Consider the following 232,292-nt stretch of genomic DNA (forward strand, 5'->3'; position numbering starts at 1 on the left):
CGAGGGACACCTCCCTCCCCTCCCTCCCTCCCTCCCTCCCTCCCTCCCTACCAACTACCCGTCGACCACCAATTACCGATTTTCCACCACGCAAATTTCTTCCCGTAGTTTATACTTTTTTTTCACTCACTCTCTCTCTCTCCCCGCTTTCCTCCTCGAAGTTTCCTCGGCTATCGACCGACCGCTCTGTCCCATCCGCAGTTCCACGGCTCTTCGCGCCCCTTTGAAACAATTCAATATTCCTCCTCATCCTCCTAACCATCTCCCAGAACCACCCTTGATTTTGTTTTTGCACTCAACATCACTAAACAAAAAAAATACTACTTTTTTTTAGAAATAATTATTGTTTGCAATCAAAATTCATTAAAATATACATTTCCTTGCATTTAAATTAAATTAAAAAAATATATACATTACAATTAAAACTTTTTTTGAAACAATTTTATTCCGCCGATATTACGCGTTAATATAAATTACCAAAGAAAAGCTACGTGTTTAGGTTCGTACGTATAGTACGATGTCATGAAAGTAGTACCAAATTTGACCATTCTCAAAACTAGTACAATGGTTCACTGTTCCTAAACAAACATCACATGTTGCTTTGCAAGAGGCAGCTGGGAAATTGGGTATCGCTGATGAAAAGTTGAGCCCGCTTACTCATGGGTGTATTTGTGTTAGAGAGGCGAGATGATAAGAGATGTTTAGTGTTGTTCCTAGCACCATTTCGTCATCTTAAACGCGAGGTTGAATCCTCGTCGTGCATACGGCAACTATAAAATCTGCGCGGTATTGGCTAGAGATACGAAAATTGCGCGCATTCATTAAGTCGCAAGTTAGAATGCACACTTTCATGATTTCGCACTGTGTTCGTGATTGGGACTGCAGTTATCTGGACACACCCCTCTACGACAGTGAGCCACCGATGCCCTAGGAGAGAGGGAATTCTTTTCACAGACGAGAGAGCCAAACGCCCGATCGTGCATATTTTTGGTTCATTGTAAATAAATATGGCGGTATTGATAAAAGGATACTAATGGTCAATTAGGTTAGGTTAGCTACATTATAAATACTTGTAAAACATTGTGGACGGTTGATTTGGTTAGGATAGCTACATTAAAGATACGGAAAAAAAAAACCATGAACTTCGGGTTTTGGCTCTCTCGTCTGTGAAAAGAAGGCTTCCCCTAGGAGAGAAGTAAGAGATTCGAGTAGTGCCAATTCACAAGGATAAAAATTTTCTCGCTAAGAAATCAACCAACGGGAAAGCAAACATGGGTTTAGCACACCTTTTGACTTTGAATTTAACCCCGGGACCAGACGAATCCGCGAAATTTTCCGGTTCTCTGGCCATAGCTTGTAAAGATAACATAGGACCATCACAACTGGCACAGCTGTGTGTTTCCAAGCAGTGACGGCCGCCTCGGAGCTGCGGCCGGCGATGATGCCTGCGGGGGGGGGGGGGGGGGGGGGGGGGGGGGCTGCTGCCCACTTGCCCTTCCACGGGGGCCGGTCGCCTCAGCCCCACGTGGGCGACACGTGTGGGCAGGGGGGCCCCGACGAACACACGGCCGGCCACTCCCGAGCGGGGCAGGTCGCCAGGGTCGCGGCACAGTTTTGTTATCTCTCACGTGTGCTGGTGTGTGTGTGTATGGGGCTAGAGGGGAGACAACCGCGACAGCGCTCATTTATTTTATATTTATTTATACACAAAAAAAAATTCACACTAGGCCGGTTTACAATTATTTTTTTTCCGTGTTTTTTTTTACATATTACGAAAATTAAAATATCAGGTTAACACTAAATATTAAACCCACGCTAAAGAAAAAAAATTAAAGAAACATAAGGATAGCGCTATATGACAGTGTGGTGTACATAGAGAAATCACACAGGATTGCTGTCTGTATGTCTATGACCCATGATTTTCTGTTTACCTATGGCGACCGGTGGAGCGGTTTTGGAAGTTGATGCGCTGCAGCGCCATCTAGCTGCGCGTTACAAAAAAAATGATAGCATAATAACATTCTCCATGAAAAAAAAAACTTCGATGTGCCAACTTTCACGGCGAAAGTTTCGGAGTTTATCAACGTCATACATACACACCTACATACAGAGATCTAGAGGCGAGGATCGCAAGTTATCACTACATCGTGGACAGAATGATTTAGATTTTAACAAATCGATTCGTTTCAATCAGTTCTGTGTGTAATGATTAGTTCTGACCACCGACGATGAGATCTGCAACATCTCAGGATTCATAACACCTTCACTCGTTCCAAGAATCCATGACGTCTAGTAGGCTGGCCTTATCGCCTGGCAGGTTATCGTAATCTGCTCGGCTTGAATATATGGAATTTCAGATGTCTCACTGTTAGAGAATATACACAGATAAATTCAGTATAAAAAGAACCTAGACAATTCACGAATAATCAAAGTAAGGTGATACTTGTTTGGGAAGCTAACCTCCGCTCTCCTCTCCCCCCCCCCCCCCCCCCCCGGCCCAGCCAAATTTTTCATGACGCCCTTTTTTCCATAGATATGTTATCGTTTGCTCGTGTGAACACGCTCGTGAGAATACTGATTACTCTCGCGTCATTAGTCATATTACAAACGAATCAGTCTGGCCGGTTCACTCTCTCGTGTGTTTCATAAGTCTCCCGAATCGTGCGTGCCTGTGGTAAACAAGTCCTTGATCCATCTACACACGCAACAAGCTGTTTGTTACAAAAACATTTTCAATTTGTAGAATCACTCCGCCAGTGTTAAAAACCGGTTCCACACTTTGGTGACAAAAAATTTGTCTCAAAAAAATTAAAGAAATAAGTTGTGTGAGATGCGGTTGGTTACCTCCTCGTGCATCATATGTATAGTGGTAAAAAAAAAAATTGTCCAATTTTAGCTGGCAATTTTTTGGTTAGGAAAATTCAATAATCCGGCACTGATCGAGCAGCTACATAAATTATTTTTTTTCTGGCGTTAGGTCACACGCCAATGTGTTCAGTGTTTGTGTAAGTAGCTCTCGGTTTACGGCATTTGGTTGGAGTAATTACGTGAATGGAATGGAAGTCCAAGTAACGGAAACGTGTAAACAGACAGCGGTGCTACTATTTATGGCGGATGGCGCAAACCAAAGTTCACAAAGCCAAAGGTAAACTTTTATAGTATAAAAGAATAAATTAATTTTAACAAGATGGGCAGTATTTAAATAAATTTCCTTGTCGAAAATCAGGTTCAAAGCTGACGTTTAGTATTTTTCTAAGTCTTTTTTCGATTTCATCGGAGCCATTGTTTAAAATTTCAGTCTGCAAATGGAATGATTCGATGATCTACGTAGCTGCTCCGGCAGCTAATTCTAACGTTGGATGCTTAAACAACGTGTGAATTGCGTCGAGGAATGTATTTGAAAAACACAATTTGCAAATATTTATCACGCTTGGCGTATTATGTTAATTATCGTGTCCCGAGTTATAGGTAAGTGTTTTTTGCAACATTTGCTCGTTATCGAGGTTCGATGTTACACATCTCTCGCGAGTACTGAAATAACTTTTATTTTTTATCTTGCGCCACAATAGAGCAAATAATTGTAACTACATACACTGACCGTTCTATAATCCGGACGGCTGTGATGCCGGATTAAAGAGCCCTCACTTTAAACCTCACGTCTGAAACCACACCCCTGGGCAGAAGGCGGGGATGAGCAGATCAGGTCAGGGTCGCTCCCCGTCTGTCTCTTTGACGTCGCAGGTGCGACAGCAGCGCTCTCACGACGGCACGTTGAAGAACTATAACAAGTGCCCCGGACCTGCGGTAAAACAGGAGGCGGCACCCAGACAATGGACAATGGCCACATCCGCGTCGTGATTGTATAAGTTTGGGGGGGGGGGGGGGGGGGGGGCGGAACTCGTCGGCCAGTCCGATGCATTTCGCCCGCGGGGGACAGAAGTGGAAAACAACTTGCTTTGGACCGGCTTCATTTATATATACACATACATACAACACACACATCCGTCTGTGGCGGATGGCGTGCACCTTATAAGTATTAATTAAAAGTTTAATGAATTTTAACAAGATGATCAGTATTTTAATTTTTTAAAAAAATAAGTGTCGAAAATCAGGTTCTACATAGTGGTGTAGTATTTTTTTTTTCAAGTCTCTTTCGCTTTTACAGGAGCCGTTTCATTATAAAGTTTAGAAATTTCGGTTTGCTAATCAAATGATTCAATAGTCTCCGCATGCCAACGAAATTAACACAAGCGAGCGACTTCAACAGGGCAAACAACTATATATAGCTAATGCAAGACCTAAACGCAAAGAAATCCTCTTAAGTCTCAAGCCAGGAATCAATGGAGTGTTTTTCTTTTCTTTTTTTTTAAGTCGCAACACAGTACTCTCTATTTAGATGGATTTTTCTCAGGTTCTATAAACATGAATAAGAAAAGGATTGTGCCCTATGCTTACACATTACCAGATAAAACCACTAAATTAAGATTTTTAAAAAAACGTGTAAAACCACGAGTTAAAGCAGTTACTGTGTGACTAGTTCAAGCAAAGCAGAATATTTTATTTCTCAACGTGGTATGTTAATGTGCACCGTTATTGTACCAGTATTTTTTTTTTTAAAGAATAAAACTAAGCAAACCCGAAACACTGCAATGAACAGCTAAAATTGCCGATATCCGAACTTATACATACTGCGTCTACAAATACCTAGTGAACCAATTTCAAGACATTTTTCAGGGCCTTAAAATGTCCTACAAGTGTTTTATATTTCACGGTCATTTTTATTAAAAATAATTAAATATAATACAAAATTGATATTCTATTCACAGGAACATGCTCATTTTTCTTATGAAAAGTTATAAACCTTTTCAGAGATAACATTCTTAAAATTTTAAAGGTGCAATCTCCCTATTTATCTTTCACGTTTTATTAATAAAATGAAGTCGCATAAAAAATTTCCGTTAGCAAAAAGGCTGCTGGAAATGAAAAGTTTCTTCGGTTCCAGGACAATTAAATTAATTTTGGTTGTCCTAGATAAGATTACTAACTATCAAATTGTAAAAAGCCATCATGTATCAGTCAAAAGAACATTGTTCAAGTGTAATATTTAGCCAATAATATGCTATATTTGTGAATGAACACAAAAAACAGAAATATATTGTTTTATAAGCAGAATTTGTCCTAAAAACACATAACAATTGATACAATGATGTTATATGTGTGGGAGAGGAAGTGCCCCCCCCCCCCCTTTTATCGAAAAACCTAATTTTTTCCCATGAGCTTCTGAATTAGTCACTGGTCTCAAGGACGGTAACAATTTGGCCACCCCATTGCCTAGCTAGAGGATAACCTTTCGCGTGAGGAAAGCGCACGCTGAATTACCTTTCTGTAACAATCGCCGACCTGACCCACCATCTACCGCAGATACGTCCCACCCAACCTCAAACTTCAAAGAGTAAAAAAAAGCCTCAAATTACGTTAGAATCACGCCGACCCTGGGTAGCCGCGGGAGACCATTCATCGGCGGAAATAATCACGTATATTTACAAAATTTACATAATAACCATAACTATTACTGGCACGCGATGATGGGGCCAGGGCGTGTATGGTTAAGTACCTCCCCGAATAGGCCCGAAGATGGCCTTCGACGTCCGAGCTAGCATTTATACGCGATGATATCAGCTGTTTTTTTTTTCCGCGGTCGTGTGGGTTTTTGCCTTTCCCGTGATGAGAGTCGTCGCAACTGGAAGTTTAAAAGTTTGGATCTGTGGAAGCTAAAATAATAGTAGTAGTAATAATAAAGGTCTGTTATTCACAGATAGGCTCGAGTGGGGAGACGTTGCACCTCCCCGGACAACTTTACAATCATGACGTGTGATGAACACACGGCCCATCACCGCGTCGGCTTGCTCGCCACACACATGTTATATCACGGAAGGCAAGATGAAACCATACGAGAATCACCCAGTGGCGTAGCCAGGATTTGTGTATGGGGGGTGTTAAGAAGCATGGCCCCCCCCCCCCGTATTAAAGCGGGGGGTCCGGGGGTCCTCCCCCGGGAAAATTTGGATTTTAAGTTGTAAAATAGTGCTATTTTAGCAGTTTCCGGTACTTATATTTAAATATTATAATGGTAAAAATTTTATTAATTTTAATATGAAATTTGTTTGAGTGATTAATAAGAAATTAATTAAAGATTTGGCGCTAAGGGGGGGGGGGGGGGTTTGAACCCCTAAAACCCCCCCCCTGGCTACGCCCCTGGAATCACCACGTCCAAGCCTATATTGTACTCATCATCCGCGCCCAACAGATTCCCAACTATACCCTAGCCTGATTATCCAAATAAAATCCAACCAACCATCATGCATGCATGAATCCATCCATCATCATGCATGCATCCATCATCATGCATGCATCCATCATCATGCATCCATCATCATCCATCCATCATCATGCATCCATCATTATCATCCAACTACCAGTATGAGTAAAGAAATATTTCACGGGTTCGTTGAGTTGCCAAAAGTACGGCATCATATCGAATACATCCTGCAGGAGGAATAGATTTTCACGGCGAGATGGAGAAAATCTAACGACACGCTGTTATGAACTATCACGGAATATAATGAGCTCCGTTGTAACACGACCGTAATGTATTCCTCGTAGTGGGCCAACGCAGACGGCCGCTAACCGCGAAGAACCCGAGGATATGGTTGGCTGCCTTCCTGGAAATGCGAGGCAAGAGAAAACCCGTGGACCGTCCTTTCAAGGACGCGAGCAAAAAAAAAAAATTATAAAAAGAGAAGAGGGAGGTTGTAATCAGGAAAAACTGGGGAAAAAACCCGGAGGCAACCGTCGTAGTGGTTGCTGAACCCACGCAGTCAATGACAACCGATTTCTTCAGAGTAATGTGGAGGCACAAGGGTTGAATTTTTGACTCGCATTCTTAAGTACCAGGATCCCAACCCCGGCTTTTTGATTAGGTTTCCGCAGTGGTGTATACGTAATTTCTTTTTTTATTATTATTTCTTTAGATTTCGGAGAGGAGGGGATTCATCCCATCTCTCCCCTCCCCCTCCCACCTTGTGTGTACCTCTTTGGTTTTCCGAAATTTCTTCACCAATAAGCCTATATCCTGGGATGGTTTCTTACGAATTATTTCCCAAATTACTTTAATTATCCTGTTTTTGTAGGTGTTGGTCACAAATGACTCCGTTTTCGACTACATGTAACGTAACCCATGTGCCCTGTAATGTATTAACATATATATATATATATATTCCTAAGGATCTTTAAATAATGCGTCAGTACCGTAGATTCAAGGCACAACCAACCGGCACACACATACGGTGAGCCCGTGCTTCAGAAAAAATAAACACGAGATTTTAAAATTGCTCACATCAGAGTGCATTTTAGAATATGCTGAGGGTGGATAAGTAGTTCCGTTTACGTTAAAACGCGTGTTTTCAGATATATATTTTTTTAGGCGTGAAATTTCCGATACAGATTCTCCGTCATATGATTTTGTTATCGCTCAAATTTCATTATTGTTGTCCTATGCACGACGAGGAATCTGCGCGCTAGTTCAGAGGCGATATCCCCAATGAGCTTCGCACTAATCACCACGCACAAATATACCCACACAAATACACCCCTCTGGCCTTCTAAACAGGACACTATAATTCCAATTTAATTAGTGCATTGATTTTTTCGCATTAACATGCATGAATGGTTTTTTTCTTCATAACGTTTCATTACGGAAACAAACTTGGAACACCTTCCAACCATAAAGAATGCATAATTTTGGACTGCCGCGGTTCCAATTCCGAGAGTAACACGCAGTTAAACGGAAAAGAAGGGAGCCGTGGTAGGTAATCCAATGCGACCATTCTCATTCACAAGTTGTTTGTACAATGGGGCCTGGACGCACGATAATACCTTTGAATATATATACTGTATAGAAGTCGCGAGTGGATAGGATTTACTCTACCTTTTTCAGAAGCGTATGATGAGCAGCTTGGGAACTTCACCGCAGCAGTGCGCTGCCGTCACGCCCTGTATCGTCTTAGTTGTTATTTACACGTTAGAGCGCAGCGCTGTCGCCCGCTGTCATTCCCCGCTCCCCTCATCCATCATTCACTGCAGCTCAAGGTTGTTTAGCGGGAGGGGGAAGGGGTGTTTGAAGAGTTCGACACTTGTCCGCTAGGGACCACCACAAGTCGATGCTCTAGAGATGGTGGCGATTGCGGCGGTGAATTAACCAACTACCTCAAAACCGTATTAGAAATTTTAACCTGGGCTCGCGACTTCTATACAGTATATATATTCAAAGATAATACTCACCGAGCATCCACGTACCACAGACGACCAGTTCAGATGACTGCCCGTTTCTGCGAACGCGATGTCTGCTGCTCCATACAAAGCAGGTTTCAACATCATTGAAAGGTGATAAAGCATTGGCAGACTGAAGGATGGCAAGAAATCCCGCTGCCTTCCTTCCTTTCTCACTCACTCACTCACACAAACACACACACACTCCTCTGATCCATAAAAAAGTATACAACCCATTTTACTAAGACACATCTGAAAGGTCACTATGTACTTCATACACAAGGAAGAGTCCAGGAAGGGATTTATACCACCATATTGAAAAGAACCGTATTTTAGGTCTTGAAATAACAGATTAACGCCATATTGGGAAGAGAAAATGGCCAGTCGTCACCCGCCAACAGTGATTTGTTTGCCCTGACCCAGCACGCGTTTCATCTGGACTCTTCCAATATATTTTACCTCAGTTGTGCTAGACTGTGGGTCAAACACCATGAGGTAAAAATTCGTTCATAATTTCAGATGAATGCGCTTATAAAACACACACTAAGTTTAAGATTTATATAAAGTATTTGATTACGCATACCATTTTACAGCATTTTCACTTCTGTACCCAAGATTTTTTTCCCAGTTTCGTTTTAATGCGTATATTTAAATTTTTTTAAAAATTGATTTTATTTAACAAACGTAATAATGCAGATCTCTATCCCCGTTCCACAGTAAATTGTAGAATCGACACTCAGTAAGTCTCACAAACGCGTGTTACCGACAATTATATTGAAAGAAAGTCGAGTACATTGAGCGTAGATGCGAAGAAGCAAGTTGTACAAGAGCCAGCGTCGCCCTTAAGAGCTCCCGCGCTCTTGGAGCTCAAACATCGCATCACAGCCGGCCGACCTAACCTAGAATTATTTTCCCTTGGGGTCACTCAAGAGACTAACCACCCCAAAACGTAACAACCATGAAATTAACTTGATCATCCGCAGGGGCCCTTAAAATGAGTGGTTCTCAAATCTTAAGTGCTCGATTTGGGAATTTAAGAAAACCCCTTCATTAACATCGCCGACTATCTGTGTACTAATAGAGGACTTATCTTTAAAATAGAGGACAACCGCTTGAATTTCTTCCCGAACAATACACAATACATTCCGTTCATTTAAGGCCCGTCTACCAATTGCTGCTGTACATTGTTACAAACTTAAAGTATTTGTAAACAATGTATCTTCGAAAAAGGCATACTTAAAACAACAGACGAATGGTTCTTCCTTGAAATTAAACTTTATGCGGGCACTAAATATTACGCTAGAATTTATACCTTCCTATTAGGCAGAAAAATTACGTTTACAAATCATAAAAAAATTTGCCAACCTAACTCTGCTGCCGACATACTTACAAACTTTTAGTGTAACTGTTCGCAGCAAAACAATTTCACATTACACTACGGAAAAATCTTACCAGCTAAGAGGCTAATACTTTACACATAATGTTGGCTTATTGTTTTTAATGACTTTTATTACTAAGAGAATAAATACAGATGTCTGAGCATTGCGTCATTTCATGTTTTTATAGAATGTTGGCACTAACTTATACCGAATGACCGACAAACTTCATGTGCAGGTTCATCACGACAAAAGTTGGAACCATCTAAACCTCTTATGGTAAACAGAGAAAAAGGTTTGTTTGAATCAAACAAATATTTGTTTATATATGGCGAAACAAATATTTACTTGGTGGAACAAAATATTTTGTTGGCTTAACCAAACTCGGTAAGTAACAAAAATTATTTGTTACACCAAACAAAATATTTGTTAGAATTAACAAATTATATTTATTTCACCATATACGAACAAATATTTAGTTGAGACAAACAAACCTTTCTCACAGTGTATAAAATGCTTGCAAAGGCTCATGTACGTCTTTGAAGTCCTGAATTTCGACAAGGAATTTTATTTAAATATTGCTCATTTTGTCTATTAATACTATAATGTTTCCTTATTATATTTTTGAACTTTTGTTCGCACCATCCGCCACAGAGGGCAGCATTGTGGTTGTTACACTTTTCCGTTCCTCGACTTCCGTCGCATTCGCGGAATTACTCCCACCAAATGCCGTATACCGAGAGCTGAGATGTTACACGTCAAAATCAACATCACATGTCAGACGGGGGCCTTTAAGCACAACTTGGAGAAGTGGGACACTCGTGTGGGACCCGTTATATTAATAAAAGCAATCAAATGGCGGGTTTTAAGCTCCTGCGCAGCAGTTTTTCCGCGCGATTCGACCATCAGCGAGGCATTTAAGCATGGCCGGTGTAACGTCCGAGCTTTTGGAAGCGCTCACGTGGTCGGGGTAACCTGGCAGCCTTCAATCGCGTAACAGTTGGTACTGGGAGAGTGGAGAGGGGTGAGGGGAGGGCGTGACGCGCGTGCACAACGACGCGAAGGTGGCAAGAGAAGTTGGCAACGTTCCAGCGGCGGCGGGGTGTCGTGTTGGCACGACTGCAAAGCCGGAGAGAGATGGAGAGGTGAAACCTACTATGTTCACTGACTCAGAGTCAGACGCACGAATAATCCCGATTACGTATCTTAGGATAATTATTATTTGAATTTGTTATAAGCCAAATATTAGTTTAGGTTAAAAAAAAAAAATTTGAAAAAAATTATTCTTCGCTACAGTAAGTTAAAATTTTGTTCATTAAGGTCGGAGACATTTAAAACTTATCTCAAAACGTAAAAATAAAATTCTCACCTTTTTTTTAATTTTTGAAGTGCATACGGCATTTAGTAGAAGTAATTTCGTGAATGCAACGAAAGCCCCAAGGAACGGAATTGTGTAACTACGGTGCTGCCTGCTGTGGCGGACGGTTCAAACGAAAGTTCGCAAAGCCAAAGGGAATTATTTTACTATTAATTAATTTTCTTAAGACGGGTAGTATTTTAATAAATTCTTTGTTGAAAATCGGGTCCCGAGCCGGGGATTAAAATATTTGTTTAAGTATTTTTCGCTTTTCATATTTGTTTTTTTTTTTAATCCGACCATGGAAGTTGCACTGGCGAGCGTCGAACGTCGGACATGTTCGTAACTGTTCGGGCGTTCAGACTCAGTTTCAGTGAATCTTTGGCTTCCCCGAGAGATGGAGAGAGAGAGAAAGACGTGGTGGAGGAAGGACGGGGTGAGCGACCCCACGTTTCTCCTCCCGATCACCGAGAGGGAGGGCGAGAGAGAGAAACAAGAGAAAGAGAAGGAGACTAAGGAGAAAGAGACAACACAGGGCCACGCCACCAGGTACACCCGAGCGAATACGTACGTCCTTATCGGACACGCGCCTGGCACGTAGGCGCGAAGACGCGACCGTGCGGCAGGATTGCCAACCCGTGAGGTAATCGTGGGGACATACGGTAATATATGTTCGTGCACGGTGAACGGTAAGGCTTGCTCAGTATTGCTGAAATTTCGACATTAAATACGCACTGTTTAGTATTTGTTTTCATATTTCGTCTTTTCGTCTAAAATGAAATAAAATGAACACTTAATTCGTATTCGTTAATACTAGTTCCACTTCTTGTTGTTGTGTGCCATTGTATAGATTAAGGGATTTCCAGAATGGAAATGTACAAGTATAAAAATTGAAATCATCCGTTTATTAATTAGCGAAACAATCTTTAAATAAAACACGCAATATTTAATTTCTAAATCATATTCAATTTAAAACATTTTTTTTTTGCAAATGATTAATTTTTTAATTTTCCAGAAATTACATGCAGATTTAATTGAAACCTATATTTTGTCAGTAGAAGAGGCAACATTAAAATGTATTTGTATATCATCATTAATTTTAAGCTCAAGTTAAGTGGAACTGTACATAATGGAAAGTTAATCTATTTTAGCAGCGTGGATTTAATCAACTTTATTGTTATACTTTATTCAATTATTGCTGCTCCAAACATATTTGTGTTAAGCTGTCAGTTTGGAAGGAAAACAAGTTTCTTAGGGCGCGGTTACACGGGACCCTGAACTACTTCAGGTGAACATGTTTAAGTAAACACGTTTACAAACGCGAAAGTGTGCGGTTACACGGTAGTTGCTGAAAAGTGTGTTTAGCTCTAAAACCGATTGTCTACTGTCAACGAATGACTGTGTTGTTGATCTCTATTTTTTAACTGCATCCAGAAAACGCGGGATTTTCTCACTTGTTTATACAGCATTATCAGCAGAAATGAAATGTGTTTACATATTGCTCAATATTTTTTTACAAATCGGGAATTCAAACATGCACAGTAAAATTTTTAAACTTATTTTTTATTATTTTTGAGCGAGAGTACCTATCTCAGTTTTAAGAAAATTAAGGTCAGGATAAATTAAAAAATATGTATAATTATCTGTTGGTTTTTTTGTTGCATTCGGTAAAATATTACTCGAACTTGTGCCAGAAACACTTTCCATCTAGAATTTCTGCAAAAGACTGTTTATATTCTAACCAGCCAATCAGAGGCTAATGTAGAAGATATGTCGATCTGAACTACTTTGCCAACCTGTTTAAGTTAAATGAGAAATGGCCTCGAACGAAACATGTTCAGACTGTGTGTAACCGCACTCAACAGCTGAACATGTTCACCTGAAGTAGTTCAGACTCCCGTGTAACCGCGCCCTTAGTTGGTCACTTGACATTTTATGGAGGGAGGGGTGGGGGGGGGGGTGGGGGGGTTAAAGCGTACGGTAGTTGTACGGTAATCTTGTTACAACGGCCCCACAGTCTTGACCAAACTTGGTGACGTTGCTGTGGAATTGGACAAGCGAACTCCTCGGGAGATGTCCGCCACGTTTCCCGCCGTTATCCAAAGTTCACGCAATACTCATATAAACCTTTTGACGTGACAACGTCTAATAAATCGATTAACGCCGGCTGCACGCAAGAAAAAGTGTCCCGTTACGCACATTGTCCCGTTAGCTTGTGTCCCGTTACGCTCATTGTACGCTTGCGCCGCATATATCTCTCTTCCACTCGATTGGAACAACCATCGATTTGACTTTTTCGAGGCACATTAAACATGAAACACTCCCATTCGTTTCCTACTTTTCCTATCATCGTCCTATCCTTAACATAATAACACAGATTGGAAGAAGTTAAATAGCAAACATGTATGAAAGTTATAGTTAAAATAATCTCTTCGTTAAAGTAATAAATATATTTGAATTAATGAGTGCAAATAAAAGTAAATCCATCAATTTAATTGTAGATTTTATTTCACTCCTTCTTTGTATCCATACAAAATAGTGATAATTCAATTAAAATATTCAATTTTATTCATAAAAGTATGCAATCATTTCATCGCTGTTTGTTATGACGTTGTCACGTTAAACTATCGTTCGTAAACCGACTTTACAGACAAACAATTTTTTTTACGTAATCACCTGCTACACTTCAAATCTTTTTCTTCTTTTTTTCATTTTGGGAGTAACTTAACACGTTAGGAGAATCAACTGTATTAAAGAACTTAAACGTACCATAATTAAAGTCCACGCTACTGGACACTAATAGATACGGTTGGAAAATTGAGATTTGGTTTTTATTTTATTAATCAAAATTTTTTTTTATTAATTGCCAACCTACACACACCTGAATTATATAGTAGAAGCCATTCGTTCAATTCAATGTTCAGTCTCACACGTCATGTTTTTTTATCATTCATTTTTATGTTAGGAGTATTTCAAAAATTCTAACACGTTATTTTCTGGCAGCAGAGCAACAAACGCAAGCGACGTGTAGAGTTAAAATTTTTAAAATATACCTTGAATAAAATTAATGACTGAAAAAACGGGGGGAAAAAATCAACATGGTGTGTGAGATAAGATCCTTACGACCAGCAGCTAAATATGTTTTTAAAATTTGCATGCATAATTTTTTTAGATCATAAATTAAAACCACTGCGGATATGGTTCACACAAGCAGCAGCTACGAGACATTTTCACTCAAATACCTTTCTGTCCCAGTACTTCGGCACCTAATATTTGATTAATACGAAGGAGTAAAAATATTACGAACTGTTAATTAACACAACACAGTTATTACGCAACACTTTAATCCTGAATCACAGCTCAACGAACGAAAAATTTAATCGTAGCTACGATGCGTCTGTGTCACGTGACACTCAACGTTACGCTCTTATGTTCCTCTGGTTTACACATACAATAAATATCCTGTAATATACACGTTTACAAAAATACATTAAAAACAAGTTTATCTGATGTGTAACATCTTATCTGTCGGTATACGGCAATTGGTGGAAGTAATTTCGTCAACGACCGGAAATTAGCAACAACCACGATGCTGCCATATATGTCGGATGGCGCGAATTTAAGTTAAACACAAAGAAAAACTTTATAGTATTAACTGTTTAATGAATTAACGATGTTGTCAATATTTTTAATAAAAATTCCTTGTCGAAAATCAGGTACAAGGCCGAAGTTTTATATTTTTCCTAGGGAAGATGGAGGGGGGGAGGGTTCGCTTTTACCGGAGCCGTTTTATTATATAGTTTAAAATTTCGCTCCACAAAATGAAATTACTCAATAGTTGACGTAGCTTCTCCGGCAGCGCGTCCAAAAATGTATCTGTAAACACAATCTGCGTATACTTATCATGCTCGGAATTATTTTTAAAGATTTCTATTATATTAAAATTTGTGACTGGTTGCGTATCATAGGCTAAGTGTATTTGCAATTTAAGAACACATCGTGGTTAAAAGTTACACATCACTGACAAGTACTAAAGGACTAGTTAACATTTTTTTTCCTTTACTGTGCTCAGTTAAAAAACACACTCTCTCTCTCTCTCTCTATATATATATATATATATATATATATATAATATATATATGCAGTAAGCAGGCTAAGACGCAAAGGTGGCCTGAGCTTAGTGCATGTTCCACTTATCATAGATTGCAGTCTCGTTTGACATCTGTCTCTTACATGCGCTGTAGAGTAAAGTAAGCTAAGGCTGTATTTCCATTATATATATATATATATATATATATATATATATATATATGCTGCTTACTGCACGAATGTGCGTGTGCGTGACTTGCCCGCCAATGTAATACTTTTTTTCTCCCCTTAGATTGCCAACCTTAATTTAAATGTAGCAGGTGCGCGTCTACACTATATTTAGGGCTATGCGTAAATTATGTTCCAGTTGGTTCTTATAATAATTCACATTTCACTCCCTGTTTTGAATATTTACCTAGCACTATTAAAAGTTTGTTTTCCGCAATATTACATATGTAACTTTATCATCGTAAATTGTATCTTAGTTATGTTGAAATGTTTATATTCAATTACTAACGCAACAGTAATTAATATTAGTAATATATTTAAGTGTAAGTGCCTCGCTACCTACAAATACATGAAATAAATATTTAATAGCATAACATTCAAATTGCACACAGTCTGTCGGGCACCTACTCAAACTGCCAAAAATATAACATTTTTAACGTATTAAAACCTTTTTGACTCAACTAAAACTGACTGGAGTGCTTATAGGATCAACTGTAAAACACGATACCCTCATTGGCCAGTTTAAGGCGCTTTTATTCAAATTATGTTTATTCGACTTGGGGCTTGGCTGCGCGCGTTAGAAAGCGGCCGGTGTAAACACGTTAGCGAAATGAGAGCGTTATATTTTAGAAACCAGATTCGTCACTATGAAACCGGTCCGGCAGGTTAACAGCAGCGAAGCAATAAAACAAAATAACTTGAGGGGGTGGAAAAGGGGGGGGGGGTGGTCCCTACCCGCGCCAGACCTTCGTCGAGGAATCAAAACGAAACACGCTTGTCACGTGTAATTTATTGCAGCGTTTCTTTCCATCCACGTCGGGCAATTAATAATACTTGTTTGCGGATCGCTTCACGCATGCTCTGTTCCCAAACCTTAAAAATCACTTACTGAAAACGCATACGTAATATTTTAACTTACATATCACCTTTTATACTATTGTTTTAATATGTTAAAATTAACCCGGTTACGTTGTGTAAACCTAAATAATCTGACAGTGTTAAGTCTATTTAGAGGAATTGGTCCGCTATCGATAGTCCCTCTTAAACATTTCTTTGTTGCCGCAAATTACTTAAATTAAATTATTTTACGATAGCGACAAGTTTATGCAGTGGCTTTAAAACTTTGTTCAAATAAAGATAATCCAGAATCTTAGTCATCTCTCGTGTATGGTTTACTCATGTTTGTTCACGTGTCAGTGAACAAGTGGCGTTCCATCCTACCCGTTTGTAGTGAGTTGTGTACGCCTAATTTGTGCCGAGCATTTAGCCCGCTGGTTTGGTGACTTGCAAACATTACAAATTTTACCTCACACTAGCCTTCGGGGGAAATTATAATTTTTCAACCACGTTGACTTTTTAGTAGAATGACAAGTGAGTGCAGAGAATTTGTGCGTGTACGTAGTATGTGTACAAATACTCGATGCTCCAAATACAATTATTTTTCTTATTTACTTATACAAAACTTAACTTTTTTTATCACATTGTAATTATTATACATATTAAGCAACATTAAACGGAATAAGGATTCAATTTTTATGTTGGTCAGCTAAAACCTTTTCTGAGATAATTTTCAAATGATTGAGTACAGTCTCCAACTGTTTGTATTTGGCGAATGCACGACTGTAGAGTGAAGTGAGGCGTCAAAAAATACCAAATGCACGTTGGCAAAAGGTTGCTGTAGATTTCAAGTTTCATTACGTCTAGCTTCGATACCGTTAATTTCGGAACTTTTGTGACTTTTCGTGATAAGTCCTTCAGTTTCGTAGTTTCTCATTTGTGACTTTAGAGACCTGTAGACAACCTCACTTTGGTTCAGCCTCGGCGTTCTCTATAGCCACAAAACAGTTTTCGAACAAATCCCTGAGCTTCAAGCAGAGACGAGTAAAACACGAAATCCAAGATCCCGTGCACACAAAAGAAAATTTGGGCCGTGCCTATCAGAATATTATAAAACACTGAACAAGCACGAAAATAATAAAGTGAAGGGGCGTTTTATGATTTTATTCCAAGTAGAAATATTTGACGGAACATCGTAAACAAAAAAAAATATACTTATCCTAGCGTCGGCTTTTTATGGGTGTCATATTCCTCTTATCTTTACTACTTTCAGGCCTGTTTCCCCCAGATGCTGATTATGCGTGTCCTTGCAAGGTAAGAATGACACAGTTGGCGAAAAGGATTCTGTAGTTTCGGTCTTCTACCACCAGCTTGAACGCAGGCAGAACCACATAATAATATGTAGTTACTCATGGTTTATATAAGCAGTGTTTCAAATTGGTGACGGAATAACTGGTGCAAAAAAATAGCGCGTATGATAAAGTTGGATCCAAACACAACCATTTTTTATAATGAAAGCTAATTCTCAATGCACTGGGTTCTTCTGTATCGGTACTTTCTGTCACAATGAAGAGTGTGTTCCAGCGTTCCTGATCTCTAATCTGGGGGTCTTGAGCTCGATTCCCATGTCGATGAATTTTTTAAAAATTATATTTTAAACCGTCCCCAACTATTTCTGGGGACGTAATGTAAACTCGAAATTATAAATAATTAATTCAGCAATTCTTACCTGAACTGTTAATCATGTTATCACAGTAACTTTTGCGTTTTAGGTTTTGTTTAACAGTTTCTTGTTACAGCCGAAGTATATCTCAGACCAATTGCGATATATGTTCATAATTTAAAATTTTAAATAATTTATAATTAAATTTACATGATTATTGTTAAAAAGGTCACGTACCTAACAGCGCGGCGTCGCTAAGGGCGGCTCTGGCTCAAGCGTCACACGTATCTTCGCCTCTACGCATCTTCGCCTCTACGCACCACGCACCTAACTGAAGCGCAGTCAATAACACGCTTGAATGGGACTTGTGACATCGTAACTTAAAACGTAAAATAATCAAGATTAAGGCTTCCTGCAAGAAACAAACTTACTCTTACAATACCGTGAAAACACCCATCAAACTCTTGTTCGACGTCAAAAAAAAAAATACTTGCATAAAAACAACGAAACCACAGGAAAGTTTAATGGCTCTTTGTGCTAATCGTAAACAAACATATTTAAGAGAAATTGATCATGTGTTCTTAAATGGTGCAGTTTGGTGGCCCAGTAGTTTTTGAACGGACTGTATTCGTTAAGGGCAAACACGCAAAGGTGTACGCAGAGAGGAGAGATGAGGGGTGTGTGTGTGTATGTGTGTGTGTATGTGTGTGTATGTATGTGTATATATGTGTATTTATTTAGTAATCTCAAAAAAAATTCCTACCAACAAAAGTAAATCATTTGAAAACTAACAACATACAACCTGGTTCTATATATCCCCCCCCCCCCTTTTTTTTCCATATTCCTATCGAGAAATAAACTTCTGCGTGAGATACCAAGAAAGACTTCTCTCTTAAGTAGGCATAAACGAAGTTAAGTACGAACTTACTTCCCGATTCCCAGTTAACTAAAAAATAAGGTTAAGAGCACATATTTTGCAATAATTCTATGCAAAATAGTTAAATATTTATTGTGCCAAACCCGAGTACTCAACCGAGTCAACATAGTTTTATACCACGTAACAATAATATAATTGTTATACCCAATAAATATGTACGAGAGCAAATAAGGTCAGGGGGGGTAATAAGGCCCACTTTCGAAATAAACAGCACCTGTACGTAAAGTAATGAAGTTATAAAAAAATCTTATAAATGAAAGTTCACATTTGTAAAGTACTGCACTTAAATGGAATTAAGATTAATTTCAGCGAGAGGTACAGTTGACATGAAATGAAGGTGAAGACATCGCTGCAAATGGGCTTTATTTCCTGCACTGACATGTAATAAGGCCCACTACATGAAAGGTACATAAAATCAACAAGTTTAATACATGTAATTAAAATAACTTTTTTATATACCTACATATTACATACATACTTTATTGACCAAAAATAGAACATTTTTGTCTTGTAAAATGCGATACATGTAGTTTGTAACCTTATTAAAGTTAAAACTAAAGGTAAGGACCAAATGAAACATTTCTCTAATAAGTGAAACAAAAATTTGACTGAGCAATTACAAAATTAACAGCAAAAAAAATCTTCCTTGTCGTCTTTTGTAAGACCGACACATATCTCATGGACCCAAACCCCACACTTGTTGCAAGCCCGCATGTCAGCCTGGTAGTCTTCTCCGCAAGCAGTGCAGTACCAACTTTGTGTCGTGGTGTCAGATGTTGAAGATTGTACAGTTGCAGTACCAGCTTGTAATAATGGAGTAGTTGCTTTTGAACGAGCAGTAGATCTTCCTGGAGCTAACGAAGATGTTGCAGGTTGATGTAGTGGTGTAACCCCTTCCAACTGGTTTGTGCATGCATCGTTGTCTGGGACAGCTGCGAACAAATTCCTTGATAGTCTTTGAGCTTTATAGTTCACAGCCTTTTTGCGAGGAACTCCACTTGATTTCTTGGCTTTCTTGTGTGGTGTTGGTAAAAGTTCTTGAAATGGTGATTTTGTCATTTCATGTCTGCGTTTATCATGTAGTTTTGCCAACCTTACAGAGAGAGGCGTATCATCATCAGATTCTTTTTCTTCGTTGAATGTGACAGTACTGGGGGCGAAGGCTTCTTCTGGAATCACTTTATAATCGAATGGATAAATTCCTGTCGCACGAAAGCCATTAGCTATGTTGCTCAAAGTCATGGATTTGCTCCACACAGGAGTGAATACTTCAGAGAAAGTATCCTTCGTTAATTTCCTGTCAGGATCTTCTGGGTCTCGGTCCCACCAGTATAGCAGTTCAGCATCCCAATAATGCTCGAAAGGTCGGAAGACTGCTTTGTCTAGTGGCTGTAATTCGTGTGTAGTGTTACTCGGCAAACAAAGCAGAGTTATGGAATGTTCTTCAGCTTTCTCTACAATAGATATGTCCAAATGAGGTTTTGCTCCATCCATGACAAGTAAAGTATCACCCGCAGGTTTGAATTTTGCAAAGTGTTCCAGCCATTGCACAAAAACTTCACTTGTCATTGACCCCTTAGGTGTCATAACCACTTTTGATCCTGGAGGAAGGCCATGTTTGAAAGTCTTTCTGTACCTCTTTCCTTTAAACAATATCATGGGAGGAATCACAGCTCCCATGGCACTAACACATGCAACAGCTGTCACATTCTCAGCATGTTCATGAGAGACAAGATGAACACGTTTGGCTCCCTTGCGTGCAAGAACATTCTGTTGGTGGTGCAATGTCAAGCGAATCCCTTTTTCGTCCATATTAAATATGTTCTGAGGGCGTCCGTTCAGGTTAAGTTGGTTAATGACAGCACCCAGTTTAGTGAAGTAGTCATCAACAATGAATGGGTTCAATTTCTGAGCTCTTGCGGGGTTCAGTGACTGGGCCTTTCTTCTGCACAGACGTGGATGGCGTTTCAAGAAGCCACGAAACCATTCTCTACCAGCTAACTTGTCTTCTTTTTTAAATGGATGTTTGATTCTGTGTGTTTCTACGAATTTGAAAACACACCTACGCATGATTAAGGGCGTTAAAGGAAATCCTATATCAGCAAAACGAACAATCCTCTCTTCCAGATCCTTCTCTTGGTCTGCAGTGAGAATCTTATGGCAACCCAATTTTCTTTCACAGCTCCCAGACTTTAAATGATTTCTTAAAGTTCTGCGAGGTATACCGCAGTGATTTTCAACATACCTTTGAGATTTTCCTTTCCTAAGTAACTGTAAAGCTTCCTCCATCATGCTACGTGTCCAGTTGCCTCTTAGGCCTCGGCATTTCTTACCCATTGTGACAATCTGAAACAAAAATAAAAACGCATTTCTTATGTCAACAATGGATTAAAATCATCCAGTAATGGTGACTGTTTTCTTATGTATTAAAGTAAGGTTAATTTAACTCAGGTAGGTAAGCTCAAAGTTATAAGCTAGAAACAAATAATTTAAACTATTACTTTTCAATCAACATACACCTAATATGGTGCCGGGTGTTTCACTTTCAACACAGAGTTCATAAGAAGTCCATGGCTACCATTATATCTACCTACTTAAAAATAAATTAACATGTAAAAATACCAACAAACCTCTTTCTCTGATTGTATAAACTCCTGACTGACTACTGACAATATATAGTACATACTTGCACCATAGTTCAGCAGTGATTTCATACAAATAAAATAAAAATAACGGTGTTTGGTCCTTGCAGGAAATAAGGCCCACTTATTCTTTCATGAGGGCCATATTTCCTGTAACGTAGACATTTTGGTTTGCGGTTATACCGTCGCTTCCTTTATGTAAATTATAACAACAATCATATCTAGTTTATTGTTAATTCAATACCCAACACATTGCACTAATTCACAAAAATGTAATACATAACTTACAATGAAATAGCATATCACGATTCTAATACAAATTTATAAAAACATCAATGTTCTTACCTTGCTCACCTTGCTTCGTGCGTGCTTCACGCGTAACTAAATCCACCGGGTTCTCGTATACACCGCTAGATGGTAGCCCAGGGTAGGTACATACTGCTTTGCGTTGCAACCTAAATATCTCATCGCTACTATCGATATCAGCTCTCGGGCCTTATTACCTGCTGGGCCTTATTACCCCCCCTGACCTTATAATAAGTTCAGTAAGAAAAGCAAGGTTGAGAACAATAAAAATGTATTACGACCCAGAATTCTAGAAACCGGACACATTGTTGGGACACAAGCCTTTTGTAAAAAAAAGTTGTAAAAAACACTTATCTGTTACAATTTAGGAATAGTATATTGGACAGCTATGTATGTTTCAGTGTTTTGCGTAAGTAAAACTGAATGGGTTACCGAGAGTCAACAACAGAAATACCTCTTGAAGAGGAGTCTACTTGCCTGGATTTTTAAGCACAGTTCACATGAACCAATTCCCTGAACCTCGCACGTACGTTTCACCTGTGCTAACAGCCAAAATTGGGTTGGGGGGGGGGGGGGGTGTTTCCCAGGAGATAATCTTAAGAGCAGAAGCATCCCATCTTTATTGCACCATAAAACCACAGGGCCGTTGTGTAAATTACCATGGTATTAAGTGTTCCGCGCCTTTTTTTTTCCGGAACTAACCGCGGTTATCACAAAAGACGTACTCGCATTTGATCCACGTGCGAAAGTTAAACTCTTCTGACACGTCTTCATTTGTGGATTTGGGTAGCTTCAGCAGTCAGCCACTAAAGGCCCAAATTTTTTTTTAACTAGTGTCGATGCAGAAACTCGTGTGCGTACGCACGAATTTGACATAACTAATCGGTGCTGCACAATTAATTTTGAAAAAGCCAATGCTAGTCAGCGTTATTTGCACACATCCATAAACCTTAACATAATGAGTCAGAATTCAACCGAAAAACGTCGACTGCAGGTTTACTTCAAAAACATAATGTTGAAAACATAACGACTTATGGTTAAGTGCTTTTACGTGGCTGATTTACACGTTTCAGATTTCTTATTGAAAAAAAAAATGTATTCAAGACGCAGTAAGGACGTCTTCAAGTCCCGACTTCAGCCAAATAAAGTTTTTCCTCATTTGGTTAACCTGCAACGTTTCTGCATACATTTTAATAATTTTAATTCAAGCTGCTTTGAAAGACTTCGTAATGATTAATTGAAAACAGTTCTACAACCACGGCAAAACTTGGTCATCTGCCAGTGAAATTATTTCTCTGAAGTAATTGGGGGTGACAGCAAGTCAGAAAAATTTACGATAAAATTTTTCCTCCAATTATTTTCAACAACCGCGACAAGTTTTGCAGTGTTCTGTACAACTTTGTTCGATTAAAAAATATCCAGACACGTATGTTCCATATAAAATACTCTCCTACTTGGGAAGCACTTTAGACCATAAGTCGTGTAAATGTTTTCAATTTTTTTAAATCGGTTTGAATCTGCAGCCTAAGTCTGTCTGTAGAATTCAGTCAACATGCACAGGCTGTAAAACGGACTAATAGTTTACTGACAGGGTTAGTTCAGAAAACAAATTAAGATCGGCGAGTCATATAAAACCAAAATTGTGCTTAGCTTTTAGATGCATAAAGATTAGTAGTATATTTGAGGGCCTAGTTTCAATAACTGAAGTTCAAAAGTTTCCTTTTGTTAGGTTTAAATAAAATACTGCAACTGAATGTAGCTATAAGAAAAAAATACCAACATTGTTTCAAAATGAGTGTTTAAACCTGCCTATACACAATTAAGAAAGATCCTTCATACCTATTACAGAATAAATCACAATTATTGATACATTAATATGCGGGTCAGTCTTTGGGGTTAAATCGGCCAACTGTAAAGCATCAGCGGAATTTTCTAGGTACGAGGAATCCGCACGTGGGCATTACACTTTGTATCTCCTCGTTTTTCTTTTCATTTCCGAAGTTTATACACAGTGAACCACAAGGAAAGAACCCTGGCGACAGACGAGTTATAGCGCACCACAGTTTCGCAAACTGCCACTGCAAAGCAACAGACGATTACTTTTTTTTAAGAAAGCTGAAAAATTACAATGAAGTTGTTTACAAACAACGTCAACAGGTCTCGAGTGGCAGAAGGATATGTAGCCGATAATTAATTCGTGCTACTTTTCAGAGCTATCAAATTTGAGATTACTTGCATGCCATAGACTTGAACCTGTGGAAAAGTGTGGGGAGGGGGGGGAACCCTATGCACTGTAATTTTTTTGTAGTTGGTCCAAAAAAATATTCATGTAAAATTAGATATATTTGTACAATTACATAAAAATAACTGGTTCACTAAAAAAAATGTGTTTGCAGTAATACTGGGTTAGGATTATTATCCGGGAATTTATGCTTTATGTTGTCCCAGTACCTATAATCGTTAAAGTTATTTGTGAACCTATCCCTAAATTAACTGTTAACATTAACATAATATAACGAAAATTAAGTACAACTATTGAATATTCTATTATATTTTCCATGTTTCACAAAAATTATGCTAGAATGAGATACCAAACTTAAAAATAAAATAATGCGGCAAACTTTCGTAATAAATACCAAGTAGGTATTCCATACATGGAAGAAATAACCGTGGCCATGAGTTGCACAAAGTTAAAAAATATTTATTGAAGCACAACAAACTATTTATTGGCAACTGTTTTCCAAAAGGAATCTTTTGTTAAAAAGTACAGCATATTATTTTTCTGCGTGGTGACTCCTGATGACCCACCACAAACGGGCGTCGCGTCGTCTCCCTAGTGCCGCGGAGGAGACGGCAAACGGCGCGTTCACGAAGCATCGAGCGGGGACGAAGGAGAGAGGAGAAGCGCCGAAGGACAGGGAATAGGGAGGAGATAGCGCAGAAGGAGAGGGAAGAGGAAAAGGACGGATCACGAGCAAGCTAACGGCGCGGCGGCACCTCGCGAAGAGACCTCAGCGGGGCGGACGACCCTGACTGAGTCTTGAACGAGTGAGTGTGTCGTCACCGGCTGAAAACTTCCGGCTGCGCCGCGCTGACCTTGAGTCGCATAAACGAGCGACGTTAACTGGGTCGAGCATCCCACGCAGAAGGCTTCAAGACTCGTTGCCTAATCCAGACAAGCCGCAACTAACCGTGCCTTACGGCATGGCCTCTAAGGCCCCGACTGCAGGATCCGGGCATCGAATCGAACCACGGACCCGCAAAGAGTTCCAGGCCGCTCCACTACCTCCAGTTGTGAACACAGCCACTTGAGTTTCAACGGTGACGTGAAAACAGATGTTTGGTGACCCTGAGATGTGTGCGAGTTGGATAATTTGGCGGGGTCGCATCCGGGACTCATAAACCCACGTTGTGCTGAGGACGATTTCAATAAAGCATGGCGGGGGAATATAGAGGTTAAGAGATTCGGGTTCGTGGGTTCGAATCCCAACGGAAGCCGTTTAAGTGGATGTGTCTCCTGCGCTCTGTATGCCAGGTTCAGGTAGTAGGTTGGATACGCTGACAAATTACGTGCAGCCTACAGTTCAGAGGATATAAGCCACAGCTACAATCGAACAGTTCAGAACTTCACCGAAGTCAAAGGTTAGGGTACGTTCGGTCAGTTTAATAAAAAAAATAGTTCTTTATTTCTTTCCAGAATCGTAAAATACATAAATCCTTGCAATATGTTTTTTTTTTCACGAGCGATCGGAAAACTTCGAAACTGTTCGGGTGTGGCTCTATTTCCTGTGAACTGTAGTAGGCTTCCCGAGAAATTACAACGTGAGGAAGGAAAACATAACAGTTTTTTAACGTGTTTACAAGGGATCTGTTGCCAAAACTTCATAACCAGTAACAGAAAGATGTGCAATCAGAACATTACACCCTATACACAAGTTAAAAAATTTTAAGTTAAGTTGCATAAACAGATTTATTTGAATATTTATTTGAAAATTTGCAAGGCGTTAAATTAAGGCTGTACACTCGTCTTACACTTAACCACATTTTTTTAATTAAATGCTATCGCATTAGCTGTTCAAAAACAAACAATTGAATGTAACAAAGATAAGAGTTGGCGATAAAATAAGTTAATATGATGGGAAAATAAACTTAAGTAGTGTTTAGAAGTTAAAAAAAGGGAGCTAAATCAGGAAATCCAGATCATGCTGTAATTAATTCAATGATAAAAATAAGTTTCCAATGTAAAAAGATATGTATTTATATCCCAGTCACAAAATCCATGCGGTAGATAAACTGCAAAGTGATATTGATTAAGTAGGTGTCCCAAAGATGGGCTGTGGTTAGTACAGAAATTTTGTTCCTACAGTCCCGCTTTTCTTTTCTGTGTTCCACTGCTTATCATTTTACCATCGAGCTTAAAGCCTCTACTATAGCGAAATTTCAAAGACGAATTGCACAAAGCAACTTAAATATATCAAGAAAGGAATCGGAGATGGCCAAACGTAAGTAACTCATCCCTCATAATTGAAAACCTGGATTCGAACCAGTGTCCTCCAAAATATGAATCTGATCACCTTACCAAAACTCCGTTCAATACGTTTTTTTTTAAGTAAACACTAATTAAGAATACAGTATGTCCATAAAAGAATGCCCCAGTTATAAATTTTAATAGTATCAACTGTACGCGTTGTAGTGTGTTGGTTCAAGGTCACAAAGAGTAACTCAAAACTTTAGATAAGCGCATGCGTGAATACTGCTTTGTTGTTTTCTCGCTTGCAGTAGCACCTATTCAAAATGGCTACTCCTGAGCGTAAAGCGTTGTGTGTTCTGCAATTTGCTAATAAATCTGTTATTTCAATTCAAAGTGCGTTTCATTTAAAGTCCATACTGGTTACAGTTGCTACATGCTTTATGCCTAATGACTGTTGGATTGGCCGTAAGGTCACAATGACAGATCTCTTATCGCTGGCCTCCACGTTTATTGTCATAAGTCCATGCGATTTTTTCCTTTGGGGCTTTACTAAAAGATCGTGTCAACGTTCAGCCGCTACCTCATGATTTGCCAGAATTGAGACACAGAATTGAAAAGGTTATTGCTTCCATTACTCCAGACGTGTTACCAAAATGTGGGAAGAATTGAACTTTAGGTTGGATATGTGCCGTATAACTGATGGTGCACATATTGGGCATTTGTAAAAAAAAACTAGGTTAGTTTACTTTAAATTTGTTGTAAATAGTCTAAATCAAACTGTTCTAATATACCACTGAAACTGGAACGTTTTTAATGGACACCGTGTAGTGTTACAGGTGGTTTTTTTAATTACTAACACCCCTAACCCATCCCCCCTGGACACAATCTTAAAAATTTAGTGACATGCAGAATGGTCAGAATGGTGCAATCATTAAGTTCCTGCTAATTAAAAACACAAAAAATAACTTATTTTTTTTAATCATTACAATATTTCGTTGTGAGAAGTTCAGTGTAACGCAGGCAACAAACTGAAGAAATAAATGGTAGAACAAACCTTTTACAATATCTTAACAGATAGTAAATTATTGATTAGATAAACTGATCTTCGCAATTTGTACATTTTTATGCGATTGGAGGTTATAACACTTACATTTTGAGTAATGAATACTATCTCATCACATCGCCTACGTGACTTTTAGCGCATTCTCCGCAAATCTACGTTCAAGTAAACTAACGTCGTACGCATTGGAGATAAGATTACACTTACCTTTAGACTTGCTGATCGCTTACGTTGAATCAACATTTCCCTTAGGCCAATTCACTGTTTACACACACGCTACTACCAAACCCCCATTGACAAGAAAAAATTGTTACAATAGGAAATGTAGGTGGTTAGCTTCAATATAAGAGTGCATAGTAATAGCCAATGGTTCGGAGCCCATGTCATGGAACTCTTTTTGTCACCATTAGCCTCTGCGTAGGCAGTAAAATAAGACGTAAAATTAATTCCCTAGACCTTTTTTTAAAGCAAACCGTAAATGCGCTTAACTTTGTGCTATTAGTATACTTTTCTGGAGCATTAGACGTGGTTTTTAACACACAGGCAACATTATGATATATACTTTAAAGGTTTCCGTTTTAACACAGTAGAAAATCAAGTTGTGGGATGAGCTCTGATTATTTAATATCTGTAGTGAAACAATTCGTTTAACACTGTGTGTCCAGATGTTATCAAGGCCAAACATTTTAGTTCCGAAGGATGCAAATAGCATTAAACTCACCATACACAATATGGCGTATATGTAACACCCATTACTAGATTTTTTTTTGTTGCTGAACTTAAGTTCAATACATGGTACATGAGCCTCGCTCCATAAGACCGATGCTATCTTCTTTGGAGTCGTTTGTTTATTGTGTGGAGACTTATCTGTAAGTAGTTTCTCCCGCTCCCTTTTTTTTCCCCGCAACAGCAGTGGATTGCTTATACAAGTGTGTTATCTAAGTTCACTTGGCCTGATAACTAAGTGGTCGAGCTCCAAGCTGTCTGCCGTGTTCTTGGCGACGACCTTTCTGTTATACTTCCTTCAGTCATTGTTTTTACGTAGTTTCTTAGTTCACTGGAGGTCACCAAAAATCAGTAATATCCCGTTTGCAAAGTTTGTGCAAACAAATGGTATTTTAAACTATATTTAATTTACTTTTAAATGTGAATCCCGAGGTAAAAGTCGACCATGAAAATGATCCTTCAATAAACATAAGGTCTTTAATAATTTCCGTATCCAAGCACGACAGCAGAAAAAAAATATCATTCAATATTTTTACATTAGAACAATCTTAAACTCACGTAAATACTTTAAAGTCAGGGATGACTCAGTTGTAAGCATAGAGTATTTAAATCTGGATTCTCAATAAGAAACTTGCGAGGTTATGCAGGTACGAGATACTTAATACTTTCGATTAATATTTTTAACCCAGAGCCGATTTTGTCTTCTACCAGATTCCGACATCGTCAATTGATGATTACCGATACCCTGCGTCGGCGAAATAAATTTAATACAATCTTTATACCTCGGATATTATGATTTTGGTCAATATGCTCTTATATTTATACATGGATTACGTTTGACACGCCATGAAAACTTAAACGCAAAAAAATTCCAAAAACCAAGTGCAAAAATTGTATGCAAATTAAATGGAATCAGAAATCAGCAAGTAGAATAAAATGGAGTAAATCAGAGGTAAAATTACGTGGTTTTTTTTGCAAACTTTACATTACTTCCAGTAATTTAAAAAATGCTAAAATATTGCATATCATTTTAATTAATCAAAGTACTATGGAAGTGGAAAAAAATTATACATTTACTTCCAATCCACCCCACCTCGATTGACTAAAAACACTTCAATAATTCACTTTAGCGATGAAACTAAACCATACAATACAATATAACATACTAAAAACATACCAACACTATTGAAAATATTTACACAAAGTTGCACAATTGTAATTTAACTCTTTTTATTCAGTTTTTAAAAAGAAAACACAACAAAAAATGCCGTTCTAAAGCTAGCGTCGCTTCACTAAAGCTAGACCGACAGTGAGGAGAACTTTTATTTTGCTTCTCCGACGGGCATTAAATATAATATTTTGAGACTGTCCACTTAATTTATGCGGGAATTCATCTTTGAAACTTTTTTTTAGCTTTCTTAAGCAAAAATTGATACGTTCCTGCGAAGTCTTGTGTTTTAATTATATGAGTTTAAAAAAATCATGTGTTGAAAATATATATTTTTTGAAAATAGTGTTGAAAGGCCCCTGAGAAAGTCTAAAGGAATTTGTAAACGCCGTGACTCCATCTTGCTCCCACTTATGAACGTTGCACTTCTCGATGGGACGAGTCATCGCCCCGACATCACCAGCCAGACTACAGGCGGCAAGTTTTGAAGTTACGTTATAAAAAAAATAGCCAGTCATGGGGACTGTCAACAAAAGTGAAAACTTTGTTTTTAAATGTGTAATATGACATTCATACGTCAAATGTGCGTAAAAAAGGTTTTGGTATTATATCAGTACGATTATCATTTATCCTTACATCATTTTTTAGTCATAACAGGTGTCAGTGGTATGTAAAAATTACGTAAAAATTCATTACCTAGCTATGACTTACCAGTGATGTCAGACCTAGGTCATGTATTCACGTGGTCAAATTATCTTCACTTACTGCTATAACAGCATGTCGGTGACGCGAACTCACAAGATTTTACCCCAACCAAAAATCGCTCAATGCGGCTGAAGAAGTTTTCACTTAAAAAATCTAGCAGTTTTCTAATAAAACGTTTTTTTTTTTCAGTGGTGTCGGCCTGGCCGTATGGCCGTCTAGGCGGGGAAGCCTTCTTTTCACAGACGAGAGAGCTAAAAACCTCAAGTTCCCCGAAGTTCATGCTTTTTTTCCGTATCTTCAATGTAGCTATCATAACCAAACCAACCGTCCACAATGTTTTTAAAGTATTTATAATGTAGCTAACCTAACCTAATTGACCATTAGCATCCTTTTATCAACACCGCCATAATTATTTACAATGAGCAAAAAAAAACAACCGAAGATGCACGATCGGGAGTTTGGCTCTCTTCGTCTGTGAAAAGAAGGCTTCCCGTCTAGGCGGGCTGACCAGCAGCGAGTGGTGGCTCACAAAAGAACAGCGGCTGACCCCGCCCAAGAGACCAGCGGCAGATCGTGACCGGCCGGAGCGTCGAACCCTTGCACAAATGTAGTGTGATGGTGTGGGGAGGGGGGAGACAGAGAGAGAGAGAGAGAGAGAGAGAGAGAGAGAGAGAGAGAGAGAGAGAGAGTAGAGGGCGCGGCCGCATCGGGTCGTGAGGTTGGTCAGTTACGATACTAGTACTTCCCGTCTGCTACCTCCCTCCCCTACCTTTACCGGCAAACGCTCTCTCTAGTATGCCACAATACCGCGACGGTCACGAGACACGGATAAAATAAACCTATATTTATATTTTTTTCTTGATGTGTTAACATCTTAGCTGACGGTGTACGGCATTTTATAAGGAGTTAATTTCGTGACTGCGACACAAGTCGAGGAACGTAATGTTGCGACCACCATCTGTGGCGGATGGGGCAAACTCAAAGTTCACAAAAGCCAAGGGAAACTTTATAGTATTAACGGTTTAGTGAACTTTTTTTTTAACAAGATTGGTAGCAAGATCATTTCTCTCCCCCCCCCCCCCCCCCCTCACCCAAGAACCACCTCTGGGAGGGTGAGCGAGTCCGGTCTAACGCCGGTGTTGATAAATAAAACTACGCAAGAACGCAAACAAACGCCCAAGAGTAAAAAAAAACACAACGTAAGAATTGGCAAACTTTCCACGTCTTGCGTTTCCGTCGTCCATGTTTGAAGTGAAGTGTTCCCAACACTTCTGAAGATGCGAACGATTTTCCTTTTTTATCACAAGCATCTAACTATCACGCAAGCAGAAGCGAAGTAGGATTTAAATCCAGCTACTAAGAATTTCACGCGTTATTTTGGAAAACAACACTAATGATTAGAAGCCCGATAAATATATATTATAATATTTTTTATAGTTTGACTGTATCAAATTTGAAGGGTTGGGGTGAGTTGTGAGTTGCGTGTTTATAAACTACCGTAGGGTTTTTTTGTCTCCGTCCTTACGCCCTTTAAGTTTCTTGCTAAGTCGATAAACTCAGCCTGAACGAGGCGAGAAGCGCGCACTGGCCTCTCCGGACCATTTTGACCCCATGAACCCGGCGTGGAAGTGGCCAGGGGTGGGCGCGCGGTCCCGTTACCACAACACCCCCGCGCGAACCGCGGCCAGCCACAGCACGGCTTCTCCGCTACTGGCCAGCCAACGGGAAGCCTTCTTTTCACAGACGAGAGCCAAACGCCCGATCGTGCATCTTCAGTTTTTTTTTTTTGGACAACTCATGATAATTAATGGTCAATTAGGTTAGGTAACCTACATTATAAATACTTTAAAACATTGTGGACGGTTATAAGATACTGTGAAATCATGTAAACGGTTTCCTAGCCCTGGATAGCTACATATTAAAAAGTTATTTGCTAAGCAACCATAAAATGATTTTACAGTATTTTTAATGTAGCTAAACTTACCTAATATAACCAACCATCCACAATGTTTTTAAGTATTTCTAATGTAGCTAACCTATACTAATCGACCGCAAAATTTAATGCCACACCGGTTTATACATGTTTTCGGAGGCCCGAAGGCCAACGCACCCTCCTTCCGCCCCTCCCAAATGTGCGCCCTTTAAGGGTAGATTGGGAGTCTGCTTGCAGATCTGTATAGTCCAGAGCCCCGCCTTACTGAAGCTACCAGATCCAGAAAACATGTCCCCTCCACCACTGCAGCACCCGCTGGGCTAGAAGAGTGGCTTCACAGGAACCTGGAGGCTGAAATCCCCAGGTGGAGCTACGTCCGGGTAAGGGTTCAAGTCAAGTGCTTCCACAGCCCAGCACAATTAGTTGTCATGCGATATATATGTATGTGTGTTTATACAATGAGATAGAACGGGAAAAAAAAGCTAGCATGAATTTCGGGGAACTTCGGGTGTGGCTCTCTCGTCTGTGAAACGAAGGCTTCCCGCCAGACAATACCCCGCTGAAGAGCAGCCTCATCCTTAGATTTCAGTGTGCATTTCAATGGGCATATACTCTCTCTCCAGTGCATGAATTCTGCTACTATCGCTGACCTGGTTTCGATGTGCTCTTGTTCCCATACACACCTTATGGGTGCACAAACGTTTTTACACACGTCTTTATGATTCAATGAGATTATATATAATAATTTATCTGAAACAATGTACTTGTTTTAAAGGAAAATTTGTAATATGAATTTTAGAATTACGTTTTCTTAGTGTTCCTTGGCAGGGTCACAGGGGTTCCGTGAGTCAGGACCTATGTCATAATAAAGCAGGCAAAATTGTTGTCATAACTTTCTTTGAAGGAGTTAGGGTTCCGCCTAAAGTAAAGTCAATCATAGGGTTCTCTAGCCTAGAAAATTGGGAAACGCTGACCTATGGTATAGAGCACACACGATCCGCACGCAACTATGCTGTTGTCAGGATATCACAGCCACGAGTGGCAAATCATGCGTGATGTGTAGAGACCTGTAAAATTCGCGATTTCAAATCCCTAAAGGATAGACTCCATGATCCTCTACGCACTCGTGCAAATTACATCTGCTGATTGGTTACCGACTCGTAACACCTGTTGACTGGAATGATCGTGATTCGCTAATTCTTGTTAAAGATTTTTCATTGGCCCAGAGTCCTTCAGATAAACTGAACCAAAATAATGTCAAAAGTTTTTGGACTCTATTCTATCGCGAAATGAATCCGCGAATTTTACAGGTCTCTAGTGATGTGATAGCAGAAAATGTGGTTAAGTGTAAGAAGAGGCGTATCGCCTAACTCCAACCACCCATAAAGAAAAAAATAAATAATAAAATGGTCGCTCCTCGGAACATTGCGGAAGGTCAGAGCCCGCGATCCTCAACACGCTGCGCTGTCGTGATGCGTCAGCAATCAACATGTCTACAAATACCTGGTGAATCAATCACGGTACTTATTCAGGACTTTTCAATAAAAATAATCTTAACTATCATATGGTCATTTTATGTAAAATAAGCAAAACTAAAATTAATACGAATAAGCCCTACTATACACAAGAAAGTGCTGGTTTTTTTTTAATGTTAGAAAGCTGGAATCTTTTCAGGGACCAATCCCATGAGGTTCAGGTGGACTGTCTCGAACTATTTATATTTAATGTGCGACTAACTCAATTGGCAACAAAATGCAAATTATAAATGTTTCGTCACTTACAGCACCGTATTCAGTTTTTTCTTGGCACCTTATTTTTGTGACTTTCCTGCGAGTCAAGTTCTTTGTTGTTTTTTTTTCACGTAGTGTGTCCACACCTGTAATAAAATTTATCCTTTTTTTTAAATAATGATCAACATATTACGTAATTGTCTGGAATAAATAAAATCCTGCAATCACCTTCCCCATAGCTGGCCTAGTTCTCCACTTTATTTCAAAAATAACCTTACACACGCAATTTTATTGTATTACTACACTAAAACATCTCAAATATCAGCCTGTGTGATGGCATACTACTAAAATTGCCATCACATGACTTACGCCGACAAAAGATTCCAGCTTCCCCAACTTTCCAGAATTTGGACATCCCTCTTACCTTCTATGAGACTCTTGTAACCTGTAGACACCCCCGCGGATCACTATTGTTGCAAAGAGTTGGAGGAGATAAGATGCGGAGGGGTAGAAAAGGAAAATGATTAATAGATACAGAGAGTAATTCTCAGAAACTATGTAGTCTAGGGGAAAAAAGGAGAAGGGGGGGGGACTTTTGAGGCCGCAGACTGGAGCCAAGCGCAAGAGGCCGGACCGGCGCCCGCCGAGACCAATCGTGGGGGAGAGCGTGTCTAGTTAGCCGTCGTCTGCCCCCCCCCCCCCCCTCCCTCACCCTGCTCGAAGGGCAAAACCCGAGCTTCTCCAGACGAGGGAAAAAGAAAAAAAAAAGGAACGTCTTTAAGCTAGCGCCAAGCACCCAGATGCACCTACGAGGTTGTCTGGAACAACACGGCGGCCCATCCTAACCGCAAAGAAACCAAGATTTGATTTTTTTTTTCTCGATTGGGACCACCTCTCCTTTTTTTTTTCTTCTGCCTCGGGAGCTGCACAAGTCCAGGTGCGAAGTGATGCTGGTAAAAAAAAAAAAATGTTCAAGATCGCTGGCTTTCGCGGCCATTGTCTGGAGTTGCTTGGCTCCTGGGTTGTAGCCGCGTCGAAGGGCGTAGATATCACCGACGTTTCGGTCGACTTTGCAGTCGCCATCATCAGGGAGCAGTTACCTACTATAACTACTGTGAAGCAGTTACCAATCCAATACAAACACGTTATTTCAAAACTAAATCTGCTCATACATTTTTAGGTTTCACGATTTCATTTGGTCTAATTTTTTTGTAGGAGATAATGTTTTTTAAAGGTATATCTTACTATGCGTTTAGTAAAAATTCATTAACACTGTATGCCTGATTGAGCTTGACGATGGCGACAGCAGCGTAGACAGAAACGTCGGTGATACCTTCGCCTTGGACGCGACTACATTCCAGAAGCCAAGAAACTCCAAGAAATAACTGAACTTTGAAGACTAGTTAAGAGTGTTTCCAAACACGCTATAAACTTATACGGGTAGCTCTATGCTTTAACACAGGCTGGGGGCGACAAATAACCTAGAGGAAATAGTGTGACAATTTCTTATAGTGGAATGTGTTTTAACCAAAAAGAATACTCAATATCTACACTATCTTCAGCTTTCTGTCGGACTGGTGTGACAACGGCAAATACGTCGCGCAAAGATCATGAAGCCGTGTGTGTTGGTTTCTAGTTCATTTGGTGGCTACAAACCGAGACATACAGATGCGTAAGCAGAATTTCTTTTTGGTCATGGGGGGGGGGGGGGGAGGAGGGATAAAAAATTTTATTTCGAAAGGGTGATATATCCCGTTTATTTTCCCCTCCGAAAAAAAATACAGCTTGAGAGTCTTAGTACCGTCGTTTTTGCTCTACATCGAACATGTGATAAGACTTTACTGGCATAAGAATCCCACTAACACTGCGGAAAATATTTTGGAATAAGTTTGGTTGCAATGCTGCGTGAAAAAAACACAGACACGCACGCACACACATATTGTTTTGAGCCAGCAGAAGAGTAAAGTAAACGTTGAACAGCTGACATGGTTCAATGCCGGCTTGCGTATGGCTGCAACAGAAACTACGTCAAAGAAACATAATTGTCTCTTCGCCAGGCGAATGGTTTACCTACTTTACTGACATTCAAACCTGCTATAAAATTTCCTTAACGTTCCATGACCTAAATTATATACCATTGTAGACATATCCACATATATATTTTAATAAGATTACAAGATTACTTGACTATTTACTGAGTGAAATAAAGAAAATCCTGCCTCTACCATACCGATCGCTGACTTGGATATCTCTAGACTTTTTTTTAAATTCTACATAAGCCATTTTAGTGTGTATGACTTTTCAGCAAAACACCATCTGGAAAAAAAAATGCTTTCACAGTCTGGGTGATGACAGACTTAAGCATGACATTTTATCCTAAAATTACCGTCACTGAAAATGTACATTACTTTTCCAGCATCTCAAATATGTTCCCCGACTTTCCAAAACTTGGTCACCCTGTTACACGCCTAACTACAGGCATTTTATTGTTCCCGATCAATCGATAACGTCTTTCTACGTAATCGGACCAGCAACGTACACGATAGACACCGCTGTTATTTATCGGCGTCGTTAAAAAGGGATTTATAATCACCGGTGGATCACGTTTCTTGAAATTGTAAGGACCCAGAAGGTTTTGAACAAGCACAGCTTCGGAAGAGTACTTCATCGTGTTACGCGCCATAACACGTGGGTTATTAAAAGTTTTTCTTCTTATTTCTTTGCTTACGAACGTGAGGCATACAACACTGGCGTGGATTTAGTTGCGGTGCAGTCAAAACAACCATAAAAAGAAAATAAAATCTCCCAGACACTTCGCGTAAATGGAATTAATACTTATGTACGGCGTGGCGCTATACTGCTTTCCGAATGGCCGATAAAAATAAAAGGCTTGACATTGTTCCGTAGTTGAGCGGTAGATGCGCATATACATATTTCGTACTGTGTTTCAAAAGAACCGAAGAGATTTTAAATCTTACCTAAATATCCCAGTGTCTACGAAAATACTTAAGTAACATGTTAAGGTAATTTCTGCATTTCGTTTTCAAATAGTATTTGTTTGAAGAATTAAGATGGCTTAAACAGGTGTGCTTATTGTCGTATATCCTGTTTAGAAAAAAAAGGGGGGGGGGTGTAACAAAAAAACCTTCACTGATGAACTATTCGGGCACACAGACTGTAAGGGGTTCAGAAGAAACCAGGTAATTTGAAAACTGCTAGATATTCGAGTGGAGTTGTTTACGAAAAGCATTTAAGAACGCGCTTAGGTGAATCAGTTGCTAGCTCTGTTTGCGTATTACGTTTTCAAACAAAATTTTTATAGAGTGAAAATGATTAGAATGCGTGTTTTCAATTCAATTTTTAACCATGACAAATCCGGTACAGATCTTTCCAAGCACTCAAGGGACTTGCATTACGACTTTATCTTCATTTCCACGCCACTGAATGTTAAAGTCACCACTCAAGTGTCATAGTGGAACCCATGGACGACATAAAGACAAGACGGCCATTTCAGAGTCTTACGCTTAGAGGCGACACCGCGCTAGAATCACCAGCGCAAGTCGCACTTAATGTCCCGACTCAACAACATAAATTAACTCATGGCCATGCGGACTAGTCTCGTAAACATCAGCTTCTGATTAAGGCGTGAAACGAGGTGAGGGAAGAAGCAGGGCTTAAACGGAAGCACACTGAGAAAACTCAACGTCCCAAGACAACATCCACCGCTTTTTCCGAAAATACAATTTGAGAGTCAATGCTTTGGACAGTCCAGAGGGGAGATGGTGAACAAAAGCCCGTGTTTTTTTTTTTTTTTTTACAAACGCCCAGGTTTTACAGTTATATATTAGTTAGGCTAAAAATCCATCATTATACTTATCTGACCCACGATATATCAATAAGAAACCCTCTACAAAAGAAAAATCGAACCGCAGGCTACCTAGTTGGAATCTCTCCCAAGTCGGCAGCCAACGAAGAGGTGAATATTGGCCAAATATGCAAGGGTCTGGAGTGTCATATCCCAGAGGCGATTTAACCCGTGAATTTTTAATGTCTACATTAAAATCGCAATACATTGTCGTCATGAGGCATAGAAGAAAGTGGGTCTTTGTGTATGTGTAACGGCTAGGGCCAGTATTTTATGCGAGTTGCAATAAAACCGAAATAACACCGGAAAAAAAGCATAGCCAGAGCAACATATAACATCAAAATGCACAGAAATGCAGCTAAAATAACGAATTTTAGTCAGCAATTCAACAAAGCTCAACTAATATAACTGAAGTATTTATATATTCAATTCAATGGCTGTGATCCTATTTTGCATGATTTTGGTACCTACAGCCCTAATAAATAGGGGAAAAAATATATACTGTCCGATTCGTTTTTTTTCTTCTTTTTTTATATTACTGGCGTTGATGTAGGTTTCAAACACACAAATGCTGGACCAATTATATTGTTGCGAGTAATTCTGTTCCTAAATGTGCTAGTTACAATTAATGTTGTTATTATACATGCATAATGTAGATTTTGGTGAAATGAGTATTAAGAAACATCTGTGTGTCATTTTAGTTTACGAGAATAAAAACAGCGGAGAAATCTCCTGTTTTTAAAACGAAATAGACGTTGGAAATGAAACCAGGAAATCTCGTCTAGTCATGGGGCTCGGACGCTATCCCCCCCCCCCCCCCCCATGCTTGTAGGTTGTCTGAGCGCCACTAGTAATTGCGCTGCGCCCACGACCCGTCGTCGCCGTAGAAGGCCTGCGGGGGCAGACCTGCCCTACCCTGGCCCCGGCGATCCAAGATAAGCCCCTTTTCTTTCCTGTAATAACACGAGACGAGCGGCCCGTGCGCGAGACCGTGAACACAAGGGGAAGCCTACAACTCACATAGTTTCGGTTCCCTGCAAGAATTTCCGAAGATTTCCGAAGTTTTGCGTTTTTTGGTATTAACGCCACTTCAGCCGCTAAATCAGAAGTTTCCAATGAAAACAAGCATGTTGTGACTAACCTAACCTAACCATTCGATTTTTTTTTATTTTATTAAATAATATCAATTTTTGAGAGAAATCCGAAGTTGCACGAACGTGGTAGGGAACCGAAACTACGTGAGTTGTAGGCTTCCCGAACACAAGGGCTGGGAGCTGCGCGAGCGAGATGCGCAGTGACCAACATTTGCGGTGTGCCAGGATTTCGAAACGCCTCACTCTGCTAGTGCACGATATATACTATACATGTGTGTTTCTGCAGCTGCAGCGCGAAAACTTCCAACAAAATTCTTTCGACATCTTTCCTTTAAAAGTGCACAATGCAGTTCTCTGAAGCAGAGGTACCTATCCCTTTCTCCAATTGAGATGGCTCATCTCAACTCCCCCCCCCCCCTTCCCCCCCCCTTCCCCCCCCCCCCCACTCCCCCGCCAAAAAAAATCTTAAGGTTTGGATTTGATTGTGTACAACCAGGTATTCAGTAGGGGTGTTTCCTAAACGAGAATTTTTTTTAAAAAAATAGTTTTTCAAAATCTTGTTTTAATGCAAATGTATACACTAAAATACTAAGCGAAATAATTGCACTTTATGATAAATTTAATATCAACTGATTATATATATTTTTTAGATTTTTTAGATTTTTTTATTACCGTTCAAGTGTTTGGATTCTACCCCCCCCCCTTTTTTTAACCCGACATTTTTTTTGTTTCAATGGCGGAAATCGCGCCATAGATATAACCAACCCCCCCCCCCCCCCCCCCCCAATCGAGCGACCTTGCTCTCTAGAATGCACTTAGTACATTTATCAAAAACCAACATGTAATCACAGAGTAGGAACTGGCAACTACTGCTTCGGTTCAATACCGGCCTTAATCACAGACAGAAACTGTCGAGATCGTGCTATAATTACGCACAATGTTGCCAACACTGTCGGAAGTTTATTTTTTTCTTAGGCTATAATTCCCCCCCCCCCCCCCCCCCCCCCCCCCCTCTTTAACCATATAGAAGTTACTTATTTAATAAAATTTTAATTGCCCACTTTTCGAATTACAAGACTTAAAACCACGTGTGCTAAATACAAGAGCCGACCCAGTTTCGAATTTTGGGATTCCGCCAAATACACATGCGATTTGGGGACTACCTCCCAGTTCAATGGGAAGTCAGAAATTTTGAAAAGTAACAGCCCCTTCAACTATTTAAACGCATGTCGTGCGTCTTGCTAAATAAGTCTTCTTTTTTTTTTAATTATCCAGTAGTAACTGAGAATTTTTTGTGGGAGGGGGTAGGCGATTGACCTGTCACCCATGCAATAGGACATCATATGTACTGTCCGCAAACCTTTCATTTAATATGAAACTTTGACACCACAAATGAACAAACAATATTTTTTTTTTAGTTTTACATAAAAAACGTTATGTAAAATAAATTATACCACCTAAATTTAAAAAAAAGTTTGTACTCTGGTAGGCTGTAGAACCTTGCCAATTCAAATTCGCCAGGAATATTATCAACGGACTTTGAAAAAAACACTTAAGTCTGCCTTAATTCACTACATACAAAAGGACGATAGGTAATAAACTTGCTACCGTAAGTAATGCGTTTTCTCCCCCGTCGGGTAATCTATTCTCTTGATACAAAAAACTTTTGTTTCACGCAGTATCAAGCAAAGGGAGCGTTGCTAATCCTGATATAATGGCGTGACGACTCGTAAAAAGAAAAAAAGAAAATTTCATGGGTGGGTTATTTATCTGTCAAATGTTCGCCATTTCGCAGTTGTGCAGTAGCGAGGCTGTATCAGACTGGAGCCGTTTCCACGACAAGTGTTGTGCGTTTGTCATCAGTGGCGAATACGGGGAAATTAAAAAAATAGAAAAAAATAAAATCATAATTTTTATATTCAAAAATTTATGTCAATGGGTTTGGGCTGTTGTATTATCAACCTTAAAAGCAGACACTTCCTGTGAAGCTCGTTCCAGGTGTTGGCAGGTCATCCTGCTTCACCAGAAATAACATACCGTCCTCAGTGCAATATTAATATTTAAGTAAGGTTTTGTATACTGTTCTAACTCATGTCCTTGCACTTTTCCTTTAACTATTAATATTTAATTTTTTTTGAAGTTATACTTCTAATGCGACTTCCAACAAGGTTGCGTTAAACGTTTAATGCTCCTGGGGAGGGGGAATAGAAAGAGAGAGAGAGAGTGAATGCTATTGTAAGGAACTAAGTAGAGAGTAAGAAAAAAATAAAGATCCTGACAGTTTGTAGTGTCGCCATATTTGTTTCAATTTTCAATACCCTTCTTCTGAATAAATGTCATACTTTATCTTGTATTTAAATTAAATACTCTTTTTTTTTAAATTTAAACTTTATAAAAAACTAATTTTAAGATTTCCTAGCCAATTTTTAATTTTTTTTACATTGGTCAAAATACAGCACGTTAATTAAAGTGACTATATGCACTCTTACACAAGATTCTAAATTTTCCTTTTTAATTTGGTGAATTTTAGTGTAGCCTGCTACCCCGTGCCGGGGCGAGCACCCCACGTCCGTCCCTAAGGACAGCCAGTTACAATCATTATGTTTGAACCCAGCTGACTTTGACTTCACCATGACTAGTCGCGTAGACACGGTAGACGCAAAACTAAAATTAAACACTTGATTATGTGTTGAGTAGATTATTGCAGGGTTCATACTAATTAATTTGTAAGCAAACATTTAAATTTATTCTGACACAAAAAAAGGTATAAATAATAATACACGTAATACTGACAAGTGGCATTTTAGACATAAAAATTACAATCCTTGCGTGATGTCCGGCCGTAGCGATCACGTTACCTACAACACCAAGGCCTTGCCTTCGCATAAGTCTAAGTCCGTACTTGAAGGACGGAAGGGGAAGGGAGTCCACACCAAAGCTTGCACACCGTCCCAAACCAACTTCTTCTTCTTCCACCAATAACAAATTAAAGTTTTACTTACAATAATTCTCGCCGTGTAGTAAAAATTTACCAAAACTGTAGCGGACGCGGCGCCTCCGGGTACCCGAGGTGTAGACTCGGCGTAGGTGACACATGTAGCACAGTCAAATGGCAGCGGTCTTCGCACTTCGGGACGAGTTCCATTAACACTTGAGACTCACGAGAAGTTTAAGATCGCTCACGGTAAATACGTTGCCGTTCCTTCCAAATTATAACAATAATAAACTAGCTGATGCAGCACGCGGCAACGATGGCACCGCGTAGCACTCTCCAGGGTTAACAGTTAACAACGAACGTGTGGGTCGGGTCCCTACTCCCGTGCACGGAGCTACACCGACACCCTCTCCGCTCCAGTTCAGGAACTCCCAGCTGTTCCGTCGTCGGTCAACGGCCGCAAGCCACTGTCTCCCCCAGAGTCCAAACAGTCTCTGTCCTGCATACGTCACACGCCCGTGACGTCATCCACCTCCCTCCGCTAATTCCCCTCTTTCATACGTGGACAAGTCCGTTCAACAGAGGTAAATGGCCGCACGGAAAACCAAAGTCTTTGATTAATTTTAACTGAGACTTTTGAAGACGTAAATAAACAAATATGAAAGCATTAACTAAAAAATTACGTTAACATTAAAATTAAATATAATTAAACATTAAACATAACATGAGACACCAGAAGTGTCTCATTAGTCAAAGCATAAAATTAGAGGAAATAAACACAAAAATTATTATTAAAAAAACAATTCGATGACTAATGGTCCCTCCTTCCCAAAGATGACCCCAACCACTGCCTGCGTCAGTCACTGCTAAGCAGCACTGGCTGCTCACGTGGGGGACTTGTCTTCCGCCCCGGACACTTGCAGCTTATCGGCGGCTCGGTAGAGTCGGCCGGGCGGAACGAGCAGCTCTACAGCTCTACAGCTCTACAGCTCTACAGCTCTACATTCCGCAACAACATCCGCGAAGCGTGCAAGAAGCGATGGACGGTGATCCGCGCGCGGAGGCGAACACGATCTTGCCCGGATAAGCCCTTTCCTCCGGCTAAAAACAAACCGCTCCAGATCTCGTGAGCAGCCCGGCCATCTCCATAACGTGATCTTTATTTTTATTTTACTCGCTAACAAGTTTCCGACTGGGGACAACTCGGCACACAGTTCTTTAAACGATGACTTTACTGCTAAAACTACTCAGGGCGTCTACAATACCGGTTGAACCCAGTTTAGGACTTTCTCAAGACCCTTAAATGACAAAAAAAATTCTAACAAAACAGACAGTAACCAAACTAGACACAATACAAAACAGATCAACTAATCGCACGAACTTTTCAGATTTTTATGTCAGAAAGCTAAACAAATGTAAGCGAGACAAAAAAAATTCCCGTACGCAAAAGGCTTCCAGCTTAAGTAACTTTTTCGTGACTTAAGTAAACTGTAGAAACCTTGTTCTACGAATATTTCCCTAAGATGATCCGAGGTTGAGGAGAGAAAACCAAACCGGCTGACATGAAAGTATTCTAGAAGTAAAAGGCCGCCAGTTTTGTTAAAGCCATACGTAATAACATAGTAATATTTCACACCAAACTTCCCATGGCATTTTTTTTCAGTCATAATTTTGCACGGTTGATACAGAAGCACGTTTCAAAATTCTATGGCGTGAACCAATAGCTCATGCGGGCAGAAAAATATTTACTCTTTGATAGCAGCACTGAAAGTTGTCACACAACGTAATCGCTGGAGATAAGATACCAGAGTTTTCTAAAATTACTTAACACTGCAGCAAGTACACTTACATCCAACTATTAGATGTGCAGGAGAAAAATGGTGTCCAGAAATTTGGTGTCCACGAAATCCATACTACTTCAATATGACAGAATATCACAAGAGTATTTTTTTAACATTACATATGGGTAAATTGGGAAAACATGGTCTGCTCCAACTAAGCAGGTAGCAAAAATTAAGTATTCATAGGCCTATAATACCCATTCAATACGCCATTACACTGATACCTTATCTGGGTCATCTCACCAGGCACTAAAGCAATTAAAAGTTCCAGGGTATAGATGTATGGGTTACAGAAACATATCGTTTACGTCCTCTATCAAAATGTGGAATGACTTACAAAACAAATTTAAGTTCTAACGGGGAAAAAAATTATTTTGAATTAATTTCTTTATGCATGAGCAATGTAAAGGAAACCTGGGTTAATCATGGTCATGTAATTATAGTTACTATAAATATTTTTTTTAATATTGGTAATAATATATTTCAAATTATTTTATTAATTTTTTAATTACATTTTAATATTTATTACATTTTATATAATATTTTAAAAAATTTAACATTGTTTATAAAGAGTGCTTATTGAGGTAGACAAAGCTAAATAAAGGTTTATAAAAATATAGGCAGTCTACTGAAAACAGGCCCTGATGGTAGTGTACCGGGCACATAGTCCATGCCCATGCCTTCGGAAAAAAATTTCCCCAAAAATCTAATAAGCAAGTGTACTATAACGGAAGGTGCATTTCCCCCCCCCCCCCATCCCCCAAGTAATTTCTATTAACTTCAATTTATTTTCAAAACAAAACTGTATGACTCCGTACAGCCGTGTACTAGCCGTTCGACAAAATTAAATACCTATCCAATACTGTCGATAAATGCCTATGATGTTTTAATACGTTCTTCTTCCCGATTGGTGCTGTTAAATTAGCTAAAATCAGCTCGCCGTGGTCTCAACTTATCAAGTGACACTCTGGATGTACCCAGGGAAAAAAAGGGTCTGGTTATATAATTAATCGGTTATCAGGCAACATCCCCCCCCCCCCCAAGTAACATCTCAGGGCCAATATAATTCACACACACACACACATACACAAAAGCTGTATCTTAAAAAAAATCTCCGTTAGCAATCCGAGCAACCTTCAAAAACGATGTACTATGAAAGAATTTCTTTGTGTACCAAAGCGAACCCCAAATGGATTTTTTTTGTCGGCGGACTTGAATAAAAAACGGAAAGTGGGGGGAGAGAAAGAGGGGAGTTTCACTTCCGCACACCTCATTCATGATACGTGATATTTTACGTGCGATAATAGGGGTCAGGGAACGAAGGGATTCGAATGAACTCTCGCTGTGTCAGCAGCACTCGCAGCCCCGACGCACACGGCACGGCAGGGTTTCCAACGTTAATATATATATATATATATATATATATATATATATATATATATATATATATAATACCTGGATGACCTAGCTTTGCTCGGTATTTTTTTTTGGGCTAAAACCATCCGTGCCGGCTGGGTAAAATAATAAGTAAGTAAATGGCTGGACTCGATTATCAACATTATTTAAAGAGACAATGTTTTTATTTTTCTGGAAAGCTTTGATCAGCATTTAGTGTAAAAACTGCACAAACCTCATTACACGCCGGTATATTAAACCTTCTGCGATCAGCTAGATCTGGAAGTCTAAATGAAAGCTTTACGTATGGTGGGGGTAACCCTTGGGCAGAAGTTAACCGATTCATTTCGTCCTCTACTTCTCGCATCATTATATGTCCCTGTACATAACGATTTTGCGCTCGAATTATGAACTCCAATAACTTCATCATTGAGGTAGTAATTCCAGAATTAAGTGGATGTTAACTCTTTCATTAACGGCTTCATCGCGGTCTGAGAAGTATAGTTGCCCGTACAGTGGCCGTTCAAAGTCACCAACATCATTTTGCGTCGGGTGAGCTGTCATATTCATTTTATGATATACTTGTCCGCAAACAATAAAACTATAAATGTCATGGCTATTTATTGTTCTGTCATCTTCTACATTGAAGGATGCTAGAGCAAAAGATGTGTTTATCTTTCTTATTTTTTTATGAAATTCTTCCGAATGTTGGTGACGGTTTAAAAAGAGACGTACTAATTCATTTGAAAATTTTGGTTGCTCCATTAAAATTCGTCCATGAAAACAACAGTCACCAAAATAATTTATATTTATACGATTTCGATGACGTCTCGCAGGCAGAACAGAAAAATTCGAAAGGTAATCACGGAAGGAATCAACCAAGGCATTTATTATTATTGAGAGATAGGAACCGAAATGTAATGAATTAAACATTGTCTTCATTAATGAGGAGATACAGCAACATAATAAATACGCAATACTGGTTAAAACAGTTTTTAAAGTGATAACTTCTTTGGGCTCGATTTAGACTAAAATTTCAAGGCACCCAATTTAAATGCGACGTTTTCGTGAAACATTGGTTTCAAAAGTTTCCGACGCGAAAAAGACAAATGAATACGTACTTCGCCAAAGCGATATAAAGAGAGCACTACGCTATATACGTTGCTGGGCTGGTTAAGGTTCTCCTCTCTGTGCGAATATTCGTTCCCCACACAAAAAAAAACTACACACATGAACGAAAGAATAAGACAGTGCGTAGGCACGAACTAGAAAATGGATATAGGTATCCTGTACAGTGCGCAAAGCTTCAGTAAAAACCACGCCTTTTAAAAACTTCAAGATATCCGAGTGGGGCCTGTTTACGAAAAGAATTTTAGAACACGCCCAGGTCGGATTCGTTTAAAAATTTCGTTCTTAAAACAGTATTTTTAGGAGAGTGAAAGGGCATAAAGTGCGTGTTTTCAGAATGATATGAAAGCATGAAAATCCCTGCGTGAAGACTCTTGGAAGCACTCAAGGGACTTGCCCTACACATTTATCTTCAGTTCCACGCCTTTAAAAATGCCGACGGTGGCGCCAAAATGCAGTAACCAGCGGGAAACAATTTTGGCGACGGTCTGGACGCGGACAAAAGGCGGCTATTGGCGCCTACAGTCTGGCTGGCTGTCTGTCCGTCCAGCGAAGCCGAGTGTATCTCTTCATCGGTCTTCCTGGATGGAAGGGGGAAACAAAAACACCCACAGAACACTTAGCTACACCAGCAATGCGAGGCAGGTACCCCCAAGGACAGGAAGTAGAAGCTCGTGTTTCTCTGGACCGTTAAAAGACTGGCGCCACCTCTTGTCCAACTAATCCCCCCTTCCTTCTACAAACCAACCCCCCTCCCCAATCACACCAAACACGGTGGAGTCAAGCTTTGAGTAATTCCCGAAGGACGGAATGGCCCACCCCTTTTTCTGCCCCAAACCTGGTGCTTTAGAACTAAGTCTTTGTCTGTCCATTAGTTTGCCCGTCCCAGGACACAGCTCGTGCAACGAATTTTTGATGTGTTTTAACATCTTGGCTCTCGGTACACCGAATTTGGCAGGAGTTTTAACTTCGTGAATGCGACGCGGAGGTCTAAGGAACGGAAATGTGCAACAACCAAGGTGCTACCACCTGTGGCGGATTGAGTGAACAGAATTTCACGAAGGCAAAGGGAACGTTATAAACATAACTAATGAATTTGAACAATATGGGCAATATTCCAATAAAATTCCTTTTCTTGGGATTTAAAAAAAGGAGGGATGTTAAAATCCTCGGGCCCAAGGCATCAAGAAGGGCGCGGATGAATTAAATATTTAACAATATTATTGTGTACCCTGAGAGCACAAATATTACATTTCTATTTTTAGTAATATTCATTGAAAACCTTGATCAGATCACGTTTACTGTGAAGGCAAACGGTAACTTTAGAGTATTTTAATTTTCAAAATAGGGGCTTCAAAAATTGTTCATTTTGGAAGGCCCTACAAAATTATTTGCCCCCGGGCCTTTGGGTTCCTCTTCACGGCCCTATTAATACAATCTGAAAAATACACACCGGTATTTAAATCTATAAAAAAGTAACTTATGTTATGTGAATAGTTATTTTAATATTAAACATGGGAAGTCATATTAAAGCATTAAATAAATAAGCATTTCTTAACACAAAACATGAGTATTACACATGGAAAATAGTTGTACAGCTAGCAAAAAAAGGAAATTTTTTTTTGGTAAAATAACTGCACACCATCAGAAATTGTGAAAAATTTACGTCTGATTGTAACAGTAACCTACATAGATTCAGCACAGATCCTGGACCTGTGCTTGACACAGTAACAAATGAAATCAAAATTAGAACGACTCATCACCCCCCCCCCCCTTTTTTTTCCTATCTGCATAGCCAAACAATTTTTGTATAAAATTTATTGCAGAGGTTTGGTGTTATGTTTGCTTATTAATATTCACTACATGAAGGAATCTTTACGGTTCTTCCTAGCGAATTCTATTCAAGCCATTAAAACAAATTTATAGCATATTAACCTTTATATAGCTACGTTTAGTTTCGCTATCCAGTTGCTAACCAGTCGACTACCAACTTCAGAACCCACTCCACGGAACTAACACCTCGATGCGCACAATGTCATTCATTCCCTTGATCAAGAGCCGCCAGATCTTTCGGTTATCCCCGAGGTTCCCTGTGATCCTTGTTCGGCGCTCAGCATCACAATCGTCTAACTGTTGTGGTGCACGCAAATTACCATAGGTAGGGACTGGAAAAATTCGCGGTTTCGATGACCACTAGGATAGACTCCACGATTCTCTACGTACTCGGGCAACTATCATCTGGTCATATTGGCTACCGACTCGGGACACCTGTTTACTGCGATTCTTGAGATTCGATACTTCTTTTTTTGAGTGTTTGCCATTGGCTCAGAGTCCTTCGGGTAAATTGCGGTCCAATCACTGACGCAGCATTAAGCTAAACGAGTTTGGATTCCAGCCTGTCTCGAAAGGAATCCGCGAATTTTTCCGGTCTCTAACCATAGAAATCCCCCCCCCCCCCCCCCCCCCCCGGGGAAAGGTGACTGCCACACACGCCAGGCAGTGGACACGAGTGTAGCTCGAAGACGTTACCGTCGGGGACGCTGGAAGGCTGGAAGGTAAAGAAGGCAGCAAGGACCTCGCGGCAGGTGGGCTAGCCACCCCTCTACCCTCCTTCCCACCCCCGCCAACCAACCCAAGGTACACAATGGAGCTGGCAGGAGGGGAACAATGACTGCAGGCCGGGCGACAAGACCCAACTCATTGTCCCTCCGCTCGACGTGCGTGCGTTGTCGGCGACAACACCCTTTTCTCTTCTCCCCCACGCTTCCCCCCTCCACCGAAGATGGGGAGGATCGAACAAACACAACAGGTAAGCCGTGAAGGCACATACGTCACCCGTCACGCCACCGCTATACCTACCTGTGGGGGAGTTGGGAGAAGGGGGGAGTTGGGAGAAGGGGGGAGTCCAAATTTTCCTCGGGCTCCAAGGAGGGTGATCGGTGGAAAAAAAAAAGACGAGGATCTATTCAAGTGTCCGAAAAACCAAAATCATTTTCTCTGCCACAGCTGAACCTTGATTTATTTCTCTTCACGTCACGTCGATAGCGGGGTTATTGGAGTCTTGGGAGAGACACTACACAAAATTCAGAACAATTGAATCGAGGGCTCCAATCATGGTCCATCGGTAATGAGAGTTCCGTGTTTACAACCACGGTTAACAGCATTAAACCTGCATTACGAAATATAAGGGTGACGACAAGAGGGAAAATGTGTTGCAGACCTTTTTTGCCGTATTGCAAATAACTCTTTTTTTTTTTTGTCAATCGTGGAGTTTTCAGTGGATATTATGATCGCCACATTGGAAAGAAAATAGTCCGCTTTTTGCCTCGCAAAGGTACTGTTTATTTGTCTCCAATTCAGCTAACTCATTATCTCCACCTAGACCCTGGTTTCGTAAAAACAAAAGTTAAGTTCTTGTTAGCGTAGACAAAGTTACAACGGAAATTCAAACAACGTCGCAATTTTCGTTACGCCTCGTCTTACCTTATCGGTTGTTAAAGTTTCGCTTGAAAAAAAAAAAAAGAAAAACATTTCGAGACATATGGCCGAGAGCTCACGTGATACCAGATTAAATTTTTCTTTTTCTTTCTTGACCCTCATCAACAATGATAAACTTCTGTGTTGCAGAAAGGTTGCCAATTCCTTTCGTCATTGCCTTATATTGTTTTGTTGTGTTTAAGTCTACACAACATAAATATTAATTTTATTTCGAGGTCGTGAGTCTTTTATCGATGATATGTTTTGAAATCTCATTTGTTATCTCACTTCCCTACCCGGCCTTGTTCAAACATTCGTTCATGCGCTTCGTCAACAAGTCCGCTTGCTGTCAACAATCCGAATTCGTTGACGTTACCGAACTGGGGAGCGACTTTACACGATCGGGATTTCAATTAAGCGTCTTCAAAACAGATATGAACTTGAACCAGACAGCTTGAGCTAGGCGTAGGCTGAGACATATTTATTCCCCCTCGCCCTTCTAAATTATTTTGACCCTGATATAATCTGCGACAAGTGACGTATCTCAAAATAGACAGTCCTCGAAAAGTAAGCTGGATTCCCAATGATTCGCACGTCCGTCGTAATATTTTTCTACTCGGATTCTGCCAACAACTATTAGGGCTTACTACTTTTGAGGAAAATTTATCTTGTAAATGTTTACCTGTTTGACGATCGTGTACGCTAAGCACTTATAAATGATAAAACAAACTAAAATTATATTTTCGCGTTATCGTGCATTATTAATTACTTTTGTGACGCATTTCGGCACCTCCTGTACTACGGTACCGTTTCGAGTCGCCAGGTGGATTCGCACAATTGTAGCACACCCCCCCCCCCCCCCTTTTTTTCTCTGCACTTGCAAAATCGTCACTGCACATGTACAACTGCGTTCAACAGGTCCTAAATAAAAACATGTGCAAACAAATGGACGATGACGTTCGACATCCGAATTTCGGAACATACTGTAGTTCTTCGTGGTGGCCACTATTATGGTAGCAGCGCTGCATTTGCATCGTCGTGACTGGCGACGAACCTTCAGGCCGTGATTCGTGATCACTACCCCTCTCCCCCTCCCTCCATAATCAAGGTCATCCACAGAGGCCGTAAACATTCCCACTAATAATTCGTGATTGACCTCCAGTCCTACAAAAAGAAAACAGAGACTCGTGATAATATCCTTCCCTCCACAGGATGATTGAACGAACGAGATGACCACGGATTTGTAGACATCTCTCCTAATGTGTGTTATATAGAAAATAAAAAAATTAAAACATTTGTCGTGTAACTCAGGGACGTAACTAGAAATGTTTAAACTCGCGGGAATATATATTTTTTCTTGAACCAACCAAATACTTTCCCAAAACACCTCATATCGCCACCTCATGTTAATTCCACTTTTCGAAATATTAATTAAATTTATAATACATTTATCTGTAGTTATTTTATTTATTAAAACGTCGCATGTTAAGTAGTACGCGAAAAATACCAGATTTTAAATATTTGACGATATACATGTATGCATCTCAATACAAGTAATCCCGTTTATCTGTCCAACAATTTTTTTGTGTTTTTTACTAACTCTACGATATTCAATAAAATATATATTAGTAAAAATTACTCTGCTTATTAAGCGCCCCTCCCTCCATCTATTCGCCTAGTAAAGCCCGGGGCACTAGCCCCGTGTAGTTACGTCCCTGATGCAACTACTCTCAAAATTTAAATTTCTACATATTATCATACCAATCGTCTACGTATCCTTATCCCACTGTTGTTCTGTCAACATATCATGTGGGTGCTAGTGTTTGTAAAGAAACACCATGTTAGTATCTGCAAATGACAGTTGGGAAATCTGTACAACCATTGAAACAACGGGAACTACTTTTGAAAACTTCCAGTCGAGACGAAGTCACACGAACCTAACTGTGGATTGCAATCGACACGTTAAAATTAAAGGACAGTTTTATAGCGATAAGCATGCGCGAAGATCTGGGGGGGGGGGGGGGGGGTGGAATAAGACCTTTTGCAAAATCGTACCCGTAAAATCTAAATGACAACAGTTATTCTACGGGCCTCACCTGGGAAACTTTAAAAGATATTCGCTCCTGACAAGTACTTAAAAACCAAAAACAAGCAAGATAATCTGGTTATAGTGGACCTAAGCTTAAAAAAGCTTGCTTAGTTTAGTTTTTGCCCGCGAGAAATTAATACTGCTCTAGTTGATTCGTGTACAATCATATTATGAGTAAAAAAAAAAATCGTTTTTGCAATAACAATATTCGCCCAGTATTTTTTGGAGGGGAAAAACTAACTTTTCAAACAAAATTGTCTGTCAGAATAACGTCAATTCGTTGCGCCGTGGTGTTTTGCACGCATACCAAAATAAATTTATTATTTTTGTGCTTTATTTATTGCAAAGAAGATTGGCCATACAGTTAATGTGTTTGCCACAAAAATATTTTGGCCCTTCGTGTGTACTAGTAAATTTATATACAAGTGGTTACATTTGTACACGTTATAAAAAAATATGATAAAGTTGAAATAAAAAAATATTAAATTTATGTTGTATTACGAACTGAACAATTCGACACTTTTGTAATTTTTAAATAGCTACGTTTCCATTCAACTACAGTTAGAACTCACTAGTTTCGCAGTCTTGAATATACCTACGTTGGATAACTAGTTTTTTTAAAATCGCATTACTTTACGACAATGATCATCGAAAAATGTTTCAACGTACCAATAAAAAAATACTTAACTATTCCTTAATTCTGATAAAGCCGAAACACACAAATTATATTAGTTGGACTTGACCAATTAAGTACGCCAATACATAATGGAACCAAGACAAAACAAAAACTCGACTAGCTACATAGAAACAATAAGAATCAGCATGCTAACGTAACACTTGACGGACACACTAACCCGTACTACGAACTCTACCTCTGCCCCCAACAGGCACACGGTTCGGAGTAGAACGGCACAAGCGCCATGTTTACATTGCCAACCAGCTGGTGGGAACAGATGGTGAAACGCCCTTGAGAAGCCACGAAAGCCCTTGAAGAATGCGACCCGCCGTTACAAATTCGAATAAAACAGAATTTAAATTTAGTGAAAAATGTGTTCCCACTCCGTATAAGAACGTAATTTAAGAACTAAACTGCCACGAAAAAAGATAATTAAAAGTTTTAAAAAAATACGCGTATTTCGTTAAGAAAGTTCGTTTACCAAAAAAAGTATTGAATAAAGTAAATGTAGAACTATTAAAATTCGTTAACTTTCTGCGTGCTTACGGTGAAATGGCGAAATCAAAAGAAACACGCCGGCTTACCCAAGGAAGAAGCAGCTGATTCAAGACGATGCCTTCTTCACCAGCATTTCAAATGCGTCGTTGAATCGTTCGAAACTGTCAACACTTCAATCGGCGGTACCAACACATTTCCCGCTCAGGGGATTTACTGAAAATAAAAAGTCCAACGACGTCAGTTCACTTAGCCCGGGACCGGTGCTCGAGATGTGAAATATATATTTTTTTTAAATCTCCACGAGGTGGGCAAGTTATTTTAAAGGGCGAAACAAGCGCGGGCGTAATAAAAAAAGAAAAACAAATAATGACGGGAAGGCGTACAACTCGCGCACGCGACGTCCCGTCCTTGGGCGCGAAACGCGAAGGGAGATAAACAAACAAATCACGCTCGCTCGCTCGCGCCGGGATCCTACGCACGCCAGCTCCTTACTACTCCACGATCACGCCACATCTGTCTCTCCCCTCCCAGGAGGCCAGGCTAGCCGGCCCGCTGCCAGCTTCCTCCCCTCCTCCACCACGTTTCCCCCACTCCTCCTTTTACCGCCACGGTCGTTCCCCCCTCCCACACCGCTGCTACCGCCCCTCCACAACTACCAGCTTCTTCCGCGGCCTAGCGAAGGTCGAACCAAACAACCCATCCTATAGGGTTGGAGGGGGAGTTACTAAACTCACCCTCCCTGCTTTTTTTCCCTCTCTTTACCTGTGGCTACGACCTTGAGCGATCAAGCGTTATAAAAAAAAATTAAACCTCAGTGGTAAACGGTCTAATATCTTTTTTTTTCTTTCCCTTTTGCCTTTTAATCTATCCGTACTTCAACTTTCATTAAGTACTTGATGTGTCTAAACCGTGCTCATTTAGGGTGCCGTATATTACACGATTTAAAAATACCTGTAATAACCTTGCAAAGTTGTTAAAAATTTATACAAATGCAATAGTTGTTAATAACGTGGGAGTATGTAACGTGCATAATCTAATGCTTTAGCCTTATTGTTTAATACTTTTCGTTCAACAAATACGTTGGCATTTATTACTTTATAACCGCTGCATTAAATAATTGTCTAAATCATATGTAATAACAAATTACAAAAAAAAAACTCACTGCCTGTCATTTATTTCATTCTCACAAAGGTTTGTTCAGGTACTTCAATTAATTTCTTGTCAAAAAAGGTTACAGAATCAACGAAAAAACAAACAGGTGACGAAAACCTTGGAAACAATTCCATTACTTTTTGTTCGTATTTGGGAGAGAAACACAGTGAAGCAAATTTCGCGAATCTCTTTGCTTTTTTCAGATATGATTATAATAACGTTAAATTTGATATCAACATGTCACTTAACACAATCAATTATCTTAAATTGAAACTTCAGTAACTTTTAAAACACATGCAGAGTCTGTGTAGATACATAATTTTCGATCGTGTAATTCCTGTTGAATATATTTTCAATAGTTAACCTTGTTCTATGAAACTGTAATCAAAACAATTTGTGATCCATTAATGTTACGTAAGAGTTACTTCAACGATAATAGGTATTGCTTTATTTTATATCCACGTTTCTATAAGCATTGGCATCCAGGGCCTTCAGAGATTCGAATTAACGTGGAGATATTTTCCTGATCTATATTTTTGATGTGTAAACATCTTAGCTCTCGGTATACGGCATTTGGTAGGAGTAATTTCGTGAATTGAAAGAAAGTCGCATGGAACGGAAATGTGTAACTACGGTACTGCCATCTGTGGCGCATGAGAAACAAGGTTCAAAAACCAAAGGGGTACTTTAAAGTATTAACTGTTTAGTGAAACTGTTTAATGAAATTCCTTGTCGAAAATCAAGTCAAAATCTGGGGTTTAGTAATTTTTTTAAGTATTTTTTCATTCATATTCATTACATATATAGTTAAACCTTTCGCTCTGCAAATCGAATGATTCGATAGTCGATATAGCTGCTCCGGCAACGTATTCTAACGGCGGGTGCGGAAACTACGGGTTATTCGCATCAAGAAATTTAGTTGAAAACACAATTTGCGTATGTATTTATTACACTCGTATATATTATTTTTAATAATTCTTCGTTAAAATTTCGTGTCTGTTTTTCGTATTGTTACGACCTATATGAAGAGAACAGAGTTAGTAAGGGATAGCCCAATTATGTTTTATTGCAGTTTTATTGATTACTAATATTTACATTACTAATAAATAACTGTTCTTAAAAATGTCTGATCACTAATCACTGGCACTTAGAAATGTTTATTCGCACTCCTCACTGGAGCTAGGCTCAACAGTAGTTCGCCCCTTACCTCGCGCCTGTCCGCACACACACAGTCTCGCGCCACTCAATCGCACTCTCACGGTCCCGTCGCTCCACGTCGCGCCACTCTCGAGGGGGTCTCTCACCCTCTTCGCCGATGTCGCACTTCCCTTCGCTCGCGGAACTCTCCGAACTCTCGGAACTCCCACGGAGGCCGGCGTCACCCTTTTAGAATAATGAGTCATCTTTACCGAACGGACGAGAGCGGCTGTGACGGATCGCGTCATCCCGGCCCGAACCGACGCCCGAAAAGTCCAGAAAGGCGGTGTTAATTCAAGCCACTCCGCGCGGCGGCCAACGGAATTCCCAAGGCCGCTCAGCTATAGATAACAGCGCCGAAGAAGTATGACGGGGTTGAAAGGGGGGAGGGGTGGCGAGGTCGAGCCGCGCTAATGGTAGCATGACGTCAGTGGCCGTGTGAGACACGCCCCGGGCCAGACAACCACTGGAGGGCCCGCTCAGGTATGTGGCACGCGTCGCGGCTCTGCGATCAGTTTGTAACAGTATCATGAGCGTATTTGCAACATGAGAACACATAAATTTTGCTCGTTACCGAGGTTAGATGGTATACTTCTCTGGCGAGTACTGAAAGAATCTTTTTTTTTGTTTTTTTTTAATTGAATGCTTCGAATCGGACCAAAAGCCATACGAAAGAGAAAAAAAATCGGTTGTCTGTAAAGTCGGTTTTCGGACGATAGTTTAACGTGACGTCATAACAAAACATTGATGAAATGATTGCATACTTTTATGAATAAAATTGAATTTTTTTTTAATTATCGCTATTTTGTATGGATACAAAGAAGGAGTGAAATTAAATCTACAATTTAATTGATAAATTTACTTTTATTTGCATTCATTAATTCAAATATGTTTATTAATTTAACGAAGAGATTATTTTAACTATAACTTTTATACATGTTTGCTATTTAACTTCTTCCAATCTGTGTTATTCTGTTAAGGATAGGACGATGATAGGAAAAGTAGGAAACGAATGGGAGTGTTTCAAGTTTAATGTGCCTCGAAAAAGTCAAATCGATGGTTGTTCCAATCGAGTGAGCGTAACGGGACACAGCGTAACGGCACAATGTGCGTTACGGACACTTTTTCGTGCGTGCAGTTGGCGTTCATCGATTTATTAGACGTTATCAAGTCAGAAAAGAAGTATTTTATTTTGTTACCGAAGTCACGTATCCACTTCATTTAAAAGAGTGCTAATTGGATCGCAGTCTTAGACTTAATAGTTAATACACAATAAAAGCCTCAGAGGGCTCCGAACTGCTTGGGGACTGAGTCGGTGCCGTTGGGCCACGACGATCGACAGGTTAGAACATTCGCCTCCCCACCAATGCGATCTGGGTTCGAACCCCGAATTTTTCTGTAAGTTGAAAACGTGGCGGACGTTGCCGGGAGTCTATGGGTTTTCTCAGAGCACTTCCGTATCCCTCGCACCTATTTATTCCGCCCCATCCATTCGCCGTTTTCAAAGTCTCTGGCTACCAGTGTACAGCTACAGAATAACCTACGCCAATTTAAAAACTGATTATGAATGTTCACGAAAAGCATTTAAAAATACGTTAACATTGAAATGGCAGTACTGTTTTCGTATTTTAGTTTTCAAACTGTATTTTTGTCAGGGTGAAAATGACTAAATATGAGTATTTTCAGAATAATATTTAGATATGAAACTCACGCTAAAGATTCCTGAAAGAACGCCAAGAGACTTGCAATCAAATCTAAAAGATCCCCTATGTACGACAGAAATGACGAACAAAACAAGAAGCCACAGGTCACTGCCCGATTTATGTGTGTTCAATATTATTATATTAACGTGCAGAACATATATATATTTTTAAAAATTCAGAATACATATTTCATTTTTTTTTTTAAATATTGATATATCGCAGAATATATTTTACTTATTTAGAGAAATGTACAAAGAATCATGGCGATAAAATATGCGGCTAATTTGGTTTCGCTGAGCAAACATAATGTGCATTTTTAAAAATTGATTATAATAAATGCCATAAAGTGAATATTAATAACACTTCAATATCGAGATTAAAATTACGTAATAAAACATGCTTCTTATTTAAATATACATATATATATATATATAGTTTTTCCAGTTTTATGCACGAAACACGTGATTAAATAATTAGTTTCAGAAAGCTCTCACGCCCGCATACGTTACACGCAAGGTTGAGTTTTGAAGTCCCTCCATAGTATGCCGTTCGTGGAGCTTCGGGATGACGATGAGGCTTGTAAGCGACAAAGTCGCGGCGACTTTGACCTGCGACTTTAGTGTCGCTGGTCGCGGCTCGTGTCACAGGGACACGCTAGCTGGGAGGGGAGACATGCGCGCAGGCAGAGACGCGACCGGCTCAGCAGATCCTCGCTCCCCGTCAGCTTGCAGATACCCCGACGTGGCAGTGAAGCCGGGAGCAACGACCGATCGTCACTTCACCACGGCCGAATTCTTCTAGCTGTTTCGCTTCGACCCCTTTTAATCACACGTATGCGTTAACGCGCGTTTTCTAACTACCTTGGGTGGGTCGTTACCACAACGCCGAAATACCATAACGCCGAATGTCAAAATGGACCGCAACGCCGACAGCTAGGAAACTGCTGTGTACCACAACGCCGAAATAACAACTGAATGAATTTTTGTGTGTTTCTTAAATGTACCTTAACGCCGAAATACCACAATCAAACCTAACCTTACCTAGCCTAACCTAGCGTAATATAACCTAACCTAGCCTAACCTAGTCTAGCCTAACCTAGTCTAACCTAACCTAGTCTAACCTAATCTAGTCTAGCCTAACCTAGTCTAACCTAACCTAACCTTTGTGGCAGTCCTGCAATGACATTTTTCTGCGTTAGTGTATTTCGGCGTTGTGGTACACAGCAGTTTTCTAGCTGTCGGCGTTGTGGTCAATTTGGCATTTCGGCGTTGTGGTGCGTCCCCACCTTGGGTCAAATGAAACTCTTTGAAGTGAATATTCTTCGGGCGCGATGAGACTAAAATTTCAAGTCCGAATTTTAATTTGTAGTTTTCGTGAAATATTGTTTTGAAACGTTTCTGACGCTGAAAGACAGAACTTTTATTGAAGAAGAAAAAACGTGGGTTAAAACAGGTGCTAAAATTTCCTTGCCGCCCTTAATATTTGAGTTGATGGTTTTGTGGTCTATGGACCATGAAACGAAAAACTATATTAAAATTTTCCGAAAGTCACACCATAGTAACGGCTGCAATAAGTAGTATTTCTTTGAAATCTACCTATAATCTAATAGTTACACTTTTTTTCCCGCTATATTTAGTTTCACTCGGATGATGACTTACTTTACCAGCTGTAAAACAGATTTACTTCAAAATTAATTTATCTGTCTCCTGCAGTACCGATTTTTTCAGTCATTTTAGCCTTATTAGAATAGTTTCGTGTATTTATGGCAGCAACAACAAATTTTCCCAAGAATGCAAAATAACTGCCATCAGAGCTATCAAATTTTCATCCTATTTGTGTGCACAAGTTCCTAAGCCATAAATCCTGTTCGATTACACTATATCAAACAAATACTGGCTATATAATTACCTGTTATTATTTCACTTATTTACTAAATATTGCTTTCACTGTGGTCACAAATAACGAGAATGTTGGTTATCACTGTTTATAGCCGAGTCTTCAAATAATAACTCAAATTTGGCACGTCCTTAGCCGTTACTTTAACGAAAGATTTTTGAACATAAGAACGGGGTTATAAACTACGCAAGGAACACAACGACGCAACACCCAATGACGATAGTTCACTAACGTCGCAAAACGTAAGCAACCCTACAACCTGAAACTGTAAAACAGTAGAAAGAAATTTATTCTCCGATACTTTTTGTAAAATTCATGGGTTTTTGTCCTTAAAAACGTATTTAACTGTCAATAATTTTATTTAACAGCGTTATTTTCACTCATTATATGAAAGTTTAGCCAGTGAAAACGTGACGTATATAATATAAAAATTGGTACGTGTACTTTCGTGCGCGCGTTAGAAGTTATACCTACTTGGCGTGATAAAAATATAACTTTAATTTTGCATGCAAATAATTAATATAAAAATAAAGTGGCAATATAATTACGATATATAAAATATAAATACAATCAAATTAAAATTTTTGAACAAATACTCAGTACGTGTATAAAATAAAGTGATTATTAAATTCTGTAAAATAGTCAAGATAAATTTTAATTAATCACGAAAATCAATAAATATGCTGAAAGTTTATTTTAAGTTTATTAACTTTAATTATTTATCAAATAATAATGTAAGAATTTACAATGCAAAAAATATTACATACTGGAAAATTACGTCACTTATATAAATACACTTGAAAATGTTTGTAAACACAATTTCTATTACTAATATAATATATATATATAAATTATATGTACCAGTATTCAATATCAAATACTAAAGTATAAGATTTAAAAACACATATACTGTTTTTATTTGTATGTAGTCTTTTTTTTCATCCTGCGAAAATTTCGTTGCATGGTGCGCGTTCATCGTAAAAAATACACTCTCATAATTTTTTTTTTGTTCATAACGCGCCGAAAGAAGTTTCAACTTCAAAAAAACAACATCTACGAAAATAACGTCTGCGTCTTTCAAAGTTTTCGGAACACTTCACTTTAAAAAAAAAATGTGGGAAGCGGGGTGAACTCAAACGCCTGTATCGCAAGAAGTTGAAAGTTGTTTGATGCTAGCTTTTTATTTCTTTTAGTCTTGCGTGGTTTATAAAGGTGTGTTCGGAAACTTGGTTGCAGAAATGTTTCGCGTGATGCGTAGTTATATATAACCCGGGGATAAGATCCCTGCCTCCTCAAGTCAGAGAAGGAGGAGTCGTGACTCGAAGCTGGTTCGTTCGCTGACGTTCGGCGAGCGCGCAGATTATCGGTCGGCGACCCCCGCCGGGTCCCGAAGAAGGACTCGCCTCGCCGCGACAGGTACCTGGACGGGACGACGACGGGCCTCGACTCCCAGGTTGATGAGGGGGGGAAGGAAGGGGGTGGTCGGTCGTGCCGCGGAGATGGCGACAGGCGGGAGTTACGTGCGGGACGTGACGAACGGTGGAACAAGGGGAGACGAGGTAGCAGAGGCCAATGTCTGCAGGCCGCACCCGCCATCTTGGCCCCACCGCATTTCTCCTCGCGTTACACATTCTGCTTCTTTCCCCCGGCGAATCAGCAGTGCATTTTGTAGGGTTCGCCGTAATTTATGTCTTAATTATTTGTATACTAACCAATTAATGCACTGCATGCGTTGCTATGCCTCTTTCAGTTTTTTTTTTTTTTTGTAATTTATTTGAAGTAGGTACACATACACAAAGCAAATCTCTCTCTCTCTCTCTATATATATATATATATATATATAAATCTCATTATATTTATATATATATCTATATCCTACTATCTCTATATATCTATCCATATCACTCTATATCTCTATACCGCTCCATGTATCTATGTTTATATCTGTATATAAATCTATCTCCCTATATATATATATCCATATCTCTCAATACCACTCTATATATATCCATATCTCTCCATATCACTATATATATATATATATATATATATATATATATATATCTTTATATCAATTTATCTTCCTATTTATATTTCTCTCTATATTTATCCCTCGCTCTTTCCCTCTATATCTCTATATCTGTAAATCTTCCTACCTCTATCTCGGGAAACTAAACTTATTATATACCTACTGGCTTATGCTTTGCAATGCCTCAATTTTTTTTTGTAATTTTTTGAAGTAGTTACACATATACAAAGCATCTCTATATATATCTTTCTCTAATTCTTTAATATCTCTCTATGTACATCTCTATGTCTCTCTATATCTCTATCTAAACATATATAACTTATATCAACACATTATATTTCTCTTTATCTCTGTATATTTCACTATATATCTATATCTCTCTAGCTCTCTCCTCTATATTCCTATCTCTCTCTATATATATATATAATATATATATAGCAATGAAAATATTAAACATCTATGTTTTTACGTATCTATATTTTTATCTATCTTCTTACCCGTCAGAGGTGTGACATAGGTATATAAAACACGCGCGTATTCGAATGCAACGTTGTGTCAACATTTCAAACAATCGGTGAAGAACTTTCGGAGATTTAAGATTTAAACGAACTGACATTTACATTTTAAATTGTATGGATTTAACTTGACTTTAACAAATTTCTGTCGAACACCTTAGCGCAGTGGTAAATAAAAATGGCAGACAGCAGAACACAGATGTTGTGTTGGACAGTTTGACTGATTCATTTGTGAAATGCTTCATTTATGTACTTACTTCGGTAGAGGCGTCAGATTGCACAGGCCTGCAGCATGGTCCGATTACCTATGGGTGGCCGGGGGGGGGGGGGGGGGGGGGGGGTGTGATTAAAGGCATTTTCCACAGGTGGGAAAACTTGTCGGACGGTGCCTTTGGCAGGTAGGTTTTATCGGATAAATCCCGTTTCCATTCACTCATTCATTCCGTCATTGCTCCATTATCATATCACAGTTCACAACAGAAACATCCAAGTCGCCGTTTCTCTGAACTTGCTGAAATTTTGCTAACACCAGCTCTAGAATTGTTCGTGATATTTAATTTTAATCAGTGTAAAATATGTTGATTGTAGTCACAATGTGGAAACTTATAAAAAAAATTGCGACCGTAGTCTTTTGTTAATGTCTTTGTCTGAATGGGATTGGTTTTTGACCTAATCGAATTTGAATAAAAAAAATACCGACGTTTCGTCTGACATTACATTCCCCATCTTCACAATCCAAGCTAATTATCCCCGTTAATTATCTGAACGAAATGTTTAAACGGGAAATTACTCGGGGGAAAAACTAGTTTAAGAAAGCATAATGAAGGCATGAAACTTAAATCGTGAGAGGTAAGGGCATGTGTCTTTGTAAGCTGTCGGAAAGGGAGGTGTTACCATGTCCTTAAATAGTTACGACTCTCGGATACCAGGCTGGTATGCGACGCGGGTTGTTTTAATACTTTCTTTCTGAGAAGTTGCTGTTGTCGGTGCCCGCCCTACAGAGAACAGCCCACGTGAACCTGTCATTCCCCGTCGCAGCGGGGCCCAGGAAGAAAATTAACTCGGATAGTAGTATTATGTAAAATAAAATGGGAAGGGGGGGGGGGTTAAGGTGGCGAGAGGGGCAGGTGTGGCCTCCCGAATTCCAAACCCACTTGGAAGATTCCACGGTATAGTCTAGCCAGCGAACTGGTGCACGTTATTAACAGATTCAGGCGAGGCATTAAGTTGTCATGCATAAAGCACGAATCATCCCGTTAAATTAAATACAGTGCCACATTTTTCCAAAGACAGAGGCTATCGAACCATACTCCTGTATGTCATTTCTCAGAAATGTTGGAAGAATATTCTCAGCTGTAAAATTAGAAACGTTTGATGAAGAAGTTACCTATGCACATGTTTGTGGGATGCACTATATAACATTGTCGCTACCTCCCCCCCCCCCCTTTTTTTTTCCCACGTTTCGGCGCACGTGTCCGCTCCTTGGACCAATGGCAATCCAGACTAACCCGTTATCTTGTCGTCTGCGCATAGACTCACCCGTTCGTTCTGGGAAGCCGAAGATTCATTAACCCTCGATCAGTCCCGAATATATCCGAAGTTCACAGTTCAGAATAAAAATAAAAATTGTCAAAATTTTATAAATTTGTACCGTTTAAGAGTATTTCAATTGTCGCTGACCTAACTTAACCAACCCTCCATTTTAGTTACACTCAACTAGACTTGCAGAAACGAAATAAATAAAAAATAAAATCCCTCTCGGCACAGCCTACATGAGTAGGTAGATTTCGAAGTAACTATTTCTTCTGGACATATTTAGGAATCTTCTATAAACTACTGGAACATTTTAATAACCTAATTTACATAACATCTATATGTTTTTCAATATTGCCAAATGTTCGATAAAACATTTTCTCATTTCCATGCAGCGAAAATATTATGAATGTTTTTAAGTAAATGCATACAGCATTTCAAATCTTGGAACTAATTTCATATTACGCCAACTAAGGTTTTTAGTAAATTATTTTTGGCTTTCTAACACTATTTTTCATCCCTTGCACTAATAACGTGGTCATATAAATTTTGCTTTCCACCAGGGTTTAAGATAATACTAAGATGGTTTATAATAAATTCAAACTAATTTGATACTAAGGAAGTTTAGAATTTTTTTTAAATTTCAAATTCTGTTTTTACGATGATAATTTGTTTCGTCAAAAATTGTTTCAACCAAAGTTTTTAATAAAGTTTAGGATTAATTCACTAACCAGTTAGTACTATTAAGTTTCCTTTTTTTTTGACGTGATGTCTAATAAATCGATGAACGCCGGCTGCACGCACGAAAAAGGATGACTCATTAATCCGTTACGCACATTTTCCCGTTACGCTCATTGTACGCTTGCGCCGCATCTATCTCTCTTTCACTCGATTGGAACAACCATCGATTTGACTTTTTCGAGGCACATTAAACTTGAAACACTCCAATTCGTTTCCTACTTTTCCTATCATCGTCCTATCCTTAACAGAATAACACAGACTGGAAGAAGTTAAATAGCAAACATGTATAAAAGTTATAGTTAAAATAATCTGTTCGTTAAAGTAATAAACATATTTGAATTAATGAGTGCAAATAAAAGTAAATTTATCAATTAAATTGTAGATTTAATTTCACTCCTTCTTTGTATCCAAACAAAATAGTGATAATTCAATAAAAATGATTCAATTTTATTCATAAAAGTATGCAATCATTTCGTCAATGTTTTGTTATGACGTTGTCACGTTATACTATCGTCCGTAAGCCGACTTTACAGACGACCATTTTTTTTTTTTTGTTTCGTGAACTTCGGTTTGACGCCAGCCGCCACATTTACGTTCCACGAGACTTCCGTCGCATTCGCGAAATGACTCCCACAGAGAGCCAAGACGTTGCGCGTCACGAACGACTCGGTTCGACCTGGGAGTGAAATGTCCTGTCCGCTGACGGGAGGCCCTCGTGTCGCGGGTCGCCGACGAGGCAAAGGAGGGGGGGGGGGGGAGGAGGAGGTTGATTGGCCGCTCCGTCGAGCGGCTGTGCTAATTGCGGTCCGGACGCGAGGTGACGGGACGCAAGCGGATCGCTCGCGGGTGACGAATACGACCCGATACGACCCCGATGCCCAGCGGGGTCCGAGGGCGGCGATTTCCACTCCGTCGCGGCCCGTCTCAGAGGACTGAACCCAGGCCTTGGGAACCCGCCGAGGTTCACTTTTCTTTTTCTGTCCCACATTTCTGCTACCTGCAGACAATTCAGTCATCAAGAAACAAACAACAACAACAAAAAAAAGAGAGCGATCTTTCAGTACTCGCTAGTGATTTGCGTCATCGAAACTCTGTAACGAGCAAATTTCACGTGTTCTCACGCTGCAAAAAAAAAAAAAAAAATATATATATATATGTAACACAAAAAACTTGGGACACGAAATTTCACGCAGAATTATTTAAAAATATTCACCGAGCGGGGAAAAAACATATGCAAAATATGTTTTCAACTACATTAATTGACGCGAAGCACTCGCACCTAAAATTCGCTGCTGGAGCAGCTACGTCGATTATAGAATCATTTGATTAGCAGACCGAAATTTTAAACTATATAACGAAATGATTAAGATAAAAAAATGCAAAAAAAAAAAAATACCGGACCCGAGCTCTGGACCTGATTTTCGACAAGGATTTTTATTCAAATACTGTCCATATTGTTACAGTAAATACAGTGTCACATATGGTAGCACCATGGTTGTTACACATTTACGTTCACAAAATTACTCCCGCCAAATACCGTGTACCGAGATCTGAGATGTTACACATCAATAATGGCGCATGAGAGGCGCACGCTACGCTATGGAGGTTGATTAATGCGGGGTCTGACGTTTTCCTCCGCAGCGGCGATCATTACAATTTGTTCTCATTCGTGCCACCGACCTACAGCAGGTGAGTGACGTGTGTACACCGGGGAAAAAAATAGGCTGTAATTATTCTTTGAACTTGTAATGGATAGCACATGATCAGGGTCAATACTTCTTCTTTTTATTTAGTAGTGACCCAGGTTCACGCCAAGAGAACTACGGATCAATCACTAGAACTGAGTAATTTTTCGTGAAAAAATTTCCCTAACAGCTGTGTGTTAAAAAAAACTTTACAGCAGTGTTAGTGTTTTGTTTGGTTTTGCTGGATTTATTTCAGGTGTCAACACAACAGTCTCAGCCGTCCAGTGCGGAAGCAAACGAGTCCTGAATGGCCCGGCCGAACAGGACAAGGGCTTATGTTGCATTAGGGCACCAATTACAAGGATACAATCACTAGCGCAGTCAAATGAGCAATCAGATTTTTTTTTTCGCGAAAAAAACAAGCTCCTATCATTCACTTAAAAATAATCATGTTATTTGTTTTTGCGTATCTACTTGGTCAATTAATCCGCAAAATATCTCATGTCTCTAAACACAGAAAAAAAAAGTTTTGCGCCTGTAACCTTGGTGTCACCTAATGTACTTAACTAAAGTGTATTGATTATGAATAAAGAAGTCGATTCAAGGAGGACCGAAATACTAAATTTTTTCACCAGACGTACATACGCAACCCGTTGTCTTCTATTTGTAATGTGGTACATATCACTTAATTTTATATAGTTTTTGTGTATAAAATACGGTCCCTTATATATATAAAGACTGTTCTTTAAGGATGCATTATGTTTGTATGCAGTTAATTTTGACACTTCTGAAACGGCGATGAAAACTTGCTTTCTTATATTTTTGTCTCACATAAAAAAAAAGAATCTCACCCAATGCTTATTAGTACCTGAAAATCTGTGAAAAATATATGTATTCTATTGTTTATATTTAATTTTTAATGTTTAGCCTGTAGAGAAATTTACTAAAGGATAAAAATCAGCCAAGATGGGAAAAAAAACCTCCAACTTAAGAGTCTAAAATATGTACACATCTATTTTCACACACGAAAAAAAGAGTACATTCCAGATTATGTCATAGGACTACTTTAATGATTTTTAGCACCTGATACACATTAAAGTGAAATAATTCTGCACCGTCAATAGTAATGAATGAAAAACCTTTAAAGAGTTTAATTGTTCCATTGTGCCATTTTTACCACTGCATACATTGCTTTATCTAAGTAATTTATTTTTCATATTGTTACGAGTGGAGAAAACGGGTTTTAGTAACAACAGCACAGTTAATTTTTATACAGTTTTATTTGCTACTATGACAAATTAAATCACCACACTTAATGTCTATATGTGTCAAGTTCCGCAGTTCGCCCTCCTCACTGGAGCTAGGCTCAGCAGTGGTTCTCCCCTTGCCATGAGCATGTTGACACACACAGTCTCGCGCCACTCAGTCGCACTCGCACGGTCCTGTCGCTCCGCGTCGCGCCTGTCGTCCCTCGTCCTCCTCGAACAACACACACTTCACTACACTCGCCTGTTGGAACTCTCGGAACTCCCAATGAGGCCAGCTTCGCCGATTTTATGCCTTTGGCAGTCCTTCTGGAACCTACTGGAGTGGTTGCGACGTCGGGCCGTCCCGATGCTCGAAGCATCCAGAATAACAGCGCATATTCACGCCACTCCACGCGGCGGCCTCAGCAAGCCAGCGGAATTCCCAGGCCGCTAGAGGATATTATAACAGCGCCGAGAAAGGAGGATGCGGGGGCAGGGGGGGTTGGATAGGCCGGACAGCTATAACGATGATCCCCAAATGTATGCGTGTGACGTCAGTGGCCATGCGGGCTCGCCAGACCCGGATACCTGACCTGACGCGCGTAGAGTGGATTTGTTCCCTGTCTTCGTAACAATATGTTATGACATTATGTAATAGACTTATTCCTTTCTTTTTCTACTTTGTGTATGTGCACGTGAGCATTGTCCAAGTGTGATACTGCTTTAACGCCTGATCACTTATGTTATACGCTCTACATATGTGCTGTGATTGTTGCCTGTTTCATTTAGAAACATTAATAAAGTTAAGCTGATGTCATTTCAAATTGTTATTTTCTTTTGACGTCGATTGATTCATATTGTGTGTTAAATATTATTGCATATAACAATTTGTATTAAGTATATATTACTAAAAATACCTTATTTTTTCGTTTTAGATTTTGTTTCTCCACTGGAGAATTAATTTTTTAAAGGTGAAAAAAAAAACATCCGTTTTCATACATCTTGTGTCTGATATTAAGTGTATGATTTCTAGGTGCCACTCAGCACAAAAAAATAATAATAGTTGCGTGATGAGTATTTTCACAGCTGTTAATAAGTTAACTATTATACTCTAAATGTTTATTTTGTTCTCAGCTGTATATTTAAATTATTAGTAATAGCATTTAATATATTTTTCTAGGGTAGTAATTTTTTTTATACATATCAGCCATCTGCACTGGAACCTTATAGTCCCCAAATAAGGTTTTAAAATCTAATTTAAAAATAAATTGCTGATGCCATTCCTTATGGGTGTTTGTCCTATTCCAGGTCATTATTTTAATTCCATGTTTTACATAGTTAAACTTGAAGACTTTTTGGGTGGCCGAACTTCAACAAAATGAAAATATATACATGTAGTGCATACGTTTAGCATAATTAGCTGGCAAAGTTGAATTTTTTAAATTTTTGTACAGTGTGTAAGGAAAACCAAAATGGAATAAATAACTGAAAATGTTTGGGTTAAGAGGCAATGCTGGTGGCTACTGCATCTTCATAAAAATTTATAAAATATTGTTTATTTATTCTGATGATTTTAAAAGGCCAGGTAAAATAAAAATAAAACAAATCTGAAATAAATAAAAACCTATATCCTAGCATCCAGTAAAACTGACTTAAAATTTATAGTTATGATTAAAACTTAAATTCCATTTCATTCTCCTTATTCATACTGCACAAAACTTTAAAAATGCAACTCTGCCAGGTAATTTTGCAAAAAGTGTGCGATTATATATATATATATATTTTCATTTTGTGAAAGTTCAGCCACTCAAAAATTCAGCAGATTTAACCGTGTGGAACCTAAATATAAAATAATGAATCTGGAACGGAACATACACGCTTTACTACAAACAATGAGGACAATACAGTTTGCTGTATACTCTGTTGCGGCATTATCCGAACAAGCAACTGGTCTGATCGATTGGGGACCGATGAAAGGTTAAATGACGAGATGGAAGAGCGAAGGAATGAACTGGTTCGGTAGGTAAAAAAATAGTGAGAAGGTGGCGTTGGTAGTTAAGAGTGGTATATACCCCTTTTTAAAACCAGTTATACATGCGTCCACTACTAGCCTATTTTCTCGAGAATTATGATAGCTACAGCTTCCAGATTATTAATCTGACGAGAAAAGTAATGCAGTTTTTCCAATATAGTTTTATATTTTGGAAATCGTGACGCAAAATATATTTAAAAAAATGGTAAAAACAAGCAATTCGTTGACGAATTTCTAGTTATTCGATGAGAAAAATTAAAATTTGAATCTATATTGGAAAAGATTATATTTTTCTGAACAAAATGGTATATTAAAAGTATAAGGTCACCGCATTAAATATCAGTTTATTTGGTTAGGAAAACTGGCTAATTTGGCATTTTCAGTGTCTGCCTTGTGCTGCTCGACGTGAAGGTTGACGCCAAGCTCCGGGAAGACGAGCAGGGTGGGGATGACACTGACACGCCTCAACGTCGCCCGCTGTAGGGGAAGTGCTGATCTGTAACGGTGATAAACCTCCCTCCTCCCTTCAACCTCCTCCCGCTACACAGCAACACCGTTTCTCTGAAGGATTCATAGTCCAGGCATTTTATGAGAAAAAGGGGTCGATTTACGGACAAATTGCAAGAAAAGGTTTTATTATATCAAAATTTGCAGAAAAATTTGTAGAATAACATATCCAAAATCCACCGAAATCCACTTTATTTTGGTAACGTTTTTTCCGGGATTTGTCCCGGAAAAATGCGGAATAAATTAATAACTGGAAAACGGTGCGTTCTACGAAGAAAGGTAAAGACACTAAAATTAAAGAGAGCCAAATTTACCATAACATACAAAAAATTTACAAAAATACACTAATAACTACTATTTTGTTTTCTGGAATTCGTCACGGAAAAACCTAAAATATTGAAATAAATTGAAAATAGCGCATTTTACAGCAAAATGTTTCAGGACAAAGTTAAAGTACACAACGATTTTCATAATATATTACAAATTAACAAAAATCAACACAAAATAGGTTTTTGGTTTTCCAGAAAATTTCCTGGAAAAAAAAGGACAAATCGAAAACGTATCGTACGTCAAAGAAAGTCGTGACTAAAATTAAAGACTTTTTTTGTATTAAATATAATTTAATTTCACCAAAATCTGCTCATATATATAAATGTATATATTTTTATATGTATAGTTTTTTTTGTGACTCGTCCTGGAAAATCTTTAAAAATTCAATAAAACGAAAACGGAACATCGTATTGAAAAAGTTTCGGTGGGACAAACAGAAGCACACAAGATTTCCTTTACCAGATCCTAAATTCACTGAAATCTGGTAAATAGATTTTATTTTGTGATCGGCCACGGAAAAAGTATTGAATATGTAGGCAAAATAACAGAAAGCATTGTATCCCATGTCAAATTGTCAGATCCGAACTATATTCATTTTCCATAATATATATTTAAAGTCACTTAAATTATATTCCTTTTTTCAGTTAGTGATGTGTTAAAACGTTTTTGAAATCTACCAAAATTATATTCCAGAAAACAAAATCAGACTCATTTCAACTGCTTATCGTTTGAAAGAAAAATTCGACACGTCCATTCTCACAAAACATACCATACAATTAAATTTACACAAGATTTCCAGTGACCTGTATCGAGAAGAAATAGAAAAATATACACACATTGGGATGCACTCTAACACACAATACTGAATAAACATGCATTAGGTAACATACATAAGTACTTTAATTTAAAATATAGGTTACCTAAACAAACATTAACGTGATTTTATATTTCTATTAATGTTAACAAACTGATCCAACAATTCGGAAAATTACCTACATATAAGCTCGAAATGTTATTTAACAGAATCATCCTGTTTAAGAGTGGTATATACCCCTTTTTAAAACCAGTTATACATGCGTCCACTACTAGCCTATTTTCTCGAGAATTATGATAGCTACAGCTTCCAGAGTATTAATCTGACGAGAAAAGTAATGCAGTTTTTCCAATATAGTTTTATATTTTGGAAATCGTGACGCAAAATGTATTTAAAAAAATGGTAAAAACAAGCAATTCATTGACGAATTTCTAGTTATTCGATGAGAAAAATGAAAATTTGTAACTATATTGGAAAAGATTATATTTTTCTGAACAAAATGGTATATTAAAAGGTCACAGCATTAAATATCTGTGTATTTGGTTAGGAAAACTGGCTAATTTGCATGGATATGTAGGAACACCCTACCTTAAAAGCCGTCACAGTAATTGCAGTCCTCGGGAGGTAATTCACGGTTTTTACAGGTTGATCCATGACAGTTTCCACAAGCCGAAGAACATGAGATGCCGTGTTTCCTAGAACTGCAGTTGGATGCACCGCAACCATCTTCCTTGCAAGTGCACCTGATTACCTTAAAAAGGCATTCCGGAACTGTTGGCTTGTCTGTCGAAATTGGCAAGAGAAGGTAGCCACATTTTCTCCATCCCCATTCTTCTGGATTCATCTTAATTCCCTTCCATTCTTGTATCTGATAGAAAACCCTTAAGAAATGGAAACGAGCTGAAGCACTAGTTGGAGGTAATTGTTCTGGTTGTACACATTTGGAACTAGTAGCTGCATTCTCACTAAACACTTTACAACGCAAAGTGTCGAGTGTGTCACTTCTTGACCCATTGTACAGGCGTACTACAGCTGTTCTGCCGATTTTACAGTGTCTTCTTTTGACACACTGGGAATACTATCTGAAATACTTTCGCAAGTTGCCTGAAGGCACTGTCATTCTGGAGCAGATCCAATGTTTTCCCCTTTCCTATACCATAGATGTGTGATGTGTCACATCCCATGAATGCATGACAGAAAAGAATATTACTACAAATTTCATCACCGAGCTTCAGCTTTAGCTCCTTAATGTGATATGTTTTCTTCTGCCTTTGTTCACTTTTTAAACACAAACAGTTATGTGTTTGTGAGCCAAAGTAGTAGAGTAAAAGGACAAGTAAATCTGTGTCTGTTCCTATAACTATTGTCAACTGTTATTTTGCACATTTTAAAGCTTCTTGGACAATGTAAATATCTGCATCACCTGGTGCTTCAACAACAGGACATTCTGCTTCGCGTAAATGTATTGCTAATAACCTTACAAATTGTCCTTTATTTCGCTCGTTCAAAAGAAACATATCTTTACGGAGTGATAGATGCATTTCTCCTGTGAATTCAACTACGGGTGATGCATTACCTCTTGTTCTTCTCATATGTGCTGTGTCTTTAGTACTGTGAGTTTTCCCATATCCATCAAATACAGTAGTTGCTAATCCATAATTTTTTAAGATGAAACTCACGTACAGCTGAGCGATCTCGTTGTATGTTGCAGTATGGGGCCAAGGTAACTGATGAAGTAAATATCCTCCGTCAATGACATATTTAATTTAATTTTATATATTTTATCGTTTGCAGAGTTATAACACATGGATACATAAAATCACTCAGTACAAGGGAATGGGAATTCAATCGTATAAATAGTAACTACATATACCAGCCAGGACAATAGTACACAAATTTTAAGCACAATTTGATAAAGGTCAATTATATAATGCAATTTTTTTTGCCCATAATTTAATTCACGATTTATTTTGAAGTACAGTGCACGATTTCCGTTTTTTTTTGCTTTCGATAACTTTTTACCGGGACATTTCCTGAAAAACAAAAAAAAATTAAATGTTGATCTGTGTTAAATTCTCATATATTATGATAAACATTGTTTACTTTATCTTTTTCCTAAACCATTATGCTGTAAAGTGCACAATTTGCGATTTATTTCATTTTTAATATTTTTTCCGGGACTAATCCCGGAAAACGAAGCAGAATTTATAAGCTGATTTTCTTGAACTTTGGATATGTTATGGAAAAGTTAATCTTCTTTAATTTTTGCCTCTACAGGTTTTGTCATCACATGCACCGTTTTTGAGTTATTATTTTATTTCGTGTTTTTTCCGGGACAAAACCCGGAAAAAAGTTACCAAAAGAAAGTGGATTTCGGTGGATTTTGGATATGTTATTCTATGAATTTTTCTGCGAATTTTGATGTAAAAAAAACCTTTTCTTGCAATTTGTCCATGTTTTTTTCATATCTTTCCTGGACTATCATGGGACAGACGATTTCCTTGGCGAGTAGCTTGAAAAGAATCTTCACTCGGTAGCAAACTACATTGTAAAAGATTTTTAAGTCTGCTGATTCGATCAATGGTTCGTTAATGCTGTTTGTGAGCTTTCGCATAATATAAAAAAGACGCAATTATCTGTTAGTCGGTACGCATGGAAAAAAAGCAAGACAAATTAATCGGTAAGTTAGGGCGACTTTATTTAAGTGCGAAACGGAAGAAAAGAAGACCAACGGATCTGATTGAGTACCAGAAACAAAGGTAAGATATAGCGATACCGATATTAATTTTTCTTTTATCAATGTAAAAGAACACCGGAGAATTCCAAAACCGGCTAAAAACTATTTTAAGAAACATATTTTACAACTTAGTTTGTACAATGCATTTAATTTTTTAGAAAAATCCGAAGAGTTGAAGAATATGGTGCAGTTCAAGAGGAAGTCAACAGCACAATAACTGATCCCCAAACAGCTAACTTGACGGCTCATTTTTCTTTACCAGGATCAAGCAACGCAGGGAATGAAAATATGGTTCTGAATCCTGATGAGGAGTAAGTAGCCAGTGTTTTATACTACACAAACTGCGAACTGTATTTAACGATAACATTTATAATTAGCATTTTATTACGTTCAGAGTCTAATGAAAGGCTTAAATTTTTCATATAAATAATTTTCAGTTCAGTAATTGAACTTCTATGGATTTGTTCTTGGAAAAAAATATATATAGGCCTAGTGTTACGGACAGATTAAAGAAAAGTTAGATACTCGGTATTACTGTTGTATGCAAGTCATAGGAAGTTATTATGGCTTGACGACCATACATACGTCATCGATTATCAATTTCAATTAGTAATTTTAAAAAGTGAACTAATAGGGCATTTATTCAGTCCAAGAAAAGTTCATGTGACGTGAAAAATACTAGTGCTATTATAAAACAAGCCGAAAGATAATTAAATTAATCAGTATGGGTGAAGTTATGAGGGTGGGGGAATAATTGCGAGAATGGAAGGCAAGCTATTGATAACTCACTGTGTTCGGTTCCAAAAGACAGTTTCTTCATCCCCCACCTCATTTCCCTTGTTTGAGCGTGTCTCAGTTTACAAATGCGTTCGACTATCAACAAATTATTGTGTTACTTGTGGTAGCCGCTAGCTGGAAAAACGCCAGGAATCCTTACTGCTGTATGTTGCAATATTCAAGTGCGTCATTGGGTGATTGTCCATGTTTCCTTATAAAAAATATTGAGTGCGAAAAATTTTCGCCTCGTAGGCTTTCTAGTAAAGGACGATATACAATATGGCTCTCCTGCAAACAAAAAACATTCAGTAAATATATGACATAAATTATTATTGTTCCACGTAGCCTTTCCTTTTTTTTGAATGTTACTTCTTTGTATGCAAGTTTGTACGTGCATGCATGTGTATGCCCGTATCTCGTGCTGTACCTACATTCTGGAATTAGACTTGTCATATTAGTGTACAATAAAACTCTCTTACATCATATCCCACATTTACTGATTAGTTTGCGAACAGTGGTAGAGTTTATAGGCAGGATTATAGAATTAACTGAATATTTCACTACCTTTAAAGAGTAATTCATCAACATTTTGAGCGGAACACACAACTATAAAATTGTACTCAAATATGAGAGCCAAAATAGGAAATTTCGTTACTTTTGGAATTTTGATACTCAACATGTCACAAATATATTTTGTTTTAATCTTTGCAGGACAGTCACCAAATCGTACGCCAAACTTCAGCCACCAATCCAACTGCTGGAAACGGAAGCCGGTGTTTTTCATTGGTCCACGGAAGTGTCTGACACCATCATCATAGAAAACATCAACATCGTTGAAAACTTAATAAAATGGCGTATGAAATGAGCAGTGTTCAACAGGAAAGAAAGGTATTTAGAACAAACATTTATTGCTGATTTAGAATTTTTGTAATAAAACGTTTGAACCTATTTGAAGCCAACAACAACCTGCTAGAACCTAGTAAGAGCCATAATATACTCTCATGACATACTTAATGTTCCAGCAGTACAACATGGCAGGCAGTCCGAAGAAATAGTCATCAAATAGCTAGAAGACCAGGAAAAAATTAATATAAGTAAAGCTGGTCTTTTTATTGACCAAGAACACCCATTTCTTGCCGCAACACCCGATGGCCTTGTTGGCGAAGGTCGTCTCGTAGAAATAGTGTCCTGCTTCGGCATATGGAATGGACATAAATGAAGCCATGCGAGAAGGCAAAATAAAGTATTTGAAATATTCTGAAGAAAGTCCTACTGTCATTTCATTTAAAAAAGATCCTGAATATTTCTACCAAGTCCAGGGTCAACTTCACATAACCAGAAGGGATATTTGCTTGTTTGGCATCTGGACTTCGAGCCAAAATAAATTAAAAGTACCTATTGGAAATTTTCAGAGACGACACATTCTGGAAAGAAAAAAATGGAACCAAAACTCGTTTTATTTTACACACAATGCGTTCTTCCGGAATTAGTTGATCCTAGACACACAAGAAATATGGAAATTCGGGATCCGCCGCACATAACAGAGGCTATCAGAAGTCATAAGATAAAATGCATGGGAAAACGAAGATCGTCCAAAACAAAACCGAATATTACACCCTGATTACACTAAACGTGAACATTTTTCAAGCTTTTGCAGAACTTTCAAGAAAATGTTGGTCTTGGATAATCATTCAAACTAATTTTTATAGTGACCTGTTTGATTTATCAATCTAAGTCGCCTGCTCACTTTGCTTCATAAACTATCACCTTTCATACTGGAAATTATTCTTGCTCATTGTTTCTAGAACGTTTAACCATGCCAAGCATTTTCATGAACCTTCATTTTTAGTATGCCAGCACCTACGAGTGCATAAGAAAGTATAGCCCGTGTGGTCACGTTCAGTGGCTACCTAGAGAATCATTACCGTAATTATTTTGGATATGTAAAAAAATAAAATGTCTTACCTATAATGTAAATTTTAAAGCTGAGTTAAGTTTTCCAGAATGGTTAAATGCTCAAGTGAGCAATGGTGTTTAAAATTATAGAAGACATTGCTTGTTTAGGTGAATAAATACTGAGGTGTTCGTAACTGTTACTTTTGAAGGAAATTAATTCATTTGGCAGCCAATTGAGAAATTTTGTAAAATTTTTAAATGAGAAACAAGAGAATTTCATAAAAAGAGTGTTCGGTATGCATAAACTTCTTGTCTGGTAAGTCCTAACAAAAAGGAGAAACGAAATAAATGTATAATAGCGACCATAAAAATATTTTGCTTCAGTGGTAAGCTGAATTAAATTCTGTGTTTTGTTGTTTTAAAAGTGTGTGTGCATTAAATCGAATAGTATAAATGCCTGTCTAGTTAAAAATATAAAGCTTATGTACATTTTTTGTGCGTCACAGGTAAAAACCAATTTGTGTGTAATTCTACTAAACTTGTTTAAATAATCTGTTGTCGTTTACTGTATCGGATTTGTAAAATTATTTCTATTTAAGCATTTGTTTCTCTTAAATACCTCTCTAAAGGCCATCTACATACTTTTAAGATTGTTGGACTTTTCTGCAAACTGTTTTGAAAAAGGTTTTTGTGATGTAAAAATATTTGTGTTTAAAATGTCTATTATACCGTACAGTTTTTTTTTTAAATTTGTCTTTCTTGGAAGTAACTCGTGCCCACGTTGGTTTAATTTATAGTGCTCTTTTTTAATTTATTTGTCTTTTATAACATAATGAACATTGTATATTGGTGTGAAACAAAATGTATGAATTACGTGTGAAATAAATACATGTTTTATAATGTGGAATTATGTAACGATTTTCTGTATAGTGCCTTTTTATACCACGTCCAAATAAAATATATGCTACCTGCATGATAACTCATTGCCATGACACAAGTGAAACAATTACAAATGAGATTATTCCATGTTATAAAAACACGAACACTTTTTTTAAAAAAATAGTACATAATATGTATGTATTTCGAAAAGCTTTTACAACTATCATTGACAGATGCGAGTTATAAAAAATACATAACATCGATTCGGAAAATATATTTAACTTCGGCAAGATTTGTTTGCAGAATAAGGTAATTTCATGTTCCTTGGAGGATATGTAACGTTTAATATCCACGTGACTTCGAAAATTACGATGTAATATCACTTTTCCCACTTCATGTAAAAGTTTGTGTTTTTAGCAAAAACATAGTAATCCATTTTATCTTTTTTTTTTTTACTTATGAACTACTAAACACGCGTAAAAAAATGCTACCATTACGACAAACATACTTTTCGCGTTATTTGACATTTGAGTTGAATGAAACGTTGTATGTAGCCACTGTTAGCTCGCGCGGCGCTCCGCTCGTACGGGGAAGGCAGGCAGGCAGGTAGCAATGCTGTCGAGACATCCCGACCCGTACCGCGCCGTCATGAGGAGGGAATGACCATGGAGTGAGGGAGGGTAAACCGAGTCTATCCCCTCCACCGACATCATTTCGCCAGGACGCGCTCCTAGTAGGCCACTCCTCCAAGGCTAAACTCCGCCCAGGCTAGAAGTATTTTGTGCTGCTCGCGCCGGATTCTGAGTAGCCGCTTCTCTATATACCACTCTTAAGACTGCAGCACTCCGAAGAAAAAAAAATCCGCCCGATCATGGCGATGTCCACCTCGTTTCACACTTGCGATTAATCATGTGTTCCATCCCCATCGGTTGTCAAACCGGGATCATTCTTAATGCAGGTGAATGGGTTTATGCAACGTAATACGTTAGCTCTTTCCTTAGGATAGCTGGCTCTTGAGGGTTAGCCTCACGAAACACACATACGGCGTGCAGAGAGAGCTTCAGAAGAAACCAGGGAAGCCTACGATGTACATTATGTATTGCACAGACCCGAACAAGCCCGAATATCTACCTTTGGCCAACGTCCGCATTAAAATGACTTGACAGTATTTTTGATGTAGCTATACTTACCTAACATAACCAACCATCCACAATTTTGTAAAGTAATAAACAAAAAAACTGACGAAGTTGGCCGAAGGTAGATATTCGGGCTTGTTCGGGTCTGTGCAATACAGAATGTACATCATAGGATCTTCAAGAAACCACGCGATTTAAAAAAAAAAAATTGGTTCAGTTCATCCGACTGGCGTGTGTTTAAGAAAAACATTTAAGAATGCGCTGAGAGTGAATGAGATCTTTTTTTTTTTTTTTCGTATTTCCTTTTCAAGCTGAATTTTTAGGAGAGTGAAAATAGTTAAAAAGAGTTTTTTTTTTTTTTTTTTTTTTTCACAATAACGTTTACACATGAAACATCCGGTAAAGATTCTTGAAAGCACCCACGACCTTTCATTACACCAATATTTTCATTCCTCCGTCGTATAATTTAAGCCGAGTTTCTTCAGCTATGTGGTTAGCCTAAATACGTAGTATCCATTTGCAAGGTTCTAGAAACAAATCCCGTCACTAAATTTTTCTTTGAAAGCGTTTTATGAAACTTATTTTAAAAACAATTTAAGAACACTTTATAATTACTAGTTATTTGATAAATACATGTCATAATAAATTTTAATAGAATGCACAGTCCGTTGGTTTGGTTATTTTACACTAGGTAGGCATATAACCTTTATTTTTTACCCCCATACCCGATTTTAACCTTTAAAACGGAACTATTGTATTGCACAATTAAATTTTGACACATTTTCTCTCATAACTGAATACTCCTATCCCCCATATTGCTTTAAATTTCTGAAAAAAAAAATTACATTTTTTATTCGAGTTACTCTAAATAATAACACTCTACACTGCGTAAAGCCAGGGCAACGCCGGATTCTTTTGTTTATAAGTATATATAATTATAAATATATATATACATAAAATTTACTGTATATCCATAACTCCTAATATCACCACTTTTTTTTCTGTGCCAAAATTTATGTAACTAAAATTTAATAATTTTGGTCACTTTTAATTTAAAGTTAGTTTAGGGTTTTAAATTAAAACAAAAGTTTAACTTGTAAAGCGCGTACGTAAATTCACGCAACTTTATTTCCTCCTGATTTTTTGTCATTATTATTATAATTGCTGTAAATTTACTAAAAAATTATTCACTTGGAATCTCGTCACCATATATTTACGAAACATTTTCCAGCTGTAAAAGGTCGCGTAAGTGATCATAATTATAGATACTTGCGTGACATTACGTTGATTCATGATAACACTCTGAAAAAAAATTTAAAAAAATTTTTTGGAATGGAACGCAAAATTGCAAGAGAGCGTTCGAGATGATTTCACCTTAAACAATGGCAATAACAAGAAAACTTAAATAACCAGCTCGCCATGAGAGACCGCGTCTCTGCTCGGCAGTGCTCATTTCCTTTAGGCAAAGGACAAGCAATGTGCTTCCACATTTATTTATTAATTTTTTTCCTTCGCCTCATAAAACTGTAATTTACGTTCAGAAATGTTGAACCGCGTTGATTCTTCAAACGAGAGGCCTAGCTGTACGACCAAAAGTGTTTTTTTCACTTTCCACATTCCTCATTTATATCTGCGAAACGTGCTGGTCAGTAATTGGCTGGTGGCGAGTACTCGGAGCTGACGAAAAAAAACAACAAAAAAACACAGAAATAAATTAAGTAACACCCATCAATGACAAATGCAGCAATACCTAAACTACCGGAATAACAGAAAAGAAAGTTAACTATCTTGAGTAAAATACAATCGCCTGTAGCTGTGTAGAGCCCAAAAAAAATTTTTTTTAGAAACATGTAACATATAAACATATTACTGGTGGGACGAAAATTAACAAAATTAAGTACATATAATAAGACGTTGAATATTATCTAGAAAAAAAAATATAATCTAAATTTGTGGATACCTTTCATACACTCATTGTGTTTTTGATGTGTAACATCTTATCTCTCGATATACGACTTAAAGGTAGGAGTAATTTCGTTAATGAGACGGAAGTCGCATGGAACGGAAATGTGTAACCACGGGGCTGCCATCTGTGGCAGATGGCACAATCCAAAGTTCACAGAAACAAATAGAAACTTTATAGTTTTAAATGTTTAATGAATTTTAATAAGTAGGAGACTATTTCAATAAAATTTCTGGTCAAAAATCAGGTCCAAAGCCTGATTTTTCAAGTCTTTTTCGCTTTTATCGAGCCGTTTCATTATACAGTTTAACATTTCGCTCTGCAAATATGTAGAGTGATTCGATAGTCGACGTAGCTGTTCCAGTAACGAATTTTATAAGCGGGTGCTGAAACTACGTGTGATTCGCATCTAGAAATTTAGTTGAAAATACAATTTTCGCATATTTGGAAGAATTCAACGTCAAATTTTGTGTCCGATTTTTGCATTATTAGTGTATTTTCAACATGAGAACACATCAATTTGCTTGTTACCAAGGTTAGATGTTACACATCCCTGGTGAATACAGAAAGACGTACTCACAATTTTTTTAACACTCTACATTACTTCCCAAATCAATCGCCAGAAGTAAACACGCTGATTTATAAACCAGTGGCTTTGCTCGCGCAGTTTTTGGGTATTGTTTATATGTTACCATTGGATGAAATGTATCTAAGTAATTCAAAAGATTTATACTAAAGAACTTGATATAATAAATTATCAGGTGTATAAAATAATAATATTCCTTAAAGTGGTTATGCGTAGGATTTTAAAATTTTTATTATATATCAAGAACCCGATTTTATAACTGTCGTTTAAGTATATTCAACGAAAGGTATATTATATTTTCCAATGATGAAATCACACTTAACCACGTTTGCATTTCACTAAAAAGCCAATTAAAAAAAAAAAAACTGTGGAAACAAATTGTGAAAAACATTCATTTTAATTAAGATATGTTGTTTACAGTTATCAAATTATTATCCAACATATGAGTTGATTCTAAGTTGTGTTTATAATTACTTAAACCAAATTAAATTTTTTTAACCCCTTTAAAAATTATTGATTTATTATTAGATAACCAAATAAAACTAAACTCATCCTGTTTTTTTTTTAAAAAATCAGAGATGTGGAATCCAAAATACATACCTATAATTAACCTACATTTATATTAAACTTAAATTAATTTTGCTAATGATTTAGTTTGGTGTGTTTATAAATCAATTCGTATAACTTAAATTCCCGCTTGATTAGCTTCAGAATATTAATTTTATAACATCAAAACTGACAGCTTTTTCTCCCCTTTTGCGGTGGAAAATAGAAAAAAGGCAACAAAAAAAAGTAAAAACATAGACCTACTGTGAAATCATATGATTTGGTTATTAACCTATTAGCTCTCGGTATATGGCATTCGGTGGGAGTACGAACGCGAATGCGATAGAAGTCAAAGAGTGGAAAATGTGTAACAACCACGGTATGCCATATGGGTCGTAGTTCACAAAGACAAAGGAGAACTTTATGATATTAACTGTTTAATGAATTTTATCAAGATGGGCAGTATTTTTTAATAACATTCGTCGTCAAAGAGCAGGTCCAAAGCCGTTAAAAAAAAAACCTTTTAAAGTGCTAAACATTTAGGAATCACCATTTAACCTTTGAATATATATACTGTATAGAAGTCGCCAGCCCAGGTTAAAATTTCTAATACGGTTTTGAGGTAGTTGGTTAATTCACCGCCGCAATCGCCACCATCTCTAGGGCATCGACTTGTGGTGGTCCCTAGCGGACAAGTGTCGAACTCTTTTCAAACACCCGTTCCCCCTCCTGTTGAACGACGTTGAGCTGCAGTGAATGATGGATGAGGGGTGCGGGGAATGACAGCGGGTGACAGTGCTGCGCTCTAACGTGTAAATAACAACTAAGACGATACAGGGCGTTACGGCAGCGCACTGCAGCGGTGAAGCTCCCAAGCTGCTCATCATACGCTTCTGAAAAACGTAGAGTAAATCCTATCCACTCGCGACTTCTATACAGTATATATATTCAAAGATTTAACTAGGAGGTAAAAAAAAAATCCAAAACCAAAACTACACGGTCATCCGCCCTCCACAGAATTCGAAGCTGTGTCCGCCACTGGCGCGCGCTCGCGCATTCGTGGAAGTAACGGAACGCGGACCTCAGGTACCAGGAGAAGAGGAAGAGGAGGGGAGATGCGGGAAGACACGAGGATCGCGTGCCGCTGCGGGCGGGTCTGGAAGTAGCGAAGATTGAAGAAGCAGGGGCGGAAGGGAGGGAGGGAAGGGCGTCTTGAAACGTACCGGGACACGTGTCGTCAAAACCTCGAGTTCCCGCGCTTCCGCTCGCTTCCGGTCGGTGCCGAGGGCGGCTTCCGGCCCGGCGCGTCGGAAACCATCCCCCCGCGCGGACGCCCGGCGTCCTAGTCGCCCCTGAGGCGTCTCTGCGGGCGTCTTCCGGCGCGTCATGTGCGCGCGCGAACCCGCACACACTCTCACACACTCTCACACACGTCCGCGCGCGGCAAGCGCCGCGGGACCGTAGGTGAGCCCGAGATTCACAACGCCCCGATCAGTCGAGGCCGCAGCCAACATACCGTGGAGGAGTTTTGTCGATCTTGATTAAATAGTCAGTGTTTCTTTATAAATTAATTTTACAAGATAATTGACTGCAGTGTTAAAATACCACGGGCTAGTTAACTTTTAAAAACTCCGAAATTTACACGCAAGTAATTTTAGTAATGATTTTGCTTTAAGTAAAGGAAACTTAACAAAATTTTATTTTATTTTTTTTATATTTTATTTGTTTTTAAGTCGACTGTTGGATGGTTACGTTAAAACATTTAATTAATGCGTAAACACACTAATGTTATTAAATACATGAAAACACGCAACATGTCGAGTTTGTATGAAAGGCATACTTACATTAACACGCGTGCAAACCAGCATTAAATGCAGACATACTGCTCGGAAAAACAATTTCTTCAGTTTCTGCTGTAGTTTTCTTATGCGTCGCATGGAACGGAAATGTGTAACCACGGTGCTGCCATCTGTGGGCGGATGGTGCGAACCAAAGTTCACAAAGCCTAAGAATAACTTTATAGTATTAACTGTTTAATGAATTTTGACAATATGGACAGCGTTTTTTTTAAATATTTTTTTTTTAAATCAGGTGCAAGGCCGGGATTTTTAAAAATTTTTTTAAGTTTTGTTTTTGCTTCTGTCGCATTTTGCTTTTATACAGTTTAACATTTCGCTCTGCTGAGCAAATTATTCGAAAGTTGACGTAGCTGCTCTGGCAGCGAATTATATCGGCGGGTGCGGAAACTACGTGTAATTCGCGCCCATAATAATTGTAGTTGAAAACTAAATTTACGTATAGTTATCACGCTCGGGCATTATTTCATAGAATTCTAAGTTAAATTTAATGTCTGAATTTCGTGTCATAAGTGTATTTGCAGCATGATAACATGAATTGGCTCAATACCGAGGTTAGCTTTGTTCACTTTTTTTAAAAAAATCCTGGAAGTGGTCCGGTACCCAATCAAATATCCCCTGGGTTCGTCCCTGAATCAGTCCCGAACATATCCGAAGTTGGCAGCTCACTCGTACAACTTCGGATGTAGCCCAAGATGTACATCAAGCTCTGTCCCTGCCCAAACACGCCCGAATATTCACCTTCAGCCAACATCGGGTTTATTTATATATATTTATATTTCTCTGTTTATTTTAAGGTAGCTATGCTAACCTAACTAACCGTCCATAGTGTTTTAAAGTGTTTTAATGTAGCTAACCTAACCGACCACTTTTAATATTTGAATTCATTTTTCCTGCGCAAAAATAAAACAAATCCCGAGGTTGGCCGAAGGTGAATATTCGGGCGTGTTCGGGCAGGGACAGAACTTGATGTACATCTTAGGCTTCTCTAGATCCAGCAGTGGATGCAAAACATGAAAGCGGACTACGCGTCCAAGTTCCCAACCCACCGCATTGTAGACTCTTTTTCCACTCTGCCCCTACTTCTTCATCCATTCCGTCCACTGTATGCTGTGTACTCATACTCAATTAATACATGCCCTTTGCATCCCGCATGTCTGAGCACAGGGTTTTCCCCTGAGTCAATGCAGGTTTAGCCTGGGCACGACGTAGCATAGTTTTAAGATGGGGGAGTTAGTCATGGCTTCAATCGCTGCCACGGCTGGCCAATCCCCGCATGAGGAATCCCTGCATGGCTAATCCCCAGCACGACTAAGCGTATAGGCTTCGGCCTGAGACGCACCTAGGTCCCTCCCTAACCCGGACCCCTCCAAAATACTCTTAGTTTTAGTTAGGTTAGGAAAAAAAACGCAATGTGCCAAGAATTTATAAATTTTCACGACTTTAGAATATTTTAAGGTGTCGCCTGCCTAACCCGACCTACCTTTCATTTTGTTTACGATCGCCTAGATGTGTTAATAACTAACCACACTTTAACTGAACCACATTCACTTGTAATGGAAAACCAATAATGATTAAAAACTGTTTTTTCCCCTGGCCGTAACGTACAGACATTAAAAATCCCTGTCTTTTATTAAACAGTCTCGTCTACGCTATTAAAGCACAACACAAAATTACGTCACTATTTTACATTACAGGCAATGTTTACAATAATTTTATACAACTGTAAACAGATAAACGCGACTCATATGTTGTGCCTAACCATTAAAACGCAATGCCATTATTACAGTGATAGGAATGAGGTAAGGTTATAGAAAAAAAAATTAATTTTAAATTGTTTGCTTGCCTTTGTTTCGACGCGCCTATGTGTGCTCAATATTTACCTTTTGTTAATGTATCATACCTAACATACCACTCTTTAATTTTTTTTTCAACAGCAAAAAAAAAAAACTCTGATTATTCAAGTGCTTGACCCGAGGTATGTGAACGTTACAGAGTTTCTCGGGAAGGAACGAGGTGGAACCGGCATACCAACACAACACAACACAACAGAACACAGCGCCCCGCTTCTTCACGGGTTGTTTTTATTTTATTTACCTCGGCGTCTTGTCTCTCCTTCTTCCCCCCCCCCCCCCGTTCCAGCCTGTAACCCCCCCCCCCCACCCCTTGAGATCCTCCTCCCTGCCTCATGGACGTATCTGGTGGCGCGTCCAGCCACTGTTGTTTATTCCTGATATCGGCGACCAGGCGCCAGACGTGTTAAGGAGACTTCACTGTTGAAAAAATATATATATATATATATATATACATGGATGCGTGTACTTATGTAAGCGCTTTAGAGGTTATTACTTATTTGGCGTATTAAAAAAACTAACTTTAATTTTTCATGCAAATATTTTATAGAAATAATAGAGTGATATTATAAACACGCTTATAAAATTTATTATTTAATTTAGAAAAATAATCTCAATTAAATTTAGTTGATAATTATTTAATAATTCATAATGCCAATACATGATACACACGGCAACATAACTTCACAAACACTCCCATGTAACAGGCCAGATGACTATTAAACCTTTACATACACTCCCTGACAGCTATTATGGAAGCTTACAAGCAAACTGAAATCGTTATACATACGGGAACATAACCTCACTTACATAAAAACACTTGAAAAAGTCGTTTTTTTTTTTTTTTTTTTTTTTTTTAAAGCCCGTGGGTCGCTGTCCCACGGCAGTCATGTGCCTTATTCCTCACTGTTTGTTCGGTCCCTGATGAATAGAGATCGGATTAATTTCAAGATAGGATAAATTTCATGGAATTATACTTATTTGCTCCTCTATTTATCAATAAGAAGAAACTCTCGATAAAAGAAGTGTCTAATCGTAGGCTACCTAGTTGATATTTCTCTCAAGTCAGCAGCCAATGAAGAGGTGACTATTGGCCAAAAATGCAAGGGTCTGTAGTGTCTATCCCAGAGGCCATTGATCCCGCGAATTTTTCCGGTCACTACTAATGAAGTTATTTTCCCGGGAAAAAAATATATCTTAAGACTTATTAGAGGCATGCCTACGCCAGAGGTTTCTTCCTTGTAATTGGCTGTTGTCTAAAAGAGGATCCAGTGCCATATTAGAACAGGCCATGCCGGACACGTTTGTCCCGAGCGAAAATGTCTATGATTTTAAGTCGATGAAGAAACACGCACCTTGTTAATGCAGTGTTATGAGATGACACACATCTGTTCCTTGGAAATATTTTCGTGGGAAATACATGTCCATGCATGCCCCATCAGTACGGCAATGCATTTTTCGCGAAAAGATTTCCAGCCCAGCTGTGTGTGTTAAAATGTCGTATCATCGCCTGTGTTTAATGGTTGGCTAGGTTTATTTCAGGCACATGTTCTAATGTCAGTACACCAATCACAGCCATCCAGCGCGGGAGAAATCACGTCCTGAATGCCCCGGCCAAATAAGGCAATGGTTTCTCTTGCAGAAAGCCGCCAATTACAAGGGAACAATCGCTTGCGCGGGCATAATGAAAAACTAATGATCGAGCAGATGAATTTTTTTTTTGCAAAGAATACATGCCCCTAAGTATAATTATTATGGACTGGAAAAATTCGCACTTTCATTGAACTCTATGACAGACTTCACTGTCCCGTTAATACTTGGGTAAATGTCATATATCCGTTGGCTATGACTGTAGAGACCTGCAAAATTCGCGGATTCAATGACCTCCAGGATAGACTCTACTACACTCTACACACTCGGGCAAATACCACCTGTTCATTGGCTGTTGACTTGTGAGTCGTCTCGACTGAGTGTCTGTGATTCGACACTTCATTGAGCGAGGGTCTCTAATTGGCCCTCAGTCCTCCAGATTAACAGTGAACCAGTGGTAGAAGCAGCGCTAAGGTATAATTATTTGAATTGTAGCAATTCACGAAATGAATCCGCGAATTTTGCAGGTCTCTAGCTATGAGACTCTGGGATGTTCACGATATGGTACTTTCTTGGTCGAAGGGGTTCTCGTTGGCTCACAGTTCTCCAGATAAAATGTACTCAAATAGTGGCAGCGGAGCATACGTATAGTGTTTTTAATTTTAGCCCTATAACGAAATTAATCCGCCCATCAGGCTTGAATCAAGTCTGCGTCACGCAACTTGTCTCATACTGGACAGTCGTGGTACAAGGACGGACCCAGCCTGGAATTACGGTTTGGGGGGAGGGGTGGTGTTAAAGGGGGCGAATGACCAAACGGTTTATGGTGGTAAGGAATACCGCCCAGTTAAATGGGAAGTCCGAAAATTTCAGAAATCAGTAGCTCCTTTAAAATTATTTTTTTAACATCCAGTGAAACAACTAACAACTAGTGCTAAAAAAAAATTATTTTTACAAACATCATAAATAAATAGAAAGGACTTTAAAGGCCAGGTGAGGCCTGGGGTGAATTTTTTTAAAATCTTTCCAGTTTATTGTTTCACTATTGGGGTTACATCGGTCCTCGCTGAGAATGTCATTGTCGGCCGACTGTGAACCCAGCTTCACGTACGAAAGAGGAAACAGGCTGGGGGGGGGGGGGAATAGGTGTCTGTCCACCCGGGGGGGGGGGGGGGGGAACCCGTCAGGGTGGCCAACCTGCGACCACGCCGGCGATGCGCCGATAATTGGAACGCGCCCGACGAGTCCGCCCACGGGGTGGATGTCGTCGCGATGTGTCTGCTTCTGCGAGTCTCTGGCGTCGCCGGCGAAGATGGAGACAGCGCCCTGGAGCGCCGCGCGCCGCTGATGTCAACCGACAAGCTCCAGGCTGCAGGTTCATCACGATGAAATAAGTTACGACCTCCTTGTCTGAAGTGTTCCGCTAGGCCGGTATATGTACGTCTTTGAAGTTTGAGCTGAACAACATTTTCACTGTAAACTAGCTGAAGTACCCGGCACTGCCCGGCCTGTACACATCATTACGCAACAGGTCTAGCCTGTAGGACATATTCTTTAAATACGGGGAATTTTTTGACGTGACGTCTAATAAATCGATGAACGCCGGCTGCACGCACTAAAAAGTGTCCCGTTACGCTGTGTCCAGTTACGCTCATTGTACGCTTGCGCCGCATCAATCTCTCTTCCACTCGATTGGAACAACCAACGATTTGACTTTTTAGAGGCACATTAAACTTGAAACACTCCCATTCGTTTCCTACTTTTCCTAGCATCGTCCTATCCTTAACAGAATAACACAAATTGGAAGAAGTTAAATAGCAAACATGTATAAAAGTTATAATTAAAATAATCTCTTCGTTAAATTAATAAACATATTTGAATCAATGAGTGCAAATAAAAGTAAATTTATCAATTAAATTGTAGATTTCATTTCACTCCTTCTTTGTATCCATACAAAATAGTGATAATTCAATAAAAATGATTCAATTTTATTCATAAAAGTATGTAATCATTTCATCAATGTTTTTTTATGACGTCACGTTAAACTATCGTCCGTAAACCAATTTTACAGACAACCAATTTTTTTTATCTTTTACGCCATCGCAACCCGCGTTGATAGCTGACTAACATCTGAAAGTGAGTAAAGAATTAATATGTTAAAGACGTCGCCAGGAGACGCAGAAGGCATCAACAATGTAACATATGTTGCCATGGAGATGAAGAAAGCAACAAAAATGCAATAGCAGGCATATCATATGTACAGTGAAAGGTCTTTAAACCGGCAAACTTTAGTTTGGCACATACTGTAACTCGCATTCAGATTTTTTTTTTCGGGTAGATTCCAAATTTTGTTGGTCGCGACGGTTTTTTTTTTTCCTTCTTCGAATTCAGTACAGTGTTTCCTGTTTTCAAGCGGTTACATTTTGCATTCTCACACTTTATACTATCGTTTAAAACGCACTAAATCGCTCATCACGCATGTGGCGTGCAGAGATTCATAAGAAACCACGTGATTTCAAAACCGCTCAAGATATCCGAGTGGGGTCTGATTACGAAAAGCACTATAGAATTCGCAGAGGGCAGAAATGTACTTTCAATTTCGAATTAGGTTTTTAACCTGTATTTTTAGAAGAGTTAAAATGGCTAAAAAGGAGTGTTTTCAGAGTAATTTTTAGGCGTAAAAAAATCCGGTACAGATTCTTGAAAGCACTTTACCTTCATTTCAATGCCATATGATGTTAAGGTCACAGTTCATATTTCATAGTTGTCCTATGGACGACGAGAAAACTGCGCGCCAGTTCACAGTATTTCGCTTAGAGGCGATACCGCGCTAGAAGTACCAGCATCGCCTCACTAACACACATACACCGCGACTAGAATGCCCCTTAAAGACCTCTCGCTGTAGTATTAATGCTTGTAACCAAACGAGGTGTGTGGTCAGATCCGCGCGGGAACAGAACCCGCGACCCATTGACCCCGTTTGCGATGGCTTCCCCCTCCCCCTCCTTTTCCAACCACTGCGGGCCCTTGAAGCATTGGCTCTGACCTCGAGTTGTCTGAAGAGGCGAAGTGGCACGGCCGAGAGACGCAATGCTTCTCCCATGATGCAGTCTGCCGCGGAGGGGGAGGGGGTCTGACCACGGAATAAGGCCGGGTTTATGTGTAAACTACGCAAGGAACGCAAGACGCAAAAAAGTTGAACAACCACATTTTTGAGTATCTGCTTATAAACTACGCAAGGCGCAAGAACGCATCGCAAGTATTGTTCAAATACCAACTTCCTTGCGTTTTGGCTTGCGTTGGACGACCAAATTGGAAGTGAAATGTTCCGAAATTTTTTTAATACGCGCACATTATGTGCTACTATGTTGTTTTTATTATAAAAATGATATTTTCAATTGTTAAACTTTTGCACAGTGAAAGAAAATAACACTTTTAAATAAAATCATTGTGTATTTAACTTGTTTTCATGACAAACATGAATTAATGAAAGAAGCTTGAGGAATAAATTCGTTTTCAACTGTTTACCAATTTCAAGTTGTCGGCCTGGTGAAGTTTTGCGACTTGCGTGCTTATGTTTGACCGTGATTTTCCTACATTGATTTATTGTTGCGTAACTGCGTCGTTTAATTACTTGCGTAGTTCATAAACTCGGCCTTAGGCTAGGTAGATAAACTACGCAATGAACGTAACGACGCAACAGCGCAATACGCAATCAACGCAGGAAAAAAAGAAGAATCATTTGTATAGAGCGCAAATCGCAAGTGATTTGTAACACCTAACCTTGGTAACGATGTGTTCTCATGTTGCAAATATACTTTTAATATGAAATTCGGACACGAATTTAACGTATAATTCTTTAAAATAGTGCCGAGCGTGATAAATATAGACGGAAATTAGGTTTTCAACTAATTTTCTTGACGCCAATCATACGTAGTTTCTGCACCTGCCGTTAAAAAATACGTTGGAACAGCTACGTCAAAAATCGAATCATTCGTTTTGCAGAGCAAACTGTTAAACTACATAACGAAACGGCTCCGATGAAAGCGGAAAAAGACTTGAAAAAAAAATTCTAAACCCCGGCTTTGGACCTGATTTTCGACAAGGGTTTTTATTAAAACACTGCCCATCTTGTTAAAATTCATTAAACAGTTAAAACTATAAAGTTTACCTCGGGCTTTGTGAACTTTCGTTCACGCAATCCGCCACAGATGGCAGCCCCGTGGTTACACATTTCCGTTCCTCGACTGATCGCGAAATCACTCCCAGCAAATGCCGTACACCGAGATCTAAGATGTTGCACGTAATAAGAATGTATTACGGAGGGTGAAGCCGAACTTTAAGGAGGGTTAAAGACGAAAATGAAGGAGGGCAGAGAGGTTGAGGCGGACGGAATGTGCGCGGGGCCCGTTACGACGTCATTTCCAACGGCCTCCGCGGTATTTACGACCTGTCACACCGGGTGACTTTGCGTGTTCGAGTTGACGCAGGGGTTTCTCTGGCAGACCGGGTCAGTGTACCGGAGCGGAAAAGGCCTCCGCACATGCGATATTTTCCCTCCCTTGGGCCTAGTTCATAAACTTCGCAAGGACGCAAGATCGCAGGACGCCTAACGTTCAGCAAAAACTTTTCAGAGCGCCAGTTTATAAACTACGCAAGACGCAACAACGCAACGCAAGTATTGTTTTAACTTCCAACTTTCGTTTCCGACGACCATATTGGAAGAAAAGTGTTCAGAAAAAAACTGACATGTGCATAGAAACCCTACGATGTTCTATTTAATACATACATAACGTTTTCACGTGTTAAAGTTTCAATGAAAGTAAAAAAATACTTTCAAACCAAATTGTTGACGATATCTTTTGTTTTCATGAAGAGTATGGGTTCCCAATTTGTTTTCTACGGATTTAATATTCTAAGTTAATTGTTGGTTTGCTTGCTTTATAAACGGCTGTGATTTTCTTGCATTGGTTGCGTGTTATGTAGTTGCGACGTTGAAATCGTTGCGGGTTTATAAACCCGTCTTCATGTGGACAAGATCTGCGTTCAGCGAGGCGCGGGCAAGGGAATGGCGTGAAATTAGCGAATGAGTCATGCGTAGTCTTATACAGGATGTCTCTAAACTCAACAACAAGCCGAGAACAGTTGAAATCCACATAGGTATGGTTCTGAATACAAAAAAAAAACGTTAAAAAAAGAGTGCCTTAGTTTTTGAGCAATAGGAAAATTATCAAAAGTTTAAAATTCTTCATCCTGCACCAAATTATGAGATTCTGTGCCTACAAATCTTTACTGCTCAATCATAAATGACCCTACTATTGATAACAACGCGAAATAAAATCAACAGGCTTTAGTTTTTTGCAGGAAAAAAATTGTGTGCAAAAAATGTACTATGCTAAATTAGCAAGATATGTCTTAAATCCGCCATATTTTCAAATAACTTGCTAGTTTAAAGTGGTATTTTTTATGTATGAAAAGTCATATTTAGCCGATTAAATTTTTTTTCCCCCGCATAGGTCGTGCAAAGAACTGATTTTGTTTTGAATTGTTTTCAATATTAGAGTTATTTATCATAGGGTAACAAAGATTAGTATTCACAATATAATATGATTAGTTGATTGGGAATTTTAAAACTTTTGAAAAAATATATATGTAACTAAAAAACTACGATTTATTATTAATTTTATTCAAAACCGTAACTAATAGCCTTATAATCTGTTCTCTGGGTGACGTTAAGTTCTGGGACATTCTGTTCTTTTACGAGAGAAACTCTTTAGAATCTCAGTCGCATACATATTTTATTGCAGGTTCTACAAGTAAAAAAAAAAACCTAGAGTTATCGTAGGCCGGACTCACTTATGTACTTGTAATTGGCTTCTGGGTTGCAGACATGGCCTTTGAAATTGTGGTCCCCCCCCCCCCCCCAACATTTCGGCATTGACTGGTTTACAGCCATCTTTAAAGGAGGAGCCGAGGAGGCCTAACACGCACTGTGATTTCGATTACGTCAACCGATTATCCTCCGAGGAATCGATTCAATAACCGGGTGTTAAAAAAAAAAAATCATTCGAGTTTTGCCCGTCCTTTTATAGACTCTGGAGTCCCTCCCCTCCGCGGATGATCCACAGAAATGGGCGTTCGGCGTCTTGCCTTTATCAAGATGCCGGTTGAACGACCGCTCCATACGCTCGACGTTCTTACGAGCGAGGAAGCCAAGCGGAAGCTACGAGACGCCTCGAACCCCCTTCTTTCCCCCCTCCACGAGAATTATCTTGTTTGGAGACGCGCCGCTCCTGTTTGGACACCAGTGCCCAGACGCAGCCTCGATAGCGCCTCCAACGGAGGTGTGTCAACGTCGACTGCCTTATCGCCTTTCTTCCCCCCCCCCCCCCAACCCGCACTCCGTAATTCTGTGTTCCTCTCCTCTCTCCCCCTCCTCTATAATCCTTCCTGTGACGGATTAATGTTTACCTGCTTCACTATTTGTCCAGCAGTGATCTCAACTGTGTAACATCGCCTTCTCTCGAAACTTCCCCGGCGCTAGCGTACGAGAATCTCGCGCAGACTACAAGCATCCCACTTTAAGAAGAAATAATAATCTGTCTATAAGCCATTTCAGTCTGAAAGTTTGTTTGCGATTCCAGAAAAGGGACCAAAATTTTCTATTTCGGAATCGTCTCATAATCTGTTATACGATTTTTTTTTTCTCCCTTGTAAAAGGTCTACTTCTTTAGCGCCGAGGAACCACTTAGGTATTATGTTTTCTGTACACTTCTTAGGTCGTGTCATTATTCGACTCGTGAAAGATCTCAGGTATGGTCGGACCATTGCATTAACTTGGTGTCTACGTTTCCGTATTTTTTTTTTCTTTTGCATAAACTCGGCACTCGTAAAGTCTTCTTCTGGAGCTGGTTAACATTTCCTCTTCTTTGCAGTTGGAACTTCGTCATCAACTTCATCCGTCTTCACCATGATGGATGAGTCTTCCTTCTTTTTAATATCTTCAAGAGAACTTAAGGCCATAACTCACGTTTCAAACGATGAATATAAGAATTCTATTTTCGTTTTGTTCGTTATGGTCCAGCAAAGATTTTCAAAAAACGATAGTTAGAAGTTGCGGACCAACTGCAAAAATCATAATTTTTGTATGCGCTCTCTATAATAACTGACGTTAGGAACATCATATTTGGTTGACTTCTTTATTTTTGTTTTGGGATTGACTGTTGTGGCTGAGCCCGCGTGCTGCTGGAAGCCCGAGTGTTTTTGAACGTTGAAAAAGGCTCGTCTGTGCGTCCGCGCAACGACTCGAGGACTGGGAGGGGGGGGGGGGGGGGGGGAGGAAGAACCGCCGCGCAGGCTGCGGGTATCAGCGCTGCGGCGCTGGCTCACAGAGACGACCATTCACGTAACCCCCTCCTCCTCCTTATCCTCCTCCTCCACCCCCCCCCCCCTCGCGTGACGCGGAGAAGAGGAGAGGAAGGCGAGGTCTCTTCCGCCGCGGGCGTCTCGTCTGTCCCTGGGGTCGGCGTCTGCACAGCGCCTTTAGTTTCCACTTTCCTCGACTGTCTACTTTCCTTTGAAAAACAATAAAAAAAAATCATAGTAGGTAGGTCATAGACACACACACAAAAAAAAAAAAAAAAAAGGCCGCCACGCGGTCATACAGTAAGGTCTGGCAACTTCCCATCCTTCTCCTTGGCGAAACCCATCAGCTTGGTGAAGCTCGCAGCTGCTAGCGAACTAAAGGCGCTAATAACAGTTTGGATTATAACTTCGTCAAAAAGATGGCGTTGCCTTGCATTTGTGGGAAAATTAACAATTAAATTGTAACTGGCGTGTAATTTTAAGTGCTGGTCAATACTACTCGATTTCAATTAAGGATTTACATGATTTCGTATTAGGAAGAAAAAAAACTCTTAAATGTTTTATTGCTACACGACGCGATTTAAAACAGTGTTTGATCGTTAAAATTTTTTTAAAAAATAACCCGTGTATAAATCAGGATAGAATGTTGAGACACTGCAGCTCGGCTCGGGAGTGGCTCTTACCGCGCACCTCGGTCCTAACACGCTGCCTCGCTCCTCTCACTCGTTCGCAGCGACGCGCCGCAGCTCCGTCCCTGATGCTCCGATATTCGCAAACGTCGCTCGTCGCCCGCTATCGCTCGCCAAAAGGAGCTCACTCGCCCTCTCCGCTCCACTGCAGCTTGCAGGTCGGCCCCGCCTTTTATACCTTCTCAATGTCTCGTAGTCGTCCGATTTTTTTTTTTAATCTTATAATTTATGAGTTTCGTTACATACCGTACAAAATAAATGTAGGGGAAAAAATAATTTACGAAAAAAGTCACAAATATCTTTTTTGACGTGACAACGTCTAATTAATCGATGAACGCAGGCTGCACGCACGAAAAAGTGTCCCGTTACACACATTGTCCCGTTACACTTTGTCCCGTTACGCTTTGTCCCGTTACGCTCATTGTACGCTTGCGCCGCATCTATCTCTCTTCCACTCGATTGGAATAACCATCGATTTGACTTTTTCGAGGCACATTAAAATTGAAACACTCACATTCGTTTCCTACTTTTCCTATCATCGTCCTATCCTTAACAGAATAACACAGATTGGAAGAAGTTAAATAGCAAACATGTATGAAAGTTATAGTTAAAATAATCTCTTCGTTAAAGTAATAAACATATTTGAATTAATGAGTGCAAATAAATGTAAATTTATCAATTAAATTGTAGATTTCATTTCACTCCTTCTTTGTATCCATACAAAATAGTGATAATTCAATAAAAATGATTCAATTTTATTCTTAAAAGTATGCAATAATTTCATCAATGTTTTGTTATGACGTTGTCACGTTAAACTATCGTCCGCAAACCGACTTTACAGACAACGCATTGTCCACGAAATCTCCCGATTCGACCAACAGCTCGGGATCAGGCCAACTTCTCCGGCTGTGCCGCGCGCGAGGTATAATGGAGCTCAGACTAGTTGCTCGATCAGGCAAGCCGCGACTGTGCCGTCATCACAGCCGTCGCGCGCCTCGACGTCCGAGTGCCGGACCCGGGCATCGAACCACAGGCCCCCGGGTAGAGTTCCAGGCCGCGGATTGCCGCCCACCGCCTCCATTTGTGGAAATATATATATTAGGTTTCAACGGTGATGTAAATAACGGATGCTTGGTGACCCTGAGGTGTATGTGCGAGTCGGGTAATTTTTTGGGCGGGGTTGCAGTCAGGACTCGAACCCGCGCCGTGCTGAGGGCGATTCCAAATGGAGCGGGTGATGGTTAGCTCGACTGATGAGCAGGGGGGAAAACGCGGAGCAGGCCTGTGTTGTGGAACAGGGGAGAAGGGGGAAGGCAGCAGGCTGAAGGGTGTTAAAAAAAGATCCCAAAGCTACTCCGGTTCCTGGAACTCACGTCACGGCTCCAGCCCCCTCCAGCCATGCCACCACACCTGCGGACAACAACCACACATGCGTGCACCGGCGCAGTTCATACAGGGCTCAACACGTAACTTATAAACTCACACATTATAACAGTCCTAACTTTGAATTATAGAAAAAATCCACGTAGTTAGAAGTTAAAAATATCACAATTGAAGAAAAACATAACTTAGAAACACACAATTTGAAACATCTTAACTTAGAACTACCATAGCTTAGAAAAAAACATCTTAGAAATCGTAACGTATAGGCACACGCCGCCTAAGTTCAATACAAATTAGTTTTCTGTTTATCTTTTTTTCTTTTTATATTTAGTTCACATTTAAGTTTGTTCTACATCAAGTATTATTTTGCTATGTTTTATTATTTCAATCTTAACATGCAAATGTAATGTAGAAAAATGTAAACTTTAAGTGTGGTTAAGTGTAAGAAAAGGCGTATCGCATTAACTTCGCCACCAACAAAGTAGATAAATAAATAAATAAAATTTAGAACCGCATAACTTGGAAAAGTTACAATGTAGACAATTCTCTCTTGTGTGTTTCTAAGTTGTGCGTTCCTAAATTGTGCGTTTGTAAGTTACAGCACCTCATATTCCTGACTTCTTGTTGCAATGGATGTAGATCCCCGGGGGAAGATGAAAAGGGCAGTACCAATCTAGAATTTAAAAGTTTCCGAAAATAAATTTCATGATGCAATATTTATAGTCAATGATTAATAATTTCGAAAGCATTTGCTGTTATGCTCTCTTTAACCAGTAAAGTAAAAGTTTTAAATATCGAAATTTTTTCCTTTAAAATGAACGTAATTTATGTGACATCTTGTTACGAGGACTCTAGTGACGATGCTGGCCAGCCAGCCTGTGAGCCTGAATGCGGGTGGGACACGATGCAGGTGGCGCTGATCCCTTCCATTACCGCCACACGCCTAATCCGATTAGCAGCGGCGCCTCGTTACACCCCTTCCCCTTCGCCCGCGCTCACCCATTGATACCCGGAGATTCTCTGCGTGTCTCGAGGGTTCGGGAACGTTCCCAGAGCGCTGTCTGCGTGAAGTGACGTAAAAAAAAAAAATTGGTTGTCTGTAAAGTTGGTTTACGGACGATAGTTTAACGTGACAACGTCATAACAAAACATTGATGAAATGATTGCATACTTTTATGAATAAAATTGAATCATTTTTATTGAATTATCACTATTTTGTATGGATACAAAGGAGGAGTGAAATGAAATCTACAATTTAATTGATAAATTTACTTTTATTTGCACTCATTAATTCAATTATGTTTATTACTTTAACGAAGAGATTATTTCAACTATAACTTTTATACGTGTTTGCTATTTAAATTCTTCCAATCTGTGTTATTCTGTTAAGGATAGGACGATGATAGGAAAAATAGGAAACGAATGAGAGTGTTTCAAATTTATTGTGCCTCGAAAAAGTCAAATCGATGGTTGTTCCAATCGAGTGGAGGAGAGATAGATGCGGCGCAAGCGTACAATGAGCGTAACGGGACACAACGTAATGGGACAATGTGCGTAACGGGACACTTTTTCGTGCGTGCAGCCGGCGTTCATCGATTTATTAGACGTTGTCACGTCAAAAAAAAAAAAAAACACGCCATTGTTTTCCTAGCTTCGAGTGTCAAGTCGGGGATTCTGATGACGCGGCACTTCAGAGGCCTGTGAGACCTTCCCAGGGCGCGACTTGGGAGGTATGTGAACGGAGAGACCGGCGAGCTTCGTGTGCGGACACCAGAGATTAGAGAAAGTTACAGATGGAGCATAAACACAGTTTGTAGGTATCTCTGCTGAAGCCAGGGGACGTAAGGGGGAAGCAGGTCGCCGCCATATTGTTCCATGAAGAAAATCGCATTTTTTTCATAAGTGATGTATGTATGGTGGTGGAAAAGTGCATGAATATTAAACAAATAAAGACTGTTGACTCGAGAAAAATGATTGTGTACAAGAGAATGTAGTAAACTACATTTCTATATACTAAATAAACAAATGGCCGCCATCTTCTTACGTGAACAAACTGGCCACAGTGCTCAGAGCTTATGCTCCATCTGTAACTTTCTCTAATCTCTGGCGGACACTGGTGCACTGGGGACGGAAGCAGAGGTGTCCCCCCCCCAAACACTATGAATCACCCCCCCCCCCATATCTAATGATGCGCCCCCTTCCTCCCCCCGAAATTTTTTATGCCATTTTCTCAATGATTTACTCAATTATTTTATAATATTATACATTTTTATTATTATATTTTATCACATTTTGCATTAATTAAAACTGATTTTCTAATAATAATTTTGGTAATATCAGGTAATATTTCCATCCTGAACCGACAGATGCCAAACTGCTTTTGTTGAGGAAAGTGCGGGGTTGCCAATTTGATTTACAAGATCCCTTTCAATTATCAAAGCACCAGAAACGTATTTTCACATTAGAAGCTATAATTATGTAAATAATATATACATTTTTCTCGTATTTTAACCCCCCCCCCCCCTGAAATTTTAATGACGCAGTCTGCGTCGTTACCCCCCCCTTGTGGGCACCCCTGGACGGAAGCATCCGGGACTGTGTTGTGTGCGCGGCGGACGAGAGTGAGTTGTGTTTCGACAGAGGTGCGCAGTAAGAGACGAGCAGTAGAGAGATCCATTGTCGAGCCGAGCTCCAGTGGGGTTGACTGAATAGTGGACGTGATGAACGAGTGATTACTTTGTGTTCAACAGTTAAATTATTACTTAACGTATAGTTTGAAAATTATCTAACAAATAAAACTGTATGTTATTAATTGGTTAGCCTTTCCGGACCTTTTTTTTTTTTTTACCACTCGCAAGAATACGATGATTTGTGTCGGTTAACCCCTCATGCAAAACTCTTGGACCGCCGGTTTCCTACCAATTAACTTCCCCCCCCCCCCCACCCACACACACATTACGAATCCTAAAGATTCGTGCTCCTGAATGTTTCGATTTCCCAGAACCTGCAAGTAGTTAATGTTATTTCCACGTTCTGTAGCTTGGTCACTTTTGAGGAGGTAAAATTTTTTTGCTCATAACAGCCAAATGGATAACTATGAGCTTCTGCAGAGCAGACTCGTGCTGACTGGCCACACCCCTCACAGAGACCAATCACAGCTCAGCTGAGAATCGTTCAATATTAAGTACGTGTGCCAGAACTACAGGCCTCAATTACACGCCACACAAGAGTTAAAATAACCACTTGTTCTCAAGCACACTAACAAGCCTATGATACTAACACGTCACTACTACACACAGAAAATCTAACTGGTTGGGGAGTATTCTTTCGTAACTTTTACTTAAAATTACATTGCATGCCAGCACACACACCCACACACCTACACACACACACACACACAAACTCGTGTGTCAGACCTATTCAACAAGACACGCACCATGCCCTTTCATCCGAATGATTTGAAAAATTGTGTGGGGTGCATATGAAATAATATGCATAGGGTGAGTCATGGAAACTTCAAATTCTGGCCTCATACACACACTAAATGCCCGAAAAGGCAATATTTTCGATCGGCGTCGGCGAACCAGGTCTCCAGTTGTTAATTGCGCCCTGAAGATGGTTGGAACAACTTATGCCGAAATGTTGGGCACACGCCATCATTTCCATTGACGATGCCACGACCCATGATTTTACCCACGAAAACCTAAGTCAAAATATTTATTGACGAGCATTACCAATAGACGTCAGATGTATCACGAAATTTCATTTGCTAAAATTAACGCAGCTCTATATTTGCGTAATAACCAATGAAGTTAGAAAAAGAAACGTTTTCCCCATATTGACTTGCTTATAAGTACACAATCCATCAGATCACAGAGCGACAGAGTGTGGTTCGAAGCACGGCCCGGTTTTCTTTGACTTTGTTTTTCGTAGTGCCCTTTAAATCAGCTGGGAGGGGGGAAAAGGGGAGGTCGAAATCCCCTGGTTTGGTCTCCAGGGAGGGGGGAGGGGGGAATTAAGTAGAAATGTGTTTTTAATATGTGTGTTTACCGTGATAGTAGAACAAAAATTTCAAGTATTAGCTAATAAAATAAATTGGAAATCTCAAAAGTTAAGCGATACGCTCAGATCACCTTTACAGTTATGACCACTGTAACGTTTAATATTAATATTTTTTTTAATGTTGAGTTGGAAAATTGTACGTTAAGTAATTAGGAAGGAGGGGGATACCAAATTATTTGCCCCTTGGCCCTTAGTTTCTCTCGACGACCCTGCCTTAAATCACTGGATGTCTTCAGTGAAAATTAAAAATTTAGCAGCTGGATATTGTGATGTAATAAACAAAGCAAACACAGTTTCGAGTAGCACCAGACTAGCCAAACGTGCAGCCATAACTACCTCGTTAATTTCTTAAGAATATTCAGCCGTGAATCGTATGACAAGTTATCTGAAGCAACCGTCAGAACAAAATGACACCTTCACGTCAATATATTTTACCAATATTGTCCATTGCCGTTCCCCAATTTTCCTGATTTTTATTACGGCGTGTTTCTGTCCCTAACGACAGCGCTGTCGTATAGTTGAATAAAGAAAAAAAAAAAGAAACCCTCACAGGCCGAGGGTACACCACAGCGCGGGCCTGTTATAGATGTGTCATCTCGGCTGCGACTGCATTCCGAACACGTGTCGCCGTTCGCTTCGAGGTGCGTTCCGAAAAGATGTCACGCGCCGTCTTCCTGTCGTCACCAGGAAACCTGTTTCCCGCGCAGTGGGGCGGACTTGATACTCCTTTTCGGAGAGACTAATTTTCACCCCGGATCATTCACCGTGAAAATGCTACCGATGCTGCGGGAAAAAAAAAAAAAAAAAATTACTAGGCGAGGAACGTCAGTCATCACTGGAATATCTTTTGGAAAAATCATGAAGGTAAAATGTTAGGAGTGGGTATATGCAATATCAGCCTTGTTTATAACTGAAGATAAAATGAGAACGACTCCCCACCTGGAAATCAAAACTTTTTTTTCTTCGCAATGCAGTTAAGTGCTGAGTGTTGTTAACATCTTTATTTAACTCTCTCTCTCTCTCTCTCTCTCTCTCTCTCTCTCTATATATATATATATATATATATATATATATATATATATATATATATATATATACACACACACACACACACACACACACAAAATATTTTTGCCTAGCTAGTTCCTTTCAAGCTATTAAACAAACATCTAACATTAGCCTTCTTTACAGAGCCACCGCGATTCGAAAACTCACTCCATAGGCTCGTGTATACCTGCCATCTTATAGAAACGGCTGGAATCAGGAATATTCTCCCGTTGATTCTGGCGAATAATGTGAGGCGTTCGGATTAAGAGGGCGAGTTTATTCACTGAACAGAAATGGTATGCATACAGAATATATATAAAAAAAAAATATTTGGAATCAAATACCATTCCAGGGGGAGATTCACATACATCTAAGAAAGTTACAACTCATAATAGTCATATAATAACTTAATGACTCTGTACTAAAATTTTATTAACATCCGCCAATTCTATTTTAACTTGCGCGCGCTCTTAAGTCATACCCGTGATGTGCTTTAGCAGTAGCTGCCGGGCGTAGCCAGCCGGATATTGAATGTTCTCCACGTGATTACCTCAGCGCGGAGTAGGTTTATTGCATTTTGTAAACATTTTACTGCGTTTTACGTGGAATCGGTGCGTCTCGAACAGGTTATTTTTGGTTCGTTACGTTACAAGTATCAATTAAACGGTATAAATTATCCATAACCACGGAAAGCAAAAGGCTTTTATGCAATAAATTTTTGCAATCCCCTATTATTTAAATAAAGGATAAGGGGTATTGCAAAAAAATTGTTCAATACTTAAATAACTCTGTCACATAAAAAAATTATCAGCGGAAATATAGTCTAACTCCAAATATTGTTCGATATTTGCACATAAACCATTTTTCAAGAGTGTTCTTATGTAAACTCTATAGAAATTTAAATAAGATATCACCTTTTATAAATACCTTACAGAGAAACAGTGACATAATGTATTTACTCTGACTTTATGGCAAAATTTATGGATCTAGCCTGCTCTCATACTTAACCATTAAATGGGAAAAAATGAAATATAAGACAGTAAGGTTAATACATTTGTATGTTTTTTATTAGATTTTAATTTATAATTTATTTAGTATGTATCATTGCCAATATTGTTATTCGTTTGTTGATAGGCTTATACACAATGGTTTTAATTTCTCAGGAGATCCTGTTAGGACCTCTTTTTTTTCCTCTGTGAGATAATGTTATGTTTTCGCTTGTTTATGTGCTATGTTTGTGCGTGTGTGTGCGCGGGTGTGTTTGTGTGTTCATACCATTGCTTACCCATACCCATCACTATCCTAGTAAAATATTTCTTTTTGAATACATTATTCTTGCCATAGTAACCAGTAAAATTTTTAAAATGACTTCAATAACACTTTAATTAAAAAAATACTAATTTTTTGGTAATGGGTTAAACGGAACAATTTCACAAATAAATTAAATATAGATATATATATTTTTTTATCTAGTAGATTATTGTGATGAAATATGGAATTTCCCAGTGATTGGTCCAATGTTCTCAACTTTGAGCCTGTCTTCGCTGTAATCATCGCTTGATTCCTATATTGCTAATGCACATCCTACGAAATGATATAAATTATGTACAGTTCTAATGAAAAAGCACTTTCTGCCTTTAGCCTTTTACCTGCTGCCTCTTGTTTCCTGGAATCAAGGCTGAGAGGAGGAGGAGGAGGGGGAAGGGGCGTTAATCAGTTAAAATAAATAAGTAAACAGGCAATTTTTTTTGTTTGATGAAGGACACCTGTTCTGCCTCCCAAACAGTTTGCGCGCAGGTGTACCTTGTTCGACTTGAACCCTTGTTGCCGGCTGATCGTCCAGGGCTCCCCAAAAAGACGGCCATCTATTGGGAAGGTTGCTTCGGGCTCGGCTGAGGTAGAGGAGCCTCCGGCGAACTTCTCGGCCCAGCATCAGCCCTTCGCTGCTGCCCGGTGTTGCCAGATGTGTCAGCCATAGTGCAGCCCGCCACCAGGGGCGCGTGCGCCGTTCGCAGGGAGGGGCGACGGAAGACTACCATACTGGAAAACTACCATAATGACAGTATTCCGCCTGGCCTCTTAGAAAAAAGGCGGTAAAGTACCATAACGGAAAAACTGCAATAATTTCAAAGGACGAGGCGGAATTCTGCCATATTCTCTTATACACTCCATGGGATGAGTACAGCTGCTTTTCTCTCGAAGTAGTAGTAGTGTGAAGAATACATCGATAGGTAGCGCTGTTAACCCCCCTAGTTGTTTCTTAGGTTAACTTAAAAGGTTACAGATAGCGCTTCTGACGGTGACTTTCTGTAGTTCCAGTCATAAATTAACTCAACATATTGCGCACTAATAGAAACAAATGTTTAAAAATGTGTTATAGGAAGCAGCACTGTATACTTATAACTACGATCTATAAAAATAAAAAAAATATGGTAGTTTTCCATTATGGAAATTTCCTCCTGTTTTGACGCGGGTCGGCGGAAGACTGCCATACTGGAAGACTGCCACACATATGTCTATTATCTTAGAAATAATTTGTATAAATAAGTAGCATACAATGTCTTGGGATTCTAATTAATGTTTTAACTCCAGTTCACTAGTTGAAATGAAATGCAATCTAGTGACCGAAAATTACAATTCCCTGACAACCGACGGTTAAGTAAGTAAAATATTGCATGATTTATATGTGTTTGAAATTCCACGACAGATTATCACCATCAGGTGTATAGTCATCTATAGTACTGAGGTGGCAATTCAATTGAGTTTATTTTACCTATGTCATGTCTATCAAAAGAACGATAAACTAAACTTAAGCATGAATTATTTCACAAAAAAAAGTTAACGTTACTACATCTTTAATAATACCCACATTATGTTTCTGATGGGCTGTTGGGGTTCCCATTTCGTGGACTGACTTCACTACTACCTTACTTCTTGATGACTGGGGTGTTATTTTTTCATCTCGGGGCTGTTACAGGGTATTGTGATTCCAGCATTATGTTTTTAGCATGTGCCGTGAAAACCATTAGAAAAGTATTTTAACATATAGATGTACAGAAAAACAATTGCCATTAAGAAAAGATCAAAACAATCACAAATGTGAATACGGAATAGTGAGAGCGATTCATGTTTGCTGTTTAAGTTTTATTGATCCAGTAGTTGTGACATTAGGCATATATATTAACTTTATCAATGACAACGAAATCATTTCAGAATATTAATTTATGAAAGACTTGAAATCATTTTTATATTTGTTTACCAGGAGAATAGCCTTTTCCGATATTATTTTTCCTTCTTATTCTGAAATGCTTGCTTGTCCGTAAACATATTAATAGCGAGGTCAATGCAGACGACAAAACACAACGCCACAGTAGAGCGACAATATGAAAGGAATTAGCCACGACCTACAGAAAGGAACCATCCTACCAATTTAAATCGGTAGGGCTGTATCGAGAGTCACGGCCGTTGGTTTCACGTGAAACTTCTATGTCAGTGAGTCGGTTTTTTTAGAGTAATAGTTTAAAATTAAAAAGAATAAAAACGAGACATTGTCTACGTACTAAATATTTTAATTCAAAACAGACACTAAATGGTAGCTTACTTAATTAATATTCGAAGAAAATGTTTAATATTGGCGTGTGATATGATAAATGAGATACTGAAGGCATAATATCAAAATTGACGTTTTTTTGTGAACATACAATCTGTATTGCCCAGTGTTGTTGGTTCTCTATACACAAACACACGAATCACCGCGCTATCACGTCTGAGTCGTAAGCTACACTGAACAGAATATTTTCCTAACCTAAATTAAAACTAAGTGTACATATTTAGAGGTCTAGGTAGGGAAGACTCTTAACTGCGTCTCAGGCCGAAGCTTATATAGTTAGTAAAATGTTAAAGAAAGATGATACAGACCTTTTCGTCTCTTCTGTTGCCCTTATGTTTCGCTGAGATTTTTAAGGAGCTTCACGTGAAACGATATGAAAATGGCCAGCCGGGATTTGAACCAGTGTTCTCTGGGATACTAATCTAGTGTCTTACGACTCGGTCCATAAACTTCGATAATGTATCTTTTCTCATATTAAGATTGCCTTGTAATGATGCCTCATGCTACAGGCGTGAGTGTACGATCATTGCATAACATTACAAATACATAGTTTCAGACTATAGTACTCCATTTAGAATATCTTCACATGTCTTGAAAAATTATTCACATTTAATATTTTAAGTACAACTATCAAATATTAGAGTCACGAAAAATTTAATTCACGTCTTTTGAGTATATCATCTTGTAGTGCGTGTAACTACATGTGATTTTGTTTAATCATTTACCATGGGTGTAAAATTATTTGTGGAAGGAGAGGACAGAAGACAGCCACTCTTCCGGAAACTCTTTTGCAAAGATAATGCTTGAAAATACATTTTTAGGCTCTTTGACGATCCCTTAAGTGCTTTTGAAACTCCTGCCAATGTAAAATAAATTTTTTTGCCTAAACAAATCTGGCCACACTCCCCCCCACTCTTTTTTTACTACGTTCTTGACACTTATTGTTACAGAAACAGGTTCCTCTTATACCTGTGCCTTGTTAATAGAAGTGTAAACAAATCAAAAAAATTCAAATCTGTTTAAAGAAAGCCAGTATCTAAGTGAATTTCAAAAACAGTTTATTTCATTGAATAAAATTTCAACCGACAAACAACATTTTAAATAATAGGTAAATTAATTCAGGATGTAGTTTCGGACATATACTATTACTCATTAAACTGTATGTCATGAGAAACCTCAGTCTGTTTATGCCGTAAGAACGGAATAGATCTCTCTCCCGTTTCTTAACGTCTCTAAATTACATTTATTGTATAATTATTTATTAAAAATCTAATTAAATTAATTAGAATTATCACATAGTAAGATTTCAAGGAAAATTCCACAGACCCGTACGGATCAGCTCGGCAATGCTGAGCTCTTCCGTTTACGTTGCTCCGTGCGACCAATAGAAGCCGAGTACTTGGCTGCGGTGGTAACCATGTTTGTTTATGTTCTAAATATGTTAAAAATTGTTTCAGGTTCATGAATGTCTTGTGTCTGTCCCAAGATATGTACTCATTTTAAAAAAAAAGTTAATGAATGGCATGTGAGAATTCTGAAAGAAGCATAAGAAAATATAACTGTTTTCATCGTTTCGCAATTAGTTACTGCTACTTTATGCATTGCAAGATATCTACGGTGGAAATATTTTCTCTCGAAATGTAACAGTTTGGCTGGCTTTGACACAATCACTGTTCTCAGTATCTATGTTCTCAATAAGCTCAGCTGTTGGCTTTGGATGGATGAAGCATAGAAGATGTCAGTGGCATTAAAAGATTTCAGATTCTGTTGGGGGGGGGGGGGGTTAGAGAGAGGGGGGATTTTGAAAAAAAAATTAGAAATTTAATTTTAAAAAAACTTACGTTATTATTGACATACACTGACATATGGGCCTACAGCAGTAGATGTAGGCGACTTGGCTTCTCACACAGAAACACACTGTCTTCACTGATATTTTGAAAAAAAATTTATAACATCGGTGAGGAGGAATATATACCCACTTACCCCCCCCCCCCCTTTTTGAGTCTGCTACTGGAGGGTGTCACAGCTATTTTAATGGCTATTTGTAAATTCGAGTCGTTCGTAAAACGGTGCAGTGTAGCCGAGGTGGGCTGCTAATTTTTTTTACACTCCACCCCAGTGTAATGAAACGACCTGGGAGCAGCCAGTTTTACGAGCGGAGATGCTGCAGCACCAATTAGAAGTGGTGGAGTTTTCAAGCTTACGAACGTCTCCCTCCCCATCCCCTCTTTTTTTTCTCATTTCTTTGCCACACTTGGCTAAAAATTTAAGCCCTGCCACAGTTCGACAGTTTGTTTTCCGTCTTACAAAACTTCTAAACGGCCTCAATCATACTCCATCGTTTAAAACACTACTTTGATACCTTTAAAAAAATCAACGACGGTATTGGCCTGGTTTAATTGAAGTTTGACAGTTGTAAAATGAGTTAGCTCTTTTTCATTACAAATAAAAAACACGACAAGCAATTCTTGAATCTTTGGTAAGGGATAACTTAAATTCGCTGTGTAGGTCAATCAATGTTAATTTGAAAGTTTTTTTTTTTGCGCATTAATGTCTGCGAACAGCATTAGCTTCGAAACAATGGTAATAAACACGTGAACTCACACATTTCCTTGCTAGAACTCGAATTCCACAGGAAGTAAATATAATATGATGATGATGATGATCATACATACAGGACTAACAAAAAAAGTGTTCATACTTTTTTTCAATAAAAAATCATACTTCTACACGTTTTTCGTTGTAACGTTATTGGCTTCATAGCCATTGTTCGCACAGACATCTTCGGCCGAGTTATGATTTCATTATAGTATACATATATTTATTTAGTGGTTTTAACATTACTCATATCAGGCAAAAATTCTGTTTACCCCCCACTACTTTCCACACAGATGTTTAACTACTGTATATATAGTCGCTGTTGTTTACCAAACTATTCAAAGGACACAACTGAATAGTTCTATTTAAGCAGTGTTATCAATTCAGTGTCCAGTAAATTAGCTCACTTTTCTCCAAATCTGTTGCTGATGTGTCCAAACAGCAGTTATCTATTATGGGGTGTATGTATTAGTGAGGTGGAATGATAAGGTTGACGCTCGTTGGTGTTTCTATTGCGGTGTCACCTCTAAGCGCAAAGCTGCATAATGGCACGCAGTCTTCTCGTCGTGCATGAAGAAACTATGACATTTGAGCGGTAACCATAACATTATATGACGGATAAATGAAGATGAATTTTATAATGCATGTCCCTTGAGTGCATATTCGCTACCTTGCCCGAGCATCTTGGAATATCGGCCTGGGTAGCTGCTGGGTTGTCGGGTTTAAAAAAAAAAATTGGTTGTCTGTAAAGTCGGTTTACGGACGATAGTTTAACGTGACAACGTCATAAAAAACATTAAAGAAATGATTGCATACTTTTATGAATAAAATTGAATAATTTTTATTTTAATAATAAAAGAATAAATACTTGAAATTATACTAGTAATCATATTTTTAAAATGCAAAAATAATTAACCTTTATTGCCGAAATTGTTGTTGTAATAAGCAATGAAAACCACATTAACTTTTCACTTCGAAACAGTTCACGTGTAGATGTAAGTTGTGTGCTGCCGCTGTCTTTCTTCTCCTCGGACGCATAGGCCAATCGAGTGGAAGAGAGATAGATGCGGCGCAAGCGTACAATGAGCGTAACGGGACACAGCGTAACGGAACAATGTGCGTGACGGGACACTTTTTCATGCGTGCAGCCGGCGTTCATCGATTTATTAGACGTTGTCACGTCAAAATGGTCGACGTCGGGATCGATCATCCAGTTTTTAATTCGGTACATATTCATCCTAGGGGCGAAAACTGTAGACGGACGTAAACACGTCACCGGAAAACATAACCCATCCCCTCCCCAGGCCCGACGTGATCGGTTTAAAGTCGGCAGCAGTAACAGCGAGACTTTTAATTCCAGACCCCGCAGCGGTTCCACCGCAAACAATTTCTCATGCCGCGGGGGCTTTCCAGAAGAAACGCCGCCCCTCTTGATGTTCGGCCCAGCGAGTCCTGAAGGGACGTGTTACAGGACGATTCTTCTGTGGCAGGGAATTGTGGTCACTGCAGGAGGTCACAGGAGTCGAAACAGTCGGGGTGGAAAAGAAGGGCCACTGCGTACCTGCCGCCTGGACTGGTTGTTGGGGAAAGATTTGAAAAAAAATGGGGAGTCGTTCCCCTTCCTCAAACCCCCAACCGACAAGCAACAGTGCTGGAGCGAGATGGATGATGTATCCACGTCCCTTCGCAGGTGGATGGCAAAGCGGTTCTACCTGCCTGCTACCTATCATTCTTTTTTTTATAGTCTGTGGCCTGTAACTTGTCTGAAAGTTTGGCAGTTATGAAAAGTAGTACCACCAACGCAGTAGCTAGCAACGCGTGGTGTTTCATCACGAACACGAGCAAACCACGTGAAGTTGTTCACGGACACTGCTGACAAAACAACAGTGACTGAATGGGGTTCCGCGGATCATCGGCGCTACTCTCCGAGAAAGGTCAAGTTTCAGATAAGTTACGCGATGCAGAGACTATACTTCTTCCATCTCACCTGACGTGGGTTTGTTGCCCAGTCGTCCCTTGGAACTTTTGGTGTCAGGCTCGTCGAGATACACTTGAAGAGGAGGGAAAAGAAAATGAAACTTCCCGGGGTTGCTGGAAATCAACATGACAACGCCTTCTCGGTCGGCAGACCAGACTCTCCTGGCATAGCAATAATAATAATAATGTTTTTATCGAACCGGAGGCTGGTTTTTTAATGAGTCCCCCAGCCATCGCCACAGGGGATGACCGAAGAGTTTGGAGAGCGGTGTCCAGTTCGTGGACTAGAACGTAACCGAGCGAGATGGTACTGCGATGGTTCACCGTTGCCTTCCGTTTCATTCAAGCATTATATATATATTTTTTTAAATCGTGGAAAATAGATAATTGGACTTTATGTTGTTTTGCTATGCTTACTGATGTGCGCAGAAAATGCTGGAAAGCTATTCAGGGAACGGTTTTACAAATATATTTAACTATTGGAGGTGCTAGGACTACACAAAGCATAAATTCCCGGCTAAGAATCCCAACCCATTACTGCGAAAACAGTTTTGTAGTGATACAGTTGTTGATTATTGTATAACTCGCAAAAAGGCTTGTAATTTTGTCCTATCAAGGTAAAAAATGAAAAACAAATTCAGAAAGAAACTCAACCCGGCCATGGGAGTTTTGCCCCCCCCCCCCTCCTTTTTCGTTGCCCCTCCTTTCGACCCCCTTCACTTAGACAGGATGTATGTTTCATGATTTCACGTGTCCCCTTCCAAAATGTCATGGCAATTCGCAGCCGACGCTATCTGGAATTTCTGTTTTTTTGCCTGGTTTCCAAGCGAGGCTTCTCCGAGAAGCGATACACAAAAATCCAAGAAAGAAAAAACAGAAAAGAAGAGGGGGAAAAAATTTGCAGACAGCTAGAGAAAGGAAACAAAATTTTATTTTTCCCATGAGTTGCACCTGCGCGTGGAAACCCCCTAGGTTGGGGGGGGGGAAGAGAGAGAGAGAGAGAGAGAGAGAGAGAGGAACCGCAACAGGTAATAAAGTGTGAGTTTACGGGAACAGTTTAGGCCTTGGGGGAACGTAAAGGTCTGTTGCCGAAGGTGTGACAGACACGAAGAGAGAAAAAGTGGAAAGGGGGGGGGGTGGTGGTGGCGGACTAACTCCACCCCTCCCCCTTTTCCGCAATCAACCAGCCATCGCCTAACACTGAGCTGACCTGTGCCTGAGACGCGACGGTCGGGGTCCAACTCTCGCTCTCTTTTTTTTAAGAACGTCTCTCGCCTCCCCCCCCTCCCACATCAACAAGGAGCACGGAGCACACGAGATGAGGGTGCGCGGAAGAATGGCCTCCCTTCATCCCGGCCACAAAGTATCCAGCCTCTGGAGCAGCCCGCAGGCAGGCAACTTCTACGGCTGCCTCTAGCCGGGAGCTGAACTCAACAACTACTATCCGTCTCACCCTTCCGCCAAACACGTGAAGACACGCGGCCAATCAAGATGGCCCGAAAAAGTATTCCATCCGTCCGTCCGTTCTTCGAAACCTTCCGAAGCTTTTAACTTTTCGACGGACGGATGAAATTATAACCTCTAAAAAAGGTCTCAAGACATATTTGTCTTCATTTTAAAAGTTTTTTTTTTTTAGTTTGTTTATATGCTAAGCTGCTTCCGAATTATGTTTTTAACCTGCTCATTAACCCATTTTAAGTTTGATATTTGAAATAAAAACTGTCCGAGACAAAAAAGTAATTAGTAATGCACGGTAAATGAAAAAAAAAAAAAAATTGGATGTCTGTAAAGTCGGTTTACGGACGATAGTTTAACGTGACAACGCCATAAAAAAACATTGATGAAATGATTGATCCAGAAGAAAAGGAAATATCATATTCGGCCTGAGACTGAGCCGTAATAGGTTTTTGCAACCAAACCAGTTAGGCATTAAAAATATTATATTCTTTGAGGAAGAATTTTTTTTAAATTTTTCTATCTTTTGTATGATAAAATCTACCTCTGCATACTTTTATGAATAAAATTGAACCATCTTTATTGAATTATCACTATTTTGTATGGATACAGAGGAGTGAAATGAAATCAACAATTTAATTAATAAATTTACTTTTATTTGCATTCATTAATTCAAATATATTTATTACTTTTGAAATGTTGCGTGTGCCGTATTTATTTTTACAAGTACAAAAAAAATGTTTCACAGCTGCCGGGATTCGAACCGACACCCTTCGATTTTGAAATCAGCGAAGCTGACCGCCTGACCACCAGACTATAATTGAAGATCAAGAGTTGCGGATCTTATATACATATTTATAAAAATTTTGTTCACGGTAGGGGAATAATATTATTTCATTTTTATAACACGATTTTATAACAAATACGCATCCTGAATACACCAAACTTATTTATAATGTGTTACAATATTTTTTAAAACATTGTGCAAAAGATCCCGGGTGTAATTTGAATTATTATGTGTAACTGTAAAACACCATTGTTTGTTCAAAACGTATTTGAATTTTCAACATTACTTTTAAATAACCGTACCGATTGTGCTGAAAATCGGTGGACGATCCTTAAATTACATAATATTAATAATTCAAACGACGAAAATATGATTGAAAAGTCAAATCGATGGTTTTTCTAATCGAGTGGAAGAGAAATGCCACGCATGCGTACAATGAGCAAACAGGACACATCCGTAGTGGGACATCCGTAGTGGGACACTTTTTCGTGCGTGCAGCCAGCGTTCATAGATTTATTAGACGTTGTCACGTCAAAAAATATATTTAAAGAAATATTTTGGAGTTTTTTTTTATCATTTATAAGAGCCCAGTGTACATGATCGTAAACTGGTAAACGTTTTGCAAGATAAATTCCCTCTAAAATGTAAGTTTTAATAGTTGTTGGCAACATCCAAGTGGAAAAAATAAAATGATGGACTGTGAATGGCTCGGCTTGTTGGCGGAAGAACGCGGCGGAATACGTGAGTCCAGCTTAAGGGTAAAAATGGTAAATGGGGGAGGGGAGGGAAAACCTAGCCAGTGTTGGTAATTTAAATATTTAACGTATTTGCAGGTGACGATGTTAGCGATACGCCTTATTTTAGACTTAGATACATTAGGTAACAACAATTGCATTAGCTATTTAAAATGAACAAGTTTACATTACTAATACAGAGTTTTCTATAATATAGGTAACATGCTGATGGACAAAATTAATTTTTTTTTTGGGCATACATCATTGCTGGTTACACTGTATGTTAAAGAGAAATCTCAATAACGTCGAAACTGTTTTGTCTTAGGAAGCTTATTGTGTTCACCTGAGCTGTCGTCGTTCTGGTACCCAGAATAACTGTTTAGTTCGCCTATGCGTCTCTGTGTTGGCCAGATGATCCGTTTAGTATTATCGTTGGGTTCATCTGTTTGTCGCTGTTACTTAAGGAAAACGCGAGTGGGGGAGGTCACTGACCAACTTTTACGGTATAACGAAAAGCGTATAGGCCTTCCGCCTGGCACGTATTAAGAACCTCCCTTAAAATCACTCCCATTTTGTAGGAGGGCTCGCAATCACTTCGGTTGTGCGAGACTGACTTCAGCGTAGAGGGGCTGTTGTCTTAAAAAAAAAAAAAAAAAAAAAAAAAAAAAAAAAAAAAAAAAAAAAAATTGGCTGTTTGTCGCTGTATTGTCCAAGGTTAATTTTTTTTGTTGTGTTTATTTACCGTTCTTGTTTGAACTATCCCTTCACTCACTGTCACTGTGTTCGTCTGTGCTGTGATGATTTTTTTTTTTTGCTAATTCCTTCCACGTAATCCTCCGCGCGGTCAATGCATTTAACTGGGGAAGCCTACGATTCACTCGTCCTTCTGGACATACTCGAATACTCACGTTGGCAAGCCTTCTTTCAACAGACGAGAGAGCCAAACGCCCGATCGTGCATCTTAGGTTGTTTTTTTTTTTTTTGGTTCATTGTAAATAAATATACAACTCATGATAACTAATGGTCAATTAGGTTAGGTTAGCTACATTATAAATACTTTAAAACATTGTGGACGGTTGATTTGGTTAGGATAGCTACATTAAAGATACTGTGAAATAATGTAAACGGTTCCCCCCAAATAAATACACCTGTTGTGGTACGGAAAAAAAAGCGAGCATGAACTTCGGGGAACTTCGGGTTTGGCTCTCTCGTCTGTGAAACGAAGGCTTGCCAACGTGAGTATTCAGGTATGTCCAGAAGGACGAGTGAATCGTAGGCTTCCCATTTAACTGTCGACATCGGCTGATTTTGGCTAGTTTTCTGTGAGTTCGCGTATTTATCTCTTTGTCCGTTATTGAGCTTTCTCTATGGCATACAGTGTAGCCAGCAATGGCGAAGGCCTGACGTTGCATCAAAAGTGGTGCGATTGGTAATGACATAATATCAATTAAATTTTGGAAATTATTATTACCATTTGTAGTTCCTGCATCAGAGCATATTTTTAACTCATCCCTTACAACAGGACAATACCCGACAGTATATTTATACATGAAACCAAGGGCGCCCATACCCGGGGGCAGGGGGGGGCCGTGGCCCCCCCCCTAGCTTTCAGGGAAGGAAAAAAATATATAGTGTAGTCAGGGGTTTAAAGAAAATTATTTAAATTCGGTATTGTGTAGAAGTGGTTCAACACGAAGATATTATTGTATATCGTTTTTTACATGTTTACTTCATTTTTTATGTTAGTTCAAGCATTAGTTTCTCATGCTGCGATATAAGGTGTTGTGTACAGGGAGAAAACGCTGTTCAAGCGCAACGCCCGTGGCGAGTATTTCCCCTTCGTAATCCTGCCCAAGCTCACGCGATAACACAACACAACAGATTTAGACCAGTCAGAGTTAGATGACGCGTAAGTTGACATGTACTTGTAGACGGCGAAATGTTTTGCTACTTTTTCGTCATAATAATGTGTATGTTCACAAATAACGTCTCAAAACAGAGATTTTTCAATAGTCTTTAGGTCTACCTACAGTTTTATGCATCTGGTCTAGATTTAGTTTAGTGTATTCAGTCAGGATAAATAACTAAAGTGTAAATAAATAAGTGAAAAGTGTAAAGATAAAAACCATTGTTATTATGTAGTGTTTCTTAGTTTTCCTCATTCGTCACATCCGCTCAGAATATTCGCAATTTTTAAAGTTACACAAATAAGAATTATTGTTCAGAAAAGTCTACAACATAAAATTTATTTTGGAATTTTGAATTTAGAGGAAAACCACTTTTTCCCTTATAAAGAGTTTAAAAGGATAAGGATTCCGCTACCTTCAGTAGACTCGGAAGCAATTTACACTGGAATCTCGATTTTACGTACGCTCACGGTCGCTTGGATTGCATTCGTAAAATCGTTATCTTCATAAAATTTTAATCACCCCACCCCGTGAAGATACAGGTTATAATTTATTGAACGGAATATATAATATTAAATAGTAAAAACAATGACTGCCCTCTGCCATCCCCTGCGTTCCCCTTATTTTTTTTTTTAATATTCCACGACTTGCCTCATTTCACGAGTGATATAAAAGTGACATCAAGCGACTAAACACAGTTGCACCACGCATTGCATAATGTTAACTTTCGTGTGGTGACAGTAGGTTGTCCGACATGCCTTTCTTGGATATCTTTCCTTTTCGTAAGACGCGTGCTACTAAAATAAATTTATATTTGAGTTTGCAAACTTGTCCACTCCTTGCCAGAGACGACTGAACACAGACGAGACTATCCAGGGTCGGGTTGATGAGCTGGAAGAATTCCCGGCCTTGCATTTTTATGGACTTCACCTTATCATATTTATCAGTTAATCTTTAACAGATCGGCTTGAAAAATATTAATGAACGCACTTTTAGTAACATAATCGAGGAGAACAAGCACACAGTTCAGTGTACACCTGTACTGTTTCATAAAAGTGATCATAGGTAGAGACTGGAAAAATTCGCGGTTTCAATGACCACTATGATAGACTCCACAATGCTCCTATTTACTCGGGCAACTATCACCTAGTCATTGGCTACCGACTCGGGAGAACTGTTTACTGCGATTCTTATGATTCGATAATTCTTCTATTGAGTGTTTGACATTGGCTCAAAGTCGTTCAGGTAAATTGCGGTCCAATCACTGACGCAGCATTAAGCTAAACGAGTTTGGATTCCAGCCTGTCTCGAAAGGAATCCGCGAATTTTTACGGTCTCTAATCATAGGCTTATTTGGTGAAGGAAAATCGCTGCTCTGTAACGACAGACATTCATTAAAAACACAGTATATTTTAGTGCGAGAAGCCCTTGAATTTGTGATAGCCATAGGGAATTATTTGTTTGTATAGTAAGTTAAAAAAAGCTTAGTTGAAAATCCGCTCGTCACGTCTACTTGCTGCGTCACTTGTACCATTTTTGAGCGTTTTTTACTGGGAAACCGATGCAGAGAAGGTAATGAATGCGACACATGTCAAGATAATGCCTAATGGCATGGGTTGCTGGATATTAGCGTAAAGGAGAGGAAGTAGCTACTCAATATCGTTTCTTACTCTCACGCTTCACAAGGTTTCAAGCTCAGTTGCTATGCTCTGAAGCTGGAAATGTTGGAATGGGTAAGGAATGTCGAGTATAGTTCATTTGCGGTAAAATAAATATTTTTACGACCTTGACATAATTTTATAATCGAAGAAATTTCAAACTTTGCGACAAATAAAGTGTACCTAGTCCATTTTTTTCTTCTCGATTTTGAGTTTGAAGCCGCAGTAACTTATACAATATTCACTAACGGTAAATGGCTGTTGTATTAGCTTTAAAATATGAATACGCTGTGCATTAAAAATAAATATTTTTATATGTTTTTATAGTGTTATTTAATTAATATATTTTGGTGTCAAATTTTCCGAATTTTAGATGGTTCCTGAAAAATATATTCGTAAAATCGCGGCTTCGTTGAGTCCGGGCTCCGTAAAATCGAGGTTCTAATGTACTCTTAATTCTGAAGTTAAGTACTGAACATGTTATTTGAGGGTTTATTAGAGCCGTATTTACGCGCAGGCTATCTAGGCTGTAGCCTATGGGCCCGCACCACAAATGGGGGCCCGCACCACACGACACGAAAAAAAAAAAAATTATAGTGCGATGTGGATCTTCTTATATTCTTAAAATACGCGTCGACATAGTGTCCAGTTGCTTTGTGTGGATTAATTGCGCCGAACTAAACTCTTCTGTGGAAAGCTGATATATGAGTTGTGTCAGCATTTAGAAATTTTCGATTATTTTCATTGGTTTTGGTGTCACTTAATTCCTTAACATCTAAATAATGTTTGGTTAAATTGTCCAGTTTAATAATAAACTAATTTTTTCTGCGCTTTACTATCACTAAATAAACTTATAGTCCTCGACTACTGAATCCATCTGTGCTAATTCTAAATGATAAGCAATTATGATTCATATCGAAACATAGTAATATTCATTTAATTGTGAAACAATTTTTGACTATAATTATAAGCGTAGTCCAGGTGTTACATTTAAAAACAACTGTTTTCTGACTGTGATAACATATTTAAATCGTTTCTCTCCCAAAGTTGAATCTTTTGACCAACACGTTTTAAACTTTATAATTATTTTAATTTAATTTGTACGCGATATTTATTTAGGGGTAAAGAGAGCAATTAGTTGAAGGACTGTATGCTTGATATCCGTGTACCCGAGACGCTGCAAAAGTATAAGGACTGTATTCCTGCATTTGTGTTGCTAAAAATTCATTTGTTTCAATAAAATAGTTAATATTTAATTAATAAAGTAGCCAATAAAGATTTTTTTTATGGCGAATGAGTACTGTGGTCTAGTATTTTAGTAACAGGACAAAAAATTTTTAACAGGGTCAGAACTGGAACTATTTTATGGCTAGTAACAAGCTGCAGTTAAGTCTTCCAAAATATTAAAAATACTTCATACCCATAAGTCTGGCCCCCCCCTACAAATTATCATATGGGCGCCCTTGCATGAAACCTACACCAAATATTAAGTTTCCATATTTTCGCCCAATAAGCATCCTGCCTGCTGTTTCCAAATCTCTTGAACACGTGGTGCATAAGCGAAACTATTCATACCTATCGCAGGGAATTTGTTTTAGATATTTTCCAATCAGGATATATTACCTGACCTCGGTAACACTACAGCCCTAATTAATGGCACTGATAGCATACGTCATGCTATTGATAGGCGCGAACTAAAGATTTTTAACGCTGCTTGACTTTAGTGAAGAATTCGGCACAACCTTAGATTAGGAAAAAATTAGATTTGGTTGAAAACCTAAGTATCTAAGAGTTCGTTACCAACGTGTCGTTCTCAATACCGAAGTATCCACGTGGCATCTCGCTTCCCTTTCTAAATGGACAAAAGTAATTAACTTATGTTGAATTTAAAATAAAACCCAGGCAATATTAATTGGTTCCGCTCATGTGATATCTGAAGCAATTCTTAACAATCCGTAGTAACTGATCGGTTGAAGGAGTTGGTATTCAGTTCTTTAAAGTTGTGAGAAATCTGGGAGTTCTGATAAACATAACTTCAACCTGACTGGAGTAACTAATGCAAATTAGCCAGAAAGTACATTTCTCACCTTCATTGTTTACAAAGGTCAGAATTTTATCTCAAATGTTCTTTTCCAGGCCTCAATTATCCCCACTTGGATTATTGCGATGTCATGTTTCCTGATCTGACAGATAAATCAGGAAAGCAACTCCAGAAGTTCCAAAACTGCTGCGTAAAATTTATTTTTAACATTAAATTCCGAGACCATCTGACCCAATACTACCAACAGCTAAAATGGTTAGGACTCACTCAAAGACGTAATATGCACACATCCTTGCTTCTATAGCACTGCAGCCTGGATGGATCACCTCATTATCTGTCAGCTAGTATTTATTACCGACACAATTTTTAGTTACCTATAAATTAACATTATGGTTTAATTTTGTAATGGTTACCTCATATCTTTGAACATTTAGTTAAAGCTTAATTCGTTTTCTATCTTAATATGTAATGCTTATAAGTGTATATATTTTTAAAATGACTATGTATGACGTAATAGTAGAAAATCAGGTTAAGTGCAAGAAAAAGTGTATCGCCTTAACTTTGGCTTCAATAAATAAGTAAATAAATAATTTTAAAAACTATATATCTAGAGTTCCCTATATCAAGTTTTTCAAGCGGTATGTGCGACAACCACCCAACTAAAGGAAGTCACTGCTACCACCTCCATAAAGGTATCGTCTTCCTCCCATTTCAAGATTATTTAAAACAAAAAAACTGAGTAACTGTGATTTATTGACATCCTTCAGCCAGCACATTAACATACACGCCAGAGCAACCCACACTCGTTTGTTACGGACATGTTACAAACTAAGAATATTTATCGCCGGACCCTCGTACAATAAGAAACTAACACTGGAGCTGCAGAGAGTAGCATTCGTCGATGCCAAACCGCAGCTCTGTAATTGGCTGCTGCCAGTATCTCTGGGCCACGTACACGCCGTTAATTGGTTCCCTCGAAGACAAAGACCATTAAGTTGCAGATACAGTTTTCCCACCAAACGTTCACAGCAACTCAAGAATTGGAAAGTTAACGATAGGAAGCAATTTAGTGGTTAATGCCGCAAGGACAAACCAAGTTACAAACAATGAAATATAATCCTCATTATTTATGGCGAAATTAAGGCGTCCAGCTTTTCCTGACTTTAACTGACTACTTTATAAACTTTTAATGAATTTACTTACATACAGAAATTCTAAAATAATAAATGACAAAAAAATGCAAACTGAAGGAAGATCTTCGTTTATAGCTTAAGAATTTTTATAAATTACTTTACATAATGCCCACGTAAACAATAACCAGCAGAAATATCGTGTTATGGAGAAAAAAATGTAATTTTTTGGTTTTTGTATTTACTACACAGTAACTGCCATATTCAAGAAAGTAATTGTAAAAATGAACTCACAATGAAAGGACTCATCCGGCATGATTATTTCGCGGCTTACCTACAGTAAGAATATACGTGTGTAAATGTGTGGAATACTGGTAGTAATGTTATACTATATCATATTGGCAACAGATGACTCTCAAACTTTACATTTCAGCAAGCGTGTATGCCAAATCTTGAGTTAAATACAGCTTTTATCTTAGTACATTCAGTTTACATGCAATTTTGTTTTACATAAAGTATTATTTTGCTATTCCTTATTATTTTCTTTTCTAATATGCAAAGTTAATATAGATATATGTAAGTGTTTTATGTGGGCAAGTGTAAGAAAAGGCGTATTGCCTTAACTTCGCCACCAATAAAGACGATAAATAAATAAATAAATAAATAACAGAAGGTAGTGTGCACAAGATTTGACAGCCATGTTTTCCTACCTACTGATTCACAATAGCACCCAGGACGGTCGTGCTCTAGGAGGGAAATGAATATATTTTATTTGTGTAACGTACGCATGGCGCAACAGCCAATGGAAGAAACGTAGGGTGCCATTTTGTCGTGACTTGAACTGTTAATATTTTTCAGTCATATGTGGTCAAATTTTTCGACAATAAATTATTGTAATCACCTAGTAAATGCCACTAGTGATAAATTCAAACAAAAATATAGTAAATAGAATTTTTAACTAAGTTTTACGTAACCCAAATTAATGTATAATGTTTATGTCATGTTGAAAAACTGCTGGTCAGATGACACGGGATAATAATTTGGTAATTAATATCGTTATTTTCTAACACTACCAACAGATTTCGGATACATTTCGAAATCTCATTGGCTAAAATTAACGGTACGATTTCAATAGTGAACCGATTCCACACAGGTCTCGTGTGCACAGTCGTGTGCTCTTGGCCTGCTGTGCCCTCGCTTACGTTTCTTGATTGTGAACCCGGCCAAAGTCATTCAATGTCAGAGTAAAAAAAAATTGGTTGTCTGTAAAGTCGGTTTACGGACGATAGTTTAACGTGACAACGTCATAACAATACATTGATGAAATGATTGCATAGTTTTATGAATAAAATGGAATCATTTTTATTGAATTATCACTATTTTGTATGGATACAAAGAAGGAGTGAAATTAAATCTACAATTTAACTGATAAATTTACTTTTATTTGCACTCATTAATTCAAATATGTTTATTACTTTAACGAAGAGATTATTTTAACTAAAACTTTTATACATGTTTGCTATTTAACTTCTTCCAATCTGTGTTGTTCTGTTAAAGGATAGGACGATGATAGGAAAAGTAGGAAACGAATGGGAGTGTTGCAAGTTTAATGTGCCTCGAAAAAGTCAAATCGATGGTTGTTCCAATCGAGTGGAAGAGAGACAGATGCGGCGCAAGCGTACAATGAGCGTGACGGGACAATGTTCGTTACGGGACACTTTTTCTTGTGCAGCCGGCGTTCATCGATTTATTAGACGCTGTCAGGTCAAAAAAAAAACATGTTTGTAGGGCGCGGCGGGACGTACTGCCATCGAAGTTGTTCGCCGCGCCGGGAGGGAGCGACAACAACACCCCTCGCACCCCTCCGCAACACAAGGGCAGCAGTCACGTGACCTCGCCCCTCTCCATCGCGCGCAGGGTTGCCACCTTGCCCGCGACCTTGGCACGGTCGCCAAGCCAGTAGGTCGATTACGGATCTCATTTTGCCCAGTGATAACGACAAGGCCCATTCTACAGCGGCACGGACACAAAGGAGAAGGATCACGTAAAAGGAGACAGATCTTCCGGAACATGTCACAATCATGTCTGCTTGCTTACCCAATGCACGGAAACGTAACAAACGGCAATCAATAAGATTTCATTTCAAAGGTCACGAAATATTAATTTAATTAAAATATGTATATATTCTGCTTTGAGTTCATTACAATGGCGGCTTGAGGATGACTTTTCGGGAGGGGCTATCGCACGAAGAAAGGTCGTAGGTAGTTGCAAAAAATGAAAGTGGTCAGATATTGGCCTGAGAATATTATTTACAAATTACAGGTTTCAAATACAGAACCTTAGTAGCTCCATGCAACTTTTGATGAGATAAAAGTTTAACATACGAAATCAAATATTTAAGTAAACATAAATATACACTAATCAATAAAATTGGTCTCGGGAGGGGCTATCGCCCCCACCGCCCCCCTTCTGGAGCCGCGCTTGAGTTCATAACACGGGCAGGATTTACATGTGTAATTAATAAAATAAACCACGGAATAATAACATGACACTAGATATTCTTGTACTGTTACATATTTAGAACATAAACAAACACGGCTTCTGTAGGTTGCACGGAGCAACGTAAAAGGAATAAGCCCGGCATTGCCGAGCTAATTCGTACGGGGTCCGTCTCCGACTCTCCGTGCTATTTGTAGAAACTCTGGTTCCGTGAGATCGGTCGGTCCCCGTTCCCATGTCACTGCAGAATGGGCCTAAACACCAGCTGGTCTGTTGTTTCAGCTGGAGGTTCAGCGGTGGCTTTGAATATACATTCAAAGGCGGTGGGCAAGGTCAGTGCCGAAGGGCCAGGATCCGCCCGGCGATAATTTGGCCGAACTGGCTTCTGGAAAACCAGACGGAACCCAGGCTGTGGTTTGGAGGGGCCCGGTTATTACGGTCGGCCCATCGGAAACCGCTAGCCGAAACCGTCAATCACGAGAATATACAGCCTCGAGGGTGTGGCAACAGATACTCGCCCTGATGAAGAAATTAAAAATAAAAATAAAAAATCACAGACCTTTTGAGAAAAGAAAGTCCATTAAAACCATTTCATACATATTCCCATGTTTCCGTGTTAGATCATTTGTATTTTGCGTATTACATTATGTAAGCTTCGAAATTTTCGAAACGCGTTGTTGTTGTTGTTGTTGTTGTTGTTGTAACGTGGTAGTGTGTGAATTTGTATGTGAGAAATTAAAACTAAAATTTCTTGACAATCTGAACTAACAATAAAACTACCGTATTGGAAATGGCTATTTACATTATTTATAACTCAAAAATATAGTTTCTGAAATTGTTGTCTATTTGTTCCAGCAACAATTGAAAACTACTAGATGGATTTTAATGATTTTATTTTTCATTATTAAGGTATTTAGCAAACTTCATAACTAAGCGATATGTAATTACAGAATTCCACCCCTAAGCCTAAAGGTGTTAATATGATTTATTATATTTATTATATCTCTGAATCTAATAAAGCATAAGAAAATATATTTGGTACCAATAATAAGCATACCACATTTTCACCATCTTACAAAATTCATCACCTAAAGAGGGGTAAAAGGAGTAAGTATCGTTTAAGAGACCTATACAGACTGTCTTCAGCAAATGATTGTAGGGACTTTTATTAAGGAAAATTTACAGCTTCCCATAACAGATAAAACATTCTAGTTTTTTCGAGCTGATAGGTAAAGAATGACTGAAACTTTCTCTAAATTTTATAATCGTTTTTAAAGTTTTAAGTTTTACACAGCTGTTTTATGGCTCGTGTTTAATTCATAACAAAATAAATAAATTTTCACGCAGCTAGAGTACAAAATATTGATTAAAATGGTGTATAAAAACACATAGGCCGCAGTTAAAAAACTTCCCAAATTTTCTTATGAAGAAACGCTTTTTCACACATTTATTCTGTCGGGAGGTGTCTCACTCGCGCGGGGTACTCTTCAGCCGGCCTCCTGTGGTCAGGAGGGCGGGGGGGGGGGGGGGGGGGGGGTAGTGCCTGTGCATTACAGAAAATTAATTTATGAAAGCCTTGAAACCATTTTTATGTATGTTTACCAGGTAAATAGCCTAATTCCGATATTATTTTCCTTATTATTCTGAAATGCTTGCTTGTCCGTAAACATAATAATAGCGAGGTCAATGCAGACGGCAAAAAATATAAACGCCACAGTAGAGCGACAATGTGAAAGGAATTAGCCATTACCTACAGTACGGAACCATCCTACCAATTTTCTAGAAAAAATCGGTGGGGCTGTATCGTGACTCACGGCCGTTGGTTTCATGTGAAACTTCTGTGTCAGCGAGTCGCTTTTAGTGTAATGGTTTAAAATAAAAACAATAAAAACGAGAAATTGACTTGGTACTAAAAATTTTAATTCAAAACAGACACTAAATAGTAGCTTACTATTCATTTCAATTAATATTAGATGAAAATTCTGTTGAACATTGGCATGTGATAAGATACATGAGATACCGAAGTCATAACATAAAAATTAATGTTTTTTGGTGAACGTACAATCTGTATTGCCCAGTGTTGTCAGTTATCTAAACATAATAACACGTATCACCGAGCTATCACATCTGAGTCGCGAGCTACACTGAACAGAATTTTTTTTCCGAACCTAAATTAAAACTAAGTGTATTTGGGAGGTCTAGGTAAGGAAGACTTAAGTTCGTCTCAGGCCGAAGCTGATATAGTTTGGAAAATGTTAAAGACTTTTTCTGGTTCCCATATGTTTTGCTGTGATTTTTAAGATGTTTCACGTCAAAATAATATGATAATTACCAGTCGGGATTTGAACCTATGTTCTCTGGAATACGAATATAGTGGCTGACGACTCGGTCCATAAACTTCGATGGTGTATCTTTTCTCATCTTCCGATTGCCTTGTAGTGATTCCTTATTATACCGGCGTGAGTGTATACGATTATTGCAAGACAGTACAAATACATAGTTTCAGACTATAGCACTCTTTGTAGGCTATCATCAAGTGTCTTGAAACATTATTGATATCTACTATTATAAATACAACTACTATTGGTTTCAAAATTACAGTCACCAAAATTATAATTCACGTGTTTTGATCATATCGTATACTAGTGCGTGTAACGACATGTGATTTTGTTTACACATTTACCATGGGTGTAGATAGTATTTGTGGAAGAGGAGGGCAGAAGCCAGTCCCTCCTCCGGAAATGCTTGAAATTCCTGCCATTGTAATTTTTTTAAAATATATAATTATTTGTCTAAATAAATCTGGCAACCCTACTTCCCCCTCCCTTTTTTAAATTTTTTATTACGCTCTTGACACTTATTGTTACAGAAACAGCTTATCTGCACTAATCATCTCTGCATCTCTGTATGGCCGTTGTTTTTTCAATTTTTATCTGTTAAGTTTCATTGTTGAGTTTGCCGTTGTGCACCGTAAATTTTCTTTGTAAATGGAACAGAATATTCATGTAAACTTACATATTTGTACATTTACATGAAAATAACTGTATCAATACAAAATAGTGTTACCAATTATACTTCGTGTTGCCCCAGTACCTCCAATATTTAGTTATTTGCAAACAGTTGTTTGAATAGCTTTCCAGTATTAGCTGCGCAAGTTAAGCACGGTAAACCAATAGAAAGCCAAAAGTAATATAACAAAAGTTAACTTTTCTCTGGCTTTAAAACCAAATAAATAAAATGTTTATACAATAACTTCATGATTGTAAGCACACATATATTTTAACTAAACATTTATTTTAAAATAACTTTACCATCGACAGTGCAAGCTCTTAAATATGTTTACATATAATTATTGTACAGCGGGACTGTAAGTTTGTTTGCAGGAAATCAACTAAAAAATTGCCAGACTAGTAATACAAATTATATATCACAGTTATGAAATTACATAATTCATGCTGAACGAAGAACTTAAGAATACATAAATATTTTCGTTACCGAGGTTAGATGTTACTGCACGTAATGACACACGAAACTACAGTAAACTCGTGGAATAACATAATTTCAGCGTTAAGAAGACTTCAAGTATCCGCTCTACCACTCTTGTTCTGGGGTAGAGCGCCTGCCTTGTGACTTGTAGGACCCGGGTTCGCGCCCCGGCTCCTCCAAGGCGGATTACTTAGACAAAATGGTGGCATTTTCTCTGGTAGGAATACAATCCCTTGTAACAAGTCAGGCTACCAAAGAAACGGTGGGTGGAACAGAAAAAAACCTTCCAGGTGGCTTCCAAATGGGGTGCCCGTTTCTTTTCTTGGGCTCCCCATGCGGTGGCTATTCCGGGGGTTTCTCCGGGGGAACGGAGTTATGCAAAAAAAATTTTTTTTTTTTTTTAGTTTTTAGTAATTGTAGCATTATCATTCCAACATGTTATAAATAAAGCTCAAACAAACATTTAAAAAAATTTCCTTTTGAACATTTTTTAATTAAGTGTGTATCAGTTAGTGAGTGGTTGTATACCGATGTTGTGTGTTCAGCCATTTATAGGTATATATTTTCTTGAAGTATTATTGACAGTTGGATTTTAGTCAGAATCCTTTGCTCTGTAAAACCACATAGTTTTCAATAAGGAATATCGTCTTTAATACACGCTTTTTTATATGTTGTGTACCAGTATAAAACCAGATGTAAATAAAATATTATATTTATTTCAACATGAGCAAAGCCTTTAATACTTTCCAACATAATCTTATGATTAAAAAAAAATATTAATTTTAGGCCTCGTCAAGCAATGCGTGGTATATATGTTTTAATTATCTTACGAATAGACGTTTTTAAGTCAAATTTGCGAATGGAATTTCATGGTATTAGGTGTTCCGCAAAATAGTAGTTTATCTCAAAAACTCTTTAATATTTAATTAATGATATTCCAACTTACATCTTGAGAGACTGGATAAGATCAGAACGAGAGATCTCTATTTTTTATTTAACTAATTTTCATGGTACAGTTGCGAACTCCACGAACCCGGAGAAAACTATCACGCTAAAACAGGAATTATAAAATCAGAAAGTCATTATATATTAAATATGAAAAAAAGCTTACGCGAAATCACTTTATAATATATAATTCTCAAACTGTTTTGTTATGAATTAAATGTTATACATCTGGCAAATTAATTCATCTGGTGTATAAATTATGTATACATATGTTTCCTTTAACTGATATAAATAGTTAAAAATGGTCTTAAAATCTGTTTTATAAAAAAATGGTTCCATAATATATAGCAATATTACTAACTATTCTGCGTGGGGGGGACTTGTTTCCTAGGCGATGTGAACGTAAAAGTACTAGGAATTGTATTTATTCTTCTTTAAGAATTTGCCGTATCAATAAAATTTTCTGTAATCTTGCAGCGACAAAGGATTTAGAGATTTGTGCGATCGTCATTGCAAATTAAAACATTCGTTTTTTTTAAGGCGTGAATTTTTTACTAAAGGCGTAAAACACAGAATTCTAAAAATGAGGTACGTTACATATCAAGCGTTAGGCAGCGATCGCTTGCTTTGTTTCCCACAGTTCATCCCTTCTCCTCGTGGGGTCACGTGACACCGTGACGTCAGATGGCGGGTACCTCGAGTCGTCTATTCGACCGACATATTTCGACTACAGGTTCATCACAAATAAAATTGGTTGTCTGTAAAGTCGGTTTACGGACGATAGTTTAACGTGACAACGTCATAACAACACAGTGATGAAATTATTGCATACTTTTATGAATAAAATTGAATCATTTTTATTGAATTATCACTATTTTTTATGGATACAAAGAAGGAGTAAAATAAAATCCACAATTAATTGATAGATTTACTTTTATTTGCACTCATTAATTCAAATATGTATATTACTTTAGCGGATAGATTATTTTAACTATAACATTTATACATGTTTGCTATTTAACTTCTTCCAATCTGTGTTATTCTGTTAAGGATAGGACGATGATAGGAAAAGTAGGAAACGAATGGGAGTGTTTCAAGTTTAATGTGCCTCGAAAAAGTCAAATCGATGGTTGCTTCAATCGAGTGGAAGAGAGATAGATGCGGCGCAAGCGTACAATGAGCTTAACGGGACAATGTGCGTAACGGGACACTTTTTGTCGTGCGTGCAGCCGGCGTTCATCGATTTATTAGACGTCACGTCAAAAAAATACTTAGTGCCTGTTAATTCTATGATACATGTACTATTCGGGCAATAAATGGAACATCCTGTTTCCGGCGGCTATGTCTTGCGGTGTTTTGATTTCCATTAATCCATAGGTCCTTAATCAATAATAATTTACATTTACAATTACATTTACTTGTACATATAAAAAAATTCATTTACCTATTACTTTTAGACGTAGTGTAATTGAAGATTTTTTTCACACAAGAAATCATTGATTGGTCTAATCACCGCCATAATTCAATCAGCATTTATACAGTCGTATACTTTACATTCGCTGGTACATACTCTGCTCGTTCTGTACCTTCGACATCTTTGGAACGAAGACAGCGTGGGACGCTATCTTCAATCAATTATTGGTACTTCATTCATTTGGTTCAAGAGCACGCCGCTAGTCGCTTTGAGCTGTGATGGTTGCCTGGTAGATGGCGACAGCGTCGTGAAAACTACTCGTGGGAATGCTATCGGGTAAGTGAAAGCCATAATTTTTATTTTGGATTTAATAACTGCTTAACAGCTTAACTATTTCAAAGTTTTTAGTCTTATAATTTGTTTATTATACTAGGTTATACATGCTAAAAATTTTCAACGGTGAACTATATAAATCTTTGAAAATAATCCAGCCGATATTTTACTAATAATTGCAAATTTTATTTGGCACACACTCGAATATTTAAGACCGGCGGTACCTATGTAGCCAAAAAGTATTCCAACTCGACTAGAGATTTTCTTTCTACAACGGTCATTAAAACTATTAAAAATACGTTGTAATGCTTGATAATCCAGCGCATAGTTCGGTACAGTACCTACGATTTCGCACTTTCTGGCTGGCAAATTTGACTCTTTTTTTATAAGCGAAACCTATAATTTGATTATGAGTTATTTACCATTGAATACGTTGTAATATTATAGTCATTCCACAACGCAAAATTCAGTTACTTAATAAATTAAAGTGCAAGACAAAATCACAATGCATACGTATAAAAAAGTATGGTTAAAACAATAAAATTACCTTGCGTAGAATGTGATGTATCAGACGTATATTTAAACAAATGATTCGTCAGTGTGTTGGGTTTTATCATTAAACCTGCATCTGAAACCACAGATAGTGTAACCTTGCCGCGACCTTGGAAACGTCGCTAAAACCAAAGCTCCATTGACACGCCGTATGAACCTTCGGATTTTTTTAAATACTCTTTTACTGGAGCGTAGGTTTTTGTACGTATAGATGATTGCAACTAAAATTAAATATTGACAAGGTTATGTTTAGCGAAAATTAAATACTTTTAATTCGTAAAATAAGTATGAATTATCAGAAGAATGTGTGTTTTTTTTATATACCGACTGCGAAGATACACGAGTGATACAGACTTATTCGAGTGTCTACATAAAAAAAATATTTTATGTAATAATTAGTTAAGAAAAATATAAACACTTTTTTTATATTTATTTACATTTATTGTTAGTCACTTTTCGCAGATAATTGCCATGCATTATTTTTAAAGCCGAAATAACCTGAGCAATTGTAGTATTTCAGCAATTACCAACATAACAGATTAATATAAATTAAAACTTCCAACTCCCACGAAAATACCACCCTACTCTGCTCTAAATGGTTGTTGGGCCAAGCGAACATCCCTGAAGGGCCGTGAAATGAATTTGAAACTGGTACCTATTCAATAATTTAACAAAAAAAAAAGGTGAGTGATTCTTTCAGTACCTACTCGCCAGATATGTGTACCTAACATTCAACCTAGGCAACGAGCAAATTTATGTGTTCTCATATTACAAATACACTTATAATATGAAACTCGGACACCAAATTTGACGTAGAATGCAAAGCGTGATAAATATAAACGAAAATTGTGTTTCAACTACATTTCTGGACGCGAATTACACGCAGTTTTCGCACCCGCCGCTAGAATTCGTCGCCGGAGTAGCTATGTTAACTATTCAATCATTTGATTAGCAGACCAAAATTTTAAACTATATAATGGAACGGCTCCGATGAAACGGAAAAAGACCGGAAAAAATACTAATCCCGGTTTTGGACCAGATTTTTGGAAACAGATTTTTGGCGTTATGAACTTTGGTTCGCACCATTCGCCACGGATGGCAGCACCGTTCCATTCACGATATTATGCCGAGGGCTAAGATGTTACACATAAAAAAAAAAAAAACCTTTAAGGCGCGTCCACACTTCTATCAGATAACCTTATCTTTATCATTATCGGCATGTGAAAAAAAAAGACTTATTTATCGAGCGCGCGTATCAAAAAATATACAATAATCGTATCGGACCCGTCTCCGTCAGGAGTCAATCTTCCACCGTCACATCAAAGGGAAGACACGTGACACTGGCGCAGACAGTGCGAACGAGGTTTTCCCCGATCGCCATTTTGTATCGTCTGCGCAGCCGCAGAACCATTCCGCTTGTCCCCCTTTGCACTTGGCATATTCGCTTCGTTAGTTCATTCGGACGCAGTAACAGTCACAAAAACACACGTTACAAGTACCTTTTTTCATCCGCCATCTTCCGAGACATTATCGTCTGTTGAAATATAGAAGCCAGCTGAAGAGACATGGCCGCCAGAGCGTAGCTAGTCGGTGGGGGGGGGGGGGGGAGAGAGAGAGAGAGAGAGAGGTTTATGGGGTGGGGATCCTTCCCTTCTAGCATTAAAAACAACAAAAAATCTAAGACAGAATATTAAAGTTGTAGCAACCTAACTACAGATATATTATTTCATAGGGATTTTTTTTAAATCCTTAGTGGGCTGCAATAATGTATATCCTCCCACAATATAGCCCAACACGCCTCACACACACAAAAGTGGCAGCGATTGTGTCTGAGTTTAATTCCTGTGTGCACACGTGTTTACATAAGCATTTCTTTCATACAAACTTGACATGAGTGTACCGTGTATTCAATTACATAAATATAGACTTGTTTTTAATGAATTATTAAAATAATTGACGTAAAAACAAAGAATTAAAACAATTAAATAAAAACAAAAAATATAAAATGTTATTTTTTTTTCTTCAAGTAAAATCATTGCTTAAATTTATATGTGTAAACATTGGAGTTCCATCAGGTCAAAATTCCCCGGGATTTTTGTGTGGCAATCGATTTTCTTTTAAAATTCGACTTTAAAGAAAATTTACTCATAAAAAAAGAGATATGATGGTTAAACTGGACCCTCTCCTTCACAAAATCCTGGCTACGCCCTTGAGCTAGCACCTGAGTGATGATACAAAACTGGCGATGCGATTCTGTCGATGTGACAGCAAAACATCGCGTTATTGTGAAACATACGGTTTACACGCGACATCTAAAAATAAACTATTGTATACATTAAACGTTTCTTACTGTTACATGTGCACCAGACACATTCCAGCCATCAACGCTAGCGTTTTTTTAAAACTATATATATTTTAAATTTTACATTATGTTGTAAAAATGACTGTGTAGAAACAATTTGCAGAAATTTCAGGGATAAATTTAGTTAACAGAACATTAAAAATAGAATATTAATTTTAGAGTTACCAATGCACCCGTTTAAACAATTTTTTTAAAAAAACAAAATTCTAAACCTGCATTCCAAATATAAATTTATTTCTAATAGGTATTTCTATCGCGTCCAACATTTTTGTCGGGCCAACGTCATACTTGTGTCGAATGTGATAGTTTTGAAATATTCGCGCTATTATACTCGTAATTCCAGCAATATTCGCGGGGTGAGCGATGAAAGAAGCCAGCGACTAGCGGCAGAATAATCAGTTGTGGTTACAGAATTTACCTATTTCCGGAGAGGATTATAAAAATAAATACTAATTTTTAAATTCAAATAATCTTACGTCATCAACAAGGGGTTTTGACAGTCACATTATCATGCTCAACATGCATCACTTGCCTTTGTGGTTTGTGATTCCTGTTATTGTAACTGCTTACATTGCATCACCAAAACTAAAATATTTATTTCACCGATAAAGCGCGAAATGTTTTTCATAATTTGAAGTAGGGGAGAGAGGACATTCCCCCCCCCCCCGGCCCACAGCGCCCGTCACTGAAAAAGCAGCACATAGTAAATCCCCCTTCAAACGCGTGAATGCTGGCAGATTCGCTGACTTGGTCGAGCGGGATCCCCACATGTCTTAGAAAATCACAACTTAGAACGATCATAACACACAACTCCGAAATACACAACTTAGAAACATTATAACTCATAAAATCACTACTTAGAACTATCAAAACTTAGAAACACACAACTAAGAACGATCACAACTTAGAAAAACATAACTTAAAACTGCAGTTACTTAGAAACAATGCTGATACACACCTTTGAAACATCATAACTAGGGACACCTGTATTAGGCGAATACATTTCGTGTCAAGGTATTTCACAAAATACTGTAGCTTTTCTCCTGTGGTTATTGGCTGAGGTCGGTGAGAGGTGTCGTCCCGCTCTTGACGGGGCCAATGAGATTGTGGTCACCGTACTTACTGCTGCACCCTCACAATTTGCCATGACTCTTAGAAAAAGCTACAGTGTTTTGTGAAATACCTTGATATGAAATGAAATCGCGAAATACAGGTGTCCCTAATCATAACGTATAAAGCCATAAGATAGAACTATCACAACTTATAAACACACAAATTATAACTCCCATAACTTAGAAACACGTAAATTTGAAACACACAACGCTGAAACTTCATAACTTAGAAAATCATAACTTAGAACATTCAATCTTCGCGTTTCTAAGTTATGTGTTTCTTAGTGTCGAACGAGGCTGTGCTGAATTTTCTTTTCGGACGCGATAAAAAAAAAAAAGAGACGGTAATTTTTGGGAACAAACGGCGCGTTAGCATTCCTCCGCGAAGCGTGTTTTGGAAAATAGCCCGCACACGGAGACCATCAACGACAAGACGTAAAACCAGTCACAAGAAGGAAAAAAAAAAGAAGGAAAAAAAATTGCCGGGGAAGTTCCTGGTACACCCGAAGGCTGTCACGATTCTGCGCTGTGTTTAAGTCCCTCCGCCGTTTACAGCGGTATCTCATCCTCCAGTACTTCCATGTGCGGCGGAGGTCAGGGCGTGACGTCGCGTCGTGTGAAGCCTGGTTCGAGTTGTTGACAACCACGAGAGTTCTCTCGCCGAGACGAAGAGCAGGGTGTCCACAAGGAAAAAATATTTCGTACCAAATTAGGCAAGAAAAAAGTACTAGATTTGAAAAAAAAAGTAACTAAATTATAATTTGTTATGGTTTTAACAATTTAGGAAGTTATTATGACATTGCAATGCTCGAACTTAAATATCACACACCACACACACATACATTCCATAGTTTTTGAAAATAATTACGCTTAATAATAAAACATATTAGAGTTACTGTAATATTATTATATTAAAGAAAAAAATAAAAAAAAGTACTAGAGCTGAGCGTTAATGATGTACAAGACCACTAAAAAAGTTATAAAAAGTACTAGATCTAGTACGAAAGTACTAACTGTGGACACCCTGACGAAGAGTTTAGAAAGCAGGGGCGATGCCCCACGTGATTATAGAGATCGCTATTTATCACAATGATTTTTTTTGTAATTCGAACAAAAAAAAATTATTCAAAATTACAGATATTTCTAAATCTGTACAAATACATGAAAACAACTGTATTACTACAAAATAGTGATGGGCTTCTTTTACCCGGATTTTTATGCTTTGTTGTCCCAGTACCCCCAATAGTTGAAGTTATTTTGTAAACCGTTCCCTGAATAGCTTTCCAGTTTTAACTGCACACATTAAAATGCATGATAAAACAAAATAAAGTAAAATTTCCGAGGTCTAAAAAAATTATTCTTGAATAAAACATAAAATGACCCAGGGCCTCGCGCAGTCTAGGGCCGCCGCTAAAGCTATGGCCAAACAGGGCGCTATGTTCGTTATGTTCGCTATGTTCGCTATGTTCGCTATGTTCGCTATGTTCGCTATGTTGGCGACTTCGCCAATTGTTTGGTTCTCGGCTATTTTTTTAAAATGTCGCTGATTTCGAGCATCCGTAGATAAACAAAAACACCTGTTTTCGTGCGGAATTGTGCTGTACTTGTACGTTTCCTTTCTGTTAAGTTTAATTTCCCTCAGTATTGTGCTTTAAATAGTATAGACGAGTGAAATGTTATGTGAAAGATTACGAAAATACCCATGTTTATGGAATAAATCGATGGAAGAATATGGAATGCAGGATATGGAGGACAATGGCTGGGATTTGATTCCAAGGGGATGCTATCAAACTCAAATTTATCCTGCAATAATTCCCAAATTTGGTATCGTCCTCACTAGCAATTGTTTCATCAAATGAAAGCTTTCGGTTTTATATTAAAATCATAAATCCATTTCTTTTCTACGTTCACATACTTTGAGAACAAGCAGACTATTATCATAGTCGAAATCAACACTCTGATCCCACGGCATGCGTCTCTCCGACATCGCGAACTGGACTATTCCTATCTGGCCACCTGGCGCATTGCGTACATAGCGAACATCGCGAGCATAGCGAACATCGCGAACATAGCGTAGCTTCCTGCGTTGTCTCGGCTTAACGGAGAGACCTAGTAGCTGTAAAGGAGAGAGCGAAGAATGGGCGATACCTGCGTCGCGCCCCTCTAGCAGGCTGGCCCGACCTCATTTCTGGCGGCCTCGCAACAATAATATAATATGTGTTTATTTGCAGTACGTATGTACGTGCTTAGCCTAATGTCCAACATTTTTTTTTTGGCCCTATGAACCGAGCTTCTGGCTGGGGAGCCAAGCGTCCTGAGTTCTATTTCCAGACAGGTATTTTTCACTTGAGATGAGTTTCTTCCCTGGCTTCGTAACTGGATGACGTGCACTGCGGAAGGCAATGACGTTAACACCGCAGGTTCATATTAACTAGCCTGTCGCAGTTACGACATCTGGCCAATGGCTGAGGATTGAAAACAGCCTTATGTCTGAGCAACCATTCCAAATCATTATCATCACCCCTTACAAAGGCCTGTGGAATCTATTATAGCAAAAAAAAAAAAAAAAAAACTGCATCAAAGATTCGGGTCTGTTTAACAGTTTTATCGACTGAGTTGGGAAACAGCTGGTGCAAAATGTCCTTCAAGGCTTAATGTGTAGAAAATTTGAAATATAAACCATTACATACATTCATATATCTAAATTTAATGTTCATGTTAATGTTCAAGACTTTATAAATAAGTATTGTTTCATATATGCATGGGTTTATATATGTTTATATGCATATATGTGTAATTGAATATGTGTGTATATGTATATATATCTGTATATAGTGTATATGCATATACATGTATACACGACTTGCATGATCGTCTTGAGAAACTAAGGGCCCGGAAGTCAATAATTCTGTCTGGCCTCTTCCTCATTACTTAATAAAAGTTACAACTTTTCACACACCACAATTAAAAAAAAGTTCTTTAAACGTTACGATCGCCATAATAGTCAACGCGATCTGCGTAATATGGCATAGCTGGTTAAGGTTTACAATAGAATCTATCACTAGAATCCTTGTAATTTTCGTTCTGCTATCAATAGAGACTGAAAAAAAAATCGTTGTTTAAATGACATCTAGGATTGGACTCCAGATACACTATTTACGCGGTCAAATTACACCTGCCCATTTGCTACTGTCTTGTGACACCTGTCAACTTGGGTGCTTTTGATTCGATACTTCTTTACGACCAATAGAAGCCGAGTACTTGGCTGCGGCGGTAGCCATTTTTATTTTTGTTTTAAAAACATAAAAAAATGTTTCAAATTCAAGAATATCTAGTCCTTTTTTATTACTTTGTCTTTTATTTTGATTATATATTAGCTAATGCGAGGAATGCGCTGCTATGCCTCTTTCAATATTTTTGTATTTTTTTGAAGTAGGAACACATGTACAAAGCCTTTCTCTCTATTTCTCTAAATATGTCGCTCTATAAATATCACTATATTTCTCTATATACCTCTCTATATATCTAGCTCTCTCTCTGTATATATCTAGATATCTCTATCCATATCTCTCTATATTACTCTATTTCTATCTATGCTTCTATCTATATCTCAATCTATCTTCCTATCTATATCGCTTCATCATTCTATATGTATATAAATATCCTCGCTCTATTTCTGTACCTCTCTATATATCTGTACATCTCCCTCTCTCTATCTCTCTATACCTCTACTTATCTAAATATCTATCTCTATATCTATCTCTCTATATCTATATCTTTACAAAACAGAAGACGAACACACAAACATTCATATATATATATGCTTATCTGTATTTTATCCATATTTTTACCTGTCACATGTGTGACATAGGTATATAAAACCACGCGCGTATTCGAATGCAACGAACGTTGTGTCACTCTTTCAACGCAATCCGTGAAAAACTTTCGGAGATTTAATATTTTGAACGAACGATCTCTTAAATTTTTATTTATTTAATGTAAAATCTGCTCGTGCTATGATCTCGAAGCATTATGCATTTAAAAAAAAATAAAATAAATTGAAATTTCGTAACCTTGAAATGCAGTCTCATTGGTCGCCACTTGTAACGTCTCCGTGTATTGTGGAAGCAGCAGTCGCCGTCCACGTGTCGCTGTAGAGCGGGCGTCAGGCGCGGCGACGGTGTCTCGCAGGCGTCGACGAGGCCGCAGGATCGCGGCCAATCACAGGCTCGGACGCGACCCGCCGACCTGGAAAACCTGGGCGTCGGGGCGCGCCCTCACGCAGGCCGACGCCACGTGCGGCCGAAACTCCAGTCTTTACGTCACCGTCGGCCCAGCTTCTGTTCCGAATCCCGTGTTAAGTGTTCAACAGTGCGATCACGTCTTGGAACGCAGCATGCAGCGACAAGGTAGCTGATTAATATTTTTTTTTATGCCGAAATTCCAGTTCTTTCGCATTTTTGTTTAACCATCAAAGTACAGGATGTCCAAACAACAATGTCCCAGTTTCAATGGTAAATATAATAGTTTAATTTAGACTATTTACAATAGATCATTTATCAAATTTAAGGTAACCTTATTATTTTTTTTATAAATTTTCATTATGTGCATCTGTGGCTATACGGCACACATCCAACCTAAAGACCAATTATTCCCATACTTTGGTTAACACGTCCGGAGTAATTGAAGCAATAACCTCTACAAATCTGGGTCTCAAGTCTGGAACGCAGATACGATATTTTATACAGCCCCAAAGAGAAAAAAATCACATGAACGTGGAAGCCAGCTAAAAAAAGAGCTCTGTCATCTCAACCATTACGACCAATCCAATGGTCAGAGACTTCGTCGTTCAATCACTCTCCAATGGGGAGGGGCTCCATCCTGTTGCCAAATAAAGTTTACATGTTCACCCTTTACTAATTAGGGAAAGAGTCATTCTTTTAACATAGGTGGCGCTGCGAGCGAGAAAACAACAAAGCAGTACTTGTGCATGCACTGATTAAAAACTGTTTGAGCTAGGGTAGGGCGGGGCTAGTTGAGCGCTTTTTCACTTGAGCGGTTATAGCTCCTCATCGATAAGTATTAATGGGCTAGAGACCTGCAAAATTCGCGGATTCATTCGGTGATAGGCTAGAATTCAAACACATATACCTCTTAGATAATTTTGCTATTGACTTACTGTTCATATAGACGAATCTCAACCAGTTATAAACCCTCAACCAAAGAAGGATCGAATCACAGACAAACCAGCTGAGACGACTTACAAATCAGCAGCCAATGAACTTGCGTTATTTGCCCGAGTGTACAGGGAAATGTGCAGTCTATCCTGAAGGCCATCGAAACCGCGAATTTTGCAGGTCTCTATAATGGCTTGTTATGCATACTGAAGGATTAAGAATTTATCCGTTCTTACAAGTCGAATTTAAGAGCTACAGCTGTTTAAATGCAGAAAGTCAAGTATGCTCAACGTATCCCATAGGTGAGGTAAGTTGAGCACAGGTATGGGGCAAATTGAGCACTTAGAATTTTTTCAAGTCTGAATTTGATTAGAAAGACTGAAACTAATTCCAAAGTTAAGCTTAAGATACGATGATGTTTTTGTTGATTCTATTTTCATTTTATTATTCAAAGAAAATTACTTTTAATTTAGTTGTTTTGTCACTAAAATACTATAAATAAAAAGTTGATTATCAAACAGAAATTTTATTTCATGTCTAGTTACACATATCAAAAGTACTATAAATTTTTGGAAGTTTAACACTTACCTGATTAAAATATGATAACATTTAACTATTACAGACGAAATATTCCGCTTTATAATTATTTTACTTTTTGGTTACAAAATAAACAAGGCGCGCGTGTACTTCACTCGATCGACTAGTCGCCACTGGCGGTCTCGTGATGAGTTCCCCTCCCGCGACCCCTTCTGTTCGCTATTTGATGCCTTCGCGTGCAGTGAATAGTTTTCGAAATATTTCGATTGCCCAAATTGCCCCTATGCTCAACTAGCCCCGCCCTACCCTACTCTTTAATTTTTACCTTTAACCAACACTCTACAACGCTTACACTTGATACTATTAAATTTTATAACTGGTTACGTGGTTCATGAGCCCGGCCTAAGGTTTCACGTCCCACGGTTCTACACAGAAGCGACGGGACCTACCAGAGATTTTACTGGGCACCGAACGACTAGGCGCTGTTACCTCGTTTAGGGTAAAATTTCAATCTAGATTCCTCACTCCACTCCAGGTACAATCACTTTGTTGTGGACTGAAGTTGGAGTGAAGTGAGATAATCCACTCCACTTGTTGAGGTGGACTGGACTGAAGAATCCGGATTGAGATTTTACTTTAAACACGGACTGGAGTGAAAAGAAAACACGCACGAGCAAGCCGCCACCATATTGCATTGTTTGTTATTGGTCTCGTTGCATTTCAGGCATAATTTGTGAAAATGGCAAAAAAAAAAAAAAAAAAGAGCAGAGGAATGTGTGGACAGAGATGGAAGTAGAGTTATTGTTGGACGTAATGATTGAAAAACATATTTTAAGATTGCTGGACGGAAAAAAGTATAGGAAAGGTGAGATATTTGAGTTGGTGAAGGCAGAAATGGACAGTGCGGGGTTCAAAAGAACAACAGAACAGATAATAATTAAATGGAAAGGATTGAAGGCAAGTTTTTACAAAGGAAAACGGAACAATGAGACAAGTGGAGCATCGCACCACAACATTTTCAGTCCATGTTGACTCCAACTTCGATCTTGTTTACATTTCAATCTGGATTGTGATATTTACCATAAACGCATTTCGTCAGTCTATGTTCGTTACACATTCACTACGAGTTCATTCCACTCCAGGTTCAATCCGGATTGAAATTTTACCCTAAACGAGGTATGATTATGCTCGTAATTTGGAGAGTTGGGATCGAGAGGATGATGGGGACGGGGGGGGGGGTTTGGAAGAGAGAGGAAGCAGTAAAGCACGCGTGAATTCCTGCAGCGTGGGCGCGTCGCGACTATCACAGCGCCCCGAAGCGATAGCGGATCGCAAAGTTCCAGTCAGCGCCTAACGTGATACAGCCACGACTCTGCAGTGCTGACTGCAGCCGACCAAAGATGGCGCCGTCATGCCCGCCTACTCCTGACGGAGAGATAAGGGGGCCTCCATTATTTAAGTGAGTTTTTTTTTTCTGTAAATTGGAACACCTTCCTCCCCCGTGGTGAGAATTTTTTTTTTTGAAATGTGATGGGATATCCCTTCCCCTTCACCAGAGATTTACCCTATAATTTTTAAATAACTAAATTTAGTTTTATTTATGTTAATGTATTTTGCTACATACCACTAAATACCTAAGGGTTAATACCGATGGAATAAGAGGAGAGAAATAATACTATATTTAATGTGCACGATAGTAAATTTATTTAAATTAATGAAAAGTAAAAATAGATTGCGACACCACCTTTCCTAATTCTTCACTCACTTCGTGAAAATAAACGTAATTCTTCCATAATCAATATCTTTGAGCTCAGACTCTTAATTTTTTTAGAATCTCTAAACGTTTGTTTATTTATTCTAGAAATAATGAAAATATCAGTAGCCATGAATTTTTTTTTTGTGCCAATGGAATACTCCCAAAAAAGGTAAAATAATAAATTAAATATTTTTTTATAATCTGTAATAATAATGCATATTCTTTGAATTGAAAATGACGTGAGATTTTCAATGACCCCCGCTCCCTTAAAATGATATTTGATGGTATTTGGCTGGATCTCCCCTTCCCCCCATTTTGAGCTCACGTAAATAATGGATGCCCCCTAAATACTGAACACGCGCAGTATTCCAACCATGGATTGGGTGTTTGTTCGAATTCAACTGGTTAGCTATTGGATTGCAAAACAGATCGTAGCTGTATAAGAGCTTATATGCTAGGAATCTATTTAATATCTTGAAAGGAACCTACAATGGAAGAAGCGGAAAAATGCCATCATGAAGTGAGTTTTGATAAACAAATATGGGTACTCATCTGCAAGGAAATAGCATTGAAATGAATTACAATAAAAAATGTTTTGCTATCCAGATGGGAAAGATTGGTGTAGAGCCGTTCTCGTTTTTACTTAATTATTAACATGCTAAACCCAAGGGCGTATTTACGTGGGAGGGTAGCAGGGTGGGGGAGAGAGCTGCCTTCCTTTCCCGAAGTGGAAATGAAATCCGATTCAAATATACAAGCAGCAAGCTGAAGTTAAAAGTGTAACTTATCCTAACATACCATTGTTCACAAAGGTTGGTTTCAATAAATTATGTTTTGTCTTTTATTTAATATAGTATGGCATCATGAACCCTCCTCACCCAAATGAAGTGGAATTCCGTACAATGCCACTTCCCCCCCCCCCCCCAAATCCGTTTCGAGTTACGGATACGACCTTGTGGCAAATATTGAGCACACTAACTCCCTTACTTTTTACAGGCGTAGAGCGAGTTTAGACCCGCGCAATGCCACAATAAGTACGTCGCTGTTCAGGTGAAAATTTGTTCCTCCCCTCGGTGCAGTAGGCAGGATTTTATTTTGGGGGTGGTACTACTGTGTGTGTGACTCCCACCTCAGCCTATTGTAACGTTCCATTAGTGACTTCTGTACTAAAAAAAAAATAATGCACAATACTTTCGCAGTCTTAAAGATACACAAGTGTATCAACTATTCTTTAGTCTTTATCACATAACATTGTTAAAATTTTCATAATATTTGGAAAGGAGTCTGGACATCAATGAAACCCCCTCCCCTTGTCGGCGGGTCTGCTCCCCCCTGTTCCGGCGATTGTATAGTACGAGCCAGGAAGACAGCCGAATTCACGTCTTCTCCATGTTTATACACTTGCTTCTTAATGATGTGTTTGTAGACATCTTATCTGGTGATGCAATGCGAATCTGTACCCTATAAAACTGTACCGCGACTGACTGACCCACTGACAGACAACGCACTGCCTAAACCACTGGACCTAGACGTTTGAAGTTTGGAGGAAATATTCATTTAGTACCCTAGAGGTGCATTCAGGATGTTATTTTTTTTTTAATTTCATCTCTAAAGGGGTGAAAAGGGTTGGTAAAGTTTGTATGAAGCGAAATACCACTCAGTGACTCATTAATCACGAATTATCAGGAACTACAAAACTTACAGACTATAAATTTGGCACGTGTATTTCTTTTGCTACGTAGACATCCGCTAAGAAAGCATTTTTACGAAAATCAGCTACCAAGGGGGGTTGCGGGGACGTCAAACATCAAAGTTTCCCGTCTTTCAAGTGCGTGTGCTACAAACTTGGCCTGATGCATAAATCCGGGTATACTTCAGCTAGTATAACATAAAATAATTAGTTCTAAAGCAGTTATGAAGTACCATTTCTGTCGGCAAGGCTTTGTTTACATCAAAACAAAGTCTGTTTCTTTTTTTTTGTTCGGTTTTTTTCTCCTTCGATGCTTATTGGCCAAGCGAACGTATCTTGTGTTGTAGGTACTATGGTATGGTATAATGTTGGCCACGAATTTTCCTTTGCTGATGTGCAGCCTACTTTACGCCCTACCTCTTCTGTATTCTCTCAACGAAATGAGGCGTTGTTGCAAGCAGAGACAAGATAAGTAAGTGTACCAGCGGAGTATTTTATATTTATTTCTGGACGAGGGGAATGGAACCAAGAGACTTGCAATTGTTACAGCTGTTCTTGAAAGCGCAAACACCGATGTGTTTCGGGGCTGGAAGATGGGCCGTTCTTGAGAAAAAAAATTTATTCGACCGAGACCCGCTCGGAAGAATCAAATTAAATTACTACGTGCGTGAAAATGTCTATAGCTGCCGTACAATCTACTTTAATAACGTATCTGGGCCAGGTCAAAGCGTGTAATTTGTGCCGTCCAAACCAGTTGGCCGCGAGGTCATTAAGAGTGTTGACCCTTATATTCAGCTCCTAAGAGGCGACAGTTAACAGCGCCTGCAATCAAAGACATTTTTCTCTGCAGCTCGGGGGAGACCCGAGGCATCATTAGCGGGGCGACGGCGGAAGCGACCAGCAGGAAGAGAGACTCGGTGGTCCGGCGAGACTATTAATCTTTAACGCAGACAGCGAGTGGGATCAAAGGCCGATTGCGCGGACCGTGAAAAGCACAAACTCACGCGACAGAAACGGTTATTAGCCCTTAAGGCTATTCATTTATTCATAACATAACCATGGGTGAATTTTTATAAAAAGTTTTATTAATTTAATGGTGTTTGTTTAATGTTTTTAATATTTTAAATACAAATTTTATATTTAAAACCCAGCGTGCACTAAGAACAAATTAATCGTTCAGCATACAGTTTCGAATTAGGAAACCGTTTTTATGTAGCCTTTGCCGTAAAACTCATCATTTTTAGAATACCACTAACTAATCAATACAATTTTTGACTTTCCCAAAAGCACAGAAAGACTAGTTTTCCATGGTTTCGGAAAAACCAAACATTTTAAGGTTGTATAAGTGATATCCTTAAAACGAAGAGTTTTGCGACATAGGCTACACACGACAGGTTAATTCAAATCTGTGTTACCAGTTTTCAAGCTCTCAATTTCATTCTATGTTTCTATTGTAATTTATTTGAAATCAAGAGCAAAAACACAAAATAGAAGAATCAAAATAATTTAGGATACTTCCTCCCCGCCCCTACTCACCTTTATGGAAATCGGGTGTTACGTTTTTTTTCTCCTAAAATTTACGATGAACACTGCTAGCAAATTGACCAGTGGTATTCGTAAATTTACGGTCATATTTTTTATATTTAAGGCTGATTTCTTTACTTCCCACTTTGAACATGAAATGACATAATTAATCTTGGCTACTTAACAAAAACTTCCGAAATTCACAAGTCTGCATCAAAAATATTCTTCATCTCTCACATGTGTGTTTACACAGTTTACTAGAAAACCCAACACCTGGCGTAAATTATTTGAAGATCCAGTCATTTGGAACTATACGAAGAAGAACATTTCGTCAGTTTTAAGTTCAAGTGGTAAATTTACTGTAAGTTCTAACAGTGTGCTCACCATTTGTTTCTGTAAAAAAAAATGAGTTACAGACTTTGTTGGATGTCTACATTTAGCACCTGGTAAACGTTAATTTAAAATGCAGTAGAGTACAATAATTTGAGATTCTGTGTAATAGGAGTGTTTTTTTTTTTTTTTTTTTTTTTTTGGCAATCCGAGGTACCATCAGACCCAATTACTTCGGATTATCGCAACTCTACAGTATGATATTTGGCGGTAACCGTAACATTATGTGGTGGAGAATTTAGGATTAGGATAAAGGTGTAATGCAAGTTCCTTTAAATGCTTTCATGAATCTATGCCGGGAATTTCTTACCTAAAAATTATTCTGAAACACACGTTTTAGCTATTTTCACTCTCCTAAAAAAAATACAGTTAAAAAACAATATACGGAAACAGAACTACCCATCTGTAGAGACCGGAAAAAATCGCGGATACATTTCACGACAGCCTAAAATTCATATAGTTATACCTTAGTGCTGCCTCTGCTATTGGCTCACAACGCACCTGGACTACTCTGGGCCAGTGAGAAACACTCAACCGAAGCTGTGTCGAATCACAGGCCGCTACATTGGGTCACCTTCACAATACAGGCTGTATTGTGATACAGCAGCCAATGAGAGGGTGACATTTGACCGAGTGTACGTTAAACTATGAAGTTCATCCTAGAGGTCATTGAACCCGCGAATTTTTTCCGGTCCCTACCTGTCCTCTGCGTATTCTTGAATATAGTTTTCAAATGGTGCGGTTTCTTCTTGAGCTCTGCACGGCTTTATGTGTCCCCAGGTGGGCGGTATCTGCCCTCCTTGGAGACAGGGCTGTTGTGCCTTTGTTGGTTTTGAAGTAAACAAAATACGGGCACCCTCGCACACAGGCAACTGTAGTTCTGGCAGCCGCAGTAGTTTATTTATTTATTCTTGTTTATAATTTCTGTCCGGCGGAGGAAGGGGTTATCAGTCAGGGTCGGCAGAGCGACGCGCGCGGAGTTAAATCACGGGGAGTAACCCGCCCTATCAACGTCCACTTTTTTGTCGCCGCGCTTACGTTGCGGTGGTCCGATAGCCGCCAGGCGCGCGGCAGACGGGGACCCGTCTTAATCGCGGGGAAGATGTTCCCCCCTCCCCTGCATCATCCCTCCCTCCCGCCGGCACAGCCACTCGGCAATCACATCGCCCCGCGATCGGCGCGTATAGTCCGTCCGCTGTTAGGCCGAGGCCACGCGGACAGCTACGCTATGTTCGCGATGTTCGCTATGTTCGCTGGTCCAAGTGGCCACACGGACAGCTAGGCTATGTTCGCGATGTTCGCTATGTTCGCTGCACCAGGTGGCCACACGGACAGCTACGCTATGTTCGCGGTGTTCGCGATGTTCGCTGCTCCAGGTGGCCACACGGACAGCTACGCTATGTTCGCGGTGTTCGCGATGTTCGCTGCTCCAGGTGGCCACACATAGGCTATGTTTGCTGCTCTAGGTGGTCGCACGGACAGCTAGGCTATGTTCGCGATGTTAGCTATGTTCGCTGCACCAGGTGGCCACACGGACAGCTACGCTATGTTCGCGGTGTTCGGGATGTTCGCTGCTCCAGGTGGCCACACATAGGCTAGGTTTGCTGCTCTAGGTGGTCGCACGGACAGCTAGGCTATGTTCGCGGTGTTCGCCATGTTCGCTGCGCTAGGTGGTCACATGGATAGCTACGCTATGTTCGCAATGTTCTTTATGTTCGCTGCGCCAGCTGGCCAAACAGGGATAGTCCAGTTCGCGATGTCGGAGGGACGCATGTCGTGGGATTCGAGTGATGATTCCGATGATGATAATTTTCCGCTGGCTGTCGCAGGTCCATGAATTTCATTGAAAAAAAAATGGATTTTTTTGGAGAATTATCATTTGATGAAGCAGTTGCGTGAGGACGAAGTCAAATTTATGAATTATAACAGAATAAATACAACTCACTTTTGATAGCGTTCCCTTGAAATCATATCGCGGGCACTATCCCGCACATCCTGCTCTTCATAGTCTTCTATCGATTTATTCCACAGATATGGATATTTTTGTACTCCAATAAAATTATCCGTCGACCTGATACTAATTTAAAGCAAACGCAGAAGTACAGCACGATTCTGCGCGAAAACAGATATTTTTGTTTATCTACGCTTACGCGAAGTCGGCTACGTTTTATAAAAAAAAAACAGCCGAGAACCGAACCACCTGGCGACGTCGCCAACATAGCGAACATAGCGAACATAGCGACCTGTGTGGCCGTAGCTTTAGCTGTGCACTGCACGGCAGGGTCTTCGACATTTTTTGTCGGGGAGAGGGCAAAAAACCTCGGGGCCCGAGCACTATGGGGAGCTCGTTTGCATTTAATTAAATTTTTATTCCTGTGTTTACCCTGAGAGTAGGAAGAAATTTATAAATCTATTATTATATAATTTATTGGAAAACTTAAAATTATGCGATATGTGCAGATGATGTTTAAGTTAAGACCCAACGATGTACAGTCTTTTGGTTGTTTTTTTTATTATAAATTGTGGAGGTTGAAAAGTTGTATATTAAATCATGGGGAAGGGACCCGGAAAAAAAAACTATTTGCACTATTATTAGTATTTCTTGACGGCCCTTCGCACCATCTCTCGGTTTGCAGAGCTTCAGAAGAAACAACGGGATTTTGAAACTCCTTCCGCTATCAGATTGCTGTCTGTTTACGAAAAGCTGAGGGCGGATAAGTAGTTGTATTTCCTTAATTTTTTTTTAACTGCGTTCTTAGGAGAGTGTAAATGGATAAAACTCATGTTTTCAGACGTGAAACGCCCGGTGAAGATCCTCTATAGCACCCGAGGGCACACCTTTATCTTCATTTCCCTGCCATATCATTTTATGGTTACAGTTCAAATCTCATATTTGTTCTATGCACGACGAGAAGACTGCGCGCCAGTTCAGAGGCGACACCGCGCTAGAAGCACCAGCGAGCGTCGCGCATATCATACCGCCTCACTAACACAAATACACCCCTGACTAGGCGGCGCTAAATTATAAATTATATTATAGACTATAAATTATATTGCCTCCAGCGCACTAGGCCAGCAGTGGCTCACCATCTGCCTCGAACTGTTAATGATCAAATCTTGTCAACCTTGACACGTGCGTTTTTTTTTCCTCGCAAATATTTGTTTCGAAAATTCTTTTTCGAATGATAGTGCGAATAAGAGGAAGCAATTAGACGCAGAACGCAAAGATATCCACCAGTGGTGAAATGCAAGCTCTTAACTGCATTGAATCTGGGGCAATCGAAGCTGAGATTTTATGATCGTTCAACTGCCATGACACAACCGTTTTGAAAATTCTACTGGCAACTAAACCAGTCAGTGACTGTCCAAAAGAAAAATCTTCTGAGATTTAAAGGGGCCCGTTCCTGCCATCTTGTATTTTAAATATATTATCCATAGCTCGCAATACAGAATTGTTCCTTTCATTTTACAGCTCAATATAAGCACACGATCTACGTAGTTTTGGTCATTCTTTTAAGTCATCATTCGTGCCCCAACATAACTGTCACGTCATCTACAGTCGCTCACTTGAATTCAACAGTCTCTGTGATTGCATGCTTAAGCTTCGTAGTTAAAAACCAGAATAATAGTATATATGGGCGTTAAAAAAATGAACAAATTGTGAAAGGATAGCGAGGATTGCAACGATCAGGAGTGGGGTGATCGATGGCCAAAAGAATAAGGGGATCAGGAGCGGGACTCTCGATGGTAAGTTTGGATTATATCACACTTGCATACTTGCGCAATTGTATACTTGCTCACTCACTTACTATCAACACGATTTTTTTAAAAATTTTTTATCCCTATGTCTGTATGCGAAGAACCATTTTGATATTCAGAATAATTATTTCCCCATCCGATTTATCGCTACCAGTCATCGTGTCTCTGACGTCAGTTTTCTTTTTGCTTGGGGGGATTTATTAATGCATATTCAGGGAGAGAGAATTCTGAAGCGAAACTTATTTTCAGAGGGGGCAACAATTTTCGAGCGTGGCGAAGATGACGCTCACACGAGGGAATAGTTCAGCGGCGACGCCACTCCATCACATGCACTAGCGGTCGAACGGGAAGACTAAAAGCCGGGGGGGAAGGGGAATAGTTACATAGCGTAGCATGCTATATGCTAGTTGTAACGGCCGGAAGAGGAGACGGCAGGGGAGAGGTAGAAATGACACAGCAGTGATGCCACGGAATTCTTGTAACGCTGCTTGTGTTTGTCTACTCCCCAGTTTTCGTAACGGCTGACGATTGACGCTGCCATATTTCTTTTAATTTAATTTAAAGTATCTACAATTTATTTATTCGTGTTTAAAATATTTATTGATTCGTGCAATGAACTCAATAAGTATCATTCTTTTTTTTTTTGAGAATAGCGTGATTGAAAATGTAAATAATTTAACTCTATCTACACCCAATAAGCAAGAAGTTTCACTTCAATCGCACGTGGACTCCACGCACACATTTTTTTTGTTACAATTATTTACTTTTTTAAGTGTTGTGTTCCAGGCTGTACAGACTTTACAACCTAGACACAGATGGCCACTGTTAGAAAAGGGCGGGTTTTAACAGTGGAAGGGTGTGATAAGTAGGGACAGGAAAATTTCGCGGTTTAAATGCCTGTCCCATGCCAACTGTTCGTCGGCCGCTCACTTGTGAGACGCCTCAGCAAGGATATATCTAGAGACCGGAAAAATTCGCGGATTCATTTCGCGAATAGACTAGACCCCCAAACTCGTACACCTTCATGCAGAGTCAGTGATTGGACCACCGTTTACCTGAAGTACTCTAAGCCAATGTCAAAACTTTCGACAAAAGAAGTATCAAATCACAAGCATCCCAGGTAGGTAACGCGTGTCACGAGTCAGTATCCATTGAGCAGGTGAAATGTTTCCTAGTACATAGAGGATCGTGGAGTCTATCCTAGAGGTCATTGAAACCGCGAATCGAGCTACGGTGCACGGAGTGTAGCTGGCGCGGGAAGGAGGACGGAATCGCGCGTGCCAAGGCTTGTCAGGATGAGGGAGGGGAGGAGAGATGCTGGAAGGGGGCGGTGCCCGGAGCAGCAGGAGGAGCAGGAGGAGGAGGAAGAGGAGGAAGGAAGGAAAGAAGGGGGTAGGGGGCCAGACAAGTGGAGCAAGGAGGCGCGCGAACGCAAACGAGCCGCGGCCCGCCGCCGCAGCACAACGCGTCGTCGTGTTTACGGTGTAGCGGCGGGAGAGAGAGAGACGCGCAGCTCCAGCGAGCGAGCCCACATCGCGTCGCCCATCAGGGTCACACCGCTGTCCGGGGCGAGGCATGACGTCCTCATCGCTGCCCGGAGGTCGCCGCGCCGCAGGTACGCCCTTCCGTATTACACTCGCGAGTACCGTCGGCCCGGACCTGACGCAAACCCCTGGGTGGCGAAACCCCGTGGTACCTCAGGGGGGAAGACCTCTGCTGGGCAGGGGCGTAGGAACCAGGAGGGACAGGGGGGACGTGTCCCCCTGAACTTTTTGGGTGGAGGGGACTGTCCCCCCCCCAACTTTCTAGACAGTGATATTTTTATTTTATAATATTATTCTGCCAAACTTTATTTTTTAATTTCTTCACTCTCAAATTTTATCTTAAGGAAACAATAATAATTTTAACATCGATGTATCCAATGGTTTGATACAAAAACTGCTTAAAAAGGCGCTATTTTGCACTTTTAAAATCAAAATTTTCCGGTGGAGGACCCCCCCGACCCCCCCCCCCCGTCTTAGTAAGAGGGGAATGGGTTTACATGACATCAAAATCATTATTTGTCCCCCCGTCCCTCAACTTTATGAACACAGCTACGCCAATGCTGCAGGGTGTATCCAGCCCACGACGGAAATGTTTAGATTCAAACCTGTTTCACGGGGGATCAAGAGTCCGTGACTTCTCATAGAGTTCACTGTTTCTATATTTCGTAATTAATTTCATTAACCGTTTTTAGATACCAAGGACCTACTTGTTAAAAAAATAATATCAGAAATTAGTTGCTTATGAATTGTTTTCTGTTTTATTATATATATTTTTTCGCTTCGGAAAAAAACGGTCCCCTTTTGCCACATTGGATACGCCCTTGTTGTGAAAGTTAAAAAACTATCAAGCAAACCTAACCTGACCTCAATCGCCAATGCGCTCTCGCCATGCTGAGCCATTGCAGTTTCAACACCGTTGATTTGATTTCTTCTTGCGGGTGTTTTTTTTTTCTTCCACTTCGCAAGCATTTCGTTGTTTTGTTGCGAATTTTCAGTCGACAAGCCAGACAAGTAATTATTCGCAACTGAAATATTTTTGTTTTGACTAACATGATTCGCTGTCACTCACTATAAAGTCACGTATTTCTTCATTAACATTTGGGCTTATAATGAAAGAAAAAAAATCCAATCTGGCGTGTGAGGCATCCTTAGAATTTTTTTTTTTTTACTATCAGGGGTGAAAATCTGTAGGATTCACAAATGATTTGCCCACAAGTCCTCTCTGGATAGGGAGCTTGTGTATTGTATATTTTCCTCATTAAAAAAAACAAACTATATTTTCACTAAGGTTATGTTTTATAGGTAAGGAGAGCGGAGCATAAAATTATTTTCTCAATTTTTGATCAGTGACTAAAATAGATTGGAACATAAAATACATCAATGTGCAATTCATTCACGTGACTTGAATTAGAATTAATTGCTAACATATATATTTTTTCATTTAAGGAAAAAAAGTAAAGTATATTTTATAACAGAAAATAAACATGAAACTAACTGATAACATCTCAGCCAGTGAGGGACTTTTTAATTCCTGGGAGGCGGGCCCATGTGCTTTCCCTCTCCCAGGATTTGCTTCATTGTTTTCATCGTTATTTTAACAAACCAGAAAGCACCATGGGCACATGTTACAAGTTGCCAATTGTCGCCAGTTCGCTAAAGGCGGTGAGAGAGTGGATTTCTGGCTGATTAAAATTTTGTAGAACGGGCCGGACGGAAAACCACTTCGCGAAGTCCGTCTTCAGCCATTTCAACACTGCAGCGAGCAGTGGAGGGACAGACCAAGGCCGTAGCCAGGTTTTTGTGAAAAAACGGGTAAAATATAACCAATACGTAATTGTTTTATAAGTAATTTACTTTATAACTGAATTTTAATATAAAATGGTTTATTCACGATATAGTAGACTTAAATGTTTACACACATAAATTTTCCTTGAGAAAATAAAACTAAACTTTTTTTATATATTGAAGTCGCTTGCTTGGCTTCTGGGTTGTAGCCGCGCCGAAGGCGAATATATCACCTGTAGTTTCGGTCGACGTTTCAATTCACCATCATCAGAGTAGCAGTTAACTACTGAGGTTATTGCAAGTTCTCCTGCCTGAGACGGGAGTGTTTCCCGATTGGCTGCAGCTGTGGGCACAACCAGAGCGAGAGTACTAAAAGACAGGAGAACTTGCAATAACCTCATTAGGCTACTGCTCCCTGATGATGTCAACTGCAACTTCGACCGAAACGTCGGTGATATATTCGCCCTTCGACGCGGCTACAACCCAGGAGCCAAAGCAACTCCAGACAATGTCCGCGAAAGCCTGCGATCTTTATTTTTGTATTTTGGTTTTCATTTGATTGTTTTCAGTACTTTGTTTGCCGATTTTATTAAAACGTCTCATAAATACATATAAATATATTAATGTTATAGAATACATAAAACACAAATGTTAAGTTGGTATGAAAGACATGCTTACACGATAAACCGTGTGAAAACCAGCATTAAATACACGCTTTTTGGATACACAATTTCTGCCGTTTATTGTATCCCACTAAGAATTACAATAATCCTTTTGAAATAATATCCCTGCAGTTAAGTTGCTTTCATTTTCTTATTCTGGCTTTTGCTTGTTTTTTATTTTTATTTTAGTACGGGGGAGGGGAGGGTGGTGTCCATACCACACTGACCAACCCCCTGACTACGTCCTTGAACTGACACACATCAACGCACGTGTGAGGTGTCTTGAGGGCCGGCTTCCCCTCCCGAAACTGATTTTTTCACTGGTTCAAGATCTTTATGAAGTAATATTTCGAAAATAGTACTATAAGAGTTAAATTGTATGCATTATACGTTTTTTTTGGGGAGGGGGAGGGGTGTTTGCGTGTGTTTCTAGTGAGCATTGTGGGGAAAAAAAATTATGTTCTTTTACAAAAGATTCCTTTGAAAACCAGTTGCCAAGAAATATTTGGCAATACTACAAGAAAGAATTCGTTTATTTGTACAACACATGGCTGCGGTTATTTCTGCATATATGAAATACGTTTTTCGAGATAATACTGAGTATTTTTTACGAAAATTGGCGGATAATATTATATTTTAATTTGCGTTTCATTCAAACATTATTTTTTTAGCCATCGATTATTTAATAACCGGACTTTATTTGAAAGCTGTTCAGGGAATGGTTTACGAATAACTTTTAACTATAGGTGGTACTGGGACAACATAAAGCATAAATTCCTGGGTAAGAATCCGAACCCATTATTACTGCGAACACTAGTTTGTAGTGATACATACAGTTGTTTAAATGTAAATGTACAAATTTATAAATATATGTAATTTTACATAAATACTACTGTTCCATTTACAAAAAAAATACAGTGTGCAAATTCCTTAAAACCTGGGCAAATGTGAAGGGAATTTAAGGGAGAGGGGGGTTAGTTTCGAAATATTTTTTAAGCATGCGTTTACCGTGATAGTAACACAAACTTACATTTATATTGCTAAGAATATAAAATGGAATTCTTGCCATTTATGCCATAAGTGCAGATCACGTTTACAGATGGGACCACTATTATATCGTTTAGTCTTTTTATTTCAGTGGTTTGTAAAATTGCACATTAAAGAGTGCCCAACAATATGTTGTGCTCCAGGGCCCTCAGTTTATCTTTGCGGCTCTATTATTGGGTGATCATATAACACCTTTCAGGTAAAAAAATTAATATTATTTATGATTACCCGACTTTTTACAAATAACGGATCAGACAACGTGTGGACTATAGGTGGCGCACATATTATTTAAAGAAAAACGTCATTTGCAATGCTTGTGAATTGAAACACCCATTGGGATTGAAATAAAAATTCTACGTACCCTAAGGTTATTTTTATTTTGAAAAAAAAAAAAAAAAAACTTAGAAGCGCCGAAGGTCGACATTGAAATGCATATCAAATATCCGCGAAGATATGGGGCGTGAAGCTATGAGACTTAAAAAGCTGCAAACCTGTAGGGTGATCGTTGAAAATTTATTGTGTAACGAAGTTCTCTGCAGACCTTTTTAGTAGTTGCGTAGATATTCAGTTGTGAGTTATAAAGATTTTTTTTCGTGTGTCAGAGGTCTTCGAATTAAAGGTTCACCAGATGCTAAATGTTTCCTAAGTGGGCATCCGATGAAGCCTGAACACTTTTTTTGTTTTTGTATAAATATTTATGCTATTTACTCCTTCATGGTTTATATCATGCTTGCTGACCTACAAGGGAATGCACTCCACTTGTATCCTGAACAGTTCATGTCGCATGACGTGAGCGCCGGAGATATTTATAAACCCTCTGGGGCCACGTAGCTATATGCCTCGCAACCAGAATGGCCGGAAGCACGGTGACGTCATCGCTACGATGCCCTTGGCCGACGAATCGGAACACCTTCCTCACGAAGCGAATCCGTAGCGCTCATCAAGGCGTTAACCCAATACGGGCCGTCTTCCGTTTCCGGCGCACACTGACCTAGCTCACAGGTCGAGTTTCCGGCTACGAGTGTGGGGTTTATGCTGTCACGGGACCCTAATCCCCCTTCTCCATTACTCTGTCCCTGCGTAACCTCCTGTTTCTGACGAGAAAACTCCAAACGGCCACTCTCATCCGTGAGAAGGTCATCGTGCCACTCCAGAGGTTTGTGTGGGTTCGAATTTGAGTATCTTACACAGAAAAAAAAAATGTTTCGTACTTCTACAAAAGATTCCTTTGGAAACCATTCCAAGAAATACTTTGTAGTACTACAAGTGAAATGTAACTTTGTACAACACATGACTATGGTAATTTTTTTTTTCATAAATGAAATAAATTTATGGAGGCGAAAATTGGCGCATAATGTCATATTTTTATTGATGTTTATACAAGCATGTATTTTTTTTAAATCACGGAAAATATAATCGAATATTCAATAATTGGACTTTATTTTGTTTTATTATGCTTATAAATGTGTGCCGTTAATACTGGAAAGTTATTCAGGGAACGGTTTACTAATAGCTTTTAACTATCGGAGGTACTGGGACAACACACAGTATAAATTCTCGGGTAAGAATGCGAACCCAGTATAGTGAGTGACCATTGAGCTATTAATCAGACATTTTTTTCTTAACCCTTTTACAAATAGCAACGTGTCAAGAATTAATAATAAAAAAAATAGTTTATAGTTCTTATACAAAATATCTAGGAAATGCTATCAAACATAAATAACGACGTGTAAATACAAAGTCACAACATGACATGTGTGTTAGTGATGCGGGATGATAAGCGCGACGCTCGCTGGTGCTTCTAGCTCACTATCTACTCTAGGCGCGCAGTCTTCTCGTCATGCGTAAGGAAACTGTGACATCTTAGCGGCAACCATAGCATTATATATCTGAGAAAAAAAAAAGATGAAGGCCAACGTAAGTCCGTTCAGTGCTTTCAAGAATGTGTATCGGGCGTTTCGTACATAAAAAATTAACCTGAGAACACCCATTTTAGCAGTTTTCACTTTTATAAACACACATGAAGATGAAATACGGTAACGGAACTACTCATCTGTCCTCAGAGTGTTCAGAAATGCTTTTCGTAAACTGAAACCACTCGGGATATCGTGAGCGGTTTTCAAATCACGTGGTTTCTTTCTGAAACGCGGCACACCACGTGTGTCCGGGTAAGCGGGGCCCGTACGGACCTGCGACAAACGAAGTGTTTCCATAAACTGCGTCAGATCTCCAAGTCTTTTCCACGTCACCGTTGTCATCTTGGCTGTGACATCAAGCTGTGACTTGGAAGTTTTAAAAGTGCGTGAGTTGTTCTTTCCATTTCACCCCTCCCGGATCACGAAGCGGGGGAACATTAAAAAGCAATAAAAATTTATTTTTCTCCTGTTGTGTTTTTCTTAGTACAAAGCCCATCTTCATCGTCGGAGGGGGAGCAGGTTTTATTGTTGGTCTGAACACTCATGCACCCAAAATAACTCAAGTTATGTGTATTTTTTTTCTGGTTGCTCAGAGGCGGATGATACATGGGCAAGTCGGAACGATAGATGTATCCTCTAGTATCAGAACCAGCGCAAGCTTTGAAAGTGTTGCTTTTCCGAGTGAGGTAAACGTTTAACATCTGATCCAGGTTAGTTTTTGATACTATACTACGATGAGTAAGTAGGCTTCATGCTGCTGCTCTTTAAAGAGACGTTGGAGTCAAGTTTAACCAGTTTTAATTGAGTTAACTCAGTGCAGATAGCGGGGAAATGATTTTGATGTCGTTCATTAGAACCCACATTCCCCTGTAAGTTTTTTTTTGCTGGCGTGAGTGTAATTACTTATTTCATTTGCTGAGGGTACGTAACTGGCCAACTAACTTCAGGGATTAATTCGAAAGGTTACCACATTTGTGATCACAAAATTTATCGATACGGACGGGATTTTAAAAAACTATACATTTTGATTTTTAAGCACTAGGATACTTTGTTACTTCTACATTAGTTCGTAGGTTAAAAATTTAGTTCTAAGTAAGCTGTAAAAAAAGTTGTATTTTCGAAAGGAAAAATAATATATATTTGTTTTACCCATCTGAAACTCGTATTGCCTGCATTTAAAGGTAAATTCCGTTTAATCCGTACTTTCAGAGATATGGGAATTTTGTCCTATTCCACCTAGTCCGGTCGCGGGACTATGGCGTATTAGCGACGTAAGGCTATGGATTTGCCGTTGTTAAAAAAAAAATATATAAGTATATATTTTTGTGGGAGTGTTTTATAATAAGTTGTTTTGTGTGTAAGTAGGTGTATTTGGTTCATCCTGGGACAGGGGTGTGGGGTGGGGGATCCGGGGATCCGCGGCGGTCATCTTGGATTACGTCAGTTCCGGCGGCCATCTTGGATTACGCCACTTCCGGTGGCCATCTTGTATTTGACCTTGACCTTTGACCCCGACGACCATTTTGTTTTTCTAGAACATTCCGCCATTTTGTTTTCTAGATCATTCCGCCATTTTGAGTTTCGTCCACCATCTTGAAAATCTTTATGTATTATCCGATTTTAATGGGAAAAAAATTAAAATTTATAAAAAATTAAATAATCAAAATTTTAAAATAAAATTTAAAAATATATTATTTAATACAATTTTAATTAAATACCTGCGCATCGAACACCCAATTCCTCTATATTACGTATACACCATCTAGCACCCCACTCCTATGTTACAATGATATCGTTATCGAACACCCCACTCACCCCTGTTACAATTTTTCGTTACACCGCATTCTTTAAAATAAATTTACTATCAAAATAAAAAATATATACCATCGTTGTCTGCCGGAGGCAGCCATCTTATTTATTGGAGACCGCCATCTTGATTTCATCTGATGGATGTTATCATCGGGTGTAGGTTTCTAAAGTACGTTAGTGTATGTAAGGTCGATTTCCTATCCCGTACCAGCATTATTATGACCCTTATAGACGAAAACCACAAAATCCACAGTCATTTTGCTGTTGTAACCACCATTTTTTCTTAAAGTCTTATCATTTATAGGTTTTAACTAAAATATATGTTATCGATACTATCTTTGTGGATGCGATAGTTAAAGTAATGATAATTAAAAAAAAAAAACATTTATTAACCCATCATAGCGGACCAGAAATTTTTCAGAGTTCTAACTCACAAGTAATATTCTCTTCTCTTGTTTGCGTACTCGTATTTAAAAAGCTGCATGGTAGCAGATATTTTTAATGTCTGTGTATAATTACATTCCTAAACAAGTCCGTGTTTGCGTACTCGTGTTTAAAAGCTGCATGGAAGCAGATATTTTAATGTTTGTGTATAATTACATTTCACCATTCTGTAAGATATTTATAAGTATCAGTACCTCGTGGGATATAGGTTCTATATTAAAAATAATAAACAATATGTAGGTAAAATTGTATTTATTAAATTAAGAACATATTTTACACAACAAAAATGGAGCAAAACAGAAACTATACATCAAAAAACTTAAACTTTACAACAAAAATGGAAACTATTCAGCAAAAACACAAACTGTACAACAAAATGAAAACTATAAAACAAAAAACAGAAAAAAACTATACAACAAATGGAAACAACTACCAAACTGCCAAACTATTTAAATCAAAAACTATTTACAGGAAAAAAAAATTATTCGTCGCCTCATACATATCCGTGGGGGACTGTGTGGATACCATCTTCGCAGATCAACCGTTTGTCGTCCTCCCACGTTATGGCCAGCTTATTGCTGTACTCAGTATAGAGTATGTGCTGACGGGAGCGAATTGCTCTAACGCCTGCCCTCATTGTGCGGTGGTCTTGCAGGGCATCCAGGTAGTCGTCGAATGTTATGTGTTTTTTGACCACACATCGCTGGATGCCCTTGGCCTTTTTCTCGCTCTTACCACCACACCTGTAGGCGTAGAGTTTGGCCCGTAGGCTTACAAACTCCTCCATCACTTCTCCCCCACATTCATCTTTGAATTTACCGACAACTTTCTTGTTGATGGGGGAGAAGCATGGGTGGTCGGAAGGGTAGCAGCTGGTGTCGAATTTGGCCATCAGTGTAGGGTCGGCTTTGAGGTCTGAGTAAAAGTCTGTTGTCTGGATCTCATACACAAAACTGTCTGTATCCATATACATCAGGTGAATATTGTCATGGTAACGGGGTTTCATGGTATTGTAGTGGAAGTCGTACATGAGAGTCTTTGAAAGATCTAGTACGGCCAGTCCGGCATAGATCGGCTTGTCGAAAATGATGGTCTCGTGATTAAGGTGGACTAGAGACAAATTCGGTTCGTACATTGTACGGTCCTTGAAGGACGGACGACACACCAACTTCTTGAACCTCTTCTCGGAGCACACCAACTCCATTTTGAGCCTTCGCCTTTTATTTTCCATCAGTTTACCAAATGTCGAGTTCACAGCGAGCTTAAAGAACTCCTTCTCGAACTCGTTGGCTGCTGCTTTCCGCTTGTTGGTATTCAGCCGAATATAGGGCTCCAACCATGCCGACTGCTCAAACTGTAGGACTCGGTGTATCTTAGTCACTCTCAGCCCATGAGATACTGCTTGCTGTAGATTTTTGTAGTGGACAATGTAGTGCTCTTTATTTTCAAGAGTTGTCATCAGCTTTGATTGCTTTGAGCCGGGCGGGCACTGATTTACGGGGAGAAATGGCAGGTCTTTATGACTTTCGTGGAGCTCGGGAGGGTACTCCACATCACACTCAATAATGTAGCCTGTAGGAGAATCATCTGGGACAGACACGACATCAATTGATGTGTCTGCCCATTGGAAATGCCGAATTGGAAGCGGCAGAGACATCGCCCACCCGTACAAATTATTTGCATCAATGTACTCCAGGAATGTGGATGGCTTGGATGCATCATATGTCTCAGGTATGTAGGAGTTATTGGCTACGCAATGACGTTTAATGCTTTGCGCTACTCCTCCCCTAATACCAGCCTCCACAAACATATACATGTCGTAATCTGTGAGAAGCTCTAGCTGTACACCTGTGGTTCGAAGCATCGCATCGAAAGCGAATCCAGGACAAGAAATATAGTGAGACGGATCTAAACTATATGTCTCCAAACATATGGAACGGAAATTCTCGAATACGTCCGCCAAAATCAGAACATCCGTCTTTAGGTACAAGTCAGCGTACTCCCCCAAAGTAGCACACTGAAACTTATCCCAGACTTTCACTGCATGAGCGTACTCCATCTCTGAAATCATGGAATCAGTCAGACTATTGTAGAAATCGCCGATAGGTGGAAGACTAGTATCATCTAGTCGAGCAAAAGAATCGACAAAATCATACGGGAAGACACCCTTGCGGGTAACCAACTCCAACTCATCAGGCGCGAAAAACTCAGCAGTACTGACAAACTTGTCTGCCGGCAAGAACTCAGCGAGCGAAGCAAGACCCCGACTCATGAAACGGAACGTATCGACAAACTGAATGCTGAACTTATCATGCAACTTCTTGGAAAAAGTTATCAGCTTCTCCTCTGAATTCGGGATTATGAAGATGTCTTTACTGTCGTACCCCAACTTCCTGATAATGAAGTTCTGGTCGTACGCCAGGTTGTGGAAGAACACAATTAACTTCTTTGGTCTGCGCCTGAGAAGGTTGCAGTCATTACATGCAGGTCCCAGATATTCACCGGTAAAGTGATTGTGATCACGAACTTTCATTGCAGTTCTTCCGAACTTTCCTCCACAGTAGCAACACACACCTGCTTGCAGAAAAGCAGTGTTCTGTGCATGTGTGAGCAGAGTCATAGAAACAGATGTAAAAAATATTTTTTGTACATCATGACCAATCTCCACAATGCGAGAAATGAATTTATCTTCTGCGTCACAACCGCGATACAATTCAGGCTCTGATGGAAGTGCTGAAGTGAGGTGTGCTGGAATGACTGTATTATCTGCTTTCACATAAATGCAGTAGCTGTATGCTTTATGCTTTTGGTACTGCAGCGTGTATGCTTCATCAGGATTCGGGTGACACATATGGATTTTCTCCAGAATTGCTTCAAAGTCGCAATAAACCACGATGGGCATCTTATCAGCATGGTGGAAGTTTTTGAACTGCAGAACAGGAGGCTGGCCATTTTCATCAAGCTGAGGCATCTCCATCCGAACAGAAGCATGCTGTTTGCAGAGCTCACGGTGTTTTTCCAAACACTGAAGACCAGTGAGCCCGCTAACCCTATCCCGATCATCATAATGCTTGAAGCATCTTTTGCAAACATGAATAGCATCATGATGTGTAGTTATTTGGGACCGAACAAGGGCAGAAAATTTTTTAATGTAGGTGAAATGGGAGGAATTGTCATTGACCAAGAGCAGAAGGTCGAAATGATGTTCTTTTTCTTCAGGAGCGACTCGTGCAGGTACAACATTCAGATTCTCGTCGATGCTGTAGATGTTGATGGAGACTCCAGGGTTCTGTTTTTCGAACAGCGGTATTTGTCTGATTGGAGTAGGAAACTCGATGTTCGTGAAGTTGAATTTCTCTTCCAAGTCATGGTATCGCTGGTTGACACGCTCTGGATGCTCTCCTTCCACGTACTTCACAAGAATAGACCACTTAAAACACATGTGGTCTTCGAGGTTTTGTGGATTTATCACCGCATGTCTTGACTCGATGGTGGTAGGCAGTTCGATGTAGGAGCTGGCACGGAGTGGATCGAGCTTGTTTATGCGAAGTTGAAGTCGCTTAACGGCCGACAAAGTCCATCCGGACCCTTTTCCCATGTAGTCTTCCTCCTCCTTGCAGATCTTAGAGATGGATTCAGTTACTGCTTCCTCCACCTCATGAACTGCGTAGAGGGGCACATTAATGGTTTTGAATGCTCTCTTGTCTTCGCTGACATCCACAGGTTTTTCGTAATCACACTCAAGCACGATGTTGAATTTAAGTGGACCGTTCTCCTCTATCTCCTCTACCAGTTGGCTCATTATTTTTGCCTTGATGGAGTTCAGATACGAGCAGATATCCTTGGCAGTACTTGACGTGTTTTCTGCCACATACGTCTTCAAGTTGCCCTTGAATCCTACTTCAGCGATGATGAAGCCATGGAAATTGGCCAAACCAGTCCCAGTCACCACCTTTGTTCGGCTGGTCGAAGGCTTGGGCGTAACTGCAGGCTTAACTGCTACCATCCTCTGCTTCTTTGTCGGAGGTGGAGCAGGCCCCTTGCATATCTTGATGTGGGCTTTTAACTTATCAGCCCTGGCGAACTCCTTAGCGCAGTTTAAGCAGGAATTCACTATGCGGTTTGGGTTAAGACCGCAAGCCGACTTCTCATGTAGTCTGGCGACATCAGCACGGGCGAAGGCCTTGTAGCAGAAGCTACACCGGGTGCCTGATGTCGTGGCGACAGCTCCAGTACATGATGCAAGGTGCTGCTGCATCTTATCGCTGCGTGCGACCATCCTTCCACATAGGTGGCACTGCTGGTGGTTACGATGCTGGTTCTCAGCACACTGACGCTCGTGCCGGTAGCGGTTGTTGCCTGCCGTGAATGTAGCAGAGCAGAAACGGCATTTCTGGACGGTAGACGCCATCACGACAATCGGTAGACTGGTCTCAACGTACGGAACACGCGAAGGAAGCTCGACGTACGGAGAACTATAAAAGAAGAATTAAGAATACAATGTAGCTAGATGTTACATGAAAACAAACATAACCTCAAAACTCTAGCCCTCAAGCTTACTAACCTAAACTGATAGCAATGTTACTAAATAAAAAAAGTTGCAAACATAACCTCAAAACTCTAGCCCTCAAGCTACTAACCTAAAGTGTTAGCAATGTTACTAAATAAAAAAGTTACAAACATAATCTCAAAGCTGCTCCTTCATGTACAATCCTAAAAATGGTAGAATTTTTAAAGTACTGATAAAAGTTAAAGCTGAAAAAGTATTCAATGTTAACTAAAAATGATTGATTACATAACCTCAAAACTACTCTAATGCACAACCCAAAAATGCTACAATATTTAAAGTACTGTTAAAAGTTTAAGCTAAACAATTCCTGGCTACCCACACATAAGTGTACAGAGAAAAAACTAGCTAGCTGATAACCTACGAAAAAGCTGAGAAACATTCAATGTTAACGAAACATGTAGCATACCTCAGAAAATAATGAAGTGGAGTTGTAGAACACGAAGTAGCGTTGGTGGTAGAAATCGTGGTAGCAGCGAAACACACACGAACTAGCTCTCTCAAACTCCAAGAACACAATGAAGCTCCGACAGCTAATCCCGGCCTTTTATAGCCGCGGACCTGCTTGTTCTTGGAAAAAAAACAATTAGGAACATAGTATTTTTACCGAACCTACCAATAGGAATGTAGTATGTGGAGGGGAAGTACCATTGTCTTCGGAAAAACCCAGCATGACTCATGCGCAGGTCGTAGCAGGTCTGTGAGGGGTTGGAGGTAGAAATGTAGGTAATAACTTAACATAGGAAACCACTCTCGGGTAAAACCACTAATAGCCTAGGTGATTAGAGATTAGGTCGCGAGGCACTGCATGCATCGTGACTCATCACTCAGGAATGTCGTCTCGCAGTGCCGAGGGGACCCGAACAATAGACTTGACCGTGCATGTCACAACAGATCCATTAGTCGCCCGACTTTGTGGCGCCATGAGGCGCTCAGGTAGCAGTCATGGTCTACGGCAACAGACTCGTTAAAGTGTCATTACGAAGCACTCAAGCTGCGTTCGAGGAACATACAGCTAAATATTCATTATAGATATGTAAGGAAAGAAATAAAAATTAATAGGGTAAGTTTAATACATTTATTAAAAGTAAGAACATATTACAAAGCTATAACATTAAAAATTTATTCTACATTAGTTATGACCAACATTTGTTTAAAAATTTTTAGCATTTCATTGCGAACAATCAGTTGAACATCCATAGTATGACACATTTTGCTGATGTTCCAGGAACCAACCCGTTTCACAACCATTTAAGGAGACTTTCCTTAAGCTCTCTTTTCATTGGTCAAATAAAACATCTCCCTCTCTTCCCCTCATACAATGATGCTGCTTCACCATCATGCTAAAATTCTGCAAGACCAAAAAAATTTGCTTCCCTTAAACCTTATGGTAGAAATTTCATCCTAGGATGCTGTTACTGCATCTAGAAATTAAAAATTATATTATCTCATACAGGTTTTATTTACATGTTAGACTTAACCATCCTACCACACACATGCACACACATGCACACACTTACACACACATGCATACACATGCATGCACTGAGATGAAATACATACTCGCCCACATAATGTACTTATTTTTACAAAGGCAACATATTAAAACACATAATATTTAAATTTTGTGTAGATTGTATGGTACCATAAACCATACTGCAAAACGAGCGGACAACACTAGAGTCTTTACTAGGATTGGGCTGATGGATTACCTCTGGAACGCCCTTGTTGCCTTCAACGACTCAGAATTAATACTTTTATCCATCAAAAAACAACAACAGTTTAACTAAGCAAACATACACCCCACACCCCTCAAAAAATTGTTATTACACAAGGCATTATTTACATGCCAGGAGACCGCACATACGAAGTGCGCAGCTTCAGGTTAGAAATATTTATTAAAATAACCGCTAAAGATGCTAATTTGTTTATGAAAAAATTGCACATGACATACAGACACTTGGTTATTTACACACACACACATACATACATACATACACCCTGCACGGCTTCAGAAGGAAACAATATTTTGAAAACCACTCAAGACTTACATCTGTTTATGAAAAGGAGCTAAAAATTAATATTTTTTCAAAGTTAATTTTAGAGATGAAACCTCATGTGCAAGTCCTTGCATGCGAGAACATTTTATTACACAATTATCTTCATTTTTTCCAAACCATAGGTCTGATGTCTGGATACCACACAAATCTCATACTTAACATATGAACTACGAGATGACTGCATGCCAGTCCAAGCCCCCTACGCTTAGAGACGAAACTGCACTAGAAGCGTTAGCAAGCATTGCAATTATCTCTTTTCACTAATGCAGTTTCACCTCTGACTAGGTGGACCTCCTGAAACAGCAAACATAGGACAGTGAAACACATTAAAATAATGCATTTCAAAATAATTGAATCATATAAAACACTGCATATTTCTCGAAAAATCACCACGCAACTGACAGCCCTTTCAATCACAATTCTGCGAATGCTATCACAGAATGTTAGATTTAGAAAGAAAGGATCATTCATTCCTTAATTATGGAACACAGTAATACATCACATGAAGAGAAACAAAAAAGGCACACACTTCGTTCTTAGACTCGTGCCGCCTCCTTGACAGAGAGAAAAGATTTTACACATAAAATAGTATATATTTCTTTTCCAGCGATGAAGCTGTACTAATATAACCTTGTCAAGCTTAGATGATCTAGGGAGAGACAAAGTAAATAAATATATTAACAAAAAAAGTCGGCTAAAAATCATTTACAAACAAAATACTTAATGTTCCTTCGATTACATATTTTTCTCAATTTAATAAATGAGAGAACACAAACATTTGCTTAAATCACTATTTATCAATTTTAAACTCTCGTGTACATTAGGAAAAAATTTATATTATCATTCATTATTAGCTGTAATGTAAAAAATTCAAAACAGTTTCTTTGTGGGATGTAGAATGCTCACTCACGATCGAAAAAAGGAGGGGTCTTCGCTGTAACTCAAGGGGAGGGGGAAACCATCTTGAAAGTTGACGTTTCTCATATATTTGGATATATTAGTAATCAAGCAAGTAATAACATTTGGTGGTATAATCTCCGTCTGATTAAAGTTTATTTGCTAACATGAATTCACAAATTAAACGAATCTGTGAGTACATTTGCATATATTTTATAGAAAAAAATGCACAGTTTGTTTTATCATGAATAACCAGGAGCACACTAAAAAAAACCAACGAAATTCTCGCCAATAATAACCAACAGCACACGAAAAACAGAAAAAAAAACGATTTGTCAGTAATAACATGCACCATGCGGAGAAAATCACCAAAATATTGTCAAGAATAAACATCAGTACATGTAGAATACCAATAAATTCTTGACATGAAAAAGGCTGAAGTGCACGGAGAAAATCATCAAATTGTTGTCAGGTAAAAAAAAGCAGACGCACATAAAAAAAAACCAACAAAATTCTAACACAGTAAAGTTGAAGCACATGTAGAAATCTATCGAAATTTCACGTGAAAAAATAGGAGCACTTAGAAAAAACCACCAGGGAGAAGACGTCGTTTAAAAACATCATAAATTATCAACTTTTTAAAAAAAGTTCAAATTATTTCATGCTAGAACTCTCATGTCGCTTAAGCAAAGAGTTCACAAGCTGACTTGTGCTAGAACTCTCATGTTGCTTAAGCAAAGAGTTCACAAGCTGACTTGTGCTAGAACTCTGTTTTTGCTTAAGCAAAGAGTTCACAAGCTAACTTGTGCTAGAACTCTGTTTTTGCTTAACATGAGAGTTCTAGCATGAAATAATTTGAACTTTTTTTAAAAAGTTGATAATTTATGATGTTTTTAAACGACGTCTCCCTGGTGGTTTTTTCTAAGTGCTCCTATTTTTTCACGTGAAATTTCGATAGATTTCTACATGTGCTTCAACTTTACTGTGTTAGAATTTTGTTGGTTTTTTTTATGTGCTTCTGCTTTTTTTTACCTGACAACAATTTGATGATTTTCTCCGTGCACTTCAGCCTTTTTCATGTCAAGAATTTATTGGTATTCTACATGTACTGATGTTTATTCTTGACAATATTTTGGTGATTTTCTCCGCATGGTGCATGTTATTACTGACAAATCGTTTTTTTTTCTGTTTTTCGTGTGCTGTTGGTTATTATTGGCGAGAATTTCGTTGGTTTTTTTTAGTGTGCTCCTGGTTATTCATGATAAAACAAACTGTGCATTTTTTTCTATAAAATATATGCAAATGTACTCACAGATTCGTTTAATTTGTGAATTCATGTTAGCAAATAAACTTTAATCAGACGGAGATTATACCACCAAATGTTATTACTTGCTTGATTACTAATATATCCAAATATATGAGAAACGTCAACTTTCAAGATGGTTTCCCCCTCCCCTTGAGTTACAGCGAAGACCCCTCCTTTTTTCGATCGTGAGTGAGCATTCTACATCCCACAAAGAAACTGTTTTGAATTTTTTACATTACAGCTAATAATGAATGATAATATAAATTTTTTCCTAATGTACACGAGAGTTTAAAATTGATAAATAGTGATTTAAGCAAATGTTTGTGTTCTCTCATTTATTAAATTGAGAAAAATATGTAATCGAAGGAACATTAAGTATTTTGTTTGTAAATGATTTTTAGCCGACTTTTTTTGTTAATATATTTATTTACTTTGTCTCTCCCTAGATCATCTAAGCTTGACAAGGTTATATTAGTACAGCTTCATCGCTGGAAAAGAAATATATACTATTTTATGTGTAAAATCTTTTCTCTCTGTCAAGGAGGCGGCACGAGTCTAAGAACGAAGTGTGTGCCTTTTTTGTTTCTCTTCATGTGATGTATTACTGTGTTCCATATTTAAGGAATGAATGGTCCTTTCTTTCTAAATCTAACATTCTGTGATAGCATTCGCAGAATTGTGATTGAAAGGGCTGTCAGTTGCGTGGTGATTTTTCGAGAAATATGCAGTGTTTTATATGATTCAATTATTTTGAAATGCATTATTTTAATGTGTTTCACTGTCCTATGTTTGCTGTTTCAGGAGGTCCACCTAGTCAGAGGTGAAACTGCATTAGTGAAAAGAGATAATTGCAATGCTTGCTAACGCTTCTAGTGCAGTTTCGTCTCTAAGCGTAGGGGGCTTGGACTGGCATGCAGTCATCTCGTAGTTCATATGTTAAGTATGAGATTTGTGTGGTATCCAGACATCAGACCTATGGTTTGGAAAAAATGAAGATAATTGTGTAATAAAATGTTCTCGCATGCAAGGACTTGCACATGAGGTTTCATCTCTAAAATTAACTTTGAAAAAATATTAATTTTTAGCTCCTTTTCATAAACAGATGTAAGTCTTGAGTGGTTTTCAAAATATTGTTTCCTTCTGAAGCCGTGCAGGGTGTATGTATGTATGTATGTGTGTGTGTGTAAATAACCAAGTGTCTGTATGTCATGTGCAATTTTTTCATAAACAAATTAGCATCTTTAGCGGTTATTTTAATAAATATTTCTAACCTGAAGCTGCGCACTTCGTATGTGCGGTCTCCTGGCATGTAAATAATGCCTTGTGTAATAACAATTTTTTGAGGGGTGTGGGGTGTATGTTTGCTTAGTTAAACTGTTGTTGTTTTTTGATGGATAAAAGTATTAATTCTGAGTCGTTGAAGGCAACAAGGGCGTTCCAGAGGTAATCCATCAGCCCAATCCTAGTAAAGACTCTAGTGTTGTCCGCTCGTTTTGCAGTATGGTTTATGGTACCATACAATCTACACAAAATTTAAATATTATGTGTTTTAATATGTTGCCTTTGTAAAAATAAGTACATTATGTGGGCGAGTATGTATTTCATCTCAGTGCATGCATGTGTATGCATGTGTGTGTAAGTGTGTGCATGTGTGTGCATGTGTGTGGTAGGATGGTTAAGTCTAACATGTAAATAAAACCTGTATGAGATAATATAATTTTTAATTTCTAGATGCAGTAACAGCATCCTAGGATGAAATTTCTACCGTAAGGTTTAAGGGAAGCAAATTTTTTTGGTCTTGCAGAATTTTAGCATGATGGTGAAGCAGCATCATTGTATGAGGGGAAGAGAGGGAGATGTTTTATTTGACCAATGAAAAGAGAGCTTAAGGAAAGTCTCCTTAAATGGTTGTGAAACGGGTTGGTTCCTGGAACATCAGCAAAATGTGTCATACTATGGATGTTCAACTGATTGTTCGCAATGAAATGCTAAAAATTTTTAAACAAATGTTGGTCATAACTAATGTAGAATAAATTTTTAATGTTATAGCTTTGTAATATGTTCTTACTTTTAATAAATGTATTAAACTTACCCTATTAATTTTTATTTCTTTCCTTACATATCTATAATGAATATTTAGCTGTATGTTCCTCGAACGCAGCTTGAGTGCTTCGTAATGACACTTTAACGAGTCTGTTGCCGTAGACCAAGACTGCTACCTGAGCGCCTCATGGCGCCACAAAGTCGGGCGACTAATGGATCTGTTGTGACATGCACGGTCAAGTCTATTGTTCGGGTCCCCTCGGCACTGCGAGACGACATTCCTGAGTGATGAGTCACGATGCATGCAGTGCCTCGCGACCTAATCTCTAATCACCTAGGCTATTAGTGGTTTTACCCGAGAGTGGTTTCCTATGTTAAGTTATTACCTACATTTCTACCTCCAACCCCTCACAGACCTGCTACGACCTGCGCATGAGTCATGCTGGGTTTTTCCGAAGACAATGGTACTTCCCCTCCACATACTACATTCCTATTGGTAGGTTCGGTAAAAATACTATGTTCCTAATTGTTTTTTTTCCAAGAACAAGCAGGTCCGCGGCTATAAAAGGCCGGGATTAGCTGTCGGAGCTTCATTGTGTTCTTGGAGTTTGAGAGAGCTAGTTCGTGTGTGTTTCGCTGCTACCACGATTTCTACCACCAACGCTACTTCGTGTTCTACAACTCCACTTCATTATTTTCTGAGGTATGCTACATGTTTCGTTAACATTGAATGTTTCTCAGCTTTTTCGTAGGTTATCAGCTAGCTAGTTTTTTCTCTGTACACTTATGTGTGGGTAGCCAGGAATTGTTTAGCTTAAACTTTTAACAGTACTTTAAATATTGTAGCATTTTTGGGTTGTGCATTAGAGTAGTTTTGAGGTTATGTAATCAATCATTTTTAGTTAACATTGAATACTTTTTCAGCTTTAACTTTTATCAGTACTTTAAAAATTCTACCATTTTTAGGATTGTACATGAAGGAGCAGCTTTGAGATTATGTTTGTAACTTTTTTATTTAGTAACATTGCTAACACTTTAGGTTAGTAGCTTGAGGGCTAGAGTTTTGAGGTTATGTTTGCAACTTTTTTTATTTAGTAACATTGCTATCAGTTTAGGTTAGTAAGCTTGAGGGCTAGAGTTTTGAGGTTATGTTTGTTTTCATGTAACATCTAGCTACATTGTATTCTTAATTCTTCTTTTATAGTTCTCCGTACGTCGAGCTTCCTTCGCGTGTTCCGTACGTTGAGACCAGTCTACCGATTGTCGTGATGGCGTCTACCGTCCAGAAATGCCGTTTCTGCTCTGCTACATTCACGGCAGGCAACAACCGCTACCGGCACGAGCGTCAGTGTGCTGAGAACCAGCATCGTAACCACCAGCAGTGCCACCTATGTGGAAGGATGGTCGCACGCAGCGATAAGATGCAGCAGCACCTTGCATCATGTACTGGAGCTGTCGCCACGACATCAGGCACCCGGTGTAGCTTCTGCTACAAGGCCTTCGCCCGTGCTGATGTCGCCAGACTACATGAGAAGTCGGCTTGCGGTCTTAACCCAAACCGCATAGTGAATTCCTGCTTAAACTGCGCTAAGGAGTTCGCCAGGGCTGATAAGTTAAAAGCCCACATCAAGATATGCAAGGGGCCTGCTCCACCTCCGACAAAGAAGCAGAGGATGGTAGCAGTTAAGCCTGCAGTTACGCCCAAGCCTTCGACCAGCCGAACAAAGGTGGTGACTGGGACTGGTTTGGCCAATTTCCATGGCTTCATCATCGCTGAAGTAGGATTCAAGGGCAACTTGAAGACGTATGTGGCAGAAAACACGTCAAGTACTGCCAAGGATATCTGCTCGTATCTGAACTCCATCAAGGCAAAAATAATGAGCCAACTGGTAGAGGAGATAGAGGAGAACGGTCCACTTAAATTCAACATCGTGCTTGAGTGTGATTACGAAAAACCTGTGGATGTCAGCGAAGACAAGAGAGCATTCAAAACCATTAATGTGCCCCTCTACGCAGTTCATGAGGTGGAGGAAGCAGTAACTGAATCCATCTCTAAGATCTGCAAGGAGGAGGAAGACTACATGGGAAAAGGGTCCGGATGGACTTTGTCGGCCGTTAAGCGACTTCAACTTCGCATAAACAAGCTCGATCCACTCCGTGCCAGCTCCTACATCGAACTGCCTACCACCATCGAGTCAAGACATGCGGTGATAAATCCACAAAACCTCGAAGACCACATGTGTTTTAAGTGGTCTATTCTTGTGAAGTACGTGGAAGGAGAGCATCCAGAGCGTGTCAACCAGCGATACCATGACTTGGAAGAGAAATTCAACTTCACGAACATCGAGTTTCCTACTCCAATCAGACAAATACCGCTGTTCGAAAAACAGAACCCTGGAGTCTCCATCAACATCTACAGCATCGACGAGAATCTGAATGTTGTACCTGCACGAGTCGCTCCTGAAGAAAAAGAACATCATTTCGACCTTCTGCTCTTGGTCAATGACAATTCCTCCCATTTCACCTACATTAAAAAATTTTCTGCCCTTGTTCGGTCCCAAATAACTACACATCATGATGCTATTCATGTTTGCAAAAGATGCTTCAAGCATTATGATGATCGGGATAGGGTTAGCGGGCTCACTGGTCTTCAGTGTTTGGAAAAACACCGTGAGCTCTGCAAACAGCATGCTTCTGTTCGGATGGAGATGCCTCAGCTTGATGAAAATGGCCAGCCTCCTGTTCTGCAGTTCAAAAACTTCCACCATGCTGATAAGATGCCCATCGTGGTTTATTGCGACTTTGAAGCAATTCTGGAGAAAATCCATATGTGTCACCCGAATCCTGATGAAGCATACACGCTGCAGTACCAAAAGCATAAAGCATACAGCTACTGCATTTATGTGAAAGCAGATAATACAGTCATTCCAGCACACCTCACTTCAGCACTTCCATCAGAGCCTGAATTGTATCGCGGTTGTGACGCAGAAGATAAATTCATTTCTCGCATTGTGGAGATTGGTCATGATGTACAAAAAATATTTTTTACATCTGTTTCTATGACTCTGCTCACACATGCACAGAACACTGCTTTTCTGCAAGCAGGTGTGTGTTGCTACTGTGGAGGAAAGTTCGGAAGAACTGCAATGAAAGTTCGTGATCACAATCACTTTACCGGTGAATATCTGGGACCTGCATGTAATGACTGCAACCTTCTCAGGCGCAGACCAAAGAAGTTAATTGTGTTCTTCCACAACCTGGCGTACGACCAGAACTTCATTATCAGGAAGTTGGGGTACGACAGTAAAGACATCTTCATAATCCCGAATTCAGAGGAGAAGCTGATAACTTTTTCCAAGAAGTTGCATGATAAGTTCAGCATTCAGTTTGTCGATACGTTCCGTTTCATGAGTCGGGGTCTTGCTTCGCTCGCTGAGTTCTTGCCGGCAGACAAGTTTGTCAGTACTGCTGAGTTTTTCGCGCCTGATGAGTTGGAGTTGGTTACCCGCAAGGGTGTCTTCCCGTATGATTTTGTCGATTCTTTTGCTCGACTAGATGATACTAGTCTTCCACCTATCGGCGATTTCTACAATAGTCTGACTGATTCCATGATTTCAGAGATGGAGTACGCTCATGCAGTGAAAGTCTGGGATAAGTTTCAGTGTGCTACTTTGGGGGAGTACGCTGACTTGTACCTAAAGACGGATGTTCTGATTTTGGCGGACGTATTCGAGAATTTCCGTTCCATATGTTTGGAGACATATAGTTTAGATCCGTCTCACTATATTTCTTGTCCTGGATTCGCTTTCGATGCGATGCTTCGAACCACAGGTGTACAGCTAGAGCTTCTCACAGATTACGACATGTATATGTTTGTGGAGGCTGGTATTAGGGGAGGAGTAGCGCAAAGCATTAAACGTCATTGCGTAGCCAATAACTCCTACATACCTGAGACATATGATGCATCCAAGCCATCCACATTCCTGGAGTACATTGATGCAAATAATTTGTACGGGTGGGCGATGTCTCTGCCGCTTCCAATTCGGCATTTCCAATGGGCAGACACATCAATTGATGTCGTGTCTGTCCCAGATGATTCTCCTACAGGCTACATTATTGAGTGTGATGTGGAGTACCCTCCCGAGCTCCACGAAAGTCATAAAGACCTGCCATTTCTCCCCGTAAATCAGTGCCCGCCCGGCTCAAAGCAATCAAAGCTGATGACAACTCTTGAAAATAAAGAGCACTACATTGTCCACTACAAAAATCTACAGCAAGCAGTATCTCATGGGCTGAGAGTGACTAAGATACACCGAGTCCTACAGTTTGAGCAGTCGGCATGGTTGGAGCCCTATATTCGGCTGAATACCAACAAGCGGAAAGCAGCAGCCAACGAGTTCGAGAAGGAGTTCTTTAAGCTCGCTGTGAACTCGACATTTGGTAAACTGATGGAAAATAAAAGGCGAAGGCTCAAAATGGAGTTGGTGTGCTCCGAGAAGAGGTTCAAGAAGTTGGTGTGTCGTCCGTCCTTCAAGGACCGTACAATGTACGAACCGAATTTGTCTCTAGTCCACCTTAATCACGAGACCATCATTTTCGACAAGCCGATCTATGCCGGACTGGCCGTACTAGATCTTTCAAAGACTCTCATGTACGACTTCCACTACAATACCATGAAACCCCGTTACCATGACAATATTCACCTGATGTATATGGATACAGACAGTTTTGTGTATGAGATCCAGACAACAGACTTTTACTCAGACCTCAAAGCCGACCCTACACTGATGGCCAAATTCGACACCAGCTGCTACCCTTCCGACCACCCATGCTTCTCCCCCATCAACAAGAAAGTTGTCGGTAAATTCAAAGATGAATGTGGGGGAGAAGTGATGGAGGAGTTTGTAAGCCTACGGGCCAAACTCTACGCCTACAGGTGTGGTGGTAAGAGCGAGAAAAAGGCCAAGGGCATCCAGCGATGTGTGGTCAAAAAACACATAACATTCGACGACTACCTGGATGCCCTGCAAGACCACCGCACAATGAGGGCAGGCGTTAGAGCAATTCGCTCCCGTCAGCACATACTCTATACTGAGTACAGCAATAAGCTGGCCATAACGTGGGAGGACGACAAACGGTTGATCTGCGAAGATGGTATCCACACAGTCCCCCACGGATATGTATGAGGCGACGAATAATTTTTTTTTCCTGTAAATAGTTTTTGATTTAAATAGTTTGGCAGTTTGGTAGTTGTTTCCATTTGTTGTATAGTTTTTTTCTGTTTTTTGTTTTATAGTTTTCATTTTGTTGTACAGTTTGTGTTTTTGCTGAATAGTTTCCATTTTTGTTGTAAAGTTTAAGTTTTTTGATGTATAGTTTCTGTTTTGCTCCATTTTTGTTGTGTAAAATATGTTCTTAATTTAATAAATACAATTTTACCTACATATTGTTTATTATTTTTAATATAGAACCTATATCCCACGAGGTACTGATACTTATAAATATCTTACAGAATGGTGAAATGTAATTATACACAAACATTAAAATATCTGCTTCCATGCAGCTTTTAAACACGAGTACGCAAACACGGACTTGTTTAGGAATGTAATTATACACAGACATTAAAAATATCTGCTACCATGCAGCTTTTTAAATACGAGTACGCAAACAAGAGAAGAGAATATTACTTGTGAGTTAGAACTCTGAAAAATTTCTGGTCCGCTATGATGGGTTAATAAATGTTTTTTTTTTTTTAATTATCATTACTTTAACTATCGCATCCACAAAGATAGTATCGATAACATATATTTTAGTTAAAACCTATAAATGATAAGACTTTAAGAAAAAATGGTGGTTACAACAGCAAAATGACTGTGGATTTTGTGGTTTTCGTCTATAAGGGTCATAATAATGCTGGTACGGGATAGGAAATCGACCTTACATACACTAACGTACTTTAGAAACCTACACCCGATGATAACATCCATCAGATGAAATCAAGATGGCGGTCTCCAATAAATAAGATGGCTGCCTCCGGCAGACAACGATGGTATATATTTTTTATTTTGATAGTAAATTTATTTTAAAGAATGCGGTGTAACGAAAAATTGTAACAGGGGTGAGTGGGGTGTTCGATAACGATATCATTGTAACATAGGAGTGGGGTGCTAGATGGTGTATACGTAATATAGAGGAATTGGGTGTTCGATGCGCAGGTATTTAATTAAAATTGTATTAAATAATATATTTTTAAATTTTATTTTAAAATTTTGATTATTTAATTTTTTATAAATTTTAATTTTTTTCCCATTAAAATCGGATAATACATAAAGATTTTCAAGATGGTGGACGAAACTCAAAATGGCGGAATGATCTAGAAAACAAAATGGCGGAATGTTCTAGAAAAACAAAATGGTCGTCGGGGTCAAAGGTCAAGGTCAAATACAAGATGGCCACCGGAAGTGGCGTAATCCAAGATGGCCGCCGGAACTGACGTAATCCAAGATGACCGCCGCGGATCCCCGGATCCCCCAAATACACCTACTTGTGTAATTATTAAATGTTCTTGTCCGTAATATTACAAGGGGAAAAATCCAAAAATACAGCTGGATGTGGAATCTTTCGCGTTAGTAAAATTTTCTAACAGGTAAATTACCGGAAAAATTTTCCCATATATACCAAACTGGCATATCTTTACTATGGTATACGTATCATTCCGTCAATATTTCCTCTGCTAGAAATGTTTGAAAGCAACTTCATGTGGTCGACAGAGTTCGCGAGCGAACATCACGTGCTGCTTCGCAAGTGACGGCCGGGAAGTGGATACCACTGGTGGTACCTACCACTCTTGAGAGCTGTCAGATTTGAAGAAACGTCGCGTGGCACGAACTTCACCGGCAGTGCGGTACTGCGTGCCTGGCGCGGCGTGAGGATTTTTTCACCTTGGAGTGAGCCGGTACGCCGCGGTAAATTTAGCGCTCGAGTGAGAGGTGATTGGTTCCTGACGCAGCCAAGTGACCTTGACACGCTGCCGGCTTGCGTCGTGAACATAAAAACATTGGCGCTTGGAAAAAATTTGTGAAACGTTCTTCAAGCCGAACAGGAATGCATTAACACCGATCAAATATCACGTCTTTAATAGCTTTTTTTTAAGTCTATTACATACCGTGTCGCTGTCGTCTATCAGTCGCAAAACACTCTCTTTTATCATTATTAAAGTTGCAATCATTCCCTGTATCCTTAGATAACTTGACATATGACCTCAAGGAACCAACCTAGTCAGGGGTGTGTTTGTGTTAGTGAGGCGGGATGACAAGTGCGACGCTCGCTGGTGCTTCTAGCGCGGTGTCGCCTCTGGACTGGCGCGCAGTCTTCTCGTCTTGCATAGGACAACTATGAGATTTGACATTATATGACGAAGAAACGAACTGTGCGTCCCTTGAGTGCTTTAAATAATCTCTACCGAGTGTTTTATGCCTAAATATTATTCCAAATACACGCGTTTCAGCAACGTTCACTCTTCTAAAAAAAAAAAAAAAAAAAAAAAAAGTTAGAAAAGAAATCAGATAACAGAACTACTCATCCACCCACGTTGATTTCTTTTTAATGATTTACGTAAACAGACTTCACACGGATATCTTGAGCAGTTTTCAAATCGCGTAGTTTTTTTTCTGACGCCTTGCACACCCGTATGTATGCCGAGGTAGGTGGGGCTTTTATATTTGACTATCATTAGTTGCACAAGTCTCAGTAACGTAGAAATAGACCGATTTATGTTGATTTTCTAAGATCATAACTAGGTGTCTATTGACAGTTTTATTAAGGTTTTATTCATCTCGAAAAAAAATATTCGATGCCAACACCTATTATTATTGTTTCACAGAAGAAAATAACTGTAGTAGTCGGCTACTATTTATATCAAGGCATTCCATAAAATCACGTGCTGTGCACAAAAGAGTAAAATTTGTTGTAACAATATGAAGGTACATGTGTTTGGATTCTAGCATAACGCGAAATGAATCCCCGAATTTTTCCGGTCTCTACTAATGACTAGAGACCGGAAAAATTCGCGGTTTCATTTCGCGACAGACTAGAATCCAAACACGTTTCCTTTTTTTCTGCTTCAGTAATTAGTAGGGACCTGAAAACTTCGCAGTTTCGATGACCTTCAGGATAGTCTACACAGTCCTCCGTATACTCGGGCAAATAACGCCAGTTCGTTGGCTGCTGACTTGTGAAGTCGTCTCAACTGGTATTGCCCGTGATTCGTTACTTCTTTGGTTGAGGGTTTCTCACTGGCCCAGAGTCGCCCAGACGAACAGTGAGCCAATAGCAACAGCAGCTTAAAGGTATATGTATGTGAATTTCAGACTATCGCGAAATGAATCTGCGAATTTTTCCGGTCTCTAGTAATTAGGCCACAGCTTACCCGAAGGACTTGTGTGCCAAACCTCAACAAAAGAAGTTTCTAATCAAAAGCACCCCAGTTAACAGGTGTCACGAGACATTAGCCAATGAGCAGGTGTAATTTGACCGAGTACATAGAGTATAGCGGGAGTCCATACTAGAGGTAATTTAAACAGCGAATTTTTCCAGTCCCTACTACTGACAGAAATTGTGCATCCGAAAGAGAGAGAGAGCAAATTCCCATTAAGACGCCCACTGCAAACTTAGGATGAGAGGCGCTATGAAAATTCAAGCTATAGCTGGCGACAATGTGGCAGCGGAGGCAGCTGAACGACACAGTGGTAAATCGGGGCAAGCTGTCTGGAACGTAGATGGTGACTCAATACTGACGTTTCGGTGCCTTGCTCTCTCTCTCTCTCTCTCTATCCGGGGAAAACAATAGCGACGAGCTAGGCACACGCTGAAACGTATAATTTCGGTGTCCGGGGAACGAGAGCATCAGAGTAGGTGCTGTCAGAGCGCAGGGCAAGAAAGGAGGAATAATAAAAAAAAGATAACAAAAGGTACCCGAAGGTACTCTTGAGAGAGACTGAAAGGATGAAAAAAGGTTTAACGTTTAGTCAACACCAGGGGTCGTTAAATACGACGAGGGTAGGTTTGACGAGAATAGTTAGGTACTGGAAAAATTCGTCTCCACAAACCCCATGCATGCTCGGGCCAACGTCACCCGTTCATTGGCAGCTGACTTGTGAGGCGTTCCAACTGTGTAACCGGTGATTCGATACTTCTTTGATTGAGGGTCTCCAAATGGCCAAGAGTCCTTCAGATTAAGGGCACCGTCTAGCTACAGTAAAAACGACGCGATTTCAAAACCACTCGCAAGATATCCGAGTGGGGTCTGTTTACGAAAAGCATTTAAGAGTTCGCTGAGGGCCGAAAAGTACTTTTGATTTCGCATTAAGTTTTTAAACTTTTATCAGAGTGAAAAGGGCTTAAAGGCGTGTTTTCGGAGTAATTATTATACATAAAACAACTGGTACAGATTCCTGAAAGCACTCGAGACACTTGGTTGCATCACACCTTTATCTTCTCCGCCAAATAACGTTACGGTCACCGCTCAAATTTCACAGTTTTCCTGTGACGACGAGAAGACTGCGCGCCAGTTCAAAGCCTTGAGCCTAAGAGGAGATACCGCGCTAGAAATACCAGCGAGCGTCGCGCTTATCATCCCGCCTCATTAACACACATACACCCCGACCAATGGACAAAGCAGCACAACGGTATAATTATTTAGCATACCGCGAAATGAATCCGCGAAGAAAAGAGCATGTTAAGCAAATATAGGCTACACTTACTTGCTAGAAATGCAAGAGAATGGATTTAAAATTAATGTTTTATGGTGTGAACCTTCAGTGAAATATGTTCTGTGGTTATATGGAAGCCATAAGTAAACATTTTTGAAACCTCAAAGCAAAGTTTTGTGTTATCGGAAGAGAGCGCATGAGAAAATTAAACGCAATCACTTCCGCGCCTTGGTTTACATGCACTGTTAGGGATCTGTTTTCAGTTCAGAATTCAGCTGTTAAAACACGCAGCATTAAAATAGTAAAAATGGAAAGGTAGACATTTTTGCGCAAGTTCGCAGGCTCGTGAAGAAATATCGATACCATAATTATGGTGTCATTAATATATCGGTCGACGCTAACGATAATAGCAGAAAATTAAAGAAATTTACTTGAAACAAAGACCAGGTACACACAGATAAAGGCACGAGGCGACAAGACGTGACATTTTGTGTGATAGTAGTTGACTTACGTGGATTTCTATATGAAAGCAATGCACATAGAATCAAACGCGGCACGACCGACGCCACAAAACTGTCGCGATCAGACACGAGGCGACAACATCGAAAGACTGCTCCAACTTCGCCGCGAGCAGAATGTCTGATGTGGCTACAGTGTTCTGCCTCTGCGCATGCGCGAGTAAAAAATCATTCGTCAACAAAAGCGTGGTGTCGTGTGTTTATAGCTGACTAGTAGACTGTTTTTTTTTAATTATTTTAATAGATATTTTCTCAGTATGGAGCTGAATTCAGATCGGTTAGTACTTTTAGTAGAGGATATTTTATATAATCAATCTTTTAAGGAGTATCGTGACAGAAATTTGATTTCTAGAACGTGAGAAAAATTTACGTAACGAAAACACGGCGTTGAGTTGTCGCGACGCATCGCGTGGGTTCACGCCGTGTGGTGTCGCGTCTGGCCTAATTCTGCGCGCGCCGAGCCTAACAGTTTACGAGATGGTGGTAGCCTTTTGGTGGCCTCTACCCAAGACCGTAATGTTATCTAAGTATAGTAGCGCCTACATCATTATTCTATAAATATTTTTTTAAAAGCCACACTTAAATAACATACTCATGGGGATGAGTAGGAAAACAGCAGTAGATATTACAGTCAATTTACGGACCTTTCAACGAAGAAATTAACTCAAATAAACGATCGAATTCTTAATAATTAAAAATAACCTAATTTTTAGTTAAACCACTCTGTATTTTGACTTCTGAGTTTTATAATTCGATCTAAAGAAAGGTAAACACACACTTGGACTAAACAAGAGTGTTCTTGTTGTGGAATTAACCTGTTTTAGAATGTTTTGTTAATATACCAACAATATTCTTTTGGATTCATGTTCAAAGTAAGTGAACACAGTGTTCGTAAATTTAACGAAGATCGCTGGATAATTTATAACCAAAGTTCTTCGTAAATTGAAGGTGAACTTTTTTTAACAGTGTACCCAGAGACAGCCCTCCGACCACAGCAACGTCCGCTAGGTTTCCCACTTGCTACTTTACAGAAGTCACATCTCCTGAGTATCATGGTCCTGTTAGTACTTTTTTCTTAACTACCCTGTGCTAACATCCTGTCCTCAAAAATATTATACATGGTTGTGTACACTTACAAATAAATTCATACTTTCTTGTAACAAGCAGTTACAGGCAATTTCCAAACAGTTTTCGCATTTTGAAATGCACAAACGGTTCAATAACATAATTTAACAGTGTTTAAGTGTGTCATGTAAAGTAAACCGCTTTTTAGCTGCTTCTTTCTACGGCAGCGAAAGGTTTTTTTGGTGGTTAAATAACTTGGTTAAATGAAACATCATTGTTCCATATTAAACAATTTATCTAACATTGCGCAATTAATCAGTTGTTCAGCTTTAACTTCAAACGAATATCATGACAGCCTTGGGAAGAAATTTAGACGATACACCGCATTATTTGTTTTGAGCCTTTTTTTTCCCTCGCGATAAACTGCAACCGATGTTTTGTCCTGAATGCCCTGACATTGCAGGGCATCTTATTGCATTAGGCCAACGAGTGCGAAATGCGCACCAGCCCAAGGGCACCTTGCAGAACAACACAACCGTAGGTGTACATGTGTGATGATGACGCAAGCAGGTGGGATGGTGACCGTGTGTGACCGGGAGGAAGCTGAGACATGCATGGCTTGCTGAAAATACATCCATGAGCACCACGAAGCGTGCATGCTTCATCTAACAGCTAACGGTACGTCGCCGGAAAATCTCACGCGGAAACATTTCGCGATGTGTAGAGACCTGGAAATGTCGCGGATCTGTCTGGCCTCAGGGTAGAATTCGAAGTCATAGGTGTGCTCAAATCATGTTTGCTTTCCCATTGGTTGATTTATTAGCGAGAACATTTTTATCCTTGTTAATTGGCTCTTCATGATTTGTTTACTTCTCTCTTAGCTGGACATTGTTGGCTCTCGGCAGTAAATGGGATTGTCCAGATAACTGCGGTCAAATCATGAACACAGTGAGAGGGTGTGAAGGTTTGGATTCTGACTTGCGACTTGATGAATGCGCGAAATTTCTGTACCTCTAGCGATGGTCTATGATTAGGCGCACGCATATATTTCATTTCCGCGAAAAGATCTCGAGAGTAGTTTGTAAAAATACTGAAGAATCGTCTTGGGTTTCGTGATTGGTTGAGTTTCTTTCAGGTACACCAATATTACAGCTATTTGTGGGCAAGTGAACACGTCCTGAATGGCCCGGCCAAACGAGGCAATAAATAGCTTTTCTGGCAGACGGTCGCCAATCGCAAGGAAGAAATCGCTGGCGCGGATACGTTTATATACTAATTGCAGTATAGTGAGCGTTCGGATTTTTTTTTTCTCACGAAGAAATACCTGTCCATAGCTATAATTTCAAAATTGTTTGTATTTGTGCAGCTTCTGTAGATGCTTCGGTATAGTTCACCCGAAGGACTGTGAGCCAATGAAAAATATTTACTTAGTCGTCAACGAGGTCTTTGGAGACTGACAAATAATATAAAAGTTAGGGAATCGGAAAATTAATCGGCTATGGCTAGGGCCATGCATATTTCGCGAAAAGATTCCGAGACTAGTTATAAGTTAAAACACTGTGGCACCGTCTGTGTTTCGTGAGTGGGTGAATTTCTTTCAGGTATATGTAGATTGTTACAAAACCAATCAGAGTGATTCAGTGCGAAAGCAAACGCGTCCTGAGTAGCTCAGTCAAAAAAAAGCAACGACTTCTCTCGCAGACGGCCGCCAACCACAAGGAAAGACAACGCTGGTGCGGTATACCTTGTTGCTGTCTAATAGGCGTTCAGATTTATTAGCGAAAAATGTCTGCCCCTAGCTATGGCTAATGGGCATGTCTTTTTCGGGAAACATTCTGATCGCTCATTAGACTGCAGTATTATGCACACCCGCGCTAAGGATTGTTACCTTCGTGAAGGGCGGCCGACTGCAATACGTATACAGAACTACACATCTGCTCTCAGCGCATTCTTAAATTCTTTTCGTCAACAGACACACTCGGATATCTTGAGTAGTTTTCTAATCGCGTGGTTTCTAGTGAAGCTCGCCGCACCGTGTGTGTGTGACCGGGTAGGCGGTTTACCCTAATAGGACGAAAATTACAAATGGGGTGTTAATATAATTCATAGCAAACTTTACAAACTATGCGATACACACATATCAGGTTTACAGTTATGGACACGGTAAAGTTTAAAGTCTTGTAGATATATTTTTACTGTACCTACTGTTGAAAAAATTTGTACATTAAATAAATTTTTGTTCCTAGGCTCTGAGAAAGAGACTTGGTTGGGCAACGGCTGACGGTGTCGGGTCTTTTTCGTATTTCAGTGAGGTCATAACCGCTGGAGTGTCGATTCGACGCCTGTCATGCCAGGGCGCTGGGTCCGAACCCACGACCCACATCACAAGAGCGTGTCGCATTAGGGATAGTCGCTGTCAAAGGCATGAGAGTAAGAGAGGAAGAGAGTGTTATGTATATACACACTATCATCAATTGATACTAAGCATAGCAAAAAAAAATTAAATGATGATAAAAAGAACCGTACAAAATTGTTAATAGTGTCACACTTTCCTCTACATAATTTCTACAATTCTTAACCGGGGGGGGGGGGGAGGATAGGAAGCTATAAATGTCTCATTTGTTTGAACAGTTGTAAGAACATACCAATATTCTGTTGTTCAATTGTAAATTTTTTCCTTATTTTAAGCAATGCATGCAATTTATTAGAATGCCTAAGATTTATAGTGACTGCTACAAAGAAAAAAAAATTCTGCAATTTTAAAAAAAGATTCCTGTGGAAACCATTGCTAAGAAATAATTTGTTGTAAAACCACAAAAAAGATATAACATTTGTACAACACATGGTTATGGTTTTTTTTGTGTAAATGAAAAACGTTTTTCGAGATAATACTGACATGACTGTTTCTTACGAAAATTGGCGCATAATTTTATATTTTAAATGACGTGTCATGAAGGCATAACTTTTCTTTTAAACTATGAAAGATATAATCTAGTATTCAACAATTTAACTTTATTTGGTTGTATTACGCTTATTAATGTGCGCAGTTAATGCTGAAACGGTTTACATATAACTTTAACTATTGGATGTACGACAAAAAAAGAATCCGAACCCAGTATTACTGCGAACACTATTTTGTAGTGATAAAGTTGTTTCCACGCAAATGAAAAATGTTACAAATATCTGTAATTTTACATAACTATTTTTCTTTAGTTTGCAAAAAAAAAAAAAGAATACAAATATTTAACGCTTGGATTTAGAATCGACAGGTTGGCAGCACGTGTATAGTTTGCATGACCTATATATTTGAACGAGAGAGAGAGAGAGAGAGACTTCAAGGTAATCATCTTGAAAAGTGCCGCGAAATAGCATCTGCAGTTAATAAACAGAAGCAACGGGGCGAGAAGCTAAACACAAACACTTTCATGCCAGCGCCACCTAACGACCGGAACGTACAAGTGACGAAAGGTTTTTAACAGCCGCTAAACGTGCGAAGCGCTCAATGAACTGTTTGGGAAAAGCATTCGTGAACCGTGACACGAATGTTCCAAAAGGTCAAACGTCAACTACAGATAAGAGTGGTATATAGGGAAGCGGCTACTCAGAATCCGGCGCGAGCAGCACAAAATACCTCTAGCCTGGGCGGAGTTTAGCCTTGGAGGAGTGGCCTACTAGGAGCGCGTCCTGGCGAAATGATGTCGGTGGAGGGGATAGACTCGGTTTACCCTCCCTCACTCCGTGGTCATTCCCTCCTCATGACAGCGCGGTACGGGTCGGGATGTCTCGACAGCATTGCTACCTGCCTGCCTGCCTTCCCCGTAGGAGCGGAGCGCCGCGCGAGCTAACAGTGGCTACACACGTTTCATTCAACTCAAATGTCAAATAACGCGAAAAGTATGTTTATCGTAATGGTAGCATATTTTTTACGCGTGTTTAGTAGTTCATAAGTAAAAAAAAAGATAAAATGCATTACTTTGTTTTTGCTAAAAACACAAACTTTTACATGAAATGGGAAAAGTGACATTACATCGTAATTTTCGAAGTCACGTGGATATTAAACGTTACATATCCTCCAAGAAACATTAACTTACCTTATTCTGCAAACAAATCTTGCCGAAGTTAAATATATTTCCCGAATCGATGTTATGTATTTTTTATAACTCGCATCTGTCAATGATAGTTGTAAAAGCGTTTCGAAATACATACATCTTATGTATTATTTAAAAAAAAAAGTGTTCGTGACTTTATAAGATGGAAAAATCTCCTTTATAATTGTTTCACTTGTGTCATGGCAATGAGTTATCATGCAGGTAGCATATATTTTATTTGGACGTGGTAGAAAAAGGCACTATACAAGAAATCGTTACATAATTACACATTAAAAAACATGTATTTATTTCACATGTAATTCATACATTTTGTTTCACACCAATAGACAATGTTCATTATGTTATAAAAGACAAAGAAATTTAAAAAGAGCACTATAAATTAAACCAACGTGCGCACGATTTACTTCCAAGAAAGACAAATTAAAAAAAAACTGTACGGTATAATAGACATTTCAAACACAAATATTTTTACATCACAAATTTTTTTTCAAAACTGTTTGCAGAAAAGTCCAACAATCTTAAAAGTATGTAGATGGCCTTTAGAGAGGTACTTAAGAGAAACAAATGCTTAAATAGAAATAATTTTACAAATCCGATACAGTAAACGACAACAGATTATTTAAACAAGTTTAGTAGAAATACACACAAATTGGTTTTACCTGTGACGCACAAAAAATGTACATAAGCTTTATATTTTTAACTAGACAGGCATTTATACTATTTGATTTAATGCACACACACTTTTAAAACAACAAAACACAGAATTTAATTTTGCTTACCACTGAAGCAAAATATTTTTATGGTCGCTATTATACATTATTTAACGAAATTTATTTCGTTTCTCCTTTTTGTTAGGACTTACAAGACAAGAAGTTTATGCATACCGAACACTCTTTTTAGGAAATTCTCTTGTTTCTCATTTACAAATTTTACAAATTTCTCAATTGGCTGCCAAATGAATTATTTCCTTCAAACTAAGTAACAGTTACGACCACCTCAGTATTTATTCAGCTAAACAAGCAATGTCTTCTATAATTTTGAAGCACCATTGCTCACTTGAGCATTTAACCATTCTGGAAAGATTAACTCAGCTTTAAAACTTACATTATAGGTAAGACATTTTATTTTTTTACATGTCCAAAATAATTACGGTAATGATTCTATAGGTAGGCACTGAACGTGACCACACGGCCTATACTTTCTTATGCACATGTAGGTGCTGGCATACTAAAAATGAAGGTTCATGGAAACAATGAGCAAGAATAATTTCCAGTATGAAAGGTGACAGTTTATGAAGCTAAGTGAGCAGGCGACTTAGATTGATAAATCAAACAGGTCACTATAAAAATTAGTTTGAATGATTATCCAAGACCAACATTTTCTTGAAAGTTCTGCAAAAGCTTGAAAAATGTTCACGTTTAATGTAATCAGGGTGTAATATTCGGTTTTGTTTCGGACTATCTTCGTTTTCCCATGCATTTTATCTTATGGCTTCTGATAGCCTCTGTTATGTGCGGTGGATCCCGAATTTCCATATTTCTTGTGTGTCTAGGATCAACTAATTCCGGAAGAACGCATAGTGTGTAAAATAAAACGAGTTTTGGCTCCATTTTTTCTTTCCAGAATGTGTCGTCTCTGAAAATTTCCAATAGGTACTTTTAATTTCTTTTGGCTCGAAGTACAGATGCCTAACTAGCAAATATCCCTTCTGGTTATGTGAAGCTGATTCTGGACTTGATAGAAATATTCATGATCTTTTTTAAATGAAATGACAGTAGGACTTTCTTCAGAATATTTCAAATACTTTATTTTGCCTTCTCGCATGGCTTCATTTATGTCCATTCCATATGCCGAAGCAGGACACTTAATTTCTACGAGACGGCCTTCGCCAACAAGGACATCGGATGTTGCGGCAAGAAATGGGTGTTCTTGGTCAATAAAAAGACCAGCTTTACTTATATTAATTTTTTCCTGGTCTTCTAGCTGTTTGATAACTATTTCTTCGGACTGCCTGCCATGTTGTACTGATGGAACATTAAGTATGTCATGAGAGTATATTATGGCTCTTACTAGGTTCTAGCAGGTTGTTGTTGGCTTCAAATAGGTTCAAACGTTTTATTACAAAAATTCTAAATCAGCGATAAATGTTTGTTCTAAATACCTCTCTTTCCTGTTGAATACTGCTCATTTCATACGTCATTTTATTAAGTTTTCAACGATGTTGTTTTCTATGATGATGGTGTCAGACACTTCCGTGGACCAATGAAAAACACCGGCTTCCGTTTCCAGCAGTTGGATTGGTGGCTGAAGTTTGGCGTACGATTTGGTGACTGTCCTGCAAAGATTAAAACAAAATATATTTGTGACATGTCGAGTATCAAAATTCCAAAAGTAACGAAATTTCCTATTTTGGCTCTAATATTTGAGTACAATTTTATAGTTGTGTGTTCCGCTCAAAATGTTGATGAATTTCTCTTTAAAGGTAGTGACATATTCAGTTAATTCTATAATCCTGCCTATAAACACTACCACTGTTCGCAAACTAATCAGTAAGTGTGGGATATGATGTAAGAGAGTTTTATTGTACACTAATATGACAAGTCTAATTCCAGAATGTAAGTACAGCACGAGATACGGGCATACACATGCATGCACGTACAAACTTGCATAGAAACAAGTAACATTCAAAAACAAGAAATGCCTACGTGGAACAATAATAATTTATGTCATCATATATTTACTGAATGTTTTGTTTGCAGGAGAGCCATATTGTATATCGTCCTTTACTAGAAAGCCTACAAGGGGAAAATTTTTCGCACTCAATATTTTTTATAAGGAAACATGGAAAATCACCCAATGACGCAGTTGAATATTACAACATACAGCAGTAAGGATTCCTGGCATTTTTCCAGCCAAGCGGCTACCACAAGTAACAATAATTTGTTGATAGTCGAACGCATTTGTAAACTGAGACACGCTCAAACAAGGGAAATGAGGTGGGGGATGAAGAAACTGTCTTTTGGAACCGAACACAGTGAGTCATCAATAGCTTGCCTTCCATTCTCGCAATTATTCCCCCACCCTCATAACTTCGCCCATACTGATTTATTTAATTATCTTTCGGCTTGTTTTATAATAGCACTAGTATTTTTCACATCACATGGACTTTTCTAGGACTGGATTAATGCACTATTAGTTCACTTTTTAAAATTACTAATTGAAATTGATAATCGATGACGTATGTATGGTCGTCAAGCCATAATAACTTCCAATGACTTACATACAAAAGTAATAACGAGTATCTAACTTTTCTTTAATCTGTCCGTAACACTAGGCGTATATATATTATTTTCCTAAAACAAATCCATAGAAGTTAATTACTGGACTGAAAATTATTTATATGAAAAATTTAAGCCTTTCATTAGACTCCGAACGTAATAAAATGCTAATTCTAAATGTTATCGTTAAATACAGTTCGCAGTTTGTGTAGTATAAAGCACTGGCTACTTACTCCTCATCAGGATTCAGAACCATATTTTCATTCTCTGCGTTGCTTTATCTTGGTAAAGAAAAATGAGCCGTCAAGTTAGCCGTTTGGGGATCAGTTACTGTGCTGCACCATATTCTTCAACTCTTCGGATTTTTCTAAAAAATTTAATGCATTGTACAAACTAATTTGTAACATATGTTTCTTAAAATAGTTTTTAGCCGGGTTTGGAATTCTCCGGTGTTCTTTTACATTAATAAAAGAAAAATTAATATCGGTATCGCTATATCTTACCTTTGTTTCTGGTACTCCATCAGAGCTGTTGCTCTTCTTTTCTTCCGTTTCGCACTTAAATAAAGTCGCCCTAACTTACCGATTCGTTTGTCTTGCTTTTTTTTCATGCGTACCGACTAACAGATAATTGCGTCTTTTTTATATTATGCGAAAGCTCACAAACAGCATTAACGAACCATTGAACGAATCAACAGACTTAAAAATCTTGTACAATGTAGGTTGCTACCGAGTGAAGATTCTTTTCAAGCTACTCGCCATGATAGTCCAGGAAAGATATGAAAAAAACATGGACAAATTGCAAGAAAAGTTTTTTTTACATCAAAATTCACAGAAAAATTCGTAGAATAACATATCCAAAATCCACCGAAATCCACTTTCTTTTGGTAACTTTTTTCCGGGTTTTGTTCCGGAAAAACGCGAAATAAAATAATAACTCAAAAACGGTGCATCTGACGACAAAACCTGTAGAGACAAAAATTAAAGAACATTATCTTTTCCATAACATATCCAAAGTTCAAGAAAATCATCTTATAAATTCTGCTTCGTTTTCCGGGATTAGTCCCGGAAAAAATATTAAAAATGAAATAAATCGAAAATTGTGCACTTTACAGTATAATGGGTTAGGAAAAAGATAAAGTAAACAATGTTTTTCATAATATATGAGAATTTAACACAGATCAACATTTAATTGTTTTTTTTTTGTTTTCCAGGAAATGTCCCGGAAAAAATTTATCGAAAGAAAAAAAACGGAAACCGTGCACCGTACTTCAAAATAAATCGTGAATTAAATTAAGGGCAACAAAATTGCATTATATAATTGACCTTTATCAAAATGTGCTTAAAATTTATGTACTATTGTCCTGGTATATGTAGTTACTATTTATACGATTGAATTCCCATTCCCTTGTACTGAGTGATTTTATGTATCCATGTGTTATAACTCTGCAAACGATAAAATATATAAAATTAAATTAAATATGTCATTGACGGAGGATATTTACTTCATCAGTTACCTTGGTCCCATACTGCAACATACAACGAGATCGCTCAGCTGTACGTGAGTTTCATCTTGAAAAATTATGGATTAGCAACTACTGTATTTGATGGATATGGGAAAACTCACAGTACTAAAGACACAGCACATATTAGAAGAGCAAGAGGTAATGCATCACCTGTAGTTGAATTCACAGGAGAAATGCAGCTATCACTCCGTAAAGATATGTTTTTTTTTTGAACGAGCGAAATAAAGGACAATTTTTAAGGTTATTAGCAATACATGTACGCGAAGAAAATGTCCTGTTGTCGAAGCACCAGGTGATGCAGATATTTACATTGTCCAAGAAGCTTTAAATGTGCAAAAGAACAATTGACAATAGTTATAGGAACAGACACAGATTTACTTGTCCTTTTACTCTAATATTTTGGCTCACAATCACATAACTGTTTGTGTTTAAAAAGTGAACAAAGGCAGAAGAAAACATATCACATTAAGGAGCTAAAGCTGAAGCTCGGTGATGAAATTTGTAGTAATATTCTTTTCTGTCATGCATTCATGGGATGTGACACGACATCACACATCTATGGTATAAAGGGGAAAATATTGGATCTTCTCCAGAATGACAGTGCCTTCAGGCAACTTGCGAAAGTATTTTCAGATAGCATTCCCAGTGTGTCAAAAGAAGACACTGTAAAATCGGCAGAACAGCTGTAGTACGCCTGTACAATGGGTCAAGAAGTGACACTTTCGACACTTTGCGTTGTAAAGTGTTAAGTGAGAATGCAGCTACTAGTTCTAAATGTGTACAACCAGAACAGTTACCTCCAACTAGTGCTTCAGCTCGTTTCCATTTCTTAAGGGTTTTCTATCAGATACAAGAATGGAAGGGAATTAAGATGAATCCAGAAGAATGGGGATGGAGACAATTTGCCAATTTCGACAGACAAGCCAACAGTTATGGAATGCCTTTTGAAGGTAATCAGGTGCACTTGCAACGAAGATGGTTGCGGTGCATCCAACTGCAGTTGTAGGAAACACGGCATCCCATGTTCTTCGGCTTGTGGAAACTGTCATGGATCAACCTGTAAAAACCGGCGCGAATTACCTCCCGAGGACTGCAATTACTGTGACGGCTTTTTAGGTAGGGTGTTCCTACATATCCATGCAAATTAGCCTGTTTTCCTAACCAAATACAATGATATTTAATGCTGTGACCTTATACTTGTAATATACCATTTTGTTCAGAAAAATATAATCTTTTCCAATATAGATTCAAATTTTCATTTTTCTCATCGAATAACTATAAAATTATCAACAAATTGCTTGTTTTTACCATTTTTTTAAATATATTTTGCGTCACGATTTCCAAAATATAAAACTATATTGGAAAAACTGCATTACTTTTCTCGTCAGATTAATAATCTGGAAGCTGTAGCTATCATAATTCTCGAGAAAATAGGCTAGTAGTGGACGCATGTATAACTGGTTTTAAAAATGGGTATATAACGCTCTTAAACAGGATGATTCTATTAAATAACATTTCGAGCTGATATGCAGGTTATTTTCCGAATTTTTGGATCAGTTTAACATTAATAGAAATATAAAATCACGCTGATGTTTGTTTAGGTAACCTATATTTTAAATTAAAGTACTTATGTATGTTACCTAATGCATATTTATTCAGTATTGTGTGTTACAGAGTGCATCCCAATGTGTGTATATTTTTCTATTTCTTCTCGATACAGGTCACTGGAAATCTTGTGTAAATTTAATTGTATGATATGTTTTGTGAGAATGGACGTGTCAAATTTTTCTTTCAAACAATAAGCAGTTGAAATGAGTCTGATTTTTTTTTGGTAGATTTCAAAAACGTTTTAACACATCACTAACTGAAAAAGGAATATAATTTAAGTGACTTTAAAATACTTGTATATTATGGAAATTAAATATAGTTCGGATCCGACAATTTTACATGGGATACAATGCTTTCTGTTATTTTGCCTACATATTCAATACTTTTTCCGTGGCCGATCACAAAATAAAATCTATATACCAGATTTCAGTGAATTTAGGATCTGGTATAGGAAATCTTGTGTGCTTCTGTTTGTCCCACCGAAACTTTTTCAATACGATGTTCCGTTTTCGTTTTATTGAATTTTTAAAGATTTTCCAGGACGAGTCACAAAAAAAACTATATACATATGTAAATATATATTTATATATATGAGCAGATTTTGTTGAAATGAAATTATATTTAATACAAAAAAGTCTTTAATTTTAGTCACGAATTTCTTTGACGTACGATACGTTTTCGTTTTGTCCTTTTTTTTTTCAGGAAATTTTCTGGAAAACCAAAAACCTATTTTGTGTTGATTTTTGTGAATTTGCAATATACTATGAAAATCGTTGTTTACTTTAACTTTGTCCTGAAACATGCTGTAAAATGCGCCATTTTCAATTTATTTCAATATTTTAGGTTTTTCCGTGACGAATTCCAGAAAACAAAACAGTAGTTATTAATGAATGTTTGTAAAATTTTGATATGTTATGGTAAATTTGGCTCTCTTTAATTTTAGTGTCTATACCTTTCTTCGTAGAACGCACCGTTTTACAGTTATTAATTTATTCCGCATTTTTCCGGGACAAATCCCGGGAAAAACGTTACCAAAATAAAGTGGATTTCGGTGGATTTTGGATATGTTATTCTACAAATTTGTCTGCAAATTTTGATATAGTAAAACCTTTTCTCGCAATTTGTCCATAAATCGACCCCTTTTTCTCATAAAATGCCTGGACTATGAATCCTTTAGAGAAATGGTGTTGCTGTGTAGCGGGAGGAGGAAGAAGGGAGGAGGAGGTTTATCACCGTTACAGATCAGCACTTCCCCTACCGCGGGCGACGTTGAGGCGTGTCAGTGTCATCCCCACCCTGCTCGTCTTCCCGGAGCTTGGCGTCAACTTTCCCGTCGAGCAGCACAAGGCAGACACTAAAAATGCCAAATTAGCCAGTTTTCCTAACCAAATACACAGATATTTAATGCTGTGACCTTATACTTTTAATATACCATTTTATTCAGAAAAATATAATCTTTTCCAATATAGATTCAAATTTTCATTTTTCTCATCGAATAACTAGAAATTCGTCAACGAATTTCTTGTTTTTACCATTTTTTTAAATATATTTTGCGTCACGATTTCCAAAATATAAAACTATATTGGAAAAACTGCATTACTTTTCTCGTCAGATTAATAATCTGAAAGCTGTAGCTATCATAATTCTCGAGAAAATAGGCTAGTAGTGGACGCATGTATAACTGGTTTTAAAAAGGGGTATATACCACTCTTAACGGATGATGTATACTACCAGGACTCCGAAAGCGAAGCCCAACGTTTCACTGACCCACGACCAGTCCCGAACACAGACAGTACTAAATGATGTAGGGAAGCTGCTACTCCTAGGGAGTAAGGCCATTATGGATGCTAAGTAACATTTGTTTAAGCTTTTTTTTCTAACTAAGGTTTCTCTGTATAGAAATAAAACCACAAAATATCATGTTTTCTTCTTGCGCGCGAGAGTTACTGACATTAAAATTCATACAATATTGAACTCATTAAAAAAATTGTGTGTGGAGTCCACGTGTGACAGAAGTGAAACTTGTTTATTAGGTATAGATAGAGATAAATAATTAGTATTTTGTTATTGAAATATAAATAAAATAATAAGGATGCGGGTAAGATCTGTAATTTAAAAAATAAATCAAAATTAATGTTTGTAAATATATTTTACAAGAAATTCGTTATTTAATATGAAAAAAAACATAAATAAACTATGGTAATATGATTCTCACTTTTATGAATCATAATCCGCAGAATTATCACTGTTTATAATAGTGACAATTGGCTTATCATAGCTAAAATACAACACAAACGTTTAATATTCAATACAATCTAAATTCCTAGAAAATACAGCATCAAATGTTGTACCCCACCTGGTAGTTGGGGTATAAAGTTAATTGCACAAATCATTATCCATTTCCCACACGAATAAATAAATAATAGATACTGTGAATAAAATAAAAGAATTATGGTAGCGTCAGTCGTTAGCCGTGTAGAAAAATGAGTAGACAAACACAAACAGCGTTACGAGAATTCCGTAGCATCACTTCTGCGTCATTTCTACCTCTTCCCTGCTGTTTCCCCATGCGGCCGTTACATCTAGCATATAGCATGCTCCGCTACGTACCTATTTCCCCCCTGCCCCCCAATCTCAACTGTTTGAATGCATTATAACTCGTAGGAGTAATACCAAAATCTTTTGTCTGAACAAGTTTTTAATACGACCGAACGTAATTGCAAGGGGTAGAAAAAAAAGGGTAAAAAAATCATGACTCCCTTCGTAGGCAGAACAACGAATTCATACAAATTATGTATTCATCTTATAATTTTTATCTTTAACTTTTGTCTGAAACAATTTTTGATTAAACGAACCATTGCTGCAAGGGGTTGAAAAAAAGGAGGGGTAGAATAAAAAAACACTCATAACTCACTTCGTAGGTACACTATCTAATCCGCTCAAATTGTTTTTAAATCATATACTTTTTACCTAAACCTTTTGTCTGAAACAATGATTGATAATACAAATCATTACTGCAAGTGGTTGAAATAACAAGGGTAGAAAAACAAAATGTCATTGTTTTTTTTAATAGATATACTATTAAATACATTATAATTTATTATAAAACGCCTGAAATTTATCTAAAACCTTTCGCTAAAACAATTTTTGATTAAACGAAATATTATCAAAAAAACAGGTGTTGAAATTAAAAAACCTTCTTATTATCAAATTCGTAGAAATTTATTAATAACCATCTTAATGTTACCTTAAGCCTTTGTCCAAAAATATTAATATGACCATGTATTAGTGCAAGGGATGAAAAATAGTGTTTGAAGAGCTAACATAATTGCATAACTACCTTTGTAGGCATAATATAAAATTTGTTCAGATTATCAATGCTAGGTGCATTAATTTAAAAAAATACAACATTTTTAGCTGCATAGAATATAAGAAAATGTTAAATCGATCTTTTTTGGATATTGGCGAACACATAGGATTTTATGTAGGTTACATAAGTTCTTAAAATGTTCCAGGAGTTTATAGAATTTTCCAAAATATTGTTTCGAGTATAATGTGAGGACTGGGTTTATTTATAACTAATATTTAGATTACTAATAAATAATCGCACTCAAAAACTAATCACCAATCACTCGCACTTAAGAATGTATGTTCACAAGTCACTAAATGTCTGTCAAGTTCCACAGTTCGCACTCCTCACTGGAGCTAGGCCCAACAGTGGTTCGCCCCTTACCTCGCGCCTGTCCGCACACAGTATCACGCCACTCAGTCGCACTCTCACGGTCCCGTCGCTACGCGTCGCGCCACTCACGAGGCTGTCTCTCACCCTCTTCGCCGATCTCAAACTTCACTCTCGGAATCCTCCGGATTGCTCGGAACTTCCGCGAAGTGCCGGCGTCGCTGCTTAAATACCTATGGCGCCCTTCTCGAACCGACGAGAGCGGCTGTGACGAGTCGCGTCATCCCGGGTCGACCCGACGCCCGAAACATCGAGAATGGTGACGCTTATACACGCCACTCCACGCGGCGGTTTCTGTAAGCCCGGAATTACCAGGCCGCTAAAGGTGACATTAGCCCGAGGCCTGACTGTGCGCGGGCAGCGTAGGGGGGAGGGAGTAGCGAGGACCCTTTTAATCAGGCCGGCACGCGTGGCATGCCTTACGTCAGTGGACAGCGTGTGACGTCAGTGGCCGTGCGTGGCCACCAGGCAGTTCCGAACTTGGCGCGCATAGAGGTCTTGTCTCTCGCGTTCGTAACAACATTTCCAGAAGAAATAGGCACTTCTAAATCTACCTACGCCTGTAGACTGTGCCAAAAGTTTTTTTCTTTTGTTTATTTGTTAGACTAAGAGGGTGTTTTATTTTTGCAAAAAAAAAGTTTTGTTTTCGGCTATAGTCGTTGAGGTGTTTTTTATCCATCTATTACTTGGCCAATGAGAATGCAGCTACATTTGTACTGAATGTCCGCGATACGCCTCAAAACAGCTAAGCAATGTTAGGGATTGCATTGCAAACCATAGTAAATAAGATCAAGTTTAAAAAGTCCGTGTATAGTCTGTACCCGTATTATTATTACCTCAGGGATGATGGTGTTTAGTCTGTACCCCATATTACTTGAGGGATGACAAACAGGTGTCCAGTCTGTGCCCACATCACTTTTTTTTTGGGGGGTGTAGAGCAGGGAGGGGAGGGAAGAGTTAATGCGTGGCGCGGCATGTGTGTACGGGAAAGTGCTGGCGGCAGAACCCTCTCACACTGGAAATCAGGAGCACACTCTGTTCACCGCGCCCCACTCCGGACGACATTGGGTGATCTCCGGAGGAATAGGGGGGCGAGGGTCCGGGACGTGTCGGGAACACAGAGATCCCCTACGAAAATAACCAGCTGGGACCACGCTGGCGGGCGCGAGCGCAGTAAATAACGATCGCCATTGCCCGGATTTCAAAACAACGACCCGGCATTCATTGCGGCTGAAAGCAGCCAACACTCGCGACCGCGCGCGGGAAAAACGGAAATAGCTCGTGCTGCGCTCTGGCAAAAGAAAAGAAAATTAGTTTTTAGCCATTCAGTACTCTTTAAATTGACTTTTAAAAATGACGTTTTTCTTTGGCCTTTCTAAAACGAAAAGTGTATCCGTAAACCTTTTTAAGGCAACTTTGTTGGTTACCAGCTAATAAATAAATTATGGGTATTAAAGCTAGTTAAATCTTTTCATTTATATTTCATTAAACGCACCATGGACTCCGAGTTCGTTAGAGACGGAAATACGTAGGTAGGGGAATTTTTTTTTACGAAAAGATCTGAACTTTCATTAGACTGCAGCACGGGCGTAGCCGGGGGAGGGGGGGGGGGTTAGAGGTTCAAACCCCCCCCCCCCCTAGCACCAAATCTTTAATTAATTTCTTATTCATCACTCAAACAAATTTAATATTAAAATTAATAAAATTTTTACCATTACAATATTTAAATTTAAGTACCGAAAACTGCTAAAATAGAACTATTTTACTCCTTAAAATCCAAATTTTCCCGGGGGAGGACGCCCCCACCCCCGCTTTAATACGGGGGGGGGGGGGGCACGCTTCTTAACACCCCCCATACACAAATCCTGGCTACGCCACTGGACTGCAGAAAGGTATGTCCGTGCCATCTCGTGATCGGTGTCCGTCTGCAAGAGAAGCCATTGCCCTATTTGGCTGGGCCACTAAGCACGCTTTTTATTCCGCACTGTGTAACTATGATACGTGTGCCTGAGTGAAACAAAACCTATCACTAGAGACTGGAAAAATTCGCGCTTTCAGTGACCTCTAGGATAGACTCCACAACCCCCTACACACTCAGGCAAATGCCACCTGCTCATTGGCTATCGACTCGTTACATCTGTCAACTGGGACGCTTGCGATTCGATACTTTTTTGATTGAAGGTTTTCCATTGGCTCAAAGTCCTTCAGACAAACTGTAAGCCAATCACAGAAGCAACATGAAGGCACAGTTGTTTGGATTCTAGCATAACGCGAAATGAATCCGAGAATTTTTCCGGTCCCTACCTATCACTAAACGAGAACAACGTAGCAATGTTTTACCACACAGCTAGCATCGAAAGCTTTTCGCAAAAAAAAAATGCAGTACAAGGGAGGAGACTTTGGGAAAGAACCTGCCATGGCATATTGTGAGGTATCATCCCAGCTTGGGGATCAGGATTTGAACCCGGGACCTGTCGAACGCAGGTCCGTTGCTTAACCGTTGTGCCAAATTACTCCGTGCTAGCCCCTTCAGTTTCCTTCACCACTGACCCAACCTTCACTCAGTAACGCGCTAGTCGTTGAGTCGATGTCTTGTTAGCTCGTCTCTAATTTGACCGTTTTCAAAATAATTCCTAATGTTACACGTGTCCTTCCACCACTGGTTCTGTCAGCGGTGTTTGCAATCAAGTTCATGTAGTTTCGACATAGGCGTTGGAATGTGTGTGTGTGTGTTGGTTGGAAGAGGAGGGGGGTGGGGGTAAGTTTGAGAGTAGTGGGCCCCATTTGAGTTCCAAATTTTTTTTAAAGCATGAGTTTATCCTAATGGATGAAATTACAAGTCTATTGGTAGTAGAATTCATTATAAACCTAGCTCAAGCCACATTTACAATTATGGCCACTATAACTATTACATTCTTTTTTTTTTATGTGTGGGAGTAATTTCATGAATTCGGCGGAAGTCAAGGAAGGAAATGTTTAACAACCACGGTGCTGCCATCTGAAGCGGATGGCGCGAACCAAAGGGAAACTTTGTAATATTAACTGTGTGATAAATTTTAACAAGATGGGCAGTATTTTAATAAAATTCTTTGATGAAAACCAGGTTCATATCCGGGGTTTAGTATTTTTTCGAGTTTTTTTTTTTTTTTTTGCTTTTATCGGAGCCGTTTCATTATATAGTTAACAATTTTGGTCCGCCAATCAAATGTTTCAATAGTGCACGAAGCTGCTCCGGCAGCGAATTCTAGCGGCGTGTGCGGAAACTACGCGTGATTCGCGTCCAGAATAAAAACGCAGTTTGCGTATATTTATTACGCTCGGCATTATTATTAATAATTCTACCTTAAATTTCGTGACCGAATTTCGTATTATAAATGTATTAGCAACATGAGAAATCACGTATTTTTTCGTTACCGAGGTTAGATGATAAACATTACTGAGAGTACTGAAACATATAGGTATATTTTTTTAAATTAGGCAATTAAGTGAAGGATGAACAATGATTTGCCCCATGGCCTTAGTTTCTCTCTAGAGCCCAGGTTGTGAACAGATACAGTATTTCCATAAAATAATTTCTCAGGTATAAATTTTAACAGTATCAACTATAAGCGTTTTAGAGTTTTGGTTCAAGACCACAATCAGAGAGTGACTCAAACTCGCAAGCACGAGTACTGCTTTGTCGTTTTCCTCGCTCGCAGCGCCACCTACGCAAAATGGCAACTCCTGAGCGTAAAGCGTTTTGTGTTGTGCAGTTTGATAAGAGTGAATCTGTAGTTGCTTGTTCGACGTGTTGTTCCCCATTGCTAGAGACCGGAAAAATTCGCGGGATTCATTTCACGATATGCTAGAATCCAAACAACTGTACATTTATGTTGCTTCTGTGATTGGCATACAGTTTATCTGAAGGACTTTCAGCCAATGGGAAACCTTCAATCAAAAAATGTATCGAATCGCAAGCGTACCAGTTGACAAGTGTCACGAGTCAATAGCCAACGAGTAGAGACATGCAAAATTCGCGGATTCATTTCGCGATAGGCTAGCATCAAAACAAACTATACCTTCGTACCGCTTCTGCGATTGGCCCACATTTTAACCGGGGAACTGTGAGCCGATGGGAAACACTAAACCAAGAAAGTGCCGAATTACGGACAGCCTAGTTGAGACGTCTCACGCGTCAGTAGCCAATGAACAGGTGTCATTTCCGCGAGTATTTAAAGGACTGTGGAGTCTATCCTAGAGGTCAATGAATCCACGAATTTTGCAGGTGTCTACCAATGAGCAAGTGGCATTTGCCTGAGTATGTAGAGGGTTGTGGAGTCTATCCCAGAGGTCGTCGAAAGCGCGAATTTTTCCGGTCTCTCTACCCATTGCTAGAGACTGGAAAAATTCGCGCTTTCAGTGACCTCTAGGATAGACTCCACAACCCCCTACACACTCAGGCAAATGCCACCTGCTCATTGGCTATCGACTCGTGACATCTGTCAACTGGGACGCTTGAGATTCGATACTTTTTTGGTTGAAGGTTTTCCATTGGCTCAACATCCTTCAGACAAACTGTAAGCCAATCACAGAAGCAACATGAAGGCACAGTTGTTTGGATTCTAGCATAACGCGAAATGAATCCGCGAATTTTTCCGGTCTCTCTACCCATTGCACGAGAGTGAAGGCCCCTGGTGAATGGTGGGCGTGTGTGTGTGTGCCGACAGGCGCGCTGGTGCTGCTGCTGGTGGCGGCGGGGGCGGCGGTGGCGGCGGGGGAGCAGGACGCGGCCGCCTGCCCGCCGCACGACTCGGCCAGGTCGCGCCCGCGCTACCTGCCGCACCCGGGCGACTGCGCCATGTTCCTGCGCTGCCACGGCGGGCAGGGCGTGCCGGGCCGCTGTCCCCCGGGCACCGCCTTCCTGCGCGCCGACGCCGCGTGCGGCGACCCGCGCCGCTCCGACTGCGCCTCGCCCTCCTCCCCACCCTCCTCCACCACCGCCGGCTGCGCCCCTGGCGGCGGCTGCGGGTACCGCTGCTCGTGCCGCCGCGCCGCGGGAGCCTCCTGCCCCGCCAGGGTCGCCTTCCCCGCGCGACTGCGCGTCACCCGGCCGGGGTGCCCGCGAGGTACGTCCCACACGTGTCAAAGGGGTCGTTACCACAACGCCGAACATACCACAACGCCGAATACCATAACGCCGAATGTCAAAATTGACCACAACGCCGAAAAATGATTTTGCGGGAAGGGGGGGGGGGGGGGGTTTGCCACAGGAGTAAAATGAAAAAAAAAAAAAAAAACGGAATGAATTTGTGTGGCAGTCCTGCAATTACATTTTTTCGGCGTTAACGTATTTCGGCGTTGTGGTGCACAGCAGTTTTCTAGCTGTCGGCGTTGTGGTCAATTTTGACATTCGACGTTATTGTACGTTCGGCGTTGTGGTGCGTCCCCGTGTAAAAGTAACGAAAAAAAAGCGTACCCGTATGTACCTATTCGTTGCTATAACAATTAGTACTCGTTAACTATCGTATCGTTACGTTACTCGTTACTTCTGATACCCCTCATAACATGCTATGTTATGTTAGAGCGACGAATCGAGTCGTATTGCGTACGCGTACAGTCTGACGTCGCAGCGTCGCAACATTCGTAATTTGTAGAAGACATACTTATACATTACATACCAAACTGCGTAAGGTGCATTTTTTTTGTTCACTTTTCCGTATTTTGAACCAGACTTGTGTAAGTCATTCTAAATTTTATTTGATTTAATAGGTAAAGTGTAGCACTACAGGTGAACTGTTCCATACTAAGAAAAATGCGAGTAACGAAATGCATTCGTGTGTAACGTTTCGTTAATCGGTACTAGATGGCGTACCCGTTCTTCAGTACCGAATACATACGGATTGCTACAGCTCTAGTACGTCCACAGAACAAGGAGGGAGACATAGAAGTGCGACTCGTACAGTGGAAATTACATAGCTACATGTGACGCTATCTGTGGGCTGGGCATGTAACTACTTGCAAAAAAAAATACTCGGGATAGAGGTTTTTTTACAAAATTTTAACTTAATATAAGTAAGTAGTTTATTGACACAGGTTAATAATGTTAATTTATCTATGTACTTGATGACTAATTGTTTAGTAGAAGTGATTTCAACTGTGCGAAAAAAAACACTTAATACTGTTATGTAATTAAATAAAAGTCATGTCATATATTAATGAGTAGTAGATGCAAACTTTTCTGGTATGCAACACCACAAAATATTTAGCTATCAAATTGATTTTCTCTCTTTTTTTTTTGCCTGATAATAGCTTATGCATTACTTCTCACAATCAATGTAGCTGTGTTAGATATATATTATGAAAGCTACTATCTAGCGGGCGGGCCTAAAACTACTTAAAAAAATACTAGGTCTCAATCTCAGCAATTGGAGTTTCTCCCCCATGGGTACGTCAACCTCGCCACAAACAACAACCAACCATCATGCACACGAGGTTCATCCAAATATCAACCGGGATGTTTCCAAACAGATTTATTGTTGACTAGTCGTGTGCGCGACTGGAAAGTATTTGATCCTCATTTTATATTAATTACAAAATAATGCTGATACAACTGACTTTTAGCCATAAACCGACGCCACATTACTTCAAAAATGAGAGACTCCCACACAAACTTTCATCCCCTATTCAACCCCCTTAGGGGGATGAATTTTTAAAAATCCTCTCTTAGACCTCACCTGCGTTATATCATGAACTCCCATGCAAAATTTCATGCTTCTACTTCAGGGCCCAATAAAAAAACTTGGGGTTTACTCAAGAGTAGCATCACCGAACTGTGCTTGGAGTGGCTTCACAATTTCGCTTAACTTCACAACTTCATTGGCGAGAAAAGCAATAATAACGAGCATTGTGTGTGCCTGTCCTCCCTCTTCAGTGACGGATTTAGAGGGGGCTCGTGCCCCTCCCCCCCCCCCCAAAAAAGGGTAAAATATGCACTGGATAACATGGCTTCTGAAGTAATACACAGGTATTACACTACAGACTAGGTCCAGAATACCGGTGCCCCACCAGAAGTAAATCCTGTGTTCGCCCCTCCCCCTCTATATCCCCCCTCCACCGATTCCCCGGTGAGTCGAATTAATCAGATTCTGGTTTGTATTTGAATAACCACCGTATATAACAACGGGGCATAAATTTGATGGCAGGTATATAGATAGGGACTAGTAAAATTCAATTTTTCCTTGACCTCTAAGTTAGACTTACACTGTCCCGTGTATGTCATCAATCCGTTGACTACTGACCTATGAGACGTCTCATCTGGGTGATCAATGATTTGGTACTTCCTTGGTTGACCGTTTCTTATTGGCTCAGAGTTCTCCAGATAGAGCGGCAGCGGTATACGAACATGTATCACGAAATGAATCCGCGTATTTCTCCGATCTTTACTGGTAGAGGATTTCAGAACCCTGCAAAGTTTTTAGGCGCGGAACTATGGCTCACGAATTTGAATTTCCCGCGCATCATGCCGTCACTCCACATTGGCCGGGAGGACGCCTGATCGTAGCGCCGTGATGTCGCGGAAGCGCCCTTTGGTAAATGCTGCAAATCCTCTCGCCTTCCCGTACACCACGAGTACATCGGACGTATCTGCGAACCCTACAGGTTTGCTCCCTTGCGAATGACCCAATAAGAAAGCGCGCAGCGAAGTTTATACTAAGCACGTCTGTGGTGACGATTACCCCGCAAGGGATATTTATTTTTACAAGAACTTACACAGAGTGTGTACAAATATCCGCTGAACCAATTTCATGCCTCTTTCATATAATATTTATCAAAAATTTTTTATGCCACTTTTCCATACGTATTAAACTTAATACTAAATAGATTTACTATTCAGAGGTACGTACAATTTTTTTTTAAGTTCATACAACTAAATTCTTTTAAGAGATAATTTCTGTAATATTTTAGTGGACACTCTCACTATGTATAATATGTGACGATAAAACTCTGGTGAAGCGTCAAAAAAACGAAATGCAAGTTTGTAAAAAGGCTGCTGAATATTAAAAGTTTTATGACTTCCGGGAAAAACACTACACAGGAAAAAAATTTTTGTACTTTTACAAAAGATTCCTTTAGAAACCATTGTCACGAAATAATTTGTAATACTACAGGAAAGATATTGTATGGCTATGATTATTTCTGTATATATGAAATACTTTTTTTTTTTAGAGATAATACTGACCTGAGTATTTCTTAAGCAAATTAGCGCAAGATTTTATATTTTAACTGGCGTGTCATTCAGGCATATATATTTTAACCATAGAAAAGATAATAGGATATTAAATTATTTTATTTTATTTATTGTTATGCGTATTAAGGCGTGCAGTTAATACAGGATAGCTATTGGAGGTACTGGGACAACACAAAGCACAAATACCTGGGTAAGAATCCGAAAAAAGGTTTAGGCTACTTCTGCAAGCATAATTTTGTAGTGATAAAGTTGTTTTCATGGATAATGTACAAATTTACAAATATTTTGTAATTCTACATGGATATTTCTGTACCATTTACAAAAAAAAATACATTGAATTTATCCCGGGACATTTTCGTGAATCTCGTGAATCTCGTGACTTTGGTGAGTAGGTACCCTGTTTATCGAGGTTGTCTGTGGGCGGGAAGGATGCTCGTGTTTGTTCTGCGAGGGAACTAGTGTTTTCCGAGGCTCGTGATAGCTACGAGCCAGCGCGACCTCGTGGCCTGGGGAACTACGAGCTATAGTTATCCACCGACATTATGTACCAATCTTTCATCTACATTTGAGAGCACGGCACGAGAACAAATTATATTAATTTGTCGCGGAATGTTTTAGTTGGACGTCGCGATCGTCACGGAATATGGGGATTGGTTTTGTGAGTTTAAAAATAAAAAATAGAAAATAGACAGTTTATAACCACAGGTCAGTTTTTTTTTTAACAATTTGGCTGACTGAGTCACAATATTTTATTCTCTGATGCGTCTCGGTAAAAATCTTAAAATGATAAAATAAATTTTATAAATTACCCTGGTTTAGTTAACGCAGTGTAAAAAATATTTCACGAGTGGTTAGGTAAGAAATTACTATTCCTAATATTTATTTAGAAATTTGAAGGCTTTAAAATTCCCCTCAATGAACAGCTATGTCGAATTTCGATTTTCGAAGTTATACTTCTAATGCGACTTCCAACAAGGTTGCGTTAAACGTTTAACGCTCCTGGGGAGGGGGAATAGAAAAAGAGAGAGCGAGAGTGAATGCTATTGTAAGGAACTAAGTAGAGAGTAAGAAAAAAATAAAGATCCTGACTGTTTGTAGTGTCGCCATATTTGTTTCAATTTCCAATACCCTTTTTGTATATTACAATTTAAATTGCAGAAAAAAAATCATGTTTCATAGCCACACAAATAGTGAGTGTGTGTCATTTCTCTATGTCCACGAGGTCTCGCCGCGTCAATTTTCTCCTTGGGGTGAACCCGTCCGCTTAATTAAATAAACAGCTTTTATCGTTGAATGATTTCATGATTTATTTCATGAAAATCTGCTCTCATAAAAAAGTTAGTTTTATAGACATTCAATAGGTGTCTCTCTCTCTGAAAATCAATCTATGAATCGTTACAAATTTATTTCCTTTAATTTTTAGTTTGATTTGATACAATATGATTTCACTAAAAATCAATTTCTACCCCTTCCTATTTTCATTTCCACATTACGAAGTTTCACTTCTTCTGCGCGGAGGGACTCCACGCACTATTTTTGCATGCAATTAAAAACTATTTTTTAATGATGCCAAAAAAGTATAACTTCTCACGCGCGTACCTAAGTACACGCACCCATTTTTTTTCTCTCTCTCTGTGAACTTCGGTTCGCGCCATCGGCCACAGATGGCAGCACCGTTGTTGTCCCTGACTTCCGTCACATGCACGATATGAGTCCCGCCAAGGGCGGTTGTACCGAGAGCTGCCGAGGTGTCACAGAAGGCGCGTGTGTGTCCGCAGGCGACGGGACGTTCCCGCTGCTGGGGGGAGGGCGCGGGCGGGTGGAGCCCGCACCCGGCGCCTCCACCTTCAGCGTGAGCAGCTGCCCCGAGGGGCTGCCCGCGGGCCGCTCCGTCGTGCCGCACTTCGCCGACTGCTCGCGCGTCTTCCTGTGCGTGGACGGCCGCGAGGAGAGCAGCGAGTGTCCCGCGGGCTTCCTCTTCAGCCCCGACACGGGCTTCTGCGAGGAGTCGCGCCTCGTCAACTGCTCCGCGCCCAACGAGGTACACAGGGGCGTAGCCGGGGGGTTCAAACCCCACCCACCCCTACATTTTCCAGTTTATGATTGGCATAGAAGTCGTTAATTCTAACCAATCACAGCACAAAACACATGGTCGGCCATTGTTCGGAACGGAGAAGCAGGTTTGGAAATAGGTTATTGACAAATGGGATATCTATTTTTCGAAATTGATGATGATTACAAATGACAAGTATACGAATTCTAACCCAAAATACTGCCTCGCTCGGTCCAATAATAAGACATAAACTTCCGGTTTAGGGGGGTTCAACCCCCCCCCCCCCTTCTTAGCACCAAATCTTTGATTAATTTCTTATTCATCACTCAAACAAATTTCATATTAAAATTAATACAAGTTTTACCATTACAATATTTAAATTTAAGTACCGAAAACTGCTAAAATAGCACTTATTTACACCTCAAAATCCAAATTTTCCCGGGGGAGGACCCCCGGACCACCCGCTTTAATACGTCGGGGGGGGGGGGGGGGGGGCATGTTTCTTAACACCCCCCCCATACACAAATCCTGGCTACGCCACTGGCAGGTACACCCTCTCTCTCTCTCTCTCTCTCTCTCTCTCTCTCTCTCTCTCTCTCTCGCGAGGGCGGGGTCCAGATCGACGGGAAAGCCTTCTTTTCACAGACGAGAGAGCCAAAACCCAAAGTTCCCAGTATCTTTAATGTAGCTATCCTAACCAAACCAACCGTCCACGATGTTTTTAAAGTATTTATAATGTAGCTAACCTAACCTAATTGACCATTAGTATCGTTTTATCAACACCGCCATATTTATTTACAATGAACAAAAAAAATAACCCCCAAAGTTGCACGATCGGACGTTTGGCTCTCTCGTCTGTGAAAAGAATGCTTCCCACAGATCGACGGTCAGGGGAGAGGGAAAACCTCAATCTACTGTTTGGTGCATTTTGTTTGTGGTTCGAAAACTCCCTATTATCCACAGCAGCGGTTCTCTAAAGGTGTACCGCGGAACGCTGGGGTTCCGTGGGGTCACATGGGTTCCGTGAGTCAGGAACAATTATTGTAAAATAACTTTCTTTGAATGAGCTGGGGTTCCGCCAAAAGTAAAGTCGATCATAGAGTTCCCTGGAAATAAATAAATAAAAAAAAAGGGAACCGCTGATATTTAAAACTTCAGTAAAATAATTCTTTAGTAGATTGTGTAAACTATGATAAGGAATTAGGAGAAAAATTGGTTAATTATTCAGGTTTCATGGCGCCTCCCACCCCCCCTTTTCAACCAAATTTTTACCGTTTATTTACGGACATGACCGGTTACAAATTATCCGGGAATCTTCGTAAATTAACGGGTACTTCATAATGAACAAAAAAATCCCTTTCGACACAGCCTATAGGAGTAGGTAGATGACGAAGTACCTATTTTTCTTCTGGAAATGTTTTGGAAACTTCTATAAACTCCTGGAACATCTTAAAGAACTTAATGTACATAAAAAACTATATGTTCGCCAGTATAAAAAAAAGATCGATTTAACATTTTCTCATTTTCCATGCAGCTAAAATATTTGGATTTTTTTTTAACTTAATGCATCGAGCATTGAATGTTTTAACGAATTTTATATTATGCCTAATAAGGTAGTTATGCAATTATTTTTGTCAACCAAACACTATTTTTCAACCCTTGCATTAATACGTGGTCGCATACATTTTTTTTGAACAAAGGTTTAAGGTAATATTAAGTTTTGCGCGTGGGTTTTAACCGACACAAGTCCATCTCTCGATAGGGTGTTAGTTTGTAGTGTAGGCTACTGCTCTTATTGTGGCCGGTATGCATCCGATAAGCAGAAAACTTCAAAATATACAGAATATTTTCCATAAAACATAGTTTTGACTTTTACTGAGGTTTATGTTTATCGACCCCGTTTTACAGTCACGAGTTTGCAAATGCAAGGGGCTTCTTAATTCCAGCCCCCCCCTTCCTTTTCCTTATCTACGCCCATGGGCTCTATTGTACCACACAGGGGTGCAACAACTTCATTTCCAAGGGGGGGGGGGGCAATATACCTATTTATAAAGAATCATCGATCCCCCGTATTGATGTGGGGGGTCCGGGGGTCCTCCCCCGGGAAAATTTGTATTTCAAGGTGTAAAATAGTGCTATTTAAGCAGTTTTATTATCAAAAAATTGATTACATAGCACTTTCTTTGCCCCCGTTTCAAGGTTTCAGAAGGGGGGGGGGGGCAATACCCTTGCCTCCCCCCCTGTTGTTGCGCCCCTGGTACCATGCAGTCCCCCACGGTAAGTCTCCTCTACGTAACATTAGGACCCTGGGAACGTGAACGACCCAGCGCCCCTCAGTGTTGTGTGATTTGACGCGCGGGGTCTCGTCCAGGTGCACCCGACGGCCGAGGGCTGCCCGCCGGAGGCCGCGCTGCTCGAGTGCCGCTACTCCTGCGACTGCGCCGGCGACCCTGGCGGCCGGGACGAGAACTGCCCGCCGCGCCTGGGTCTCCGCTACCGCCTGCGCATCTTCGACACCAACAGGAACCCGGCCTGCCTGCGCGGTATGGGGGGCGAACACACCCGCCTCCCTCCTCAGTCTCTTTGTTCCGTGAACACACCACACACTGGTACCGGACGGGAAGCCTAAGATGTACATCAAGTTCCGTCCCTGCCCGAACACGCCCGAATATTCACCTTCGGCCAACCTCGGGAGTTGTTTTATTTTTCGCGCAGAAAAAATGAATTCAAATATTAAAAAGTGGTCGGTTTGGTTAGCTATATTTAAATCACTTTAAAACACTATGGACGGTTAGTTAGGTTAGTATATAGCTACATTAAAATAAACAGAGAAATATAAATATATATAAATGAACCCGAGGTTGGCCGAAGGTGAATATTCGGGCAGGGACAGAACTTGATGTACATCTTAGGCTTCCATGTTTTCACGTTCATACGCGTGGTACCAACCTTATGAAAAAGCAAATTAACATCTCTCCCCTTAGAAAAACAAACTAAAATAATACAGATGCATGGGGGAATACAAACTTCCAGTTCTTCGAATTACTTGAAAAAGAAGTTAATAATGTTCGACACTAGATAATATAATACATAATCAAACAATTCACCTGTAATATATATTTTGTAGTTGCACCTCTTGCCGCTCTGTTGTTAGCTATAGAGCTGTCCGGTATCAGCGTCCAGAGCCACACCCTAACAGTTCCGAAGTTCGCAAGGCTTTACATAGAGTATTTTGAATAATGCTTACCTAACCTAACCAATCTTTCATTTTAGTTACGATAACCTAACCTAACTACTTACCTCAAAAATAATATAGCACAGTGACCGAATATAATTAACCTTTTACTTCGGGAAACTTCGGAACTTTTCGGGTTGTGGTTGTGGCATTTATCCCTGTGAACTGTAGTCCATCCCAAGCTGTGAAGGGTCTTTATTCCGGCACTTCCGAGATCACGTCCAAGCTGGATCGTCGAACTTCTATACAGAGTTTTCGTGAACCACGTGCCATACATTTAATGGATGGCAGGGTGTGCCAAAATAAGATTTTCTTTTTAATAGTACGTATTTCCCGAAAAGCAAAAGTGAAATTTCCAGGGCCGAAGGGTATCGCGCGAATTTGTATTTCGTGCCCAACTAGGCATCAACCATCCCATTGGCCGAGACGACGCGCGATCACGGTGAAGTATCGTGTCCAGGTGATACCGCGATAATAAACTGATGAATAAAATAGTTGCAATTCAAAATTTCTTGATCGAATCACAACATACTTTATCCGCGCCCGCCGCGCCGCTAGAAAACGTTGCTTGCCACCATTAAACGCAGATAGCAGAGCAGCAGGAAGCAACCGGAAATTTTTACGTGTGTCAAGTTGGCAACCACACATTGGAATTTCAAGGTCAAAATTTGTCACGAATTAGTGCTCAATTTGTGCTAATTTGTGCCGTAGAAATCAGAATTTGTGCTGCATTACGTAAAAAGTTATAGCATATATTAAGGTGGTCGCCAACTTGACGTTAAGTTGGCGACCACCCAAGGAAAATATCAATTTTTTGGAATGAATTTTATGTCACGAATTAGTGCTCAATTTGTGCTGCCAGAAGCCAAAATTTCGAGCTTATCGCAACGTAAACTAAAAAGTTATAGCCCTTGATATGTTTGAAGCGAATTGACAGCTAGCGACCACACATTGGAATTTCAAGGTCAAAATTTGTCACAAATTAGTGCTCAATTTGTGCTAATTTGTGCCGTAGAAATCAGAGTTTGTGCTGCATTACGTAAAAAGTTATATTATATATTAAGGTGGTCGCCAACTTGACGTCAAGTTGGCGACCACCTTAATATATGCTATAACCTTTTACGTAATGCAGCACAAATTCTGATTTCTACGGCACAAATTAGCACAAATTGAGCACTAATTCGTGACAAATTTTGACCTTGAAATGCCAATGTGTGGTCGCCAACTTGACACACTTGAAATTTTTAACTTTTCGGAACGGCTCCGATAAAACCCCGGCTTTGGACCTGATTTTCGACAGATGTTGTCATTAAAATACTGTCCCTCTTGTTGAAAATAACTCAACAAATAATAATACTATAAAGTTTCCGCACACGTTAGAAGTTATACTTCTACGGCATTACTAAAATATTAACCTAAACATTTTAAAACACATATTATAACACTAAGTATATGTTTGTACATTTGTTTTTTCCTAAACGACTGAAATCAGGCTGTAAATATGTTCCAAAAAACAAACCTTAATCTTACTGAGCTGATTCAACATTATTATTACATAAAATTATATTATTAAAAAAAGTTAAAAAATTCCAGTGACGAGATTTGACCATAAAGTTTAATTTAGCATACCTATACGTTTGGCATGTCCCCAAATGTTTACGAAAGTGACTATATACGGGTTTATTTACTACACGCGAGTCCGCCATCATTGTAACACATTTCCGTTTATCGACTTCCATTCCATTTTCAAAATTATCTCTACCAAATGCCGGATACCGAGAATTAAAAAGTTACACATTAATAACACGTAGCTTATCGTATGCAGTCAGATGTTTGTTGCTGTTATAAATTTTAGTTACAACTTTAGTCTGATGTTTCATACCTATGCCATTAAAATATGAAATGTCATATCTTTACTTTTAATTGTTTAAAAAAAAGTGCATTTATGTTAAAATTCCAAAATATAAATAAACACACGTGTCCATGTTTGCACGAGCTGATGTTTTAGTACCAAATAATTCGTTAACGAGTTCTTTTCATGGTGTTCAAAAATTTTCGTATTTGTGTAACAGTTTTCCAGCATGCTCATTTTTATTTTGATTTCAATTTTTTTCCCCCCTCGCTTGACACAAAGTTAAACGTGTTTACATTAAGGTTCAACGACTCGATGAATGTAAATGTTTTGCTTTCCGCGGGTCTTTATATCCTTCCCGCAAATAAAACGATTCATCGTTGGAATCCAACTGGTCAGGGCGAATGTATTTTGGGAGCCGGCTCCAGATAGATAATTTTGGAGACAGGAAGCAGAATGAGTCAGCAGCAAGCGGCATGGGATGCTGTCCTCTCCAGAAACAACTTTTTTTAGTTAGTCTGCTTAAAAAATTATAGTAACCTACTGGTTGTGTCAGATTTGAAATCAAAAATTGTCTTTATATACAATTTCCTCACGCATAATCTCATTTATAAATAACAAAACTGTTTGTGGTAAAAAATACAATTTTTTACAACTAACAAAACTATTAAAACTATCATCAGAAATATTTAGCTATAACACTGTTAGGAATTACAGTAAATTGGCGGAATTTTTAATGAAGAATTATTTTTATTCATGTTCGAAGAAAGTGAACTCAGTAAATTTACGAAGATCGCTGGATAATTAATAACGAGCGTTCTTTGTAAATTGAAGTTTGAATATGGTTTTTTATTTTCAGACAGTTTAAATGTCAGCCCCGATTATTATTTTTCTCCTGGGAAGAATTGAGGTCAATTTATGCGTCTTAACAGGTTATATCGTTGTGGCATAATAACAACACTACATAATTTTTAACAAAAGTGTAAGGGCATTTTTGGGATTTTTCCCTTAAGAACACATTTCATTCAACTAAACATAAAAAAATTAACTCTTTTCAAAACTAAATAATTAATAAATTTAATGCTGAGTAAATTCACGCATTAAAAATGTATACAAACGTCCACAATTTTGATTAAATTTGCATTTACAGTCGATTGTAAATTATTAATCAGCCAACACCAATATATTTGAATGACAAAGTTTTTGAGACACATTTTTAAAGAGAGGAAAGAAGCTAAATACCCAGCCAGTTCCTTCGATGATTGTCCATTGTCTGTAGAGGACTTCGAAAACGTCCTTGAGTCTCTGATTGGTCACGCCACGCTGTAGAGCTGTCATTGTTTCAGTCTGTAAATCGTCCGGCATATTACTGTGGTTAGTACGGGAATTCTTCGCTTCTGAATGCCTAGTTGTTCTGTGACTTTACCCTGAGCCGGCAAAGCTTTTATTGCGATATTATCGTTTTCTCTCAGTCGAACGTATCACGTTTCTACATTGTCAACAATTTTTACCTTGAATTTACAATGAACGCTCATTACAAATTATCTAGGGATCTTCGTGATTTACGGGTTTCTTCGTAAATTTTTAGCGTAGGCCTACTGAGTTTTATTTCTTTTAGTATTAACTTACAAGTATAATATTGGAATATCTACTTAATAAAAACTAACACTGACAGACAGCCAACGCACAGCTTAAACCAGTGGGTTCTAGAAGCTTCAGATTTTGCACAGGAGTTCCTTAATATAACATAGGTGAGCACTAAGAAATGATTTTTGAAAATTCGTCCCCTAGGGGGTTAAATAGGGGATGAAATGTTGTATGGTATAGTTTGTCATTTTTTACGTTAAAATATGGACAAGGGTGTGTAGGCATCTGTTTATAAATAAAAGTAAGTTGTATCAACGTTTTTTTTGTGATCCATATAAATTGATAATCGAATACTTTTCCATTGGGCACACAAATAGTTATTAAATAAAACCATCAAAAAACTTATAACGGCTTCAGAAAAATGATCTCTTCTTTCTCCCACATACTTGTTTACGTGTTTCAAAACAAGTATTTTGAAACTACGAAGAAGCCTTATTTGAGGAGGAGTTTGTCTCTTTCAAAAGCCCTTAAATTTACCGGTAGATTCATTAACCGCTTTATATACATGTCATCCGCTCTTCGCAAGTGCGGGCCTGTCTTCCGTCTGGTTGTCAGTCGGCCCTGGTTCAACGAAGACACTGCACGTTTATTAAATAAATATAAATATATATTTAATTGGCATTCATGTCTCCTTGACAGCGCTGTCGTTAAAGACAGCACGGAAAATGCAAATCAGGGATGATGTTGATACAATCGTCCGTGACCTATGGTTCTAATGTTGTAGCTCTTATGACATCTTTAATTCGCAATTAGTTCTTGAAATATCAACAACCAACATGTTAGTAAAATCTCCAGAAATTGTGTTTTTTATTTTATTCTGATATAATTTCCCCCCCCCCCTAAATATAATCAGATAGAAGAGGGGACTGCTTTCACTCTCCCCCCCCCCCCCCCTTCCCAAGAGTCACTCGGGAGGCGTTTACTTCCGCGATAAATTACTGTATTGTTGTGCTGACAGTAGTCATGTGCCTGTAATCAGGAAACACAGACGATGATACAAATTTTTTATTGACGCTCAGACTCGAAAACTTTTCGCGAAAAAATACATGTCCCTAAAGCACGCACGTGTTTTTGACGTGACAACGTCTAATAAATCGATGAAAGCCGGCTGCACGCACGAAAAAAGTGTCCGTTACGCACGTTGTCCCGTTACGCTGTGTCCCGTTACGGTCATTGTACGCTTGCGCCGCATCTATCTCTCTTCCACTCGATTGGAACAACCATCGATTTAACTTTTTCGAGGCACATTAATCTTGAAATACTCACATTCGTTTCCTGCTTTTCCTATCATCGTCCTATCCTTAACAGAATAACACAGATTGGAAGAAGTTAAATAGCAAACATGTATAAAAGTTATAGTTAAAATAATCTGTTCGTTTAAGTAGGTAATAAACATATTTGAATAAATGAATGCAAATAAAAGTAAATTTATCAATTAAATTGTAGAGTTCATTTCACTCCTTCTTTGTATCCATACAAAATAGTGATAATTCAATAAAAATGATTCAATTTTATTCATAAAAGTATGCAGTCATTTCATCAATGTTTTGTTATGACGTTGTCACGTTAAACTATCGTCCCGTAAACCGACTTTACAGACAACCAATTTTTGTTTTGTTTCCCCTCGCCTCTCGCCAGAGGAGGGCGCGACGTCGCTGGGCGACCAGTACGTGGCGACCGGCGACGTGGAGCGCGGCTCGGCGGCTGCGCTGTACTGCCCTGCGGAGTCGTCGCGGGGCAGACCCGTCTACCTGCCGCACCCGGCGGACCGCGGGTCGTTCATCGCGTGCTACCGCGGCGCGCAGAGCGTGAGGACCTGCCCCGCGGGCTGGCGGTTCGACCCGACCACGAGGCGCTGCGTCCGCGACGAGGGAGGCCCTTTCTCCTTGTCCTCGTCGTCGTCGTCGTCGCATCAGCGCAGGTGCCCCACGACGTGGGTGTGCTCCGCGGCGTACCGCGGCGTGCCGCACATCTCCGACTGCACCTTGTTCTGTCGCTGCGACGGCACGAGGCCCGTGCTCGCCGCCTGTCCCCCGGGCAGCCACTTCTCCCCGCGCTCGCAGACGTGCGAGGACCCCGTCGTCGCCAGCTGCAGGCCGAGTGAGTCCAGTCCTCTTCCTCTGCTTGCAGATCCCCCTTCTCTTCCTCCTCCGCTTGCAGATCCCCCTTCTCTTCCTCCCCCGCTTGCAGATCCCCCTTCTCTTCCTCCTCTGCTTGCAGATCCCCCTTCTCTTCCTCCTCTGCTTGCAGATCCCCCTTCTCTTCATCCTCTGCTTGCAGATCCCCCTTCTCTTCCTCCTCCGCTTGCAGATCCCCCTTCTCTTCCTCCTCCGCTTGCAGATCCCCCTTCTCTTCCTCCCCCGCTTGCAGATCCCCCTTCTCTTCCTCCTCCGCTTGCAGATCCCCCTTCTCTTCCTCCCCCGCTTGCAGATCCCCCTTCTCTTCCTCCTCCGCTTGCAGATCCCCCTTCTCTTCCTCCCCCGCTTGCAGATCCCCCTTCTCTTCATCCTCTGCTTGCAGATCCCCCTTCTCTTCATCCCCCGCTTGCAGATCCCCCTTCTCTTCCTCCTCTGCTTGCAGATCCCCCTTCTCTTCCTCCTCTGCTTGCAGATCCCCCTTCTCTTCCTCCCCCGCTTGCAGATCCCCCTTCTCTTCATCCTCTGCTTGCAGATCCCCCTTCTCTTCCTCCCCCGCTTGCAGATCCCCCTTCTCTTCCTCCTCTGCTTGCAGATCCCCCTTCTCTTCCTCCTCTGCTTGCAGATCCCCCTTCTCTTCATCCTCTGCTTGCAGATCCCCCTTCTCTTCCTCCTCCGCTTGCAGATCCCCCTTCTCTTCCTCCTCCGCTTGCAGATCCCCCTTCTCTTCCTCCCCCGCTTGCAGATCCCCCTTCTCTTCATCCTCTGCTTGCAGATCCCCCTTCTCTTCATCCCCCGCTTGCAGATCCCCCTTCTCTTCATCCTCTGCTTGCAGATCCCCCTTCTCTTCCTTCTCCGCTTGCAGATCCCCCTTCTCTTCCTCCCCCGCTTGCAGATCCCCCTTCTCTTCCTCCCCCGCTTGCAGATCCCCCTTCTCTTCCTCCTCTGCTTGCAGATCCCCCTTCTCTTCCTCCTCTGCTTGCAGATCCCCCTTCTCTTCATCCTCTGCTTGCAGATCCCCCTTCTCTTCATCCCCCGCTTGCAGATCCCCCTTCTCTTCATCCTCTGCTTGCAGATCCCCCTTCTCTTCCTCCTCCGCTTGCAGATCCCCCTTCTCTTCCTCCCCCGCTTGCAGATCCCCCTTCTCTTCATCCTCTGCTTGCAGATCCCCCTTCTCTTCCTTCTCCGCTTGCAGATCCCCCTTCTCTTCCTCCCCCGCTTGCAGATCCCCCTTCTCTTCCTCCTCTGCTTGCAGATCCCCCTTCTCTTCCTCCTCTGCTTGCAGATCCCCCTTCTCTTCATCCTCTGCTTGCAGATCCCCCTTCTCTTCCTTCTCCGCTTGCAGATCCCCCTTCTCTTCCTCCCCCGCTTGCAGATCCCCCTTCTCTTCCTCCTCTGCTTGCAGATCCCCCTTCTCTTCCTCCTCTGCTTGCAGATCCCCCTTCTCTTCCTCCTCCGCTTGCAGATCCCCCTTCTCTTCCTCCTCTGCTTGCAGATCCCCCTTCTCTTCCTCCTCCGCTTGCAGATCCCCCTTCTCTTCCTCCTCCGCTTGCAGATCCCCCTTCTCTTCCTCCTCTGCTTTCAGATCCCCCTTCTCTTCCTCCTCCGCTTGCAGATCCCCCTTCTCTTCCTCCTCTGCTTGCAGATCCCCCTTCTCTTCCTCCTCCGCTTGCAGATCCCCCTTCTCTTCCTCCTCTGCTTCCTCCTCCCTACTCCTCTTATTCCTCACCTTCCAGTTCCTCACAGCTATCTAAAATTATAACATCATTTGCACGCGTGCTCAGTCAAAGTCGTGTATGAATTAAACTTCTTGAATTGGGGGAGGAGATTTCCACGGTGCAATATCATATAGTGATTAACAACAAAATTAAAAAAAACAAACATAATTTATTAATAAACCGATTTTTTTGTGATAATTTGTAAGGGATAGTTATAAATTTTGTGACTACAGTTCCTTGTTCTCGTGTTTTTTTTTTAATTTAAAAAAAAAAGGGGGACAGCTGATTCCCCTGGATACCCCAATCTGCGCTATGTTTTGTACCTTTTAAACCTCATTGTTGATATTTTTATTTTACAATAAATTATTCTTTTTAATATTTTTTATTGAATCTAAAATTATTAAATACAAGAGAGTCATTGGTATTTGAGGCTTCAAATATTCTACCGACAAAACAGATCGTTTGAACATGTTGCACCAAAATCCCTTAATATTACGCTATATTTTATGTTATGTCAAACACCAAAAAAAAAAAAAAAACCTTTCATGATATCACAGCGCATGAGTGCTGGTCCCGTGTTAACGTGGACGTTGTGTGTCTGCAAGTTTAGCATGCGCGCAACTCGGCGACCTGAACGGGTCCGGGGGCGAGGACCGAGGCTCGTGGCAGCCGAGGAGCTGCGTGGACGGAGACAGCGCGCTCGGCGCCAGGTGCCGCCTCAGGTGCCTGCGGGGCTACGAGCTGGACGGCAGCGTGAGGGTGCGCTGCACGCGGCGGGGCTGGGCCAGCAGCGGGGTCCTCGACGTCATCCCGGCCTGCAGGAGTGAGTGTGCTGCATCCGAGTGGATCCCCCTAGCTGCATCCGAGTGGATCCCCCCTAGCTGCATCCGAGTGGATCCCCTAGCTGCATCCGAGTGGATCCCCCCTAGCTGCATCCGAGTGGATCCCCCTAGCTGCATCCGAGTGGATCCCCCTAGCTGCATCCGAGTGGATCCCCCTAACTGCATCCGAGTGGATCCCCCCTAGCTGCATCCGAGTGGATCCCCTAGCTGCATCCGAGTGGATCCCCCCTAGCTGCATCCGAGTGGATCCCCCTAGCTGCATCCGAGTGGATCCCCTTAGCTGCATCCGAGTGGATCCCCCCTAGCTGCATCCGAGTGGATCCCCTAGCTGCATCCGAGTGGATCCCCCCTAGCTGCATCCGAGTGGATCCCCTAGCTGCATCCGAGTGGATCCCTTAGCTGCATCCGAGTGGATCCCCCCTAGCTGCATCCGAGTGGATCCCTTAGCTGCATCCGAGTGGATTCCCCTAGCTGCATCTGAGTGGATCCCCCTAGCTGCATCCGAGTGGATCCCCCTAGCTGCATCCGAGTGGATCCCCCCTAGCTGCATCCGAGTGGATCCCCCCTAGCTGCATCCGAGTGGTTCCCCTAGCTGCATCCGAGTGGATCCCCTAGCTGCATCCGAGTGGATCCCCTAGCTGCATCCGAGTGGATCCCCTAGCTGCATCCGAGTGGATCCCCTAGCTGCATCCGAGTGGATCCCCTTAGCTGCATCCGAGTGGATCCCCCTAGCTGCATCCGAGTGGATCCCCCTAGCTGCATCCGAGTGGATCCCCCTAGCTGCATCCGAGTGGATCCCCCCTAGCTGCATCCGAGTGGATCCCCTAGCTGCATCCGAGTGGATACCCTAGCTGCATCTGAGTGGATCCCTTAGCTGCATCCGAGTGGATCCCCCTAGCTGCATCCGAGTGGATCCCCCCCTAGCCAAGTCAAGTTTAGTGGACGCGGGACCATCTTTGCGTTCCGAATTATCGCGAGAGATGCCGATGGGGTATTTACCACAACGCCGAACGTGCAATAACGCTGAAAAATGTTGTTGCTTGGAGGGGGGGGGGGCACAGGAGCAAAATGAAAAACAACTAACCTTTGTGGCAGTCCTGCAATGTCATTTTTCGGGGTTAATGTATTTCGGCGTTGTGGTACACAGCAGTTTTCTAGCTGTCGGCGTTGTGGTCAATTTGGCGTTCGGCGTTATGGTTTTCGGCGTTATTGTACGTTCGGCGTTGTGGTATTTCGGCGTTGTGGTGGTCCCTACATGCGTCCACTAAATCGAGATTTCCGTGGATGCAACACCTCGCTTCCACTGATGCGTCTCTACGTCCGTTAGCATCAGAATCGTGTTATAATGCAACGAGTTCAAGTGTTACCGAAAATAAAATCGTTAGTAAAAATTACCGAAAGGCGAACTTAAACTTATAGTGGTATTTATTGCTCATTATAAGCATTTGTAATATTCTGGGATTAATAAACTTTTTATTTTATTTTGATCTTTAACATTTATATCACCACACTACACACAATTTTTTTAAAATTGGTTGTCGTTATTTATGTTTTGCTGAATATTCGTAGATATCACGCCTCAAAATGGCTAAGTATTTGGATACTATCCATCTCATATAAATGTGTACTTTAAATTGTGGCTGCATTTGATAAGGGATGTAGGGATGTATGAGCTATGGACGCATCCATATTCCACTATTTCAATCTGCGCTATATATTTTTAATACTAATTATTTATTTACTCGTGTTATTTTTACATGTGGCAAGAGAAAAAAAACTTTTTTGTTATAAAAATAAACATCACATCAATACACAGCACAAGCCTATAAATCACAACCACACGACACGTACATCACACCAGCCAGCCTAGCTTCTTGAGAGCTTCACTCCCTGCCGACACACGTAACTTCTGAAAGAGCAACAAACCCGACAGCTCGTACACAGCCCGTGAGCTACTAACTCCCCATAACCTGTGCTGTCAAATCCAATGTGTCAAAGCTGTGTCAGGGTAAATGTCACGAACACCCAGTGATTTGTGGAAGCTCTGCTTCTGGCATCACAATACACATAGCCTCCAGGGGCATATGGAGATTCGTCGGCTAAAAATAATATTAATGGATAGTTTGACGAATTCTAAGTTCAGATAAATGTTTAGCTTTAAGTAACGAAACGAATAATATATTATTAAATTTTAAGAGACAAATTTTTCCAATGTAGTTCATAAATGCTGGTCCAATATATTAATGAAAAAACACTGTACTCTAATTTAAAAAAAAAATAATGAGACAGTTATATTACCATTCTTTTTTGAACGACAAAATGTCGTACAGTACAGTTAATATCATCTAAATAAAATGCATAGATGGGTAAATTTCTTTCAAATAAAATTTCCCCTCCCACCTGGATCCCATTTCAAACTTTTGAATTTTTTTTTCCCTCAGCGCCAGAAGAGATTGGCTCAGATTTAATAAAGAAGATCAACGAATCCCTTATTGAAATTGGAAACAGACAGACCGAAATGCTCTTCATCATTGATGATGCGAACAGAATCACTGCACCACAGCTAGAAATTCAAAAGCATCTCGTCGCATCCATAGTAAGGACCTTCCCGTAAGTACCTACGTTAAAACTGTAAAAAAAACTCCTTACCTGGTTATTTTGTAAAATTACTTTTCAGTTTCAAACCGAAGTATATTTAAGTCTGTATTTATGTAACTTCAAATATACAGCTTGACGTAACAATTTTGGCGCCAAGATCCCTGCTTAACAGTGAAACTATTCATGCATAACGTTTCAAACAGACTAATTATTCTGTAATGGCGCTACCAAATATTTTTTTTTTCATGTGAAACTACCGATTTTAGAAAGTCAGACTTGGTATTTGTGATCTTCATTTCATGGTAACCTTGAATAAAAGTTTTAAATGATTGACACAGTTACCTCGTAAATGGTTGACTGGTATGGGCCTTGGTAGAATGGAATTAAAAATCACACTGCTTTCTGCACGGCTGAATTCTTGAACTAGCTGTTTTTTGCACTCTCTGTTCTTGTTCTTGTTCTTGTTAGTTACTGTTTACCAGCAAGGAGACCAAAATAACAGGTTTTAACGTATATTTTCGCTCAGCATTGTGTTAGAATTCTGGGAGTAGTGTTAAAAGTACCACGAGAAACTAATTTTTGTCAGAAAACCGACTTCTAAAGGCGATTCGTGTCTATGCTGGACGTCTTTTTCTTACATTTCCTTACATGTAGATGGTAGGCAATCCTCGATACGTGTTACAGTTGGTTGTTGCCTACCTCCATGAGATTTCTCCAAGTAACCGACGTCAAATTACCGAGAAGTAGGCAGCAGATGGCTGTGGTGGGTATTGCGGCCTGTCTAACAGCCAGAGGTGAGGAGCTCTTAGTTAATTACAGCTACGACTTATAGAAGTGATCTAACGAAGTGTGTCCGTGGAAATAAAAAAAAATGTAGGAAATAAAGGTGTTGCTTCCAAATGAAATGATTTTGCTACAGCTACAAAATTCGTGGTGGTTGTAGCACTTCAGTTAAACACCATCCAGACGATCAGTGTTGCATTTAAATACTTTCTCTATTATTTACAATAAAATTGTTGTCATTCCTAATTTCAAAGGCGTTAACCAGCCTCGGGAAACACTTTAGTCTTTGAGTTTTCAACTTAGTTTGTCGCGATGAACCTGCAGCCGAAGTTTGTTGGTCGAATAGACTCACCCTGTATATTGTTACGTATTGGGTGAAACTGGGTCCGAAAAGGACAATACAATTGGTTAATTAAGTAAAGTTAAATTAATAACTAATATTTTCACTTTAGGACCCACGCCAGGTAGGCTGACTGCGCCATAAAAATATATTGAAGATATAACAAACTTACTCAAGCAAACTTGTGGCCTACAAAAATACAGTGTAGCTGTATAAATACTTTGTGATTAAATACTTCAGCGGTAGGAATTTTACAAAATTACTTCATACGTCCATATTGAAGTTTTACAAAATTAACAAAACTTCCTTTTACTAGTGATGTTTTACTAAAATAATTGCGAGTCTTTGTATTTCCATAGTTTGAGTCACGTCATGGTAAAATTTTTACCAGGCCCATAATGTATGTTGTTGAACTAATTCGTTTGTATAACAATTAGTAATAGTTTTACCTACATTTCAAAATCATAAAATATCTATCTGAGATAGGAATGTTAGGTGTTATATTTATGAAACGATAAGAAAACTTAAGACTGAAAACTTTGTGAACACTTTGTTGATTGATTTGTGTAAAATGGTAATCATACAACTGAAATTGTATTTTTTTTAGTAACACCATTTAGTCATAACATTTATGAAAAGAAAATGATGCGGTTTCGTTCCTCTTTTCTAATATTACGTGGGTATGTTTTTCAAGTTGTACCTTATTTTTTCCTTTTTTGTTTTATTTTTACATTTATTATTTCATTTAGATTTACCTAACTACAATGCGAGTCTATTAGTTTTAAATATTTTAAAATGTAATGAAAATATGTGAATTTATAATTATATATAAATGTAGACTAAACTATTCTATTTTTCATAAATGTCATTTTGTATGTTTTCTAATAGGTCGATTGTTAAGACGGGCATTTTTCTTCCAGACTTAACGTCGCTAATGAATAAAATACGAAACAAATGAAAGAAGAAAATACTCCGGTCTTTGCGTTGCGATTGCAATTCCTCACTTAAACGGGTCAGTGGGACAAACGGAGACCAAGCGCCGCAAAAGTCCTCGATTTTTTCCCGTCGACGAGCAAATTTGCGAGCTGTGCCACATTCCCAGATAAAGAGACAAGACGACAGACAGTTCTCGTCCTGACCTCCCGTGACCCGCGCATTAGTGCTTCAGCTCCGTGCGCGCTGATTGCGTCGGCCAATCAAGGGGAATTCTTCTCCACTTGATCCGTGTCACACGCAGATGTACTTCGTCAGTCTCTGGCAGTGGCGTACACACGAATGTTTTTTTTTTCCTCTTTGATTCTTGCGGAGGAGGCGGAGAATTAAAAAAAAAAACGTGAACGAGTCTCAGTACTCGCCATCATCATCTACCTTCAGTAACGAGCAAATTCATGTGTTCTCGTATCGCAAATACACGCATAATACGAAACTTGGACTCGGAATTTAACGTAGTATTCTATAAAATAATGCCGAGCGTGATAAAATATACACGCAAATTGTGTTTCCTGCAACATTTCTTGACGCAAATCACGCGTAGTTTCGGCACACGCCGCTAGAATTCGCTGCAGGAGCAGCTACGTTTGACTATCGAGTCATTCAAATTGCAGATAGAATTTTCAAACTATGTAATGAAACGGCTCCGATAAAAACGAAAAAGATTTGAAAAAATACTCAATCCCGGCTTTGGACCCGTTACGGCTTTTTTTTTTTTACGCTGTCCAAAAAAATACACGTTACGGATGAAAAGTTGGAACGTAACTTGTATAGACAAGTGAAATGGTTCTTAAATACCATTCCAAGTCAGACGCCTTTGATATGTGTTGAACGGTTTGTAAATGGCGCGTTAAAACCCGGAGGTCTTCCCACCGCTTGGCGACCAGGCCAGGAGGTCACCTTACAAGGTCACCGGAGAAAGAGTCGGCCATAGCCTGTAAAAAAGAACCATCCCAGAATTTGAATGGAGCGATTACGGGGGAAAAACTGTCAAAAACCAAAATCAGGATGGCCGGACGCAGGGAATGCGAATCTAATAAGTTAATCGATGTTCTTTTTTTTTTTTTTTAGTGAAACTTCTTTATAGCCGGTACGATACGTAAATGAGATGAGTCACCACATCGCAACGAAAAGTGCAACTCTCAGGAGTAGGGTGTTCGTTAACGATTACTAAGTAGAAAGTCAGACAATTTTAAGATTCTTTGCGGGCTTTTCATCCCCATGTTCGTTTCAATAATTGTCTTACCTCCAACTATTCCACAGTAAAACTGCGCGAGATTGTTAAGCGCCGAAAACCCGTTACGGATGGTACAAGCTCCCCTCTATTGAGGTGGCACCGAATCGACGTGGCACTCTTTTATCGAGGGAAGAGCGGATACGCCACTTCAGCGGCGGTTCAGAAAGCGTCGGTGAAGGGTTGCGTCGAGAAGGCCGAGGGAACCTGTCCCTCCGTCGTTCACCCCCGGAACCCCTTTTACCCATTCAGCAACCAACAGCAGCAACTCACTGGCCAGCCCCTACAGAGAGCGCTGCGGGCGTCTGTACGAACCTCTCACGTCTTCGGGACTCCTCAGGACACCCAGGGAGTCCGTGATCCAGCACCGGAGCAGAATTGCCGACCTCTACTGTAGCCAGGGGCGCAACAACAAAGGGGGGGGGGGGCAAGGGTATTTTGCCCCTCCTCTGAAACCTTGAAGTGGGGGCAAACGGGGGCAAAGAAAGTGCTGTATAATCCATTTTAGATAGTAAAACTGCTTAAATAGCACCATTTTCCACCTTGAAATACAAATTTTCCCGGGGGAGGACCTCCGGACCCCCCGCTTCAATAGGGGGGATCGATGATTCTTTATAAAAAGGTATATTGACCCCCCCCCCCCCTTTTGGAAATTTAGTTGTTGCGCCCCAGACTGTAGCTGTGAACATGATTGTTTGGTTTTTTTTAACGTCCAAGTGGATATTTGGAGTGTGTGTGAAGCTTCACTCGGCGCTGGCAGGCTGTCGCAGCGGCGGGTCGCGGGCGTGGCGACGCTGGGCGACGCGCGCGTCTATATCCGGCTGATCCGGGCGACGACGTGCGACTTCCTGGCGGAGCTGCGGTCCGTGGGGCGGGCCGCCGCCCCCGGGGCTGGAGGCGGCGGCGGCGGCAGGCGGGCGCCGGACGTCACCGAGGCCCTGCGCGCCGCAGAGGCCGAAGTGGACCGGCGCGGTTCCGCGTCCCGCGCCCTCATCTGTGAGTGCCTACAACTACCCTTTATCTTCTTCTCATTGAAATTGGAACTGAAAATGTTCACGTAAAATCACAGACATTTCTAAATTTCTACACGACAACTGTTATCACTGCAAAATTTATCTGATGGCTAAGAGACCTGCCAAAATATTCGCGGTTTCGATGGCCTTCAGGATAGAATGCACATAAACCCCCCCCCCCGTACACTCGGGCAAATAACGCAAGTTCATCGGCTGCCGACTTGTGAGTCGTCTCAGCTGGTTTGTACGTATTTTCGATCTTTCTTTGGTTGAGGGTTCAGAATTGGTTGAGATTCGTCCAGATGAACAAGTAAGCCAATAGCAAAATTATCTTAAGAGGTATATGTGTTTGAATTCTAGCCTATCGCTGAATGAATCCGCGAATTTTGCAGGTCTCTCTACTGATGGCAGAAGGGACAAGAAATTTTTAATTGTACCTGTGAAGCTGATGTAATATATTGAGAGGAAGAGTTGAATCGCTCGCAAGTTCCTGTAATTAAAGAATACGAATCTGTTTAGGATATAAGGAAGTACCTGATACAGCAGCGAGAAAGAAGAAAAGATCATATATAAAGATAAACAGAACATCCTGCATAGGTTTCTTGGTGGTTCTACCTATGCATGGTAATCAAACCGCCGGAGCAAGTATAAATGTGTTGTTTCAAATGGATTATATGAGGACCGGCTTTAAAACGGATTTGATTAACGGAAATTTACATGATCGAATATATGTTGCAGAAATATATGTATATAATCGCATTGAATCATATATAATCATATAATCTATTAAATAATTATAAAATATATATAAAGGAATCATGCCCTTAAACCAAAATAAAAGAATTAAAGAGAATGTAGTGGCTAATAATGTTATTCAGAATCAAAATTAAAAAAAAATTCCTTCATGCATACCCCTCGAGGTTTATATGAAGAGGATAAAAGTTTAAATAAACGCCTATTACGAACAGGATTAGTGTGTGTTATCACTGCAAAATAATGTTCGCAGTAATACTGGGTTCTGGATTCTTAACCGGGCATTTATGCTTTGTGTAGTCCCAATACCTCCAATAGTTAAAAGTTATTTGTAAACCGTTTCCTGAACAGCTTTCCAGTATTAACTTTGCACATTAATAAACATAATAAAACAAAATAAAGACCGATTATTAAATATTCGAAATTCTTTCCCATGGTTTCAAAAATTATGCTTGAATGGAAAATCAATAAAAATATAGAATTATTGCGCTAGTTTCCGGAAGAAATGCTCAGTATTATTTCGTGAAACGTATTTCATATTTTTCTTGTGTTGTACAAAGTTACAAATATCTTTCCTGTAGTATAAAAATTGTCATGGATTCATATTAATATTTTATTGCTCGTGAAATTTTTGTTGTCTGAAGCTATACTGCGAATGTGTTCGCTGGGTTCCTTTGAAAAAAAAACATTTTGTTTCAAACACAATACAGTGAAATTTCTAGTGCTCTCCCTCACAATGTTTATCCCCCTATTTAAATTCACAGCTAGAGGTACGTAACGTAATAACGAAGAAAACAGTAAAAAAAAAAAAAATAGGCAGAAACCATGTAGAAAGAAGTTATGAATTAAGCGTCTGCAGTCTTTGTTATGTGAATAATTTAATTCAAAATGAGAAACGATCTTCCCCTCCCACAGATGCCATCCTTTTCCAATCTTTATATTTTTATTTTATTGTTATAATGAAGTTCGATGTGTTGTTATGTTGAACAATACTTACTTCATGATGGCATTTTTACTATTCTTCTTAGCGAGTTTATTTAAAGCTATCTAACAAACTTCTAGCTATAGTCATTATACCACTGAGTTCGAAAAAGTTAGGAGACAGCAAGCTGTGACGTAGTTGAGTAACTTTTAACCTCGCCATCGCCATTTTGTTGCGCCCAAAACATTGTGAAAATGGTTCTTGAAACGTCGGACGCTGGTTATTGAGTATGAATTTGAATCTCCGTCGTTAAAAACAGCCAATTCGATGAAAAACGTCATTTAAAAATGTTTCCACGGTGCAAACACTAAGCTTCAGCCAAAGTTTTAGAAGACTAACCAACATGACGCAACAATTAGTTGAAGTGGGGAAAAAAAAGCTTCACACACTTACCATGTGATCATGCAGACGTGACCACCCCCTGTTTTAAACAGTAGCTACGGTTTGTTTAGCTTTAGAACAGACGCCCACTCCGTAAGCTAACACCTCAGTGGCAGAAACATACTTTCTTTAATGCTTGTCAGAGGATGAGAGGTTGGGAGAAAGATGTATATGTATTTTTTTGTTATGTGTTGCAGTCCTGATTACCTCTAAGAGAACCCGCACGAAGCCGCTGCCCGCGGCGGACGAGCTGAAGAACGGCCGCCACGTCCTCTTCACCATCGGCGTGGGCAAGTACAACCGCAAACAACTGAGCAGCGCTGCCTCCCGCCACAGGGACGGCTCCAAGCTGTTCTTCGGCCTGTCCAGCGTCAAGTCGGTCAAGAGGATGGTCGGCCACGTAGCGAGAGGTCAGTAGCGAGAGGTCAGCGTGCCAGCAGGGTAGGGGGTAGGAGGAAAGGCAACCAGAAGAACAGATGTACTACAGTGGCGTAGCCAGGATTTGTGTATGGAGCATGTGTAAGAAGCATGGCCCCTCCGTATTAAAGCGGGGGGGTCGGGGGGTCCTCCCCCGGGAAAATTAGGATTTTAAGGTGTAAAATAGTGCTATTTTAGCAGTTTTCGGTACTTAAATTTAAATATTGTAATGGTAAAATTTTTATTAATTTTAATATGAAATTTCTTTGAGTGATGAATAAGAAATTAATTAAAGATTTGGTGCTAAGGGGGGGGGGGGAGGTTCGAACCCCTAACTCCCCCCCCCCCCCCCCGGCTACGCCCCTCATGTACACAGGGGAGGAAGAGATGTAACCCTTCCACCCGAAACCCTAAAAAATAATATTTCATTCGTACCAACAGCAGTCAAAGAGGTTCCCTCCTTCCCCTTCCTCCTTGTAAATTAAAATCGTCTTACGCTCCTCACCAGGGGAGCCCAGATGAGATTGTAAACATTTTTTTTAATGTGGGATTTTTCAATAATAGGTCAGAATATTACAAAACATTGCTAATATAATTGACAGGAAACCTTAGGTATAGGTTATGCGATACCTGCGTATCATTTTCAATCATGGCAGGTAACATTTACAGTCTTTTTTTTTTTTTAATTTTTAAATTGTGTGTGGTGAAAAGCCTCATGTTATGAGGAGGAGTTAGACAAAATTATATGTGTCCGGGCCCCTTAATTACCTCCTACACTAGTCGAACAAACTGCCGCAAGTAAGCATAAACCGCAAACATGCAAACTGCAAACAAAATTCTGTTAGGTGTCCATGCCAGTCACCCAAACAAAGAAACAAGCAAACATCTCTGTTTAATTCCACGAGGTCTGGGTCACACAATCAGAATGGCTCCATATTTAACGTGGAAGAAGGAAAAATCATCTCATATTAAACACCACAGCCGTGTCTATGAACCAAGGAAACGAAAGAGAAATGTGGGCGAATAAATAACCGTTGGAAAGAAATCCACTCATTCTATTCTCGTAAAAGCACTGAATGGTAACGACTTCAGAAATTACTTCAGGATGGACGACGAAAAACTTACCGATTACATGGGAAAGGAGAAGAATCATCTACAGAAAATAAATACAACTTTAGGGTTGCAGTCAGACCAGAAGAATGGTAAATTTGGCTACTATGGACGATCGTACTCCGACTTCACATTCAGCGCAGCGGTACCATCATAGCTGTGGTCACATATTATTCCAGAGACCTGAACACCAATCTACTACTACTGTTCATAAATCCACGAATAACAATGAAATTTTCTAACCCCTTGCATGACATAGTTACCTTGTCGCAGTAATCCAGTAAGTGACTGAAAATACTAAAAACAAAAGGCATGCTTTTCGCGCAAGAAAAGTCGCCGATGCTTCTTCCAGTGTAATTAGTATTCTGTTCCTGCACATCACTAGAATTGACGCGTCATAAGATAGAAACAAACTCGGCAGCACTGTAACAGCTTACAGTTTATGACTGCTAAACATGCACTAACCAACTGCACTGGTGCACTGCTTCAGGAAAATAACTTGTTTCGTGCGCCACTGTCCATATAAAAACAAAATAAATTCTGAACGGGCTCGCCAAATAAGTCCGGTCGTTACAGGGCAGGGTGCGGGGCTGTCTAGACACTCCACACAGCAGTTTGGTTTATAGCCGATCTTTGCTCGCCGCCTCGAGGGCTGGTGCACGCGTGCGCCGCGAATACACAACACTTCTCGCCGGAGCACTGTCTGTTCGCGCCGAGTGCTCCAGTTGACCCTCGGCGCTGCATGCGGCCGTCGCCCGAAACAAAATGCAATACACTACTTCGTTGCATGATGTGGTAACTATACCACAAAAATTCAATACTTTCATCAAACAACTATAAAGTTATGTATAAGCTGGGTCCTTTTGGTTTTTTTTTGGGAAGGGGGGGGGGGGAAAGACTCATAAAGAACATTTTCTTCACTGCCCTTACGCACTGCAAAGAATTGCTGGTGGCTGGTGGTACGGCTTCTGTACTTCGAGAATATTGTTAGGACAAGCAGTTGGATGGACATAATTTTGATAGTAAGAGCATTATGTAGGATACGTTTCATAATGAGGACACGGAGAAGGTATCACGAATGTGAAGGAAAAGGTGGATGATAGTTAAGAAGAGGCTGAAATGGGGATACGATCTGGCTGGCCACATTGTTTTGCTTCCAGACAGCCACTGTTGACGACTGCTTGACTGCAACTGCAAACTCCCCTCCACACGAGCCAACCTCGCAAATGCCGGTGTTGGGGTTGTCAACTTTGTTTGTTGTTGACTGGTCAGGCCAACAAACTTTAAACCGCATACCGTTTGCCGTTTAGTTCACCAACAGGCCTCCACATAAGTCAATAAGTTTGCAAACACGTTTGCTGTTTTCTGTTGACGTGACTTCCCTTGGAAGTAGTTAAATGCTCCTTGAAGCACAGATTAAAGCCCTGTTACACGGTCAAATATTTTTCTCCCACTGAATTTGACAACAACGAAGTTTGAGGGGTTTATCGGACTAAAGATAGCGTCCAATTTACTTCATAAAATAAAGGTGTACAGATAAACTTAAGCATGAGTTTAATCCTGTCATTCCTTAAAAATGTATTTTTCGACTGAGCATTTTCAAATTTTTCAATTATAACCTAGTATTTAAAAAAAACCATACATCACATTACTGGAGTGAAGTTTTAGACATTTTATTATTTTTAAGCACTTATTATCTTTAAAACAGCAGTAGTTTTAATTCACACAATTATTCTATCTGTAAGAAAATTAAATTTGTGGGAAGTTGAAAAAAAATCATTTACGTTTTTTCCCCTTCAGATTAATTTCTTTACAGACAATATATTGATTTTTTTGTCTCAGTAACATCTTTAATCTTTTATTTTCTTCGAAATTTAACAGGTTGTTTAAAACGAAAAATTCTGCCACTTTCAATTTCACTGGGAACGTTTCGGATTGGTCGATTCCATAAAAAATCGAACATTTTACGGAAACTCAAGTCATCCAACTGGCTGCGCCAGTGAAGTTTTCGGTGTCGTCATAACCCCCCTCAGCATTTTTTTGACGAACTTCAGTGAAAGGCGTTGGAAGAGAAAGTTTGACTGTGTGACTCAGGGTCTTTATGCCGCCTTCGAATACAAATTAGATCACACTATTTACTGTTCATATGTCGTTACATGTAGCATTTTCCAGGATAGTCCTCGTGTTTCTCGGGGCCCAGTGCAGGAACAGATGATGGGACCCACTGAACCGTGAACGGCCGAATAATCGACAGACCGTGTACGGCCGTCTGAACGAACGACTGGCCAGACTAGCCATTGGAGCCGTCAATTATCAGTTTTATGTCCTCGTGCTACCCAATAACAGTGTTTATTATAATGGGTGTGGAGGATATGTTGTTATTATTGGACACTTTCAGAGGACACGGAGGGTGAAACAACGAAAATATTGGGTACACACGATCCTTAAGGAAAGATCCCACCTGGGTCTCGCCTTCATATCCCGCGAGGGGATGTTTTCTTCAACAGAACTAATTAGCTTTTCGGCGTACATGAGGAAATTACTAGATTATGAATAATATAAATAAAATACTTGCACTACTGTACCGAAAGAGACCGAAAATCCCGTCTCGATGGGAGCGAGTCGTCAGTCGGCTGCATTCGGTTGTAAACGGCCGAATGGGATGTGTGTAATGGAAGGGTTTCTTCGCCTTCTTTTGATTTGGATTAGTCGGCCTTGTTCGACCGTAGACGGACTTTCGGTCGGATCAGTTCACTTCCAGTGGACGGAATGAGAAAGATAAATTATAGATGGTTAAAATTAATATAAAAAAAGAAGCAGCAAATATTTATGTATATGAGTCACGTAATTTCAAGTCGTGTATGCAGATTTCTCGAGTAAATACAATCCTGTTCATTTGCTGTCTCGTGAGCCGTTTACTAACTGGGCCCTGGGGGGCAAAATTAATTAACTTTACCCTCCTCCCTGCCTCGACTGGTCAAGCTTGGTTCTTCAAAAGCGAGAATAAATGAACAGAGAAAGTTTTTTTATGGGCTATTAACATCGCATGGTCATGCACTGGGGCTTATGCAAACAAGACCACCAAGTTGGTGGCGGTGTCAGTACCACTTGGATATCAACTCGGCGCTCATACATTCGAGTCATGCCTGAGAGTTGGGATCGAACACCCAGCTGCCGCTCCTGCACTCCAGGTTATACCCATGCCTTAACCGGGACCCGAACCCGGAGCCTCTCACCCCGAAAACTATCATGCAACAGACTGTGCTACGGAGGTAGGCTCCACGGAGATCATTTGGCAGAGAAGGGATATAAAAAAAGTTCTGTAATAGTTTTTTTAAAGTAGCAGAAGCCAAACTCCAGTACCAGCGATGGAATTATCTGTACACAGAAGTCGGGCGTCTGTCCAGGGCCTGATTTGTAAAGCTTTCTGTTAATTTTATGGAAATTAATAAGAAAAGGAACGATTGAATTGTAACTAGTATGTAATTATAAGTGCTGGTCAATAACTTTCGATTTAAATTGGGTTTTCATGATTTAATATTTAAAAAAAAAAACTTTCAAAGATTTTATTTCCTCATGCAATGACGTTATTTCAACAGAGCTTGATAGTAAGCATTTTAATTACTAACCCAAGTATAACTTACCAGGAATGAATAATTAAAATTCTTAAGCCAAATTAGCAAAACCATAACCTAAATTTAAGTTCCAGGTTGGCTTAAAAATGTTGTTTCAAAGAGCTTAATTCTCAAATTTTCCAGGATAGAGTCCCCGAATGTCCTTTTCTCTGGGGAGCTATTCCTCCCGCCATCTCAGGCCCCCGGTCAGACCCCTGTCCAAAATATTACTGTCCCTCTAAAGTAAATGGGCCCAGGTCCCCGCAAAGTCTAGGACAGCCACCACACAGAAGATTAATAGTACTTTTGTAATTTTATTGAAAATCTTAAAGAAAGTTAAAGAAATGATGATTTTTTTCAACTCCCCTGACTTTGCATCTGAATGCAATCCTGAGTATTTCATTTAGTAGTGCTCCTTAGTGGGCATGCACAACATTGACCTTTCCTTCAACCCATTTTAGTTAGAAATAAAACCTTCCAGTCACCAGAAAACTAATAAAAAAAACTTACATTAGTCTAAACTACCATACATACAAATATGCAGATGTCATATAACAATGGAAAGCAATGAAAGTAGTCAAAAATAACGATTTCTTAAAAGTACTTTATTTATTACAGAATTAAATTATAAGAAAATGACACCTGTAAATATAATTTTAGTTGAGATTTCATGGATCTTCGTTTTTGAGGATTTTATGAGTTTGTCAATGAAAGATATGTTTTAAAAAATGCATACTTAAATCTTTTTCTTTTTTTTTCCAGAATATAGCACCGAAGAGGCAAACTACTGTAAGTATGCTCTGTAAAACATTTGCATTACATGAACTTCTACCTTGTAAATTTGCATTACAATTTAAACAATTTTGGTTACAGGTTTTTGAAAACTACAGAGCGATAATTTGGAGAAGAGTAATTTCCTGAATGCTTGAAATTTTGCACGCGTATTTCTTCAAGTGACATTGTAAATTCAGTGTTTCAATTATGTTATAAATACGCTTTGAAGAGACTGACACTGCTAAAGTAACACTTTTTTGAGTGTTACAAATTATTTATCAATATACAAGGTGCTACAGATAATTTTTCTAATTTTATTGTGTATTATATAGTGCACAGTATGTGAAGTAACTGCTGGAGCAAAATTCAAGATGCAAGGGAATAACTAGGTATTTTATTGGTAATTATGTAAGCTTACTAAAAATACCTAATTTCCTCGATTTAAAGACGAAAGTTTTTGTGACTTACTGAACTAAGAGAATTGGATACGTCTTACAATTTATGGCGTCTTTCATTCGCCAAATTTATATCATTTTGAGATTTATCAGTTAATTATATTTTTGAGGTTCACCGTTAATTAAGTTTTTAAAATTTAAATGTGGAATGTAGCTTACAAAATAAAGGACTTACTAAATTTTCAGATCAACTCAATAACATTTGTAACAATTATGATTCTAACAGTTTCTTTAGTAAGATTGTAATTCAGGATATGATTTATTTTGTCACTTAAAGCAGTTTATTTAGTGAGAAGAATGCTGGAGTTATAGGTGCACCACATGTAAGCCGAGGCTCTTATTTATTTCAGAAACTCACAGAACGAAAAAAAAAAATGCTCTCAATTAATTTAAGGTTGAAACAGCCAAACAAATGCAGTGATGACTAGTGCAACCTTTGAATAAAAAATGCAGTAATAATACCGATTAAATATAATATTTAAATTAAAGTAAATCTTATACATGAGGGTAAAATTGTTATCTCAAAGAAATTGAGGATCAAAAGAGGGAAGCTCTTATGATCAATGTCGCCTTATATTCCAGTGGAATCGGAAGTACGCTGTTGTTACTTATAAAAGCACTAGCAAACCCGGCGAACTCCGTTTCGCCACCAGATAGCTTCGTTTTATGTAACATTTCGTTTGGTGATTAAAAGATGAAGAAATTTTTTTTTTTTGTTTTATATTTGAAAAGGAAAATTTTTATTTCATTTCACAACAGTAATGAATTCATTTTGATAACAAAAATGAAGTGTTATGTAGTTGAACTTCTCTAAGTAAATGAAAGTGAATCCAAAGTAAATACTGAATCGAAGCGTTATACGTGTCCGCAAATTATCCGTTTCATTGAAGTGCTCTTTGGTAAACCACATTTTTTGTTTTTTGGTCTGACGTTAACACAAACAAAGCGGATGGTTTCCCAACTCGTGAACACGCAACGTATAACTGCCCATGTGAAAAACAATGATTTTCTAAATTTATTCCGCAAACACTAAGCGATTGGCCTTGCGACTTGTTAATTGTCATTGCGAACGCAAGGCGAACTGGAAATTGCAATCGTTTGAAGTCAAACGGAAGATCAGTCGGAATCATTGGTATTCGAGGAATACATACATTTTCACTTGCGTACTTTCCGTTAATAATGGTTGCCTCAATCAAATTCGGCATAAGTCTTTTTACCGAAAGTCGAGTACCGTTGCAAAGTCGCGGTGGATTCAAATTACGCAATATCATAATAACTGTACCAACTTTGAGTAGCAAGTTATGTGGTGGAAATCCTGGTAACTCCAGAGAGTTCAAAAACTCCGTTGGATAATTTACTACATCATCGGGATTTGTTATGGAATCAACGGATTTGTATGTCACCAAATCGCCAGAAATTTTTGATTGAATGGTGAAATTCAGTGCGTGTACATCATTATTCTTTGCGGCAAGAATTGCTCGTTGACTTAACCAAGCATAATTCTGATAATTCTCACTAATGTTTGGGAAAACATTTTCAATAAGAGCTAATTGAGAGTCTACAAATCGGCAAAAGTCGTTGGTAAGAGTAATTAATCCAGATGTCGCATCAACTGGGACTTTTTTTCACAATTTCACAGTAAACATAATACAGGTTTGTCACATGAAATTAACTGAGCAGAGAACAATGAGTAGTTGATTTGATGGTTTCCAATTGAAATGTTAGGAAACGAATAACTTATTTTTTTTTCTTTTTTTTCACAATTTCACAGTATACACTATACCGGTTTGTCACATGAAATTAACTGAGCAGAGAACAATGAGTAGTTGATTTGATGGTTTCCAATTGAAATGTTAGGAAACGAATAACTTTTTTTTCTTTTTTCACAATTTCACAGTGAACACAATACCGGTTTGTCACATGAAATTAACTGAGCAGAGAACAATGAGTAGCTGTCAAACAATGTATCACGCACCGGCGCCATCTACTTAAAGTGTTGGTTTGTCCTGAATTTTTCCTGAATTTTCTTTGCTATAAACCTCACGGAGCCCGAGACCTTTCCAACGACTGCAAAACCGTGGAAATCGGTTCGTGCGTTCTGGAGTTATAGCGTCAGGAAGGAAAACCCGACTTATTTTTATATAGTAGATGAATCACACTCTAATAGGTAAGTTATTTGCATAATCGAGAAGTTATGTTAATTTAAATGATATGCACAGCAGCTCAGAGGTGACAAAATATTTCTCGGTTTGGCCAGAGAAATGCGCCGGGTCTGGTGCTTTATCTAGGAAAAGCATCTTTTGTAAAATCTCCCCATAAATGATTTTTAATGTATTTCAGAGCCATATAAAGCTACTTACTCCTAAATTATGTGAGATTTTGGTTCGACAAGTATTAAAAACAGCAAGCCAGAAAAATTATTTAATTAAGTGTATCAAACCTTATTAAAACCTGTCAATCTACTCATGTACACACATAATAGGTCTTAGTCGTTATTTTGGAGTTGTATGAGCAGCTAAATTTAATTATACAAATAATACAGTTTTCAAGAATGGAGCGATGAGAGCTATGTACATTTCAAACAAATGATGCCTTCCCTACAGAAGAAGCTGTGTTGTTCCCTTGTGAAGTTTATGATGTCATTTATCTTACTGTGGGGATCTGGTGTGCCCTTCCGACTCACAGCTGAAATATCGGGTGTTCTTATGGTTGGATTCTCTTTTCTACTGTCAGAAGCTGATTCCACTGACGAGAGTTCTATTTTATCCCACGACTGCTGAGAGGCAGCTGAGGAATGATGCTTTTATTATCTCTTTTAGAGAATATTCTTAGCCGAAGCAGACGATGTGGTTTTGGACTTGATTTTGTAAAGGCAAATTTGAAATGAGAATCTTGTAAATGGATTTTCTTTTTTTGTGTTTCATCAAGAGCATCATTTGATCATATTAAATACTTTCTTTAAAGAAAACATGATTGAAAGACGCCATCTTGGATTCAACAATTTTGTAATCTATTTTTTTATATTTTTTTAATATTAATATTTTGACTCTGTTTGACCATAGCACCTAATTAATGGGATGTCTTGTTATTAATTGTGACCATTAGCTACAAATAGTAGTCTCCTGTGAAATAATTATTGGTGTTTAGAATTTGTAATTTTTATCAGAATGTATACAGCTGTAATAATACTGTCAAAAGACACTAATATATGGTCTTCAGAAATCAATAAATGGTAAAATTATAATATATATTAAAAATTAATATATTAATTGATGATATACAAAGAATTTTAATGATAACAAGCAGAGTAGTGTCAAACTGGCAACAGTGGATGCCATTTGTTCTGAATTGCAATCTAAAGCCTTGTTCCAAATGGTTTTCTACTGATATGTACTGTCAGTAGAAAAAGATAACCATCCTAAAAAAAAATCTGTTATTTCTAAGTGTGAAGAGTAAACTGATAATGCTGAATTGTTATTTACATAAATAGAACGTGTGTTGGCCTGTAACTTAGTATCAGTATTGTTGTTTTTTGTAACATAAAACCTGTTCAATAAATATTTTAAAACAAATGCAAGACCACGACATTTGGTTTTAATGACAGGAAGGAAGAATCTAAGCTAACATCACCAGATGGTTCTTGCTACACCTCGTCTAAACCACGCCCAGGATAACTGTAAGCTTAGCGAACGATAATATAAAACAAAGGCAGGGAGGGTTTGGTTGTTAGTTAAAAATTCTTCAATTTAAAGAGTTCTGTGTTCTACAGTTGTT

General features: G+C 39.4%; 2 protein-coding genes across 6 annotated transcripts in view; one reads left to right on the top strand and one right to left on the bottom strand.

Moving 5' to 3' along the window:
* The window catches only part of LOC134535955 (semaphorin-5A), a 299,673-nt gene extending 246,602 nt beyond the window's left edge, over positions 1 to 53,071 (bottom strand). For 3 of the 4 annotated variants that reach the window (XM_063375384.1, XM_063375389.1, XM_063375390.1), the window contains exon 1: positions 52,641 to 53,069. The gene's annotated coding sequence lies outside the window, so the exon portion shown is untranslated. Of the gene's footprint in view, positions 1 to 52,640 lie in introns of all 4 variants that reach the window. The other variant, XM_063375383.1, reaches the window with a different exon arrangement.
* Positions 53,072 to 126,825: 73,754 nt separating this feature from the next.
* On the top strand, positions 126,826 to 232,092 carry LOC134535956 (uncharacterized). Of its 2 annotated transcripts, none has more exons than XM_063375392.1 (11): positions 126,826 to 126,877; positions 196,072 to 196,470; positions 201,371 to 201,633; positions 204,017 to 204,188; positions 210,018 to 210,479; positions 212,843 to 213,055; positions 215,516 to 215,684; positions 219,780 to 220,015; positions 222,346 to 222,558; positions 228,052 to 228,078; positions 228,163 to 232,092. In XM_063375392.1, the coding sequence occupies exons 1-11, from the start codon at positions 126,868 to 126,870 to the stop codon at positions 228,168 to 228,170; spliced, it is 2,172 nt and encodes a 723-aa protein (XP_063231462.1). In that variant the 5' UTR covers positions 126,826 to 126,867; the 3' UTR covers positions 228,171 to 232,092. The 2 variants fall into 2 exon arrangements, with proteins under 2 accessions (XP_063231462.1, XP_063231461.1); XM_063375391.1 differs by lacking the exon at positions 126,826 to 126,877 and adding an exon at positions 147,265 to 147,348.
* Positions 232,093 to 232,292: the final 200 nt, after the last annotated feature.

The sequence above is a fragment of the Bacillus rossius genome, chromosome 10 (genome assembly GCF_032445375.1).
Source record: "Bacillus rossius redtenbacheri isolate Brsri chromosome 10, Brsri_v3, whole genome shotgun sequence".
Classification (NCBI taxonomy): domain Eukaryota; kingdom Metazoa; phylum Arthropoda; class Insecta; order Phasmatodea; family Bacillidae; genus Bacillus; species Bacillus rossius.

Bases quoted from the DNA above. Each gene is read 5' to 3' on its own strand.
- LOC134535956 (XM_063375391.1), top strand. From the start codon at position 147,309: ATGACGTCCTCATCGCTGCCCGGAGGTCGCCGCGCCGCAG. The intron at 147,349-196,071 runs GTACGCCCTTCC...GTGTGCCGACAG, and splicing joins CGGAGGTCGCCGCGCCGCAG to GCGCGCTGGTGCTGCTGCTG. The intron at 222,559-228,051 runs GTCAGTAGCGAG...TTTTTTTTCCAG, and splicing joins GGTCGGCCACGTAGCGAGAG to AATATAGCACCGAAGAGGCA.